Genomic DNA, 251,789 nt, shown 5'->3' on the forward strand with positions numbered 1-251,789 from the left:
AATGAGTCCATAGTCTTCCTGGTCTTTTCGTGGAATTGAAAAATGGCAGTAAAATTGAGTAAAATTACAGCAGTCTGAAAAAGCTAAAGGGAAGATTACTAGAATTAACCTGTTATTTTACCCGGATAAAAAGTGCGGATGGTGATTTCCAGTTTGCTTGTACTGCATCACCAATGTTAATTATGCAGAACTACCGCATACCTCACATAACTGTATCAAACGTTTTGAGTCAATTACAACGGGCTAACAAAGAAAATCCGGAAGAAAATATTCAGCAACCGAATTAATCCGTTAGAATGTTTTGATACGTAATATGCTGTCCCAGCGAATGCTTAGCATTTTATAAAATGAATACTAAAGCAAGAAAAGAACAGAAGAGCACACGTTATAATTCCAAGACGTTGGCATGCTATAACCAAAACTAGGCTACTGCGCCGCATAACATACACGTTTGATTTTAAGTTATTATGAAAATAAATTGGTTTGCGGCTGGAGATTTTTAAACATGGCGGCTGAAAGTAAAAAAAATAACACTGCAAGTAGTCGACCAATCAGAAATTTTCAGTGCTTGCGCCCCACCCCAAAGGTTCCTGTACTTTTGGAAAGTACTACCCCCCGAGCAGGAACCTTTTTGGGGGTAAAATAAAGCCCCAGGAACTAAATTTAGACCCTAGTTTCTGCGGTGGAAACGCACTGAGTTCCTCAAAAGGTTCCTAGTTCCGGGGTAAAGTTCCTGCGGTGGAAACGCGGCTTTAGTTCCTTGAAAAGTAGTTCCTGGGACTAAAAGTTCCGGTACTTTTGGTGGAAACGCGGCTATTGACTGAAATACAAGGTAAAACGTTTCGTTAAATATTTTCGTAAATATTTTCGTTAAATGGATTTTTCTAAAATGGAGGAAATTAACACATGCAGCTAAAACTACAGGTTCTAGGCTTCATTATGATGTATAGGTTGTGGGAGTTTGAAAGAAATCCAGCTGCCACACCAGGCTTTTGTCTCGCTAGCTCCCGCACCTAACGCCTCCTCCTCATCGATTCAACTTTCTGTGCATGTCAATACAGCCATATTGAAAAAAGTGATCTTTTGGATTGCAATTTCATCTGAAAATTTTAATGCCTCAAAATGTTGACATTTGATTATCACCGATGATGTCCTGCTGTATGCCTGCCCCTAACTGCAAAACTATTTTTGTGCTGTTTTCAAATAATCCCACTCCAAAAGATCACTTTTTTCAATATGGCTGTATTGACATTATTTGATTATTTGATTATTTGAAAATGCTATAGTAAAACTGCACGCAATTGGGCTAGGATGTAGAACAGGACCCCTTCTATCATGAACAAGTATCAACAGTTTGAGACCTTTTTAATTTGGGGAGAAATACCAATCCAAAATTGTACTCTTTTATATTAGCCTGCATTGGATTACATTGAATGTTTGAAGTGGGATTATTAAAAAACATTCACAGAAATGGGGTAGTATGTAGACCAGGCACCCATCTGCCAGGAACAAGTGTCAGAATTTTCTGAACTTTTACATTTGGGGAGACATTTTTATCCAAGCTTTCATATTTGTCAATTGCCATCTATTGGATTACATGGACAGTTTGAAGTGGGATTATTAAAAAATGCTACAGTAAAATTTCACAGAAATGCCTTCTGCCAGGAACAAGTGTCATAATTTTCTTAACTTTTACATTTGGACAGAAATTCTTATCCAAAGTTTATTTATCTAGTATGTCCATTTTTCAATAGGATTTTATTACTGTATTTGTTTATATAGACAGTTTGGAGTTTTATTTGCATAAGGTGCAGTGATATTTCATCCACACCATTTCACATGTACATTATTTCCTGTTCTCTCAAACACACGTAATGTTGAGACAATTAGATTTTGAGGAGAAAACAAATTGCGTGACACTTGTGTTTCTGATATTTCAATATTACAGAAAGCATCGTCTTAAACGACATGTCAAGTGAACGTAACAAAATAAACAATAATAATTAAAAAAACTAATTTCAAATCACCACCTTTGTTCAATTCCTCACTTGAGCAGTATCTCACTTTTAGAAGCAAATTATAGTCTTTGCAAACCGCGAAACCATCCGATCATATAACGCAACCGATTTAAGGTGGAGCGGAAATTTTGAATCGGGAGCCAACTTCAGCGTCGTGTTGTAACGTTAGATAGGGGCTACATGGAGCTGACTTTTTTTTCCCGAATCCGAATAATAACGAGCAACTTCGGGTAGAAGAAATATCTGTTTTCATTGCATTATTCGTGCTTTCCCCCGAATACAGTATTCGGATTCGGATACATCCCTACTGCCAAAGGCCTCTGCCAAATGAAAATGTTCTTTTTTGTCTAGTTGGGGTTGTCTGTGTGTTACACAAAGCCCTTGTCCTTCTTGTGGAAGTGTGAAATAAGTTTGTCTTCATCTTTAATGTCAGTAATAGGACAACATACAAAAAAAAACAACATAAAATGTCTTAGTAAGGTGTTGGGCCACCACAAGCCGCTAGAACACCTTCAATGCGCCTTGGCATAGATTCTACAAGTCGCTGGAACTCTACTGGAGGGATTGAACACCATTCTTTCAAAAGATAATCCCTCATTTGGTGTTTTGATTATGGTGGTGGGGAGCGCTGTGTAACACGTTGCAGTGCCCTTCCCTCCAAGGGGACAAGTGGACCCAAACCATACTAGCAAAATGCCCCCCACAGCATAACAGAGCCACCAGACCCCCTTACTGTAGGGGTCAAGCATTCAGGCCTGTGCTGTTCTCTTGGTGTACGCCACACACGCACTCTCGCCCACTTGTCAAAAATATGGTTAAGGATGACTCATCTGACCATATGACTTTTTCCCCCATCTCTCTAGACCAGTGCCTATGGTTTTTGCACCACTAAACTCTCAAATGTGCATTCGTCTTTGTAATGAGGGGTTTATACACCGCAACCCAACTATAATATTACTCTCTATCAGACCTGGGTCAAATACGTATTTGTTTTGGATTCAAATACTTTTCTATGCTTTACTGATATCCTCTGGTGTATTGGAACCAATGAAATACTCTCAAAAAGTGCAAACCCCACCTTCTGGTCATATTGGCAGGCTCAGTTACACCAGGCAAGATCAATAGAGCACAGAAAAGTATTTGAATCCAAAACAAATACGTATTTGACCCAGGTCTGCTCTCTATGTGGTTGCCGATGGTCTGCTCTTGCCGACACAGTCTGATCACATCCTGCATTGACATTCTCAGTCACCTAAGAGTTGTTCTTCTGTTTTTCCTTACATACTGCAATAATGTACGAGCATCACATTCATCGAATGCTCTCTTTGGACCACAATTTCTGACCCTATTTACCAACGTTTTTCCCATAGATCTAAATGCAGATGTCTCTTTAGTCACTGTTCCTATTGAAACACTAGCCAGTTGAGTAGTCTTTATTACTGAAGCTCTTGTCAGCCATGCCCCAATAATGAACCCTCTTTAATTGCTTAATTGTATCATGCAGTGCACCTGTATGGAAGCATCTGCATTTGCTATGTTTCTCCAATCATTTATTCAGGTTTTTTCTTTCATTTGTCACCTGTCTGTACTTATGATCTCCTTGCTTTGCTGTTCCCTTTGTAGAATACTGCACTATTGATATTCTCCACATCTGTACATTGCTCTGGATAAGATCATCTGCTAAGTGAGTGAAGTGTATATATTGTAATATTAGTGGTAAATATTAGTTATTTTCACTTAATATATAATTTGTTGAATAACACAAATGTACTGTACATACTCACCAGGTCTGGATGCGGTGGCTGTGGCGCAGTTAGCTGCAGCCTCTCTCTGTACAATATACTCCAGCTGGATCCCATATGTTTAATAAATTTTTTGTCAATGAAAATACCCTTAGTCATATGTTATATATGTGCTTCATACTGCATCGAGAGAGTGGAGATAAGCATAAGTTACATTTCATTAGTATTGCATTTCTTTAATGACTTCCCACCCCGTTAAAAGAAAGTGTTTTGGAACCACAAAATTTGTGGCAACTGGCCTAAAGAAATACTGTCCATTATTTTTGAAGCACTGTAAAGAATATTGCATATGTTTAATATATGTTTTTAGGATACACTGTTTTTAAATTATTTTGACAGTGACATAATTTTTTCTGTTGTGGATAGCATACCAAAACTTCTTTGTATGCAGTATGTTTGGGGTGATTGTCCTCTTGCAAGGGGAAGTGCCGTCCAATGAGTTTGGAGGCATTTGGTTGGACCTGTGCTACGCTTCAGAATGCATCAGCACTCACGGCAGCAATAAAGATACGTGAGCCAGTTCCAGTGTCAGCCATGCATGCTCAAGCCACAAAACTACCTCCACCATGTTTCACAGATGAAGATGTGTACTATGGATCATGAGCAATTCTTTTTTGCGCCACACTTTCATCTTTCCATCACTTTGATACAGGCTGATACTAATCTCATCTGTTCCAGATCTCTGCAGCTTTTGAAATGTAGGCTACTGTTGAGCAAACTCCAAACTGGCCGTTCTGTTCTTGAGGCGTATCATCATGCAGTGAATCCTCTCATTTTATTATTTCCTGTAATAATATTTCGCACTCGGACCGAAAGGTGTCTCTATTTCGCTGTGCAAACAACCGCTGCACACTTTCGTCTGCGTTCGGTAATGTGACACCCCGCTCCAGCACCAGGAGCCTCCAAGCTTTGACAAATTCTACACTTCATTCGCAGAAATATCCCTGACGTAGTCGAAGAACGGGCAAATAAGGGAAGAAGAAAAACAATGAATGCCAGCAAACAGCTTGCTTAAGATGAACGTCTGTGTTGTACAATTTGTGTTGTACATTTTATAATATCATCAAAGTAAAAAGTTTAACTTTCCAGTGGCTAATGGGTGACCACCAGTCTCGGCGGCTTCGTGTGAGGAGGAGATGATGAAGAATTACAGCAACAGTCCCCGCCGGAAATGTCAAACCCCGAATCACACGAGAGATCGAAACAACAAGAAGGGCAATTTGCTTTCTGTGATTTTCTTGAGATTTTCACTTCGAGTTTATGGGTTCTGCATGACTGCGCTGCTGCTGTTTTGTGTGGGTTCAGTCTTCTATCAATTGAACGGAGGGCCCCCCAAAATTCTTCTGGATATCCGACAATATCTTGGTAAGATACACCGTTTATTCTTAGGTAGGATATTGCCGTGTCCAGTCTTTGCCATACCAGATTGACCATTCAAGTTTTTAAAAATGTATCTCCTCTCTAACTGCAGTCTTCTGTATTTGCGGACGTGTAGCGGCACGCTTGTAGCTTCAGTCTTTGGTGTGCGGCTGTTGAATCACTTTTCTTAATAGCACACTAGCACCGGTTTTTGAGCACATCCAAGTAGCCTCAAGTAGCCCACCAACTGACGCAAGTTCAGTCATTCAACGATGTTCTCTATTATCCATGTAAAAGTCTACCCATATAGGCTACTGCAGGTTTGGGTTTAAGTAGGCTATCATATATAGGCTACGGGGTTGACTGACCGACTTGGAATCCATTAACGGAATAGATGGAAGACTTCAAGAGTTTCTTTCAGTGTGTCCTGAAGTGTAGGGTGGATTCAGCAAATGTGGGACAGCAACAGGATTAGGACACTTAAGATTTGCATTACTCTGCTATGTACGAATCAACAGCCAATCAAAAAAAAAATAATCTTGAATTGGTGCTACAATAGTTACTGTCATTCAACAATTGTTTTTTATTGGACTGACGTCTTTACAGTGGGCTTGGTCAGTAAAAACGTTTTTGAAAGTCTCCTGCTGAATCTACAAAAGGTGTCCAACATTTGCTGAATCCACCCTATTTAGATTAAGACACATCAGTGCATCTTTAAGCAGGTTATGTACATGGTGAAATCAAAGTGTAGGCTATAAGATTACCCTTTAATAAAGGTTGAGAATGTGTGCTTTAACCACCTGTTAATTGTTTGATTACAAATCTAAAATTGTGGAGTGCACAGGCACATCAAGAAAGAAATACGTCTTTGTCCAAAACATTTTGGAGCTCACTGTAAATAGATGATGCTAACTTGAAATTTAAAGTGAAAATTGAGTGCAATGAAGATCAAATTCAGTTTCAAACCATTACATTCAAATTCAAACAGTGAAATCCAAATTGAAGTGTATTTCAAATTAAAATTAAAATATAATTGTTTAAACATTACACATTCAAAATATTTGAATACAAATACAAGTTATGGAATTCAAATTAATTTTCTGCTGGCTCTCATTTATGACCATACTGGAAACTGCCCGTAGTCTGAACTGCTGCGAGCCAGAGACTAAATTTGGTTTTACTGGAAGCCCAGATTTGACCCTACCCAGGCACGGGGAATTGGAATTATGGACCGAGATGGGGGGGGGGGGGGGTTGCGATTGTGGACTGGTTTTAAGAAGCTAAATGTAGATAATGTAGATAAAGCACCCAAATGTAAAAAGGTTGCAATTGTCAAAAAATTTAAAAATTGCTATTTTTCTATGGTGGGAAATAATACAAAGGATAAATTAATAACATACCAGAACATTCTCAAATTAGTTGAGAAGGCCAAACAACACAATGTTGATTCAACCTATCATTCCAAAAATTATGCAATCATACAGCAAGGTCGGGGGGAAATTTGACTGAATGCAAGGAGAACGGCTGTTTTTCAGACTGCTCCAGTTGCACAGAAATCTAGGATGTCTACTTTGCATTCCATACAGTCAGTTATATTAGATCTTGGGTAAAATGTCAGGTAGTTAACTTGCCACAAGGTATTGTTTTTGAAGCTAACTTTATACAAATTTAAATGGAGCAGCAATCGAGGTAACTATATAACAACATGTTTGTTAGCTAGGTAGCCTGCATAAATAGTTAGAAGGAAAACTCACTTGATAAAAACAATTCACAGTGATCACAGTTATTTTTGTAAATCTAGATAGATACTGCAATCCAGATAATATGCAGATTTGGTTTAAATTGGTTCTAATCCATTTTATCCACAACTATTGACTTTCACTGGACCTTTACTGGAACCACTAAGGTAGGCCTACTTCCATTCCCTTGATCAGTTTCCCTTTATTAAGGTTAACTAGCTACCTAAGTAATGCCGGCTGCAAACATACATCTGAAAATCTGATCAGATCAGATGTAAAATCTATTCCACATCATTCAGGACTGGGAGGATGACATGAACAAATGGCAGAATTTAATTTATTTGGACATTTTAAATTAGTTTGTCTATTCCTTTGGCCTTGAAGGTACTACGTAGTTATTAGGGATGGGCACTGAGTACTCGAAGATTCAATTTCTCGACAGATAAGGACTGCTAGAGCACTAAAACAGTCGGTTATGTGGGCAAAAATATTACCGGAAAATAAATTTGCGTGACGTGTTTAGTTTCATTCTTTATGTTACGACAGCGTCAAGTCAAAATTGTGTATTATGTAAGGATTTTTTAGTTTACAGTAGGTTTTTTTAAGATGATCTTAATCGAGTTATTTTAATTATTTATATTGATTCTCAGAAATTTTCAGTTGCCCTGTCCTTTGCTATTTTTCTTTGTTTTTATTGCACACTATATTAGCCTATGTACAATAAAAACATCACCTAACACCACCCCATGGTGCGGTATATACCTAATGATATGCATAATTAAGGTTGGGTGTTTATCACAGAAAATAGCCTGTTGGCTAAAGTCACAGAGCAGCTGTGGTAAATCATGTAAAAATTAAAATGTGGCAGTGTTAAAAAACATTTTTAAAAGAATTTTTAAAATTACTTGATCTCGAGTGCGAAACAAATATTAAGGTAAAATGCATTGATTGGCCAGTGCACATTTTATCATTTTGGTCCATCACGGAAAGAAAGCATGCTTTTTGCCTTTAAGAATGTGAAACTAACGCATTATGCCTACTAAAATAATAAAACACAACATTGTGTCCATTTTTATTTCTTTGAAGTTTGTTTTGGTACAACATGGAAATCATGGAAATGGTTAAAAAAATGAGGAAAGTTACAGAACTGCCAAAAATTAAGGAATGCCCCCTAACAATGCAAACTGTTAAGGGTTTACCTGAACACTATGAAAATCATTCACCTGAGATAGAGAACTAAATGAAAGCAAATACTAATGTGAACAGGTGAAAAACCAAAATCTTAGAAACACTCTAATTCCATCGCTACTGAACGTGCAGCTAAACTAAAGTAATATGGGTAGATTTCCAGATTACCTACATAGCCAGGTGGATTATTCTGCCACATAACAGGCTAAGTGCTTACTGAAAAGTCAGTAAACAGTCAGTAATGTAGTTTTTGAGATAGCCCTGCCGGGGTGGAGCTCGCACTGGCCAGCAGCAGGATGTTTAGCAGGGTCCTCTGGGTTTTCAAATGGGATTAAAACCTGCTCGTCTGAGAAGTCCAGATCGCCTGCTGCAAAGCCTTGGTCAATGTTAGCCCTCAGGTCTGCAGCTGCAGGTGGTGTTACTTTCTGAACGGAGCTCGCATGCCACCGCAATCCGTCAGAGAAATGGAAGTGGCCGGGCCAGGCCGAACGGTAATCTGCATAGGCATGGACCAGAATGACAGCAGTTTGTGGTCACGGTGGGGTCAATTCAGTTAAACTCCCTGTGGGGAGAAAACCCTCAAACGGTGGCAAAATATGACCCAGTCCAGGACTGTGAAAGGTAGCGTTTTCACCCATCATGCCCTATTGTAGCCCTGCTTCATCTGGTATTGGCGGTCCGTGACTCTATGGTGGCCCCGTGCTGGTGAAGCTGGAGCTGTCTGTACCCGCAACTGATCCAAGGGCAGCTGTAGTTCACGTGCTATTATGAGGAGCACTGGGGAGCTGTCACTTGTGGAATTTTTGGCTCGATAGTGCAATAGGGTGTGAAGACATGTTGTGGAGAATGGAAAGTCGTCAGCTAGATGGGCTCTGATGTCATTTGTTAGCATTTGGTTCAGTCTCTCCACACCCCATTGGCCTCAGGGTGGTACATGGATGTACGGATGTGCTTGGTGCCCCTTTTTCCCAAGAAGGAGGCAAACTCTGCAGATATGAATTGTGGGCTATTGTCTTTGATGATAGCTGTGGGAGTACCCCTTCAGATGAACAGCGACTTCAAGAAATCCGTGATCACGCAGGTGGTGACAGATCCAGTGGCGGCAACCTTTGACCGTTTTCATAGGCCACCATGAGAAAATGTTGGTGGTATGGGACCCCATGGAGTTCTCCACAGATATTGGGCTGGGTGTTGTTCCGAATGCTTGGCTAGCCAATGCAGTGGCTGCAGCGGAGGCAGTGCTGTATGGCCAGTCTTCCCACTCACAAGGTAGGCTGCACAGTCCCTCATCATGACCAAAATGTCCCTGTCTATGCCCGGCCACCAGACCAGATCCCAGCATCTTTGTTTCACTTGCACAATGCCCAGATGGCCGTCATAAGCCATGGTCAATACACATACTCGTTGGAGGCTGGGTACTATGGTGCAGAATCCACAAGCTATGCTTGCGATGTTCCACCAGTAGTGGTTGGCACACACCATCCAGCTCCATGGCGCATGTTTTGAATGGCGTGGAGGTCAAACACACTAAGTGGATTGTTGTAGGTCCCAGGTAAGCACAGGGAAATGGCGTTTGCTCTGAAGAGTCGACAGGGGCGGACTGGAAACACTGGCAAAATGGTTTTGTTAACCACAGCACTGAAATCTCTGCCCCTTGGCAGGGCAGTTCTGAGCTCTGGTAGCATGTGATGTGGAACCACAATTCCCACAGCCCCAGCGTGCTGGCCAGCATGAGCACCCGGCATAGTTGACATCAGAGCTGTCATGGAGGGAAGTAGGTTTTAACGGCCGTGAAGAATGCTTTACTTGCTGTCACAAGCATGGCCTGAAAGGGGGATTTGGATTCAATTTGGAACACTATTTCCATAGCCTTGTTGAGTGTCAGGTCATCAGGGGACATTAGTAGTTTCTCTCTAATTTTTTGATTATTTGTGTGTTCAACCAATTGGTCTCTAATCAGTTCATCCTGAAGCAGTCCACTTACAGAAACTAGCTAAGCCCCTCAACTCTACAGTGCACTGGTGAACTGACTCACCCGCAAGTTGTCAGCGCTGACGAAACAAAATCCTTTGCGGAATTGCAAATTTTTTGGATCGCCATTTGGTCATATTTTGACCGAACTCGCTGCTTGGACCAGTAATAATAAAGCTATTAAAATGTTAAAATCAATGTGGACTAATTTTACATGCAAAATAGTACAAAATAAAATACACGTACAGGTTGAATAGTGAGTGTGGAGTGTGATTAAAAATGGTAGCTAGTCATATGATTCATAGTCTATGTATGAACTTTCATGGTAATGAAGACCCAATGTCCCCATATGAGTACTTTGTGATTAATGGCATACTGGGTCGTGCCTATCGCTAAAAAGTGTCAACTTTGCATGCCATACCAAACAACTAATATTTATAATTATAAATAAACATATTTCAACATCAAAAAATGCAGTTTCTCAAAATTTGTGCTTTGCTGGCTCTTCTCCCATACAGTACATTAATTGTGATTGAAGCCATCTTGTTTTCAAACAGTACCATGGATTGTGCTGGCAGCTAGTGCAATCAATAGTACCAAGCAACCTTATTTGAGTACAACACTTGCAAGTTAAGATAAATGCTGTATAGAGCTCAGGGAAGCCAAAATGTTATGTCCTCATATGAGGACACGGTGTCAGGAGGTAAAACCCCAAAATGTTTAACAAATACCTTAAATGTTTTTTTTTAAATGTATCCCCAGTATTTTCTTATCTTCTTTAGTGGGATGCACAGTCATTTTCATACAGACACCCAGCCATGGGTTTGGGTGTTTAACTGGCTGGCTGGATACAGACGTTATATGTCCATAGACTTCAGGAATATTGGATGTTTTCATGTCTGAATGCTTGTATGGGAAATACCCACCTGGTAATCTGGTCGAAGTCTGCTAGGCACAGATACTGTAATTGTGCTCCTACTTACATCAAGGCCATGCTCTTCTTTTTATAGGGCCATTTTACTTCAGGATCTGGAATTAATTAAGTCTATCTAAACATTTAATTTATTTTTGTGTATGTATTTGCTTTTTTCAACAACTGCAACTTTGTGGAATCCTCTTTGATGGACCATGTTGGCCATTTTTAGTGCAAGGTACTCCTAGCACACATCAGTCAAAGTGAAACAAGGGAAATAGCTTGTTAAGCTGTTATTTTTGCCAGGATAAATAGCCTTTGTATTTGTAATTTAAAAAACTGCAAAAAGTAAGCTTGTTTTTATCTTATTTGAAAGGATGTCTCTTCCGGGATTTCCTGGTGCAGAACTCACTGGGGCATGTCTATGACAAAGAGAGGTCAGAGGTTTGAGGGACAGATCTCTGTAGGACTTCAGGACATTGAGTAGTCACTATGATATTTACTTTCATCTGGGATCATTTCTACATGGCTTGCATTTTAACCCTATTTAATCCATTACATAGTATGTGCATTTAAATAAACCTAGAGCTTGACAGCATGATAGAAGACCATGAAAGCATCTTAGAATAATTACAGATTTCTTAATGCAGCAATTTGCTTACTGACCACTGCTGGTTATTTGAAGGTGTGGCCCTAGGTCCATCCTTATTCTACCACTGAAGTTCCCATTCTGATTATGTACCAGAATGTGAAAAGTGATTCAGCGCAAAGCCAGTTAATGTGCTTTAGACATAGCTTGAAGCAATACATTTTATATGTCATGTCAATCAGACTGCCCTATCTTTGGCAGGAAAAATAGAAAAAATTTGGAAAATTTGGAAACAGTACACTTACGTTTATCATATTTGAATGGATGTCACTTCCAGTATTTCCTGGTGCAGGACTCACTGGGGTATGTGCATGACATGCAAGATGGAACAGAGATGTGAGTGAGAGGTCACTGGCGGACTTCAGGACATTGTTGAGTAGCCACTATATTATTTACTTTAATATGGGCTACTTTTCTGGACACATTACATGGCTTGCATTTTCCCCATATTATTTAATTACACACAAGGTTTTTATCAGAATTAGCTTTTACGACACTGTTAGGTTTCTGTAGCAAAACTGTATGATCTTCTTTTTCAAAAGAGTTTACAGCAGTGAGATAAAGTTAGAGCTTGAGGAGCAGGAGACATACACAATGCACAAGGCTTGAGGTGTTTGTTTATTATAAATCTAATGTTATTCATTCCTTCAAATCAGATGACCTGAATAAAGCAGATTTTCTGCTTTATTCTAGCGGAATTATGCAATACACCTAAAGGTAATGCATTACGGACTGAAAGGCTTTTCTTTATATAGTTCCTGAGCAAAACACAGATTACCATTTAAATAAAATGTGCAGTCTATGAAGTCACATCAGCAATCCCCACCAAAAGAATTAAATGAGTGAATCAGGATTTTATTTGAATTTAATTTGAATATTGAATACATTTATTAATTTACTTATTTAATACTGAGAATATGTTGTTCAAAGGGCTGAATTAAAGGGAATTAATATACCTTGGAAGAGGTGGGCAAGCTTCTCCAAGCATGAGTGCAGGGCACTGACGGAGAGCAGAAGTGCTTCTCTCAAAGAGGACTGAAGCTGTCTGTGGCCTTCCAAAACATGATGAATAGTGACTAATTGAACACCTCTTTGTGTGCATAGAGAAAAAAGCAGCAATATTTTTTTACAATACATTTGTTAGAGTATGGAGTCTTCTAAACCTAATGCATTTCTGCTTCAGTTTTTATGAAAAGTAAGTTTGCCTTGGGCTCATATGGAACTGTGAATAGGTGACAAGGCATCCAGGCAGCTTTTCATAACCCACTCAAGGACATGAATCTACAGTTATAGTTCTAGAATCCTATGCCAGCCTAGCCCACTTACATTGTAGTTTATCCTGATATACAACATAAACAGCATTTTTGAGAGTATATTGGGGGATAGTTACCCTGGCACTAAGAAACCCACATTGTAGTTCTCTCGTTTAGTCTATATATAGTTTTAAGCACAAACACAAAAGGGGGCTTGATGTAGCATTTGGAATGAGTCCAACATGAAACAGCTTGACTGAGTGTCAGTAGGCCAATGCCCTTGCAAGCCTTCACCACCAAAACACACCTTTTTTGTCATTTCAATCTACTTACTTAGCTACTGAACAACCCCTGGTATTTATTAAACATTTATTTAAATGTGGTTTAGATTGTGAGCATCAAGAGAAGAACCAATTCATATTTTCACCAGAAACAAGACTAAATTCCTTCCCATTAACATGAATAAACAGTGGCTGTGTGGAGGACTCCCCGGAGTATGTGGAGTGTCAAGCAGCCATGAAGCAGCTCTCTGTGCCTCTTCCATCAGCAACATGAAAGCTGCTTTATAACAGTTTTGTTGCTCAGGCAGAGCAGGAGGCCAAATTCTGCAGACTTACTCAAATCCCATGTACAGGCAAAAATAGAACAGGAGATAAATAGAAATGTGCAGGACTAACAGAAAATTTATTTGGCCTATAACGCAAACTATAATAAGGAATGGTTTATTTCTAACGTTTTTTTCCACTACCTTACTGAAAGTTTAATAAAGTGTAGATAGTAGTTACTTTTAAGTTCTAAAAATAAATTTGTCACACTGGTGTGACATCCAATGGGAGGGAGATGTGGCAGTTCCAGGAAGAACATCATTTGCCACATGGAGAGAGAGCGCACCCACACATGAAAATCAAATAAATGAACACCTTCACCCTTCCCCCTCACAGGTTCCAGGTGAAAACAATAAACTAAAACAACAAACTAAAATAACAAAGACAAAAGAAAGTCAAACCCAGCAACAGCTTTTCAGCTCGCGGCTGGTCTCAGCTGGCCAACTTTTCAGCTGGTCAATTTCTTTGTCTGTCTTGCAATGCTATTTGTTTGCAAGAACGAAAGCCAATTTAGAAATGATTTTCAGTCAGGTGAACCAAGAACAAGATTTTTTAGGGAATTGTACTGTCAAATATATGTTTTTTTAGGGAATTGTACTGTCAAATATGATCTATTCATTAACCATAGCTCATGACCATTTAAATTGTTTGGTATGATTCATTAACTTTGAAATACCATTTCCCTATTTATTGTGAATAGGGAAAGTTGAGGAACTTTAATATTTAAGATTGATCTGAAATAATAAAAATATATATGAAATCTAACATCAATATAAAATATTACAAACAAGCCAAAAACAGGAATAATAATTAAATATAACAAAGACAATGCAATGAATGAAGTTACATGTGTTAGGAACCAGCTTCTCTTCATGGAATCAAAGTCAGGACAATGCAAGAATTCACCACTTGCAACAAACAAGTTTAAAAGCAAAGTGAAAGTTTATTTTATGTGTGCCTAATGCCAGAGATTGCATGGCTGGTTGTATCACACGTATGGCCGTCGAGGGTCTTAGTTGGTTAGTAGGTGACTTAGTTGATGCGCCTGTCTTAACGACTAATTGTATTTTTATTTATTTTTATTTTTCCATAGATTGCGTTGTTGCCGTTCTCGTTGTTAGTGTTAATCAGTTTAACCATCAGGGTCCAAGTTGAACTATGCGGTTGTTCCCTGTACTTGGACCGGTACTTCTCTCTAGGGTTTTCGTCATACTTGTTCCTGGTTATGGTTATACACTTTGTTGTACGTCGCTCTGGATAAGAGCGTCTGCCAAATGCCTGTAATGTAATGTAATGTAATGAGGGAACTCGCTCTTCCGAACACCTGTGTTGCCTCACTCAGTGTGTGTGAATGGCTGCCAAACTGCTTTCAGTCCTGTTTTAGATAATCACCAGAACTTTTTCTCTTTTTCTCCTGAATGCAACAGACTGCATTCTTGTGTGGATTGCTGTACGACTGAGATATGTGGTTTAAATTCTACATAAATGATAACATGCAAATTGATGTTTGACAGAGGTGATTTACTGCTCATGTGAGCTAAAAGACCAGAGAAACTTCCTCAGTAGGAAAGTAATTTCCCAATAAAAATGCCAGTGAAGAAGGTTCACTGGAAGTTGAAGCTGGTCTGTCCCTATATAATGGTAATAGAATCAAACCCCTTATATTATGTCATCCCTGCATTTCATTACTGTCAGTGTTACATCAGCAAACAGTTGTGAAGCTTGTGATGCATTACAGTAGGCTTCTACTGCTCTTTAAATCTATGTTTGAACTCAAATATGTCTTTGTATATATGCTGGTCTCTGCCCCTAACAACTTATCGAAAGTCAGCTTACCCATTACATTACAGGCATTTACATTACATTACAGGCATTTAGCAGATGCTCTTATCCAGAGCGACTTACTCAAGCATTTGGGACATGCCAAAATTGATCCAGGGTCTGGGAAATGCTGATGGTCTTTTGACCGGAAGCAATATTGGATATTAATGGTAAGTCTATAAGGCATTTTCATTATATTAAATGAATGTCATGGAGTTTAAGGAAGACAGTTCAGCCAGTCATTTAGTTATGGTTTAACTGTTCTACATGGGTTTCAAATGCTTTACTGCAATATTTCACTCTTTTAAAAAAAATGACATTGTATCCTGTTGTATGTATGCATAAATAAACCTCTCTGAACCTGTTAGACATCCTGGAGCATTTTTGCCTAAAAATTGTGAAAGGTTTACTAGGGCCCCTGGAGCAAATATGTGGTTATTACTACATTTTTCACAAAAGGGGTGAAATCTCAACAAAGTCCTTACAAATTTATGTTACCTGTAGGCCACAGTAATGGAGGCCATTAACCTCTTAAACCTCATTTAAAATCCATGTCTTTTGTTAGAATCCCCCCCCCCCCCCCCCCCCCCCGCTTGAAGAAAGAAGAACATTTGTACCAGAATGACCGAATCCCTGATTCTTTGAGTCTCACTCCTTAAACATATAGGACTTTTTTTCTGAGAAACTATAAAGGAATCCAAACATTGTTTTTTGTATTTTCTTTATTCTGTAGTGATTGTATTTATTTCGGATACTGGATGAAACCAGATTTCTTTTTTTGATCGCTCCCCAGAATAATCACCAGGATAACGGTTTTGTGTGGATTGAACAAAGCAGTAATATTTCACATCCGTTTTCCCAAAGGTGGGACGAAATGTCCCGAAAACCGCTCCAAATGGCACCAAATACTGTGTATATCTTCATTCACAGCCATATTCCACTTCCAGATGGTAATTCCATGGAAGGTGGTACCATCTGGAACACCACAAAACAGATATTCTTTATTTACCCATTCTCTCGTTTTGACTAAGCCCTGTATTTCCGTCAAATGGTGTCCTTTTGGAGAGCTTCTGTGTATAAAATATGTTCATAATGGTCACTTATCACACAAACTATAGTAACTTCAAACAATCAAACATCTTGTTTTACTTTGCTGTGTACTCTGACCTGCACTCAGCTGTCAGGGTTGCTGTAAATCAGGCTTGTAAGCAGTAAGTAATTGCTGTAATTTGCATATGGATGAAATGAACCACAGCATCCCCAGCACCCCTTTCAGTCATCAAAGCTTACAAAGGAATTTCACAGGGAAGTGTAAAGGGGAGGGAACTTATGTCATCCACAAACAGCCTCCCACGCAGACACACATACAGATCTCACCCTGATCATTACAGCAGTGTTTTTTGTGCAAGCATTTTCCAATAAACAAACAAAGCTCCAATAACGAATTGATTAATCTTGCGCTAAGCTTCTATTCCTGGTCAATGCAAAAACGCCAAGTGAAAGTAACTGGGTACATAGCAGGATAGCCAAGACATCATTTCAGCGAGAAGAAAGCTGTGAACTACGTTTAAAAAGCTATAGAGCGGGTAGTAGCTGGCTTCTAGGTCATTTACATGGCACTAGAATGTCTAATTCAGAGAATGATTTTGCTGGTTATAAGTTAAGAAGTTGCTTTTCTGTACTTTTCACGTTTGAAATTCAATTTATGTGTATAAAAATGCTCATTTTCAAATGCTCTGGAAAACGCTTTCAGCTCAACGGAAATAACCCATAATGCATAATTGTCTTTTGCTAACCTATATACAAAGAGCAGATTGATTGCTTGGGGATCAGAGGGGTATTTTAGTGATATCAGTGCCATCATTGTTGTATTAGCAGTTATTTGACTTGTTGTGGACAGTTATTGGATTTTAAAATACCCTAATTAATCATCAGTCTGGGATGTCAGTTTCAGCCCTGTCTTGCTTTTCTTCTCTAGTGGTTTTACCGACTGAGACAGTGTTTTTGCATCAAAAGTGTGAAGAGTCTAAAGTAGGCAGTATACTTCGTAAGAAGCAGAACTTTCTGAGCAAAACGAAGCAATGAGAACAACTGAAGAACAAAAAGATGCGGTTTTGTGTGTTCGTACGGTGCAGTGTGTGACGGCCTCCAGGGAGAACTTTTGGAAAACTTCTGTCTTGTTCTCAGACCTCCCCCTCTCAGCTATTGGTCCAAATATTACATGGTTGATTACGTCACAGTTGAGAGTTCAGAGGGCAGACTTCACATGCTAATGTACGGAGAGTCAACGCCAGTCTCTCTTCTGTAGAGATGGGAATTCTGTGAGTTCCCGCATGTTTGATGAATGGTGCTACTCGTTTCAGCAAGTCATCAAAATGCCTAGCACACATTCGGAAATAAGAGAAAGTGGACCCCCTCGTCTAAACTCCACATTTGCCGAATGTACAGACAAAACTCTCCATTCTCCATCCTACTCAGATTTAGAGGGCGAACGTACCATCTCCTTCGCCTTTTTTCTTCTTTTGCATAGCTAGATAAACTAAAGCCACTTTAAACACTTTAAACTTTTTGTTTTGTGTTGTGATCTTGCGTAGCGCTTCTCTTTATACATCCATGGCGTAGCCGCGAGACGGAGGTCTGGGCGAGATTCCAGCCCCGGTTAATAGCTGCCTCGTAATTATTCGTAATTATTCATGCCCCAGCGGTGTGGAGTGACTTTAAATGGTGCGGTGTTCTCACTGAGTATAGCAACAACAGTGTTCATGGACATGTTCGCCGGTGGTTCTCAATCCTGAAGTTCTTTCTTCTTACTGAGTATACTGCCAGCTTAAACTTTACAACGGTGTAGGTTGTTACAGCAGTGCATCTATGATGTGTGACTGATGAATGCAATAATAAAGACAATGCTATTTTAGACACCGGATGGAGCTAATTGGAGCTATAAGACACTGGCCAAGTTGAAAGAGGCAGATTGGGAATTTGGCCAGAACAGCTGCACAGAGTGTTATGGGCTCTGTATTGATGGGTGAGAGGGAGTTCTCATAGCACTGTAGTACTCCTACTCTTTGTGGGAAACTTTCCTGGTTGACATTAGCGATTGATCAATGAGTTCTTTGAGCAGACTGCATTATGTATCTGTTTACATAGCTGTACTTTTACTGAAGAAATTCTGGTAAAGTACCACTGCAACCTGGATCTGCAGTACTCTGTTCTCATATCCAGTGATTTAACCAGTAGTGCACAAACTGAAGTCCCGGAAAGATTTGGGGCCCACGTATCAGATTCCACAGCTGTGGAGACTGATCCTGATCTTGCTGGGGAATACAGCTAAGGCAGTGTGTCAGAGCCATGCTGATGTAACACTGGGCTGCAACATGCGTGTGTGTGTGAGAGCGAGTGTATATTTTGTGTCTGTGTATATCCGTATGTGTGAAAGTTTGTTTATGTGTATGTGTGCATGTGAGATGTGCAAATGAGAGAAACAATGGTGCATGTGTCTGCATGTGAGAGAGGATGTATATGTGCAAGTTTGCTTGTGGAAAAAATAATATTGCTCATGTGTCTTGAAAGAGAGGTTGAATGTGTGTTTGGTGTTGGTACATGAAGGGAGTGTGTAAATAAGAGAAAGGGGCACGTGTTTGGGGTGTGTTTGTGTCTGCCAGTGTGGATGAGGTATGTGCCTGTGAAGCATATGAGTGTGTCTTATGTGGTATGTGTGTCTTATGCCAGTTCTGCGTGTGTATGATGTGTGTGCATATACAGTACAGTGTATTTGGGCAGTGAAACCATTTTTGTTGTTTTGGCTCGGTACTCCCCCACATTGGATTTGAAATGAAACTAGGTTAACTTGCACAATCAGTGCGTTTACATGCATAGTTGAAATCAATCTATATTAATAGCTCGATTTGGCCAAAGATGAGATTTAATCGGGTTATTGTCGTCGTCCCAATATACATGACTCAAATAGTTTGCCATTCCGCGTTTTCTTCCATCCATTTATTTTAGGATATTTAGCTCCTTTAGTTGCAATAGCATGAAGTTGGTCTTCTTGTCCGTCCAGAAATGTGTTTTTTTTTTTTTTTTTGATACTAGGGAGGGCAAAACTGAGCTTTAGAATGTCGCCAGCAGTGAGCTCAACAATGCATTTCTCACAGGAAAGGTTGTTTGTCGCCTTTTTTTTAGTTCATTACAGTGGTGATAGAAGTTACAATAATTAAGTGGTACTGTGCTGTTAGCCTTTATTGATCGTCATTCAAGGTTAATGTGAAGTAGCTAGCACAATCGGACAGCACTAACCCATAAAAATGTACTTTGAATGGTACTTGCTCAATCGAATGGTAAATGTGAAAAACATTTGATTATAGTCAGCAGCACCAAAAGTCACACCCTCAATATACGGCAAAAGTTCCAGTAGAAGATAGAATTAAATCTTTTAAAGTTATATATTTTCTGATACGTTATCGATTCCACTTGGCCACAGTAGTTGCTATGTAAATTACGGAATATGCGCAGCAAGGGCGTGCACAGGGTCGGGCTAAAGTTGCCCGAGCAACAGCCCATTTTCCCTCTTTGGCTGAGCTGCCCCTCTGGAGGAAAAAAAAATTGTTTTATTTTTGCTGTTGTGGCTTTGTCACGCCAATTTTTGTCCAGGCTGCAATGCAATGACATTCTAAAACAGCTGTTGTATCAATTGTGACGTAGTTAACGTTTCGTTACAGCGTCCGTTTCTGATGCAATAAAGATTCTAAGACAACTCAGCAATTTTTCTGGTTTTACGGGTTATTTTCCAGACTGAAATGCAATCGTATTAATAAACGGCTACACATGTGATCTAACTTTCAAGTAGTTGGCTACCTCCCTGGATATGAAGTAAATGTTTTACCAAGAAATAATAATAATAAATAATAATAATAAATGCAATTTTATCCACGGAAATAGCTATACAAAAAAGGCAAAATAAATGTTGTGGTCGCGATCGCCATCATAGAGGTCAGAAGGAAATATCACTGACTAAAAAAAAAAGAAAAGTTGGCTCTCTCTCTTTTCCAGCGGAATAAACACCCTGAAGTGAAGCACAACATTACCTACTGATCGTAGATAAGACCGCTGTGAGGTTGCTTTCCATAGAGGATTTCAGCTGCATACTCCCGTATTACTGAAAATGCTGTAGAGGTGGCTATGTGCATACTGGCTTATGAGTGCTGTGTGCGTTGTTATGATGGTAGCGTATCGCCGGCTAGCGCTAGAAGCTAGCTAATTGTTAAATAGCCTACTTAGCTACACCACTATATCAATACATATTATATTCGATTTTGGGGGGGGGGGTGCAGGGGATACGTCCCCCTCAATATTTAGAACACGTGCATTTGTCCTCCCCTAATACAAAAACATGAAAGAAGCATTTCCACCATAAATTGATGCAGAAAAGGCACAAATTGGTGCATACAAATTCACCAGAATGCAGGAAATTAAGTGTTTGACCCTCAAAATTTCATGGGGGAGGACCCCCAGACCCCCACTCACTGGGTCCCTCCCAAAGTTCAAACGAAACCTATGCCACTGTGTATAGAAATATAGGCTACATATAAATATAAATACGATTGCATGCTTTAGCCCCGGAAGCCCACACCCAGCAGCGCCACTGGGGGGGGGGGGGGGGGGGGGGGGGGGGGGGGGGGGGGGGGTGTTGCCCTTTTTTCAGGTTAGAGCAACAGCCCCTCAAAATGTCTGTGCACGTCTCTGATGCGCAGAACACCTAGGCCAATTGTAGTCTGATTAAAGCGTATATATACCGTAGTAAATCGACCCGAACCGCATTATCTCGGTATGTTAGTCCGACTTTGAAAAATTCGACTTAGTAGCTACGATATCAGTCAGACTACAGTGTTTACATGATCCAGTTTTAGCTGGACTAATAGAATAAATCAACTTTTTCAAGCATCATGTAAACCTACTGACTGTCAACTTTAATTTAAGGGTATTTACATCCACATCCAGCGATGAACAGCCCTTAATATTCAGTGCTGTGAAAAAGTACTAAGAAATGTATATGAAAAAGTTCTCCTTTTCTGATTTCCTTTATTATTGCATATTTGTCTCACCGAATGATTTCAGATCTTTAGACAAAATGTAATATTAGGCAAAGGGAAACTGAGTAAACACAAAAACATTTTTTTGTTTATTATTTTATTTATATCATGAAAACAGTTCTTAAACACCTATATCACCTATGTGAAAAAGTAATTGCCACCTTAGTTACTCCATCAACCAAATTTAATTGATAACTAGATTCAGCTGATTGAACACAACCAGGCCTGATTGCAGCCAGCCCTGTTGAATCTAAGCCTCACTCATATTGAACCTTACCATCAGAGTGAAGTAGTCATCACAAGGTTTGTACAAGAACACTATGTCATGATCAACAGAACTTCCAGAAGAGATGAGAAAAAAAACTGTTGAAATATATCAGTCTGGACACGGTCACAAAGCCATTTCTTAGGCTCTTGGACTCCACCCGAACCACAGTGGAGAACACTTGGAACATTGTTTAATCTCCCCAGGATTAGTCAGTCCGCAAACACAAAGCAGAGACAAATCCAGGATGTCACAAAAGTTTCCAGAAGAACATCCAAAGAACTGCAGGCCTCACTAGCCATAGCTAAGGTAAGTATTCATGATTTCACAAGAAGAAAGACTGGGCAAAATTGGGATTCATGGGAGAGTAGCAAGTTGGAAACACCTGCTAACCAAGAGAAATAATAATTCTTGTCTCACCTGGATGATTCCCAAGCCTTTTAGGATAATATGGCCCCTATAATGCCCACAGTCCAGGAGGGTCCTGACAGCGTAAACCATCATAGTCCAGGGAGAGTGGGGGGTATCGAGGGGGACTGCCTCAGCTAGGGGACCAGGAACCACCGGCCAATGGAGGAAGCCATGAGAAGTGAGTGAGATCCCATAATGGCTGGGCAGTGCAAGTTTATAGGTTACCTCATTGACCCTTCAAAGGACACTGAAGGGACCTAGGAATCAGGAGTATCTGTTTCCAACAGACTGGAAGAAGTTGATATTTTCATGGAGAGCCAGACTCTGCCCCCTGGCTGGTACTTGGGGGATCACTACAGTGGCGATCTGCCGGCTTCTTCTGGAAGTGGATGGCTCACTGAAGCTGAAAACGGGCCTCAATCCACACCTATTTGGAGTGACGGAACCAATCATTCGTGCCAGGAGCTTCAATCGGGCTTGGGTTCCACGAGAATAAGGGAGGTTGGTAATCAATGACACTGTTTGAAGAATGTGTCTTCATGGCAGTTGAAGAGTGGCTGAGGGAGTTCTGGGCATGCTCTGCTCTGGGGTAGGAACCAGGCCCACGCACCCTGCTGGTCCTGACAGTGGCTGGGGAGGAACCTCTCCAGTTGCTGATTGGTTTCACCTCCTCCTGTCTGTAAGCCTGAGGGGGGTATCCAGAAGTGAGGCTCAACATTATTCCCAGCTTCTTCATGAAAACCCTCCATGTCTGGGATGTGAACTGGGAGCCACTGTCTGAGACAATGGCCTCCGGAAGGCGATAGTGCCAGAAGACCTTTCCCAAGATGATCTTGGTAACCTGGCAGGCTGTGGGGAGATGAGACAGAGGGATAAAATGGTCTGATTTTGAGAATTTGTCAACTACCACTAGAATGGAATTACCCCTTGAAAGGGTGAGATCCATAATGAAGTCTATCGATAGATGAGACCAGGGGCTTTTCTAGGATTCAAAGACATCAGGGGCTTAGCCCCAAGGGGAGTTTTACGCCGAAGACAAACACATACACACACTCATACAAATTGTTTAGTAATTTATTTTGATTTATTGTTGTACTTGAAGTAAAGAAACATAACTTTTAATCCTTACCCCAACCATAAAAAAATTAACATAGAAATAGAAAACAGAATAGAAATAAAACTAGAATTTCAGGGCTGGGAGCTGGAAGCATGCCGTAGGCCTCATTTGGTTCTGAGCTGTGACTCTGTTGTCTTTCTCATCTCCTCTCATCATCCCCACTTGTCTCTCTTCTACTCTACTCTTTTTGTTTTCTCTGTGTCTTGTCTCTCTCTTCTCTCCTCTCTCTGTTTCACTTCTCTCCAGTTGCTATCTGTCTCTATCTCTCTCCTCCCTCTATTTTGCTCCTCCTCTTCTCTGGACGCTTTCTCTCCTCTTCTGCTGCTTTTGTGTCATGTCTGTCTCTCTCCTCTCCATTTGCTTTTTTGTTGCTGTCTCTCTCTCGTCTCCTCTCTAGTCTCTCTCCTCTCCTCTTCCTTTTGTGTTGTCTGTCAGTGTCTTTCCTCCTCCTCTCTTGTTGCTGTTTGTGTCTTGTCTCTCTCTGTCTCTCTCTCCTCTTGTCTTTCCTGCTCTCTCTCCACTCCTCTTTCCTCTTGTGTCTTCTCTGTTCTCTCGTTGTCTCTGTGACTTGTCTGTCTGGGAGCATCAGGCTGTACCGTATTGTCTTCAGTTGGGTAAAAGTATCAATCACCTTGCCATGGTCCAGGGACTCCTTTTCAATGGACAGCAGTGCCAGGCCATTGAGCCTGTCCTGGCCCATAGTGCTCCTTAACCATGTGTGCAGCCGGCGCAGAGCACTGAAAGATCATTCACAGCTGCAGCTGCTTACAGGGATGGTCAGTACCACTTGGAAGACTGATTTCAGGGTCAGAAACATATCAACGTCAAGGAGCTTGAAGACACTGAGTATGTCAGAAATGGCTTCTGCTGGTTTTTTTCACCAATAAATGTTTTGCTACCAGGACCTCTTGTGACAGTAGTTGGATTCCATAGTGTGTGGCAAGGTGTTTGAGGGACTCTTCAGACAGGAAGGCCTCTGAGGTTGGGTGGCACGCCTGGATGCCCATCATGAGTTCTGCTCCCACGCCTGAGAACCGATTCTCAAGTTCTTGAGTCAGTGACAGTGCTATACTAATCTGGCTAGTATAGAGATATAATGTTGAATGAATGTAATATGTATGTATGTGGCTATATTACAAAGCAGAATGAAGACAGCTAGATGTAGTTACATAATTAATGTAACTGGTTATGTTACAGTAGAGAAACAGACTAACTATATACAGACTAACTAAATAGGTATGTGATTCAATATAACTGGCTATACAAACACACCAGTGGCGGCTGGTGACTCAAAAAAATTGGGGAGGACAGGAAGAAAACCAACCCACGGTGTCATGTTATTTTACACTAGTTGGCTACTTATCTCTACTTTCTTATGTTCCAGTTATGTTATGTTATTATGTTCAATGTAGCAATAATCCAACTAGCAACCTAATGCAAACTTACTATACAACTAAGGTAAGTAATGCACCTGAGGTTTATCCCCATCTTCCATAAGGAACAAATATCATATTATCATTTATACAACAGCTTGGGTGAATACTCGATTCTGATTGGTCCAAGGGTGGGCATTATTTCTCAGTAAAGGGACACCTTGGCCTTTAAACAGTTCGAAAATCAATGCGCTACAAAATCCAGCATTCTAAAGCAGTTTAAAACAGCAACATTATTCTTCGCTTTGAATTGTTGTTACATACCCTTCCCTTTTCAATGTCCAATTTCACAATTGATGGCAACGTTGAATCACATTTCTAGTTACTGTTGCTAGCTTTATTTATGGTTGCCAGCCATCGTGCAAATCGGAATTTTCCCTTATTTGGACAGTAGAATAGGCGTTCCGTATTTAACTCATGGCTACTGGACGCATTTTCATCCATATGTTTGTGAACGATTGCGTTTATAGTAACCGCTGTTTTAAATACAATTCAATACTTAGCTAGCTAGCTACAGGATAACAAGCATGCTGTGAGTCCATTCTGACCTAAAACCAAGAATTTTAATATTGGCTAGGTGACAAGTGACGGCGAACCTGTCATAAGCTAGCTGGTATTCAAAACCCGTTTCAGAGGGTCTTAGAAAGATGTTATGTCTACATTGCGCGACCACACCATTTAAAAAGCAAGACAGTGTTAGGGAGATTAATTTGATTGACTTATGGTTTCATGCAGTTTTATTAAATAAATGTAATGACAAAAAATGACCAAAATTGGTGTTAACTGTATGGTATAAAACGAGAAGGATCTATTTTTTCTTGATAGAATCATTGTTTTCATAGAATTAACGACCAGAGGTTTTTGCCTAAGAACAGTGCCAATGGAACTACCAACCAGAGTTTTGCTTGACAACGGTAAAATAATATGCCCAAACGCCTGCGGAAGAATATTTCACTTTCAGCTGATTAAATCCATAAAAATCAATAAATATAAAAGTAACCATATATAGTCATTGTTGGTAACCCGCTGTATAAGTGGAATAAACCCCTCAGGGCTGTCCCGTTATTGGGAAATAATGTAGCCTACTTTGGGGCTGGTTAAGCGACCCTACATTATTTTCCAATAACAAGACAGCCCGTCGTGGTTTATTCCTTACATATCATATTACAACACAAAGGATGAATATAAAAAAGGGGCCAGGTGAACGAGAGGGAAAGACACATCTAATCACCGCGGGCTCTGGATGGGAATGAGCCTCGTGTGTGCATAATGTGTCACTAGAATTAGCATTTTTGATCATGGTTATCTGTGGACCTGGTCGTCCAGCAGTCTTGATCCTCACCTGCTGCGTAATCCAAACTGTGGAATGGCTGTGACAACAAGCAATCCACAAGATATTCTTCCCCATCCCACTCTCTGCGTCTGCATCCATGCCTCTCTGTGACCCCCTCACTCACTCTGCCGTTAATTGCCTCGTTAGCAATAGCAGCACCACTCCCCTCAAAATCCATTCTCGCCGTTAGCTCAGTCCCTCAGGGCTGCTACAACAAGCTAACTGTTGCGTTGGCTAACACAAGTAGCTAGCTACTGCTCGATAAAAAAGGGAAGTGTAAATCTGAAAAAGGAAATTTGGACAACCTCCTCTGCCTCTATGGACCAGCCTCCTCTGGTTGAAAAGGCTTAAATAAAATGTAATTTTTTAGTTATGTGTTTTAAAAGTAGTTCGCAATTTGCACGTTATAATACAATCCTCTGCCCCCCACCACCACTTCACACAGACTGCCCTTTCCCCTCTTGCCTGCCCTGCAGGTGTCACTGTTGAAGCATTTTAATTAGAATTTCAATAATGGATTTTTTCCAAAGAGACAAAAATATTTTATAAATGATACTGAGATTTGGTAATGGTTTATTTCAACCAATTACCCTTTTTTTATATTTTGATCTCCCTCTCTCCCTTGCCTCTCAAAAATAGAGGAGGAGCAACCTCCTCTGCCTCTATGGACCAGCTTCCTCTGAAACACACTTTTACCAGAATATGTATAAGGTATACTGTAACTAAATTAATGAACAAAATACTAGCCATAAATAGCTAGCTAACTACCTAGCTGCTTATCTTATACAGCTGTGATTGATGATATGTAATGGCTTTTTTAAAAATCTTTCATACTAGCATGTAAACTGGCAAGGCAGTGGGCAGGCAAGCTAAAAAGAATACATAGCTAACAATGTTAGCTGGCTTAGCCAGCCAGTTACATTAGCTAGCTAGCTAACGTTGTTAGCTAACGTTAGCCATACTAACGTTACTGAGCTGGCATCACAAATAATTATTTTGCTAACGTTACACTTCTAAATCTGATTTTAGCTTGCTAATAGCCTAATTTTAGTTAATCACAGTTAGCTGCATGTATAGCCAGTATCATCAACCCTATGCTGCCCTGCACAAACCTGAAGCTAGCTGCTCTGCACTCTCCGGCTGAGCTGCTGACTGGCTCTCAACATCCGCTGTAACGTTAGTTACATTCTCAATCTCATCATTATTCTCCTGAATCTCCTCCTCAACAACCTGCCTCGATATTTTCTTTAAAAATCCGCGGATATCCATTGTTTCAGTTCACTGACAATAAGGTTACTGAACGAGAAATATTTGGACTCGTCTACAGAACTCTGCGTAGTGCGTAGTCTGCATACATTTGTCAGACAAGCGGAACTGTCAGTATCACTCAGAACTTTGTGATTGAACTTTATTGTACCACTGCTAGCAATCGAATTGTCTGATTGCAACCTACTGCGCCTACTAGTCAGTTAAGTTACTTACTGCTCGATTTGAAGGGGGTGATTTGTTTACGTTAGGGCTCCATTAAATGGAATGATATTTGGTGCTGTATCTCTTTTTTTTGGTGTCAAAAGGTCCAGGGTTGGACGAAAAATATCCGGGGCTTCAGCCCCGGAAGCCCACCCCTAGCGACGTCACTGGATGAGACTAATGTCACTGAGGTACTGGGAGAGGATGGAGTTTACCTGGAGCTTACCAGGGTGATTTGGACAAACAGAACAGAAGCTGACATACCTAATGAGACCCTGAGCCAAGGTGGGCCACCAGTATTTCTCAGTTGGCATCTGATACAGGTAATACCTGGGTGCCCAGTAGTTAGGGAAGTATGAGCCCAGTTCAGCAATTGATCTCCTAACCCCAGGGGCACGTAGGAGGACATGATTCTGGGGCAGGCTATATCTCCTGAGCCCGGCGATTCTCCTCCTCAATGTCCCAGAGGACAGGGGCTATGATGCAAGAGGGATGGATGATGGTCTCAGGTTCAATGGAGGTCTCTCCCACATCGTGGATCTGGGATTATGGAATCATTATAATGGTTGTGCGGATGTACTCCGAAGTTGCGGTGGTCTGTGAGCACAGTGAATGGCTCCTGGGATCCCTTAAACTAATGTCTCCACTCCTCTAATACCGACTTCACCGCCAGTTGTTCCCAGTCACCCACATGATAATTTCGTTCTGCAGGAGTAATCTTTTTGGAGAAGAAATTACAGGGAAGTTTTTATAGGTTGCCGTGTCTTAGAGAGAGAACTCCCCCACGCCTACCTCAGAAGCATCCACCTCCATGGTAAACTGCCCCATGGGGTCTGGCTGTTTCCATAGTGGAGCAGAGGTGAAACACTCCTTCAGCTCACAGAACGCAGTGGCAGCAGCTTCATTCCAGCGGAGTTTATAGGGAATACCCCTAAGAAGGATGGTGTGAGGAGCTACCATGGAACTGGAACCCTGGATGTCCCAGAATACATTGTTAACAAATGCCTGTAAGACTGAGGGTCCATTGGCTAGCCTATATGGCATTACCAGATATTCATACTGGCCTTGCTCTGGTGTTTTCAGCTATCGAACAGCTCCGATGTTCACGCTTCTTTTCAAAATTCGATCTTCAGAGTCCCTACAACATCATCTGTATCCCCCTCCCAGATATGGATGAGCTTGAGGCACTCCACAGATCCAATTTCATAAAGAAGTGTGAACCCTGGAGCTGTCCAATAGCTGCAGGCACCAGAGGAAAGAGATAGTATTTAACCGATATGGAGTTCAGCCCACTGTAGTCAATGCAGGGGTGCTGACCACCATCATTCTTTTGCACAAAGAACCCTGCTGATGCTGGAAATGTATAGGGTCAGATGAATCCCTGACTCAGCGCCTCCTGGATGTACTCGTCAATAGTCCAGATCTCTGCAATAGCCAGGGGGTAGATGCGGTTGCATGGAGGCAAGCGGGTCAATGGCTCAATCCCAAGGGCAGTCTGGAGGGAGACAGGTAACTTTGGCATTGGAGAACACCTCCATGAGGTCCTGGTAAACCTCTGGAACTTGGAGGATAGCTGAAGTGGAACAGTGTAGTTGTGAATAGGTCTTCTGACAATGGGGTGACCAGGTGGTGATCTCTGTCTCATTACATGATATAGTTGGCATGTGTAGTTGGAGCCAGGGGAGACTGAGGATGACTTTGTGGACCGGAGCTCAGATAATTAGCATTAGCAGTCTCTCTCGGTGTAATGCCCCAATTGTGATGGTGATGGGGTCGGTGATCTGAGTGACATTTCCAACTCACACTGGCTTGCCATCCAGGGCATGGGCCGAGACTGGAGTGGTGAGGGTTGGAAAAGGGATGTTTAGAGCTCTGGCAAAGTCATTGTATATGAAGTGGAAGTTTTCTGTTGGATTAACAAACACTGCCTGAAGTACAGACAGCACTGGAGAAGGAACCCCCCTGCACTTAGAGGGAGTACATCATATTGGTCGGGGAGAGCAAGTCGCACATCCAGAGAGGGAGCAGTCTGAGGGGCAAGCTGGCTGGCTGGCTGGAGCATCATCAATCAATGACAGAAGAGCCTGTTAAACTATTGACCACAATCAAATTTAAGCAGAGTAGGACTTTCATTTGTACTATGCACATTACATTCATCACTTATTTCATTTCTCATTTTAAGTGTACCAATGCTGCAAATAGTTTTTTAATTGAGATGGCAGGTATGCCATCCCACCAAGTTTTGCCCCGGCAGGGCGGCATGCCCCATACTTATACAGAGAGTTTGGCACTTTTCTGGGTTCTCTACAGAAATAACCACAATGATCACAGACTCTCAGTGCTTAAAAACAATTCCTGTACCTTTTGACCCCATTTCCACAGACATAATTCACAAACTACTTCACACGTCAACACAATAAAGCCCCAAACTTTGGGGATTTCGCATTTCTGCCTTCTTCTTTTTGCTGCTTGATTACATCATCACAAATGCTCCAAGCCCACAAATAATATGTCTCCCCATTGGACATTTAAGGTACATCAGCCAATAAAAACATTGGATGCATATGCAAAATGACATGTAGAAGTGCACTTGTTTAAAAGAGCAAAACTTTGTCACTGGTATGTCCTTCATTAGTAGCTCACCAGGTAGTGTGTCTGCCTATGACACTTTTGGATGAGTGACAGGCTAGGTTCGAACCCCCCTCAGACTCATGAAAACCACTCCTAATATTTTTATGACTGCGTTTTCAAGCTCCAGAGATGCCAGTGTTTTTGAAGCATGTACTTGTGATTCAGATCTTAGTCAACATTTTATTATTTATCATGGTGGTTTCAAAATTTCCAGTGCTTCATAAATGTAATAATTTAGATTAACAGCACCAGATCTAATAATCAATAATAAAATGTGACAGCACTGCATGATCTTGAAATGTTTCAAACTGTTTTAAGATTTCTACTCAGAATATCAGCTCTGTTTGGGAAAAAGAGCAGACTCCCCTGTCCTTTTGATGTTTTACTTCCTGTGATAAGCACATCCAGAGAGGGTTGTATACATTGGACACTGGCTTAATTGTTTGCTGAGCCATTTCAGAGTTGTGTATATTCCATTCTGAGATGATATCTAAACCTAAACTATGTGATGTGTATGACTTATTTCTACTCTTCTCTTCACACAGGACAGTCTACTTTCATTGATGACCACAGACCCCAGCCCCCAAGAGTAAGAGTTGCATTGCATCTTCTCTGAAGACTTGCATGTCCCAGTTCCTGCTGGCTCACAGCCAGGATGCCATATCTACTTACAAAGAGGGCCTGATTGCACATTGGAGGATACATGAACAACAAAAATAAGGCGGTGTGGTCAAAGCCTTGCCCATTGGTGCAATGTCCATAACCTTAACACTGACATGCACTCTCACTGTAATTCTGACCCTAACTTTATTGAATTTGTAGAACATTCGCAATAATATTAAACTTGTATTAATGGTTTTTTTCAGTAGTGTCATGTGCAATATATTAGCCTGCTATTTTGGGCTGTCAACTTTGGCCACAAATGAGGTTCAAATGTTCCTTCTAAAAACAACACACAATTTAATATATTTGAATATATATTTCAAACCAGTACAACGAGAGACAGAACTAGCATAGGTACATTTTATTTACATGAGCATGATAAACATGAACATTGTCAAAGACATTAACATGATCATTCAAGGTGGCTTTTAAGGTGTATCTACAGCACCCATTTGTAATCAGGGGTTGACATAAGTGGTAGGCAAAAAAATTACTTGGCAATTTCATGTCATAACGAAAAATACAGTGCCTTCAGAAAGTATTCAGACCCCTTCACTTTTTCCACATTTTGTTACTTTACAGCCTTACTCTAAAATTGATTAAATTAATTTTATTTTCATCAATCTACACACAATACCCCATAATGACAAAGCAAAAATGGGTTTTTATATATTCATACTTCCTGAAATATGACAGCTGCCACTGCCGCTGCCACTCCATTCAAACTGACCAACCTTTTTGAAATTTGTCACTCCCTTATATCCCCATCGGGAGTGCCACTGCCCACTGGTGTGTAGTTGTCACACAGGTGCCAAACAAACCCATTCCTCTTTTCAGAAAGAAATAAATTATGTATGAATTCCATTAGGAGTATCTGAACCCTAACAAGCCTTACAATCTAAACCCTCACATTCAAAATTATATAACTTTGGTTTCCTGTAAGAACAAAATTGACATGAACTGAACATAGCTCTCCCCACAATTAGCATACTGTAAGCAACCTAAAGTGTAATTGCAAATGTGAGAACTGCCTGGTATACACAGGTGTGTTAAAAGAATGCATCATGACCAACCACCCTTAGGGGTATGTGTGGCTTGACTGCCTGTGTTGTAATGACAGAATTAATAATGAATCCAAACATAGAAACAGCTGTGCTGGAGGAGGGTATCTAAGGCCTGAAATGAAGCATTGGTGCACAGCTGATAGAAAGGAGCACATTGTGTTTCCAATTACCTCTGATTTTTTTTGTGAAAGCAGAGGGCTCTTTTTATTGGACTATCCATTTACTAAAAAGGTCACGTGTACTCTGTGAAATGAGCATGGATTTTGCATTTATCATCAAATACTGTATGTATCTATTAACAATCTGAAATCAATCGGAAAATGAAAACACCCAAGCCAACAGCCATTATCAGGCTGATATGTCACCATATAAAACTATGTTTAATGTGAAATGTTTGCATTTTCCAAAAGTCTCAAAAGACAGGAAATGAAATTGATCTTCCCTAATGCTAACATCAGCCTGCTCTCCATTAACACAGTATCAGCACAGATCTTTGACAACTACTACAGCCCTGTATATGTCTACTGTACTTCAGACAACATGTACTCACCTATTGGCAAATTGCTTAAGATTCAAAGCTTCTCTCAAAGGTGAATGACCAGCTGCTGGACATTCACACCTGTGGAAATGGCACTGAGATTGGTTTTGAAATGGTGGAGATATTAAGGTTCCAAAATCATTGTTTTACATGGGAGAGTTGTCCAACACAAGCATTGTACCTCTGTGCTCAGTGTACTGTAATATAGCCTAAGGTTACAAAAGACACTTGATAAGAACATTATATAGTTCAATTGGGCCTCATTGACAACACTTTTCTTAAATTATTATTTCTTAAAATGCTTTTTTTCTTAAAAATCTTTAGTAGCCCTGACGAAAAAGCATGCCCTCTGATTTCTTATTGTAATAATGACAAAATGCATCAAACTTTTATCCCTGTGTGGTTTTTAACCCATAGTGAATTGTGCTTCCCAGTCCAGATCCTGACCCCATAATGCATGTTTCCTGGTCCAGGTCTTGCCTTTTCCGAGTCAGGTAGTGTATAACCGTGTGGGGAAGTGTGGCAGCCGTACCGTAGTTCTGCTGCTGCGGATCCTGGCAGAAAGACATAGCTTCACCCTGGTCTCCTCCGACATCCACAACAAGACCCGGCTCACCAAACATGAGCAGGTAACCAAGGTGCTACCAGGGTAGTTTTCAATGAATTAAACAGTTTGCGATAGCATGTAGTATACTGTAAGCAGTGGCCAAAGCAGTGGCTTTGGTAGGGGTGCTTGAGTCTTCACAATGTACTGAATTTTCCTGTATGTAAATGACAAGTCTAGATGGGGTGACTGCCCCATTTTAATCATTATATATGTTTTTATGTACTGTTTTTGTATACAATTATGAAGTGCAAATTAGTGTATCACATAATTAATAGAGAATGGAAAAGCAACACAAAAGAAACACAATTTATGATATATTGAATAAGGGAGAAGGAAGGGAAATACAAATATGAGAAATTATGCTTTCTGTAGAAGAAAAACAACACAGGGGCTAGCAGCTCACACCTCTGACAATGGCCATGCTGTCTGCATTCTCGAAAATTCACAAAAGATGGTCTAGCGATGGGAAGGGGTAGTATCTCTGGCTGGATAAACAAAATTAAGAGTTTTCATTTATGGACCCAAAATCCTGGCCCCCATAATAATGCTTAGTGAAATTCACAACACCTCCCTGCTCACACTCCACTCTGTACCATTAGAATACAGACTTCCTATTTCCAAAGTAAATGCAGAACTGTCAATCTGCAGTTGGACAATTGTTGGACAATTATGACTTGTCCAACTCAATTTCAGTAATTTTGTGACTAGAGATTGTAGTGCACCTACAGTCTGTCCTGGAGGGCCACAGTGTTTTTGGGTGTTCTCAGCACCCATTCATTCATTTATGTTATTGATTGGCTAAAGAATCCATGCACCTTCTTCTCAAAGCCTTAATTGGCAGCTGATTGAGAGGAAACCACAAAAACCCACAGACACTGCAGTCCCATGGGATTTATTATGATGTCCCTGGTTTAGAGGATCAAATTACCTGTGGGTGCTGTGGAGGTTTGGTTTCAATATAGCCAATCAGATTGTTTGCCGTCTTTCCCTGTTATACGGCTGCATTAAGGCCATAAATGGACAATCCAATATGCTGGTACTGCAAATGTTGTCAAAATCAGCTTCCAACTGGCAGTGAAGAGGGTGGGTTTGTCTGAGGAAAACCTTCAGTGGTTGAAACGTGTTGCCTTTTCCGCTATGCCAGTTCCGTCATGACCACCAAGTTTACATTGTTCTGATCCTTCGTTGGTCTGGTGTTTCACAAACAGCTTCTGGAATGGACCTCAGTGTGTAACTGGCTGTGCCAGACTCATAAACATGCTCAGTTACACTATTTACGAAGGGCACTTCACACTCTCACCAGAAACAGCAACAACATGCTTCATCAATGACCCACCCTCCTGGGCCAAGTGCTGAAGATAATGTGGATACAATGGCACTTGCTCTATGAAAATTATCTGTTTTGTCAGAGGAATTTAGCTAATATTTAAATGGTTGTGTGGTCTTGCTGCTTTTCTGAGTATTAGCAGGTTCAAATCCAAAAAGAAACCTTGCAGTTGCATCTTTTGCAAAAGGTTTTTAAACCTGACTTGCTTTGTGCCTGGACAATGTGTAAACAGTATAAGTGTAAAATTTCTGTCACTAAACAAAGAAGAGTTTGGCTTATGACCTGGAGGTTGTAGGTTTGAGTCCCATGTGGGACAGTACTGTTGTATCCTTGAGAAAGAATCTTATAGTGTAAACCTTAATAAGAGTGTGTGTGTGAAACAATGAAATCAAGGGCAAGCTTGGCTACTGCAAAGTACCACATGACCTGGTAAAAAAAGAATGTCAAAAAAAGAATTTACTGCCTTCTTGACCAATACATTTCACTACCAGCAGGTATCATGTTTACATCCTGGTTAAAACACTATTGTTGTCAGAGCTGGCTGCTGGCCTAGACACTGAAAGCAAGTCTGTGTTCGCTTCAGCCCCCCAAGCTTCTCCCTATGATTGTGTCCATGATTGCTTCCATTGCATTTGTTTTAGGGACTGTGGTGGTAAAACCTGTATGTATCTATGATTTGTAATTTGGTTCCTGGTTATCACAATCATCTGTGAATGACTTTTCTGCTTTAGTCACAGATGAACACACACATGCTGGTATGGGAATATTGTTAGCCAGGTCTGGCACTGTTGCTCACATAAATAAGGTGAATGCACTTATGTATTTTTTCTTATATGGTAAGTTATGCTGGATAATAGCATCTGTGAAATGAATTATTCTAATGTAACCTGAATTGCATCAGTACCTAACCAACTTTCAATGGATATTTTATAAAATCCAATTTACCCTGGATAAGGGCATCTGCTAAGCAAACAAATTATGTAGAACATGGTGAAATGTTCCCAAAAAGTTTTCCCCACATTATTTGCTGAAATATATGTGTTGTGTTTATACATGTAATTCTATCTTGCTTTATTTACCAGTATGTCACATTTACTGTCAATGCTGACCATTCAGTTCAAGCACTGAAAATGTCAGTGAGCCGCAAATACACACACACGCTTGCACACACTGCTGTTTCCTCAACCCTAACAAACTTTACAATCTGGTCCAAGAGACCACTGTAGCATTTCTTGTGCTTACAAACCATGCATTTTCAAAACTAGACCAAACCTTTTGGAGGTAAAAAAAAAATTCCCCAAAATAAACTAATATATGTTCTTACCCTGTATGAGAGATGCTTCTTGTTTGCTTAACCCAGAACATAGACAGCTGTGTTACAGCTCAGTGGGCCAGTTTATGTAGGTGTAACCTCCAGGGCTGCATTTTCTACCGCAGTCCAGTATCCCACAAACGTCTGCCTCTGAGCCCGAAATATGCAATGGGCTTCTGTAGAAAGCAGCCTAATAACCAACTGAGGAAAAAGCCAAGGAAATGGTTGCACAGTTCATATATAGTATATTGTATTTGTAGCAAATGGGTTGTTCATGCAACTGTGAGTTGTTCAGTGGATTATTACTACCTGCTGTGATTTTGAAGGAGGTTTTTTTAAGGGAGGTATACCTCATACAGTAACTGTGCAGTTCTGCTGATGGACTGCAGAGTGGATTACATTTCAGAGGATACTTGTATGCCTGGAAAGGGACCTGGAGCAGACCTACAATTATGATTGAATATTCAAAAGTTGGGTCGCAATGATGTTGATGACAGTGAAGGTCACCTGAAGAAGGACAAACATTTGTTTATTTGTTAAGAAATCTCTGGGAGCATTGATATAGTGTGTGGGTACCAGGGTTAGGTCAATTCCTTTTCAATTCAGCCAATTCAGGAAATTAATTTAAATTAAATTCATAAATTGACAATGCACATACAGTTCTTTTTTCAGTTGTTTAATTGAATTCCAATTCCTCCTGAATTTAAATGGGACTTGAGCTCTGTTGGGTTTATTTTTCCTCCACTTGCATTATGTTTTTACATGTGCCGCACCCTGCCCCTCTGCATATTACTGGATGTGTGGATTTTTTACTGATTTCCTACATCCCATAACTGCTTATATTATATTAATATGACTGCATAAACATTCATTATGTTTGGAAATCTCATGCATGGGTAATACAACCAGTTGTTAAATATTTTACATAAAGCTTGTTTTCATAAGAACAAGCTTTGCTCTCTGTATTTGGGATCCTCCTGGGTGAACCGAACACACATGCTTTCACAGCTTGGCAGGTTTTGTGTCAAAACTGATTCCATCTGGCAGTCTGTTGAAAGGAAGAGGGCAGTGTGAGCCCATGTGTTGAGTTTCCACCAGATTACTATAATCCGTCCTGTGCTTATTTACAGATGAACATCATTGCATTCGCTGATCTTAAACCACATATTTATTGCCTGTGCACTTTGTAATTAATAGTATAACTGTTTTAATATGGACTTGTATAAATATTACCCCATGTAATAATATTTCCCATATTTGTGACAAAGTAGAATTTTGAAATGAAAAGTTTATGAGAATGTTGAATAGTGGAGTTGTGCTGTAGTCATAGTATTCTGTAGTGTTATGATTCCTAGGTGGGGCACTGCTGTGCTCCCCTTGAGCAAAGCAGTCAACCACAACTGCTTCAGTTAAACTTTCAGTTGTATAAATTGATAATATTCAGAAATAAAGTCATAGCACATAAGAGCATCTGCCTAGCTATTACACACACAAGTATTAAATAAAAAAATTGCCCCAGATACAGTAGATTGTATCAGATCAGTAATACCATAACCCATGGAACATTGAGATTATTAATCTGGCTGGTGTTCAAATGTGTTAAAAATGAATCTATTTATATAGCGGTGGCCAATCCTAGTCCTGGAGAGCCACAACATTATTGTTAATGTGAGGTAAATTACTTGTAATCTTCTGTTCTGATTGATCAACTAAATATTAGGTAACAATAAACACCAGCATATCTTGCTCCAGGAGTTGACCACCTTTATATCAGTAGTTAAGCACGGATAATAACCATAGCACATTAAGGTTATTGTTGTAAAAAAAAGACTGACCGGCCTGTTCCTGTTTCACAATATCTGCAGCTCTGTGCACAGCCTATCTCATGCTTCGTGCTCATTGGCTGTCCTGTGGTACTTGTCACAACCATAGGTGTGAAGTGGCCATGCCTGTGTCTGTTTTCCAGGTTGACCTGATGAGGAACATCAGTAACATTCCACAGCCATTCCTGTTCACCCGCCATGTGCACTTCCTAAATTTCACTAGGTCAGTTCAAGTGGGGATTGGGAAGAATCTATGTTGGTTGTCTATTTTCTTTTTCCTAATCAGTGGAGTCTTGCAGCAGAGGACCAGGGCCCTGTTTCTGGATAAAATTGAGCTTTTCTGGATAACAATGGAGCTTTCACAGTGGTTCCTATGATGCAATCTAATGTGCAAAATCTAAATTTACAGTGTGTTTCCAAAATCACCAAGTAGGTGTTGTCGGAAGCTGAAGTGCCGCATTAGAGGGGGTGCCCTATTTCTAGGTGCTGAAAAGGCTTAGGAATCAATTTTGAAGATGATGAGGCCTAACACATAAATAAACCTAGATACATTTAGCAATGTATCTAGAATACAATAAAACATCAATTAAAGGCAAGAAACAGAAAGATATTAGTGAAGCCTGTTGTTTGAGTGTAGAATACTCAGCATTCACTTACAGACCTACAGTTAAAAATGTATTAATTAATTTTGACCATGTTTGATAATAATGATAGTTATGCATTTGTTGATTTGTTGGGGAAAATTAAATAATTATTTAAATTGTATGATTGAGTGCTGCATTTTGTATATACCTAGCTACTCAACATTTAATGTGGCACTTCATCTCGCTTGGTTGAGCACTGTAGGCTACTCATCTGCTTCAACAAATATATTAAACCAAGAAATGTATCTTGGTTTATCTCATGGAAGTCTTACCTGCTTTAAAATATGAATTCATGATGACATTGTAAAATTAAATGACTGGTGTTGGCTAATTGTCCATAGCCTAGTAAAGGCATTGTAAAAGAAAATGGCTTACAGACACCTAAACATATTGAGGGAGGAAATAAAAGGAAGTGGCACTTCAGAAAAACAGACATCAGACACTTTGCATACAATTTATTGTATCCAATTATGCTATCAGTGTTTTCTGTGTGGTCTAGAATTACATGAAGAACTGTGCAAATGAAATTGGTAGTAATTTGTATAATTATGAATTGTATTTTTGATACATTAATTTATGATATATTATTAATTTTATGTGAAATGTTTTGTTTACAGTTTTTTATATTAGCTGTTTTTCCTCAAGGGAGGACTGATAGAAGGATATTGGACCAGCTGTCTTTTTTAAATTTCTGCGAATGTCATCACTGTCATGGAGGTCACCACTCTGTAATTCAACGAAATTCTCGAAATCATCATGTGACCCCCCCCCCCCCCCCCCCCCCCAGGTTCAGGATAGAGCAACCTGTGTACATCAACATCATCCGGGATCCCATCAACAGATTCCTCTCCAATTACTTTTTCCGGCGGTTTGGGGACTGGCGTGGCGAGCAGAATCACCTGATCCGAACCCCCGGGATGAAGGATGAGGAGCGATACCTGGTCAGCCTCTTGTCTTCTTTTCATGTCTTCTACTTTCCTGTACAAAACTCATGCAGTTCTGTTCTTTCATCTCTTATCACCTGGTTGAATGTTAAAGATTGAACAGTGCCTGTGTTGGGAAGATTTTTGGCTTTTCGCAATGCTAACAAACCTCTGATTTTCACTCGGCCTTGGTAGAAGATGCAGATGGTCCTGATCAAAGCTGCAAAAGTTCACCCACACATGTAAACCAACATTAGTAAGAAAAAACTACACTGTGTATGTCAATAGAAGTACCAAATTATGCCAACTGTACAATTATATTCTCTGCCATTTCAGTTATGAGCCTAAAAATGTATTGATGAAGCTGATAGAGTTAGTGTGTCTGTATTATGTACTGCATGCTCATCCTGCAACATATACAGAAACGAATTTAATAACTATGCACCATAACATCAACATAGTACTATAATAGGTCATGCTATTACACTGTTGTAATGAATGAAGCTAATTTTAGAGTTTTAAAATACTGCTCCATACATAATTTCAGTTTTTCATTATTTGAAATCATTTGTCATCAGTTTTAAACGATTTTGACAGATTATGACAGGTGTTGTGTGATGCTTATGATAAATTTAGTAAGGTTTATGGTGGCTTGTAGTTCAAGTGAAGCATTATACAAAATGAAGAGATTCAGTAAAGAAGTAGTTTTTGAGGAAATTCATGTTTCAAGGTTCAGAATGTCCTGTCTGTTAAAACATCTTGTAGAGAGAACAGACATATATATATATATATATATATATATATATATATATATATATATATATATATATATATATATATATATATATATAAAAAATACAGCTGCTCAAAAGTATTAGGCCTCCTGTAGTTTTTTTAAATCAACACCCATTTCTTCCTGTGCATCATAGTGCGTCTATTAGGCATTAGTGTTCTACGCCACATGAGCATGCAATTTGACATCCTGTCTTTTTGCAATTCATATAATCAGGTTTGGCTGGACAGTCTCTAGGGCTGCCTTCACACTGAACAGGTGGGAAAACTGGTTAGTTTGGTAGACTGGGTCTCTTTGCCATAGAAGGCCAGAGAGACGGCTGCAGCCACATTTTAAGCTAATGAAAGGCCCACAATTAATGAATGTATGTTGCATGAGTTCCCATAAATATGGATTTAAAAGGAAAAAACATTGCTCTGATCAAAATAAGCACTTCACTGAGGACAATGACGACAAAGCTGGGGCAGCAGTCGAAGTAGCAGCTGTTAAAATATTAAGTGCACATTAAATGCAAAATAATGAATTCTAAAAACATGGATGACTAAAGGAGGGTAGCTAGGGGACTCTGCAGGCAGGAATCATGTGTTCCTTATAAAGTCCACAAATTCTGCTGCACATCTGGCAGGAACTGTGTGTATAAATAGAAATGCAGCCCTCAATGTGCATTATGAAAAGCACATCTTATATACTCTACAACTTTCTTTTTAACCTTTTAATCCTATTTTTTCTTAAACAATAAAATTCCCAGTGTTAGTTCAACTCTAACAGAATACATATGAATTGATTAGGGACCATATGTACTCTGTAAGAAGCCAACCATTATATTACATTGCAAAACATTTCATCAATTTAGCACTGTCATAAAATTGTATTTAGTTCAATTTTATTTATAGAGCATGTGTAACACAGATGGTCACAAAGCAGCATTTCGTAGATCCCAGGCCGGATACCACCTCAGTGCAAGCCTAGGGCAAAGGTGGCTAGGAAAAACTCCTTGACTTACAGGAAGAAACCTTGTGCTGAACTAAACTGTGGGTTTTTTCAGCTACATCCTTGGAACCTTAGTATAAATTTACCAAATTTACGCCTGTATGTATTGAATGAACCGGGTGGTGGAAAATTCATAGTTTTTTTGTGACATCTGAACAGTCACACTTAGCATAGGCATAAGCAGCTGGTTGTAACTATTTCCAGATTGTGACAAGGCAGCTAATCAGCTTAACCATTCCGTGTTGCAATGGGGTGAAACAATGTTTTTCTTTTTCAAATGATTTTTTTTTGTTGTTTTGTGGTAGAAGGGTGTTGTTCTTTGAAACCAATCACTTTCAGAAGGAGGTTGCAATGAGGTGTATGCCTAGTCACCACAGTAATAGGTTTCCTGAAGCTTTTATATAGGTTGAAGTTTGTATTTATTTTTATTTATTTTTTTATTTTTTATTTATTGACCTTTCAGCATTATTACAGGTTCATAAAGACAGTTGTCATTAAAAACACTGAATTATTTTGCTGTTACAATAAAACATCAATACTAAGTAGACTAAAAATTTAAAATACTGAAATTATCTAAGCTGAGATCTAATCTCGTATCCCAAATTTAAATTTAAAATCCGCTGTCATTTAGGAGTCTGCACATATAGGGGATTGGTGATCGCCTGTATCTCTCAGTTCGACATCTTGGGATGGCCAGTTTGTTTGAGTTCCTTGTCTGACGACCTGTGAGCTCCTCCCTGAGGGGGGGTAGCCAGTCTCTGAAGTTGGACTTTAGCAGTTTTCTGGCAAAGCCAAGACACAGTTGAGTGCGTCTCTCTGATAGAGTGCACAATCCGAGAGTGCAGAGAGCCTCTGGGTACCCTGAGTACCTCTGGCCAAGTATGGTTTTACAAGCCCGTTTCTGCGTGCTTTCCAGCCTTTTAGCCTGGTCTGTCGTCAGGGAACTGTGCCAGATGGGGACTGCATACTCCAGCACCGGGCGTACGTAGCCTGTATAGATGGAACCCAGTTCTGGGTCTCGGACACCAAATTTCTTCAGGCGACACAGAGCAAAAAGCTTCCTGTTCGCTGAGGTCAGCATGTGGTCCACCTGACTGTCCCAACGCAAATTACTTTGGATGGTGACCCCCAGGACCTTGACAGTGTCACAGACTTCCAGGATGTTCTGGTCAATGGAGAGAGTCGGCAGGGCAGGTGGATGCCTCATGTGGGTGACATGTAAAACTTTACATTTCTTTGGGTTGAGTTGCATTTTGTGCTCCTCTACCCAGATATCAAGACCATTCAGGGTCTGTTGGAGGGTACAGGGTAGTTGGAGCTTCCTTGTCTGGGCCAGAGTCATGTCATCCACATATTTCCAGTGGTCTATTCTGTCCTGGAGGGCACTGTTAATCAGTGCTAGAAAGACTACAGGCCCTAATACGGTTCCCTGTGCAACTCCACACGTGGGGTATTCCCAATCAGAAAGATGTCCCTGGTAGCGCACTTTTTGACGGCGGTCAGTCATGAAGCTGCAGATCCATGGGATCAGGCCCGGTCTCACTCCAAGGTCAAGGAGGCACTGTACTGCCATTGTGTGATCTACAGCATCAAAGGCCTTAGCAAAGTCAGTTGTAATTAGTGTGCACACTGAGCCCGGAACATCACAGGCCTTGTACACAGAGTCCATCAAACTGACTAGATAGTGTGTTGTAGAACGATTCTCTCGGCTGCCAAACTGCATGGGATCTAGATTTGGCGTGATGTCATTCAGGATCCAATGCACAGCAAACTGTTCGCATAGTTTAGAGAGCTGAGCTGTTAATGAGATCGGCCTCAGTTCATCAATGTTTGGTGGGGAAGATTTTGGTATGGGGACAACAGTAGCCTCTTTCCATTGTCTAGGGACGACCCCTTCATCAAACGAACTGTTAATGATATCACAGATAGGAATGCTGATCTCGCATGAAAACTCCTTCAATATTCTTGGGGGAATCATGTCTGGGCCAGGGGATTTGTGGCAGTTGATAGAGGACAGTCTGCTATACACATCCCACACTGGAATAGTGGGCAATGGGGGGGATGGCAGGAAAGGAGATAGAGCTGAACGTTGGAAAGGCGGAAGTGACTGGGGTACTTTAACAAACTTTGTGTTGATTGCATTAGCAATTGTCACAAAGTCCTGGGGATTGATTCCAGGGACATTGATTCGGTCCACCTTTTTTGCAGTTTTGCACATCGATTTAACTCTATTGAGCCAAGCTCTAGAATTAGCTTTTTCCATGCCTTCCACTTTGGATTTGTAAAATTGTTTTTTTGCCGCATATATTTCCTTTTGGACCTTATTTCTGTAGAACCTTGCCAGGGCACATGATTTTCCAGTCTTGAAAGCTTTTTGTCTCTGGTGGATCAAATGCTTGATCTTGGGGGTGATCCATGGTTTGTCCGAAGGATAGATTTTCACTGTCTTCATAGGGAAATGTCTATCAATTTCAGGCAGAATGGTATTGTAGAAGGCGTTGGCTGTTTCATTAGTGCTGGTTGCTTCATTCACCTCCTGCCATAGATGAGTGGTAATCCACCTGCCAAACTCACTCAAGCCAGGCTCCCTTATAGGTCGTACTACCCGTTTAGTGCACTGGAGAGCTCTTGTTTGTGCTTTAGGGCTCCAGAGGACACAATTGTGGTCACTTGAGCTAACAGGAGGGAGAATCTCAGGCTTCAGGTACAATGATTTCATGTTAGTGATAATCATGTCAAGGATGGCTTCACCTCTGGTGTTGTTCTGAACCACCTGGCAGAGTTGGTTATCTAGGCAGATGGCATGGACTTTGAGGTGGTTGAAGTCTCCAAGAATTACAAGTCCAATGTCTGGGTACTTAGTACGAAGCAGGTAGGATGAGGCTATTAGATGTTCAATGAGTTCATCCTGATGTGGTGATTGGGGCGGTAAATACACCACACACACAGCAATAGCAGATATGTGCCGTGGTAGTCTCAGAGGTCTCACTTTCACCCACAGACATTCTAGATGGTCAGGAACCCTGATACAGGTTAGGGGATGTAATGGAACACAGTCTCTGATGTACAGTGCAACACCTCCACCACGGCGAGTGGTTTGGCATTTGGAAAACAAGGTGTAGCCATCTATACCCAGTAATTCTTCAGGCATGTGGGGAGTAAACCAAGTTTCTGAAATTGCAGCCACATCTACATGGTTTTTTATCAATAAAATAGCATGGTTGGATGGTCTATTGTTCACTACCTTGACTTTGATTAGGTTTGATTGTGATTTGTCCCCAGAATTCCTAGATCCATAAAGTTGTGGTCTAGTGAGGTCAAATCTTCTGCTGACAACAGTCCTAATCTTGCGCAAAATGTTCTTACCCCCTCTACGTCCTCTTTTCCTGGTTGATATCCGTGCCACCCCTTCTTTGCTTAGGATCTTTCTCAGCCGAGGGCTTACTGGAGGGGCAGATTGTTTGAGCCTCTTGAGGAATTCCATAGAGTACTTTAAGACAGGTGCCGTTTCTGCCATTACTTCACAAAGGATAGGGAACATGTCAACAATTCATTCAAAAAACTGTTCCAAACCAGGTCATTAACACGACACTCCAACGAGATCAAGCGGATGGCAACTCCAAAGAGAGATATTTATTGGATTTTAGATCCACTTCTCCATGCACAAACGCACGAGGCAGCCATCTTGGGCGCCATCTTGTTTTAATAATGCCCAAAGCATAGGCTCTGTATTTTATTTTAAATTGTTTAGAGACATAAAATCCATTCTCTTTGGCTCTGCTGAACAGGACAGGAAAGTGAGAGTATAATGTGAACACATTATGACGTGGATGAAGTCAAGTCTATAATTTGCATGAGGTTGTATTCTGAATACATGAGTTAAGTCATGTTTTACTGATTTTTTTTAAAACTCAGTACTGACTACTGAGTTTTTAAAAAGCAGTAATGACAAAGGATGTAATTGGCAAGGATGGAAACTGCTGTAAATATTTAACTCACCAAACCTAAATCCTGATTAGCCTAAAACAAAATACAGTTTGGTGTACAGGCAGAGCACAAAAGTATTTTGTGGTACCGTAGGTCAAGCAAACATATGTCCTGTTCCCTAGTGACTTTGATATTGTATTACACAAAGTTAACGTTACATTTTAAAAGCGAAATTGTAAAAGCTAATTTACTTCTAACTAACCTTATGGTGGAAATGATCATTGTTAAATGACTTCAACGATTGAAAAAAATGTAATGATTATTTCAAATTCATACTATGTCATTAATAGAGAAAAGTATTTATTAACAGTAGACTTATCATCAATGTGCGTTTCAGTTATAAATACCTTATAGCGGCTAAATGCAGGATGAGAAATCAAGAAACTGGTTTCAGTCGACAACTCAATTAACTGACAATTGAGCCACAACCAAAGCCTGCACATGTATACAACCACAAAGTTCCTATCACAAACATTGGAAAATATGTCTGCATGTTTATCTGTAATTAACTGAATTTCACTTCTGTTTATTTTTTAACATTTAAAAATAAATGACTACTTCTCAAGTATTACTCTTTAAAAACATTGGCTGTCCCTTTTACTTTTGCCACCAACCATTTAGTGAAGGTTTATGGATTAAAATGAGGGATATACTGCACTTTTAATTGATTGAATATGACTGTAATATGTTAAACCCTTAAACCCCAGATATTCAATCTAAATGTCAAATTTTTATATAAATAATATGTGAGTGCACATTCTTAGCTTTTACTGAAGGGTTTTATATACTTTGGTGTCACCACATAGAAATTACAGCACTTTTTAGCCACCCATTATAGAAGATTACCTAAAAGTTGAAAATATTGGTCCACATCATAAAGAGATACAGTGTATGTATCTCTAACCTTGGGTAAACAAACAATTTCATAACAGGCCTGCCCTGACCAGGAGCCTCAGTTCTCCTGCAGTCCATCAAAGAGATGGTCCTATTCCTGACCCACAGAGGAATTCCACAGTAACTGAGTGCAGCTGTGGCAGTGTTAAAGTGTAAATATTGCTGTAAGGATTACAGACACAGGCCCTGCTTCTACCTCTGCCCTCAGTTATGAAGAATTTATTATACCAGTACAAGTCAGAATATGAAATGATACTACAAGCCTTGTTTCTCCTGATTAATTTTCCTATTGAACTCAATGGAAAAAATGTTCAGGAGAAATTCTTGTAGTATCTACTGCATATCTGGCAGCAGCACGGTGGCTTGAGGCTCATTAGATACCTTGGACCCTTGATGACTTAAAGCGATTTAGCCAACACATGTGTTCCATACTGTATCTAGTCCACCCCCAATTCCCATAGGGATCCATTCAAATGCAAAGAGTTTTTGTATCGCTTGTACAGTAGGACAACCTACCAATAAGATATCCAGACTCTGATGATGTTGATAGGTCACAGACATCAGGAAGTCATGGCATGCAAAGGATATGCAACCAAATATAAAACATGACTCTTTTATTTGACATTATGTTAATTTGTCTAAAACACTGAAATGGGGGCCTATGTATAAAAAGTGCTGTAATTACTACATGGTGAAACCAAAATGTATAAGAATACCCTTTAATAAAAGCTCTGAGTCTGCACTTTTACCACATGTGAATTGTTTGATTGCAAACAAAGAAAATAAAATATTAAATCAGAAAAAAGCAGAAAAATGCAGGTGATTTTAATGTTGTGGCTGATCGGTGTATATAAATCCATTTGCAAATGCAATTCAACAAAGAATCCACTAATTTCAATTTGCCGAACTTTTAACTGTATTCACACCACCAATGTTAGACATCAAGTTATTGTACCCAAAAGAGTTTGGTGGTGACAACATTGCATCATTGATAGGTGACATGTTTGTTATTTACTTGTTTGTTATTGCAATTACATACGTCAATTATTTGTGGTATCATAAAACCTTTGTGTTTTAATATGCAATGTACTTTGACATAATTATAATGTATTTCATCATTAATTAGTTCTGACTCTGTTCTTTGCTAGGATATTAATGTATGCATCCTGGAGAATTACCCAGAATGCTCCAACCCACGACTCTTCTACATCATTCCCTATTTCTGTGGACAGCATCCCCAGTGCAGGTAAGACCACACTTCTTGATACAGGGATCAGTTCCATGCAAGGCATGTGTGGATTTGGTTACCTGTATGTAATTTAGAATGCTGCAAACTTCATCTCATTTGTACTGTGTGTGATTCTATCCAAATGACATAAGGATACGCATTACATCCAACTAGGAATCATTAGGTCCAACTTTTCCTGATCAGGAATAGTGGCTTAGAAAAAAAAGAAAACAATGACACACTGGCAAAAGAATTCACTGTTACAGACCACCCCTCAAGGAATGTTTGAAAAGATCTTGTTTGGACCATACTCAGATGAAATGTGACGGTGTCAGCCACTCTCTGTGTGTGCTAGCATTAGTGACTCAGTACGTGTTGCATGTGGTGGACAGGGAGCCTGGCGAGTGGGCTCTAGAGCGAGCCAAGCGGAATGTTCTAGAGACCTACCTGCTGGTGGGGGTGCTGGAAGAGCTGGAGGATGTGCTGCTCCTGCTGGAGCGCCTCCTACCGCACTTCTTCACCAACGTGCTGAACATCTACAAGAGCCCAGGTGATCCTCCTCTCTTTCTCCTTTCAGTTGTTCTGCTTCCCTTAGCTCTCTCCCTCCTTTCACTCCACTGATCTCTCAGTGCTTCCTCCCTTCACTGTTATATAAACTGACATACTATGCATATATATTATAAAACAACCATGCTGTTATACAGTCTGTGTCTGTGTGCACTTCTGCCCAGTCCTTGCTTGTCTGCCTTTGTTTGTTATTGTAGAAAGTGTTCAGGATGTTTCTGGGTGTGACCCTTTTTTCTTTGTGGGCTGTATCTGAAAAGCATGTGACCAACAGAAGAAGAAGAATAAAAAGAGGAAATACATGGATTGGCTACAGTGCACGGTGGTGCAATTCACCTGGCTTTTGGAGAGATAGGGTCACCTAGGTGACTAACCTAACCAACCAAGTGGCTGGTCAGTGTTCAGTAGCGTTAGGTAGGTGCTGTTATTAGCTAACTAAATTCAGTTGTGTTTGGCAACGTTAGCTGGCTGGCCATGATATCCCAAGACATCAGCTATTGGTCCGGTATTTTACACTTCTCTTATGGGCTATCTTTAGCAAGGAGTCCACCAGTCTCAAAATCCTACTATCCTGTATGTTAGGTAGGATTTTTCTGGATATTACTGTAGTTCGACTGCATGTTGAAGTTGGAGTTTTTGCTATTGTATGTATCGGTTGAGGATTTTGGCATACTTGTATGAATGCAGCTATTGCTGTATTTTTGAAAGAGACATGATTCCATCAGTCTGCAATACGATGTTATAAAGCTACTGACATAGCTAGCCAAATATAGTTGTTTTATCGGTGCATGAGCTTCCTCATCTAGGGGGTGCAGGTGTAGTTGAGAACAGAGGAGGAGCTATTTTTGTTTGGAACACAGGAGCGAAGCAAGGAAAAAGTCCTGCATAGTATGCCTTTTATATATTTTATTTAGCATATGTATGAAGTTCCTTGTTTGGAAGTGGCTTCACTTAAAATAAATGGCATCTCGACTGTAATATGATATTCCAAAATGCATTGTTATTGTTCTGTCTTTACATGCTAACCATGGGATGATAGAGTATGGATGATAGGTTTATATTTAGGCTACTGCTTCTTTTGGGTTTTAGAAGCAATCAGGGAGAGTTTAGCTGTTGGGTTTCTGCATTTCTGGTGTTGCATTTTCTGAGATCCAAGTCTGTCCTTAGAGAATTGAGGCTAGAAGGCCAGAATTCAGGAAGCAATAAAATGCAAGCATTCGTTTTTTTCTTCATCATAACATTTTGTCAATCATGAAAATGAACTGAGCTGTGTTTGTGAGGCAGAATAACTTGCATTTGCAACTAAAAGGTCAAATGTTGATTGAATCCAAGCGTAAGGTTTTGTTCATTAATGCCCCAACAATTTCATTATCATCCCACCTTCCAGGTCTGCTGCGAACACCAAAAAAACAAAAACAAATTGAGAAAGGTAGTTTTGATTCCACGGGTAGCTTTCACTTTGGATTCTGAACTGTAGATACTGGTAAGAAAGTGTTTCCTCTTAGTTATTTATGCAGGATCAATAGCCTCATACATGGACTTCTTTAGAGGAAATTGCTTGCTTCTTCAACCAACCAATAAATCAATCAACTAGTCTTTTTTATACTGCCATCTATAAACAAAATGTTACCCAAATTATTTTTTTTTCCAAATGGGATCAAATAACATGGAAAAAAAAATCATTTGCACCAATGTGGCGGAAAACTGGAAATTTTTCCAAAGATTTCCTGATCACTAAAAAAGGAGATGTTATGTTGAAGTTCAAAATGGTTGGATGCAGAGAATAACTCATTAAATATTAACTTCTTGGAGGCAATACACACACTCGTTTTATGGTGACTGTGAAGGAATTGTTGACCTTAGATCAGTGCAGGTACCATTCCTTTTTTTATATGTTTGTTATCCTATCAGCTGTGTCCAATATGCATACAAAATAAGGAATGAAATAACAACAAAACAAAGAAAAACTAAGTTTTTAATAAAAATGAGAGAGCTACTACAGGAAAAAGAACCTTGATTTTTGTGTGACACCATGATGATGTGTGAGGGGAAAAGAAACAATGTGACATATTGCTATGACCTTCATCGACTTTGGCTTTGTGACAGTTGGCACATTGCTGCTGATTCCAGATTGAAGGCACACTAAACAAGGATTTATGTGCAGTGCAGTCCATAGGTATTTGGACAGTGACCCACTCATTTTTGTTTGGATCTGTACTCCAGCAGGACTGGCTTTTAAATGAAATGATAAATATGAGGTTAAAGTGCAGACTGCACTAATTTAGGGGTTTTACATCCATATTCAGTGATCCATGTAGGAATTACAGCCTTTTTATGCATAATTACTCTAATTTAGGAGACTCAAAGTAGGTGGGACCGATTAACGTAATCTTAAATAAAGTGGTCATACTGTATTTAGTGCTTAGTTGAAAATCATTTGCATTCAATGATTTCCAAAAGTCTGTTGACCATATACATCTCCAGACCACTGGGAATCTTCCCTGGTGATGTCCTGCCTGGCCTGTACTGCAGCCATCTTCAGGAACTCTTTTTTTCTGGGTATTTTGCCTTCAGTCTTGTCTTCAGCGAGTGTAATGCATGTTCAATTAGATTCAGGTTGTGTGATTGACTTGGCCAATCAGGAACATACTGTAGTTTCGCCAAAGGATTTATTTTTTGATACACTTTCGTTATATGTGAGTGCGCACTCCCATTTCTCTTTATTTTATGTCATTTTGGGATATTGCAGCACCGGTAATTCAATTATTCTTGAGCGCAGGTTAATAATCATCAGCTGGCAATCAGGAACATTCCCCTTTTTGGCCCTGAAAAACTCCTTGGTTGCTTAAGCAGTGTGTTTTGGGTCACTGTCTTGCTGCTGTTTATTTCATTTTTACCACACAAACACCTTTATTTTTTAAGTTGGCCCAGTGTAAAATTCTTAGTTACATGAACTTGGTCATTTTGATGTATTTAGAATGGAATCATGTTTGTTAGTTGAACAGCACAATGAGTTAATATATTTATTTATGGTTTCTGTGCCAACATAAAAGTCTTGTTACTGGAACTTGTAGTCCATAGAACTTGAACCTTGAAAGTTAAGAACTTGAAAGTGGTAACCTAATTAGTTACTGAAGAATTTTTACTTTGGAAAACCAAAACTTTTTAAAAGAATAGAATCAACCAAACCTTCTGTTAGCTTTTTTTGTGATGATGGAACAACACACAACTGGCCAAGGAACAGATGTGCCGCCAATTATTCCAATTACTTTTGTCCCCGAAAATGGGTGTATAGAAAAGGCTGTAATTCTTACACAGATCACGCTGATATGGATGTAAATGCCCTCATTTTTAAGCAGATAGTCTTCACTTTATTCATTGTTTCATTTCAAATTCAATGTTCTGGAGTACAGAATCCAAACCAAGAAAAAAAATTGTGTCACAAATGCTTACGGACTGCACTGTATGGGAGCACAATTTCTTTTTGAGGTGATGATGTGAGTTTTGGGGTTTAATGCACTCCCAAAGGGGATCAGGTGATCTCATGCATTTCCTCTGTCTTTAGAGCTGTGCTCAGCTGGGCCCACATGTAAGTCATGTTGTCATGGTGAGCTCACACAAAACATTTTCTCTTTGGCTGCACTGCGTTTCCTGTGTTCTGTTGCCCCTTGAATACAGACCATATGAAACATTGCCAGACACACTCATACTCACTAAAGGAGTACAAAGGACTTAAACTTTTCACCCTCTTGAGAAATTCATTGTCCACTAAAATTCCAGCTTATCCCACTGGAAACTGTTTTTTCTGAAAATACAAGGTCAGTCAACTTACAATGTGCAGAATTTCCTTTCATCTGCACTGTCTAGTTGTGATCACTAGGAGGGAGTAATGGCACAGCCTTGAGGTTCATGAAGGTTCATATTGATCATGTTGTCTGCAGTTCTCTCATGTCTTCAGATTACCCTTTGATTAAGTCCTTTGGCAGAGCTACAGTGCTGTGAAAAAAGTTTTTGCGCCTTCCTGATTCCTATTATTTGTCGCACTGAATGGTTTCAGATGTTTATACAAGATGATATATTAGACAAAGGGAATGATGGTTTGGGGGTGCTTTGCTGCCTCGGGGCCTGCATGACTTGCCATTATTGAAGGAACCATGAATTCTGCTCTGTACCAGAAGATTCTTAAGGAAAATGTCTGGTCGTCTGTCCGTGAGCTGAAGCTGAAGTGTAATTGGGTCATGTAGCAAGACAATGATCCAAAGCACAAAAGCAAGAAAAGGTCTGAATGGCTGAAAAGAAACTAAATTAAACTTTTGGAATGGCCATGTCAAAGTCCTGACTTGAACCCTATTGAGCTGCTGTGGCACCTGAAACGAGAAGTTAATGCTCGAAAACCTACCAATTTATTGGAAATAACGCAGTTTTGCAAAAAAGAGTAAGCTAAAATTCTTCCACAGCGATGTAAATGGATGTTATCAAATCATAGGAAGCATTTTATTTCAGTTATTTGTGACATGGTGTGTTGGTAGGACTCAAACACAGACTCAGACAGGTACTGTTCAACTCAAAGAGATATATTTATTACAAAATAAGGCAGACAAAACCGGACTGGATTCCGATAGGACAGAACTGGATTCAGGCAGACAGGACTGGACCGGACTCAGGCTGGACGAAGCTGGGCTCAGGCAGACTGGACCGGATAGGCTTCAGGCAGACTGAAAAGGTTAGTGAACTTCGGGCAAACAAGAACAGGCTCAGACAGACAGGACAGGTTACAGAACCTCGGGCAGGCAGAACAGGCACAGGCAGACTGGACAGGTTGGCAGAGCTTCGGGCAGGCAGAACAGGCTCAGGCAGACTGGACAGGTTGGCAGAGCTTCGGGCAGGCAGAACAGGGGAAGAGCGAGACAGGGGGCACGACAGACTGACAGACAATAGACAAGACTAGGGAACACACAAGCAGACTGGATGAACAGGAAGGATCGGGGCACAGGTAGACGGGTAAGCTGGAATTCTACCATCCTGTCGGTTTTCATTTCAACCATAATTTGGCACACCTGCGTCTACTAATTAGCAGCCACAAGCAGCAACAAGATCTCTAGCTATTGATGTGTGTTTTGTTAGGGTGGAAGTGTAAACCTGCAGCCCTGTTCCTGGTAGATCTCCAGGAACAGGGCTGGGCAGCCCTTATTTATACAATTGTCAGTCTTAGGTAATACCCTGTATATGTAAGATCGCTGTCTGCTAAGTTCATGCAGTTACATATGTTTGAGTTCCTGTGGTTCTCAGTCTTTGGCCTCTGTGTGTCGGTCTCCATAGAGTACAAGAGGATGGGGAACATGACGGGCACAGTGCAAAAGCACACACCCACCCTGGAGGCCCTGCAGGTGCTTTACCAACGCATGAAGTATGAGTATGACTTTTACGCGTTCGTTAGAGACCAGTTCCACCTGCTGAAAAGGAAAATCGGGCTAAGGTCTGTTTCCCACCCACCGCACCGCCCCAAAATCCTGATGAATACACAACCTAAAACCCAGGAGCCTCTGGAAGAGGAAGAGGAGGAGGAAGAAGAAGAGGAGGAGGAGGAGGAGGAGGAGGAGGAGGAGGAGGAAGAGGACACCCACAACTGGCTGATACAGCCCTGACTGTTAGCGTGGAAGTGGTGGGCACAGCTTGTAGCAGTGTCTCCACCCTGTTTGTTTTCGCCCATGGATAATACTAATTTTTATGGGTGGCTTTTCTCATGGAAGGGACACAAGCATTTGCCAATGTGTGCAAAGAGCTGCTTGGAGAAAGGACCTTGTAAAATGTTTTCAATTGTATATTTTTGAAGATGCAAGGGACAGTCCAATCACAATGTCTCCAGAGGAGATGTGTGAGATACGCATACAGTGATATGAATATTAGCTGTTTCCAGTGACACAACAAATGTTACAGTGAGAAGGCCAAGGACAGCCATGAGGACAAATGCTTGAGCCTGTAAGATGTGAAGGAAGTCATTTTACTGGCAAACACTATAAATACAAATGTCATAGGACCTGTGTCAATGTCTCGAAATAAGGTAACATTACATGTCTATGGGCTGTATAAACTTTGTTATTGTTCAAGCTAAGACTGAATCAACCAGTAAGAGCAGTTACATTAATTCCCAGTGCTTATTTATCGTTAGAGGTTTAATTGAGGGGTGGCATTTCTTACCACAGCTCAGCAGTTATTGAATGTATTTGTAAAGTTTATGCCACATCCTGTTGAGGAACTTGTTCTCGTTGCAGTGATGCATCTGATCATGTCTGGTCCACACTACTGTGGACAGTGGCTGGACACCTGAATGAATACTGAATGAATAACTGACCTCACCATGGGAGGGGGGCTCTATGTTGATGGTGTATCCCCTGCATCATTGCTCAATAGTGACCACTCTGGTCAAATGGGCCCCTATGATCTGACTGTGGAAGCTGCATCCCCATCATGGCAGCTGCAGAATAAAGGTGAAAACTGAAAACATGATGTTCCGTGATGTGGTGCTTGGCCAAACAGAGTATCACTAAAGCAAAGGGAATGTGTGACCACATTTTATTAAGCTTATGTCAAAGCAAGTAGACACCAGCATTAAATCCCCTATCTTCCTCTATTCATAATTACACTTGCTTCTTACTTGTAGTGGGATTTAGATTTTGCATACCTTAAATCTATGAATGTTCATATATACATAAACACAGACACGTGTTTATGTGTATATGAACATTCATAAATTTTTATGTAAAATAGAATGTGTATTTTCATTGGTAATTTTGCAAGCACTCATCTCATTTTACTAACACATATTTTAGTGATAACAAACACATCATTGCTTTTCTTCCATGGATGTACATCCTTCACCAAACATTACACCTAATTTAACAGAAGTGCAAATTTAAGTTAAATACAGAATAATGTTTGAATTTAACACTTAACACATCTTCATATAATTTTCTATGAGCCATTTCTGTGATTGTGTGAATTAGGTGCCCAACCAGAAGAGATTATTACCATTAAGCCTGCAGGTAAAAGCAGCAGTAGCTGGAAGTGTCAGTTAGAACCCACAAAGTTTCAGTGACATCAAATGCTGTCTAAGAATAAATTTAATACTAAATTGACGTTTTACATGAAAAACAAAGTTCAGAGTACATATTCAAGATTATAGGTCCATTTAGATGCTTAGCAGGTGCTCTTATCTAGAGTGACTTTCAAAGTGCATTTGAAAAAGTAAAGCAAGGTAAAGCAAGCTGTCATAGCAAGCATAGCAGATGCAAGAAGGAGTTTGATGGTATAGTGCAGGGCTGCCCAATCCGGTTCCTGAACATCTACTGTCCTGTCGGTTTTGATTTCAATCCTAATTTGGCATACCTGATTCTACTAATTAGCAGATCAAGTAGATCTTTAGCTGTTGAATGGGGTGCACTTTGTTGGGGTTGGAATGAATGAATGAATGAATGAATGAATGAATGAATGAAAAACTACAGGATGGTAGATTTCCAGGAGCAGGATTGGGCAGCCCTGGTGTAGTGTTAAAAGTAGCAAAAGGGATTTTATAGTATAGTGCAGGGGAGTCCAATCTTATCCAAAATGGGCCGATGTGGGTGCAGGTTTTTGTTCTAGCCCAGCACTAAGACACCCGATTCTACTTATCAAGGTCTTGATTGAAGATCGTGATTAGCAAATTACTGTAGTTGAATCAGGTGTCATAGTGCTGGGCTAAAACAAAAACCAGCACCCACACTGGCCCTTTTCGGATAAGATTGGACACCCCTGGTATAGGGCTAGATGTAGCATAAGTATCACCAAGGGTATTCAAGCCAGAATTCAGGAAAACAAGCAAACTTAGTTGGATCCTGTTGAGCTGGTCTAGACCAGTGGTGCACAAACTCTGTCCTGGAGACACCTTGCGTATGCCATTTTTTGTTAAACCTCAATCAATAAAAGTTGTTGTGAAAGCATTCGCTGAAGCTTCCCAAATTTTTTCCTTAAAATGATGGTTGTAACAAAAAACATGTTTACACTGCGGGGCCAGGACGAAGTCTGCAAACTGGTCTAGATTACTGTTTATTTCAATGATGTCTGGTTTATATTGGTCTAGACCAGTGGTCTCCAACCCTGGTCCTGGAGAGCTACAGGGTCTGCTGTTTTTCATAGTGACTCTGCACTTCATGAATCAATTAGTGCAGTTGATTACACAGTTAATTCAACTCACCTGGTGTCTTGGGTCTCAAGTGGGTGCTAATTTTAAGGTGAAAACAAAAACCAGAAGAACCTGTAGCTCTCCAGGACCAGGGGTGGAGACCACTGGTCTAGACAGTGACTTGTGCACCACTGGACAGTCAGAGTCGTGAGGGGGGTGGGAGCTCGATCAGGCTCTCCCTGACCAACTTCAGTGCCTCCAGTGCCATACCCCAGCTGAAGGACACTCCCCACCCTGCGTGGCCGTAGTTGTGCACCACGGGCACCCTTCGGCCTGCTGGCGTTTCCAGCAGCACCTTCTTCAGGCAGGGGCTTGCCCTGCCGGGCCTGAGGCCCACCAGCTCGCCCAGGCGCACGGCCTCCCTGAGCGACGGCTCCAGCCGGCAGCAGCGCTCCAGGATGGCCTCGCTTTCACCCTTGTCAGCCGCCAGCCTCCAGTCGCCCACCTGCCGGGTGCCCCCCACCTTGACGCTGTCCCGGCCAGGATAGATATAGGTGTGCCCGTCACTGTCCCGGATGAAGTGCTTGAGCCAGGGGGCATGGACCCTGAGGATCTGCCCTCGGACAGGGTGCACCCCGCTGTCCCCTGCCAGCACCCGAGCTCCCAGGCCAGAGCAGTTCACCACTATATCATAGTTATGGCACAGCTCCTGGAGATCTGACACTCTGCCCTTTTTGAGCAGACCCCTGGCCCTTTTAAACCTGTAGGAATAGGACCCCAGACCTAAGTAAAACGCATGTTTCATGAGGCTCAAATATGAAAGCACACATGCAGAATTTTCAATGAAAAACAAATGTTGCAAATATTTACATTATATTTATATCATGTGAAAGAAAAACATTTTCTAAATATTGATGGAAGTAGACATTTCATTTAGAATTGTCAGTTTTGAAGGGAATCAAAGCAATGACATTAACAGAATCATGAATTAATATTAGTTATCAAACCAGCTTAATGTGGATAACAACTGACATTATGCCTACTGAACTTCCAATCTCTAAAATCACTTTCTAATTTTCCTCTCTGCTCACGAAGTCAAACCTTGACATCACTTTGAACCTCAATTATGTTATTTTGTAGCTCACCTAGTGTTGAAATGGCATAAAGGTAACCAAGTAAATCAGCTAGGTTTTCCATCATCATTGACAGGTGAAAGTATATAGGCCTAAATAAATCCAAATCCTCTTTTAGTGGTCAGTACTGTATATGAATTCCATCGCATTCAGGATTTAAAAAAAAAAAAACTCTAAATCCCAACTTAATAAAATAGGCTTGATTTCATATTTATTTTTCTTTGGTTGTATATACAGCATATGAATTAAAATGAGAGTTCTGATTACACAGGGTCTTTAAGAATCTCAGTGGTCTTTTCTAATCTTTTTATCTTTGTGAGAAGAAAAGGGAAAGGGAGAACTAACCTTTTCTCAAGCCATGGGAGATAAATGGGGCACTCGCACTTGACAGTGGTGAAGGCCTGGCCAAACTTGTACTGTGGAAACCCTTTGAGCTCAGCGTCAGTCATGAAGCGAAAGCCCAGAACATCATCTGCCCAGAAGGGCCTGCGTTCGCTGGGAACCTCCCGGAAAATCTGCCACCTTGAGAAGGATTCCCGTCAGACCAAACCAGACATGGGTTTATGTTAGGTCACTGGGGCAAGGTTTGGGCAACCCTGATCCTGAGAGGGTAGCAGTTCTGCAAGCTTGAGCATTGCATCATCTGACAGTCGTAAGGCTCTGCATCATCTCACAGTAGTAAGGCCGAAGTAATTATTTATAAAGGCAGTAACTCAGCCTTGTCTTCCAGTAATACATTAACTGCTGAATTGTTTGGTAACTGTAACTTTATAGCAGGACTTCTGCCCTCAAAAATGTTAACTGTCAATGTATTATATTACAGGTGTGATAACACACATACACATAATAATTGTTTCTGCAAGCGCACAGTCTGTTGTGGATGTTTACCCTGAGCTCAGGAGAACACCTGCTTCTGAGGCCTGCTGGGACCTGGCAATCTCTAGCAAGTGATCAAAAGTGTCCTTAAACCAGCGGTGCTGCTGCTGCAGAGGAATATCTGGGAGAAAAGGTGACATCAGCAGGTGTGACCTTGTGAGTGTGTGATTACAACCAGTTAAACAACACACAAGTCAACAGAGCTTATTCAATCACAAAATGCGCTTATTTATGCAATTAATAATAATTATAATTGTCTAACATATTTCATATATGCTATATCAACATATATTTCATTGTTGTGTAAAAACATGTCAGATGATGTCTGCGCATGTAATAACATGTTGTTATGACTTCGTGTTTTAAGATATTTAATGCCAAACAAGTGTAATAGCATATGTCACACTGTGGAGAAGGCCTGAAATTAGCATTTCAATTAAAATTTAGGGTATGGGCAGGTGTTTCTATTCTTCTCTGTAATACTATAAGATACACTGAGCCTGTAAAACATAAGAGTCATAAGAAATATTAAAGGGCAGAGTTTCTGTTTTTGACAAGTAACAATGATCAAAGTCCAGGAAGTGTAAACCGTTCCAGACATTCTGCTTTGCAAAAAAGAATGAATAAATAAAATACTACTATCCATATTTGCCTATTCGCCCCAAATAGCAGAAATGACATTTATTACCCTAAGAGATGTTTTAAACTTAACTTAGTAACAGATGATTCCTCTTTATTCATAAGAAAATATGCTTCAATAAACAAATAATGATGCAAGATCACAGCTTTTTTGTTGAGAAAAGGTCTGCGTGCACACACTGAATGCACACAGATGCAAACAGCCTTTTTTAACATTCTGTTTTTTCATCCTGTTCTGAAGCACATGTGTATATTTGTGTATTTCACCCTTCTGATAATGCTGTAGCATATTGTTAAATCCTCATACCTATCACATACACATTAATATAAAATATGGCCTACAAACTTCTGTATTTACATTGTTTAGCTTTGTGGAGATTTTTACTTTCTCACCACAAACAACTTTGGAGCTGTAAATAAAAAATGTAGATGCTTAATTCAGATTTTCTATGCAGCATTCTGAGAAGTGAGAAGATGACTCTCATAAACAAGCATTTTGAATCAGGCACAGGGCTCCTGTCCTCACCGGGGATTGGTGCGCCACCCATCACAATCCCGGCAGCAACGTCACTTGTGGTGTCTGGAGTGAACCTGTCTGCCAGGACCGTCACAGAGCAGGATGGAAGGGCCTCTGCGATGCACACTGCTGTGGACAGGCCAACCACACCCGCCCCCACCACGACCACCCTTGTGTGCTGCATTGTGAGTTAGTTCTGCAGGAGGGAACCGAACAAATCAGGTCAATCTGTATGCAACAATGCTCTTTAGGACGGCTTCATCAGTCTTCATACTGTCCCTTCTTACAGTGTCCACCCAAGAAATTTCCTCTTTAGTTCTTCTACTCGTTGGAATTATGTGTGACATTTTTGTTTTTCTGTGCCAAATTTATTTACGTTATGTGAATCAGCACTCTATTGGTAACAAGAACAGACAAATTTAGTTTAAAAGCAATATACAATTATTAGTTAGCAAATAAGTGTGCATAAGAAATGAAAGATTTGCCTAAGCCTTAGGTTGCATTTGATCCTCAGACTTTGCGATTCCAAGGCAACAAAGTTACCAGTGAGCTGCCAAAAAAGTAGCTGTCCAAGTTTTTTTGTGTGAAATATGTTAATCTAGCGTGTTTATGTGAAACGTAAGCATTGAACATTGCACTGATATAATTTGAATGTCTATATTGCATAAGGGAATGAAGTTATAAACACCAACTTAGTTAAATAGGCATGAACGGCTTTGCAATAAAAAGAGGTTGTTTAATGCTGTCATGCGCTCGTGGAAGGCAGCCCAGTAAGCACAACTCAGCTCCAGTTTTATTCCATATGGCCTGGTTATATTGGAGCCGGCTAGAAAACTTTCACATTGAAAGCAAATGTAGCTGGTTAACTGAATGTGTAGATGGTATGTCATAATACAGTCTATATGTTTGGTGAAAGACCAGCTAGATTTGGTGCACAAGGATCCAAAAGAATTATACAGTTGCAAAAGCAATAGTTGAAAAGTAATAGAGAATTATTAATGAGCATATAAGCATAAGAAATGAAATATTTACCCAAGTCTCAGCTGGGATTCGATTCTATGGCTCAGTGGTCCGAAGGCTGTGACTTTACCAGTGAACCACCAACTTACTAGCTGTACTGACAGGGAATTTTCTTAAAAATGCAACTTAAAACCGGAAGACCCTTACACAGATGTTTAGAAAGGAGAAGTAGCCTACTGCCTAGCACACAAGCAATTTGAGTGCCAATGATAACAATTATGTGAGTATTAGACAAAGCCATATCAAAAAGGACAGTGATGCCTTTTACTCCATTCCTAAAATAAATGTACACATTTCCTTACAAAATCACACGGTGTCACTCTAATATCTTCTATCTTGCACTGCAGGCAGTAATCACAGCTATTTTTGCATATTTTGTAAGGGCACACAACAAAAATCATGATGGTAAATGAACTAGCAATGGTCATATTAATTTCAAAGGTGAAACAATGCTATTAATATACGTACCTATTCCTTGAGGACAAGAGTCGGTGTTCAATAAATGCTGTCCTCTTGTTCTACAGGGAATTAAACGATCAGAAAGAGAACAAAGTCCACTTCAAGACCTGATTACAAAGTGCATGGATTGCTTTCATAATTCCACCTTCATGGTAACACTGCAAAACTAAAAGACCTGTACTTTAGATCTTTTTTTAAAAATTGGATCCATTTAACATCTAGGCTATAAAAAGGGTAGTTCTGATACACGTTCACTGTGAGAAAGAACTTTGTGTTAGCAGCTTGTATCAGAATGCACATTCAAACTGCAATCACAGTGAGTGAGTTCAGTGTGCAGGAGTTTAGATCCTAACAATGATCCACGCAACATTAAGTAAACAACATTAAACATTTGTTTAACATATTTCTACTTCGCATTTGCAAATGCAATCGTGACAGAGTAACCATGTAAGTCGAATTATTACGTGCACTAAATATATTTATATTGGGTAACTTCAGTATGAAATCTCAAAGTTTCAGTATGCTTCCAAAGCACATCTACTGCTATTCAGGCTGTAATATGCTAACCGTTATTTTTGTTCTTGTTGCCGTGATTGAACGAAAGAAATAGTGGATTGAACGAAACAACTAGCTAGATAAATTCGGGAATTAAAATAATAATGTAGCTAAATCAAAAGTTATTTCAGCAAATACGTGGGTAATGATTAAATAAATAGCACGGATATCAACCTTAGGCTAAAAAATATACCTTGGTCTAAAAAATGCAATAACAAAACAATACAAAAATATTTAACTAGAAGGCGAGCACCGAGCACGCCTTCAAATAACCTAAGCTTGTGAAGTCCGGAAGTAAGCCCGCAGTGCTCATTCCGAGGGAAAAACACGGTAGCTATCATTAAAATGAATGAGGAATATCAGAATTTTGAAGGCAAAGTAAAACTTATCCGATGGTATTCTTGAACTAGATTAACTATCGGCACGTTTCATATGAAAAGCAGATTGCAAAATTATGTCACATGTAGTATAATATGCACATTTTATGTTTATTATTTTATATTAATAATCATAATAATAAATATTTTCACAAAACTTCTGGACAAAAAAAAAAAACAGTTTCCCAAACTGCTACACATAATGTAATTTATGATCACAAAAAAATGACTGATGAGGTTTTCTTTGGTTAAAAATAAATAAATAATTAAATCACCTTCGTGTTCTACATTGATCAATCTATGGGCAGCAAGCTCTTTTGCCTTCAACATGAACAGTACAGACTGTTTCCCCGTCCCATCCTACCTAGGCTTCACTGCCAGGCCCCTCCTACTCTCTCAAAGTTCTATGTACGCTCTATGCAGAAACTCCCCCTGACTCTCCAGTTCCTAATATGTAAAACGCACTGAACATAACTGTCTAAATTAGAGTAATATGGGCTGAAAACACGCCCACCGGGGTAAGAATATGGGATTGTATGTTATATAGACTTCTATGACATAGTTGTCTCAACGTCGGTCCAAGGGCAGGCTATATTTTAATGCAGTCTGATAATCGAAAAGCAACGTTAGATTGGACTTACGATGTTGTAGTTTTCTATTTAGCGGCATCTTATAGCGTACGGTTGCTTGTTTGAAATTAGTTAAATTTTCTTGGTCGAAAATTAAATACAAAGTAAAAGCCTTAAGTTAGATCGTCAATCAGAAGTTCAAGTATTGTTCACAGAACAGCTAGTTACCAACAAGATACCAATAACCCTGAAAATTTCAGTAAGCCAGCGACCCTGGTTCCGGAAGTAAATTTCCTATTCATTTTCTCCATAGACATTTCAGAAAGACGCTAGAGAATATAGTTTTCAGTCTTGAACCGCACCATCCAGCAACGAGATCAATCATGACATTATAAAAATGATCAGAGCCAAAAATAAATAAATAAATAAACTTTGGAAAACTATGAAAGGTACAAGACTGTGTACTTAAGGGTTTTTAAGATGGAAGGAACTACACTTCCCATAAAGCATTGCGAGTGATGTAATCGTATCCTTCCCCTCATTTCAACCGGTAACAACATTTAGGTTCATTACATTTTTCTCTCTAGTAATTTCTTGTACTTAACGTTATTGTGTTTTATATTATATAGTTTTATACTGTAGTTCCTGGCCTTTTTGTCGTTTGCCTCGCAGTCATGGTTAACGATAGCTCGATTTCTAACAGATTAAGTGCTATTTTTAGGCTATATGGAAGACTAAAGCCGCGTTTCCACCAAAATTACCCGGAACTTTCAGTCCCAGGAACTCCTTTACCAGGAACTAAAAGGTTCCTTCAGCCAATGGTTGTCTGCGTTTCCACTGGGGTCTAAAGTACCGCGAAGATTAGGCAAATTAGCCCACTGACGTTGTCGTCGGTCCATCTGTCATATGATTTCTTCTGTAACCCCATACTACCACCGAAGTAGCCTACATTATTTTCTAATAACCGGGACAGCCCGGAGGGGTTTATTCCACTTATATACAACGGGTTACCAACAATGACTATATATGGTTACTTTTGTATTTATTGATTTTCATATATCCTCTCAAACACATTCATTAACAGCAGAAAACATGCGCACGTTGTAAACAATTTGCTGTTTTATTACTTTCTCGTCGTCAATTCCATATAGGCTAATCGCAAAATGACAAGAATAGAACGAAAACTCGGACTTGCGTGAAAATGTAAATTAGTAGTGGTACAGCCACCGTTTGCTTTCCTTCGAAGTTACTGCTAGCCGAGCAGCGAAGTGTGCCCTCCAGATGCGAACCATGCACCATAAATGAGTCCATAGTCTTCCTGGTCTTTTCGTGGAATTGAAAAATGGCAGTAAAATTGAGTAAAATTACGGCAGTCTGAAAAAGCTAAAGGGAAGATTACTAGAATTAACCTGTTATTTTACCCGGATAAAAAGTGCGGAAGGTGATTTCCAGTTTGCTTGTACTGTATCACCAATGTTAATTATGCAGAACTACCGCATACCTCACATAACTGTATCAAACGTTTTGAGTCAATTACAACGAGCTAACAAAGAAAATCCGGAAGAAAATATTCAGCAACCGAATTAATCCGTTTGAATGTTTTGGTAGCCTACGTAATATGCTGTCCCAGCACGAATGCTTAGCATTTTATAAAACGAATACTAAAGCAAGAAAAGAACAGAAGAGCACACGTTATAATTCCAAGACGTTGACAGGCTATAACCAAAAGTAGGCTACTGCGCCGCATAACATACAAGTTTGATTTGTTATTATGAAAATTAATTGGTTTGCCGCTGCATATTTTCAAACATGGCGGGTAATGGCGGAAAATAAATACAACACAAATGCTACGAGTACTCGACCAATCAGAAATGTTCAGCGCTGCAAGCTCCACCCAAAAGGTTCCTGTACTTTCGGAAAGCACTACCCCCCGAGCAGGAACGTTTTGGGGGGTAAAACAAAGCCCCCAGAACTAAATTTAGACCCTAGTTCCTGCGGTGGAAACGCACTGAGTTCCTCAAAAGGTTCCTAGTTCCGGGGTAAAGTTCCTGCGGTGGAAACGCGGCTTAAATGTGCCAAAATTAAATAAATACATGTGGATATAAATAAATAAATAAATAGGCGTGCTTCGGCAAGCCCACTCCTGATATCTTTCATATTGTTTTATTATCTGCACGTTCCGCCCAATTATTCTAGCTCTAGCTACCTGATATTGTGTGTGGGTATAATGGAGAGACACGATTCAAGTTAATGACAAGTTTAATATGAGGCTGGATATGTTGAAGCCATCAAGCTTTTAAAAGAACTCCAGCACAGAAAAGAGAGAACAAGGAACAGAGAAACAAATATATTTCGAGAGGGGGATTGCAGTGCTATCGTCAAAATTAGCAACACAGTTGTAAACTGACAACACGCGGTTAGATTTTAAAACCGTAATAGTAAACTTTCAAGGACATTTTAAGCTATTAAACAAACTAAATTGTTATAGCATTACGTGGGATAGTTTAATTATTACATTATATTATTGCATTTTTAGTAAAATTTCGCGACGTTGTCGCCTCAAATCGGTTGGTAATGGATCCCCTTATGCTAGCTACCCTGTCGTGCCTTATTAGTTACTTTATTAAATTAGTTACTTTATTAAATGTCACAGAATTAACAAAATAGCTATTTTATGCCAATTTACTGCAAGTGCCAGTTTACCTGAAAACCAGTAACGTTACGACAACTCCTTTTGAATAGGAAGTGAAAGTGACAGTTTGAAGAGTGAGCGTCTCTCCTTCTCGGGGGCTGGTTGCAGAGGCGGCAAATTAAGTAACATAATCTCATTTAAAAAAACAAGTTTTTAACGTACAAAAATGCCAAGTTACTCAAAAGTATTGATATCAAAATGACGCCAAGTTACGGTACTACAAACAATGTAGGCTATCTTGCCTCACCGAAATTACATAAAATGTAGCCTATTTCAAAGCTACCCAATATTTCCTCAATTCTTTCAAGTCACTTGGCCCTGTGTGTATAAGCATGCACTACATGGACAGGCCAAACGTGGATGGCTCTCTCACAGTCAAGATTGATTGAATAGGCGTGTAAATGTCCAATTTGTATTGTTATATATGTATTTCGCCGCCCAGCCTTTTTGTTGCGTGAATGATAGTATGTTTCTTGGTATAAGTGTGTGTTCGTAAATGTGAATGTAATGCTGAGAGGGAAATGTCCCCATGGGGATAAATAAGTTCTCTATGTATGTATGTACAATATGTATTTTACATGCAGTATTTACGTACGTAGCAAATATACAATAACTTGTACATGTACTCAAATTCAGTTCAGAAGCAAGTATAAACATGTTTTCTGGAGAAATATGCTTCCTGTAGTTACTCAGCAGCAGTTTTGTACATTAATTTCAATGTGTTCTATGAGGCAATTCGAAATATTTGACTCTTTGATCTGACACAAAGTTTGCATGATATTGTAAAATGGTAAGATTACAAAACACAGGGCCAAGTGACTTGAAAGAATTGAGGAAATATTGGGTAGCATTGCTTTGAAATAGGCTACATCTTATGTAATTTGGTGAGGCAAGATAGCCTATATTGTTTGTAGTACCGTAACTTGGTGTCATTTTGATATCAATACTTTTGAGTTGGCATTTCTGTACGTTGAAAACGTGTTTTTTTATGAGATATCATTTCTTTTTGCAAAGCGTTTTATCATGAGAGTGAGAAATGCGAAGTGACCCTGTAAGAAACGGTTGTGGATTATGGCTATCCTTGTGTGAATTTGTACAGTATGATGAGTGTGTACTGTTTAGCAGTTTCGGTTTGCTATATATGTAAAACAGTGGCTGTGACAAAGGGTGCGGTGGCGTAAGCATAAACGCAACAGAAACGCAGGTGAAATATGGCCAGTGTATGTATGTACTCACGGATTTGACAGCCATCCAACGAGCCTTGATTGAGAAAAGAATCAGCAAGCCCGTAGAATTAGAGCTGCCTAGGTCGCAACTTGTGTACCCTGCTGTCCTGCTCCGTTGTCTGTTATTTCGTGGAGATGCACTTTTAGTGTTTGTAAGGTTTATAAGGCATTTTGATAGGCTTATCTGCAGGTGGGAATCCTGTTCGCTGCTTTGCTAAACTAGGACCGGAAAACTTGATAGTGGAGAATAGGAGCAGACGCATATGTCCCAGCAGGCTTTGCATATGAGAAAATAACAACAATGTGAGAGAAATTAGGACGAAATGATGAAATTGGGTAGTTGAAACAATATGTTTTTAGCAGAATGGGTATGTAGGTGAAGGTTGAGATGATCACAGACTAGTGCGGAGTAAGTAAAGTGACCATGAGCGAGCTTAGTTTCCTTATGGAACGGTATATATAATAGTCGGTGTAAAGTATCTCCTGTTGAAGTGGAGGGTTAAGTAACGTGTAAAAACTATTGTACTGATGTGCTTTTTTTCTCCATGTTCAGTACTAGTAGTTATACTTATGAGTGAATCATGATTTTAAATGTAATGTTTTAATGGGGAGTTACAAACAATTACTACGTATGTACGTTCTGCATGTGGCTAGATAGAGAACAGGGCGAGGTAACATGAATGTAGAAACGTGGCGTTTGCTGATAAGAAGGTTTTGTACGGTAGCCAAGTGAAGAAATATAGTTAGTAGAAATGGCAGAGTGGTGAACCGGTGTAACTTTTAAATAAAATGAATACATTTGCCGTCATGAAATGCATATGGGTGGCCGTGAGTGAGTTTTGTTAAAGCAAATATAAGAGCGTAAGTAGTGTAAAGGAGGAAATGATCTGCCTGAGGGCGAGGCGGGATTCAATCCTTAAACCGGAGGTTTACCTGTCTGTGACTTTGTTAGGGCAGCACCATGACATAGCTATGCAATGTGTGAAATATCATTAGCAAACCTGTTCGTGGTTTTAAAGAACACGGGCCAGTAAGCACAGAAGAGCTCCCGTTGAATCCATATGACTTTGCAATATTGTAGCCGGTTAATAACTGAACGTGCAGACGGTACGTCATAATGCAGTGTATACGTTCAGTGAACGGCGGGTAGATATGGTGCAAAAGCAATAATTGAGAAGTAGTAGACAATTATTAGTGAGGGTAAAAGCAGGTTAAAGAAACGTGTCCCTAGCTGGGCTTGAACCTAAGACCCTGTGGTCCCAAGACTGTAACCTGACCCACTAGGCCACAGGCAGATTAGCTGTTTAAACTGGAAATGTTTCAGAGTAAGAAGGTATGGGTATTTTGCATGTGTATGCAAGTTTTTGATTGGGTTGTGAGGGTGAGGATTTGGCTGATGCCGGTAAAATGTCCAATGGGGAGACATGTTGTTAGTGGGATAGGCGGCAGGAAAAATAAGAATGAGAAGAAGAAGAAGAAGAAAGAGGAAGAAGATGGAGAAAACGCAAAATCCCCTTAGTTTGGGGCTTTATTGTGTGGACATGTGAAGTTGTTTATGAAATCTGTCGGTTGAAATGGGGTCAGAATGTACAGAATTTAATGTTTTTAAGGGTGTCTGTGGCTGTTGTGGTTATTTCTGTGGGGAACCCTGAAAAGTGCCAAACTCTCGGTGCTGTATAGGTATGGGGCATGCCCCCGCCAAGGCGAACTTGGCGGGATGGCATACCTGCCATCCCAATAGTCAGTTGGCCGACCTATCTGAGACGTTTGAAATAAGAAGAGATAAGAGATAAGAAGAAATCCACCTATGGGCCGATGCTTACGTTATGAATAGAATGCAACGTTACAATCTCAGGCCGACATCGGCGAGACGTATGCTATCTGGACGTTATGAATAGAATGCAACGTTACAATCTCAGGCCGACATCGGCGAGACGTATGCTATCTGGGATCTAGTCCTACAGTTTAAAATGACCGGCTAGCAAAAAATTAAGCTTTTAATTAACAACAAATCATTGGTCAGAAAATTAGCAAGAATCAAACAAATGCACTCCTGATACCTCTTGTGCCACCATTTGCTCGTTTAGGCCCTAGGTCTACTTTTGCTGCAGTGAACTGTTTGGGGAAAAGCTAGAAACAGGGAAATTCACTTATACAGTAGACAAATTAACATAATGTCAAATAAAAGAGTCACGTTTTGTATTTGGTTGCATATCATTTGCATGCCATGACTTGCTGATGTCTGTGACCTATCAACATCATCGGAGTCTGGATATCTTTTTTCAGATTGTCCTACAAGCGATACAAAAACTCTTTGCATTTGAATGGATCTCTATGGGACTTATGCTGATACAGTATAGAACATATGTGTTGGCTAAATGGCTTTAAGTCATCAAGGGTCCAAGGTATCAAATGAGCCTCAAACCACCGTGCTGCTGCTAGATATGCAGTAGATACTACAAGCATTGTTTCTCCTGATTAATTTTCCTGTTGAACTAAATGCTACTCAAGTATTATAGTAAAAATAGGCCTACCCAGGATGATAATTAATTTCTTCCCATATTACATCACATTACATGTATGCTTTTGAATACAGTTATGTTGTGTTTATAGCCTAGGCCTACTCATGTTGACAGGCGTCTAAAACTTACCAGTTGTTGGTCCTTCTGGTGGTGTGCTTAGTGGAACCATCGGTCCTGGCTCTGAATGTGTGATAGATGAAGAACCTGGGGTTGGGACAGGAGGTCTGATAGATGAAGGACCAGGAGTTGGGACAGGAGGTCTGGTAGATGAAGGACCAGGAGTTCAGACAGGAGGTCTGATAGATGAAGGACCAGGAGTTGTGACAGGAGGTCTGATAGATGAAGGACCAGGAGTTGGGACAGGAGTTCTGGTAGATGAAGAACCAGGAGTTGGGACAGGAGGTCTGATAGATGAAGGGCCAGGAGTTGTGACTGGAGGTCTTGATAGATGAAGGACCAGGAGTTGTTACAGGAGGTCTTATAGATGAAGGACCAGGAGTTGGGACAGGAGGTCTTATAGATGAAGGAGCTGGGGATAAGACAGAAGCCACAGTTGAGGCTGAAGCTGTTGCTGGAGTTGGAGCTGAAGGTGAGGCAACAGCTGAGGCTGTAACTGGAGCAGGAACTATGACTGGGGTAAATGCAGGAGCTGGGGTTGGGGCAGGAGCCTCATTTGAGGCTGGGACTGGAGCTGTTGCTGGAGTTGGAGCAGAAGGTGAGGCAACACGAGCTGTAATTGGAGCAGGAACTCTGTTTTTGGACAGCAATCTTACGATAAGGATTCACCAGATTCCCATCTCAGTCACCAGGAATGTAATGTCTTCCTCAGCCCCAACCACTGCCCCAGCTCCTGAATTTACCCCAGCCAATGTGGAATCCCCAGATGCCTTGTACCATAGACATATATACATAGACGCCACATTGGCCGCCATATTGCCGATATGTCGCCTATTTCATATATAGTTGCAAATCAGTTCACGTTTTCCTGTCTGTCGAACGAAGATGGTCGATAATAGGTTAAAATTATTGTGGTTATATTCAGTTTAATTCTTTCATAATCAAAACACGACTTGCAAGAAAACATTGGTAGGTAGCTAACAAGCAAAGCTAGCCTTACAATCAAGGTTATTTGATGCTTACAATCCTACTCAAGTTAGCTAGCAATGCATTTATTACTTTCTAGCCAGCTTGCCAGGTTTAAGTTAACTGAGGCAATTCCTTATGACAATTAATTATTTTCCACCACATAAGTAATTCAGTTCATGTAAACCTAACGTTAATACACACTCCTCTCTTGAGCGTCTAGCAGCGATTATAGCCTAACTATTGAGATTCTAAGTAACTGGAGATAAAACTTTTTTTTGTACTCCACGTAGATCATAAACCCTTGAATATAAAAACGACTCATTGAAATCGGTTGAGAAATGTAAACGTTATAGCGCTTTTTATTCAGAAAAACTGCAGCTCCCCCGTTTACTTGTATTTGTTTACAGGCCAGTCTTGCCTGGACCAATATGGTGGCAACGTTGACGGACGGTCCAAAGGCCATTGCGGCGTCTATGTATATATGTCTATGCCTTGTACAATAGCTGGTTGATTGGCTTTGTTTTAAAAACATCCCAAAAAAAGTCACCAGAGTCATCCACAAAAACTGGGGGAATACCAAAACAAATAATATTTAGAACAAGGCAGTAGCCTAACATTTATTATAGTCTAGTTTACAGCTATAAGTAGTTAAGTTAACTAGATTTACCAATTATTTATTGTTGCTTACTTACTGATAGGACATAATTACTATCATGCCATTAACAGAAGGTACTTGGTACATGTAGGCTAACTGTCATGTCCCTTGCCTTGTCTCCAGTGCTCGCCCTTGTGTTTCTAGTGTTTTCCTGTTTGCCTTATGTATCTTGTTTTTTAATACGATCTTTGTTCCCCTGCAGTGTAGGCCTGGTCTCGCCGGAGAGTTCCAGCGTCCAAGATCTCAGCTGATTCTCTCCACCTGTTTTTCTCACATTCTCATGCTTTCCTGATTACTAGTCATAGTATAAATTCCCAGTTCACCAGTTACTCGCTGCCAGTTCATTGCCCAGTCTGTCAGTTCGTTACCAGTCTGTTAGCCGCGTAGTCTCGGCTCTGTTTGCTACCGTTGCTATGTTGCTAGCTTGCCTTTGTTAGTCCATACCGTAACCACAGCTCGGTTACAAGCTATCCTAACTTGCTAGCTAACCTACCTACCTGTGCCCCGATCCTTCCTGTTCGCCCAGTCTGCTTGTGTGTTCCCTAGTCTTGTCTATTGTCTGTCTGTCTGTCATGCCCCCTGTCTCGCTCTTCCCCTGTTCTGCCTGCCCGAAGCTCTACTAACCTGTCCAGTCTGCCTGCGCTTGTTCTGCCTGCCCGAAGTAGAGTAACCTGTCCCGTCTGTCGAAGCCTGTTCTGCCTGCCCGAAGTTCAGTAACCTGACCCGTCTGTCGGAGCCTGTTCTTGTTTGCCCGAAGTTCACTAAGTTGTTCTGTCTGTCTGAAGCCTGTCCTGTCAGGTCCAGTCTGCCTTAGCCCAGCTTCGTCCAGCTTGTCCCTGTTCGGTCTAGTCTGCCTGAGCACAGTCCTGTCCTGCCTGAGTCTGGTCCTGTCCTATCGGAATCCAGACCGGTCTTGTCTGCCTGAGCCGAGTCCTGTCTGCCTGAATCCAGTCCTGTCCTGTCGGAATCCAGTCTGGTCTGGTCTGCCTAGGTCCGGTCTTGTCTGCCTGAATTCAGTCCTGTCCTGTCGGAATCCAGTCCGGTCTTGTCTGCCTAAGTCCGGTCCTGTCTGCCTGAATCCAGTCCTGTGTTTTGTCTGCCTCATTTTGTAATAAATATATCTCTTTGAGTTGAACAGTGCCTGTCTGTCTGAGTCTGCGTTTGAGTTCTACCAACACACCACGTCACAAACTGTTAACAGTCATTTACACACATGATTGAGAAATGAAAATTATACAGATATATTTACCATTAACTTGGTGCATTGTTTGTCAGTTGTCCACCAAGTGTTGAAAGCAAGGTGAGGTCAGTGAAACGTCACAACTCGTAAACTCGGATATCGTGGAACTTGCCCGAGTTTACCACTGGTATTCATCACTTGGTCGGCCCTTCGAGTGCAGCTTCCTGGTGGTAAACTTGGAAATTTCCGACTTTATGAGCTGACAAGGACCGACCAAATGCACCATATGTAAGGTTGAGGCTGGCGAGCAATGTCAGAAGCGGACAATAAATCAACGGGGAGTCTAAAAGCTGACTGCGAACAGCAGTCAACCACTAAGCGAGGTAGGAGAAAGGAAAAAGGGGAATAAACCCTGGCAAAAGGCCAAACAAAAGGCAATCCTCAAAAACAGGACGAAAGTCTCTTGACTGAGAACCAAAAACAACAAACGCCTTGGTAAGTAAGATCTCTCAGCTCAAGCCTGAGACTAGCTGGAGATAACACTATCCGCAATATCCTTCTATGAAAAGTGACAACTCTCAAGTGCCCCGGTTGCTACGTATTTAGATCCCGTACCAGATAGCCATCGAGTAAGTCACATCTAGCGCTCGAAATACCAGGAGCGTTACCGGCTGCTTGTAAAATGCAAGAGCACCGAGTAGAGGGAGTGAGGTCCCTATAAAGGGTAGACTCCAGGTGGCCAGAATCAGCAATTAGCAAGGAATGAGAGAGCGAGGAGAATCTCCTCTGCCGCCACCCAGTGGCAGCACCACCACAAGCACAGGCACATTATACCATAACATCTGACCTCAGCTAACCAGCAAAACTCTCCACAACCCTCTACGTCCTGTCTCTCATACTGGCCCTCAGACACAATGCACTCCATTATATGGCCTCATTTGTAGTGATTTTCACCTCTGCAACACTCTTCTCATCCCTACAGAAACACATAATATCTGCAAGAGAAACCATGGTGCAGAATGTTGCTAACAGATGGTAACTACTTTGTGCATTTCTAGATAGCACTGAACTCCAGCTGTCATCATAGACTGTAGAAATAAGTTCTAGCAGTCTACTGCACAACTTCGGCGTGGTTCTAATTTTTGTGGTAACAGCGATGTCTCTGATTGGTGGAACTCGCCTTCGGCTTGTGGGTAGCATAGTACGTTAAAGGAAATTTGTAATTAGTTCATTAGTTCAGGCAGACCATGAGAGTCAAGCCCAGCTCCAATTGAATCAGCAGGTGGCTCGGCTAAGTGGTGTTGTTCACCTCTCATAGTCCATTCACATAAAAACGGCGGTCTATTTAAACGGCCTCTCCCTACTGATTTGGCTGCTTCCTCCTGTGTACATGCTTGATGCACGCTGCCAGTCTAAACCCACTCCTCCACCCCAGCTCCATCCCTCACTCTAATTTTAATTTTAAATTAGTAAAATACCTGGATTAGAAATCTAAGGCATTATTAAGGTGTATAGCAGTTTTTCAAAAAAGATGATCTGATAGATCAAAGAGAGGAAAATTTTTATTTTTAATTTTTAATTAAACTTCAGTGAAATTCAACTCAGTCACATTTTCATGATATTTCAACTCAGAATGCATTTACTCAATCGATATATAAGTTAGAAGAAGTTCAGTTTGTGTCAGCTATGTCCGAAATCACTCACTCATTCATTCATTCTGTGATGGGGGGGGGGGGGGGGGGGGGGGCTGCTGAACGGGAATCAGAAAGCTATTTACACGGGGTGGAGTAACCACAAGGTCTCGAAAGACCTAAAGGAAGGGGACAAAGAAAACAAACAGAAAAATAAATACTCCTGAGGGAGAATATCCCAGGTATACAGGACTAAGTAGACTACCCGTGAAAGGGTGAAAAGAACTGAAGGACAAGGAGTATTCAAACTAGACAGGACAAAATAATATACTCCTCTGGGCAGTAAGTCCTGTCGTTAAATACTAACAAAAAACTACCCAGCGAAAAGGGCAAAAACGAACAGAAAAAAAGTATAATAAAGCTGTCTCGTAAAAAGAACTGAGAGTGTAAAGAAGGTGAAAACTAAAGAAAACAGCCCTAAAAACGAGGATGGATAGAAAAGCACCCAAAATGTAACACCGAGTAAGAGATTATTGTGCAATTTTAGCAAATAATCCCTTAAGACTCCTACAGTACAACAGAGATCTCTTCAAAAAGAAGAAAGATTGTTACAGCACTGAAACGTTACAAACACACTGACAGAATACCGGCTTACGTGTAACCAAAGTTGATACAAAAGCACTGACTGCAGGCCAGAAAGAGCTTAATTAGCCCAAACAGGGGAACTACAGCAGGTGAACCGCAATTAGCCCAATCAGGGGAAAGAAGTGACAAGGATGCCCTCCAGTGGCCAAGGATAGCCACTACCATGACACATTCACTATTCCCTACATTGGAAATAGGATCAATAGGACACTAAACAGGGAAAAGTTCACAGAGATTTTGGACACTTATGAATCATCATTTTGAGCCTCCATTGACAGGTGTGACATTGACAAAGCGCTTTACAACCCGTTCACCCACTCACACACCAATTGCAAAAGTCAGCCATTGAAGGCAGCAACCAGCTTGTTGGGATCAACTGAGGTAAGGCGTCTTGCTCAAGGACACTTTGACACACTCAGGAGGGCAGGGATCGACCCGACAACTATCCATTTGCCAGTCGACAGCTCTACCTCCTGAGGTAATGCTGCATTACCTTACCTACTTGAACTTCTTCTACTCACTGTAGAGCTGTTAAAAGTGCCATCATCTCAACTGAGTACACTAGTAGATGATCTGATGTTCTTCTTTTAATGGAAACCTTCAACTCTGAAACTATGAAAGCAAGTCCTTCAAGCCCTTAGGGTCTTTAGATCCAGCTGTAAATATAGTAACAAATTCAGGATACAATGTTTCCATTCTATTTTTCACTAGCTGAATAATTCTTATCTCGCTTCCATACTTTGCAATTCTCCCATTTCAGATATCTACAATCCAATTGTTACTAGTCATAACTGAAGTGAGCCATTTTAGCATTTATTATTATCTTTTTGGATATCCAGAATTGCATTCTTACAATTAATTTGTGAATATCTGCAATTGCATTGTTTCTGGTCATAATTCTAATTGTAGATATCTGAAATTGCATTTTTACTAGTCAAAATGGATTTTGGATATTCAAAATTACATTATGGATATCTGGAATGGTTTTTCATTTTGGATATCTGAAATTAAAATTATGACTAGTAACAATTGAATTGTAGATGTCTGAAACGAGAGTGTTTCCCAGTAAGAATTCTATTGCAGATATCCAGAATGTTCATTCTGGATATTAAGAATGACGTTGTGGATATCTGAAATTGAAAGCCCAATACATATGAATGGCAAAAGTGACGTCATTTGTCCTAGGAAGAATGAAGTTGTGGATATCTGAAATGACAATTGTAGATAGGAAGAATGTCATTGTGTATATCTGAAATGTTCTTTTTGACTAGGAAAAATTGAATTATGAATATCTGCAATATATATCCAGTCTAGCTATTAAATGTTAAATCGGCCACTTATACTTTTTAAGGATTTTTAGATATCTTAAATTTAGTTTTGACTAGTACAATCAAAGTTGTAGATATCTTGAAATACAATTTCTACTAGTAAGAATGTTATTGTGGATATCTTTAATTACCATTCTGACTAGTGAGAATACAATTCTGACTAGGAGAATTGCTATTATGGATATCTTAATGTAATTACAGATAGGAGTGTGTTTCGATTAAATGTTAAAATGGCTTGCCATAGAACACACAAGTTCAATGTCATTGCTGATTTGTTCATGACGTGAACTGCCCTATCGCTCTGATTGGTTCACGTAAACCACTTTGTTTTGTTTAAAAAAAGAGACAGCGAGACAGATTATTAGTTTATTAATATTACTTTATTTTCTTTTATAATACTCTTACGAGCACATACCTGTTTTAAGTAAATAATTTACCACAGGATATCTAAATGAAAGGTGTTTTTTTCATACACATAAATAGAATGTTTTGTTTTTTCAAAATAAGAAGAAATCAAGCCTGCCTAAAATTATGATTTGGTTCCCTTTAACAGTTAGTTGAAGACACTTGTCATAAACTAATGCTACAGAGACATCTAGTGGTCATAAGAGAAAAATCTCAAACTCTGTATAGAACCCTGTGCGGATGAAGCTTGACGTTAACTTAAAGGTTCCCCCCTAAAAGACTTGGCTATTTATTTATATTCGCAATTTATCTTTCTCAGAAGTTTTTTCAATCGTCTGACTTACCTGAGAGAAAAAACGAATATACTTTTTAAATTATTATGCATTTTAGGCACTGAGAAGACCGTCTGACCCAAAACAACTACACAGCCAAAACCATTACACAAGGTTTTCAAACCATGCAATCCATTACAGCTGGAGATATAATAAAGTAATAATGTTAAGCACTTGGGTGCTCAATGGTGCAATACCAGTGTAATACCACCAACGACTCAAACCTCCAACTTTTGAGTTAGCGTAGTCCCCAATAATACCACACTGCCACCCATACCAGTGCTTTCAGTGTTAAATTAAAATTAAACAGCCGCGTGAATTTGGTCTGTGTTCTTCAGAATCGCTTGGCGGCACATCAAAGTCTAGTCTCACTGTGTAGCTGTAGGACCATACAAATAAAAGGTCATGTCAACAAGGTATGGAGATGTGATTAAACTACATTCTATCCAGCTACCGAAGATGAAAAACAAATCACTTCGACATTAAACGTTATATTATTAAAACGACAAACGAATAAACTGATATCCTTGAACAAATTCATAAATAAATAAACACGTAAATAAATACACTGCTGCCGCCTTCTTGTCTGGGATTGGGCACCCCGGCATAAATGGGTGTGTTTTGAAGACACCGTCCTCTCAGAAAGAGATTGTACTTCTGTTCGTGACGTTCTTTTCCATTTGGTTTGAAACTGTACTAGCAGAAGATATCGTCTATCACAGTATACTACTGCGACAACAATCAGGAAAAGTGCCGAAGATTTCCTAAATCGAATTTTGGAGAACGAACAACTAGCTCACAGTCGTGTCAATATTTAGATCAGAACAGATCTACTGTAGGCCTACATGATATTAGCTTTTTTACTTTTTGGAGTATGAACCCACCCTGTGTATTTCACCTCATCATAAGCAAAGTAGGATCCGACTAAACTGTACACAGGCGAGTTTTGGGGATTGGAGATTAAATAAGAAGAGGTAAGATATTTCATTGTTTTTCATCGAAAAATGTTTCAGAATTATTTTTCCTGTATCAAAGTTACCCTCTTAGAATTTCTTTTTCTTTGCAATTTACTTTTTTTCCGTATTTTTTGTTAGCCTACAGCAACAAAAGCTTGGCACCTTTTCGGGTTTTCTATAGGCTAGAAGTTACAACAATGACCACAGACTCTTAGCCCTCACGAAAAATTGAATGTACCTTATGACGTCATGTAAACACATATTTTTGTTACAACCTCACACGTCGACCCAATGAAGCACCAAACTTCGTTATTTTGCGCGCCCCCCCCCCCCCCCCCATTCTTTTTGCCGTCGATTTCGTCATCGCAAATGCTTCTGTCCCACAATCAATAATTCTCCCCATTAGACACCTATTTAGCTGTATCTGCCAATAACAACATTTGAGCTTGGTGGTATAGGCAATTGTAGGATACTCGGATGCGCAGGCGAAATGAACATATATAAAAGTGCGCATGCGATGCTATTTCAGCCAATGAAATATTTTTAAAAAAACTTTATTGTCGCCATTTTTGCTTTGTGTGGAAGCTAGCTTGGTAATAATTGTACAAAATTTTTAACTGTTTTAAGCCTGTATAATATTTGTGGGAAACCCAATTATATTTCTGAAATGCATTCTCTATCATTTCACATGCAATATGTGCTATTATATATATATATAACGTTGACATTGAAGCTCTGTTGATGTACTTTTTTATTTTATTTTTTTACTTTTACTTTATTTTTAAATTTTATAGCCAAAATACCAGTATTGGTGGTGTAGCAATAACTACACCTGTGCATGCTTATGCACCATATGCCACCAGTCACTTCTTCTTTTCTTTTTTGCAGCACTAAATAAACTAAAGTGACTTTGAAATCATGGACGTCCTGTTTCTGGAGATCCATTACATGATTCTGAGAATTTAAGTACCTTTTCTCCAGCGGCTGATTTACACCTGGTACAACAGGTGATTCATGTTATTGTCAATCTGAGTTGGAATAACATATATTTAGTGGTTTTGGAACAGGAAGTCAGTGGTTGAGCTGGAGCTCTCCAGTAAAGTCAACCAGCTTCATTCCTCCTGGGGTTTTGTTGAGTGGTTCTGCTGTGTGGTCCCATGGTCATATGACCATGATGTTTAAAAAAATATTTATTAATTTTATACGAACATGTGGCTGAGCATGTCCAATTTCCACCCCAATTTGGAATGGCTGATCTTCTGCAACTGTAGCTGTGCACCCCACTGCAGATTTGGAAGAGTGTGGACATTCATGGTTCTCCTGTATATTGGCTGTTAAACCAGCTTGATTAGATGGAAATCTATTTTTTTCCTGTCACAGATCTTTGATCAGTTTTTCTTTGGCAGGACCTCTGGTTTGAAATAAACGTCTTTTCACTGCAATTACCACCATAACATAGTTCCAGGTGATGTTATGTCATGTTGATATTTACATTTTGGGAAGGCACAACCAGCCCAAGCTGTTTTTATGTTTCTTATACAGTGATACATTTTTGGAACTGAAACATCTAAATCTTTCATTACTCTGTACCCCTTTGGTTTGTGTTTAGCATGTGGCAGAAAAACAGCATTTCTAACATGAAGCAATGGAAAGAATGCCTCATGACAGCCTGTGGGCACATGTAATGCTTTTCACAGTGGTGGCTTTGTCTCTCAACTCAGAGAACAGCTGTGGATAATGTGGCCTCTCATCTGACGGGCATGGTGCTGCTCTGGCCTGGGTCCTGCCTTATGTCCCCTAGAGCTGCAAAGTCCTGGGGTGACAACCAATCAAATCCCAAAAGAACTCCCTACAGACTCCACAATTTTCTTGGTACTTTGTCGGTAAAGTCAAGTTGTGATTCAGGGTTAGCTCCCAAATGGTACCTCCCTTCAGATTTTGATCTTAAAGAAAAACAATATGCATATTCACAAAATTGTAGTTTGCTTCCTTTTCAAGGACAGGAAGCAGAAATAAATAGTAAATACTTGTTTATACAGTGAGCTCCATGTTTGGGACAAAGACATTTTTTCTTGATTTGGCTCTGTACTTCACAATTTTAGATTTGTAATCAGACAGTTCACGTGTGTCTAAAATGCACATTCTCAGCTTTTATTCAAGAGTGTTTATACACTTGGTTTCACCGTTTAGAAATTACGGCACTTTGTATGCATAGCCCCACATTTCAGGGCACCATAATGTTTGGGACATATTAATGTTATGTAAATGAAAGTAGTTATGTTTATTACATGTTTTGTCACATGCAATGCAATGAGTGCCTGAAGTCTCAGACCCATAGACATCACTGAGGTGTGAGTATGTTCCCTGGTGATGAAACATATGTTCAATTGAATTCAATTTTTTAGTTTTGGCTTTTAAATTGTTTCTTTAGCACTGTGTTTGGGATCATTGTCTTGCTGTAAGATTAAGTGCTGTTCAATGAGTTTGGACAGCACTTAATGTTTGCTTGAACTTAAGCATATAAAATGTTTCTGTACACTTCAGAATTCATTCTACTGCTGCTATCAGCTTTTATATCTTCACTGAAGACAAGTGAGCCAGTACCTGTGGCAGACATACCTGCCCAAACCATAACATCGCTACCACTATGTTTCTCAGATGTGGTGGGGTGTTTTGGAACTTGGGAAGTTCTTTTTGGCCTCCACACTTTGCTCTTGCCAACACTCTGGTGTTTAATCCGGTGTTAATCTGGTGTTTAAGTGCAATTATCACACACTGGCAACCCCTTCAAAGAGACGAGGCACCGCCAAACATACCAATTGGGGTGTCTAACTTCATGTCCTGTCTGTGCAAGGCCAACTTGAGAACTTTAGCATGAGAAGAAGCGGTGACTGACACCTCACGCTTTGGAGGAGAGCGCCATGTTGTCTAAGCTCTCCGAAATCATCAGTGATGAAGTCATGATTGGCATTGCAGTGTGGACATGTTTGGGAATTTCTAATTTGGGAATAAAGGAGGGGAGACAACAACAGAAACTCATAAAACTGAGACATTATGTTATCTGGAACATTTTTTTATTCATTGTATTAATCATTCATATTTTATTCTCTATTCTAGTAAATGTTGCATTCAGAAATTCATAGCTCTTGTTGAAAGATCAGATTGGCTGAATTCAGTTCCGCATTTCACATCTCTGTTGGGGAAATGAGGATTAAGTAAAATATATTACATTTTCTGAATCCAGCTGTTTTAACTGCTAACACCCTCGTTTTGACATCCAGTACTCTGAATACCAAACACAAGTGCATCAACAGTTAGAACCCCTCACTTATCCAACATAAATAAATTTAGTCAATTTCATTTGTTAATCATTACCAAAGATATTAATTATTAATTAAATCACCAAGTTTGTTGATAGGCAGAGCAACCTTTTTGATCAACCTTCAACAAAATGTAGAACTCATAAACAGATTAAAATTTAGAGATGTATTTGATTATAACAAGTATGCAATGTCTAATCTTATGACATAGGTTGACTACCTTAAAACCACAGCTGTTTCTCCCACAGTAATCCCGAGAATGTGCCAAGACCGAAATTCAAAAACCGAAAGACTTGAAAAAAGACCAGAGATGAAATTAGGATGTCAGACCTAAATTCTTTAACTAACTGTTATAGACAGACTCCCTTATAAGAAACACACACTTTTTATCTACTGAAAGATGCATGCTTAATTAATGATGCCGGGGGAATCCAAGGAATGCTGATTTTTTCCCTTTTACAGGGCTGAAAATACAGTGTGAGATTACATGAATTGTGCATATATTTTATGAATCTCATGTATATGTCTCCAATAAAGCAGGAAAATCCCATTGATACATTTAGGATGAAAATTAGTTTTCATTAATAGCTTAAATGTGCAATTTAAAATATAATTGTCAATGCTGTTCTTTAGGCTGCATAGGCCATTTCCAAGTAAATGAGTTTGTATGCAAATGTACCAGCTGTTGTTGTGAAATGCAAGAACAATATATTATTTAAACAAACACTGAAACCAGTCACCTACAACGACCGTAGGCTATATACTTCAAGTAGGGAGAGCAAAATGGAGCTTTAGAACATTGACAGTCGTGTGTGCATGTGAGTGACATTACATTTCTCACAGAAGAAGTTTGTTGACTTTTTTTACTTCATTGCCCTGCTGGTCAAACTTCAATGAAGCCAGTGCTAGTGGGTTGTTAGCCTTTGATTGCAATTCAATAACACGGTATCATGTAGTACAAGCCAATAGCACTAACCTATAAAATTGATTTTTAACATGTTCAATCGAATGTTCAAAGTAAAACTGTTTTATATTTGCATTTATGTTTTTTCTTTTCTAAAAACTAAATGTGTTCAGTTATTCTGGACAGTTTTCCTGAGCAGTTTTAAGTTATTTTGATAGTCTTAGCTCATGGAAAAAGTGAAAGAGTTAGGCTATTTTTGATATTCAGACTTCTACATAAGTAAATGGCAATAAAAGGCAGTAAAGTTAAGAAAAACATACTTCATAATTTTGTCTGTCATGTCTTTTATACCACCACTTCTGCCACCACCCATCCCTCACTCAAATTCTCCCCAAAACCTTTGGAATTCCCCCAAAATGTTACTCATAAGGGGGGGGAATACAAATGGTGAATTGGAAGATCCTGACAGCACAATACAGTGGAAGTGATTAGTCCCTGATATTGTGTCATTTTTTAACACAATGTTAGCTTAATGGAGGCTGCACAATGGTGTTGTTAAAAGGAAGTCGTATCTGGTGGTGCCTGTCTCTCTGTGGCTGAGCTGTGATTTGCATTGTGCTTTAAATGGGAGTTGCAAATTTAAACCGGTTCCTATGGTGTTTAAAAAGTGCAGTGATAGGCCTGTGTACAAAAAGGGAAAGACAGACATGAACATATTTATTCTTTTTCATGTTTTATTGGGAAGAATATTGAGATGACATACAGCATCTACATTTATACAACACAATATCAGGTTCTAAACCAGGCTCAGTACAATACCATAGCAATTAAGCAGATAAACTCTGTTAATTTTATCTCGTAATAGCCTATAAATTCAATCTTCTCAACATATGCAAGTGTCAGGTAATTCAGTAGTCAATTTTCCTTACGGAGACTCGCTGCAAAAAAAAATGTATGTATTGTATGGTAAAAGTCAATTTCAATAAATTCTATGATTGTTTTATGGTGAAACATAATAAATTTAACATTTGTCAGATATACAGCCTGCTACCATATGCTAGATGTATTGTTACCATTAGTTATATGGTAAACTTCTGGCAACCCATTAGCCAGTATTTTACCGTAAAAAAAAATTTCCATAAAGAGAAATTTTTCACTGTGTTTTTTCTGAATGTTGACTATTTTCTTTGAAGTAATGAGGCAATAGATGCTAAAACTTTTCAGTTTCCTTTTTGGTGCTGTCTGCATAAGCCCAGTTTGTGAGGAAACTCACAGGAATCAATCGATCCTTGTTTATTTTGAAAATTGTATATAGTTGTACTTATGTTTTCAATCTAGTTGTCACCCGCGAAACAATTTTTTTTTTCTCCCTGGAAAAATATCTGTCTCACACTTTTCACAGACAGGCAAACAGACAGAGCTAGATGGACACTCCATCTTCCAGGGGCTGAGATTAATACATGGCTTAGGAATGGGGCAGCAGGAAGGAGTAAAAGGGAATTTCCTTCACAGAACCTCATGCGACCTTGCATTAAAACTGCTGGGTTCTGTATGCAGCCCCTCCTCCCTCTCTTTCTCCCCATTAATCACTTTTTCCTGTGGCAAGTGGATTCTTAGTTTAATTGCCTGGCTATAAAATAACAATCATGGTTCCTTTGTTGAAGTGTACGTCTGGAAATGCAGGGAATCACTGTTTGGGATCAGAAGTGGTGATTTAATGAGAATTCCTGGCCATAAGATGTTTCAATCTCTGACCCTGTCAGTACTGGCAAACCCAACTGTGGACTCACAGCAGTCAGATGTGTTCTTGGAACACTTTGGAAGGCTATATGTACTGTAACTGGGTCTGATAGAGGTTACTGGATGGTGACTGAAACAGAGGTTATTACTATTGGGTTTTGTCACCAGGAATTTAAATACATTAATTGGCTGTATTGTATTTATTTTATGAATCATTCATTATAATAGATTGCTGCTATTGTTTTTTAACACAGTCCCTTAATAAAACCCAGGGGACGTTTTAGCTGTACTTGACAGACCTTTATAAATGAGCCTCCCACTGTGTGGGCCATTGACTTTGTCACTGCTTAGTACAGCAAACTTTAAAAATTGTGCCAATTTGTGTATTGGCAAACACATTTTGAGCATGCTGAAATAGAACCCTTTTTCTTGGTTTTAATACATTGCAGGTTTTGTCAGCAGATGTTTTGTTTCTCTTCCTATGTGAGGTGAGGCCTTACTACAGGTGACAGTGCCTGAAATTACCAATGCGGCACATTCAGCCTCCATGCCAGCCCTTTTGAAGATTCCCATACAAAAAAAGAGATATGGACAAAGAGAGTTATTGGAATTTCCAAATCAGCTTGGTTCTGTGTTGCTAGAGCCCGTCTCCTGCTTTTGATGGCTTAATCATTGTTTTTTGTAATTCGATTGTTGACATAGGAACAGAACAGCAGGTCTTGGCTTGCACCTTGTCAATAACATGCTTGCAGATTCAGGCTCTCCCCACTCTTAAGAAGCAGGATAGCTTTCTCTCTCTCACGGAGTCTATTTACAGAGCTATTGTTATTGTACATGCAATTATGGGTCACCAGGATTATGAGCCTAGAATTTGGATGTTAAACAAGTTTTTATCTAAACTGCCTTGAATGTTTCCATTGACATTGAAGCACTGTTTGAAGAACATATTTTTTGTTCACTTGCCGGACTGCTTTTATGATGAAAGGGAAAGCAATTTAGATTTTAATTGTGAGTCAAATTTAAGGCCAGATTTTGTTTGCATCTAGACCTATCTCATTTTCAATGCAGGGATTTGTCATTGTATGTTTAGTTGAATCCTTGAATTTGGCTTTGTGGCAATTCAGCCCCAAGTGTTTTAAAGTAGAATATGTTTATTTTTTCTAATTTCTAGAAATTTCTTCAACTTGTGACCAGTTGGTTGACCTTGTGGTCAAGTTGTGGGCACACCCCTGTTAAACTGCCTCTAACGAGAACCTGGATTCAATAAGAGCATTTATGTTTAGCACCACCAAAGTCAACAGACCACCTCTTTTTGACATATTCCATATTATAACTGGCTGAGGCATACATCTTAGCCCTAAATGACCATGGAGCAGAGCTTGTATGCACATATCTGTAGAAATGAATGGAATGTGATCATGTGATGTGGCTGATCATGGGAGTACCACAGTAGGGTTTTCACAAGCACAGCCGCATTGGCAAGGGGGGCTGGGACAATGAGGGAAACGTGTGCCTGTCTTTGTCTCCATATCTCCCTCCTCTGCTGACTTTCACTCCTTTTCTCCTACCCTCACTCTCTTTCTGTCCATACATCAACAGAGAATACACCTTAAGAAAATAGTATTTTTATCAGGCTAGAAGAGGGTAGGCTGAAGTTTTTTGCTAATTCATTTTTGTAAAAAGGTAGACAACACATTGTATGTATATGCTGTATATAAAGTATGCATCACTTGTTTGTTTTGGGTATGTTGTACATGTCTTTTTAATGTTTTTTGTGACTCACAGAACCAATCAGTTTCCTCCGGGGAACAATAATGTGAAATTGTACTAAACTGACAAAGGCAGAGGGGGGATAAGCTGAGAAAAGTGCTTACAATGCTTCTATCTGCATTGTCTGACATTTCTTTTTTAACATATCTCATTTTGTGTGGGTTTAGAAGTAGGGCTCTTTAAAAGCTTCTCTGTCCTCATTCACAAGGGTAATTTTTGCAACTTATTCTGGGCACATTCTTCACATCAAGGCCTCAGTGAGTGAGCACTGTGAGAAAAAGCATTAACATAGATGAAGAATAAATTCTGTAGCCACACTTACACATTCAGACACAATGGGCCGTACAGTTTTTTTTTTTTCATATTTTATCCCAGTGAGGAGGTGAACAGAATAGCCAAACAAAACCCATTGTTGATTTACTGAAAGAAAGTGACTCTATGAACTGACAATACCTTGCACAATTTGCCATGCCCTGAGGATGACATGCCATTTTGAATCTTCCTGTACAAGCTACATAACAGAGGATCTAATTCTGTGCAGCTGGGCACATAAATCTGCACGCTTGGCCAAGCCTGCACCAAACAGTTTAATTCCATTATGCTGTGGTTTTCAAACTACTTATTAACTTTATCTGGCTCTCATTCTTTCTACAACTAAAACTGCTGAATATTCACAGCAACAGTCAAGGGGGGGGGGGGTACTATACATCGGTCTCCATCACTTTGTTTGTTCATCACACTGTAGTATTGTGTTATATCCTAGAACCCATTTATTAATTTTTACCATTTTTCATTTTTATTTAGCCTTCATGAAATTGCAGGGCTACAATGCGCCAGTCCAGAACAGGCATTGCTACATCGTTCTTGTTGGCTACCTCACTAACTTACAAAACTTACTGTTTGAACAGTAGTAAACTAACAATTGTTCCTCTTGCAGTGATTACATACCTAGCAACTTAGTCATATCATAAACACCCTGGCTTATAGAAACAAGATGTAGGTTACTGTTCGCTGCCAGATTTAACCCATTATACCTTAACATGTCAGTTACAAAACCTTTATAGTTTATTCGCTTGTTAGTTAGCTAGGTAGCTAACGTTAGCAGAATGTCCTTGGGTATTGTATGTGTAGCTTAACTTGGAATATAGCCCAAGACAACAAAATATTTCATGTTTAAATAGAAAAGTTTTTTGTGGTATTTCCATGAACATAACAGTTATGGAGTTTTGTCTGTTTTATGTGTAGAACATATGCCTACCATACATCAATATCCAGATGTTGCCGGGTAGGGTGTTCATTCTCTTACCATATTTCAGTGTTAGACAGTAAAAATGGAACAAACACATTTAGACTTTTATTGAATATTTATTTCAGAATCATCTGAGAACTGTTCAAGTTATTTTAACCCCTTAAGTTGCATGGGCCGGAGTTGGTTTATTTGCATTCATTCAGTTTTTTTACGGTGAAATCATAATAAATTTGATATGCTTGTCACTGCAAGAATCCAGAAAAATCCAGTAATTTTTATCGCCAAAAAACTAACTAACTCTACTAACTCTGAGAAACCTAGATAGAATGTCCAGTGTTTACTTTGAGGAATTCTCTGGAGGAATTATCATTATCAATTATCATAACCGGGTACTCTAATTTCCCATAAATTGGCCATAAATATGAGTGTAAGTGAATGGTGTGTGCGCCCTGCGATGGATTGGCGGCCTGTCCTGCCTCTCGCTCAATGCATGCTGGGATAGGCTCCAGCACTCCCTAAGACCCTGCCCAGGATAAGCTGATATAGATAATGGATGGATGGACAACCAGTCGGAGCTTGAGTCTGTGGTGTGTGTCCACTGTGTGAGGTTCACTGGCACACCCAAATGCCTGGCTGTTGTATTCAATTACATTACAGTACATTCCAAATGCAGTATGTATGCATGTATGGCTTCTGTTCCCCTGGTTGTGTAATCTTAGCTTTTGCGTCATCATAGCCCTAAAAGGTGTGACATAAAGTTGTTGGGAGAGAGAGAGAGAGAGAATTTAACATATATAATCAGCTCCTTTCCATAGTTGTAAGGCATATGGGCACAATTCTTCCACAAAAAAAGTCAACTCATGCTTTGCTGCTACATGTCTTAAGGATCATTCCAGACTCTTCCATTAATGCTTGATTGAGTTCAGGTTTGATGACTATGGCGGCCATGACATACATGTATGAATGCATGCATGGATGATGTCAGTGCTCTTCAAAATTTGGCACCATCTCATGCTCTCTGAACTGGGTTGGTGACATGTCTAGATGACTGTGTCTATCTAAATAACCTAGCTGGCTAGCTGAATTATTACATTGCTTTATAGTGTTACCAAAAACTTACCATCTTGTGGATATGAGCATTTTGTGCAGATTTGTGCAAAAGTTTCATAAATTTGAAACAAAGAAAGGTACCTGAAAAGGAAAATTTGAAAGTAAAACTCACCTTGAAACTGCAAAAAAAAGAAATTATTTGAGTTCAGACATAATTTATAATTCAAAAAAATTATTTGCTTTGAATTTTGCTTGAACAAATATATGCTTTTCAGTTTACAAAGGAGCTTCTTTCACTTATATCAGCTCCTTTTCACTTTTCCTTTCACAGCTGCATTCTTGCATTCCCCCTTTTCTACCTTCCTCTTTCCAGGTGATGTGGATTTAACCATGGCCCATGATGCCTTTGATGAAAAGGAGCATTGGCCCACAGCATTTGTGCTGCACAGCACTCCCCCACGGCATCAGGAGTGAGCTGGAATGTGTCAGCAATGTCTCCTTGGCCAATGCCATCCGCCAGCTTGGCAGCCTCAGTGAGTCGGCCCCCAAGCTCTCACCCAGTCTATTCTTTTCTGTATAGATCTGTTTGCAAACATGCTGCCATATAAAGCTTCACAAGTGACGATTTCCAGGAATCAAAAAGAAAAGAAATGTGGGAAAACTGGCATTGTATTCCCCAATCCTTTTAAAAAAAAGATGTTCACTTGTGGAAAATGGTGGGATGCAGCAAATAAGTCAGTAAAAGCAAACACTGGAGACAGTCATGTTGCGCATTACAATTAAGAGACACATGCCAGCAGAGCATGTGAATCTCAAAGGCTGGGGCTATTCTCTTTAATGAGGCCTAACTGAACAATTTGAGTCACAAGTTAGTCTTTCATTCAACAAACAACAGTCTTTGTTCTTTTTGATATGCTGTATTTCAGTCCTGCTATCATCCCTGTCTGTACTGTATGTAGCATTTTGTGTAGGGTAAATATGTCATATCTTCTTTTAGCTGAATATGTGGTTTCTGCTCGTGTCTCTTATTGATTGATATTTTTTCATTCAATTTTGTTAATGGAAGAAATGAATAAATATCCAGTGATTCTCTGTCAAATGAATGTTAGTTTTTAGACCCAAAACAAACAGTGAGCTCCATAATGTTTGGCTCTGTTCTCTGCAATTTCAGATTTGTAATCAAACAATTCACATGTGGTAAAAGTGCTGATTTTCAGCGGTTTTTCTTAATGGGTATTTTTATACATTTTGGTTTCACCACATCTGAAATAGCAATAATTATATTCTACCACCATCTAAAGAGCTAAAGTATTTGTATATGACCCCGATCTTTAATTCACTGCCCTGCCACTTGATTGTAGAGTTCACTTAGTATGTTATTTCTGCCAGTGAATGTAAACTCTGGATCTCTGCAGGTAAGTATGCAGAGGAGCTGTTTGGGGAGCTGTTTGAAGAAGCGCACTCTCTGTCATACCGAGTATACTCGCTGCAGGAGCGCATTGATCACCTCTCCATCGATGTCACGCAGCTGGACCCCAAGGAGGAAGAGTGTAAGTGTTCTACATCATCACTCTCAGGTGAAGTGCAAAAATTAACCTGACCCATATACAAACATGTCATCCAATGGGATTGCAGCTGTGGGGATGCACTGCACTGGATGGTGTGCCTCTGTATTGGGCACATTAATGCACCTTACCTGATGATGACCTACCTGCTTGAAATCTTTTTCTTTGTGGTGCATCTAATACACTTTTTCTTTGGAGGATTAAACTGTGTGCCTGTATTTTACCTTTTAAATACTCACCTATTGCTTGTCTAATACACACATATCCTTTAAACAGAATAACAGCACCTCATCTCACTCCAACAACCCCCGCTGCTGGATTGGGCACCTGCAAGGTTGCCTGTTGAGCTCTGCGCATGAAGTGTCTTACTCTGACTCATGTCTTTATGTGAGCTTGACTTGCACACTGCAGTGTGATTAGAAGAGAATAGCTGCCATCATGTGCTTTGGAGGAGGACACATGGAACCTCATTCTTCAAAGCTTTCATGGCTGTTTTGGACATGAAAGTAAATTATCACTCAGAATACATTGCCGTTTTTTACAATTTAGTGGTTGTAATAATGGTTGGAATGAAACATTACATTATTACGTGTGTGAGTTTCCTTCATCTGGTCTCTTCTCCTGCAAATTAAAAAACAGCATCCCAACCAGTTCCCATGACAGTGAGCATATTGACATCCAAGACCCACTGCCCCACTGTCTTATGTCTCTGACTGGTCCTCTCCCCCTTTCACTTTTTCCTTATTCCACCCTCTCTTATCTTTTTCTTCCCTCTCTTTATCTTTCTTCCCATCTCACTCTTGCCTCTCCCATGCCCATTCTCTCTGTAACCCCTTTTTTATTGTCTGTCACACTCTTTGTTTTAGTGTCTCTGCAGGATATTACTATGAGAAAGGCCTTCCACAGCTCCACCAAACAGCACCAGCAGCTATTCAACCGCTGGACATTGCCTCTCGCTCTGCAAGAGACCTTTGACCTGTGTGAGGAGCCTCCGCCCCTCAACATACTCTCTCCTTATAGGTCAGCTGAGACTCCATCACACAGCATCCCCACCCCTATTGGTCAGATCAGCCTCTGACACTCAGGATCCCCCTTCCTTCCTCACCATGAAGAATCTTCACTCTCTGCTGCCAGTTGTTCAACTTGAAATCCAAAATCTTTTGCAGTTTTGAACCTTAAAAAACAATATTCTCTTTACTTATATTTACATATTTTCACATTAATATATAGTATTCTGTAAGTTTGGTTGACTGTCTGACCATTATCCATTGCAGACTGGAGACCCTCTTCTTCAAATGCCCTTTTTTGCATTGTCTTTTAACTCTCAATTTAATTATATTTTGTTGTGTTAATTGAACATATTCATCTGGAAGGTGTATATGCATATGAAAATACGAATGTGTAAATTTAAATCATCCAAATAGTATAAAAGAAGTTGATGAATTATCTATACTATCTTTATTCATTGTAGGCGTTATTTCAAAAGGACATCAACAGCCCTTTCTGCTTCCTAACCAAAACATTCTTGCAGAGGACATTTACTTAGCATGCATTAACAAGGTTTCCACTCCCCCTCCAGGGATGATGGAAAGGAAGGGCTGAAGTTCTACACAAACCCTTCCTACTTCTTTGATCTGTGGAGAGAGAAGATGCTGCAGGATACAGAAGACAAGCGGAAGGAGAAGAGAAAACAGAGGGTAAAGGGAAGCAATTAAGGGGGGCAGGAAGAAGAGATGGGCAGATGTGAGGACAGGGATACAGAAAGGGTGAGTTAGGGAGGAGGAGAAGATGGAGGGGGCACTATGGACACTGGGCATTAGTACTTATCACTTTGAAGAGGATGCTTATCACCACTGTTTTTATTCATAGGGCCCCTCCCTGTCATCTGTACTCTTCCAAATCACAAAGTAGAAAAGAATGCCACTAATACCACTGTTTTGACAATCCAGGACACTGCACATACAAGATTTCTTTTATATGATTAAACTGGCCTGTCATACTATGTCATTAACTTACATGTGAATGCACAGACATACACAAAAGGAATTGATGGAATAGGCAGTGCTTAAAGCCTTGGATTAGAATAAATGCAAATTCATTGTCATGAAAAGGCATGGCCCTGCACTGGTTGCTGGTCTGAGTGTGTTGTGCTTGTGCATGCTGTGCTGGGTATCTTTATTTCCATAGTGAAACATGAAATCAACTTTCAGATCCCTCTAGAGCCCTGTTAACCAACTGGCCAGACTACATATGGAAAAATGACTTATGTGTTTAGAATGTATTTACAACAATAGAATATGGAACATGGAAATAGGGGGATATTTGATTGACTGCAAATGCGTCAGACTCTTGTGAGGTTTCTGAACCATGGTTCAGGCTTATATCAGGTTTTCCCCCTTTCTTGTGTTTCAGCATAAGAACATTGACAGATCTATTGAATTGGGGAGGATCCCTCGAGCTCCCAACGACCGGCGCAAGGAGTGGCAGAGGCTGGCCCTGGGCCCAGAGTTAGCCAGAGAGGGGGTTGATGGTGAGGAAGCTCACCAATACCCCAGCATGGCCAATGGCCCTTCCAGCCACCCTGATTCCAGGTACATCCACTCCTCAGTGAAGTGGCTCCAGTAGAAAAAAGCATTATACACTCTGTGGCCATTTCATTTATTTAACACCTATTTAGTTCCGGATAGGATAACTTTTGCCTCCACAACAGCCTGAATTATTTGCTGTATCAGTTCAGCAAAGTGCTGGAAACATTCCTTAGGGATGTCCATGCTGACTCAATAGTATCACATATACAGTTCCTGCAATTTTTTCAGCCACATATCCATGCTGCGAACCTCCTATTCCTCCTCATCCCAAAGGTGCTCTGTTGGATTGAGATCTGGCGTGAAGGTCATAGGAGTAAACTGAAATCATTGTCACATTTGGAGTCCAGTGTAGTCCTCTGCTGCCATAGCACATCTGCTTTAAGGTTTGACTTGTGCATTCAGAGATGCCCTTCTGCACACCACCATTGTAAACAGTTCTTATTTGAGGGACTTTTGGTGGGCACTGTACCTTCCACATAATATGGAAAGTATACATGACATGAATAGTCATTATTTAATAAACTTGTAATCTAATATGCTGCAGTATATACAGTTGAGGCCAAAAGTTTACATACACCTAGGCTAAAGATATTAAAACTCAGTTTTTCACAACTCTTTACTTCTTTTGGCAAGTAAATTAGGGCACTTTGTTCACATCAGCGGTAATTTTAAAACAATCGATTAGAGACAAGATTAATTCAGCTTTAATTTACTATATCAGAATTCCAGTGGGTCAAAAGTTTACATATACCAAGTTGACTGTCTCTTTAAACAGTCTGGAAGTTTCCAGACATTGATGTGTTAGAAGCTCTGATTGGCCAATTGTCATAAATAGGAGTTAATTGGGAGTTAACTGGCAACTGTGGTTGTATTTAAGGGCCTACCTTTAGAGCCACTGCCTTTTTGCCCTTGATACCATGGGAAAATCCAAGCAAATAGGAGCAATTTCCAAACAACTGAAGGTACCATGAGTATCTGTACAAACAATTGTATGCAAATATAAAACTCTTGGGACGACACAGACACTGCATCGTTCACGAAGGAGGCACAAATTAACTCCTAGGGCTGAACGAACTTTGGTCCGAAAGGTTCAACTGAACCCCATGACAACAACAAAGGAACTGGTGAAGGAGTTGGTGGTATCAGGTGCCAAAGTATCTACATCCACCATTAAGAGAATCCTACTTCACCATGGCCTGAAAGGCTGTCGCACAAGGAAGAAGCCCCTACTCCAAGACTGGCATAAAAAAGCCAGAACGAAGTTTGCAGGTGATCACCAGGACAAATACCTAGCCTTTTGGAGGAGTGTTCTCTGGTCAGATGAAACAAAAATTGAACTGTTTGGCCATAATGATCAGCGCTATGTAAGGAGGAAAACGGGTGAGGCTTTTAATCTGAAGAACACCATCCCAACTGTGAAGCATGGGGGTGGCAGCATCATGTTCTGGGGGTGTTTTACTGGAAAAGGGACTGGTGTACTTCAGAAAATAGATGGCATCACGAGGAAGGAGGATTATCTAGAAATACTGAAGCAACACCTGAAGACATCAGCTAGAAAGTTAAAACTTGATCGCAACTGGGTCTTCCAACAGAACAATGATCCTAAGAATACCTCCAAAGTTGTAACAAAATGGCTTAAAGACAACAAAGTGAAAGTATTGGAGTGACCATCACAAAGCCCTGACCTGAATCCCATAGAAGATTTGTGGACTGAACTAAAAAAGCGTGTCCGAGCAAGGAGGCCCACCAACCTGACTGAGCTACACCAGTTCTGGCAGAAGGAATGTGCAAAAATTCCAGCAGAGTATTGTGAGAAGCGTGTGGAAGGCTAAGTTAAGCAATTAAAAGGCAATGCCACCAAATACTAACAAAGTGTATGTAAACTTTTGACCCACTGAAAATCTGATGTAGTTAATAAAATATCAAATAAATCGGTCTCTGAGCTATTATTTGCAATGATCTCTTATGGAAATAAAGTAGATACCCTAATTGACTTAACACAGGAAATGTATGGTAACATGAAATGTGTGGACTTGTGAAAAAAATTAGTTCGAATGTCTTTAGTCTAGGTGTATGTGAACTTTTGGCCTCCACTGTACTTCACAATTACCACACATTTTGCATGCATTCACTATGTATTTTCCCAGCCCTTCTTGCGTCATGAAAAGGTCAAAATTTATGTGCACTTTTCATACATTTTTAAAAATCTCTAAACAATAAACTTTTTTTTTTTTAACTAGTTTATTTTCTCATATATTTCTAGCATGTGCCCCTAGTATATATTTTATGAATATTACATTTTTCATTGCATTTTTAATTATATTTCTTTATGGTATGAAGTTGTGCAGTACTGATGGATTAGAGAAGTTTCATTAACCCCCATAATGAGTGGCACTACCTTGCTTGTCATTGGCTCTCATGAACCAACCACAATATTTTGCTTTCTGTAACAGAAAACTACAGCATATGACGGCTTTCACAAAAATGTTCTGGTTCATGGAGTTTCATTTGTGAAGCAAAGAACTGCTGTCGCTTGCATTTGCAGGACATTTCTATGTATGGACCTCATAGACAGTGGATCTTGCTCTCCGGATGCCCTCCCTTATGGGCCAATGGATGAGCTACACTTTCACGGAGGTGGGGACAGAATGTGTGTTCCACCCCTTATGTCTCCGCCTCCACCAGCACCCTTATTGCCAGCCCCCACTTCATACACCATGAGAAACAGTACTCCCTCTGTTGCTAGGTGAGTCAAGTCCTTGCAGACTGAATACCCCCTTAAATTATGTGTGATGTTAATGGTCATGTGCCTAACTCAAAGGAAGGAAAATACATGAGCACTCAGAGTATTATTACAGTTCTGGGCACAGTTTATTAGTGACACCCAGTCTTCAGGTATCTGGCAGTGTTACTCAGCAGATAAACACAAATGTTACATAACAGAAAATACAAATACATTATCTACCAGATGATCACATTAAACAGAGTATAGTTAGAATGGTTTGACCATTGAAGGGCTTATTCAGGCAAATTGACCCACCCTGAAGGTTGGGAATTATGCCAGCAACACAGGAAGTATGGTAGGTGGTATGGATAGGAGGGTACCTGGAGGAGGAGTATATGATGTTTATGATGGAAGACTTATCACATGACACAGGTGCATATGCAAATAATTGATATATTGATATGAAATATCATGATTTAAAAATGTATTAAATGGGTAACAGCCGCTTGACAGATTGTATTTCTCACTGGGGTTATTTAGTTTGAGTCTTCTGTGTCTGTCTCCCCAGCTCCAGCTCCAGGTTCACAGATAGCCAAAGTCAGTGTACTGCTGGGACGTCAGTGTTCCTCAATCCCATTACCCCACCCCCACAGGCCCCCCCATTACCTTCCAGTCTTTCCAGCTCCACAGTGAGAATCCATCACTCTCTCCACATGCCTTCTGCATCAGATCACCCACCTCATAACCCCAGCCCACAAAATCTCCATCAGACTGACTCAGGATTCCTGCACCCCTCCTCTGTCCCAGTGACCCCGCCCCTGCAGCCCATATCACCAGTTAATCTACAGCAAACCTCAGATGGGGCCCCACACACTTCCCAGATAGACAGCACAACCCTGAGCCCACCACCCCACCCACCCCCTCTGCCCCTTCCAGGGAGTGCCTCTCATCCTGGAGCGATGGCCCCATCCCCAGGCCTGCCTTTGGACCCGCCCATGGACTCACCATCAGTCCCACCCCCCTTTGCTGACTTGTCTTTTGGTGTTTGCCCAAAACACACCCACTGTGCTCATGAAACCAAGCATCATCCTTCCAGCCTGCCTGTCATCAGTGAAGCCAGGAGTGCTCTTCTGAAGGCAATACTCGCAGGTGGGCAGGACCCCAGAATTCAGCAGGGTTATAGCAATGTAACTTGTTATAGTTCTGTTATAGCCTGTGTCTCTACTGTGGATTCAGTACTAGTTTCTGTAGCTCTCTGCGTATTAGTCACTGCCATTTTCAGTAGCTCTCTGCAATGTAATCATTTCCATTTTATGTAGCTCTCTGCAGTGTAGTCATTGCCACTTCTTGCAGCTCTCAGCTGTGTATTCATTGCCATTTCCTGTAGCTCTCTGCAGTGTACTCATTGTCATTTCCTGTAGCTCTCTGTAGTTTAGTCAATGCCATTTTTTGTAGCTCTCTGCCATTTAGTCAATGCCATTCCCTGTTTCCTTCCCTGCCCCACAAAGGTATTCAGCTGCGTAAAGTGGAGGAGCGGCTGGATCAGGAGGCCAAGCACAAGCGTATGGGCAATGACGTGGCCACCATCCTGTCGCGCCGCATTGCTGTGGAGTACAGTGACTCAGAAGAAGGCTCAGAGTTTGAAGAAGGGGACTGGATTTAGTAGGGACCATATCTGCCATGACATCTACAAATAAAACAATTATACTCCTCCCAGTTACCTTCAAGGGGAGACGCACAAGAAGCCATCCATTATTTTACCTTGCTTTTTGTGCTAAATCGAAGATTTCACTTAATGTTTTTGGTTTAATCACCACCACCTGGTTAAAATGGAATTGAAATGGCACCATAATTAATTTACTTTTCCTATACTTCCACTTCTAAAAGCCCAATTACATTACAGCCTAATTAACAGTACTGGGATGACCTGATTTTCATTTATTTGTGTAATTCTTAAACTATAGTATGAAATATTTACGTTCATAATATTTACTGCGTGTGCTAGAAAAACCTTATGCTTGCACTCCTACTTCATTATTGCCTGTGCTCGGAAGTAAATAGTGTGAAATCTCTTTCCTAATAAACACTTATTTCTGTAGAGTTTCAACTTTTGAAGAATATCCTGTGTGTTTTTTAGCATTACTTTTGCCCATTTAGATGTCTGTACATGAAGTTACATCTTCTGCAGCACCTCCAACAATGGAAAAACCATTTATCGAGACACAAACTATATATATATATATATATATATATATATATATATATAGTCTCTTATGAGCTCCTATGATTAGAGTCTACTAACCTAGAGCATTTGGAGGGTGGGAGTGAATGGTAAATTTCACTTTCCCATGACCTTGAGAAAAATGTTGCTAGTATATTTGTTGCATTATCTCAAGTTAGCATGTTCACTTCAAGGCACTATGAGCCTTATCAGTTCACACTCTGTTCACACCAGTTTGCTCCCCTCGTTTTCTCACATTTTACACCAGCTGGAGGTTGTAATAGCCTCTTTGTCAAGCCCCTTCTCAAACTAAAAAAATGAATTCATGAACCAACTAATTCATTAATCATGGTCTTCAACCAAGACTTTAATTAGAATCAGGTCTTAGTGCTGGGATAAAATAAAAACCTGTAGCCACACCAGCCCTTTTTGGATACGATTAGATACCCCTGCATTATATTTTCTTTTTACTGCAGTGATCACAGAATCTGGTAGGATCAGTGACCGATTCAGACCCAACAAGCCAAGTGTCCCAAGTTAACAACGTACAAAAATGCTAAGTTAATCTCACACATACGAAGCACTGTCTATAACTCATTCAATCAAACTGGCAAAATCTAGGCCTGCCATTAAAAGTGTTGATATCAAAATGACGCCAAGTTACTGTACTACAAACAATATAGGCTATCTTGCCTCACCGAAATTAAAGAAGCTGTATTCATAAGCAATGCTAACCAATATTTCCTAAATTATTTGAAGTCACGTTGTACGTGTGAGTAACTTGGCATTTTTGTATGTTGAAAACGTGTTTTTTTAATGAGATAGTAAAGAGTGAAGGTAAAATCAAGCTGTCAAGTAAAGGAGGGGTGGAGCATACATTGAGGAGCCGCATACGCTATTATCTCGCGATGCTTTAATACATTACGGCCATCTTCGCTAAGGTAAGGTCCTTGAAGCTTTGTATTTTTTATTTGATAATATCTACAACTATTTATTTAGGATTCATGGATTGCGTTTAGCTGCTGTACGACTATTTTGAAAGTGATTATGCTGAAAATTTTCCAGTGGCGTCAAATGTGCTCATAGCAACAATGGATAAAATCGGTGACTGATATGTTTTGAAGACTAAAGTCAAGATGGCGCTCGGTTTGAATACAGTACACTTAGCTGGGTGGCTAGCTGTGTGGTTTGCTACCCATCTAGCTTCGCGATTAAATGGTCGTATTGCTAGCATTTCTGGGATACTGTAACTTAGTTACATATTACAGCCGATTGCCTACCTAGCTAATTTCACAGAAATGGTCCATATGGGTAAATGAAATATTACAATTCTCTGAACAAAAATCAGAATTTAGCTAATGCTAGATGAACGTTAGTGTAGTGTAATTTGTATTCCCTGCGAAAATCATAGCTAGTTAATAAGTGGACGGTGAAGTCGGTCGTCTGGTGAGAAAACAAAAACAAATGTGTTTACTTTCTCACTGGTTAAGAAATAACCGATGTGATTTGGTATATTCGATTAAATAAATAAAAAATGGACAATATGTACGGAACCTGAATGTGGCTGCACTGTTGACCTCGTTTAATAGTTTTGCTTTGAAGATGCACAGTATTGATAGGAACTTCTATGAAAACGGCTGATATTAGGGCTGTACATTCACTTTTTTGCCAGTAGCACTGGTGATAGTGAGGTCAAAAACACTTTGTAGCACAGATTTTTAAAACCTGGAGCACAAACCTACAAGGATAACTTGTATTATACGTGGGTCATCCGTATCCCACCATAAATAAACTAGTCTTTTTTTTCTTATATCCTTCAATCACCCTGTTTGTTTCTGTCTTTTTTATGTACAGCACATTGAGTTGCACCCGCTGTCGGCTTTATAATTAAAGTTTGATTGATTGATTGATTGATTGATTGATTGGTAGTCCAGGTTAAATATGAAGCTGTCTTTGATATAATTCATGCAAACTGCTACTCAGTCCCTGGAAGTGTACCTCCTAAGATCTAAGATACTCCTCTGTAGGCTACTTCTTCACTTCTACCAGGTTTTTTAAGAGAGGTAGACTCATCATTTTACTAATATCAATAATACCGAAGGACTTTTGACCTGGGGCATTGTTATATTACCATAGTCTTATGGTTATTTTCAATAACGAAACTGCGATCCTAATTTTAAAAGGCAGCTCTGCTTTTACAAATGACAAAGAAGGGGCTATATTTTCTATATAGTACGATAAAAAAAAATAGTGTGGTCACATCTGCACGTTGGAAAAGCTCGAACTCAAAACATCTGCGTTTAAAAGTTTTTTTAGTGCACGTCTGCATTGGTCTTTACGGTAAGCCGTCCGTGAGGCAACTGTACATCATGGAAAGTTACTACTCCTACTTTCAATACTCCAAAACGGCATTCATGCCGGTTTTTTAAATCCTTCGCGCAGATGCCAAATCCGTGCGATCATCACCTATTTAGGCGTGTTCTATTTAAGGCATTATAACCCAAGATGTCAGACACTTGTACCATTTTCAGTACTAACTTGGAGTATATTCATAATATAGGTTGAAATAAAGTGCCACAAATGCAAACATGAAATTGTTCTCTGAGAGATCACGTTCATATAACGGGTAAAACTATGCATGTCCTGGATTACAAACTCCTTGACGAAAAGTGTTCAAAATCTAATGATGATATGCAGAACTACTGAATATTTATGAAGGACTAAGTAAGCGGTGTATCCTGGTGACCCTTAGTGTCTCCAAATCTATCCTAAATGTCTAAATTGAGCATTGCTGTAAATCATAATAATCGTATATTTCACTCCAAGTCAACTGTTTTGAATCATGAAACAGATTTTTTGATCATTGTTAAGTGGGAATTACAAGCTTTCATCAATAGAGGGGTCTAAGATATCTAGGGGTCCAGAAACCAATCCAAAATGTTATGAAAAATGAATAAAATCATTTTTGTCCATTATAAAACATATAAATATGCCCCTTATCATGGTTTAAGATGTAACAATAATATCACATTAAAAATAATGTGACACACTGTGGTAAACATACCTAAATATGGAATCATTCGCTCTTGTTTGTTTTTCTGTACTCTACAGTATGTAATGTTTTGTTGAATGGGGATGGGATGACATTTTTACAAATGTTACTATTTTCTGGTCACTCCAAGGGAAATTTTATGTTATTCTAGCACATATCAGCACACACTAAATTTAAATGAGTATTTCCAGTGCCCTATGTGACAAGTATAGCCATTGGAGATACTTCAGTGTAGCACAGTGCATAAGGAACTGGGCTTGAAACCAAAAGGTCATAGGTTCGATTCCCAGGTAGGACCGTTGTACCCTTGAGCAAGGTACTTAACCTGCATTGCTTCAGTGTGCATCCAGCTGTATAAATGGATACAATGTAAAAATGCTATGTAAAAGTTGTGTAAGTCGCTCTGGATAAGAGCATCTGCTAAATGCCTGTAATGTAATGTAATACCCCACATTATGCACAATAAGATTACAATAAAATAATATTCCCGCATTAGAGAACAGTGCAAACCTCTTGAAAGACTCTCAATTTCATTGTGAGTGGTATGAATTCTAACTACCTCTACTATACTACACTGACACTGCCCTAGGTATGCTAACAGTGCCTCTATACAAACAGATAGGCCTGTTAGTTAGCCCCCAGTACACAGGTTTGAGCATTATTAGCAAAGGGAAACAGTTGTCTCTTATGACCAATGTGCATATAACAATATCAAGAAAAAAGGGGAAAAAAACAATTGTGCCACGAGTAGCCTACATATTACTACGTAATGTTACGGTTTACTGCACAATGTTGTGATGAAGCAACAGTTCAAGTTGTTGTGCGCAGTTTTCAATCTTTGTAATAAATGTAAAATGAGACATGCGATACCTGTTGGAAAACTTGTGCTGTCCTCTACTGGATAAAAGAGTTGTCAATCAAACCAGAACGAACCGAACAGTTACGATGGTCTAAATGTTGAGTGCGGGTTTACACTTGGTCGTTGTAAATACCTACCCTTTTTCAGGTTTGTCTTGTTGCTATGATGGAATATGAATTTTTAATGATGAAAGAATATTTTTATGAACTCCCAGATAGACACTATTGTCTGTCATGCTTGGGGGGTGTAGTTGCAGATGAGCTAGCAGGGAGGGTGTTTAAGTGGATGGCCTGAGCAACAATGGTAGCACTTAGAAATTCTGTATTTGGCATAGTTGTCATGTATTGTCTACTAATAATGCTAGTACACATTTGTTGTTTCCACTAATTTGGTTGCAGAGTCTGAGTTGAGCACTTTCAGGATGCTGGTGTCCTGGCCACTCGGGGGCTTGTGCGAAGGGGTCACATTCTGTCATTACATCAAAATTCCACTAGATTTTGAAGACCTGGTTACCAGGGATTTATGCAATGTGCTGTTTTACTGTAGGAATTTGGAATTATTGGATGGCAAAATCCTCTAAAATAGCCATTTAAGGGGAGGTACCACAGGTAAATAGGGAAAAATTCCTTTCCTCCAATCAAAATGACATTTCATATTTTTAATGTTGACACAAATGCAATCATTTTTTTAAATTATGATTTTTGTTTCCTTAAGGAACATATATAGATTGGCTCATGAATAATTAAAAAGTGCAAATTTGCTTATTAGCTAGTTAAAACAGTTCTCAGTGGATTAAGTCAGAGTTCATTTTTCTGTGTAATGAATAACTCAATAGCTAGTCATTTAAAGAAGGGTTTTTTTAAATGTAGTTTTATTGAATAATTACTTTAAAAACCTACTGAAAACACTGTATAGGCTATATGGAAAAAATCTGATTTTTTTCCACATTAAATATCCCATGAAATGTAAATGACAAAATATATCAAAAATAGCTTCTGTAAATGATCAGCTGTTTTGTTTAAGAAGCACCATGTTAAATTTGGTATTTATATCTATAAGTTAAGGAAAAAATGTTTTTCACACAGGAAATGTAGATAAAATGGCCATTGATGGCTAATTTTGTGTTTCTGATCATTGTTTCAGATATTTTTTTGAAACTACAGTAGATGTAGAAGCAAAATATCGTAATATATCAAAATTTGCCGTCCAACCAAAATCACCTATTCACATGTGGTGCCTCCCCTTAAGTAAAATGGCCACTATTTAAAATTTCCATAAAATAATTAAAGTCTAACAGTTTTCAGCAAATTCCACTAGATTTTTAAAAATCAGCTTCCCAGGTAGTTATGCCATGGCTTTTTACTGTAGGAATTTGGAATTATGGCATGGCAAAATACTCTAAAATGGGAGTGAGCCAAAATATATTGGATATGGTGTATAAAAGCCTTATTGAAAGCATTTTGTCTTTTAACATAATCATGTGGTTTGGAAATTAGCACATTGTGAGGAGGAATAAGCTGCAGAGAATAGTTGTGTATAATAATATGGCTTCAAAAATAATTGGAAGGTTGCAACTCAGCAGCAAGTATGAGGATCTGTTGAGGAGAAAAAGTAATAAAATTAGCCTATAAACAACTCCTCTCATCCACTACATAGGGAATTTGATCTCTTGCCACAAGGAAGATGTTATAGGCTTCCTAGGACATGTAAAATTATTTATAAGATTACTTTTGTCCCAAGTGCTATTTAGGTCCTACATTAAATGGGAACTAGGGAACAGTAGGGGTACCTCTGTATTTTTGCTGTCGTTCTGGAAGTTTCTAGGTCAGTGTTTAACGGTAAATTTAGATTGTCTTTTAAAATGTTTACTGTATTTTGTACTTTGTATGTTTCTTTTATGGTGAAGCCAAAGGCATATTTCTATTGTGTGGACAATAAAGTTTCATATTCAAATTCATATTCCCTATTAAATCAAAATGTTTTCAGCATGCTCCACTAGATTTTTGAAGCTTCCAAGGTAGTTAGGCCATGACTGACATATTTTTACTGTTGGAATTTGACATTTTGGGATGGCAAAATCCACAATAAGGCCAATTCTATTCACATTATCATTAACCACCTTATAATTACATAAACATGTATATCACCAGATGAAAAACTAAGAGCAACACCCTTTCTCTGGATCGTCACCCCACAACGCATTAATTGCATAGATTTGTCTGTTATGTTATGTAAACAGGCATACCGAAGACAATCAATGCACAGTTTATATTTCTACTTCCAGATTATCACAGGATCTACAATGTAATCATCATCATCATTAACTTTTCATCATCCATACAGATTCTGCCTGTGAATTGTGAATTTTCAGGGATTTTATTTGGGATTTGAGCCTGTGGCATTTTCTAACCCTCTATTTTAGGTGGCCTGCAGGGTAGTAAAAAGTGATATAATTGTCCCTTAAACAAAGAAATGAACTCAGCTCACTGCAGAGTTGCAATGATAGTTTTATGCAAACTACACAAAATAAATTAATTCATTTTTGTATTTATGTAAAATCATGGACAGTGGTTGCGGGCAATATATGAAGTATAAGCCTATATTTGACATCAACATATTAAGATTAACTAAATGGAGCTTAATTCACTTTTATTAAGTGCGTTCAGACAACTTATTTTAAGTATGACAAAACTCATTTCTATAAGTTAATTCAATGCAATTATTTACATGTAAAAGCATTGATTTCTGCATGTTACAAATACATGATACTGCGTGCTACCGCTGTCAATAAATTAAGTACATTCAAAGACTAAATTTATTAAGTTAATTCGACTCAACTCCAAGTAAAACTTTGCTTGTGCAGGCTGCTTTCATATAAAATAAGGTAATTTTCCATTTAAATACATTTGTTTTCTTTTTTAATGAGGTGGCGTGCAATTTCATGTGTTACACTTAAAATAATTTACTAGGAGTTGAGTTGAATTCACTTATTTTGTGATCTGTCATAGGTCCACATTGGAAGCACATCACAGATTTTGAATTAGGTTTAGAAGTGCGAAGAGGTATTATTTATTAATTGACATCCAAGTCATCCACGACTTTTGTGTAATACAATGTATACTGTATATCCCTTTCCATTTAAAGGCATTTGTGGAGTTTTTTGACATGTACCATCGAACAGCGATGTCTCATTGGCGTAGGGTCAGTGAGCTGGCCCTCTAAATGCTTAATTTTATCGAATTTGATTTGACTGTGCTGATGTCATGGCAACACGGGTGTACTTACTGGGTAGATGAAAACTGACATTTTAGAAATCAATATGGATACAGCAAAAGTGGCACTGGGTATTTCTCAACTAACAATTTTTAAAATTCAACCTCAGCACATTTAAGAAAATAACAGATGGGCTATATTTTAATGATCTAAGCGCACGGTCTAAAACGCATGGCGCAAGTGCATTTAGGGCGTGTCCAAATCCACTTTTGCTAGTTTAACGGCGGATAATCTGAGAGCAAAGTAAGGCGCAAGGTTCAAAGGTGTTGTACTTAGTCTCTTAATTAATCATAGGTGTGTTTTGGGCGTAACATGAAATAAACCAATCAGAGTGTCATCTCCCATTTCCTTTAAAGCCTGGTGCGCTTGCACCTCGGCGGATTGCTATTATAATGGCGGATATTATGGATAAATGGATATAAATGGATATAAATATTATGACTAACCATTATGACATGTATTTTTTTTAAATATTACGCGTTGTGCGCCCGCCTATGTAGGCGCATATTACTATTGTAATAATGCGTCCTTAAAATAACAGTAAAATACTGCGCCATTGACTTAAGACCAGGTTTTTGTACATTTGCTATTTAAACAATGTGGTCGCTGGACGGGAAAATGACAACTGCGTCGGTCTGAAACTAGCAAAGACACTTAACATAACATAACATAACATAACGTAAGACGAGAACAGGCCATTCAGCCCAACACTGCTCGTCTATTCCTACCACTAAACTGTACTTAATGCTTAGTTTACCTAAAAGCTAAATAGTATCTAACACTGTATCAAGCCGGGCCTTGAATACCCCCCGTTGTTTCTGCCTCCACTACATGTCCATGACTCATGTTGACCCCGAACACGTCTCCTGTCTGTTCTGGCCCCACGATGGTGGAATGACCTCCCCGTGGAGGTCAGAACAGCTGAGACACTGACCCACTTCAAGCGACGACTGAACACTCGCCTCTTCAGACTGCACCTCTCCCCATCCCTCCCTACCTCCCTGTAATCTCTAAATTGACTGTAAGCTTAGGGTTGTAACTAGGTAGCTGTTTCGTAGGTGACTTAGTTAATGCACTTGTCTTAACTACTGCTTGTATTTTTGCATAGACTGCGTTGTTGCTGTTCTCGTTTGTGTTAGTGTTAATCAGTTTAACCTTCAGGCTCCAAGTTGAACTATGCAGTTGTTCCCTGAACTTGGAACAGTACTTCTCTCTAGGGGTTTCGACATACTTGTTCCTGGTTATGGTTATACACTTTGTTGTACGTCGCTCTGGATAAGAGCGTCTGCCAAATGCCTGTAATGCAATGTAATGTAATGTTGCACTTGGCGCTGCTTTGCGCCGGGTGTAAGAGCCCGATATCTTGCGTCATAATATTTTAACCCACAGTTTTACTCTCAGAGATTCCCTGTGACAGGAGAGTTGGCAATGATGAGGCAAAAGGAAGGGGAATTGAGGGGAAATGGGAAAGGTGCTCAGAAATGTTTAGGGGAGGGAGATGACAGGACAGATTTTGTATCAAGTCTAAGTGAAGAAAATATGGCTGAAAATTTTGCTGAGCTTGTCACATAGCATTAATCAAAATTGATTCTGGAAATGTATTTTTTTTTTAATCACATTCTTTCATTATCATTAATGGAAGGATAAATGGTACATTGTATTGGGAAATTATATAGCCCATCACATGTGCATTATTGTGAAAATATGAATATGAAGGGGAGCAAGATGACAGATTTGCATCTAGGCTATATTGATTTAATGGATAACATGTTTTCAATGTACAAAAATACCAAATTAATTACTCACACATACTATTTATAAGATGTCAATTCAAACAGGTAAGTGTTAATATCAAAATTACGCCAAGTTACAAGAAACAATATTGGCTATCTTACCTCAAACAAATTACACAAATTGACTGCAAAGGCCATAGCATATGATTCATATTTTTATACTCAAACCATTCAGTGACCTCTCGTGCTCTGTGGATGGGGGCATTGTCATCCTGGAGGAGACCACTTCCATCAGGATAGAAATGGTTCATCATGGGATAAATGTGATCAAAATAACTTGTTGATTCGTAGTGACCCTTCCCTCTAAGGGGACAAGTGGACCCATATCGCTTTTTTCCACATCTCTGTAGACCAGTGCCTATGGTTTTTGCACCACTGAACTCTCAAATGTGCATTTGTCTTTGTAATGAGGGGTTTATAGGCTGCAACTGTACTATAATATCCCTTACTATATAGTTGTCGACATACTGTTCTTGCTGACATTGTCATGTCCTGCATTGTCATTCTCAGTCAGGAAGGGTTGCTTTTCTCTTTTTCCTTACATATTGCAGTAATGCACGAATATCACAGTCATCGAATGTGCACTTTTGACCACAATTTCCAACCCTGTTTACTGATGTCTTTCCCACAGATGCAGATGTAACTTTAGTTACTCTTCCTAATGAAAGACTAGCCAGTTGAGCAGACTTTGACTGAAGCTCCTGCCATCCATGTCCCAATAATGAACCCAAAGTCACTTAGATTTTTTCCTCTCACCGTCTTGATCCAAAATCAAGTTCGACTGGGCCTGCTCAGAATTTTTATACATGCCACAGAGAATGATAGGATGTTAATTCCTTAATTGTATCATGCAGTGAACCTGTATGGACGCATCTTCATTCGTTATGTTTCTCCAATCATTTATTCAGGTTTTTCTTTTAATTTGTCACCAGTCTCTGTATATATATATATATATATATTCACACAGAACAGTCGCGCTAAAACACCCAGCCTTATTTATTTATATTATTAGGCATATCATAAGCTATACAGTTTATACCGCATTGGGGGGGCGGTGTTAATGTGTTATGTTTTTATTGTACTGTATATGGGCTATTATAGTCTGGAATAAAAATGGAAAACTGGAGGGCAACCGAAAATTTCTCAAATCAATTCATCACATTTTGATGTAATTTTCAGCACAACTGAACACTAAAGGTTGCTTAGAATTGCAACAGTCAAGGAACATCGGTGTTGATCGGTTTTGTATCATTCATGAGGCTGACAATGCTAAAAACACCTGCTGAAATGGCTGCAGACTGCAAAGTAAGGATTTCTGAAATTAACATTGTTGCCCATAAAACAGCAACTGTCAAGTAAAAATAAAGAGCAAAACTAAACACATTAATTCACATGAATTTATTTTCAAGCTGTTTGTCCCCGGTTACTGTATAGTTTGAGCTGACTCTTACTCTTTCAAGCACCTGTTAGCAATGGGTGTGCCTGAAGTAGCCAACCAACTAATAAGAGTGTCCAAATACTTATCCATATACATACTTTTCTTGGCTCTGTACTCCAAAATTTTAGATTTGTAATCAAACAGTTCAATGTGGTTAAAGTGCACATTCTCAGCTGTTATTAAGGGGTATTTATATACATTTTGGTTTGACCATGTAGAAATAACAACACTTTTTATACCTAGCCTCCCCATTTCAGGGCACCATAATGTTTGGGACAAATGTTTGCTTCACAGGTGTTTCTGATTAGTCAGGTATGTTCAATTGCTTCCTTAGTGCAGGTATAAAAAAGATTACAGTATTTAGTCTTGATTCTATGCTTTTGATTCTCTTTGGATTCTGCTATTGGCGTTTGTCAACATGAGAACCAGAGTTGAGCCAAATAAAAGTCAAGGAAGCCATTTTGAGGCAGTGAAATACAAAAAGAAATAGGCCTAGTCAGAGACATGGCTCAAACTTTAGGATTACCAAAATCAACTGTTTGGAACATTAATAAGACAGAGCAAAGAAAACAGAGAACTTCTACACTTGATGACCAAAGAATTTCCACCTTGATGAAGACAAACCCCCCAAGCACTTGAGTGATAGATCAGAAACACTCTTCAGAAAGCGGACGTGGATGTGTCAGTGACTAGTGTCCATGAAAGACTTCTAAAACAGAACTACAGTGCAAGATACAAACCCACCAGTTTCTGCAAAAACAGAATGGCCAGGCAACAGAAGAAGTAGCTCAAATAACCTACAGAGTTCTGCAAAAAGATCATGTGGACAGATCAGACCAATCACATCACTTGTGTCAGTGTGATGGCAAGGGTAGTGTGGAGGCCAAAAGGAACTGCCCAAGATCCAAAGGACACCCCCCCCCCCCCCCCCCCATCTGTGAAGCATGTATGACTGGCTCACTTGTCTTCATTAATGATGTAATTCTGATAGCACCAGAAGAATTAATTCTGAAGTGTACAGAAGCATTTTTTGTGCTCAAGTTCAAACAAATGCCTCAAAACTCATTAGTCAGTGCTTCATACTAGGCTACACCAAGACAGTTATCCCAAACAAGCTGCAAAACATCAGAGGAATTTTTTGAAGCCAAAAACTGGACAATTATTGACTGGCCTAGTTTTTCATCTGATCTGAATTCAGTTGAACATGCGTTTCATTTTCTGAAGAGAAAACAAATGGAAATTAGCCCCCGAAACAAGCATGAGCTGAAAGCTGCAGTACAGGCCTGGCAGAGTATCACAACCGAAGACACTCAGCACCTGGTTATTTCTATGGGTCACAGATTTAAAGCAGTGATTGCAACAACAGGACTACTTTAATTTGCATAAAATTAATATGTCCCAAACATTATGGTGTCTTGAAATGGGGGTCGGGGGTATCTCATATCTTATTGCTTAATTGTTTCTTTTTAACTGCATGTGGTTAATTGCTAATTCGCACTTTCAGGTGATTGAAGAATCACCCCTTCATTTCTGCTCTTTAGGATGGCTGATGCTCCTCCAATCCAAAACACTTCCCATCTAGCCATTCACTCGAAAGAGCACAGAGACTCCATCTTGAACAAATTTGACAAGCTCAGGAAAAAGGACCTTCTGTGTGACATCACACTGATTGTGGAAGATGTCCAGTTCAAGGCCCATAAGGCCCTTCTTGCGGCCAGCAGTGAGTACTTCTCATTGATGTTCACTGCAGAGGGGCCCGTGGGACAGTCAGTGTACAGGCTGGATGGCATGGCGGCCCGCACCTTTGGAGCTGTGCTGGAGTTCATCTACAGTGCGAGTGTATTGGTGGAGGAAGGAGAGGGGGGGCCTCTCCTGGACATGGCACGATTCCTGGAGGTCAGTGAGCTGCTGAAGGCTTACTCAGACTGCCAGGGAGGGGATGGGGGTGTCTCCACCAAACCCAAGCGCAAAAGGGGACGGCCCAGGAAGAATGTGACGGCCTGTGGGGCGGTGGGAACTTCAGAACCTGTCCCGGGAGAAGAGCTGGAGGCCAATGCAGCATCGGAACTGGTACAGGGTGAGGGTTCGTGGGAGCCCCTGGTGGAGACGATGGAGGACCCTGTGGATTCGGACACCCATGCTGCCCCCTCTGGTGACACGGACTATGACCCCTGGGCCAGGCGCAGCCGCCACAGCAAACGCAAAATCAAACCACCGATGAAGCTGAAGGGCTACCGGGTTGGAGATGATGTATCAGAGCCAGGCGAGCCAGAGCGGAGGAAAAGGGGCAGGAAGAGGAAGTACCCTAACACTGAGGCGCGATGCGAGGATTGCGGGAAGATCTTCAAGAACCACCTCTTCCTAAAAATACACCAAAGGACTCACACAGGTGAGCCTTGTTTCTTTCAGACCTCTTTCTATAAGCATATTACTCACCTGGCCTTGGTTCAACATGAAAACCCTAATGCACTCCTAGTTTCTCTTACTTTTTTCCCATACTGTAAATGCTTCTCTCTGAATGGAGTTGGCATGTTCTCCTGCTGTTCATGTGGGTTTCCTCCAAGTATGTCAGTTTCCTCCCACATCGAAAGACATGCTTGTCAGGTTGGGTATACTTCTGCCATTGCCCTTGAACTGGACTTGGTCCATGGGCACTGCACTGTGGCTGCCCACTGCTCCTAAGTAACTAGGTTCAATAAAGTGTGTCTTATCTTAAGTTGGGATATACATAATTTGTCCCAGTAGGGACATTTTCTTGTCACCTTTTCATGACATAATACACACATAGTCCTTTAAGTATAGCATTGGCTGCTACATTGGTTACTACACAAGATGTTGATTAAAAACATGTATATTGTACAGTACAGCTGAAAATCGCATTGTACTGAACTCAGTAAAAATCCATCAAACACCATTCTTATAAATAAACTTTACATTACATTTAGCAATCTTTACCAGAACAACTTGCACATGGCTGCAGGTTTTAGATCTTCCTCCTTCCTCGCAGCACTAAAAGGCATACAATATGATTAGCCCACTGACCTGATGACAGAGATCCTTAAACCAGGGAAATAAATCATACTCTTTGGGCTCTAAGTTGTGAAATCATCAGCATATTAGGTTTGCTACATCCAAAGCATAAAAGAAAACAAATTTCTCTACTGAGGTTCTGATGGGAAATTAAGTCAACAGTAAGTTTAAAATAATCTAATCTTGACTGCTGACTGTAGCCAGGAGTTCCATGGGGAGGCACATAATTGACCAGAGTGGTGTCTAGGGATAGAGGTTTATTTCCTGCCTCATCGTTAAATAGAGGCTGCTCGAGCGGCCGGGCTGCTGGTCATGTTTTCTGCCTGGGCAGGATGTGTTGTTCTCTGGAGTGGTAGGCTACAGACTGAAATAAAGTGTGGGCTGGCTGCATACATTTGTATACAGATGCATATGATAGTCTGCGCCCTCCAGAATTAACTAGGGACATTTCATGGAAGGGGTGGCTTACGGCAAGATTGGGCTTTCCATGTGAAAGGTTGAAAGGTTCTGACCTGTTGAGCACTCTGCAGATGCATGATCAGGATTAACTTATGGAGTTAGAAAATAGTTTAGCCCATATACTGGTTGCATCGCTGTGTTGTGTTTTAATATTTATGAGACTGTCTGAACAGGTGAAAAGCCCTTCAGGTGTTTTGTTTGTGGGAAGGGCTTCACTCAGAAGCATACCCTGCTGGTCCACCAGCGCATGCACACTGGTGAGAAGCCTTTCACCTGCACAGTGTGCTCCAAGGCCCTGTCCACCAAACACTCCCTGCTGGAACACATGAACCTGCACACAGGTAACTTGCTGCACACCTACAGCTGCACACATGTACCTTTCATCGCAGACATGCAGAACCTGCTCACAGATATCTCTGAATGCACAACACCTGCATACTTCTACGTCCCACTACATATAGCTTACACATTTCATAGATTAAAAATCTATTCATACAGATAGATACTGACTGAAGGTTAAGTCCCTCACACACAGGCTCTTCCACAACATGAGAATGGGCATAGCTCAGCAGCTTTACCAGGCTGCTGTGTAATATAAAAGTACAGGCCTCAGCAGGGTCCCAAGTCTGTTCCTTGATTGGACAAAATAAAATGTTTAGAAGTGTTTTGATAATAATTTAAAATAGTTTATTTCCCCTTGCAATAATTGCTAAACACCAGCAAGACATTTGCTATGGTATTTCTAACCTTTACAATGCCATGTGTTCTGAAATGTTTTGACCAAAACTGATTTTTAGTTAATGTTGTACCACTGAAACATCTTCGACTTGCTGTTTGAGTACAACATCTCTCTGACCAATAGCCAAAATTTCCAAGTGCCATGAACACTGTAGAGTTCTGCTGCCATGACTACTATTGATCATTTTGAGATATTCATGATAAATATAAAACTTGTGCTTCAGTCAGCAGTCAGCATACCTCTGAAATGTGGCAAGTAAACTGTTACTGTACTCGATGTAACACTTTATAAATGCATTAAACCTAATGAAGTTAAATGGTTACCTGACAATTTTAATCTTTTCAGACCAGAAATCTTTCAGCTGTGATCAATGTGGAAAGACATACAGCCAGAAGAGACAGCTGAAGAGCCATTATAGAGTGCACACAGGTAAAGTGGAGTGCTCAGATTTCAGAAAGGGTCCAAACCAAGCAGCTGGCAGTTCCATTTTTCATGTCTCACACACTTCCTTTTTCTACAGGCAAACCTTTTCCAGAGTGTGCACAATGTCACCGTAAGTTTATGGATGCGGCACAGCTGAAGAAACATCTTAGAACGCACACAGGTACACTTGCATGTTACAACAAGTTGGCCGCTGTGGTTATTGGTGTTATGTGAAATCCTTGTATTTCCAAAAAATATAATCCGTTACTCGCATTAGATTTTTAAACTTGTTTGGTTGGTGAGTTACTGTAACTCCATATTTTGGATACGTACAGTGTATCGTACATGTAGATGTTTGTCCCATATGTATGTGTGTATGTATTTATGTGGACATGTGGTGTGTGTGTACATGTATTGGTCAGTGGTTCAAATCCCATGTAGAGAATTGGTGTTGTGTCAAGGTAATCGATTCTGAATGCTATTTAGAATGTACACAGGTATACTAGGGATGCAAATTTCGTGCAATTTTTTAAAATCAATTGTCGGCGCTCATTAATCGATTAATAATAATTAACAAATAAGCTCAATGGTAACAAAATATATAGTTTATTAACGCCTTCATTCCGTTTTTTAATGGGGAGATATTCAATCAGTCTGGTTACACGATACACCATTTGAAAGTGTTAAAACTCACGGTTCCATCTCCATAAACAATTTTACCATGCCAATGTTTTTGTGACAATGGTTCCTTATTTTGTAACGTGAGGTTGTAGAACAAGCTTGGAGGGTCCTCACCTTCTTTGCATTTTGGTACTCCACAGACGACACAAATGAAAATAATGTCGATATGCTTGTTACTGCAAGAATCCAACGAACAAAATCCATAGTCATTTTTAGTCCCAAAAAAATCTGAGAACCTTCATAGAAATGTCCACTGTTTACTTATAAATTCTTCTGAGGAATTGTTGTCCATTTCGCTTTTCATTTTTAAGATAAGACAATCCATGTTAATTTCTCATCTTTTCTTCTACATTAGCCTTGAGAGATATATGGCTGTAAGTAGTATAATTATTAAGTTGATTGTTAAATTTAAACAAAATAATTATCCGTTTTTAATGCGAGGGATGTATCGTTCTTACAAATTCTCGACCACTGTTTATGAATTAGCCTTTATGAATGCTAGTAATAATATGCTACATTCGATGCATTGTTATAAGCGTAGATATACAAGTAAAAAAGAGAAACAAACAATGCAAGTTTGTGACAAATTTTATGTCTGTTATTTCTGTGCAGTTTCACAAGAAATGATCATGCCAGTAAAGTACCTGAATTTTGTTTTACTAGCCTGTAACTTTATTGGGGTTATTCACTATCTGCTAATGCATACAAATGAACCTGTGAGTGGAATATTATATCTAAATTGATAATGCAGACAACAATTCTCTATGGCAAAGGAGTGTTTCAGGAGTTTCTTTCTGGCAACATGTGTAGCAAATGGTGTATATTTTATTCTATAGTGCAAGTGGTAGGCTATTCATTTAACAAAACAATAGCAAGTTCCCAGCTTTGTAAAGTAGGCCTCTTTGATATGCATCAACAAAAAAAGGGTAAGTAAAGGCATAAAAATAGAATGAACACTCTACAAAAGACCACTTGCAGGCTGTAATATAGCCATTATATGAACAGCATCACCTATATGCCATTACATAAGTTAATACATTTTGTTGAGGAATATGAGCATATGTGTCTTAGGGTCAGTCTGGTGTGCAGTCTGCTGAAGGCAAGACCAGTAGTTGAGTGGATGTGCTCTGATTGCACTGATGTTCAGGGAATGGGCAAATAACATTTTGGTAATGCTGCCAGCCGAGGGAACTATGACTCATCAACTTTCCACCAGTTGAGGTGATTCGTGTTTAACAATAGAGAAACGTTTCTCTTATGTAAAATGCAGTGTTTGGTTATTCATTGAAATTGTTTTTTGAAATGTGACTGTTTAATTAATAAAATTAATTGATCAATTTATTAACGATTAACAGTTAATCAATTAACTATTAACATTCATAAGCTATACAAATGCATAGTCTGTAAAATATTCTGCAAATGGAGACTGATGCATTAAACCTGTAGGTCTGTCATTCCCCATCAGGCGAGAAACCTTTTACCTGTGAGATCTGTGGGAAGTGCTTCACCGCCAAGAGTACCCTGCAGACACACATCAGGATTCACAGGTAACTGAACTGCAGCACTGTGAACCAAAACAGGACAGCCACTGAAATGTTAGTGTCTTTCACACGCCATTCCTGTCTATGTGTAGCTCATACAGTATCAGCAGTTTGCCACTAGAGGTCTGTTGAGGGTTTATTCAGTTCATGTGTATAAAGTGAGCCATTGAAGATATTGATGGAGAAGCACGTGTACTTATGAAGCTCTGAATATAGCTAATTTTATTGATAGGGCAATGGCTTAACCCAGTCATGCCTGATTTTATGTCTAAACATTGCCCTGCTGGTAAAGTTTACAATAATTGTGCAGAATTTATATAATACATTTTATTAATTAATGTGATTTTTCATCAGCCAAATAAATATACAATTAGGCTGTTCATGTACTACCTTGACAGAAAAGGTGAGCCAGTTGACAAAGGTTGCTCAGTTCCCAGATAAAAATAGATAGGATTTGTGTCAGGGCTGGGGCCAATTCCAGTTAAGTTCAGTCAACTCAGGAATGCAAACGAAATTCAAATTATTAGCATTATAACAATCCTCACAGGATAATTTTGGGAATTAGCCAGTTGAATTTAAATTTCTTCATCTGAGCTAACTGAATTGAATCAACTGCAACACTGATATCTTGCTTGCGTGCACTTCCTGCAGGGGGGAGAAGCCATACGTGTGCAGTGTATGCAGTAAGTCCTTCTCCGACCCCAGTGCCCGAAGGCGCCACGTGGCCTCTCATACGGGCAAGAAGCCCTTTACCTGCTCACTCTGCAACCTGTCCTTTGCTCGCCTGGACAACCTTAAAGCCCACGCCAAGACCCACAACAAGGAGAGGTCCGCTGGGGCCATGGGTGAGGTTGCCATGGCGGCCACCGGGCCTAGGGAGGAAGTGCGAAGTGTCCTGCAGTTGCAACAGTATCACCTCCCCACCACCATGGGACAGGAGATCCAGCTGGTGGTCACAGGCGAGGTGGAGAACATCAATTTCCCAGGGCAGGAGCAGGGCATCAGCATCCTCAGCGGGCCAGAGGAGGCAGTGGGTGGCGGTGGCAGTGGTGGTGAGGGGGCGGGTCAAAGCCTTACCCTCCTCACTCAGCCCTCACAGCATGTGCAAAACCTGGCCCTGGTCTCCCAGGGCGATCAGACCCTGGGTGTGCTGGAGGGTGGGGCCGAGCAGATGCACGTCATCACCCTGACTAAGGAGTCTATGGAGCACCTGCAGGTCCACCACGCACAGCCCTCAGCTCCTGCCCAGCACCTCCATTTGTTGCAGCACCCACCCCTCCCTCATCTGCCCGTCACACCGGCAATGCCCTCCCAGCAGCAGGGCCAGGCCATTCACATCAGCGGCCAGACGGCACAGCCAATCTCCATCAGCCAGACTACCCAGCAGATCCCCAGCCACCACATCCAGGGTCAGACGTACCAGATTCAGGCTGGAACCGTTTCCTACCTCTACACCAGCCTGGCCCCACAGACCTGACCAGGCTACAGCTTCAGCGTGGTTATGTTGCGAGCAGACCTGGGTCAAATATGCATTGGAACTACTTTCTTTCTCTTTCTGTGCCATTAAAATTGAAAACCTTTATGAAGATCCCTAAGAATTTTCAAATAAATATGTTACTTTTTCAAATAAATATGTTACTAACCAAAACGTGCAATTGTGAAATACCAGTTTTGTTCTGAATACTGGTGAAAACAGATGTTGCTTTTCAAATTCTCGGTAATCGGTAGGAATCATCATACGACACCATGTTATTGATGAAGGAAGCATGCTGAAATGTATAAATCTTTGAGCCTGGTCATAATGTAAAATATTGAGTGCAGATCTTTGTTATGTAGTTCCTTAATTTTTTAGATCTTTGCACCCGATTTTAACTAAAAGGGCTGATATATATGTGTATGATACATACCTGTGTAAAATTTAAAACTTTGATTATTTTACCGAAGGTGGGGGCTATGGTGTCAATTGTCTATTTTGTTGAACAGTGCTTCTTTCTGGCTTTTCTTTTACATTTTTCTTTTCTGGTTTTGTATGAAATTCATTGTAAAGTTAAGATTGTGGTATGTTTTGTGGAACGGCATAAATAATTTAAGCAAACATAAATAAATAAGATTTTGGGGGTTTTGAGGAAACATACAGTTTAAAACTTACAGTATAGAATACACACACACACAAAATGGCTAGCAAATGTAAGGGCAAGTTGTTTTTGTTGTTTTTTTCTTTGGCTAAAGGTGCAATTGCTTGGTGTAAATTTGTCTCATAAGAGATTTCTTCCCAATCTGAAAGGAGTTCATAATGTGATGTCACTTCTTTTATGCCAGCCAAAAGCAAGACCTTGCTGTGGTGTGTCATTACACAGACTGTAGAATGAAACAACAGTAAAAGCAGGAGTGAATGCAAGGGAGCTCATTTACCCCTAACAGTTTGAAAGAATTAGCAACATGTCCTTACCCAGTCCCTGGGAATTTATGGTAGCTCAAGAGTAAGGGTTTGGTTTTTAAATAAACATAACGTAGGCATGACAATACTTAATTGTCAACTAAACAAAGGTATGAAATACAGAGAAAAGCTCATTTCAGTTGGAAAAAATACATACTGGCGGATAATGACTGCTGCTGTTAATTCTATCAAACTATTTGGACAGTGACACATTGTCTGCTGTTTTCATTTGTACTCTAGCACATTGGATGTGAAATGATGTGCTGACTGTAAGCTTTAATTTGAGGGTATTTGCATCCATATTTGGTGATCCATTTAGAATCATAGCCATTTTTATACATGGGCCCCCATTTCAGCAGGCAAAAGTAATTGGACAAATTAACAATCTAAAATAAAGTGATCATATTTAGTATTTGTTACAATTCCTTTGCATTTGATGACTGCCTGCATTCTGTGACCATAAGCATCATCAGATGCTGGGCATCATCCCTGGTGATGCTCTGCCAGGCCTGTACTACAGCTGTCTTCAGTTCCTGTTTTTTTCTGGGGCGTTTTGCCTTCAGTTTTGTCTTCAGCAAGTGAAACACATGCTCATTTGGATTTACGATTTTATGTTATTGACTTGGCCAGTGAAGAACATCCCCCTTTTTGGCCCTGAAAAACTCCTTAGTTGCTTTAGCAGTGTGTTTGGGGTCATTGTCCTGCTGCATGGTGAAGCACCATCCAATGACATTTGAGGCATTTGTTTGGATCTGAGCAGATATTTCTGTATGCTTATCATCAGTGAAGACAAGTGAGCCAGTTCCAGTGGCAGCCATATGTGCCCAAGCCATAACACTACCTCCAACATGTTTCACAGATAAGGAGGGGGAGGGTGCTGTGGATCACGAGTAGTTCTCAGTTCTTTCTTTTCCTTTTTTATTATGTTGGTACTGGTTAATGCTCATCTGTCCATAAGACTTTGTTCCAGAACTCTACAGTATGAAATGTTCTATTCAGCACTGTAACCTGGCCATTATGTTCTTGAGGCTTACCTGTGGTTTGCATCTTGCAGTGAACCCTCAGGTTATGCTGGTGTAGTCTTCTCTTTATTGTAGTCTTTGACACATCTATGCCTACATCACCGAGTGTGTTCTTGATCTGTTCCGACAGTTGAAAAAAGGTTTGTGGTGTGGGGATGGCTGGTTTAAGCAGCCACACCTGCCCTGGGTCAAGCTAATTAGACCTGGCTGTGGACTGTTTGAACATCATCTCCCTGTGCCGGAGCAGCCCCACGTTGGGCACCACTGTGGCAAACAAGCCTGCCACGGGCCACCGAAGTGGCTTTCCAAGGGTCTGTCCAGCACAGAGACACAGGGGGATGATGTTCAAACAGTCCACGAGGGTGGCAAGATGTTACAGCCAACTGAGCAGATGTAAAAACTGTCAGAGGCTCCCCTTTGTGTGTGTGGGGATGGCAGATTTAACCTGTGCGCACTGATTGCCTCACTACGCACAGGTGAAGCCACCCCTGTTCCCGGGTCCAATTAGCCTGGCCAATTATCTAATTTCTAACCAATTATCTAATTAGCCAGGTCTAATTAGCTTGACCCAGGGCAGGTGTGGCTGCTTAAACCAGCCATCCCCACACCACAAGGTTTTTCTTCAAAATTGGAAGTATTCTTCAGTTATCCACTACAGTATTCTGTGGTCTATGTGGTTGTTTGCTATTGTTGAGGTCACCAGTGCATTGTTTCTTGCTAATAATGTATCGGTTTATTTTGACACACCCAGTGTTTTGGCTAGGTCTTTGATTGATGAGGGCCTGCTTTACTGGTATTGACATTGAACAGACTCCACACCTGGACTCAACTCAAGACTTTTTGTTTGTTTTGTTATGCATGCTCTAATGATGCAAAGACACATAGCTGGTCAAGAAACAGCTCAGCAGCCAATTTTCCAATTACTTTTGCTCTCCTAAAATGGGGAAACTACATAAAAAGAGCTGTAATTCCTACAAGGATCACCTGATAAGGATGGTAATACCTTCAAATTAAAACTGACAGTTTCCACCTTTCAAATTCACTGTGCTGGAGCACAGAGTTGAAACAACAAAAATTGGGTCATTGTCCCAATACTTTTGCATTTGATTGTATAGTGCCCTCCACAGTGAAATTTGTTATTTTTTTATATATATTTAAGGCATTTGGATTATATATATATATATATATATATATATATATATATAGCATGAATGAAGCAAACAGTAAAATTACGTTGATCTACAATTAATGTATAGCCACAAAATAAAGTTATTTGGCTCAATACATTTGATTTCATTGCATTATACTTTATACAGATGTGTATGCCTTGTTACCTTAATTACTGGTGTCATTTGTTTTTGTATATTGTATTGTAATGGAGGCGTATATACACCACACATGTTTAGCCCAGGTGTGTAGCCACAGCATGGCACGTTGCGGTTTCTGTATACACCATCTCCATTTGTTGTGTGTCTTCCACATATCCAGTGGGTTTTTAGGCTACATTTGTTATAGTGTTGTATAACAAAATTAGTTTTACAAGATGAATTATTTTGTGGAGCACCTCGTTTCCTTTCTGCCTATCTCACAGTAGTAACATCACAAGCTTTGAATAGCAACGAAGTACAACAATGCCAAATGGAAAATTAATCATAAATTTGGTGTATTTTCATCAGCAAACAGAATCTGATGTTTCAATGCTGTGTACATTATCTGACATTGCCACAAACGTTTTGTTGCAAACACTGAGGAGTATGTGTAAGAAATCAAACCACCTGGAAACAACAGTTTAGAGTTGAGTTTTGATTCAACTTCCTGTATTTCCAGCTCAGAAGCTGCAGTAACTCTTCTCTTCATGTCTAGGCTACATCTTTTGTTTGCCATTTCTGATGTGTATCTTCAAAATCACCAGATGAATAGAAATTAAATGGCTTGTTCTTCAGTTTTTAGTACTTAAGATATCTGTTTTCCATTGGCTCAGCAGGGAACAAGGGAGCCAATTGCAGTGATTTAATGATGCAGTTCACATCTAGAGCAAACATATGTGTATAAACCCTTCTCTGTGTGGTGTAGCAAGCAGTAAATATAGAACAGATGTGGACCGAAAAGCTGTGCACCAGTAGGCCACACTGGGTCTATGCCACATTTGCTTCTGGTATGAATTTTTTATAATGTGTTTAAAAAAAATCTTTTTTAAACACATTTTTAAAAATAATCATTTTAAAATGTGTTTTGTTTGCAGTTTCCCTTTTTTCTGATATTGCATTTTGTCTAAATATTTGAAACCATTCAGTGTGACAAAAGTGCAATAATAGAGGAAATCAGGAAGGGGCAAATACTTTTTCAGAGCACTGTACTTAAAAGCAAAACAAAACTGCAGCAGTGGAGATAGGTGTCAAAATCTAAGAGAATCATTATGTCCCACTGTTTTCTCTTGTTTTTGTTCTGTTGCCTTTTTAAACGGAATAGGGTTTCTACTTTATTAGAATCGCCCACATTTTCCCTTCACTCTTTAGTTGAATTGTTTTACTTGTTTCTTGTGGGGGGGGGGGGGGGGGGGGGGGGGGGGGGGGGGGGGAGGCAAAACAATAATTCTAATAAGAGGAAATTATAATTATGTGACGGCTAAACATAGAGGTTGCAGTACTACAATTTAACGAAGGTTAATTTGTGTTATGGGCTAGTCACACGCTACTATGTTGCGTGGTTAATTCGTATAATCAGTTTTAACAACGTAAAACTACAAGTTCAGGGAATTTGTTTCCCCGACCAACATACGCACAACAAACAAAACAGAACAACAAACCGCAGTAAAATAACCTAATCAGGTATGTCAAGTTTCACGCTGTCATATAGCTTGGTGTCAGTGTTAAATAAAATGCGTTTCAATACTTAACTGTGATTTTTTTTTTTTTTTTTAAGGGGATGCCAGTCCTTAATTCCGTTAGGGGATTCGTGATTCAGCTCGTCAGCTGGTCCCACGGTCCGTGGCATGTGTGCAGAGACTTGGGAAACTTCTGTGAAGTCGGGGTCGCGACGGGTTCCAGTCAAGACGACTCGGCATGTGCAGAAATCTTCCACTTGGGCCCGGCCGTAAGATAGATACGGAAGACAAGTCTGAAGATACTTTTCCTCAAAAACAGCTGTCGATGGGAAGTAAACCAGCGTGGTTTATTTCGCGGGTGATGGCAGGCCAACTCAGGCAGGCTTCCAGCGAGGTGGAAGTTGGGAAGCGCAGTAAAGTCCTTAATCAAGCAAAGAGTTTACTGCAGGGTCACAGGTGGAAGGGGATAGGCACGTCGTTATGCCTTGGTTGACCAAAAAAAGTTAATGATGAACGTGACTCAGCAGAGGGTTAGTCCCGTTGTCGTTGTCATGTATAACTGTGTCTAGTTATACACTGTTGCACTGTTGATATAATAACCAAAACAAGTCTGATGACACAGTCTCCATGTGTGCAAATGCGGTGCCAATTTGCACCACCAGAGGTTTTTTTTTTTTAATTTCTTGATAGTATATGAAGCTCAACATAGCCAAACACATAGTCCATAGTGCGCATACTACGGTAATGTGACATAAACTTTCAATAACCACATTCTGATGGTAAGATGAAAAAACACAGGGCCAATTTAAAATAATTTAGGAAACATTGGGTAGCACTACTTTGGAATAAAGTTTGTTTAATTTGTGTGAGCTAACATAGCCAATATTGTTTATTGTAACCAATACTTTTAATGGCAGGCCTACATTTTGCGAGTTATATATTGCTGATTTATAGACAGTGCTTCGTATGTGTGAGTAACTTGCCATTTTTGTGTGTTGAAAACGTATACATATACATGTGTATATTTTTCATATACACATTCTTGCGCATATGAATTTGCTTAAGTGAATACATAAAACGATGATTGGTAATTACAGACAAAATACCAAATACAATTATTAAAACAAAATGAACAATACAGCTACACATGGCAACAGGGCTCTACAGTCGATAGCTTTGAGCCAGAATAAGTGTCACAAAATTGTAATAGTAATACTTTTTCCAGCAACGATGGAAACAAAGTGGTAATAGTAATAGGCTACTTACTAAGTGCTAAGTACACTTTAAATTCATTAATTGTAAATGTACTTTAGAAAATATACTTTAAATATGGTCTTGACACAAATTTAGCCTACACATTAATGGATAGCGAAGATAGTAAGACTGAAATATTTATAATTTTTAATGAATACATTAGATTGGGCAGTTCCTTTGTAGGTACATCATCCCATTCGAGCTTACTGTAGGCTATGCGGTGACTCTGCTCTGTTAAAATGTATACTGTCCTTTAAAAAATCCAGATACAGTTGTAAAGCCCTTTATCCGACCAAATGCGCTAATGCTGAATTGAAACTGGTTAATCAGCCCAATTGCAGCCTTTTTGACGTTCAAAGGTGTAGCTACACAATTCGCAACAAACACACCTGTGCCGGTGTAACAGGAAGTTCAGCCACACCACTGCATCTGAAGTTCGTCCCTTGGCTTTCCTTTCATTCTCCATTCCAGGCTCATTTGCTATTTAGATGAAGACGGAACAAAATCGAGAAACGATGTTCTGGAGACTTATGTTAGTGACAGCAGTGGCTCTCGAGCTTGGAAGTATTGTTGTATCAGCTGCAGGTACGTGCTATCACAGCTTAATGACCAACTTTCCTTCATTATTACAACATTAAGTAGAACGCTAATAGATAGGCTGGTACAGTTTGTGTTAAGTACGAGCCCGTGTAGCCTAGCTAACTAGACAGCGCAAGGTTAAGTTAAATAAATAGTAAAGTAGAGTAATATATTGAGGCAGCAGTGTAGACTAGATATTGCTGTTAAGAACAATGATCACTGAGATAACAATTGTTTTTCGTGGGGGATGAATTCTTATAGCCTATTTTTCATCATGTGCAATAGTGCTTAAGTAGCCAATAGACCTTGCTGAACATGATTACCACATATGACAATGCACAAAATAAACAGAAGCATAACAACGACTGTGGCCACGGACGATACAGATAGGTATACAACGGAGAATGTCGCGGAGAGCTCGATGACATTATGTCTGTGTAGTTTTTGAACTATCGTAAATCTGAGGATCAAATTTTAAATGTGTATATATATATATATATATATATATATATTTTTTTTTTTTTTTAAAATCAACTCGTGCAAAACACGCGGTTTGGAGAAAAAGGTCGTGCAATTGTTTGCTCGTGAGAAGATAAGATTTTTAAAGATCTCCTCTATGGGAAATCCCACTGTTTCAAACAACTTCCTAGGTCCAGTCACCTTTTTCGCGGTGGGCGGGACTTCTAAAACCAGTCTATTTTTGCGCTGTAGTGTATGCTACGTAGTTGTAATTCCCTGGCCAGGAAAGGGCACGTTATGCGGTGCGCAGTAGGTCAATCAAAACCACAAATACCAAAACCGCAAGCAACCAGTGATTAGTACTGCATTTTATATTATCAAGAAAATGCTTTGGCTGGCACGCAATATATCAGGCACTGCCAGGGATTTTAAAAATAATCTATCTTTTTACATTGCCTGTCACAAAATAAAGCTACTTGTATTTATAGCCTACAGCATTAGGGCAAATCATTCCCATTAAGATGAGAAATAGCCTGAACATAACTACGTACATGATAGATAGATAGATAGATAGATAGATAGATAGATAGATAGATGGATGGATAGATGGATAGATAGATAGATAGATAGATAGATAGATAGATAGATAGATAGATAGATAGTAATTCTATGGATAGTTTATTTTGTGTCCTTTGGCGTGCTATATAAAGTTCGAAGTGACGTGTGTGGCATTTTCTAGTTGAAAGCTAATACAACCAGTGCGTGGCAGGCATCATTTTAAAAAGAATTAAAACTTTTGAGGTCTTGTCAGTGATTCACACAGAATCAACCAATGTATGTCTGATTCATGACCTGAAGTGATCCAATGGGTGTAGCCTACTAGCAAAACATTTCCAGCTGAACTTGTTTGTAAGCTTAACAGCCCCAGAAAGTTCTGGAAAGTGGTTAAATCTTTATTCACCAGTGACAATTCTAAAAGGTTACCTCCCATTATATCACTAGACTCTGTGATTGTTATAGACAAAATGGAGATCTTGAATTGTTTCAATGAGCATTATATTTCCTCTGGTTTTTTGTTTGACTCTGTCAACACTACTACTGTGGAGAATATAAAATGTGAGTGTCAAGAGTAAAGATCGATCATACATACAGTGAAAACAACCTAAAAACTAAAGTCACACAGGCTTAGATCCCTGTTCATATGATCAAAGGTCCTTTAGTTTTTTTGCTAGCCATTTATATGAAAGGAAATAATAATAAGAATAATAATAATAATAATAAATAAATAAATAAATAAAAAGAATTATTATTATTATTATTATTATTATTATTATTATTATTATTATAGATTGTATTTTTTTCTCTGGGCATAAAACTTATTAGCATATTAAAGCTAAAATGAGAGACTAGTGTGTCTGATACATTATATGGCACTAAATATTCATTGTCTTTTTTCCTACAGTACAGTGTCCTGCACATGCCAAGTGCATGGACTGTATAAATGACAGAAACTGCATGTGGGTGAAATGTGCAAGTAAGTAACACAAATTCTCCCTTCTGTTGTAGCCTTTACTGATACTGTAATTAAGATGGAATCACGTGACACAGAGAGTGTATCTTCGAGAGAAAGCTACAAATTGAATGGCCTAATGTTTGTCCAGAAGCAAGACTGACCTTGTGATTCTGGATGAACAGATCCACTAAGTTTCATTTTAAGGTCAATTAAAGTTTGTATTATCAGTGACAGAACTGACAAATTAACTGTGAATGAAAGTAATGTCCTTAAAAATACCCTTATTTTAACACCATTTAAAATCAGATAGACTCTCAGGTAACATTTAGGATTTGGTCCCCAGACAGGATTGAAAGAAGTTTTAGCTAGTTATCAACGCATTGGTTATGTCTTATATTCACTTTATGATTTTTTTTATTCATTGCTACAGCTCTTTTTGGTATAACAAATTATATTAATGAATATAAGTGGAGTCCCGCACACTGCCTCACTTAAGAAAGTAATTTAGTAGTGATACAAAGTTTTGTTCATCTTCACCTTCATCGGGTATCACTAATACATTCTTTTTTGAGTGAGACAGTGCATAGCACATTTATATTTAATAAACCTTTTCCTGTCTGATGCACCTGTCACAGTAGGTGAGCCAAAGTCTATTTTTTACACATGTATAGACATCCATTATGATAATCAGTTTGTGTAACAAAGATTTTGTTAAATTTTACATGGTTCTGAAAAAAGGAAGGAAAAGCTTAGATTTCTCAAGACCTGGGCATTGGCAGGGATACCCCTCACACTGCCCAGATGGGACTGTAGTTGTGAGTGAGATTGAAGCTTAGTATTGGGAAGAGTCTAGAAGGTCATGGATGTTGTGGGAGCAATGAGAATCCCAGGTTTCAGCTGTCAAACAGTATCCTGTGAATTGATATATGACTTCAGTGCTTGCTGAACCTCCCACGTGTGGGTAACTGCTGGGAAGAAATTGTGCCGTCCTCATTGAGCAGCCATCTTGTTTTGTATGAGTTGGACTGTTTGGTATTTTTTTGCTATTGTAATCTGATCCCATTGTAGAAATGTATGTGCTTTTAATGGAGTCATTTTAATGGAGTCGAAACTCTGAAATCTGAAGCCTCTTTTGTGAGGCTTATTTATCCAAATAATGACTAACTGCAATAGACACATTCATGTGGAATGTGTATTTGGGAAAGCAGGAAAATTATTCCACAACTTATTAAGAGATGATCAAACTGAATTTCCGGAAAATGGTAAGATACTGAGAAAAGTATGGTATTTTTGAAGGCAATGAATACTGGAGTCGAATCAAGTATCTTATAGGATTTCTGAATACAGCATGCAGTCTTTGGGACTATTCTAGACGTAACCCTTGTGTTCTGTTTACTTATTAGCACCTGTGAAACTGTTAGCATAGGTCAAATATACCAAGGACATTATTTGGACTTTAAAACAATAGAGAAATAACATTTATGCGAAAATACTCAATATATATTTATCTCAATTCCGAACCATATACACAATATATATGGTTAATGGTTGCCATTTACCTCTGTTGGATCACATTTAACAATGAGAGTTTCATTTGTTTGTGATAAAGTTGTGATTTATATCATAAATTCACTGTAACAACTGTGAATATTTTATCTGTGGTTTAAAATGAAACATGAAAAGGTTTTTCCTTTTACAAATAGTTTTAAATGGGTCAATTTGATGACACATGGGTTAAGAAGTCACCAATAGGTTGTACCTCAGCAGCCTAAGGGCAGAACGCATCTTGCTAAGACCTAGAATGTTGGTACTGGACAGTCCAGGAGCATGGGAGAAATTATGAAGTTCAGACTTAATAGTGCTAAGTGAACAGCTTCTTCAAAAGGAGTGAGATCTACTTTTAAAAATGATTACACCCATGCACCAGACTCTCCCCAAAATGGCTGACATAACATTAACATGTTGGGTGGGACAGACTAGTTAGACCAGCTTGGAGACAAGTTGCATAGATGAAATGTTTCTCTGAGATTATCTAACAACTATCTAACAACATTCCTCATTTTATAGATGCTTCTGGAACTTCTGTGAAGTTTTGTGTGAACACCACAGACAGCCGTGCTGTTGGATGTATAGATGTTGACACCTGTGCAGGTGAGGAAGAGATGGGGATTAAAACTGATTGATAATTGTCATTGTACTCTGCTGCTGTGAGCAGTTTCCATAAAATAACAAAAATGACAGACTATAGACTATATGGAATTATATTTATTTTGGTTGGGAGACTGCTTTACCTATGGTGAATTTATATTGCACATAATCAATTTATACAGATGGTTATTTACCAGCATAATTCAGGTTAAGGGTGTTGCAGTGTTAGCCCACTGAGAATGTGTTGCACCTCATTGCCCCATATTGCACCACATCAGCCTTAGGGGGTTGCACAAACTGTTTTTTCATTCAATTAAATTTGTTCTTGAACATAAAGAACATTTGATTTATAGCATTTAATTGCTTGCATGACACAGAGAGACTTGTTAACATTAGTAATTTTATTTAATAAAAGTCCCCCCTGCTCAGCAATAGTGATTACAGCCAACCACAGCCAAGCAGTGGCAATCCACACCTTCTCTCAATATGATATTGGCCGAGATTCCATTAACTTAAATATTTTAACGTTTTATTTGTTTAAACAGTTTTTTTTTCACATCCACAGTTTGGTGGGTAATTTTGTTGTTGACTGCTGAACTCACCAAACTGTGTGAAAGAAAAAACTACTACTTGAATATATTTGCTAGTCAAATTGAAGGTTTATGTAGTCCTGGAAATTGTGATTCTTTAAAAATACCATTATAACTATGAAGTAATTATCCCTTCAATAAATCTTGTTTTCTTTACTGGTTTAGCTCCTGCAAACATATCTACAACTACAGAAAATCCTGTGACCACTACTAATACCACAGAGACTTCTGCAAGTATGTATATTTCAGTAATGACTTCTCATTTTTGATTTATCGAGCATGATTAAGAACTGTGCAATTTTCATTAGCACAGAATTTATGTATTTGTATTAGAAAATGTAGTTAAATACATATTTGAAGTATTTTAAAATATGTATACATTAAATACTTTGTACTACTTTATACTAATTTCAATTTCTATTATTATTATTATTATTATTATTATTATTATTTTCATGGAAAACCAAATACTTTCCCAAATAGTATTTAAAAATACATTCCTTTGAATAAATACTTTCCTGGGAAACCAAATACTTTTTCAAATAGTATTTAGAGCCTTTTAAAAATACATTAAAATACAAATATAATTTTAAAATATTTTAAAATATTTCTGTGATAGTCAACAGAAATGACTGAGCCAGCAACAATGTAGGCTTCATACTAATGGGGGTATCCCAAAGTACAAGTGGCCCTCGATGTGATGTCAGCGAGTTATAATACTGAGGGCACTCCAGGGGAACTACTAGGGGCTAGGGGTTGAATTTGGATTATAGGCAAGGGTAGCCTATGCTGGCAATTTTAGACAACCCATGTGCTGCCTCTAACAGTAGCCTAAATACCTGCACATGTCTTTGCATGGGGGGATGGCAAACTCAGACTTCTTGCCAGTTTATTTGTACCCATGTAATCTTTTTAAAGTTAGTGGCCTTTTACTGTATTTCCTCTTTTTTCTCTTGTCAGAGTGTTCAACAGCCAAATGTACAGTTCCATATTTTACATTTTGTAAGGTTAGAAACTGATAAAATAGAATTCAGCTGTGCATATTCACTACCAATTAACAATGGGAATCGGTACAATTGGACTGGGGCCATCAGCAGTCACTTGACCGTTCTCATCAAAATACTGTCGTCTAATAAGACAAAATGCTCAACTTTCATAGCTGATAGGTTCCTGCATATCCAGTGCTTTACGAGTCTTTCAACAGTTTGGTACAATTGCGCATGTTGCACCACTGGCCTTATGTTGTGAAAGTATTAATTCCATTAAATCAAATACTTTGTATTTGAAAATTCAGTATTTTAAATGTTTTTTAAGGTAATGTTTGAAGGTAATTGCAAATACATGCAAATTCTCCTTAAATGTATTTTCAAATACATTTTGTAGTTTAAATACTCAGTATTTTTACATTTCAAATAATTTCTAAATAAGTATTTAAAAGTAATATGCAAGTATGCATTTGACCCAGGTCTGGTTACACGGAGCAACTACTTTAGGTCTTGACTTTCATGATCTGTGTCTTGGTGTAAAATTCCGTGTAAAATATAATTTTGAAGCTTTTAAACATAAGATGACAAGGTAGTCCTGAAGTTTTGTGTCGCTTGGAGGTCCAGCTTTAGCACAACCTATCTCAGCAGTAAAGTTACCTCTGCTCTGCTCTGGCAGGGCTAGGAATGTGCAACAGGTTTGACAGACAAACAGACAAGGCAGAGAGCTGTCCTAATTGGTTAAGAATCAGGCGCATTGTAATTTGGAGTGACTGATTTCAGAGACTGGGGCAGAGACCAGATTTGTTTTAGACCTTATAATTTACTGATATCTTTCGGGAAATTTGACCAAATATTCATGCTGAAAATGCCAGGCGGGCAGCTGTGATGCTGGAACCATCAGGTCTGGCACCAACAGTCATACCACAGTCAAAGTTGCTTAGATCATACATCATTTCATTACGTCCTTTCTAATATTAGGTCAAACAACAACTAAACCTTTTCACTGTGATATTTGCACTAAGAAGCAGGTGTACCTAATAAAAGACGCATCTCTTCGGACTGTAGCTGGACAAACTACCACTATCTGCAGGGCATTCACAATCTAGGATTGCTCTTATCACTTGTATACTTCTGTGTTCCTCCAGAACTTTTATGTTACACTTTTATCTCTATCCAGCACTTATATTGCACTTGTATCATTATCTTGATGCTCATTTTCATGCCTCCTAGTTTGACATACCATAACTTTCTGACCTAGCCTATAGAAGCAGAGTTTCATTTTATATTTCACTTTAATTTAGGAGTCACAGCATGTAACAACTGCAGAAGACACATCTCTAAACTGTGGCAAGATTTTGTGCAGTAGCGTGAAGCAAAAAACTTTATGCACAGCCAAACCAATCAGCGCTCACCTGTTTTCCCTGCAGATGTCACTGTGACCACGCTTACCCCCACCCCAACCAAAAGGACATACACCTTTGACGCGGCCAGTTTCATTGGTGGAATTGTACTGGTGCTAGTACTGCAAATCCTGATCTTCTTCATCTACAAGTTCTTCAAGTTCAGAGATATCAACTACGGCACCCTCTGAGCAGACTAGAGCAAATAGACCCAGTAATTGTCCATTGTCCCAACATCTGCTCACAATTTTTGAATTGCAGCATAAGCTGATGCCTGCTGCTAGATTTTTGGACATTTATGGATGAATTGCAATACTTTATCCTCCCATTAAAAGGCATCAGTGAATTGCTCCAGGTTTAGGTTTCTGTAGAGAGCCTGTTAGGTGTGCTGCAGAGGTCTGTCAGCTATCATTTCATTTTATGGCAGTAAGCAAACACTATTTGACAATTTCATTGCTCACATTCTAGTCTATTTGCTCTTGAAGGGTCAGATTTGTGATGAAGCACCATCTGAGCTTCAGATGGTAATGAGAACTGTGTGAGGGGCAGTGGAGAGGTAGACAATGATAAACGAGCCATGCCTCACGAGACTCAACTGGACAGGCACTAAACAGAGGAGTCCCCAAAGCTCATGAGGAATTTTCATTGTTCTAGAACAGTACAGACCCATTGGGAAGCTGAATTGCTGCACTTGTGTTGTTTAATGCAGCTGAAATGCCAGGTAGAATTACACTGCACTGTGTCCTTACCTTTTTTACTAGATTGGCTACTCTTAACAAGTTACTTTTGAACATAATTGTTAAACAATTTTCTCCCTTAAGTCATGTCTTTGCATTGTAGGTATAGTGAATCGGTTTGTCTTTTATGAGAAGCTGTAATTATTGAATATTAAATTGAGTAAATATTTAAGCTTTGTCTTCCTGTATCTGGAGTCAATGGTCAATTCTTAAACTCTATAGTTTGTTTAGCTTTTTGAGGTAATGCTTTAGAATGTTTTACAGGCATGTTCCCTTTGTAATACTAAATAAAGACCCACTCCAGCAGTGGTGGTGTTTCCAATCAATGTAATACCAATGCCATCAAAGCAACAGAGCTGTTACAGTATGTAAGATTCCAGTGTCATTGCTGCTTGTGTAAAATGATTTTAATTCCTAGCCCAGGTAAATGAGTGACAAATTACTATTAACCCAAAGTGTTTAAAATCAATATTGACTCATGTTTATGATTGTCTCATGTTCTGATATTCAAAAATTGAGTGTTCCTATTCTGTTTACTTTTGAGGGTCAGATACGTTTTACAATCTGTATTGGTGAGTGAAATGAGCCAAGTTATTTCATTAAAAAGGTGAAGAAAATACTTTTCTGTGAACTGCAGGCTTGTTTCATGTTGCTCAACTCAATGAACTTGTACAAATGGACTACCTCTATAATATTAATCAGAGCTTCTGCTTAGGAGTAGAGTTATCCAATTTATTATATATCCTCCTGTAATCCAGCATAAGTATAACAACATAAAAGCTTAAGTATTTACATTTTAACATAATACAATGTCTTGGATGACAAAATGTCTTGGATGTTGCAGTAAAAATATTTTCAAAAATACTATTTTTAAAATATTATTTGCACAGAACAGGTTTCAGCATAGTAAAATGCATGGTTCCTAAAATTGGTTCTTGACTCATGTCACTTCTGTTGTCTATTTTTACAGGTATGTATTTTATTTGATGAATGTTTACTTCAGGCACAATCATAGATTAGTACTGTTGCAGATGCAAAGGGAAAGAATTCCATAGTCTTTTTAAAATTCTAATTCTGCAGTTATAGCCTTAAAGTGCTCAAATTAGCAATATGTCATTTTAGTGTTTACTCATTCTCTCCATTCCTGAGATTCTACCCCTCACCGCAATGGTTTCCATGGGTACTCATCCCACTTCCTAATCGCAGCACAGATGGAGCTAAGCAAGTTCAGGCAGTTGGGTAAGGTGGTTCCAGCTCTCCCAGTTTGGTTGGAAGTGGTAAGTCATAACTTGTCAGCGGATAGTCTGCACTTCCAATCATCTAAAGCCAGGCTTCATACTGAATGATACGCACAGCAGTTTATTGCATAAATAATACTGCAACACAATGATGAAAGGTGGAGTCTTAGGAGTGGTGTCAAATGCACAATAAAAAGAATGCCCTGTCTCTTCACCACAAGGATTTTTACCTGAATAGAGGCAGCGTTACAAATATTAAAACTTTGTTCTGTTCTGTTGTACCATTAAAACTAGTCAGTTATGCTTTTAACAATCTAAAAGGAATGTTACATAGTAAGGCCTGTTGACTCAGAGATACCGAAACAAATAAAACACATCCTTAACAAATACTGGATAGATTTTCTTTATTTTAAAAAGATTATTCACTATTAATGTTATACTTAAATTGTTCATCTAATATCCCCTTTACATCATCTGGCAGTAATTAAAAATCATTTTGATAGGAATAAATGGACAAAAATTAACACATTTCAAGCAATCCCTAAATTTAATTTGAAAATGTCTTGATGTTCAAATTTTAGAAAGATTTTATTCAGATGAAGATTAACAGATAATGATTGTGTGAAGTAGTGTAGTTGTACAGGGACTCCTCACTACACGCTGCAGTTACATTCCAAAAAAAAAACTGTTGTATGAAACAACAGAGGAGAATTTTCTCCCATAAGAATTCTTGTAAATTATAGAGGTGTAGTTTTACATCCTATTTGGGTGGATAACAACTAATTTAATACCATAAGAATAAATGGGAAAAATATTCATCCTTAAGCCAACCAGTGAACAACAGCCTAGCCTAAGCTCATGATACAGTACACTATTTCCAACACATGCCTGGACATCCAGCTGCAAGTCAAATTTCTGCCCTGCTAGAGCTGCCCCAGTCAACTGAAAGTGCTGTTATTGTGAAGTGGAAATGTATTAGAGCAACAACAGCCCAGCCAGTTGCAAGTCAGTTGCAAGACTCACTACAGAGTTCCAAACTACCTCAAAACAACATCAGCACAAGAACTGTTTGTCAAGAGCTTCATGAAATGGGTTTCCATGATCAAGCAGCCATATACAAGCCTAAGATCACCATGCGCAATGCCAAGCATTGGCTGGAGTGGAGTAAAGTACACCGCCATTGGAAGCAGTGGAAATGCGTTCTCTGGAGTGATGAATCACACTTCACTATCTGACAGTCTGATGGACTATTCTAGGTTTGGCAGAAAGCATACTACTGTAGTGGCCCGAATAGTGCCAACTGTAAAGTCTGGTGGAGGAGGAATAATGGTCTGTGGCTGTTTTTCATGGTTTTGGCGAGCCCCTTAGTTCTAGTGAAGGGAAATCTTAATGCTGCAGCATGAAATGACATTCTAGAGTATTGTGCACTTCCAACTTTGTTGCAACAGTTTGGGGAAGGCCTTTTCCTGTTTAACCATGACAATGTCCCTGTGTACAAAGCAATGTCCATAATGAAATGGTTTGCTGAATGAGTTTTATGGGGAAGAACCTGACTGGCCTGCACAGAGCATTGACCTCTACCCCATCAAACACCTTTGACTGAACTGGAATGCTGACTGGGAGCCAGGCCTTATGTCCAACATCAGTGCCTAACCTCACTAATGCTCTTGTGGCTGAATGGAAGCGAATCCCTGCAGCCACGTATCAAAATCTAATGGAAAGCCATCCCAGAAGAGCGGAGGCTGTTGCAGCAGTACAGCAAAGGGGGATCCAACTCCATATTCATGCCCATGGTTTTGGGATGAGATGTTCAACAAGTATATATGGGTGTGATGTTCAGGTGTCCGCATACTTTTAGGAATGTAGTGTATGTCAGGCAAGATGTTATTTGTAATACTTCATTGTGAGGGAGGTTTCAGCTAGGGCTTTATTCAATAATTGCTCTAATAGTGATGCACAGAGTGAAGCTTTCAAAAGCAAAGAAGCTGAAGTGTTGTCACGAAGCATTTGACACCTGCCTAGACAAACACTAACTCCTGATTGTAAAATTTAGTTTTTGAACATTAATGCTATTTCCATGTATTCTCAAAGTCCTTTCCAACTGAGCCTATTCATAAAAGGTGTTTCACAATTAAACATATAGTCATCATGATGCAGGCCACAGTGAAACTCATTGCTGATATGCACAAAGCTGACCATCACCTCATTGACCTTCTCCCACCAGTAATGCAGTAAGAACTGGTCGGCTTCTTCGGAAGCACAATGAACATTCCTTCATTAGGACGAGGACTAACAGATTAAAAAGAACCACTGATATTAGACTATATAATAGCACAATGTAACTTGATCTTGTTACTTATAACTTCAATAATTTGTTTATCTTACATTTTTAAACATTGAGATACATTTTTTCTGCTCTGTTATATCTTGCTTAGATGGTCCAGCTTGTTACCGCTGGATTGGACACTGCAGTAATATCGGGATGTGACCGCAAGTGGGGAAGCATGGAAGACTTATTCAAGGACAGGTGTCAGTTGCAAATCACGCACCTTCAATGGGCTCTGTTCAATGACAAAAGAAGTCTTACGTGAACCTTCCAATATTAACAGTATCTCTACAAAATCTAAAATGCAATTTCAAATGTCTCTCTTTGATGAAAACCCATGGATTGGAAGCGTTTGAACCACTTTTATACATTTTGGATGTTTGTGGGTGGGAAAGGAAGGAGATGATATGGAATCAGAGGTTTTGCACAAATACACAGGAATCCCATTTTTCCACATACACCCAAATAGAGGAATATGTGAGTGAAAGAGCCGCTGATCCCAAATGTGTCATAGCGGACACATCAACAGGTATTGTTTGAGCTGGGTCTCAATCCAATCGCTTCTTTTACTCATCCTTGGGTGCGTTTCACCTGCTTATTTTTTCTTCTTTCCTTGTCTCCTTTCCTAGTATGGAATGCCAAACAGGTCAAAACTATGTGAAACTGACATCTGGAATCATGCATTATCAATGTGGGCCCATTCCATTCACTTATTTTATCTGCTTCCTTCCTTTCCTTGCTCCTAGGTCCACCCATTGGAGGACACAAGGAAAGGAAGTAAGGACAAAGGAATTCAGGAAATGTGTATAAGGCAATTGGAATGTCCTTGTTCTTTCAAGCGTCAGTTTGAAGCCACGTCAATTACAGACAGGGAAGATGGGAAGATGTGGATCCTCAGGTCAATCATTATACGTCATGCACTCCAAAAATACTTCTGCAAATGATGCACTCGTGTTTCCTTGCTCAAGAATTCTTCAGGAGCTTCCTAGCTCCTAGCATCTTGAAGGAACATTCAACAGGTTTGAATTTCCTCCAAGATGGCGCACCTCGATCAATTTCTGGGTCAGTCAAGGACCTCAGAGACAAAGGAAGAATTAAATGAGTCACTAGAATGCACCCACGTTGACAATGCTTGATTCCAGGACGTCAATTTCATGTATTTTTGACCCATTTTGCCTCGCATACTAGGAAGCAAGAAAGGAAGCAAGGATGGATGAAATAAGGAAATAGAATGAGCCTTGGCTGTTGGTTGAAGACGTCACCAATTATTACGAAGCTTGGGATTTTGTGATTACGTGATTTGAAACAAGCCTCGGAGCAGCGGTGATAATATCAGTGATATGAAAGCTTGAAAGCTCGACACCATGTTGACATGAGAGTTATGCAGCGTCACTACCCCTAGACTGAAACTACCCACATCCTGGGCGATGCAGTCATGGTCAGCAATGACATGGTCCAGATTTGTTCCAAGGCCACAAGACCCATCTGTGCACTACAGCATAGTGCCTTATCCGAATGAGCCATATCCAGCAGCCCCCACAAACACTTATTTTTATTAAGGTTTTGTAGCCATGTCTAGCTCGTCGTACATTGAACAACAATACATAATTATTCTTAAATACTTTCTCACAGTAATTGCTGTATAAAACACTTCTTAATATTTTTATCTTCTTACCTTGACACATTAATCAATATGTAATTATTCTTACTTTCTCTAATTTTTATGTGTTTTCTCGACACATTAAACCACATTCTTGAACACGTTAAAACATTTTTATGCACATCATAGACTGGTTGCAGTTGGGACAAAATGATGTAAGAGCAGGACACATTCAACCAAACCGAAAGTGGCACTAAATCATTTTATGCGGTAAGTGTGCAAAGATGGATACCGGGTAAACTTATAGCAAAGAGCCCCTGCACTGCACTCCACCAGAGGGCTAAAGGGTTGATTCTGAGTGGCACATAGCAGCTCAAATTAGTCTATAGTGATATCTCTATTAGCATGAATTTGTGTACCTTTAAAATTCAATTCTGAATTTTGTTTGATATGCCTCATGGAAACAAGCTTTGTGCATGCAAAATGGAATGTCTTTTAAGTAAATTGTCTGGAAATAATACACCCACTAATTAAAAAATGAAAAGAAATGCAAAGTAACTAGTCTAAGTGGCCATAAATGAAAAGAAAAGAATTGCAATTTGCACTGAAATTTAAAAATTAGCCTGCATTAAAAAATGACAATTTACAGGTTTAAAAGATTCAGTCATTCCTGATATTACACACAGGGATCAAATCACTTGTCCTAAAAGAAATTGGAATTACATTCCTTAATCAGTTTTTCTACACACAAGCTAGAGTGTAATTTGGTCATTACCAATAAGGTCATGCTGCTACAACATTCTAATGAAAACATAGCTACTGTTCTATCCACTACAATGCAGGATCCATGGGCTTCAGTGGGCCCTTTGCCATCAGGTAGATGTCCAAGCTTCAGGGGGTGGAGCTGGGATAGGAGACTAGAGGAATCCTGTCACCAAGGTCTGGTAACAATGCCTCTGCAATCTGGGACCTGAAACAGCTGGACCCCTGTGGACACACCCACATATACAACACTCAGATACACATGTACCTGCACGCACACGTATAGAAACTAGTACAGATACTGCATGAGCACCATAAGATAAGATCTGTACTCCACTGCATTAGAAGTGAGCTCAAATACACAGTTGGTGCAGTGGAGTGATGAACATGAAACTAATGTTAGTGAACTGTAGCTGTTCAGTCCTCTGAAGTTGTATCCACTAATATATGCTTAATGAGTTATCTATGGTTGAGGGTCCTAAAGGGCACGCACCGTTTTGGGTCTCTGGATCCGTGTCTTACTGCAATTCTGGACTGTGCTGGGGTGAGTGTCTTCACTGCCAGGGTCATCCTGGTGCTCTTCTCTGACCAGGTCACAGGATGAGTGAGCTGCTGGCCAGCTACACAGTGGTGACCCTGAGACATGAATGCAGCTGACCGTGACTGACCAGTGAGCTCTGCAACCCTGGTCCTGAGGGTACAGTATGTATTCTATATTCTCTCACAGAAACCTCAGTAGTTAAGTTGGCTTAGATAAATATTTTTTTTTAAATAAGACATCCACAGAGCTTGCAGAAAGAGGCAGAGTAAAAGTATTGCTTTTCATCAAAAAAATTATAGTGGCAATGAATTTGTCATTTCAAATATTTTCACGGTCTGTAAATTGTGTTTTTGTTTATGTCTACCTGTGACATCAGATACTGGGATTACCCCCTCAATATCCTCAATATCAACAATCAATAACAGCCATAGTTTTTTCTCACTAATGAAATGGGTTGCTGGTTCGCCAGTTAATTACACCAGGTAAAGATCCCTCAAGGACAGCCAGCTATAGGCCAATTGCCTTAACATCACAACTTGTGTAAATTAATGGAAAAAATTATACTGAACAGAATGATGTAATTTTTGGAAGCCAGGTGACTGATCAGGGCTGCACAGAGTGGATTTAGAAAAGGGAGATCAACTATGGCTGCATTGGTGACAGTATGTACAGAGATAGATAAGAAAACGACAATGAAATAAGCGGTGAGTGATATATATTGTGACATTGAAAGGCTTATGATACCATGTGAATAGAATAACTTGATTAAGATGAATACAATACGCACTGGTGGATGGCTATATAGCTGGGTCATGGACTTTCTGTTTGATAGAGGCATTCAAGTAAGGGTGGGGTCAGAATTGTCAAATATATTTGATGTGGATAGTGGTACTCCCCAGGGAAGTTTAGTTAGTCTGGTATTATTCACAATAATGATATATTCAAAAATTTGGGACAGGAAATGAGAGTGGCCTTGATGGAGCAACATGGAATAGAGGGGGAATGTAAAATATGTGATGAAGAAAATGCAAGAAGCTGTTAATACTGTGGAAGACTGCACATTGATTTGGGGCTTTAGGATATCTGTAGCTAAGTCCAATTGAACACCTATCCAGTCGCGATAGGTGTTTTTTATTTTTATCTAAGGTCTCCTCATGAACCAACTTATTGCATTATTTGGACAAGATCGCAATATTTTGTGGACAAATTAAGGTCAGTTCGAGTTTGAAGTCACTGTGTATCAAGCGGTTAGTGTTCAACCAGACTTCATGCCCATATGAGGGTCTCCCTTGTCCCCCCTGCACAGTCTCTGGCTCCAATTTGTAACAAGGTGGCTTCCACAAACTGCACTTCCCAGGCTTTAAAACGCTTTTCACCAAGCCCATGGAGAGTCAATGGGTGACATCCCACTTGACTTGGTCCATATTTTTTGTACAGTCTATGATCTATACAAATGATCCTGCTAATAGCCTACAATTAAAAGCAGAATGCGCTGGCACTGTCACTATATGCAGTTAACTGCAGCTGGCATTAAACTAATTTCAAAGCAAATAGCGGAATCAGCACACTAGTATCTTAATTTAAGAGCATATGCCAGTTTTATTCATTATTATTTTTTTGTCATGATTCATCACCATGAACAATGGATACAAGAAGGTTATGGCAGGTAGCATTATTATTAGTAACATTAATAGTAATTTTATCCAAATAGCAAGATAACCAAAACAATTATGCCTGTGAAAAATCCTACATCAATGTTTAATACTCAACATATTCTGATTCACTGGTTCTGTGCAGGCTACTTTCAACTCAAGGTTTTCAGTGTAGTCAATCGATGAGTCGATCACAGCCTTATACTTGTTAGTGTGCGGGTGTGCCCATGTAAGCAGATGCACACACTGTGACGTAAAAACATGTGGTCCAAACTGGAATTAAATAAATCTTATCTTCTGTGGGGCTCAGAAAAAAATGCAATGGATTTATTTGGGTCGCCTGCCCAAATAGATTTGCCCCAAAAATGTATTTTTGGTATTTAGTCGCTTATTTCTATACTATACTTTTGTATTAATTATTTTTTCTTTCAAACGTCACAGTGACATACAGCCAACTGTCATTTTGCTACACGAGTAAAAAACCTGGTTATATAAAGATTAAATAAGTGAAGAAAACACAGAAATGAGGAGCACAATGATAGAAATTGGACATTCTATTGCTGTTGATAAGTGTTGATGTTGATCAAAGCCATAAAAAAAGCATTGAGGTCCATCGTGTCACACAACACAGAAAAATTCTTCATGAACCGATGTATGTAAGAAGGGTGGGAAATAATGAGGTGTAATTAGGAGAACTGTGAGGTGCAATTTGTATTGCTGAGGATCTATAGTAGTGACAGTGGTCAGTCAAGAACCTTAAGTGGTATAATTTCCCTTATACATTAATATTAGCAAAAAAAGACCAATTTTATTACAGAATGAACTAAAAAAACTTTTGCTATATAATACCTTGGTTAAAGAAATAAGACTTATGCAAAGACTTGTAATTTTGTGTCACTTGAAATGCATCAAATGGACATACATTGTTTTATCACTTATTAAAAAGTGAAACATATGCACTGTAATACTTCAAAATATTACAGTATACCTAAGTATTACAGTGCATATGCTATATCAAAAATATCAAGCTGAATAGGAATCTGTTCAACATATTTTTGTAGCCTACATATATAATACGGAGAGAGGCGCAGTCCTACAGTTAATGGGCACTTCAGTGCATGTGACTTGGACTGATGTTGTTGCCTATCAAACTCATGTTAAGTGATGCAGGAGCATATAGGGTACCCCATTTCTTCCCATCGTATCTATGTATTCCTCAATTCCTTGCCCCCTCTTCGCCTTGTCTTCTCCACTTGTCTCCTCGTGAAATTGACAATAAGAAGTAGACCAGGCTAGGAAATGATTATTGGGATGCAGCCCTTACAGCAGCTGGGGAACAGAGTAGGGTCTCTACTGTACACAAAATATACACATCAGGGAAAAGCAAATTCCACAGTGCATACCTCCCACGGTGTTCCTGATGCTGTTAGCACTGCGGGTCGTGATGGAGTGAGGCTTTTTGCTCCGTCCTGTTGAAGGACATGCACAAACTGTGGCTGAGTTCATGTTCCATCCTGTCAGAACAAACTAAGCGAGTTCTCACTTATCCAGGACCTGTGGCTGGGGGATCACTGCCTGAAAGTACAATTTCTGCACACTTGGCTGTGCTGGGAACAGCAAGCAGAATGGATGAAAATACACAGCCCTCAGATAATAGCGCAAAGGGCTCAGAGAAAAGCTTTCTTTTCCCACCAAAATTTCATTGCTCTTACTATAATCAGTAGAAATACCCATGATTTCAGAAAAATGGTTTTCAGCCAATTCCAGGATAATTATGGCTGTAAACATAATCTTTTCTTGTCAATTTTGTCATTTGTTTTGTTCGGATAGGATCTTTTTTTGTAATGTGCCATTTCCTCAATAAACTTCCACTTCTTAATTAAATGCCATAATTACTCCTGGGCTGAATTGCACAATAGCATTCTGATAAATCACTTTTTGAAATATATTGCAAAAAATGTAACATTATATCCACTATGTTACAGAAGTAATGTGGAAATATTGTTTAGCTACACTGTAACTACACAATCTGTATGATTCTGAATATCTGTCATTTTCAGTTGTGGACCAGCAGTGCTTGACTAGCTCATAGTTTATAATATATTGAGGCCAAAAGTTTACATACACCTAGGCTAAAGATATTCAAAGTCAGTTTTTCACAACTCCGCACATTTCATGTTACCATACTTTTCTTTTGGCAAGTCAATTGGGGCATCTATTTTGTTCACATCAAAGGTAATTTTAAAACAATCGATTAGAGACAGACTTATTTCAGCTTTAATTCACTATATCAGAATTCCAGTGGTTCATAAGTTTACATATGAAACAAAAGATGAAACAAAAATTGAACTGTTTGGCCATAATGATCAAAGCTATGTAAGGAGGAAAAAGTCTGAGGCTTTTAATCTGAAGAACACCATCCCAACTGTGAAGCATGGGGGTGGCAGCATCATGTTGTGAGGGTGTTTTGAGGGAAATGGAACTGGTGCACTTCAGAAAATAGATGGCATCATAAGGAAGGAGGATTATCTAGAAATACTGAAGCAACATCTCAAGACATCAGCTAGAAAGTTAAAACTTGGTTGCAACTTCTTCCAGCAGGACAATTCGCCTAAACATACCTCCAAAGTTCTAACAAAATGGCTTAAAGGCAACAAAGTGAAAGTACTGGAGTGGCCATCACAAAGCCCTGACCTGAATCCCATAGAAAATTTGTGGACTAAATAGAAAAAGTGTGTCCGCGCAAGGAGGCCTACAAACCTGACTGACTTACACCAGTTCTGTCAGGAGGAATGGGAAAAAATTCTGTCAAAGTATTGTGAGAAGCTTGTGGAAGCTACCCCACGCGTTTGATTCAAGCTAAGAAATTGAAAGGCAATGCCACCCAATACTAACTAAATAAGTGCATGTAAACTTTTGACCCACTGAAAACATGATATATTACATAAAAGCTGAAATAAATCTGTCTCTAATGACCTCTTTGGAAATAAAGTAGATGTCCTAATTGACTTAACACAGGAAATGTATGGTAACATGACGTGCGTGGAGTTGTGAAAAATTGAGTTGAATGTCTTTAGCCAAGGTGTATGCAAACTTTTGGCCTTAACTGTAAACTAGCTGGCTACCTAATGTTATACAGTATAGTGCCTGCTGCACACTATCTACCATAATTGTAAAGCTATCTATCTATCTATCATTAGTTAGTTAAACAGGATAAATGTCTAGATAGATAATGTATTGTATATTGATTTTTGATTGTTCCATTTAAAATTGTAAACACAAGTCTACACTTTTTTGATTATTAGATTTTGATTATTATTAGATAGCTAACTAGTAGCTGACATTTCTCCCCAAAGTTTGATGCTGTGTAACTGGCTGCGGTCTCAGCAGGTCTTTCTTCCGAACACTTCCTAGTTAATTGGTGGTTCAATAAAATTCAATGTACTAAAATAGAGTGCTCTCTCAGGTGTAAATAAAGGACCCCAAGAGTGGGTCCAGTGCGCTGTCCTTGCCTTGGTATGCCCCGCTTCCGGTAACAGCTGCCTCTGTGCTGTAGACCTGGCTTTGCAGCTCGTCCACCTGCTGGAAGGCATCCAGTTTTAGGCTACGCTCCTGCAGGAGCTGGCCTCTGACCTGACAGGGACAGCAGATTGGGCACAGGGAGAGCATTACTCTAAGGAGCACTGCGAATGTGTGTTTGTGTGTGACAGAGCGAAAGAGAGGAGCATGGGAAAGATGTTTGACAGAGAGGAGCATGAAGCAGGAACTAGACAGAATATGAGAAGGACAGACAAGGTGCTGCACCCTTACCCGCTTGATCTCCTGGTGACTGCGCAGTCGCTGCAGCTGGCTGTCTCGGTCGCTCTGCTCCATCCGTGTGCTCAGGCTTCTGAGCTGTTGTTCCCTGCTGCTGACTTCCTCCTGCAGCCGCTGCACACTGAGCGAGCGCAGAGCATCCCGCTGCTGCCGCCCACGCTCCTCCTGGGTCTGCCGATGGTCCACCTCCCGTAGCTGCTGACCCTATAGGTGTGGTCATACCCTGTCACTCATCATTATCAAAGGTTGCTGTTTCTGTGGGTGGGGTCAGATCCTGTCACTCATCATTATAAAAGGTTTCTATGTCTGTGAGTGGGGTCAGATCCTGTCACTCATCATTATCAAAGGTTGCTATGTCTGTGGGCGGAGTCAAATCCTGTCACTCATCATTATCAAAGGTTGCTGTGTCTGTGGGCGGAGTCAGATCCTGTCACTCATCATTATCAAAGGTTGCTGTGTCTGTGGGTGGGGTCAGACCCTGTCACTCATTATCAAATGTTGCTGTTCCTGTGGGTGGGGTTAGGTCCTGTCACTCATCATTATCAAAGGCTGTTGTGTCTGTGGGTGGGGTCAGAACCTGTCACTCATTATCAAAGATTGCTGTTTCTGTGGGTGGGGTCAGATCCTGTCACTCATCATTATCAAAGCTTGCTGTTTCTGTGGGTGGGGACAGACCCTGTCACTCATCATTATCAAAGCTTGCTGTTTCTGTGGGTGGGGTCAGATCCTGTCACTCATCATTATCATTACATTATATTACAGGTATTTAGCCGATGCTCTTATCCAGAGCGACTAACACAACTTTTACATAGCATTAAACATTGCATCCATTCATACAGCTGGATATGCACTGAAACAATGCAGGTTAAGTACTTTGCTTAAGGGTACAATGGCAGTGTCCTACCCAGGAATCGAACCAGTGACCTTTAGGTTACAAGACCAGTTCCTGACCCATTATACTACACTGCCGGCCATTATCAAAAGCTGCTGTGTCTGTGGGTGGTGTCAGACCCTGTCACTCATTATCAAAGGTTGCTGTTCCTGTGGGTGGGGTCAGGTCCTGTCACTCATCATTATCAAAGGCAGTTGTGTCTGTGGGTGGGGTTAGGTCCTGTCACTTATCATTATCAAAGGTTGCTATGTCTGTGGGCGGAGTCAGATCCTGTCACTCATCATTATCAAAGGTTGCTGTGTCTGTGAGTGGGGTCAGACCCTGCTACTCATTATAAAAGGCTGCTGTTCCTGTGTGTGTGTCAGTTCCAGTCAACAACAAAACATATAACTAAATAAATAAATATCCATGCACAGGTGGACTTATGCATGGATCTCCACCTCCGCAGGCTGTACTCATGTGCCCTGTGTGAATGCAGGATCCCTTCAGTGGTGATTTAAAGTGTGTATTTCAGTGTGTGTTCTGTTTTGGGGTCATGTGACAGAGTGTGGAGTAAATGTGAGCATAAGGGTCACCTGTTTTTTCAGAAGTCTCCTGGCACTGCTGTACTCTGCCTGGCACTGCAAAAGGGCTCTTCTGGTCACGTCCAGCTCCTGCTGCAGCACCTCTATCCCCTCCTCTGACATCAGCTTCACTGTTACTTTCTCTTTCTGGAGCAGAAATGCCTCCTACACAGAGAGAGACCCACTTGCGACTTATCATACAACACACTCACTGTACACTACACTACACTCACCCCCTGCTGTAATATGTTACACACAGTACACTGCACTACTTACTACACACAGATACGATCACTACACAGTTTACACTGCACACTGGCCTACCTGTCTGCAGTGGTGCAGCTGGCTGGACAGTTTCACCTCACTGATGCTGTTCTTCCATTGGTTGAGGGCCCTCAGTTTGCATATGAGGCCTTCCAGCTGGCTGTTCTCCTCCCGCAGGCTCTGCAGGTCTGAATGCTGAGAATACAGAGAGAAAAGCTGTCGTTCACAGACCACTAAAAACCTGCTACTCTCGCAACCTTTACATTTATTTATTTTTTTGAGACAGCCCAAGAAATGGTTGGAACCCTCACTCTCACACTCACACACAGTGATGGTGTGAGTAATGCTTAACATGCACTACATGATACACTACACTTTACTGTCGCAGACTAATTTTAAATACCATAGGCTACACATTAGTTTTTAGCCTGATTGAGGTGCTGATAGACTAGTGATTTAGAAAGTCTGGTATCAAATGTGAGAGAGCATCCAACCTTAGTCATCTCAAGCTTGTGCAATGTAAGGGAGGCATAAGGGACCCCAAGGTAAAAGCAGTAACACTATGTGTAAATAACTCCACCCAGAAGGTTGGTTTTAATATATAAGCCAATTACAAATGAGAAAAAATAAAGAAACACAGTTAAATAGCATTACAATGGCATACTGGGAGCCAAACATAACACATTCAGGGTTGAATGAAAATGGTGACACCTTTGACAGAGTCTCTGTGAGAGCCTCTTCATCCTCGGTGGTGCCAAACCTCCTCCTCAGCCGGGCAATGCTGTCCACGGCCTCTTTCCTCACCCTGCTCACCAGTATGGTCACATCTCGCTCCATTCGCACATAGTATTCATCCAGCCTGGCCTATCCTCCACACAGGGGAAGGGGAGAGATGGGATCAAGTAAATCTCAAAAGTGAGATTTTTTACACAAATAGAGGGAAAACAGATACACTGTTCACAAGCAAGAGGTGCCAAAAAATTCAAGCTTTGTACCACAAAGAAAACCCACTTTATCAAGACAGTATAACACTCAGAGAGAGTATAATTTGCATGTTTTAGTAATGTTCTACAGAATTGATACTTCATGAAATAACCCGAGGTTCAAAATAACCATTAGTTAGATTAGTAGTAATATCAGCTGGTTATCATTAGGCCAAATAAAACATTAGCTAGCAAGATAGTTAGGTAATTATTCTAATGTTATTTTCTGATTTAATATTGGATGTAATCAGCTGTCTATTGGAGATACTTGAAGACAGAATTCTTGCCAAAATAAAAAAATTTTTGTTTTTGGTGATTGTCTTTTTCAGATATAAAGAGATGTTTCATTGTACAAATTTTATAAAATATTAGATCCATGGAGAGCTGGTAGGCTTTTATGGAAAGTTTGATGATTATGGTACCTCTCAAAAGTCAAGGAAATGCATAAAATGAGCCAGAGGGGTCTTGACCATTCAAACTGAGGAAGCCATATTTTTTATTTTTGGCGTCTCTCGAACATGAAATTCAATTATTTTAAAATTTGTCATTAGCAATATTTATTCATTGTGATTTTGAATATGGATACAAAGTACCAGTGGTGTGACAATTTTGACAGTTTAATGTTTGTTCAAACTGTGTAATGCTCAGCCCCTCGGACATTATCCCGCTAAGCCAATACAATGGCTCAGCAAAAAAAGCATAATTGTTATCAAAACATGCTTTTCCAAATATAAATTTGCTTTATTCCTTTCATACTAGATGACGAAATATCCTCTATTTTAATGTGTTTCTTCTTTTTTACATATGATAAATTAATAAATGGAGCCACATTCCAACACATAGGGCTCTATTTTCACACATAGGGCTCTAATTATTAATTAGGCTTATTTCAAAATATTTACTCAAATCTAGCTGCAAACAAATGTTAAAGAAAGAAAAAATTATTTGTTTGAGTAACTTGTGAACAAAAAGTGAAGTTAATTTCATCGCATGAAAAGATGTAGACTCCTCACTGTAGGCTACAAAACTGTAAATAGTAGGCTAGGCTATGCTTTGCACAGTTCACATTATGATTATCAATATTCTGGTGTTTATGAATAAATACAACTGTGGTGAATGGATTACCAGGTGTTTGTTATTTTCGTTTATTCACACAAATTTGTCCAAATGTACGACCGAATGTTTCATTAGTCACAATGTTTGAGTTTAATATCAATGCATAATGTCGCTTGGTGAAATTGTTTATTACTGGTTGCCAATTTGGTCATTTAAATATACAAGTAAACTAGTTTCTGTATTGGCCATTTCAGTATATGATGGGCTAACGTTTCATTATAATATCCTACCACACACTCAAACTGATTAAGCACTTCATAAAAGTTTACTGTGCGATTTTAGACATTACTTTGTGAAACAAGGTATTAGACTGACAGTATAAATTTTTTTGTGATAACAATACAAAATCGATGTGCAGATGGCAGTAGTACACTATGGGAATTGGCAGTGTGCCAGGTCGCTTTATACCCCACTCTTAAAGGGGAATTTCACTTTATAACACTTCTGGGGTCATTTTCACACCTACCTGGGCTTTTGTGTGCACCCCAGACAGTTTTTAGCTTGCTTGCTGCAATATTTCGATATTTAGATATACCCGTGTAAGCAACCCCCCGCACCCAATAGAAGCCCATTCAACATCAAACTCCACGTTAGACTCATTGTAACCATGCGTCCCTACTTCTCATGACTGATATTGTCCTTCTAAATGAATGTGTCAGACTTTAATTTTTCGATTAGTTATTTCATTTTAAATGTCTAACGTTAGAAACAAAGACCTTTTTTTGAGCGCAAGTCCACGTACTAGTAGGGTTTCCATTTTTTCTTTTTCTTCGATTTTGTTTCGCGGCAAAATCGAGAAGAAGCCAAGACACATCGCCGTTCACACCTGTGTCTATCATGCGTCTCCAAGGTGTCCAGCTGACCACTTGTGTTCAGATTTCGTTACTGCCTACGTCACTTTCGCTGGAAGGTCAAGAGTCTGTCGCCAGACAAGCGCCAGATTTGTTCCGCATGGGCTAGCTAAGAAAACAAAAATGTTTCAAGAACTAATATACATTTACGGACTATTCCAACTGTTGAGACAAAACTCCCCAGTGGTGGAACGAACTCCCCGTCCCTCTCTGAACCTACCCCTCACTACCCATCTTCCGCCGTGGCCTGAAGACTCATCTTTTCAGACTATACCTGGACTAACTACCACCACGTTCTATATTTCACTCTAAATCCACCCCCCCCCCCTTCTTTATGACACTTGTTACATGTTGCCCCATCCCAGCACTTTTTGGTAATTTGTATTTGTCCTAATACTGTAGCTTATTCTTCTGCCTAGTTGGCTTTGCAGAGGTTAGGTCAGAATACTGTTCACTGTGTGAACTAAACTGTGTTCTTGGCTAGAAATAGCTGTACAAAAAAAGTATTGTATCTTATTGAACCTGTGTTTAGTAGTTGTCTATGACCATGAAATGCACTTTTTGTACGTCGCTTTGGATAAAAGCGTCTGCCAAACAAATGTAATCTCATAAAAAAAACGTTTTCAACGTACAAAAATGCCAAGTTACTCACACATACAAGACGTCATTTTAACGTAACTTGGCGTCATTTTGATGTATGAATACTTTTAATGGCAGGCCTGGATTTTGGCAGTCTGAATGAATGAGTTATAGACGGTGTATGTCTTGTATGTGTGAGTAACTTGGCATTATTGTACGTTGAAAACGTGTTTTTTTATGAGATATAATTTCTTTTTGCAAAGCGTTTTATTATGAGAGTGAGAAATGCGAAGTGACCCTGTAAGAAACAGTTGTGGATTATGGCTATCCTTGTGTGAATTTGTACATGATGAGCGTGTACCGTTTAGCAGTTTCGGTTTGCTATATATGTAAAACAGTGGCTGTGACAAAGGGTGCGGTGGCGTAAGAGTAAATGCATGAGAAACGCAGGTGAAATATGGCCAGTGTATGTACTCACGGCCATCCAACGAGCCTTGATTGACAAAAGAATCAGCAAGCTCGTAAAATTAGAGCTCCCTATGTCGCAACTTGTGTAGCCTTCTGTCTTGCTCCATTGTCTGTTATTTCATGGAGATGCACTAGTGTTTGTAAAGTTTATAAGGCATTTTGATAGGCTTATCTGCAGGTAGGAATCCTCTTCGCTGTTTTACTAGGCTAGAACCGGAAAACTTGATAGTGGAGAATAAGAGCAGACGCATATGTCCCAACAGGCTTTGCATATGAGAAAATAACAACAGTGTGAGAGAAATTAGAAGAAATTATGAAATTGCGTAGTTGAAACAATGTTTTTAGCAGAATGGGCATGTAGGTGAAGGTTGACATGATCACAGACTACAGTGCGAAGTAAATGAAGTGACCATGAGTGAGCTTAGTTTCCTTATGGAACGGTATATATAACAGTCGGTATAAAGTATTGGTTGTTAAAGTGGAGGGTTAATATTGTGTGAAATCTATTGCACTGATGTGCTTTTCTCATGTTCAGTAGTAGTAGTTATAATTATGAGTGAGTCATGATTTTAAATGTAATGTTTTAATGGGGAGTTACAGAATGTACATACGTAGTAATTGTTTGTAAGTGGCTAGATAGAGAACAGGGCGAGGTAACATGAATGTAGAAACGTGGAGTTTGCTGATAAGAAGGTTTTGTACGGTAGCCAAGTGAAGAAATATAGTTAGTAGAAATGGCACAGTGGTGAACTGGTGTAACTTTTAAATAAAAGGAATACATTTGCCGTCATGAAATGCATATGGGTGGCCATGAATGAGTTTTGGTAAAGCAAATATAAGCGTAAGAAAACGTTAGTGTAAAATAGGAAATTATCTGCCTGAGGGCGAGGTGGGATTCAATCCTTCAACCGGAAGTTTACCAGTGTGTGACTTTGTTAGTGCAGCACCATGACATAGCTGTGCAATGCCTGAAATATCATTAGCAAACCTGTCCGTGGTTTTAAAGAACACAGGCCAGTAAGCACAGAAGAGCTCCCATTGAATCCATATGGCTCTGCAATATTGTAGCCAGTTAATAACTGAACGTGCAGACGGTACGTCATAATGCAGTGTATACGTTCAGTGAATGGCGTGTAGATATGGTGCAAAAGCAATAATTGAGAAGTAGTAGACAATTATTAGTGAGGGTAAAAGCAGGTTGAAGAAACGTGTTCCTAGCCAGGCTTGAACCTAGAACCCCACATTCCCAAGACTGGGACCTTGCCCACTAGGCCACAGGCAGACTAGCTGTTTAAACTGCAAATGTTTCAGAGTAAGAAGGTATGGGTATTTTGCGTGTGTATGCGCGTTTTTGATTGGGTCGTGTAGGTGAAGATTTGGCTGGTGTCGGTAAAATGTCCAATGGGGAGACATGTTGTTAGTGGGATAGGCGGCAGGAAAAATAAGAATGAGAAGAAGAAGAAGAAGAAGAAAGAGAAGAAGAAGGAGAAAACGCAAAATCCCCTTAGTTTGGGGCTTTATTGTGTGGACATGTGAAGTTGTTTATGAAATCTGTCTGTTGAAATTGGGTCAGAATGTACAGAATTTAATGTTTTTAAGGGCTGAGTGTCTGTGGCTGTTGTGGTTATTTCTGTGGGGAACCCTGAAAAGTGAGAAACTCTCGGTGCTGCATAGGTATGGGGCATGCCCCCGCCAAGGCGTAACTTGGCGGGATGGCATACCTGCCATCCCAATGTGATGTATTTTCCTGTTACGTCCTTGTCGGGGACGCATCAGGACGCATTAGCATTTACACTACAAAAGATATGTGGTCAAATGCATCCCAGACCACCTCGGCAAGTGGTTTGAGTGATCGGATCACAATGCATCTTGGTGGTCGTTTGCGCTTGTATTTAGCGCTGTCCACTTGTGATCCGATCGCCCAAGATACATTTTAAAACCAAGTGTAAACAGGGTCTTTGTGCCAGACATGGCTGGATGTAATCAGACACCCCAACATATCAGCCGAAGAAGTTCGCAAACGAGGACTGTATGCAGCGACCACTTTGAAGCCACCAACTACCAAGGCGACCGTTTGAAGCCCAGAGTTGTACCCTCCGTTTTCCCATTGTTGGTCGAACCGCTCAAGGTAGGTACTAAGCGGACTGGCTAAAGCTATCGTGTCTGTCTGTGATAGGATGTCTACGGTAACAGTTAGACAGCTTGCTGGCTGTTGTTATAGGGTGCCACCATCCATTTATTTCATCCTCAGACATTTCGGTTTTGCTAGCTAGTAGTAATACAACACTATTTCTACGACCAACCTAATGTTATTTTCTGCAGGTACGCCCACATCAGAAGTCGCGCAATGATATGCATCCTTGAGTTCGACACTAAACTGCCTGGGTCAACTTCCTGCATTTGTAAAGGAAAGCAACAAAAGAGCGTAAAATATTAACATAATTAAATAACTATTCAAAAAATGAAGAGCGACACATTCATTAGAAGGACAATATCAGTCAGGAGAAGCAGGGACGTACAAAGAGTCTACCGTGGAGTTTGATGCTGAATGGGCTTCTATTGTATGGGGGCGGGGGGGGGGGGGATTTGCTTACATGCGTATATCTAAATATCAAAATATCAAAATATTGAAGCAAGCAACCTAAAAACTGTCTGGGGTGCACACAAAAGCCCGGGTAGGTGTGAAAATGCCCCCTGAAGTGTTATAAAGTGAAATTCCCCTTTAAGGGGAATAAAAAGAGGTAATTTGATTGGCTATGAGTGAATTCTGCTGCAACACACCCACTGATAATATATTCATCATAATCCAGCAGGATTATGATGAATATAGTTATGACCTGTTTCATGCGCTTTGAGCTGTGTACTCTTTGCCCCTAGTCACAAAACTACCATTACATTCAGTAGTCACGCACACTGCACCCATAAGCCACGCCACTGACGAAGCCCATGCGCCCTGCAACATTGATTCCGGAAAATAGAGCCCATAATCGTACATGCATAGCCTTTATGAGAAAATAAAAAAGATCAAGTAGGCATATATCCAACGAGTAATGAATAAATCCATTACTCGTACACATCCCAAGTCACTACCATCACAAACATTATTCTCTTGTAAAGTGTCTGTGACAGTGTCTCCGTAAAAAGGTGTAATACAAATAAAATATAATTTAATTGATTTTCCCTTGAAAGACAGAATAGACAACAAGCTAATTAGCCAACTAGCCAGCTAACATTCCTTCACAGATAGAAGGACAGCCGCGATACAGGCACCTACCTTCAGCTGAATGCAGGATGAGAAAAGATGTTGGACCAAAGAGTCATAGCGGTGCTGGTGTTCGAAATTCAGCTGCTGCTGTAAGCTCATCCGGTCATCCTCCATCTGTACCAATCGCGTGCGCAGGGCGGTGATCTCCATCATTATCCCCCGACAGAGCTCAGCTACCTGGGACAATCAGCGCATCACATTCAGGGATCAGTCACACACACCTGCCTGCCTCACCTGTCACACAACATACACTAAGCAATCACATTCCATGCCTACATACATACATACACATAGTCTCACTCCATACTCTTGACCTTACACTCACTCATCGCCCACTCACAGCCATGCAAATATCTGCAGACAGACATACATGCAGGCACAATTGCACATAAATATATGCTCAAGGACAGATATATGCACACTGTGATGGATTGGTGACCCCTCCAGCGTGTATTTCTGCCTTTCACCCAATGCTGGGATAGGCTCCAGCCCCCCCCCCATGACCCTGACCAGGAGTAAGCAGTTTATAAAATGGACTGATAGAGTAGTTACCGGTTTCATTTGGCGCTACTACCTCGAGATCTTCCCAGCAGAGGCAAAATTGCATGTATGTTCTTTGTATTTCCACATAAACTACTTTTGTTTCGGAACTCTATTGTAGAATTCCAAGTTCCTCAGGACACTAGCAGCTTAAAATTTTAGGACACTCAAATATATGAAAGCATGAATACATAATAACCGAATAATACGTAAAACATTTCACAGTGATTGTTTATTATAACAAAACGTGTACCTTCAATGAGGGTAGATTTTTTATAATGACCTAATTGGTGCAGCGTTAGGTGCAGGCACAAATGCTTGTGAACAAAGTCAAATGACCTGTTAAAGTGAGCCCGGATGCCAATTTAGTTTTAATGTTTGTGCATGGAACACCTGTGAATACATTGCCAGCAGAAGGTGTCACCTCCATCTGCAACTAGAATGATTACACAGGAAGAGGGAAGCAGATAATAAATTGTATTAAAGAAAACAGCTTATTTTCTGAAAAGTTAGGTATTTATATGTTGTTATTTGAGTAACATTTATGACATTGTGAAAAATAAACTGTCAAAATATTTTTTCTGAAAAATCGCCAAAACAGGTTTGACGTCCCTATTTAGGGTCTTACAAGTTTGATATAGCAAACTGTTGTAATATGACAAAAGAGTTACTGGATCCATAAAAAATATTTTCTGGTATTAGGGCTTTATTTTTTCCAAATACTAATGTTATCTTAAAATCTAAACATTCATCTTTAGATAGTGAAGTATCACCCTGAAATGCAACGCAGTGTGACGTGAAGTACAATGCAGAATAGTGGAAGCTGTCCTTTTGAGGAAAAATTACAGTCTGCTGCCCCCTACTGTCGGAACCCTGCAAGCATCTCCCTCTGGCCAGTAGAACCTCTCCCACAGAGGCAAATGCATCAAATGAAACCTATAACCATGGTAGATGGATATACAGTGCCCTCCATAATGTTTGTTTTCTTGATTTGGCTCTGTACTCCACAATTGTAGAGTTGTGATAAAACAGTAAAGCATATTCTCAGCTTTTACTAGAGGGTATTTTTATACATTTTGGTTTTCACCATGTAGAAATTACACCTCTTTTTATACATACCCCCTTCATTTCAGGGCACAGTAACATTTGGGACAAATGGCTTCACAGGTGTTTATGATTGCTGTGTACAATTTCTACCTTAGTGCAGGTATACGGCCTCATACAAACTTGTGGTTTTTCAAAACATTTCATAAACATTTTAGTTGAGAGGTTTTTGCTTCTATGACCCGACCCTACACATTACTTAATGCATTCAGTGGTTTTCGACACCTAGAATGCACTCCACACAGTACGTTTCCTTAACTGCGGACTTGATCTTTTGTGTTACTAGGTGTACCATAGTGATGTTTACGGCCAAAAAAAAAGTGAAATTAACAACATGGATTGATTTGCCGCTTTCCAAACATTTGTAGTGATGCAACGCATCTCCTCTGCCATCCAAGTTGAACTGCAATAGGCAGCCATAATATAGAGGTAAAATATGATAATCATAATAAAATAAACAAAAATGTTCAACTGGCAAATTAACTATGAAGTAATGTATGTCATTTGTTCATGAAGGGAAATAATTCTACAGGTAGGTTTCCACAACTGATCCTGCATACATTCACGGCTAAACACAGTTAAAGGTTTTTTAAACATTTCCAATCCTAGCTCCAAGGGGTCTTAAAATTAAATATTGCAGTATTTCTTTGTCAATTTTGCAATATTTAAAATGAATTTTTTTGCAACCCGAAAGTATGGATTTGAGGGTTTTATGGAGCTGAAACGCTTTTTGAAATGGGTTTTAATGCTAGTGTGTACGAGTCCTAAGAGCTTTCCATTTCTAGTTTCTGTTTTTGGAGTTTTAAGTTTTTCAACATGAGGACCAGAGTTCTGCCAATGAAAGTCAAGGAAGCCATTATGAGGCAGAAATAAGAAAAACTGTCAAACTGACATAAGCTTACAAAATCAACTGTTTGGCACATCATTAAGAAGAAAGCTCAATTACCGGTGAGCTCAGTAATTGCAAAGGGCTTGGTAGGCCAAGGAAGAATTCTAAAGTTGATGACCAAAGAATTTGCACCATAATGAATAAAAACCCCCAAACACATGTCCAACAGATCAGAAACACTCTTCAGGAGGCAGGTATGGATGTATCGCAAACCACTAGTTAGACGCCCGGTTACAGTTTGTGAAGAAGTACTTAAAAGAGCCTGCAGGCTTCTAGAAAAAGGTTTTGTGGGCAGAAGAGACCAAGATTCACTTATATCAAAGTGATGGCAAGAACAAAGTGTGGAGGCCAAAGGGAACTATCCAAGATCCAAAGCATAGCATCTGTAAAATGTGGTGGGGGTGTAATGATTTTCCCATGTATGGCTATCATAGGTACTGGCTCACTTGTATGTAATGGCTGCAGCTAGAAGCACTGTATTTGGTCAAGTTTGAGCAAATGCCTCCAAAATCATTGGATGGTGCTCCCTCCTACAATAAGACAATAATCCCAAACAAAAGAGTTTTTCAAAGCCAAAAAGTGGAAAATTCTTGACTGGCCAAGTCAGTCACCCAATCGGAATCCAACTGAACATGCGTTTCATATAATGAAAAGAAAACTTAAGACAGCTAGCCCCTGAAACGAGCAGAAGCTGATAATGTCTGCAATACAGGCCAGGCAGAGCATCACTAAAGATACTGAGCACCTGGTGATGTAGATGGATCATAGACTTCAAGCAGTCAGTGCATGCAAAGGATATGCGGCAAAGTACTAAACATGAGTGCTTTCATTTACATAAAATTAATATGTCCCAAACATTATGGTGCTCTGAAATTAGGGGTGCTATGTATAAAAAGTGCTGTATATTTTCTACATGGTGATACCAAAATTAATCTGCACTTTAACCACATGTGAATCATTTGATTACAAATTGGAAATTGTGGAGAACAGAGCCAAATTTAAAAGTATTTGTCCCAAACATTATGGTGGGCACTGTATATGCTCATTCCACATTCCATCTCCTCACCAACCCTCCACTTAAATCTCCCAAACAAGAGACCATGATCAGTCAGTCAGTCAGTGGCATGATTTTACAGAACTTAATTAACTTCAGAGTTAGACCCAAAAATACCTGAATTTCAGCTCCACAGCTCTGTCTCTGTGACTCCTCCAGTGCCTTCATGTCCTAGACACAGAAAAAAATCACAGAGAGTGGCTTAACACCACAGTCACTACTGTTCAGATTGTCACAAACAAAGGCTATCACTGGATGGCAGAGTGGTGCAGAGGTGAAAGATGTGGACTCATCACAAGTGGGGTACAGGTTGAATCCTGCAAGGGACACCACGGTTGTCACTGAGTACAAAAATGGGAACTGGTTAAATAAAATACTCAGGTGGACAAAAAAACTGTATCCTTTTCTCAAGGTAAGCATGTCAAAAAATAAAATAGTCATTTAAAGCAGTAGGATTTTGGATTACTTCCCATTGTCTTAAAAACACATCTCGCTTGACATGCCATTCTGCTCTCATTGGAACATGGTGACAGTACCTACTCTCAGTGGAACATTTTGGCAGTCCCTGTTGCACATTGAACATAGTGACAGTACCTAGTCTCAGTGGAATGTGGTGACAGTTCCTTCTCTTAGTGGAATATTTTGACCGCCCCTGTTGCACATGGAACATGGTGACAGTACCTAGTCTCAGCGGAAAATGGTGACAGACCCTACCGCATGTGGAACATGGTGACTACCTAGTCTCAGTGGAATGTGATCGCAGAACCAGCTGCATGTGGAACATGGTGACAGTACCTAGTCTCGGTGGAAAATGGTGACAGACCCTGCTGCATGTGGAACATGGTGACAGTACCTAGTCTGAGTGGAACATGGTGACAGACCCTGCTGCATGTGGAACATGCTGACAGTACCTAGTCTCAGTGGAATGTGGTGACAGACCTAGCAGCATGTGGAACATGGTGACAGACCTAGCAGCATGTGGAACATGGTGACAGTACCTAGTCTGAGTGGAACATGGTGACAGTCCCTGATGCATGTGGAACATTGTGACAGTACCTAGTCTCAGTGGAATGTGGTCACAGACCCAGCTGCATGTGGAACATAGTGACAGTACCTAGTCTCGGTGGAAAATGGTGACAGACCTAGCAGCATGTGGGACATGGTGACAGTACCTAGTCTGAGTGGAACATGGCGACAGACCCTGATGCATGTGGAACATTGTGACAGTACCTAGTCTCAGTGGAATGTGGTCACAGACCCTGCTACATATGGAACATGGGGACAATACCTAGTCTCAGTAGAACGTGGTGACAGCACATAGTCTGAGTGATACATAACAACAGTACTTGCCATCTGTGAAACACTGTGATGTGCCTTCTCTGAGTGGAACATGGTTACAGTACCTGCTTACTGAGGAACACAGTAACAGCACCTCCTCTCTGCACAGGTTAGCATACCTGTTCTTTGCGATAGAGCAGCTGGCTCTCCTGTTGTAGGATATGCTCGTAGAATAGGGAGTACGCCTGGAAGCAGTTCCTCTCTCGGCCCATCACGGCAAATGCCAGTGCTGTCAGGCTCGCCTGCAGATGTCCTCGGGAGAATGTCACCTGGAGAACACATAATGCACATCACACATTATATGTCACCTGCAGATGCTGCTTTTTAATTAGTAAGACAGTGGCTGCTCTTCTGGAAGTGGGTGAGTGAAAGGTACTTACTCTGCCTCCTGTCTCCTCTGCACCTTCCATCAGCTGCTGGATGAAGTTCTCCACAATCAGCGGCCGTTCAGGGGAGAATATGTGTTGCATGGAACCTCTTTTCCACAGCTCTGGTCACAGAATGGCAGAAGGGGCAGATTTCAGTCAGTGATGTGGGCCCCTGCCATGCATGATGTGGCCTCTGGGATTGTGTATGACTTGGCTTTTGGATCCTCCAGTGAATACTTAATATTTTATGCAGCCCCATTATGCAGACCCTTAATGCCTTATGCTGTGACATATGTGGTTGTTGTAATGTGACCCTTGTGAGCATGTGATACAGCCACTGCAATGTAACCATTGGGGATATGTGATGGTGTCTGAGTATGAGGCCCTTGTGGTCACTGTGAAGTTTGATGTGGCCCTTCGGGTTCTGCGATATGGCAATTGTGGTCGTTGTAATGTCACAAATGTGATGCTTCATGTAGCCCTTGTGGTTCTACAGTCTAATTTGTCCCCAGGGGTGTAATCCACTGAGTGCAGCTCAGGGGCACAGGTGTACCAGTGGGAAGGCCAGTGTCCTGTCGTGCTCTTTCTGCAATGACCAGGTTCAGTTCTCGAGCAATCCGCCTCTGCGTCGCCATGATCATGTCCTCCTCAGTGCTCTCTAGCAGCCTGTGTAGCTGGCACAGCACACAGTCAATGAGTTACAAGCAGGAAAAGCCAACAGTCACTCAAAGATACAAAATCTTAACATGCAAGGTCAAACAATAATCAGACAATCTGCCTGTTCTTATACCGTCAGTGTCCAATGGGCAGGGTTGGAGTCATAGAGTGTTGTAATAAGATCATGTGCTCATTAGGAACATCAGGAATGAATGTGTGACTGGGTGGAGAACACATAACAATGCTCTCCTCTCAGTGCTGACCCTTCCTGAGCCTGTGCCAGTATGAAGTCCCTACCAAATCAAATTTCGGAAAACAATGGCTTCCTCCTTACATAATGGTGAGGTAGAAGGGGTACTGGCAACGTGGTTCTGTACCTGTTGCGCCTTGATATCTGCCTCAGAAGCTCCAGTCGGAGGTGGGATAGGTTGGCTGTCAGTCAGGGGTAAGCGATACTCTCCCTCTTTGCCCAGCTGCCGGGCCAATGCTCTCATGCTGGGGTAGACAATTTCTGTTCTGCAGAGCCGGCATTAGGAACACACCACATTCACTGACACTCAAGAGGATAAGCAGCAGTTATAGACCACATTCACTGACACTCTGATCTGCAGTAATAACAAAGTAATTATTAACTGGAATATGGCCTCTGTGTCAATATGTTAGTTTGAGGGACCTCTGACCTGTAGAGCGTGGAGAAACGCTTGTAAAGCGCGGGTGTGTTGATCTGCTCCACACCAAGCTGTCGCTGCCCCCAGCTCTCCTTGAACACCTCCAGCTGCTTCCAGAGCACCAGGAATGACCTCAGTGCTGAGTAAACCTGTAAGGGGTTCCGGTGGGGAGCAGAGGTACATTCCGCCACCTTCAAGCTTCCGTCCCCTTCCGTCTCAGAGCAGCCCCCGACCTCCTGTTACACACGCAGCCCTGTCATCATCACCTAGCCTTAGACCGCACATGAATAACGCCTGCATGCTATGGGAACTTGGAAAAGAGTAACAACACTGAGGACAATCTCTTTCTGTTGCCCCTTGATGCTGAAATTGAACAAAGATGTTCTCCTTAAGGACCGAGTGTGTAAAAAATAATGTGTACATCACTTTGGAAAAGAGTGTCCATTAAGATATAAAACAAGAAAGACAACTTCTTGATGGTAGTAAGTTAAAAAAAAGTCACCCCGAAAGCATATTTCCGAGTCACACTTAATGCATAATGCTAAGGTATTTTACTTATTTTTCTGTAATGACATTGACAAATGCTACACCAATGCTTACAGTGCATTTATTTTGATTCATTAACAGAAAAGACACTGGCCGTTACAGTTTAGTTTTGCAGTACCTCCTCGCCTTGCTTGGCGGTGCTGTCGTCACTGGAACACAGCCGGAAAGGAACGGCATCCCGATTGCAGCTCAGCACATCCTCCATTAGAAGGTGCACCGCCAGAATCTCACCACTCGCCGCCAACCTGCTGCGGTCACTGAGGCCACTGAAACACAGCTGCAGACAGAGGGCAGCGGAGAGAAAGGTGCAGAGCAGGGGTCCGCAACCCACAGGCTCAGCTGGTTCTTTATTTTCTCTTTAAAACCACCAGAATTTAGACCAAAGAAACCAAGTGAGGTTGATTAACTTCAATCAATGGCTTTAATTTGTAAATTAAGTGCTTTGTTGCAATAAAAACCAGCAGACTCTGGATCTCCATGGTTTGTCAGCCATGGTGTAGAGGGCTTACAACAGGAGGCTCTGGGCACAACATGGCCAGCATGGTGAGGGTACACAAATGCTGATGAACATACAGCTGTTATTTTTTATCCTTGTTTGGGGCTGCTTTATAAATTTAAAAAAATCAGTACATTTGCAATGACCATTTCTTATGCATAAGCAAATTTTATGGTTTTTCTATGAAAGGTTTTTGGAAACAGACCTTAAAAATATTTAGCTGGAGCATACCAAGTACAATTCAAATCAGCAAGCTGAAACTATTTATAAATGCTTGATGCATTAAACAATATACTAATCACAACCCTGATCAATGACTCTTCACATATGCCACGTTTCCACCCAAAGTAGCCAGAACGTTTAGTCCCAGGAACTACTTTTCAAGGAACTAAAAGGTTCCTTCAGCCCATTGTTGTCTGCGTTTCCACCGCGGTCTAAAGATCCGCGAAGATTAGGCAAATTAGTCCACTGACGTATGAAAAAGCCACGTCGTATTCGGTCTGTCTGTCGTATGATTTATTCTGTAACCCCATACTACCACTGAAGTAGCCTACATTATTTTCTAATAACCGGGACAGCCCTGAGGGGTTTATTCCACTTATACAACGGGTTACCAACCCTAACTGAGCAGCGAAGTGTGCCCTCCAGATGCGAACCATGCACCATAAATTAGTCCATAGTCTTCCTGGTCTTTTTGTGGAATTGAAGAATCGCAGAGTAAAATTATGGCAGTCTGAAAGAGCAAAAGGGATGATTACTAGAATTAACCTGCTATTTTACCCTGACAAAAAGTGCTGAAGGTGATTTCCAGTTTGCTTTTACTGTATCACCAATGTAAATTACGCAGAACTACCGCATACCTCACATAACTGTATCAAATGTTTTGAGTCAATTATAACAGGCTAACAAAGAAAATCCGGAAGAAAATATTCAGCAACCGAATTAAACCGTTTGAATGTTTTGGCACGTAATATGCTGTCCCAGCACGAATGCTTAGCATTTTATAAAACGAATACTAAAGCAAGAAAAGAACAGAATAGCACACATCTTATAATTCCAAGACGTTGGCAGGTTATAACCAAAAGTAGGCTACTGCGCCGCATAGCATACAAGTTTGAATTCCAGTTATTATGAAAATTAATCGATTTGCAGCTGCAGATTTTTAAAAATGGCGGTTGAAATAAAATACTGCGAGTAGTCGACCAATCAGAAATATTCAGCGCTTGCACCCCACCCCAAAAGTTCCGGTACTTTTGGAAAGTACTACCCCCCGAGCAGGGACTTTTTTGGGGGTAAAATAAAGTCCCAGGAACTTAGACCCTGGTCCCTGCGGTGGAAACGCACTAAGTTCCTCAAAAGGTTCCTAGTTCCTGGGGAAAGTACCTGCGGTGGAAACGTGGCTATATATAGAAAATTCTGATTGTTAGAACTGGGTAAGAGCATTACCTGCATGCAGTACTCAATGGGCAGGATATTACAGATGGTCAGAGGGAATGCACCATGCAGTGCGAGGAAACATCTCCATGGAAACAGTTTCTGGGTCTGCCCCCAGGAAACATAGAAATTCACATGACTGATCTGGGCATTTGGGCTCCATTTACTTAGAGTCTGATTAGTCTGTCCTTACTTGAAACTCCCCCAGCTAGTTAGGAAACAGCTGCACTGACCTAGGGCCCATTTTCTCTTACTTGACTCCCCCTTGGTTAACTGATATGAAATGTAAATGTGCGTACCTGTGGGCAGTGTAGCTGCAAGGGCTGAGGCAGGGGAAGCTGGGAGTCATACACACTCCTGCTGTGACCCAACATAGGGAGGGCATGCCCCATGTTGTCGCTCACTGTCTGATAGGCCGCACAGTCGCCTTTGGAGAGGAACATCTCCCTGGGGTTGAAGAGGGAAAACAATAGCATGGAAAAAATAGTGTGAAATCACTGATTTATGTTTGTTCACCTGAAGACATCCTGATATCTGACAGGTCATCTGACATTGTACGGTTCTGAATGGTTTCTGAGTCTATCAGCTAAGCTTCAGTTTTGCTGTCTACAGCACTGCTCTCACCCTCCCCACCCCCACCCCCTTCAAAACTCCATCAGTCCTACCTGATTTGATGGCGCACAGCTGCATCAAACTGTAGGAACAGCACCTCCCTGCGCAGCTGGAGCAGACGGCACACAGCCTCGGTACTACTGGGGTCATCAAGGCTATCAATCTGCTTCTGGATGTCAGAGAGCTCTGCTCCTAAACACCACAATAGTCAGTAAAGCACAGCATAGTGACATAATACAGAGTGATAATAATAAACCTTGAAACAAAAAACATAACTTCTAATCAGTTTGACAGGCACTAATACTATTACAAATATCATACTATTATCAAAATAAGTCCTTGCTTTGATTGCCTTATAATCTATATCCTCCCAGCAGAAAAAGCTAAATTATTTCTTTTTTTTACTCATTTTTTACACTTGGATGATGCAGTGAAAATACTTTCAAAATTATTATATATTTTATTTTTAATGAATTTCCCTTGTAGTGTAGGTTAGAATATACAGTTATTAAGATTAAGAACAGAGAATCTTGTCCCCTACAGAGGACAAAAATGAACTGCCAGGTCTTGCCAGGGAGATATGTCTGTGGTGCCCTCTGGAGGAGAAGGGCTTAGTATCACAAATAGCAGTCAAGATATACTACTTTAAAGATATAATTCCATCCTATACTGCCACTTTTTCTGTTTATTGAGGGAGTGACAGCATTTTTTGGTGCCACTGGCCATAAAGTTTATTTTATGGTACAAATAAACATTCTTAGTATGTCCTTTTTTGTATTCTCTTGTGAGTTTTGTATGATTAGGAAAGTGCTTTTGCAGTATGCTTTCTGGCCTTGGTTCCCTCATTTTTAACTTTATTTTTAGGCTTACATCCTTCTGATTTGGCCTTGGTGCCCTGTGAAATTTTGGCTATGCCAAAGTCAAAGTGATGCATTGCTATAACAATGATAAAATTTGAGGTCTGTTTAAGACACCACAACAACTCTATGCAGATGAATACCGATGCTTTCTGCGGCCTCTCGGTCTGCACTCAGCCGAAGTCTTGTTCTGGATATGGAGGGGGTGGCGGTGGGCTGATCCCCCAGGCGAGAGAAGATGACCAGGTAATAGATGACATCATGAAGCGAAGACACTATCTCCAGGGTGTGATGGAGGGCTCTGTGACATGCCTATAACACACAAGGGCTTCAGAATCTGTGTACTTCCAAATGGGACAATGCTATGCAGGCAATTCTAATTCAATGCCTAATGCCAAGAAGTTTGATTGTTTCAGGTCAATAAGTCACAGCCATTTTCATGCGGGAACCCCAATGCTGATTTGTGTAGGCATCTGTGTTTCACCTCCAAAACATGTGAGGTCACTGGCTGCTTCTTTTAACACTGCAGACAACAGCTAAGCTTGCATAGAGTGGATTCGGAGGAAGACCTTTCACATGTAACTTTAAGATACAGTTCATGGGTGCCCGACTGACCAGCACGAGTAGCTGGAGAGTGATGAAACATGGACCCCTAACCAACTGAACCCTCCCATACCCTGGGTAATGCAGTCACCTAATGTACATCACACTGGGGAGCTACCAGCCACTGTTGACACTGGCACAGTTAAATCCAAGATTGTGGGGTCATCCTTGCACCACAGTGTGGTGCCATAACCTAATGGGGCCATTCAGCAGCTGATTTAATTTATTTAACAATAAACCACAAAGAAGATAACTGACATGGGTCCTTATCATAAAATTTAGTTCAGTTTCAAGTTGAGACATGTCAGATTATTAAATGGCAAAACCTGTGCATGACACTAATATTCAGATGCTGGCGATGCTCTTCCCAGGTTGCACTATAGATACAACAAAATCATCCAAGTAGGTATCACAAACATGCAAGCCCGTCAACACCTGATTAATCAACCTTTGAAAGGTAGCGGGAGCATTTCCATTCCAAATGACATGACTATTTACAGGAACAGACCATCATTTATAACAAAAGCAGATTTACACTACATGGCCAATAGTATGTGGACACCTGACATCCAACATCTCATCCAAAATGATGTGCATTAATATGAAGTTAGTACACCCTTTGCTGCTATAACAACCTCCACTCCGGGAGCAGGGATTTATTTCCATTCAGCCAGAAGAGCTTTTGTGAGGTGGGAACTGATTGGGCAATTAGGCCTGGCTCGCAGTTGGCTTTCCAGATGATCCCAAAGGTGTTGGGGGGGGGACTGAGGTCAGGGCTCTATGCAGGCCAGTCAAGTTCTTCCACACCGTTCTCGACAAAATCATTTCCATATGGACCTAGGTGTGCGCTGGGGGCACTGTCTTGCTGAAACAGGAAAGGGTCTTCCCCAAACTGTTGAGGAAGCACAGAATCGTCTAGAATGTGATTGTATGCTGTAGCATTAAGATTCACCTTCACAGGAAGTAAGGGGCCTAGCCCAAACCATGAAAAACAGCCCCAGACCAAGGGGTGTCAAAATACTTTTGGTCATATAGTGTATCTTTTGCAAGATCTGTCAGAGGGACCCGCCTGTAGCCCTTTACTGACATACTCAGCTGGACTGATACGATCAATACAGTTGTCTATCCTCGAAAAACGATAGCAGTCTCCCCTTGTTATGGCGTTAACCTTCCTGTAGTCAGTGCAAAATCTATCTCATAAAAAACACGTTTTCAACGTACAAAAATGCCAAGTTACTCACACATACAAGACATACACCGTCTATAACTCATTCATTCAGACTGCCAAAATCCAGGCCTGCCATTAAAAGTATTCATATCAAAATGACGCCAAGTTACGGTACTACAAACAAATATAGGCTATCTTGCCTCACCAAAATTAAATAAGATGTATTCCAAAGCAATGCTACCCAATATTTCCTCAATTCTTTCAAGTCACTTGGCCCTGTGTATAAGCATGCAGTACATGGACAGGCCAAACATATGTGTGGATGGCTTTCTCAAAGTCAAGATTGATTGAATAGGCATCTATATGTCCAATTTGTATTGGTATGTATGTATTCCGCTGCCCAGCCTTTCTGTTGCGTGAATGATTGTATGTTTCTTGGTATAAATGTCTGTTCGTAAATGTGAATGTAACATGCTGCGAGGGAAATGTCCCCATGGGGATAAAGAAGTTCTCTATGTATGTATGTACAATATGTATTTTACATGCAGTATTTATTGTACGTAGCAAATATACAATCACTTGTACATTTACTGAAGTTCAGTTCAGAAGCAAGTGCCTTCCTCCCGTATGACTGCAAAATTCCTTGCAAAATCTTGCAGTGCACGATTTGAATGTGCTGAATTTGAAAGACTGATACTGTAGCCAATCGATTGTCTGATTGCAATTTATTGAGCCTCCTGGTTTGTAGGAACCTACTGCGTGATCTGAATTTGGTGATTAAAAAGAATGATACATGTTGTATCAGATAGACTTATTGACTGCACCCCAGAAGCATGTCAATAATTCTGGGAAATATTTTTTTTGGTGCAATTAAATGGTAAATGGACTGCATTTATATAGCGCTTTTATCCAAAGCGCTTTACAATTGATGCCTCTCATTCGCCAGAGCAGTTAGGGGTTAGGGGTTAGGTGTCTTGCTCAAGGACACTTCGACACGCCCAGGGCGGGGTTTGAACTGGCAACCCTCCGACTGCCAGACAATCGGTCTTACCTCCTGAGCTATGTCGCCCCTATACTATGTCGCCCAATTATTGGGGGACACAAGTTGAACGGTTTCCAATATTAGGAGGGACATGTCCCCCCCTGTCCCCCTGCTTCCTACACCCCTGGATTTACCAGTACTTTGTCATGTGCTAAATCATTCCCAAGTATGAAGGTAACACCCACAACTGGGAGATTAGGCTGAACACCAACTTTGATGAAAACTGACACCAGATCTGATGACAAGTTAACCCTACAACGTGGTACATTCACAGAACCCATCTGACACCCCCGAACCAAGACACTAGTCACAGTAAAGGACTCTTCAGAGAGGGGCAAAACCCCTTCCACTGGGCAGCACCAGTGTCACCACCCTGACTGAGACAAAGAAATGGAACCTTTCATTACAAATCATGCACATTCCTTTGGTACTGGTCTTGTCATCCCCACATCTAGCCCCTTGTACAGTGAATGTTTCCACCCTTGTGGCTGTGTATTCACTAGAAATGGAGCATTGCGTAGTTCTGGCAGGCCATGAGAGTCAAGCCGCTTCCGGCGAATCAGCTGATGTCTCAGCTGAGTGATGTTCACCTATCACAGTACATTCACATAACAGGGCGGTCTACTTAAACAGCCTCCCTCTACTCATTCGGCTGCTCCTCCTGCATGCAAGCTTGCTGCACGTTGCTTTGTAAATCCCCTCCACCACCCCAGCTCCATCCCTATGTGTTAAGAATTTGCATTGCTGCTGGATCTGTTCTGTGTGTACCCCTCTATGGGGGTTTGGCTGCGGGCCTCCGGGCATTATCCACGCTGGCTACGCGGTTGGCGAGAGAGCTTCCAGAACAGTGCCATACCTCCAAAAATAAATATATTGCCTTTATTGTCAATAAAGATCTTACTTTGATCACAGGTCCTGACTGAACCACTCCTTTGGAACACTTTACATTTTTTCTTTGTAATGACCAACACTCAGACATCTGGTCCTTCTTTTTACAATAGAAGAAAACCAAAGACTGTCTCTTACTCCTGAAGCATTCTCAGTACAAACAGGTACATCTGTCTTTCCCTTATTACCTATATGAAATGAAGACCTGCCCTTATCCTGGCTAGATTAACTTTTAATCATGGATTTGAAGTCATACTTTGCATTATCACATGCTTTTTTCTCAGCAACATTCCCTTTTTGCACCAGTACATATCCATCGACCATTACTGCTGCCTAACTGACCTTTAAAATCCTCCACAAGAATCATATTTCTCAACTTTTTAAAAATCTGAATTAATTTCCTATAAGCCACACCATATATCAAAAAGTATCTCATTTTCGTTAGCAAAGTTTTTTTATTTTCTAGCTCCATGCTATGCTCCAATTTCTGTGTCTCTGACTCCTAATTTTCAAGCCTCACCCTTTCCAGTTCCAGTTTCTAGAGTTCAATTTCCTTTTTCCTCATGTCCTTTTTCTCATTAAACTGCAAATTAATTTCTTTCTCTGCTAATGCTATCTCCAGTTGTAGGTTAAGATGTTCCAGGGTAGTACCTTCTTCCATACTTGCTGTTTCCTCAGTCTAAGTATTCGAATCAATTATGGCTTGCAATAAAACAGATTTTTATTTCCTTTCGGATACCCAGACGATTTATCCTTATATCATAATGGTCCACAATACCGATGAGTTGCGCTTTCATGCACTCATTAAATTAATTAAAATGTTGGATTAACAATGAATTCTTCCAAAACAAAAGCCAACTACAACCAGCTAAACAAAATTCAGTATGCAGAGAAATCCTGACAATCGTAAAAAAAAAATTTTTTAAATACATGCGACCAATGACTTACAATCATTCTTTAATCACCACAAACGAAAACAAGGACAGTCGCGGGCAAGTCCCCAATTATATGTTAGGACCTGAGCTAAACTATTGGGAACCACAAGCGATACCAAGAGGTCCACTTAGTTCCTACAGCCAACGTACATTAAATGAGTAAGTTTTATCCCAAGGCTACTCATTTGAATGGAGATGCATACCCACATCATGCAGAGGAAATCTTCAAAGTTCAGCTAGGCTATACCAAAAGCTGTAAATCAGTCCATTAGTTGTGTAAAAATGTCATCAGTCAGGGGAAAAGGACAGAAAAACATAACCAAAAGTGCACAGAAAACAAAAGAAAGAGAACGGCTGGCTGGCCCAAAATAGAAAAACAGAAACACGGAGAAGTCAAGCCAATCTACAATAGGCTGTTGGACCCACTACCCAGCATTAAAATAACAAAACAGAAACACTTCAAAGAAACCCGCAAACAAACTGGCACCACCACCTACTCAAATATTTTAGCACAAAACTTATATTATATTTTCTAGGCTATTTACAATATGTACAGAGAGTTTTCAGACATGAGTAAGCATACAAAAAGCAGACGCAGAATAGCCAACCTCTCTCCAGGGCAAACTATGTAATTTCCAAAAATTATTCAAGTAATGCACCACTCACACACTTGATCGCTCACCTGACATTATGTCATCAATATTTTTTGCACATGTTGGACACCCAACACTTACCCTAGTACTTATTTAACTATTTATGTGCAAGTTAAAACTTACAGAAATTAACACAGTTTTAATGTGAACATCTGCCATTTCTTCAGACAAGAAGCTGCTGTGTATCCATGGTCCTCAATAATTGGACTGAATTTGATACTGCTGTCAATCATTGTCTGTTCTTAAGTACTGGTAATCAACATAGATGGGGTGGTGCAATCAGGGCTTGACAGATGGCTTGATAAAAAGGTAATCAACCTCTTGTAGGCAGAGCACTGAAGTATGTGTGAGAAAACAAGCAGAAGAAACTAGTTTCCCTACTCATAGAACATGGTATCTCCCCGTATCTTTGGACCCTTAACTGAGTGAGCCATCAGTTTGGACAGTAGTTCCTGTCTCACCATCTCTTCCAGGGACCGGAACATGACTAGGACCTCAGAGAAATGAGGGATGAACCACAGGTTGAGTACGGTCCTGCCGTCTGTCGAGAGGACCCGTCTGGGCCTTGGTTGGAAACTCCTGCACAACAGAGAAAGATAGCAATGCTTAACAATACAGTGTCCAAGTGTGTGCGTGTGTTTTCATCATTGCATATGAAAATGTTTGTGTACACAAGTGTTCTTCTGATAAGGATCCTCCTTTGACTTAGTCTCCAGCTGTGTGAAGTAATGCAGTGCTGTTTAGCTCGACACAAACAAGAAACAATGCATCTGTGCAACAGTAACACACTGCTAACAGTGGAAGACTCTATGCACAAAACAGCACAGTATTAATTCATAACAACTGTGTTCTCACCTGGGGTCAGCCTGAAGGCCAAGTTCCGAGTCACGGGCAGCCTTCTGTTCGTATGCCTGACCCAGCATGAAGTGAGAGTGCTGGATGGCGGGCAGATCTTCCAGCAAAGTAGTCAGGCTGTGGTACAGCCCCACAATCTCAGCCCTCATGCAGCAATGAGACATGTGGGTGCTCATCCTGGGGCACAAGCACATTTTATCTAACATCAAGTTCAAGCACTTTTTAAGGACTTCCATCTTTGAATCCTATTTAAAATAAATTTTGTTTTTCGTTTTGGCTCCTTTATCTCCCAAGTTTGGAATTCAGAATACTGGAATACCCTATGGTTCAGGTAAGATATAAACCGCAACATGCTAAGCATATACAATAATTTTTACCATGCTTATTGGTTGACAGCTGAGCATTATATTTATGGATAAACATGGTAATCTCAGTACTTTGCCTCAGAACAAGTCTAAATCACACACAAAATTGTTGGTTTTAAAATCCTGAAATAAAAGAAAACCTAACCATAGCAACAGGTTATAACAGTTGATTCACAAAACCAATAGCTGAGGTGTAATATGCAGATAAAAAGTTTTTATCCAGTGAATATCTTAGTTGCAACACATTACATCCAGCTAAACATTTCTGTGGTCAGCATTATGTTTGAATAAGGAGACAGAAAGCTGTTTACAGGCTACTCAGTCCTGCTTTTGTTTTTGTAACCCAATCCAATGTATTTCACAACCCAATGCCCGTAAAGTAGATGCTATGTGATTTGTGGCATTCAGAAATCACTAACAATGTCAGACATTACCGATAATGCTCAGCACATAAGATTAATGTTGTGCAGAGTTTGTTTGATCTGTGGGGTCAATGTTCTCTGACCCATTCAAGTACTTTAATGCTAGGAGGACGCATCCTCTTCCTTTTACTGTACTTCTCCTGTGTTTTCTGCTGGCAGCTGTCTACTGCTGTTTGGACCAAGAGTGCTGCACTAAGGGATGAAGTCTGTGCAGGGGCAACTCCAGCTCATGTCTAAGCATCAGCTTGGCAGGAGAGACTCCAGTGGTGGTGTGGTGAGCAGCCCTGTAATACAACAGGGTCTTAGAAAGGGCCTTTGTGAAGGAAAATCCCTGGGTTAGGTGAGCTCTGAGTCCATTTCTCAAGGTTTGATTTGATGGGTTTCGAGTTTTTCTCCTCTGGAAATAGTTAGGCCCAGATTTAGTGTAATGGGTGAAGCCTGGTCATTGAGGCCTGAGTTGCAAATTGTATTTTCCAGAGGTCAGGGGCAGACCTCTGCCCTCTCTGAGTGGATATCGAGGTGCCATACAAAACACTAATGGCATAGGTTGTTTATGTACAAAACGGGAACAAAGAGATAGGCTGTTGCAGATAGGATGAACATGTGTACCCAGTTAAGGCCCCAGAGGGTATTTAAACTAGGCTAGAAGACCAGTGCGGGGAAGGTTGCTGTACAGCAAATGTGTGTTGTGTTCAGTGATCTTTCCACTGGCCAGTGAGATTACAATAAACTTTTACTTTCTCCAGGAATTTGTTTGTTGTCTTGGTGAGTTCCTGCATTGTCCTGACCTAGACTCCACAGAAGAAGCTTAGTCCTAACAGATTAAACCTCCCCACACCACCATTAGATTGGGGATGAGTGTGCTGTCCTGATATGCTTTATCCCCTTACTCAGAAATGAACATGACTCACACAAACTGGGGGCCGTTGTCTGTGGTCAGTGACTGCAGCAAGCCCCATCGCAAGAAAAGCATCTCCAGGAAGTTGATGATGGACTCTGATGTAACTGAGCCCATTGGAGTGACCTCCAGCCACTTCAAATGCAGGTCATGTGCCACCACTAAGAAGCGCTGATGGTGTGGTACATCATGAAGCTCACCGCAGATGTCAAGCTGAATGTGTTCCCATGACTGAGAGGGCCAGGTCAGTGGCTGTAGTGATGGTGGGGGTGGCTGACCAGTCTTACCATTCACATGGCATCGCACACAGTCACGTACCAGGTGTTTGATATCCCTATCGATCCCATGGCACACAGTCACGTACCAGGTTTTTGATATACATATTAATCCCAGGCCACCATACAAGATCCCTGCATCGCTGCTTCAGCTTGACCACACCAAGGTGGCCCTTGTGAGCCATAGCCAATACTTGACCCCTGAGACTGGAGGGTATGACAGTGCAGTTTCCACAAGCTAGGCGCTTGTGGTTCCAATATGACAGTTCATGTTTGACCATGGCATATGGTTGGATGTCAGTTGGCACCTGTGCTGGTCAGCCATTGGCAATGTAATCCTGTATGGCTGTGAATAAGGGGTCTTTAGCGCATTCCTCAGTGAGCTCATGGAGTGACACAGTATCATAAAGTGGAGAGAACAGAAGCTGGATAAGGTCCTCTTTCATGTTGACCTGACAGCAGGTGGGGTCTTCAAGCATAGAGCAAGATAACAGATCAGCCACTACATTGTCCTTTCCTGGTGAACTGCTGTGTGAAATTATACTGCTGGAGGCAGTCAGCCCAGTGGTATATGTTGAGAAGCTTATGACCCAGAGGTAGACATCAGTGCTGTCAGTGCTCGGCATTCAGTTCTTAGCATAAAAGCATGTCCGTAAAGGTAAATATGCCAACACACACAGACCCAGCCAATGCCTCTCTCTTGCCAGTCTCAGTTCAGTGTGGCTCAGTGCCGTTGAGGCTAAAGCCACCAATCACTCAACCCCACCTTGCTGTTGGGAGAGCACAGCACCAATGGCTGTGACTAAGGCATCACAGGAGTTGCGCAATCAAGATTGAAAGGGGTCAGGATGGACTGACGGGTGAACAGCTCCTTGAGAGAGCAGATGGCTTCAGAAAACTCAGGGGTCCAGGTCCATGATGCCCCCTTCTTTAGCAACTGATAGAGAGGGTGGGTGATAGCTGAATATTGTGGCCGAAAACAGATGTAGTGGGGTGTCATTCTCAGAAATGACACTGGGAAGATGAGAATGGTTCTGGGACTTGGTGGAAAGCCTCTATATTTGATTGCAGGGGAGACAGACCCTTAGCTGAGACTTGGCAACTAACAAAATCTATCTCTGGCACAGCTAAAAGGCATTTCTTCGTGTTTAAGTGTGAGGTTGTTTTGACTAAGGGCCGTGAATGTGGCCTGCAAGCAGATGTTATTGAAAGCAGCATCAAGAGCATGAACAACATCATCCAAATACAATGCGACAGCAGGGACCCCTGCCAAGTTAGACATGATTTTTTGGAAACAGCTTAGAGCTTTGTAACGTAAAACCTCTATGTGTGTCACAAATGAAGTCAGGTCCCTGCTGTAAAGGTGGAGGTGAACCTGAAGATAGCGCTGGTGGACTTTGAGTTTTGAGAACATAGTTGTTCCGTGAAAGTGCGTTATCGGCTCCTCCACTGTTGGCAGGGGGTAGTGGTCCAGTATGACAGCCTTGTTGACTGCCCTTAGGCCAAACCATGAAAAACAGCCCCAGACCAATGGGTGTCCAGATATCTTTGGTCATATACTGATATATACACACACATCATTGTGCAAATTAATTGAATCACCAGCCGATTAATTTATCTCGTTTGATGAGTTTCTATGTCCACCATTTGTTCTTATATTTTTCTGAAACCTTGTAAATCTCTCCAAAATGAAGTTCTTCTGCTTAGTTTTCATTCTCTGGTCATTCATTTCCAGTGAGTTCTGTTAAACTTGCCTTCAGGTGGATGGATTATGCTATATTGCATCATCCTGCACTTGAACTGGTACTTCTCTCTAGGGTTTTCGTCATACTTGTTCCTGGTTATGGTTATACACTTTGTTGTACGTCGCTCTGGATAAGAGCGTCTGCCAAATGCCTGTAATGTAATGTAATGTAATCCTATTGTGGCATAGAAAAAAAGAATAAGTGTGAAATGTAGGAAACATCAAACCATTCAGTGACCCTTCGTGCCCTGTAGTTGGGGGCAGTGTCAAAAGCAAAGCCTGAATAAATGAGTGAATAAACTTAACAAATGCAGATGCTTCCATTCAGGTTTACTACATGATACAATTAAGCAATTAACATCCTATCCTGCTCTGTGGCATGTATAAAAATGCTGAGCAGACCCAGTTGTCCCATTTTTATAGCATTAAAGAAAGAAAGCCATAAGTCATTGACCTTGAGCCACCAATCACTAAAATGTTGAAATATGATTTATCATTTGTTTCTATTTAATACTGCTAGGATAAGACACCCTCAAGACTGTTTTTTCTGCCAAGTTAACTTTGTAGGAACAAAACAGAAACCATGGCATATAGACTCATCAACATAAATATTAACATAGTTTACAAAACAATGGCATCACAAATAATTGGCTATTGGCTATTTTCGGATCACAGTGATAGTTTCACTAATTCCTGGAATACTCTACAGGATTTTTCATCAAGCTCTTGCAGTTTTCAAGGTCTTTCGAAAATCCTAAGAAAGTCCCCAGTCTTTGTGTGATTACTGCACACACCCGCCTCCAACAGTAGTTTAACGTGAGATGGTCAGAGACTTAATCACAGCCCTCCTAATCCAGCCATAAGCTAGCCTGTGACTTCTGAGAAATTTTTGCATGTCTCTAAAGTCTTTAAGCATGGCTCGTGCAGTGTGTGACCCCTGTGCCCATAGCCTCAGATCACACATGTAGTGTACGCGTTCTTAGGGTGGAAATACCAGCGATTTTTTATAAGAGATGGTCATTAAATGTCAGATGTTCTGTTGTTAGATTTTGTTAGGATTTTGAAAGTCATGTAGTGTACACAAGGCATAACTGGACCTTAGTTAAGCTGTTCCAAGATAGCTGTTAGTTTCAGTGACCAGACAACTGTGACCAGAAATGTGGATTTAAGTGTCATTCCCTAACAGTAATATCACACTCTGGGATATTTAAATAGAGTCACTAACCAGATGGGGTAAGCTTAGTTGAGCTGCTCCCAGGGATAACTATATTTTAGCAGCCACACCTGCAGGGGTCTAACAGGCTAATGTGATTCCTTATGCATGTGATTATAAAAAGGTAAAGATTGCAGAACAGATTAATTTCACCAGCCAGAATAGAAGGTCTAAGTGTTAACACTTATATGAATGCCTGGGAGTGATGATAGTCTCACTCCCTAGAGTACAGGGTCCTGCCACCAAATTACTTCACATGAGCACACCCCAACCCATCTACAAACCCGTGAACCCATATAGAAACCCACACTTCCACTTGGACACTCAGGTTTCAGGTCAGATTAAAATGTTTTCTTCCACTCAACGAAATTTAACCCTTTATATATGCATCATCAATGCAAAAAGCTTGATAGCCCCAGTCGGATAATTAATTTAAACTTAGACTGGCTAAAATGATCAGTTAAGGAAATTAATATCAAACACACTGAAGACCAGGCCATATTAAGAAATCATCCAAATAATCCTTCTGGATCACACCCACTAATAGAATTTCTGATTCCCTGAGCCTGACAGAGGTTACTTTGTGAATGAGGCTCCAGGACAAATACTGTATAACACAAGCCTACTCCCAACAAACACACAGTACATTGGGATTAAATGTGACTTTTCTGCAGAGCTGCTGCTTGATTTCCCTTTAGTGCAACACATACTTTTGACAGAACTCCAGAATCATTGCCCTCTTGATCTTCTCCACTTCATCCTGTAGGACAAAAGCGGTTACTTTAACATCAGCACAGGCAGCAACGAAAGCCATGGCATGCGTTCCAGTGGCGGGTGGAGACAGATCTCACCGGATTTTTCATTATGGTTCCCATGAGCTCCCTTTTCTTCACAAAGGCGTTCAGCATCTCGTCCCGTAGCCCAACTTTCTCCAGCTGTATAGGCACAAAGGCCTCAGCAGGTCTGGAAATGAGAAGAAAACATGCAGCTGAACATTCAGTGTTCAGGTGTATCCATGCTACTGTATACCTCATAACAATACCAACAACCTGTTCTGAACTTCTAATGTTATATTTTTATGTTTTAACAACATTTTTTATCCCTGATTTTTTTCTCTCCCTATTTGAAAATCCTTCAATTGTATTCAATTATATTCAAACAACTCTCATGACCCATGATTAGTTCAAGCAAGCTTTAGCCAGGGCTGTGTTGGTCAGAGGTTGAGTTGGCTTAAACTCCTGCCTCAAATTGAAGCCTCCTACATGAGATTATGAATTGTAGCAACAAAAAAAAACAAAATTGATTGCTGGCACATCCCCAGATAAGACATATAATACTTCACATTGTCAGCATAAGGTTATGAGCACGACCATAGGCTATCATCCAACTTATCCACAACTACCATTAAGGCTCACTTCACAGTCTTATCCAACTACATGCTGAAACTAGCTTTGCCGCTGATGTATTCCCCAGTAATAATCTTGGTAAATACATCTTGAATAATTTTATCCAAGATTTTTTTTCCTCTAGATTTGGAATGTTTCCGAATGGATTCATTGTCAGAACATTCAGTATATGGACATTACTAAAATGTGAAAACAGAAATGGACTTTATGAACCATCTCTGAATCTATGGATCCTGCTCACCTTTTCCTGCGTCTGTTGACAGCCCTATGGCTCTCCCTGCCGGACACATACTCCTTTCCTAAAGAGTCTACCTGGGAACTGAAGTCAAGACCCCCCTGGACAACACAAATACAAAGTGCTATATATAATATAAACAAACAATAAATATATTATTTTGTATACACTCATGCACATTAACATTTATGTCATATATAATAAAAAATCTGCATATAAAAATGAGTTTCAACAGTTTAGGACCAAAACGCAACCACAGGCTGTACTGAAGGACCAGGTTTTGGCTACAACCATCCATTTTCACTTAATTTTCTAAACTGATATATACACAAATGCTGGTTCACTCCTATGTCGGAACACAGTAAAACACTTTCTCCAAGGATACGCGTGCAGTCTGCAGCAGCTGTAGATCATGGCAGCAACAAAAATGTGAGATAAAATACATGATTGTGCTAATTGAATAAGTAAGCCCTCATTGCACATCCCAGGTTTATGCTTGTTTGCCAGAGCAGTGTTATTGGGTCAGTGAGTGCCCAGCTACTCCCTACCTGCACTTCAGCACTCTCAGAGAACTGTGCCCAATAGCAGTGTGTGGCCTGTTTCACTGCACCAATCAGGGTGTTCTTCTGTGTCACCTGACAGGCCAAGGCTACCTGCAGGTTCTCTATGCCAGAATGGCTCATGAGCTGAGGACAATAAAGAGAGTAATTATTGGTACTATTAATAGAACTGTGTACAATCTTCATCATCAGTTTCATCATTATCTTTGTTTTTACATCACAATTGTTATCTCCATCATGCCCATCATGATCATGATAATTATCATTACCAACCTATTCCATACAATTCTGTAGAACACCATGTGATTCAAATCACTCAGAAAAATAAATCTAAATACTCCTGAGTTTGATGCCAAATCAAGGTGTTTCCTCACCATTCATAAGCATTGCTTGGGATAGAGATTGGTATGGGAAAAGTGCACAGATGATGACGGGGCTTCACACATGGAAAGGCATACAAGGAAACACTTATTTGTTGCGCCCAATATGGTTCACAAACAGTATGCAGGGCCATGACCCAACCATGAGAAGCCTTACAGATGTTGTGCCATGCTGGTATTGTCAGACTTACGTGAAGAACAGCCTCTTGAGAGCGAAAGCTGAATTTGCCAATCTGGCACTCATCAATCTCCTGGATACTCAGAAGAAGGCTGGATGGGGTGTACCTGTGACAGAGATAGAGTCTTGATCTCATACTAAAAGTATTGGCCTGGGTCTTGGCCTTTGTCTAGGAGCAAGACCATGGTCTCAGACAAGGCCATGTTCTTTCTCTCTCCAGCATTTCCAAATTAATAATCACTCCAATCCACCACTAGTCTGTGCCATGAAGTTGCCACAGCGATGATTGCACATTTATTTTGTTTAGATCCACTGCTTTATGTTTTTGTTGCTGCCGCGTTTGTTTCTATCCTCCCGGATCTGAAGATGCACCGGAGAGAGGACGCATGCCATCCCCTGCCATCCAGACTGAGGGATGCCTGCTGCTGAGGATGCCGGGACCATTGCGGAGCAGCGTTATTAAAAAGATACAGGACTATATATTGATTATGTGCATCATTTTCATTAAATCTATCAACAAAAGTTTGCAGTCCACTGTCTAGTCTATAGACAGCTGTCTGCTGTCCTGCTGTCACTGTCCAGTATCCTGTTGTCTACTGACCCTGACAACACCCCGTTTGTGCTTACCAACTTTTTTTTTAAATAACGGAATTGTTAGATTGGCAGTTGTAGCCTGTACTACTTCTTAGTTATAGAAAATTATTTTAGATAAGAGCGCAGGTTGTAAGGATAGTCAGCGATTACCCAAATTCCTACCTCGGAACTTCTACAAAGGATTGGAGGACTGATTTTTGGAAAAGAGGACCATTTTCAACTCTAGTGTGGGATCCATCTACCTGCCCAGTGAGACCTTTCAACCTGCACTGAACTTGTATATATTCTTAAAACATCCTTAAGATATATAGTTCTATCTCCCTGTTTTTCTGTACAGTAAATGTCTGCTTGCATTCTATATATGACTTTGTGCTCAACTGGGTCTTCTTTCAGGTTGTGGTTATTGTGGAGGTGGCTTCATGTTACATCCATTGGTGTACACCTGGTTATTGTAATGCGAGTGAGTCGTAACACCCAGCCGTAATTACACCTCACCTTTTAACTAAAAATAAATCCAACAGCTATGATAAACAACCATTTGTATACCTGCTGCGATAAAGGCTCAGCTGTGTAGGAGTTCTAAGCTGACTCTCCACAAAGTCATGGCACTCTGTTCAGAAGCATCTCATCCAGAACAAAATAAAGCACTGTACCTGTCGACAGTACTGTCGTTCTGCAGCAGAGTGGTGACAAACAGCGGGGGTTTCTCCGTCTTCTCTTTATGGACAGCGAACTCGAACTGGATTGGCCGCAAGTGCAGATGAAACTGTTCAAATCCCATCTCTCTGGCAATGTTGCTATACAGGCTGGGAAATGTTAAGGGAGGGTTTGAGGACCTGACCAATCTGGGTTGTGAGAAGGGTCCCTAATGCCACCAATGATGCGATGAAAGTTGGGCTATATTATGTAGCCTTACCGCAACCCGAAGAAGAATATATACAGAAATGTATTGTACATATCAAATTCTGGGAAAATGTCTTTAAAAACAATTTTTTTAAAAATACAGCAGCAATGATTTGTATATTAGGCCATATACCGTATGTGCTGGAATATCTTTTTATTTTGATTATATATTTTATGTCAATATAATGAAGTACATTCCATTTGTAAGGGAAGGGAATCTTTTAACTGGTGTAATAACAAGTACTGTAATTCTCTCGCTTTTCATGAATGTTAGCCGTACACAATCAACTTTTAAATAACAGACAGCTGGAAACAAGGGTTCTTGCAAACAGCATCACCAGGATCGTGACAGCACCAGTGTGAGACTAATTAATAAATACAATTACTTCAAGAGAAGGCAATCAGGGAAGAAAGCATTTTTGCTTCTACCCCAAACAAAAATACATACATAGCAGATGAACACTGGTCTCAGTCTCATATACATAAATCCAGGATACACCTCATTGGAATAAGAATTCCCATAATTTGGGTTCAGTTGTGTATTCTTATGACTTCACAGGGAGAGTACAGAAGCAGAAGGACTTATTTATTTTTATACTTTTGCCCTGCTTCACCCGTGCATACACACTGATCTAAATGTATTTTGCTTACAAATCATTTTAGTGACTCCATAATCTATAATTCACCACTGGGATTAAAAAGATATATAAATAGCCATTCATGTTTTAGTTAACCCCTAAGCGCACATGCCAAATCTGGCCAATCCTTGCCCATTTAGGGAATACCCTATTTAAAGCACTATAACTCCAGATGTTAACATCACAGAGACTTGAAAAATTGCTTAAATGAAGCAAGACATTTCTACCATTTACAATACTAACTTACAATAGTTTATATTCATAATTTTGGAAGAAATAAAGTGTCACAAATGCAATTAGGAAAAAAATCAAAAATGAATTTTCTCTTATTTTAGTTTGCAATGAAATACTGAGAGATTGCATATATACAGCAGGTTAAACTATACATGTCCTGGAACAAAAACTCCTTGACCACAAGCTCATACAATCTAAAGGTGAATATGTAGAACTACTAAAGATCTATGAAGCAAAAACTAAGCAGTGTACCCAGCATCTCCAAATCTATCCAAAATGTCTAAATTATGCATTGCTGTAAATCACAACATATTCACGTGTTTCACTACAAATCAACTGTTTTGACTCAAGAAACTCACTATTGCTTCATTTTCAAGTGGGAATTACAAGCTTTCCGCCAGTACAGTGATCGAAAATATCTAGGGGTTCAGAAATATATTCAAAGTCTCTCCAAAAATGAATAAAATGTTTTTTGTCCATTATAAAACATATAAATGAGTGCCTTATGAAGGTTTAAAATCAAACATTGATATCAGATAAAAAAAATAATGCAAAAGCATTGTCACACAATGCAGTACAGTTGTACAGTGGTACAGTGCCTAAATGTGTAATAAATAACTCTTGTATGTATTTCAGTACACTACAGTATGTAATGTTTTCTTGCATGGGGATTGGACGACATGAAAACAATTTTCAACCGTCCACTACGTTTTTGTAATGTTCCAACTCTCACGTCATCAATGTTGCATGCATCACAAAAACTACGAACGCTTACATTACAGTGTGAAATATACTCATTATAAAATACCACTAACCTATTTAAAGACACTCAATTTCAAAAATAACGTATATAACTGAAAGATGTTGAGCAGTAATGCTTACATAGCGATGATGAAATCGTATCTGTGTTCAGTAGATAGAGACAGAGACAGTAAATCAATGATACAGTTCTCTCCGCTTCTGTCTTACTCCAGAAAATGATGTCAGCTAGGTCTATCAGCAAACATGCCTTAGCCATGCTCAGAATTTCTCAAGAATAATAGTATTTTCCAAGAAATGACGAAAGTCATCGATAAAATTTCACCAGGTGCATGTCTTTTACTGCTACCACAGACTGAATGTGTAATGCAGCTATAATGAGGCAAAACCTTCCGTTATGCTGAGCTATAAAACGCTATTCCAAAAGTAAAATTAGACATATTATACATCAACAGAAAGCTAATTCTGTCGCCTATTGAATCAATTACCTGTTGATCAAGCCAGATTTTACTACAAAGGATGACAACACCGAAAACAACATGTGTGGTATTACGCACAGTTATTTTGGAAGGTACCCAGGCATCACAATATTTAATATTTTTATGAATGCCCAGATATACAATATTGTCCATTATGTCATGGGTGGGGGTGGAGTTGCAGATGAGACTGTAGGGAGGGCGTCCGCTGCAAAACGTATTCGGCATAGTTGTTGTCGTTCGTCTACTAATGAAAGTAGAATAAAACATTTTTGTTTTCAACTCATACTATGGTTGCAGGAGCAATGAATGTCTGAGTTGAACAATCCAGGCAGGCTGGTGTGCTGACCACTAGGGGGTGTGCGCTAAAAGGTTAATCTTCTGTAACACCACCTGTCTTGGTGTAATTTCTGTTCATTTGTGGGCATTTCTACCCCAATTTCTGTTCATTCATGGCTATTTCTGTGCCACCACGCTGGAAATCCATGAGAAAAATACATTTGGGGTGTATTGATTCAAGTTATCAAGCTATGCAATTCTGATATGGATGAACAACACAGAAACCACACTATAGTAAATGAAATGGTTTAGGCCATATTCAATCTAAGTAATAATAATAATAATAATAATCATTATTATTATTATTTATTTGTAGTACCTTTCATTACATAGCAATCCCAAAAGGCTCCACAGTGAGCAAAACTAGAATGTAAAGTTCATGAATAAACTTTAGTGTGGTTGGCTCTGCAGTTGTTTAACTGTTACCAGATTAAAAAGTTAGAGATCTGTAGCATCGTAAAACTTTACCAGTGTAACCTTATGACCATTGCAACCCAATTGGATTTTTTAGACTAAGCTGTTCATGTCATACATTATTATTAACAGCAGCAACATTATAAGACAAATATTAGGCAAAATATTTGCATATAATTGCCGGCATTGCATGTATCACCAAAGTAGCCATAATGTTTGAGCAATAATGTTGAAAATATACTGAACAAAAATATAAACACAACACTTTAATTTTTGCAGCTATTTTTAATATGTTCAAATAATACCTCAGAGATTTGTTCTATGTGCACAGATCTTATTTCTCTCAAATTTTGCCCAAAAATGTGTTTATATCACTGGTAGCTGGCATTTCTCCTTTGTCAAGATAATACATCTCCTGCACAGGTGCGGCATATCAAGATGGTGATTAAAAACCATGATCACTACACAGGCGTTCCTTATGACGGGGTCAATAAAAGGCCCTTAATTTGTTGAGTTTTTTGTTCTTCAACATCATGTCACAGATTCTGTTGTTCAACATCATATCAAGAGTTAAGAGATCATGCAATTGGCATGCGGACTGCAGGAATGTCCTGTAGGGCTGTTGCCAGAGTAATGGGTGTTCATTTCTCCACCATAAGCCACCTCCAGCATCGTTTCAGAAATTTTGGAAGTTTGTCCAACAGGCCTCACAACCGCAGACCACGTGTAACCACGCCAGCCCAGGACCGCCACATCCGACTTCTTCACCTGCGGGATCGTCTGAGGCCAGCCACACGAACAGCTGATGAAACAGTTGGTTTACACAACCGTAGGAATTTCTGCACAAACTGTCAGAAATAGCCTCAGGGAAGCTCATCTGTGTGCTCGACATCCTCACTGGGGTCTTGATTTGTCTGCAGTTTGGCGTCACTATCGACGCGAGTGGGCAAGAGCTCACCTTTGATGGCCACCGGCACGCTGGAGAACGGTCCTCTTCACTGATGAATCATGGTTTCAGCTGTCCAGGGCAGATGGCAGGCAGCGTATATGGCGTCAGGTGGGTGAGTGGTTTGCTGATGTCAACAGTGTGTACAGAGTGGCCCATGGTGGTGGTGGGGTGTTGGTATGGGCAGGCATGTCCTATGGGCAGAGAACTTGAGTGCATTTTATCCTTGGCAATTTGAATGCACAGAGACATCGTGATGAGATCCTGAGGCCCACTGCTGTGCCATTCATCCACCGCCATCACCTCATGTTTCAGCATGACAATGCACAGCCCCATGTTGCAAGGATCTGTACACAATTCCTCAAAGCTGAAAATGTCCCAATTCTTCCATGGCCTGCATACGCATGTCACCCATTGAGCATGTTTGGGATGCTCTGGTCCGGCGCATACAACAGCGTGTTCCAGTTCCCACCAATATCCAACAACTTCGTACAGCTATTGAAGAGGAGTGGGACAATATTACACAGGCTACAATCAACCATTTGATCAATTCAATGCGAAGGAGATGTGTTGCGTTGCATGAGGCAAATGGTGGTCACACAAGATACTGATCGGTATTGTGTTCATTTCATGGTATCTTCTTTTTTGGGGAATCTGTGACTAACAAATGCATATTTGTATCCCCAATCACATGAAATCAATAGATAAGTGCTTAATGAATCTATTTCAGTTGATTGATTTACGTTTATTACCTTTGAACTCAATAAAATCTTCAAAATTGATAAGTGTTGCATTTATATTTTTGTTCAGTGTAGTATGGCATGCTGAGCTTAGTCCACAAATGCTGCATACCAAGTTTTGTGCAAATCTGCCCAGTCGTTCTGGAGCAGCTGTCATTTTTTCACAAAATTCTAAATGACAAATATTAAGTAGGCCAAGCTTATGGGTTCTTGAGGCCTATTTGTTCCTTGTGAGGACAGACATATATCTCAAATTTCATGACACTAGGTTAAATGGGGTGAGGGGCATTAGCTTTCAAATTTTTCACCTTGAATGACTAATTATAGTGCCTCTATGTGGACAAATTGAAAGCTTTATATAAGCATGCTACTCTGAGCCAAGGTTAATATTATAAAGTGTGGAATGGTATGTCAAGCCGAAAAGCTGTGGCAGGTAGCAATCAGAAATTTAGGCAGAAAGAAAATAAGAAGCTTAATTTGTATATAAGAGAACAAGTAGTGTGGTTGCTTCAGCAGGTCCAGGAACTTCCACTTCACAATACGGTGTGCAGTCCAGGAGGCTGAGGGTGGCCCACTGCTGCCAGCTGAGGTTGAAACCTGTAGGCACTATAGTAGAATCTTGCAGATCCTCGTTAGCAAAAGTCATATTTGTGGCAAGCCATCTTTAGATCAAATTCTGTTTCATTCAAAGTGCCTGCAGAGATCCAGATCAGTTTGCATGATTTAAGTCCCAGTTTGGGAGGGTGTGATATTGGACAGCACAGTGAGCCACTATAGGCACGTGGATTTCAGGGCACCACTGATTTTCCAAATTGAGCGCATTTGGTGGGGTGACTCGCAGGCCACACGAGGAAGCAGTCCTCACTTGTTGAATACACAAGAGGGAGGCTAGCTGCATATACTGGACCCCAGCTAATGATATTCCAGATGATATCTTAATCGTTTCACCAACCTTTTCCAAGTGCTCATAATATGTCAGAATGTAGTCTAAGGTCACATCATAGTACTTAGGGTACTTTTAGTACTTAACTATTTTGCCACAGAAATTCACATGGACCTCTCTTAGCGAGACGACTTTTGAGATGAAAGGCAGTGGCGGTAGTCTTAATTGGGTTTGGGTGCAGGTGCCAGTATGTTAAGTACTCGTCCATCACTTGTTAGTCTTGAGATAAGGTGCTGCTGATGGCATGACAGCTGATAGCAGCTTCTTGCCAATGCCCCATAGCATCCTCTTTGTAAATAAAATCGACAGTTGACTAGCTAGTTAGTGGTCCATTTTTGTGAATGGTGATTGAAGATTTCTAGTAGCAGTGATGACTAATGACAATGACTTTCATTTTTCAACTGATGCTGAACCCAAATATATGGATGAGGAGCTTATAGAGATTGAGAGGACAAGGGCAAAAAGAGAGCAAGCACAACTTGCTGAAGCTGTATCGGTTTTGAGTGAGATGAGCAAGAGGGTAAACAAGCAAAAGGGTATGTCTCTGGGTGCAGCTGTCGCCTAAGTACATTCAGCAAGAGTATCTTTATCGTTCAGCATATCCTTTCTGTTGTTAAGGCAAGTGTTCCAAAACAAAAAAGTTTTTGCCTATATTAGGCGCATTTTGATTACACAATATGTATTTATGCAAGCAAATAAACATATGACAACCTGTTCAAATTTGCTTTATTAATAGGGTCGTCGTTAACTAGTTGTCAGGTGGTGATTCTCAGCCTACACTAAATCCACCAGTTTATCTCCACCATGTGACCAGCAGGGATTTATACTTATTTTAATGGTTATCCTCAAGGGGTCCATATAGGCTCTCCAATGGCACAGTTAAGTGGCTATTCATACAACTGAGTTTCTAATTGAGACATTTATAAACAATCAGTTGATCTAATATGAAGAGAGTCAGGAAGGAAAGCGAGCATGGATGGAAGTTTAAATGCTACAAAAAGCATGAAAAGCTTTGAGCAAGCGGTTGCCACTTCTGGTCCTGGGTAGTTGCAGGGTCTGCTGGCTTTCGTTGTAACTCAGCACTTGAGTATCACTGCAATTGATCAGTTAAAGCAGTTGATTACACAGTTAACTCAGGTCATCTAATTTCTTGGGTCTGAATTAGTCACTGATCTTAAGCAAAAAACAAAAACCAGCAGACTCTGTGGTTCTCCAGGACTAAGACTGAGTATCACCGCAGTGAAAAGAAAAATGGATCCATATGACGCAGGGGCGTCCAGTCTTTTCCGAAAAGGGCCAGTGTGGGTGCAGGTTTTTGTTTTAGACCAGCACTAAGGGCGTATTTACACCTATAGTTTGTTTGCTCTGGTCTGAATCAGTTGATGAGTTTGTAAACTTGGAGCATTTAACCCTTGGTTTGGTTTCTTTTCACACAGAGAAAAATCCAAGTGAACCAAAATGCATCACTACAAACCATGTGAGAACGTTCATTCCGCTTATTGGTCAGACGTGTCTGGAGCAAGAAAGTAAATGCAGGAAGATGGTCCTGTGTTCTGGACTAGTGCATATTTCTGTGAGAGAAACATTGCTATGTAATTTAACATGGAGCAACGGCAGAGTTGGCATTTGCTCATAATCGTGGTAATTATCTGGACAATATCCCAGGCAAAACTATACCAGCAGAATGCCGAATGCACTTTGAGGAAACATCTTGAAAATACTAAACTGCTTCACACTTTGCAAAGAAGATGTGCTGCCTTCAGACGACTGAGCAGAACAAGGGAGCTAACGTAATAAAATTTTTCTCAAACTTGCGGGGTACACCTGGTAGTTGGGTCGGATCAAGATCAGATCACGTTCCCACCACAAACGAACCGCTCCAGAGTTTGTTTGGGATCAGACCGAGACCACCTCCTCTTAAGGGTCTCGGTGCGGTTGTTTTGGCCCGCACCCAAGTGCGATTACTGTGTTCACACCTGCCCAAATGAATTGCACCAAGGGGAAAGCGAACCAGAGTCCGATTTAACCTGACTAAAAAGCGCAGATGTAAAGACACCCTAAGACACTAGTTTCTACTTATGATCTTGATTGAAGACCATGATTAATTATTCAGTTGAATCATGAATTTATTTATTTATTTAACTTTTATGTGGAAGTTACACGTTATATAACTGCTCTAAAAATACTGCAGCATGTCCACAGTATTAAACTGAATTTAACACGTGTCACTTGGAAACATCACTGTTGATCATCATCTGTACTTAATTTGTGCCAATTACTTTATCAAGGTGGTGCAAATGGGATAATTGTTTGAGAAGGGGGTTGACAAAGAGGCAATTGCGACCTCTAGCTGGTGGAGGACTGATGTGCCAATGTGAGAAAAAAAGGGGAGACAAGCTGGTGATCCTAGCTATGCATACTTGAGTTCGGAGGGCTTGAGCCCGACACATCCCCCAATTTAGGTAGGTAGCTCCGCAGACCAGGGTATAAGAAATGTGAACTGATCAATTGGTGCATCCTATATATCGTAGCTACACTTCATGCTTCCTATTCTTCTGACCCACTTCCAGATAATTTACTTTAGCCATGCTGATGAGAGGCCAAAATGAGTAAAATCTTCCTAAAACTGAAAGAAAAAAAGAATTACGAGTGCTTGTATATTACTGTGTATTGTTACAGTTGAATGCGCAATGCTGTGTTGAAGCAACCATTCATGCAGGTACACAAGGCTCTAATTTGCCTTGCAATAAAATTCAAATGAAACCTGCCATATACTGTTGGAAAGCTTGTACTATCCTCGATACAGTAAAATAGTTATCGATCGAATCGGAACAAAGTGAAAGGAGTTACGGTGATGTAAAATGCAAGTGGGGTTTTGTGTGTGGCTGTTGTAACTACCTACCCCCACTTTCCATTTGCGTGTTTATTTCTCAAACAGAATCTTGAAAGGGACAATGTTACATGTAAAACCAATGGTAAGATTGTATATTTATTCCATATTTGTTTATTCCATATTTATTCCATATTGTTTATTTTGCTATTGTGTTGGCATACCTTAGAGATATTGTTTGCTGTATTTTTTTGCTATGATGGATTACAAATTTTTAGTGGTGAAATCTGTATTCAGCATTGCTGAAGTGTATCACGTACTGATAAAGCTAAAACAGAGTTTGGTTGCAGGAGCAATGAATGTCTGAGTTAAGCAATCTGGGAATGCCAACGCGCCGGCCACTAGGGGGCTTGTGCGGAGTTAAAAAATTAAGAAAGGACAGACATTTTTCCCTGACGGGGAAGAAAAACAAATAACACTCAACTGTGACAGCAGTGCAGTCTCCGAGGCAGACTCAATCAGCCGGTGGCGTAGAGTGACCAGCTCCAGCAGCTTGGAGAATGTCTCTACCATGAAGAGTTGCCTCTCCTTGCCCCGCATTGTCTCCTCTTCCTTAGCAGAGCTGAGCATCATCAGGCCAATGTCTCTGACAAAGAAAGGGTCCTCGAAGAAAACTTCTGAAAACAACTGGAAACACACGGCGGCATTTTCCTTATTTTATTCCAACAATTCCCAAACCTGGGCTTCTCAGTGGGGAAGGGGGAAACTCAACAAACTTTATTGAGGTTTAATATGTCGCATTCTCTTCTGCCGACTCTATGATGCAAAAAGAATTTCCAAACAGAAAATTTATTTATCACTGAACCAATCAGTGACAAATGGTCTGACCAACAATGCATTCAAGATGACAAACGTTTGTGCTGATCTAAGTTTGCAGCAAACAGTTTATGTTCAACGATTTTAAATGGACTTTCCATTTAGTTAGCTACCAACACATTTTTGTTACAAATGGATGAGACCAGAGCCGTAGATAGAAAGAGTTGCGTCAACTCCATTGACTCTAAGTCTAAGGAGACCAAAAATTCCACAACAATGGCGGATCATGGAGGCTTCAATAGTTCCTAATCGCCCACTGCTAGCAATGTGAAATCCACTATCCTGAGGAGATTTTCTGAAGAAACAGTGCCCAACAGTGAGGTAAGAAGTTAAAAGGAGCATCATTTTGTTAGATATGGCTAATTTATCTGCAAGTTAGATTTTAGAAACATGTATTACAGTTAGATACAACGTTATAATTAAATTAATGTTAATGTTAGCTTAATTAGCGCTAATGTCAAGTAACATTAGTTCACATTTATAGCAGGTAATGTTCGCTAAATAACTATACAGCTAACATTAATGTTACTTTAACGTTAATTTAGTTAACTTAATTAATGTATTGCTAACATTAACGTTAGAGTTTAACTTTGCTCGGTGTATCTAGGTTAACGTTAGCTAACATTACGTTTGAAAACAAAAAAAGCATAACGTGTTTGAGTATTACATAATTCGAACAAAATGGCCAATATATATTGCACATATTTTTCTTATATACGTATATTGTTAATTAGAAATATTGCTAACTAGCTGCATACATCTGACTTTTTCCAATAGTTCCCAATGTAGAACTGTATACCACTGTGGAACTATTTGAACCTGCATGAATCATGTGACCGTTCTTAGTTCCAGGTACGCCATTAATGCAAATCTTTCTAGCATCTCTCTGAATGCGACTATACAGAGGGTCATTTCCATAGTGACTTCCGCAATATTAGAGGACTTCACTGATAGTGGTCCTGCATTGACAGATATTATATTAGTACACTCTGTATTGTCATGTAGCACAACTAATGAAGAGGTAAGCAGAATTGAGTTATATACCGAGGAAGTCATCCCTCGATATGATGATTTTATTTTTCGCGTGTTTCCTGTCAGCAGTCATTTTTGTTTGTGGCGCGCTACCTTTTCAGATTGTTAGCTAAGGTTAGCTAATGTTCGTGGTGAACAGAAAAAAAGTTTTAAATTGTTTGAATATGTTTGCGAATGTTAGCAAAGCCGCCTTGAACGCACGTCAGGTGACCTGCTGAACAAGTGATGTTGTCAAACTGAGCAGCAACACTCCTCATTTGATAGCCTATTGCCCTATATCATTTGAATTTAATTTCAATATATTTATTTGTATGACATTATGGAAATATTTATCAGTTCTACCTGTAGTGGCAACTGCCTGCTGGTTACTGTTGTTTTCAATCATTTCCCCTGCTGTGCATGATATATTATTTTATTTAATAAATGAACATTTTTTGAAAACGCTGTGATTTCTGCCGCTTTCCATTTTTCAAAGATTTTTGACAACTTTGCTGAGACTGCTCCGCGTATTTAGCCAATATTTTCCATGACAAACACCAAGCTTTAATTATTATTAGTTATGCAGCATGAATTTAACACTTTTCATGGACTTTGTTCATTATCATTCATTTTTGTAGTTCTTACTCAGTCACACCAAGTCAGTTCATCAATGAGAGACACACATTTGTAGCTAAAATGAGCTATTCACAGGCAGAATCCGTTTTTCCTCATACATTTCATGCTCAGAATGCACGGCGGGAACCTACATCCTTCTGAATCTGTGAACTGTAGGAAGCCCCAGGAGGTGCCAGAGACTGCCATTTATGTAGTGCCTGCAGCAGCAGCCTCTGCTCCAGGGCCACTCTTTCACTGGCGGTCTTGGCTCTGTACAGATGGCAGAGTTCTGTGTGGGCCTGAGTCAGAGCCTGGTGCAGCTGGGAGGCCAGCCAGAGAGAGGGGTGGAACTCCAGCAGGTACACATTCCTCAGGGCAGGGCTGTGACATCATATGATTAAACGCACACACACACACATGCATACAGATCCACATGCGCACACATATACACACATGCAGGCACATGCACTCCCATACAGGACCAGGTAGCCATGCACACACACAAACAGACAAAGACACAAATCCAATGATGCAAACACACACACACACACACACACACACAGAAAACACTTCAAACACTTCTGTGAAACATAATACAGATTTTGAGCAATAGCTGAAATATATTATTTAAAATGGGCCATAGCTAATTTGCTGCATTGTCTTATTTGTTACACTGCTTTCAGGCCATTTTATACCAGAAGTTTTGCAGAAATGGCAGACTCCTAAGGACCAGGACTGCATGCTACTGAGACAGACTTTAACTGATGAGCTGTGCTTGCCTGTTGCTGCCGAGGGAGACAAGCAGCTTGGGGATGTAGTTTAGAGGCAGCCCGTAATCTTGTCCTAGTCCCCTTGACCCATCCCTCCAAACCTGCTGGAGATAGTGCCGCTGCTCATCTATCTGATGGTCAGAAACACAAAGAAGACAGTGCCAGTCAGGTAAGCTAAAATACAGATCTCCAGATCATGATATAACTGTTCTGCACAGCCTTGTATTTTAACTATTAACATTAATCTTGTAATCAACTTTTAGGTCACGTTTTAAAGTTTATTTTTTTGCTTTATAAAATAGTGCCGTACTGTTTTAACTCACTGAAAAAATGGCTTTAGACTATTTTGTTTTGTGCATTAAATATTTCTCAAGAACAATAAACAATTGTATTAGATATATTATTTTTCATCATATCTTGTACAAAATAAAAGAATACAAAGAAGTGATTCAACTCTACAACTGTTTTAAGTGAAGTTGTTAAAAATTCCCAACATCGGTCCAAAATTTGTACAGTGAAAGAGCAAGTGGGAGTCTGTGGTCCTGAAGAGTTTGATGGTTTCTGATTCCATGCTAAAATCAGCAAAAGCCATTTCATCCAATTTATTGGCTTTCTATTTACTCAGCACTTAATAGATCAATTAAAAGTTGATTACACAGTGATCGACTTTTAATTGATCAATAAATTAAGTGCAGAGTAAATACAAAAACCAGCAGTTTCACTCCAAGACCGGGGTTGGCCACCCCAGATGCTCTAAAGCATTATTCAAAATTTGTATACATTCACAAATTTGTCTACAGGAGCCCAGCCAGAACAGGAATACAGCAGGAGATATGAGGTCACCCTGCAGGGGGCAGAGATGCCATAGACTATCCCTGAGGCCTTGGCTTACTTGGCAGTTGAGGATCAGTCTGAGGAGCTGCTGGTGGCTCTGCAGACAGCCCAGCTCCTCCCTGTATGCCTGTACAAAGTAGCCACTGCTCAGGTCCAGCCGAGGCCTTCGGTGCATGACATCTGTGATGACCTGGGCAAGACGGAGCCTCTCCCCATCGTCAATCACATGCTGGTAGGCCTCAAAGTAGAAATCCATGAGCTGCCAATGGTACCAGGAATAGAAAGACAAATTAATTAATTAAACAATGAACAGAATTTACAGTGCGCTCCAAATTATTCACATCCTTGATAAAGATGAGCAAAGAAGTTTGTATAAAATAAGCTATACAAGTAATTTAGCTATACAAGCTAAATTCCAAGATCAAAATAAATAGGAAAATGATATTCTTTAATACCAATACCATTTCTCACAGAAGAAGAACCTACAGATCATGATCTCAGCTCCAATCCAAACACAAATTTTTGACTGAATTCAAGTTGAATGAGATTACCATTGAAAAACAGTAATTTTGTGATAACATAAACATTTATTGGTTTCTTTAGAAACATTTTTTTTTGAGGTATGCTTGGAATCATTTTCTTGCTGGTAAATTAATCTGCAGCTAAGTTTGAGCTTTCATGCAAGGGGACACTCTGAATGTCATTGGAGGTAACCTAAAATTCAAAATACATTACAAGCTCATATCCATTTAAGGATCCACTTCAACTCCACTCATTCTCCAGTTTGGGAACCACTGATTTAAAGCCATTGTCTGTGGCTGCCTGAGTTACCTGCATTTTGCTTAGCAGGAAGGCCACCTCGCATATCCACAGGTCCAGCAGGACTGCAACACGGTCAACATCAAGCTGTGCCCAGAACTGAAGGTCCATTTCAGAATCTGACAACCTCTGAGAGGCACCCTGTCCTGTGAGAGAGGAAACATGCACCCCAAAAAACATGGAGACAATCCTATCACAGCAGTGGTTTCTGTCATTCCTCTCCAACGTTTCCGCTGGTATGGTTGCCGCCGCACCATAATAAAAAAATAATAATTAAAATAAAATAAAAAATTATAAAATAAAAAATTATATATATACTGTATATAGCCTATATATTAAATTCATAAATTAAAAATGTTAAACTTTCTAAATATTTCTGCCTAAATGCTCTTTCAAAACCATACTGTCGCGTCCACATATTTATTTTCAAAAAGAGCCTAGGCCGCGCGCTCAATGCCTGCTCTTTTCTGAGGTGGTCGGAAGACTTGCAGCGCATGAAGGTCGCACTGTCTGTCAAAGCGTCACTTTTTTTTCTTCAGCGACCGAAAGACAACAAAAAGGTAGGTAGCGACACTTCACATATTACAAAAATACCATAGTGTTAACCAGTGTTTGAAATGGACCAAAATACGTGCTGGTACCTACTCCTCAAAATACATACTGTTTAAAATATATTAATTTTGGTAATCAAAAGAAGAGTCGATACTCATATACAAGTCCCGACAGCTCCTGCCCATCTCAAGCACTGGCGTTAACTATCATTTGGTGATGACAACTGGCGGATCCTAACTGTTCGGGCAAGTGGAATGCCTCATACAGTTGTCTGATCGGACAAGTAAAAAATAAATGTGATAAACATGTAACGTTATCTGAAAATAAACAGTGTTTGTTTAAGCCGAAGCAGAACCTGTTCCAGTTGAGCTATGTACGTGCCTACCTTCTAGAGCTACTGTTATAATGGTACGATACATTTGATTAAAATGGTGACCTGGAGAAACGTCAGATGTCGCGGCTACAAATGGTTGGCAAATCGCCAAAACAGCACAATTTTTTTTTTAGGGCATTTAAAATGTTTGAGTGATTCAACTACTTCCATTTCCATACCACAACATGATGATTTTTTTTCCATGAAAACGAAAGGGAAAGTGTTTATTTTTAAGGTTTTGTGAATGTAGCGAGCTGGCAAAACTGAGAGTTAGGCTACAGTTGCTACAGCTGACAAAGAGAGCTGCATTCTAATGACGATTATAATTATAACGGGAGGAGCAGTCTCACAAGCTGCTGCAGTGTCCATAAATGAATACAACCTTAATATTGGTAGAGATGTCCCTTCGAGACAGTGTTCATATATTGTCTTGGAAAATCTGTTTGTGAAATATACGCTCATTTGTCACACCTGGGTACCTTCCAAAATAGCTGTGCTTAATACCACACATGTTGTTTATGGTGTTGTCGCCCTTTCTAGTACAATCTGGCTTGACTGACAATTATTCTGTCCAATAGGTGACAGAATAAGCTTTCTAACGATGTATAACATGTCTAATTTTACATTGGGAATAGCGTTTTATAGCTCAGCGCAACCAAAGGTTTGCTCTCATCATCGCCTCCTTATGCATTCACTCTGTGGTTACAGTAAAAGACAGTGCACCTGGCAAAAGTTCATTGATGAGTTTCTTAATTTCTTGGAAAATATGATTATTCTTGAGAACTTCTGAGCATGGCCAGGGCATATGTTTGCTGATAGACATATAGACGTAGTTTTCTGGAGTAAGAGGAAGGACACCATTTATTTACTGTCTCTATCTCTAGTCTACTGAAGACATAACATTTCATCATCGCTATGTAAGTATTACTGCTCAAAATATTTCGGTTATATGCGTTATTTTTGAAATTGAGTGTCTTTAAACAGGTTAGTGGTATTTTATAATGAGGATATTTCAAACTGTAATGTAAGCACCCATTGGTAGCTTAATAGTTTTTGCGTTTCATGCACCAGATATGATGTGAAATTTGCAACACTGTGTGGAGGACGGTTGAATATTGTTTTAATGTCGTCCCATCCCCATACAAGAAAACATTAGGCTACACACTGTAGAGTACAGAAAAACATAGTTAAATTTGACACATTTAGGTACTGTACCGCATTGTGTGACAATGGTTTTGCATTATGTTTAAATCTGATATCAATGTTTCATCTTAAACCTTCATAAGGGGCACATTTATATGCTTTATAATGGACAAAAAGTATTTTATTCATTTTTGGAGAGATTTTAGGACCCCTAGATATTTTAGACCACTGTACTGACGGAGAGCTTGTAAAATTCCCACTTGAAAGGTGACTTTCTCGAGTCAAAACAGTTTATTTGTAGTGAAATACATGATAATGTTGTGATTTACAGCAATGCATAATTTATACATTTTGGATGGATTTGGAGACACTGGGTACACTGCTGACTTTTTGCTTCATAGATCTTTAGCAGTTCTGCATATCCACCCTTAGATTTTATGCACTTTTGGTCAAGGAGTTTCTGGTCCAGGACATGTGTTGTTTAACCTGTTTTACATATGGGATCTCTCAGTATTTCATTGCAAATGGGCAAGGATAAATGGGCAAGGATTGGGCAGATTTGGAATCTGCGCAAATGGGTTACAGTGTGCTCTTTACCCAGTTGGAGGCTGAGGCCGTAGTTTTCCTGTCCAGAGAGAGAGAGAGAAAAATCGGGAGCGGCTGCAGGAAGTACCTTAGCCGTAAAAAGAGCTGAAAAGCTCTCTCCTTGTGTTTATTTTGGCTTGGTTATTTTAGTTTGTTGTTTTAGTTTATTATTTTGACCTGGAACCGGTGAGGGGGAAAGGAAAATAACTTTGTTTTCTTTTTATTATTTCAGAATGTCTCTCTCTGGTGCTGGTGAAAACCAGATTCTTCCTCAACTCCCTGCATCCAACTCTTCTTTCCACCCGAGGGGTGTGTCGCGGCATGTGACACTATTATTTAATGTTAGCTGTTTACTATGGACAGAGGACTATGTTGACTTTAATTTTTTCAATGTTCAATAAACCATTGTTATTCAGTGACTTAAGCTTGGGGAGAACCGGCACAACTGTAACGTATCACAATTGTAACAAATGCATGTTTCAGCTCTATCCATTAAATTCTGTCCAAGTTATTCCAGAAAAATTGTGAACCATGTAAGTAAATTGGAAGTGTTTTTAGTTTGCTCTTAGATGTTCACACTCTTTAAACCAAAACACATACCATTTATCTCCTGGTTCCAAGTCATCATAGGCTTGATTGTATCACTTACTCATAGTCATTGCTAAGCATCAAAACAGCATGCCTATCCCCATGTGGCACGGTAAAGCCTACAGAAAATCAAGATTGGCTGAAAAAGGTTTCTTTAGCCTACTCTTCCCTATTGACATGACTATATAGACAAAATAAGCATATTTAAGACATGAAGAAATCACAACTCATTTGACTGACTACCGTTTTTGACAATAAACTAACTAATGCAGTTATTATCTGCATCTCGTCTGCCTCTCACCTGTGTGTTGCACATAGGTCTTTTCTCCATCTGTTTCTTTTAGCTTGCCTGTATCTCACCAGCTACTCACCTGCATTTCTCTGGATGTATAGGGATGCCACCAGAAGCAGAGAGTGCTCCAGCTCTTCCAAGTCCCTCAGGGCCACATCATAGATGATGTATAGCCCGCACGCATCCTGCGTGTGCAGAAAATCCTCCTCACTGCTGTAGTAGTCAAGGTGGTTCTCTACTTCCGAGGACTCCATAAACTCAGCACGGTGTGCCTACAGATGCAGAAACAGACACACAAAAACACACACAAACACACACAGAAGTTAGAAGTTATGCCACAAATGACAGAAGTGTCATGGGCTATCAGTAAAAATTTCATTTGTTCCAAAAGGAAAACACTTGTACCGTGGATCAACCTGTACACAGCAGTAGATAAGTGACGTGGGTTATGGCAAGTATGTGTAATTACTGTAGCACTGTACAGGCGTCCGGGAACAATAACACAAGACCAGATGCTACTGGGGTTGATGGGGTTTTCAAGTATGACAGTGGCTTGTGGCTGTCGGACTGGTTACAAAAACAGCAATTAGTATTTAAGAGATACGCTCCTTTTACAGACCACTTCTACTGCCCCCCTCCATGGAGGACAACTTTGCTGCTTCTTAACAAAAAACATAAATCCCAATAATACGCACTTAATAATAATTAGAATTCAGGTAATCAATGTTCTGGTGCCTCTGTCATATTCCTCACGTTTTTTTGACTTTGCCTCGTGTATCTTGTTTCTCCACACTTGTTCTTCTCTCTTTGTTCTCTCCCCGCAGAGTAGATGTGCAGGTGTGCTATACAGCCACACTACTTCCCCGCACGCCACTTCACACAGTCTCCGACTGGACGCCACGCTGATACGGGGACCCCAGCCTCTCTCCCTGGTCGCCCTGGTGGATCCTGGTGCTGATGCAAATTTCCTAGACGCCCCCTTAGTGTCGCGAACGGGCATTGCCACCCAGCCACTCGACGCCCCCATGAATACTTATGCAGTGGATGGAAGAGCCCTCAGCCAAGTGACACACATTACCAAGCCCCTACAACTCCTGTTATCAGGTAATCATCATGAAAACATACAATTTCACGTCATTCCTTCTCCAAATTCCCCCATTGTATTAGGTCAGTCCTGGCTCAGACTCCACAACCCACACATCGACTGGTCCACTGGTAAGGTGCTGAGCTGGAGTTCGCACTGCCATTCCGCCTGCCTGAAGTCCACTCCTGTGCCGGCAGAGGTTGTTGTCCCCTCACCGGTCGCCAAACCTCCTGACCTGACCTGTGTTCCCCCCTTATACCACGATCTGGGAGAGGTATTCAGCAAACACCGCTCTCTCTCACTGCCCCTCATCGCCCTTATGATTGCGCCATAGATCTGCTTCTTTGAGCCCCCTTGCCCTCGAGCCGGCTGTTCAACCTGTCCCGACCTGAGAGGAAGGCGATGGAGACCTATATTCACGACTCCCTTGCGGCAGGAATAATAAGACGTTCATCTTCCCCAGTTGGAGCTGGGTTTTCTTTTTTGCCTCAAAGAAGGATCAATCTCTGCGCCCTGTATCGACTACTGGGAACTTAACAACATCACGGTAAAGAATAAATACCTCATCAATTCTGTCTTTGAACCCCTCCAGGAAGCCACCATCTTCTCGAACCTGAACCTCCGGAATTCATACCACCTGGTTTGCATTAGAGAGGGCGATGAGTGGAAGACCGCGTTCACTACCCCACTGGGCCACTTCGAATACCTAGTCATGCCTTTCGGTCTAACTAATGCTCCTGCTGTCTTCCAGGCTCTGGTTAATGATGTTCTCCGAGATCTGCTGAACCGGTCCGTCTTCATTTACTTTGATGATATTCTCATCTTCTCCCCCAATCTGGAAGAACACATCCAGCACGTGAGACAAGTATTACAACGATTTCTAGAAAACCAATTATTCGTCAAAGCAGAGAAGTGTGAATTCCATGTTACTTCTGTGAGTTTCTTTGGTTACATCATCGAAGACGGACAGGTTAAGACGGATCTGGAGAAAATACAAGCCGTAGCAGAATGGCCTAGACCCTTCTCCCAGAAACAGCTCCAACGGTTCTTGGGGTTCACAGATTTTCAGTCGGGTGGCCTCGCCCCTTACCCGCCATACCTCATCCAACATTCCCTTTGCCGACTCCGCTTTCGCTGACCTCAAGAGACGGTTCACTTCAGCACCAGTCCTGGTCCACCCCGACCCTGCTCACCAGTTCATTGTTGAAGTGGATTCGTTGGAGCGGTCCTGTCTCAGAGGTCAGTAAAAAACCAGAAGTTACACCCCTGTGCCTTCTTCTCTCACAGGCTGTCACCGGCGGAGCAGAACTACAATGTCGGGAACCGGGAGCTGCTTGCAGTGAAGTTGGCCCTGGAGGAATGGAGGCATTAGCTGGAGGGAGCTGAGCAACCTTTCGTGGTCTGGACAGACCACAAGAACCTGGCGTACATCCAGACTGCGAAGAGGCTTAACTCCCGCCAGGCTCACTGGGCGCTGTACTTTGGGCGGTTTAACTTCACCCTAACTTACTGAACCGGTTCTCGTAACGTAAAGCCTGATGCACTGTCCCGTCAGTTTACTGCCAACAGCAGCCTGACAGAACCCGACACCATCCTGCCCTCATCCTGCGTGGTGGCTGCAGTGTCCTGGGAGATCGAGCCGGTGGTCAGAAAAACCCAGCAGAGTCAACCCGATCCCAGAGCTAACCCTGATCATTGCCTGTTTGTGCCAGTTTCTGCCTACTCCCAGGTACTGCAGTGGGTCCACTCCTCCCGATTCGCCTGCCACCTAGGAATACGCCATACCCTGTCCCTTCTTAAGTGTAGTTTCTGGTGGGAATCCATGGAGGCGGATACCCGGTCCTTCGTCCTCACCTGCACAGTATGCACATGCAGCAAGTCCTCGCACCGTCCCCCTGCTGGTATCCTCCACCCTCTACCTGCCCTGGACCGGCCCTGGAGTCACATCGGGCTAGACTTTGTTACCGGACTCCCGCCATCAGATGGTAACACAGTCATTTTTACCATAGTTGACCGATTCTCCAAGGTGGTCCACTTCGTGCCCCTCCCCAAACTTCCCACAGCGCTGGAGACTGCAGACCTCCTCATGCGCTACGTGGTCCATCTCCATGGCATTCCCACTGAAGTCGTCTCGGACCGGGGGCCGCAGTTCGTCTCTGAGGTGCGGAGGGCATTCTGTCGGGCTCTGGGGGCATCTTTCAGTCTCGCCTCAGGCTATCGCCCCCAGACTAACGGGCAGACGGAGAGGGCAAACCAAGACCTGGAAGTTGTGCTGCGGTGCGTGCTCGTAATCCCTCCTCCTGGAGTAAACACCTCGTCTGGGTGAGTATGCACAGAACTTGCTCGTCAATGCCGCTACCGGATTATCACCCTTTGAAGTCTCTTTAGGCTGCCAGCCCCCACTGTTCCCTGCCCAGGAGGAGGAGATTGCTGTACCATCCATTCAGGCCCACATCAGCTGTATCCATAAAATTTGGAAAGACATCCACTCAGCCCTGCTCCGCTCTGTCGAACGCAACCGACACATGGCGGACCGCCACCGGATCCCTGCACCAGAGTACAAGAGGTTTGGCTCTCCACCCGGGACATCCCCATCTTGACAGAATCCCGCAAACTCCAGCCCCGCTACATCGGGCCCTACTAGATCGGGTCTGTAATTAACCCCTCCTCAGTGAAGCTAAAATTACCTCCATCTTTGAAAATCCACCCCACCTTCCATGTCTCCCAAATCAAACCAGTCCCTTGTGGCCGCTCCCCCTCCACCCCACCGAGTCATTGACAACCACCCAGCCTACACCGTCCGGCGGCTGTTGGATGTGCGCTGCTAGCCTACCCTGAGTAACTATAACAACAAAGGTGCAAAAGAAAAGAAAACCTTACCACACAAATTCACAATGTGATATTTAGATAAAGATCAATATTTACAATTAAACAAAAGAACAAAACACAGTAGTCGCAGCTTGTAGCGTCTCTACAAGAACAATGAGAGAACAAAGAGTCGGTAGTCGCTGCTTGGTAGTCGAACAATGAGAGAGAGCGAGATGTCCCGAATCGCCATCTTTTATGGGGGAGTCTATTACGGCAGTCTGCACCCGGACCCAACCAGTGCACACGCCTGTGCGAGCACCCGCTTCAGCCCGTGGAGACAGCGACTCCTACTGGACAAAAGATAAATTATTACATAACTAATTTCCGCAGAAATAATAACCAGGAACACATAACAGCTGCCGAGGACAGGGAATCCAGTATCTGGTGGACTGGGAAGGCTACGGTCCGGAGGAGCGGTGCTGGATCTCCCCCCGGCTCATCTTAGATCCCTCCCTCATCCAGGATTTCCATCGTGCCCACCCTGAAAACCCTGGTAGGTCGCCAGGAGGCTCCCGTTGAGGGGGCGGGTACTGTCATATTCCTCTCGTTCCCCATGTTTTTTGTCTTCACCTCATGTATCTTGTTTCTCCGCACTATCTTTGTTCTCTGCCGGCAGAGTAGGTGTGCCACTGTGACAGCTCTGTAATTCCCAATCCCCAGCTGATTTCCCTCACCTGATCACGCTGCATTCCGTATGCTTTTTCCCCAGCTTATATTCTCTGTTCGCCTGCAGATCTTTGCCAGATCGTACTCCGTTCAGTCGCATGTTTTCTCTGTCCGGTTAAAAGAAACGTATTTCGGTTTATTCTATTTGGAAATTCTCCCAGCCGTAGCCTAGCTCGCCTGCCTGCTCCCTCGTTTCTTTTCAATGTTTTTTGCTTCTCCTTGTTAACTGTTGTCTGTCTCTTTGCTTCCCCAGTGCTCCCAGTCTGCGGGCTCGTCTCTTGTCCCGTCTCCTTGTCTGTCTTTATTTTTTTCCTCCTCTGCCTGCCGGGTCCAGCCCGCCCTTCGCCAGCCTCCCAGTCCAGCTCCTTCTGCCAGTCCAGCCCTGCCCAGTCTTGCCAGTCCAGTTCAGCCCGGTCCGACCAGTTCAGTCCAGTCCTATCCAGCCATCCCGTCCCGCTTCAGCTCCAGTTCCTGTGCGCGTCCGCCTGAATCCGCATCGCCATCTACATTTCTCCTGCCTGTCTTCTCCAATAAACCACTCGATTTGCATTCCCAGAATTTCCTGTGTCTGAGTCCTGCATTTGGGTCCACCTGATCGGTATCTCACAACAGTCTCCATATCCAGTCCACCCCAGTACCACCTCCCTGTATGGCTCACCTTCCCTCACCTCAGTCTTTCTACTCAGACTACACTACCTCTCAAAATCATTCATCGACATTCATATGAACATACGAAATACAAATAAAAAACTGAAACTAGAAGAAAGGAATAACATAACATAATATAATGACGAGAACAGGCCGTTCAGCCCAACAATGCTCGCCATTTTCCTAACTAAATTAGTGCTCTGATTTCCTACAGACTCGATAGTATCTAACACTGTATCAAGCCTAGTCTTGAAAATTCCTAGAGTTTCTGCCTCTACTACGTGACCTGGCAGGCTATTCTACACATTGACTACTCTCTGTGTGAAAAATTCTTCCTAATGAAAAAAATCTTCCTAATTAAATGTATAAAGCAACAAGTCGTAGCTTCAAATGTAATATTTTAAAGACATACTATATTCTGCTTGCAAAGGCTATTTTTTCCAGGTAATAAAATATCTGTAGTTTCATTAATCCATTTTTTGCAGGTGGGTTGCATGAATCAACCCATTTATTCACAGTTATCTGTTAATCATGCAACAAAGTTCTAGATACTTCATTATATGTATGCAAATGCATGTTTGGGGGTATATCTATCTTACTGAATGTCAATATGTCCTTGGTTATGCCAAACCATAACTCTTTAATTTTGTTACATTACCAAAATGGAGTGAGTGCAGTACAACTGCTTCAAGATTTTAAATCGTCTTAGTTTATTTTATGTTGAATGAAAGGGATGTCTTGCATTTTTTCAATATCAACCCATGAAATTTCATCTTGCTTGTTAAGATCTCTTCCATTTGAAGGCACATTTTTAAAATAGTTAATCAATAGTTTCATTAAACAGTGCATAGAATGATTTCATTGAGTTATTGCTTGAATTAAAATAAAAAATAATGCTTTATAATTGATGACCATTAACATTCACTTTATATCTATGGGCATATTTTTATTTACAGCACGTTTTAGCGTAATGTAATTTAAATATTCAGACTGTGGTATACCGTTCTCGATAATAAGTTCATTAATGGTATTTAAGCAGTTATTGATCAGGAGAGGATGGACTCCTGACCCTGAAGCCCTGTTCACACCTGGCATTAAAATGCATCTTGGGTGATCCGATCACAAGTGGACAGCGCTAACTACAGGTGTGAACGCACCCAAGATGCATTGAGGACGCATTGAGATCCGATCACACAGACCACATTCGTACGTGGTCTGGGTCACATATGGCCACATTCTTTTAGCAGTGTGAACACGAATGCGTCCTGGGCCACACTGAAGGACCGCGTAGTCAACTGACGTCCTCTGCCTAAGCGGAAGTACGTACTCATTCGCGCGCCAACGGTGTCATATTAAAGTGTGAAACAACAAGGAGAAGCCACACTGAATAACGAAATAAACGAGAAAACGTTTTAAAAAATGATACCATGTCATTCTACAGTCAATATCTGGGACTAAATATCGAATAAATATATAAACTTACCATTGATTTTACGTGTAGAGATGTCCCTTTTGAGCCTGAGTGGTTATATATTGTCTTGGACAATCCGTTTGTGAAATATACAGGCATTTGTGATGCCTGGGTACCTTCCAAAATAGCTGTGCGTAATACCACACGTGTTGTTTACAGCATTGTCGCCCTTTTTAGTAGTCTGGCTTGATTGTATCATGGTTCTGTGTTCCCGTCTGTCTTTCCTTGTTGGGCCGCCAGATGGCGGTACTTCTGTTTTGTGTCCTGCTCCCCCTGTTTGATTGTATTATTGTTTTCAATTGTTCAATTATTGTTTTTTGGTTGACTCGTTTTCCCTTCCCTCTCTGTGGCCTGATTGTGCATTGTGCCCTGCTGTGTCTCGTCAGTGTCTTGTCTATTTAAGTTCCCTTCTCCCGGACTCAGGTGCTGGATCCTTGGTTGTGTTTGGTTACGTGTGTCTCTGATCATGTTTCTGCCCCGTGTGTACCTGCCCATGCTCTGTTTTCCACGTGCTTTTGGATTTTCTTTGTTTCCTGTGTTTTTGAAGTTTTTCTTTGTTTTTGAGAGTTGCCCTGTGAGGCTATTTGTTCCCTGCTTTTGTTCCTGTTTTCTAAGTAAAGTCCTTGTTTCCTTTACCGTTTGGAGTTTTGTGTTTTCCCCCTCACTCTGCATTTGGGTCCTAACCCCCCACGCACCCCTGACAGAAGGATCCAGCCAGTGCTGGACCCAGCAGAGGTTTTTTTTCTCTCCCCTTTTCCTTTTCTCTCTCCTCGGGTTTTTTGTTTTATTTTGTTTAGCATGCCACCGGTCTGGAGCAAGCCGGGGGTCGCTGGGGGGGCCTCTGGGTTCGGCCCTGCCGTGGAAGAGATCCCCGCCTCCGAGCTGGAGGCAGGGGCAAGGCTGGTGGGCCTACGCCAGGGGTCGCGTACTTTGACTGAGTACGCGACCAAGTTTCGTGCTCTCGCCCCACTATGTGGATAGTGCCAGGAAGACCTGTGTGTGTTTTTCCGGCATGGCCTGAGGGACGCCCTTAAGGGTGGGCTGATCTTCTTTGGGCTGGACCAATCATCGGACCTCGAGGCCCTCATGGCGTCGGCCCTGTGCGTGGAGACTTATACCCAGGAGCATACAGGGAAGCCTCCTGCTCTGCCCCGAGCCGCGGAGAGGCTGCCTGCTCTGCCCCAAGTCCAGGAGAGGCTGCCTGCTCTGCCCCGAGCCCCGGAGAGGCTGCCTGCTCTGCCTCAAGTCCCGGAGAGGCTGCCTGCTCTGCCTCAAGTCCCGGAGAGGCCGCCTGCTCCGCCCGTTGTTCCGCAGGGGCCACTGCCGCCTGCTTCGCCCGTTGTCCCGCAGGGGCCACCTCCGCCTGCTCTGCCTGTTGTCCCGCAGGGGTCATCGCCGCCTGCTCTGCCCGTTGTCCCGCAGGGGCCACCTCCGCCTGCTCTGCCCGTTGTCCCGCAGGGGCCACCGCCGCCTGCGCTGCCCGTTGTCCCGCAGGGGCCACTTCCGCCTGCTCTGCCTGTTCTTCTGCAGGGGCCACCGCCGCCTGCTACGCCCAATGTTTATGCTTCGCCCCCGCCTCGAGCCCCGGAGAGGCCTCCAGAGCCGTCCAGAGCACCGCAGAGGCCTCCCCGGAAAGGCCGCCTGCTCCGTCTGTTGTCCCGCTGGGGCCGCCGCGGCCTGCCCTGGCCGCTGTCCCGCAGGCGAAGCCACCTGCCTTGCCCAATGTCCATGCCTTGCCCAATGTCCGTGCCTTGCCCAATGTTTGTGCTTCGCCCAATGTTCTCGCCTGGCCTAGTGTTCTCGCTCCCCCTAGTGTCCGTGCTCCCCCTAGTGTTCCCGCACCCCCTAGTGTCCGTGCTCCCTCTAGTGTTCCCGCGCCCCCTAGTGGCCGTGCTCCCCCCAGTGTTCTCGCTCCCCCTAGTGTCCGTGCTCCCCTTAGTGTTCCCGCGCCCCCTAGTGTCCGTGCTCCCCCTAGTGTTCCCGCGCCCCCTAGTGGCCGTGCTCCCCCTAGTGTTCTCGCTCCCCCTAGTGGCCGTGCTCCCCCTAGTGTTCCCGCGCCCCCTAGTGTTCCCGCGCCCCCTAGTGTCCGTACTCCCCCTAGTGTTCTCGCGCCCCCTAGTGTGTCCAAGCCGTCGCTGCCCCTACCCAGTGCCCAGAGACCTCGCCCTATCCACGTTCCCCACTGTGGGTCTGTCTGTGCACCTGCCCCCTTGTCTATTTGTCTGCCCGCTTGCCTGTCTGCCTGTTTGCCCGCATGTCTGTTGGCCTGTTTGTCTGCCCCCAGGCCGTCGGCCCGTCGGCCAATCTGTTCTCCCGCCTGTCTGCCTGTCTGTCGGTGTGTCTGTCTGCCTGTTTTCTGTCCTGTCTGCCCGTTTGTCAGGTTGTGTGTCAGTTCTTGAGTTCACCCCTCTCCTTCCCTGTCTGTCTGTCCCTTAGTGTGTCTGTCGGTCTTGCCGTGTGCCTCCCCGCCTGCTTGTCCCTTTGTCTGTCCTTGTAGGTCTCCCGGTGTTGTTCCTGTGTTGGTGTCAGTCCGTTTCTGTCAGTCTCAGTCCAGTCCGGTGTTTGTCGCGTCCCTGTCCAGTCCGGTGTTTGTCGCGTCCCTGTCCAGTCCGGTGTTTGTCACATCCCAGTCTAGTCCGGTGCTCCAGCCCTGAGTCCTGTCTCCAGTGTGCTCCAGTCCTGAGTCCTGTTCCTCGTCCCGAGTCCTGTCTCCAGTGTGCTCCAGTCCCGAGTCCTGTCTCCAGTGTGCTCCAGTCCCGAGTCCTGTCTCCAGTGTGCTCCAGTCCCGAGTTCTGTCCTGTCTCCAGCTCCCACCCTCAGTTTCACTTCCTCCCCAGGTCGGCTTCCTGGGACGTCAGGAGCCGTCCCTTGGGGGCGGGGGGGGGGGGGGGTGGGTACTGTCATGGTTCTGTGTTCCCGTCTGTCTTTCCTTGTTGGGCCGCCAGATGGCGGTACATCTGTTTTGTGTCCTGCTCCCCGTTTGATTGTATTATTGTTTTCAATTGTTCAATTATTGTTTTTTGGTTGTCTCGTTTTCCCTTCTCTCTCTGTGGCCTGATTGTGCATTGTGCCCTGCTGTGTCTCGTCAGTGTCTTGTCTATTTAAGTTCCCTTCTCCCAGACTCAGGTGCTGGATCCTTGGTTGTGTTTGGTTACGTGTGCCTCTGATCATGTTTCTGCCCCGTGTGTACCTGCCCATGCTCTGTTTTCCACGTGCTTTTGGATTTTTGGATTTTCTTTGTTTCCTGTGTTTTTGAAGTTTTTCTTTGTTTTTGAGAGTTGCCCTGCGAGGCTTTTTGTTCCCTGCTTTTGTTCCTGTTTTCTAAGTAAACTCCTTGTTTCCTTTACCATTTGGAGTTTTGTGTTTTCCCCCTCACTCTGCGTTTGGGTCCTAACCCCCCACGCACCCCTGACAGATTGACAATTCTTTTATTCAGTAGGTGAGAGTATTAGCTTTCTAACGATGTATAACATGTCTAATTTTGCTTTTGGAATAGTTTTATAGGTCAGCGTAACAATAATGTTATTATCAACGCATTCACTTACACATTCACAATGTGGTACTAGCAGTGAAAGACGCTGTACCTAAAGAAACGTCAGCGATTTTTTGTAATTTCTTGGAAAATCCTATTATTATTGAGGACTTCTGGGCATAGCTAAGCCATATGTGTGCTGATAGACCTATCTGACATAGTTTTCTGGAGCAAAAGAGAAGCAGATGGAACTGTATAATTTTGTTTGGTTCTCAAATCGCGTAAGCTGGCTTTGTCCACGAAGTTTGAAAATTTAGAAAAGCGCATAGAGACACATTACGAGTGCGTCAAACATCTTGGGCGATTTGGTTTGCCTGGAACACGCCAAGGAATAGAGCCAGTCTGTTTTTGTTTTGATTTCCGGCAGACTAGGCACAAGTAGTGCATTGCTGCCATAGACTACATAAAATACACCGGTTAAAAACATATACCGGTTGTTTTTAACCTCCCGCCAGTTAAAAACAACAACGCATTTGATCTTTGCACACGGAAATGATGTACATGTTTAATTGCATATTGCGCGGGGAAGTGAGATCCAATCACAAGTGGTCACTCGAGACATATGTGGAGACGCATTCTAATGCCAGGTGTGAACTGGCATCCGTCTTGACTGAATCTGGACACAATCTGGATATATCCGGATACAAAGTACAGGTGTGAACAGGGCCTGAGTCACCTCAGAGGCCGCATGGTTAACGCAAGGTGAGGGTAATTCTCACATTGTAATCAGCAGGGGTGTTGTGGAGATACTGCTGGGATCCCAGCCCCCCTGTGGTGCCGCTGCCCCCCCTGGTTGCACTCATCCACGCTGACGCCTCTGCAGTGCTGCTCAGCTCTCCGCCCTCCGTCTGCAGGCCTGCCATGCCAATGGTGAGGGTCCGCTCCACTGAGCGCAGATAGTTCAGAATCCCCAAACAGGTGCGCTGAGAGAAGAGCACAGCTAAACCACTGACCCCAGATCAGCTGTGCATTGCAGTGCCTCAAATACATTTAATGATACAGTACTACACATTTAATATGGGATAAAAGCATTCAGGGAGGATTCCTACATAGTTGATTTTAGATCAATGTATTCAAGGAAGAGTACCACAGTTAGTACTGGGAAAAGGTACACTAACAACAATATACAAGTGTGTAGTTATTCTAGAGATATGTTTGTATGCCCCTGCAGATGAGCACAAGATTTATAGTAGGGATTCCGAATCTAGAAGATCAAAGCAGACCTCACCTGCAGCTGCCTGATCCGAAGGTGCCGAAGATAAAGGAGAGCCAGGTAGGCTCCATTGGCCCCAGTGGAGTCATCACCACTTCCTTCCTGTTCATCATCCAGACCCAGCTTCTGGAGGCTCTCCTTATAGCTGTATCTGTGGCAACCATGCTGACATATCACCAGAAGGTTGTAGGTTCAAATCCCAGCTGTGACAATTACACTCTTGAGAAAGGTATCTGAGCTGAGGTCAACCTGGGTAAGAACAGCTTCCAAGTAAATATAACCTCTGATATAATTGAGTAAAGTCAGTCTCTACCTGCTGGAATTATTTCCCCATAAGTACAACATACATTACAAATACGCCCACATTCTCGCAGGATTATTCTGTGTTATTTATATAATGGAGGCATCTTTAGAATCTCACCCTTCCTGGCTCTGTTTCTTGGCAATGTTTCTTCTTTTAGGCCTGCCCTTGACTGGTTCCTCAGCTCCATCTGAGTCCTGTGTGGGACATTGTGTTTTTACTGTGAGGATGATGTGAGCAGTTTGAGGATGTCAGATGGGGATGCAGCATGGGTGGGTGATACAGTGTCTACAGTGCTGTGTTCATGATATGAGAGTGGCAGGCCAGTAGCTCAAATACTGATGTTGATGTGATGAATATACGTAGTAATATAAAACAGCTTCTCCACTTATTGGAACTAAACCTTGCATGGCCATTTTCCCCCAGGAATAAGCACCAGAGTTCAAAAAAATGAAAATAATACTGGCAAACTTTCTCAAAATGAACTGAAAAACCCTGGGGCTGAAGGTCTGTGCTTCACAGAGTTCATGAGCACCTGAGGGAGATTTTCAGTGCAGTATATCCTCTTCCAGATCTGGACAGAGTCTTCCCTGGTGAGGTGTGATGTCATGGACATATGGGCAGCATTCTCCTGGAGTGTCTGCATTACTCTGAAGGGATCCGATACCTGAATTCAACCAAAGTCAACTGTCAGTGGAGAGAGAGCTGCTATGGTCAGAGGGGTCAGAGAGCAGCTAGAGTCAGAGGGGCCAGAGCAGCTACAGTCAGGGGGGTCAGAGAGCAGCTAGAGTCAGAAGGGGTCAGAGCAGCAACATTCAGGGGGTCAGAGGGGTCAGAGAGCAGCTAGAGTCAGAAGGGGTCAGAGCAGCAACATTCAGCGGAGTCAGAGAGCAGCTAGAGTCAGAAGGGGTCAGAGCAGCAACAGTCAGGGGGGTCAAAGAGAAGCTACAATCAGAGGGGCCAGAGCAGCTACATTGAGGGGGGTCAGAGAGAAGCTACAATCAGAGGGCCCAGAGCAGTTACATTCAGGGGGGTCAGAGAGAAGCTACAATCAGAGGGGTCAGAGCATCTACAGTCAGGGATGTCACAGAGTAGTACTGTCAGAGGAGTTAAAAAGTCAGACAGCAGCTACAGTCAAAGGAGTGAGAGAATAAATACAATTTGAGGAGTGTGACAAAACAAGCCAAGCACAGTTCTATGTGATTGCACAAGGTATTTTTTCTGGTACCATGAAAGCAGCCTAAACTGATGCTACTGCTGAGATTTCAATTGAGAGGGAGGCAGAGGTGAGAAGTAGCAGGGCTGGCAGTGTAGCCAACTCACTTGTAGGAACCTGCAGTGCATCTGAAGGAGCTCATCCACCGACTGGTGCTGCTTCAAGTGGATGAGGCATTTCTGCTGCCAGGGATCGACTCGGGGCTTCACCTGTTCCCCGTGCACACAGGATCATACACAACTAAATTAGGGCTGTTGGATGGTCTCAGATGGTAAAGCACCCATAATTGCACCTTGTAATCCTATAATAGAATCCTGACTGTGCCAATGCTGGCTGTGACTGCATAATTCACATACCTAGCCACAGCATCATGTCAGTCAGAAGGTTATTCCCATCTTACTGCACAAGGGAAACTCAGTTGGGCATCAGCAGACTTCCTGCACCAGCTGTATAATAGGCTACTGTTCTACTCTGGTGCAATGAATGGAGAATGGAGAATGAAGAATGGGGTATTTGGCAGCTATGAGACATACTGTAAAGAAATTTGTTCCCTCACCCAATATTCTAAACTGTCAAAAAGAACCCAAAAGCTGTGTATTTCTGGACATATATGGAATATGCCATTGCACACCATAATATCAGTGCCAATCATGGTTTTGGAACTCTTTACTGATGATGGTCTTGGCTGTTATAAGCAGCTTATTTTTATTCACGCCTTCTCTGAGGAACTGGGCTGATGCTTTTAAGTTCCCTCTAGGTATTTGAAATACTGTAACTTCTTAGATGCTAGTAAAATTGGGAAAACACTCCTGCTGATCCCTGAAATAGTATACGTGTCTGACCAAAACACAAGTCAATATCAAATAAGTGTCGTTCTATATGTGTCTTTTAAAATGATGAGCAATCTGCAAAATGTTACTGCTATCTGAAAGGTAAAACATCACCTAGAGCAGCTCTTCTCTGATAAAATTGGGATCCCTGGGTTAAACACCCCTGTGAATAAAGTATTTAACCCAGGTCGGCCCTGTACCTGTATGAAGGGGGTCCAGTCGTCCTCCTTCTTCAGTGCAGTGCTGCCAGTCTTCTTCCCCCAGCATTTCTCTGCTGCTTCGGTGCAGCCGTATACCAGGAAGGTCTTCATCTTCTCCTGCTTCCTGAAGATGGCCCTGAACTCACTTGATACCTCACAGAGGAGAACAGTTCTGTGTGGAGTCACTTCTCTCATTATTTACATGAGGAATTTACAAATATTTAATCTTAAGGCCCCCTAATGTTTGGGAACCACTGATTTACAAATGTAAGATGCAGGTTGAAATATGTTTAGATATAATGTAGATTACAAGGCCTTAATAGGATAGCAGATAGTTAGTGTTGAAGGCAGGGCTTGAAAACTAAAACAAAAACCAGACATGAACAGCATTTTTTGCAAAAACAAAAACGAAGCAGTAACCAAATCAACATTACTGTTCCTGAGCAAAAACATTAAGTGAATTTAGGTTCTGTTAATACCGTTTTTTTTTTTGTTTTTGTTTTTTTTTCCCGTGGTACTTAAAAAATGTTCAGCCTCTGGCCCAACTGCTAAAATAAATGACCTTTTTAAAAAATAAAAAGATATCACAGATTGTTTATTCAAAGGTGTCAAAATGCTGGTCTACAGCACTGGCAAATAAAGTAGTCCTTATTAAATATGAAAATATGCCAGTCCCAATTGCCAAATCATGGGCTCATCTTTCTGAGTGGTTTCGACCAATCATAGATGTGAAATGTTGATGATCATGGATTATTCTCTGTTGGCTGGGGATTTTGAATTTCGAGGTGAGTAAAGAAAGTGCTGCTGTACAGTTAATTATTTATAAGAAAGCATTGGGACAAATATTAAAGGACGATCAAGCTTTAGCATGGTTATTGATAAGCAAGCACAGATATATAAACGATCAAGTTGTAGCCTTTCCAAAATTGTAAAAACGTCCTTTTCCCTTTGACCTGGAACAGATTTAGTTATGGTAGGCTAGTCTACATTATGTTTCCCTGCGTGGTGGCAGCAGCCATTTTTAATTTCCCAAGTTGATCTTCTAGATCACTAAGCAGTTTGATTTGGAAAGATTGGCCTCCTGGCTTGATGGACACGATGGATCGGCATCATTCAAGTGAGTCTGCATAAACTGAGTCAGTAGCAGTTCTGCAGAAGGTAAACAAATCCTGCATCCGCTTCATGCTAATGCTACTACCAGTGGTTCCACTTCTGCTAGCTTACAAATTAGTAGGCATACACAAACCACAATGGGACAGCAATGCCTTTAGTTTATTGATGGACGAGTCGGACCACTGACAAGCAGCACAGAGCAGCAAGTGCAGTGGCGCACATAGAAACTGAGTTGGATTACACTATTATCAGCGGGTGTGGTGAGGCTGCATTTACTAATAGTGAATCAGATGACCTCTTTTCATTCCCTTTTAAAAAACCGGCGCATTGTGCAAGGCGTGCTGCAAATTTCTGTAGTCTATCGTTGCAATGGAAGATGAGGATAATGATATACTGATCAGACGTTTCTTACAAAATTTTATTTTGCGGGAGGTACAGAGTTCGGCTGTCTCTTTTTTTTTCAAAAATTGTGTTTGAAGAAATCTCATAAATACAAGAAATTCATTCCAATTTGTTTGAATTTTCTTCTGTCAGAATAAGAATTTTGCCTACACGATTAGTAACTGCCTACAATTGATGTACAGCCTACAGAAAATCAAGATTGGCTGAAAAATGTTTCTTTATTCTTCCCTATTGACCTGACTACATAGACAAAATGAGTGCATTTAAAACATGCCAAAGCCACAACTGATCCAATCTCGCATACATATCGTTTTTGGCAAAAAAAATAAATAAAAAAGACCTTCCTAACTGACCACTAGCAAAATCTCCACAAGTCCCGCCCTCCTAACTGTTGCTATGCACGAGAAAGGATCAGATGGAGCCAGCTGGTAGCATCTGCTCAAATTAATTACCAAAAGAAATTACAGATGGTTTTTGTAATTTCTTGTGGTTATCTTTTTTGTACCAGTATCTTTGTAGTTTGACTTGATACAATCATACATAATGTATAAATAGGAAATACATCAAACTGTGGAAATATTGAGAAATGAAGCCATTGTTTGGTCTTCCATAGTTAGTTGGAATAACACTACTGAAAGTTTTGTAAAAAAAAAAAAAAAGCCCAAGAAGTTCTTGTTAATGTTAGCTATGATTTTAGCCTTGAGCTAGTTTGACTAAACGTGAGTCTACATTTCGGCATCTGTAGGGCTAACGTACGCCCCATTTACTCTACACTGTTGTGGGAGATTGCACTGACATAGCCTAACGTTAATATCTAGTCTACCTATCGGCAGCTCTATTTATACTTCCTTTTTTATCTATCTTATCTTTTGTTATTTTAGTTTATTATTTATCTTATTATTTCAGCACTATGTTTCCCTTCACATAGCTACATGAAGCTTGCGGGCTAACTAAACATTTCATTGCCATCTAACAACTGCCTAACAGCTGTATTGTAAACACTACATTAGACAAATAAATTTTGCTTTCATTTAATCACTCAACTAACTCCATTTAATAGACTAGATACTGTATGTTATCTTATGTTATTAATAGGCAGAATGCAGCTAACCTTGGCGCAAAAGTAGCTGTATCAGTTTACGGCTTTGACTGCAAGTGTCAAAAAGTTTTATCTGCAACAGACACTTTACCAAGACCCCCCCAAAACGTTCAGGACAATGCGTGTTTTGCAAGTTTCTCAACAGCAGCTTTTAACCACCTACAGAAGCTTTGTAACTTGTAATTTAAGTTTTTCCCGTTATCAACAGTACTATTGCAGACAGTGTCGGAGCTACATGTCTGAGGAAGTAGTACATAGCAACCGTTTCTAAGCAGGGATTGCTTAGATAATGCCTTGTCCCTTCATTGCTGCTTGCAGCTATACATATTACTATTCTTTTTATTATTAGTAGTAGTAGGGGACCAAGCACTATTTATTGATTATGACTATGAGTAGGGGGATACTATGGTGACCAGGAGCATGATGTAACCATGGTTACTTGGAGTGTGCCATTACCATGCCAAGGAGCTCCATCTCATCTGCAGCAGTCCTCATCTCCTGGATATTGTAATGGATGTTAAAGTGAGACACGAGGTGCTGCAGCTGGGGGCCAAACTCCTCCCGTCTCAATGTGTGTTTAGGGACTTCTGTGCCCACTCCAGAAAGCCCTTGGGGGGGAGACATGTCAACAGTAAATAACTTTAAACATACACAAAATTATCCATAACTTCTCACTATGAAGTTCGTTCTGACCTTGTAAACCCACACATATTGCATCACCTTTGGGTGAAAAAGAAGTCAGCACAGGTCTGTTATGAAGAGGGAGGTTTTATAATTTAAGCACAATCACTTGGAATTAATCAGAAATTTTAATAGAGGAACTTGCACTAATTTATTTGGTGGTGGTGGTGGTGGTGGTAACTGTAATTATTTTCTCTGGGGTGGTGTGGTGAAGAGGGTTGTTTAGGCTGCCCTTACCTATACCTACAGTGCTCCAAGGCTGCAGTGGAGTTGCCCCAAGCGATCCTGGGACTTGCGTGGTGGATTCCCTCAATGTGGGAGTTTCTGCAGGAGCACAGGACTCTGAAGAGTCATCCCCAATCCTCTCATATGCAGGCAGATACTGCAGTTCCTACCACAAACACAACACCAATCACTGTAGCTCCTCCCTCAAACACAACATCATTCACTACAGCTCCTCCCACAACACTAAGTGAAATTCCTACCAGTAAGTATATGAGCCAGGTGGTTTATGTGCCTGGCAGGACTGAAAAACTGCAGATTCCACGGCCTACCAGGAGCAGAAGCCAGCAGACCTTCAGGCACATTAGTCCATCTGGTACAGGACTAAGGCTATAAGGCTACAGTACTGTGGAGTCACTGTAGGCTGCTCACCCTCAGAAAGCTATGGATAGTCTTGATGGAGTGCAGGTGGCACACCAACCACTGCAGGTAGATGACCACATCTTCCTGGGTGACAGCATTGATAGGGTTCCCTCTGCCAGTCAGAGCCTTCTCCCGTGAAACGGCCAGCCTGCGTGCCCGCTGAACAGCATCTTCATACTCGCCGATCAGTCGAGCTACCTGTTTCTGTGATACCATCATCACAGGTGAACGACCTGTCTCGGTGACATCACTCAATGGTGACACTTATAAACCCTGTGAGGGGTAAATCCTTTGCCAGGTCTTACCTTGTAGAGAGGGTACAGCTGCTCAATGACGCCTGAGTGTCGGCAAAACCTTCTCCATCTCAACATGTGAAGATACTTGCACCGTGCCAGCTGGGAGCACCGATCTGTATAGAACTGATAAAGAAATCATGTTTAGCACAGAAGACAACAACCTAATTTAGCATAAAGCTCACCTGTCCATTCAGGTGAATCCAACCAGAGTGTGAATATCCATACTGATGGCATACAGTTATCAATTCATCCAAGCTCACAGAGCCACAAAAGATTTGAGATCTTGGTTCAATGAATGTAAGAGCTAATTGTTCTATATGAAAATTGGCTTTCACCTAATAACTGACTGAATAAACGTGACATAGTGTTAACTGTGGGCCAATTGTAGAATCTGTTTTACCCAATAAAAAGGCTTTTGTCTATCACGTCTGTTGATTCAGCCCTAGAATAGCATGCCATTTTCAGAGCATTCCACAGCAGGGCAGTGAAGCCAGTAAGCTCACACTTACACTGATTGTTACCAGGTTGAATTAATACAGGGCGGCACAGTGGTGCAGTTGGTAGCACTTTCGCCTCACACCAAGAAGAGTTTGAATCCAACCTAGGCCTTTCTGTGCGGAGTTTGCATGTGGTCTACCTATCAAACGTCAGACAGGTCCATCTGATCAGCTGTGCACAGCACTTTCGCACCATGAGAGTTCTATCAGCAGTGTGGTTGCTCGGGTTGGTGTTGCAATCATTGCCACTTCTGGGTTTTCTAATCACATCCACAGAACCTGAATCTGTGCACTCCACTAGTGTGAAGTGTCACTAAAAAACAGTTTAAAGCCACAATGACTATACACAGTTTATATGCCACGCTGTCTTCAGCTGTGGTTCAATTCTGGCAAAGTTCGCCTTCTTGCCAAGGAGGCAAGACGTGAGAGGGCAAACTGGATTGGCTAATGGCATGAGCACACAGTGAGCACCCAATGCTCATGGGAGTTGTAGTATCATCTTGAATTTACTTAATTATTTCAGATGCCTTTTGTAAACTACAATGATTTTTTTTTTCATAGAAAATGCTACCAAAAGGTCACCCACCAAAGTGGCTAGTAAGAGTGATGGAGTTACACGCCACTGCCGAATTCTACCCCAATTTGGTGGGTGGTGGGTGTTAACCCCGTTGATCAATAATCAATTATTTTCAGTAGTAATTGAAGTTCCAAATTGATGTTTAAATCTTTTCAATGAGACTGATTACAGCAATTTTATGAATTATTATGATTATTAACCGTGGTTAACCCTCTGCACCTAGAAAGTGGTCTCCCGTGTAAGTACTGTGAAGACTGAAAGGCTTTAGTTGATGTATCACAAATAAATATACATTGTTTCATCCATTTGCTGGCCCTCGCTCAGGAGTCAGGTGCTGCACTGTGCACAGCAGGTTCACTTAACCAGCTTCTTAAGCAGGGAGGGAAAGAGGGTTGTGGACAGCACCCAGGGCGATCCTGGTTTAGGAGCTTATCTAAGGTTAACTGCCTTTGAAGCTGAGCCTGTTCTTCATCCCATTTTCAGAATCTGGCTGTGGCTTCTGTAACCACAGGCATCCATTGAATACAATACATTAAAAAGAGGGCCTGTCTCACTTATGTTGGTGAGGCTCAGGCATAGATGGTGGGCTGTTATGTTCCACCCTGCAAATGCAGTACTTGAGACAGTTGGAGAAGAGTTCCCAGGGAAGCATGTGAGCATCCTGCCACACCAGTGTACTCTCTTGCAACTCTGCTTGATAGATGAAAAAAAAATAGCAGGGTTATTACCTGCCATAGCACCCTGAGAAGCAGTAGTGTAAGACCAGCCAATGAAGGAGGTAACCTGGTTCTTCATAGTGCTTGGTTTTTTGTTAGACCAGCAAGATACAAGTGGCAGGAGGTAATGGGCAGTCAGGGGGCATTGTTACTCATTTCTGTCAGTTTACCATTCACCACCATGAATGGTAAATAGGAGGTAACTACAGCTTTAGCAGAATATAGAGATGTCAGCCTGATACATACACTTTCAAGCTCTGGAGGCATAATGTCACTGTACATGCTGCTTTAGTTACCTGAAGTGCATTTCATTCCTTTACATTTCCAACTCTTGCATGACCAGATAGCTGCATTTTTAAAGCTAGCAGGTCATCAGAAACATTGGCATCTAAAATATCCTCACACACATAAACTGTCTGGTTCAATCAAAAATAAACAATAAAACTGAAATAATATTTTTTTGTAACTCCAGGAAGTGGAAGATACAAATGATACAAGGCTGAATCTATTGGTATAAGGCCCGTGTGTAGAGTAAAGGATGCTACTGTTGGATAGTAATGTTTTGCTGTAACTATGTTTCATGCATGAAACTGACATGGTGTGCATTTAATTTCACCTGGGTAGATGGTGAATACATATTGGCTCCTGTTTGAACAGACTTGAAAGTGTACTAAGATGGAATGAAACAAAAGCCAGATGGGTCAGAGTGGGAACTTAACCCCCCTCCCAAAAACCACCCCTTCCCCATGGGCCTGCCCCCAGGTCACCTGGTGCAGCTGTAGAGGCAGGCTCTCTGGTGTGTACTCTCTGCTCCTGCAGCTTTCCAGTTCTTTCTGCATGACGTCTGCCTGGGACACCATGGGCTGCATCCCTGACACCTGCAGCAGTCAGAAGGACTGGGCATCATACAGGCACTTGGGTACCATAACACAGAGTTTTTAAGAGGAGATCCAAGCATTTACAGTGATGTGAAAAAGAAAGTACTCCCTCTTTCAATTCTATGGTTTTACATAGGACAGAACTAACAGAAGGTTACAAATGAAACCATAGTTACATGAGCCACTAGCTTCCGGAGCCACTTGGAGAGAAGTAGCTAGTAGACATTAGCATGATTATCATGGTTACATGTGTAACCTTCCGTTATATATTCCCTCCTACTTCACCAGGAGTTGTAGCTAGTGGAGCTGGAATGCCAACAGTGTGACAAAGGATCTGGACATACCTCAGGGAGACTCCATAGAGGTAGGATTGCCACACGCACTGTCACCAAGGAAGCTATGCTGACACTGTAGTGTTTCAAGAATGTGTACAAAGTGGACAACCGTGCCACTGAACAATCTCCTGAAAAAAAACTCCTTTCAATGCTGCCTAGCAGGTGGCGACACTCCTGGTTGAGTGGCACAGAGCTGTTGATGCTGTGAACTTATATAGGGAAGGTAGATTGCCTCCACCACCCAGTTCGAGAGCCTTTATTTTGACAACGGGGCACCCTTCGTCTTACTGCCCTTCGTCGCTGATCTGTCTTCACAAAGCAGCAGTCAAATTAATGTAATACCGGAGAGTCCACAAATGCCACCCCATCTTGCACCCTTCGAAAAGGTGGAGGATGAAAAGTTGTCAGTATATCTCGGATAAGATGCAGTAGTGACAGCACTTAAGGAAAAAAGGACAGGCTTGGCTAGAATGTCATGCCAGCATCCTCAGGCCGCCAATGCAGCCATGTAGGGCTCACTGACAGAGTGTGCAGCTTGCCCACACATTTTATAGAAGTTATGGCTAAGAAAAAAATAGCCTTAAGGAAAACCAATCTCTAATCTACAGTGTGCAGTGATTCAAAGGCCAGAGAGCGCCCTAAGATCCAGGGGGTGTCCCACGTGGGGACAGGTAATGACCCTCAGGGACAGAGACATCTCACACCTCTCATGAACTCGCTGATCAAGTAGTGACTCCCAACTGTCTGTCCATTTAAACTAGTGTGTCTGCTGGACACAGCCACAACATAGACCTTCAAGGTGCTAGGTGTGCTGCCAGCATAAGAGGGGTTGACTAAAGAAAATTTAGTATTACAGGTACAGAACAGTACAAGGAGTGCACCAGTCAGTGAACACACCCCATTGTCTGACATAGAGCATTCTACAGTGTCCAGATGACAGATGGGTCACATTCATTTATTGACAGCTTGGACCCAGCAGTGGCCCAGCCCACAGGGGGAGTTGCTCTGGATTGGGGTGTCAGATCCCATCATCCAAGATAGCATATCCTTCCACAATGAAAGTTGGAATGGGGTCCCAGCAAGGAGATCCAGAAGCAATGGGAAACATGTGCCCCCCAGAATCACTTGGTGGATACTACTCCTAATCCTGTGCACAGCGAGCAGGATCAGAGGGAGTGGAGGGAATGCATGCAGCAGCACACTAATGCATCTATCCCCAGAGGGCTGTCTGTGCCCATGATGCAGAACCACTGAGGGAAATGGATCACTGCAGCCAGGGTGAACAGGTCTACTGTCACAGTACCAAACCGTTGCCACAGCAGCTGTACCACAGCCGGGTGGAGCCACCACTCCCCAGATAGCATTGTTTGACTCGAAAGGGTATCTGCCACTTAGTTCCAGATACCAGGCAGATGAATTGCCCTGAGGAAATGCCCACGTCCAGATCTGACCTGTTATGTGCAGCAGGCTGACAGAATGCATTCTGCACTGATGGTTTATATAAAAACTTGATTGTCTGTCCGAATCAGCACATGCTTACCAATCAGTGCAGGTGCAAAGTGCTTCAATACCAGAAAGGAAGTAGCGCCACACTACACCCCAGCCTGTTGGAGAGGTGGCTGCCAAAACATCTTCCATCTCTGAGGGGACTGAGCCTATTGGAACACCAATGTGCAGAAATGTCTGCACATGCCAGTGGCGTAGTGCAGACATAGTGTATGACTGTCACATGCACAAACCTTGCTGGCTGTAACACCAAACTACTGAACTATATTTGTAGCAATCTCATGTGACCCAGCGAAATCACCACAGGTTATATCACCATAGCACCCAGCAGTTGTTGAAAGAATCTGACCTGAACTCAAGCCCCCAGATGGAAGTAGTCGCGGAAGTTAAGTATGCAGTCCATTCTGCTGGTCGGCAGGTCTGCTTTCATCTATCACAAATCGAGGCCCAGTCCAGCAAAGGCAGTCTGTTCTGTTGGTCTAAGGCAGGCCTATTCAACTAGCGGCCCGCGGGCCGGATACGGCCCTTTTGAATTTTTCTATGGCCCGCAAGAGGCTGCCTGCAAATCAGGCTGGCATGCGTGTGATAGGATAGATGAAACTAAGGTACATATCTCTGAGCTACTTTGAGACATCTGAACCATAGATTGTAAGATCATAGATGTAAGATCATAGATGGTTACGTCTTTTTAAATCACCTATGTGCTGTGATTGGCTGCAACAGGATTATACCCAGCTCCGCACCTGCCATTCGCTCAGTAAAACCTCACGTTGTATTCTGGGCTGGCGGGCCACAGAGAAACTCAGGTTAGCTAAGCTATAGGGCTGTCAAAAAATATTCAAAGTTCAAAAACTATTCTAAAATCTTTTTTTTTTTTTTTTAAAGTTCGAACCTAAATTTGACCATTCCAAAATTAGTTTTGGATCCCGCTTTTGGTAATTAACATAAATATACAGGCTTTAATTTCATGCGGCGAATCATGTTCATGCACGCAAAGTTCATTTCCTGTGCTAATGTTACTGGTCAGCTAACAATTTAGGCTAAATAATGTTCCCATGGCAGGCTATGTCTCCTTCCTGTTCTGAAGATTTTGATAAAATTGGATGATGAGAGAAGTTAAACAAACTGAACAGAGTAAGTAATCCATGTTGTTTTAGGCTACAGGTATTAGCCGTTTGAATAGGTTTTGTGTAAAGTATAACAGGATTTCCTATAAACAATCATTTCCCTATTATTGTGATTAATAAATGCCGAGTTGTGGCAAATTACATCCAGGAGAAAGTGCTTTTTTCATTTGCGCATTAGACTATAGAAACTGCAGGGGGCTCATTTATAAAATGAACTTGTGTGCATACATCAAGTGAAGACCTGACGTAGAGCCACAACCATTTCCATGGTCAAATCGATTCATGTTCAAATTTTATAAATCACTACTGATTTTCTACGTACGCGCCACACAGTTGATCTAAAATACATTTTATAAATGAGGCCCCAGATGTAGTAACCTAGTTCACCAATGTCCTCTATTCTACTGCTCGCTTGTGGAAAATAACGCGCAGGCAAGTTTAGAGGGAGCGTCACGTGCATATTGCGCCCGACAATAAGCAGCTTATTTTTTGTGAATTATAGGCAAATGATATTCAAATATATTAGAATGCGAACTAATTACAAAAGCTAATATTCAAACTCAATTTCATGGCACTTTTGATAGCCTTACTAAGCTAACAACAAGCTTCAAAATGTCTCTCTCGAACCCCAAGAGATGTAAAGTTGATTGTGAAAATTGACAATTCCAGAGCAAATGGAGTGACAAGTATTTATTTACTTTGCCAGCCGTAACCATAGCTTTCCTACTTTTTTGTATGGACTGGCGGCTGTCAGGAATTGATTATAATGATATGATTAAAGTGAAAGAAAAGGGATGCACGTGACTAGTTTATTCCATGTAGTAGTATATATGTTAACATTATACTGTAAGAGTTATTTGTAGCCATTAACAGACAAAGTATTCTGTGTGACCCACGAACCCCCAGTGATTTTCCTATTTGGCCCACTTGCTGTTGAAGTTAAATAGCCTTGGTCTACGGTTTCTCTATAAATAATTCACTATCAGACTCAAGTCTGTAATATAGTCCAGTGTCAGAGCTGTGGTCTGTGCCATGACCACCCAAGAGGGGGCACAGACGAGCCATTTATCAAGATAGGGGAGTATCTTCGGCCCCTGCAAATTGAGTGGGGACAGTGCAGCGCCCATGCAATACGTAAGCACCCATAGTGCTAGTGAGAGGCCAAAAGGTAAAATGAGGATCTGGTATATCTGGCCCTGAAAGGCAAACATCGGATAGAAATTCTGGTGTGGCCGAAAAATAGGAATATGAAAGTAAGCATTCTGTTATGCCCTCGTGTTTCGATTGTCATTTGTATTTCCTCGTGTTCCCGTTATTTATGTTCCTTGTGCTTTTGTGTTCCTCACCATGTCTTTGCTTTTCCCCACAGGGTGGGCGTGACCTTATCCCCTATTCACTCCCTAATTACTTCCAGCCTTCAGCCATTTTCTCACTCCGTTCAGGTCGCATTCCTCACACCCCCCTTATTAGTTCTAATTAGTCCCAGAGTATAAAGTCACACTTTTCGTTTCACCCCTTGCCAGATCGTTGATTTGTTGCCTAGTCTTGATCCTCGCACTCCTTGTCTAAACCAAGCCTAGCTGCTATTCCCCGTACCCCGATTCTCAGTACCTTCCTTGTTTCCTTTAGATAGCACCGTTCTCCTAGTCACTTTTAGTTTTTGTTTCATGCACTTTGTTTCAGTGTTCCCCTGCCTGCCGAGTCTATGTGTTTGTCCTCGTCACGTCTCTTTTTGTGTTCTCTCTTTCTCCCCGGTTTACTTCCCCAGCTCCAACCTCCCGGTCCTGCCCATCCTTCTCCGGCCTCCCAGTCCCGAGTCCAGCTCCGCCGCCAAAGCCAGACGAATCCCTTACAGTGCCAAGCCAAGCCAGATCCTGAACCACCTCCTCACCAACCCTCACGGTCCCTGCTTCAAGCCTGCCCTGGTTCCTACCGCATCCATTCCAGCACCACGCCAAGCCGGATCCCGGACCACCTCCTCACCAACCCTCACGATCCCTGCTTCAAGCCTGCCCTGGTTCCTACCGCATCCCTTCCAGCACCACGCCAAGCCAGATCCTGGACCACCTCCTCACCAACCCTCACGGTCCCTGCTTCAAGCCTGCCCTGGTTCCTACCGCCCCCTGCTGTTTAATCAATAAACTTCTCTTTCTGAATTCCATAACACAGCTATCTCTCAGTCCTGCATTTTGGGTCCTGCCAACCATGGAACGTAACATATCCTTTAAGTCTACAGATGTGAACCAATATCCCTTGGCTAAAGCCTAGGGAATGTTTGCAGAGATTAGCATATGAAACAGGAACTTCAAAGCCATTAAGTCCAGAACCTGACAGAAACCACCATCCTTCTTTGGAACCAGAAAATACATTGAGTAGAACCCATCAAGCAGTTCTGATGGTTCTACTCTCTTATTGCACTCTTTAACAGAAGAGAAAACTACTTGTTTTGGAGCACTTACACCTGTAGTGGGTTCTGCACAGCCGTTTGCTTGATTGTTTAGACATTGGAGGCTGGTGAAATAACTGCAGCCTGTAGCTGCCTGCTTCTGCTATGCCCAGGAGCTTTGTGAGGTGAGGGTTAGGGATGGTAACATGCAGGTTATGGTCCTGGTCTGACTGCCTGCGCTGCTACTGCTGGCGTTGCTGATGATGATTGTACCTCCTACGTCTGTCAACATAGCCTTAGTGCGTTGCCTGAAGCAGGGACAGTGTTGCAAAGGCTGGGGCTATGGGTGGCCTATGCTATGCCTGGGGTGGGCGCCTCATCCAAAATCAGTGAGTTGAGCAACTGACTCTGATGCCTTTACACCCTTGCACCAAGGTCTGTTGCGCCTCTAGTCCAAATACCTGTCCAAGGGTGACAAGTAGCTCACACAGTGTTTTCTTGGATAATGGGGGGCATCTCAAACAGACCATGTTTACTAGTGTCTACCATGCTCCACTGCCCTGAAGTCACTGGAGCTGTGGGTCCTGCTCAAAAGGTTGGTCCAGTATTTAGTGAGCTCCGCTGCAATGTCAGGTGCAGTAGGAACGCTGAATGATCCCTGCTGCCGAGTACAGCTCATATAGTAAGCAAACATGTTGGGGGCATCTGTGGGAGGATCCATCCTAAGCTTAGCCAGAGACACAAGGAGAACAGCCTTCAGCAATGGAGAGCCACCTGGTGTGTCATTGGTGGCCCCACTAGTACCCTGGGATGACCCCTTGGGGAATGCAGGGTCCTCGTCATCGGCTGCATTGTGTGGCACATTAACGAACACTGACCGTGATGCTGCCAAAGAAATCATGTCATCTGCATGATGAAGTTGGACCCACATGCTATCACAAGCTTCATGAACCGTTGAAGGATTAGCCTGCCTAATCATATCAGGAATAGACTTCATCGATGCCATGTAAGCAGCTAGCTTGTCAACCTCTGCTGCAAGCTTATTTGACTTGGCCATCTTCACGTGACGCATGTGGCGCCCCAGCATTCGTATTTGCACACTTGGAGTTAGTACCATGTGCACTCACAGTGTCAGATGGTGGCAACAGAGCAGCTTCCTTTTCAAGGAGCGCCAGCCTGCTCTGCCTAAACTCCATGGGGATATATTCACAATCAAGGTAAGCGCAAACTGTAGATAAAGCATCTTTACATTACAGGCATTTAGCCAATGCTCTTATCCAGAGCGACTTACATTGTATCCAATTATACAACTGGATATATACTGGAGTACCTTGCTCAATTATACTACACTGCCACCCTTGAAGGTGCTTAAATTCCAAGCATCCGGGGCAATGACTGTGGGTATCCTCCGACTGAAGAGTGTGGCCACAATTACCACAGACTAGGATAATCAAATCAAAATCCATTCAGAATGATTGATAAATTAAAATTAAAAGCAAGAACTACGTAGTGAAGTTGCTTGCTAGCATCTTAGCCACTGCCAACCATCGTGCGGAAGGCGATGAACAGTTGGAAACGATAGGACACTCTCCTGTCTTGAAAAGTTAGCAGTATAGTAGCAGATTGAAGCACTAGAACACCTTTCTGCTCCAGTCAGTAAATCCAGCAAACTGTGGATCAGAATGCTGAGAACACTCTTCCACGCTGTTACGGTAACTTAGAAACTGAGCCAGCTAGTAAATGAGCAATAAAACAGCAGAAGCGTGATGCGTTTACTACTGCCACCAAGCTAGCAATCCAGAAACTAGAGACTGTGAGATGGCAATCCCGCAGCGCCAATGAAAATCCCTTATCCAGCAATCGTGACCGTCACAGTTTTGCTCAAGCTGCAAAACTGTTAGGATGTTAGGAATAAATATCATTACAGAAAACTTCATGGCACTTGAGTGTAAAAAACACATCTAAGAAGATTAAGAGACTGATTTGGAGCTCTGCCAGTACTATATAGGCATGAGTATGGGTAATGGATTGATCAATTACTCATCGGATACATGCCTACTCAATCTTTTTTATTTTCTCATAAAGACTATGTAGGTCGATATAGCTCAGGAGGTAAGACCGATTGTCTGGCAGTCGGAGGGTTGCCGGTTCAAACGCCGCCCTGGGCATGTCGAAGTGTCCTTGAGCAAGACACCTAACCCCTAACCCCTAACCTCTAACTGCTCTGGCGAATGAGAGGCATCAATTGTAAAGCGCTTTGGATAAAAGCGCTATATAAATGCAGTCCATTTACCATTTAACTATGTGTAGGAACTTGGCTCCATTTAGTAATTTATCACACAGTAGCCTATGTAAAAAAGAAAAAATGCATTAAAATACAGGATATTTCTTCATCTAACATGAACAGAATAAAGCAAATATATATTTTGAGAAGTTTTGATTGCAATTATGCTTTTTGTTGGTGAGCCGTTTTATAAGCACAATAACAGAGTAGCTGAGCTCAAATGCCCTGAGCAGAGGGAAAATTTAGTTTAACTTTAACCCCCAGACAATACAACAATTCATCGCGGCAACCAATCAGATTTGATATATAGATCTGTCAAGTAAATTGTCCCCCTTTTCAAATTTTAGTTCCACATTCTATAGTTCCACAATGGAGAACTGATTGGCCGTATCAGGTTTCCCAACTTTATATAATCTCCTACAGAGACACTGACAAGAGGAACGCAGCGTGGAGGAAAGTCCCTAGATAGGCAGCTGACTAATGTCTAACTAGTGAGTAACAACCAACAATAACAAAAACATTTTCTTGCTAATGTATTAGTTGCTAGTTGTTGATCATTTCTACCAGCCACCTAGCTAGCTAACCAGATATAACATTGAAGACATTTGCTGGGAAGACAATTTTTGGTTGTTATTGTTGGTTTTTACTCCTAGCTAGACATTAGACAGCCTAGCTAGGCAGCTGACTAGCATCATTCAGATCTACTGCAAAAACTATTTTGGACAATGAACCTGAAACACGACATAAAACTCGGTCAACATTTAACGAACACAACTGTGAAAAACTGGTGACGCCCACAAGTTGTGGGACGTGGGAGAAGCGCCAGGCAGCAGGCATTTTAATACAAAGCAATATAAAATAAGTGCACAGTGAAGGTCACTGGAACAACTACAAAACAAAGGTCTGATAAGATACAATACTCATTATGTAACAGTTATTTATAGCCATGAACACATTAAGTCCAGTTTACACAGTAAGCATTGGCTAGGTAAGAAAGTTATGGTAAGTCAAACTAGGAGACATGACAACGAGCTACAACATCAAGATAATGACACAGGTGCCATATGAGTGCTGGGTGGAGATACAACTGTAACATGACAGTGCTACAGGAACAAATTAAAAAGATTCAAATGATAAGAGAAATCCTAGATTGGGAAATCCCGGCAGAGTAGTGATAGTTAGTCCAGGTACAGTCTGAAGAGATGCGTCTTCAGTCCACAGCGGAAAATGGGCAACTAAGCATTAAGACTTTATTATGACAAAAAAACTTGGATAGTGATGTGCATTGTTATGCGTTCATGCATTTTCTATATAAGCAGTGGTGCCACTCGGTCAAGATGTCTACTAAAAATTCTTCCACATTATGCAATCCCTTGCTCTGTGAAATAATTGAAAATCACCATCTCTAGTACTGTTTGTAGTGACATCAGTTCACACAGTCATATGACTATGATTTTGTTGATATTCATACTCAAGTGTGTAGAAGAGATCATATCTACAAGCTACATCTCTCCTGGCGGAGTAGGAAGCGATCTATAACACTTATCTAGTCCTTACCAAGTTGTAACAGTAGATAAATCTAATCTAATACAAATGTTACTTTGTTATTATTTATTTAACCCAAAACAGGCCGACATGCAGAAGCCATGTGCAGAAGGGCCTGACCTCTAGGCCCTCCTGTAGGATCTGCTCTCTCTCCACACGAAAGTAGGATATGTCTTTAGGTATTGGGACAGAGCTGCAACAGAAAAAATGAAAGGTGAATTAAAATAACATGCACAGACCAACACCACACCACTCTTATACAGGACTGCACTTGCTCAAATAGAGCAGACCTTGGTCTCACTGCTTTTCATTACCTGTAGGACTTCAAAGCAGAGACATCTAGGATACCATTCTCCTCTATCTCTGTCCGGAGAGCGGATAGCTGGGCTGATAGCTCCTTCTCCATCAGCTTCAGTTTCTCAGTGGAACAGACCCTGTACACCCCTGCCATTACTGCAATGCAGCATTAAGAGCCCACATGAGAATTGAGATATGTGAAAAGTAAAGGAGTGACATACTGTAGCTGTAATATATTTCAACTGGTACAGACAAATATGCAGAAAATAGTGAGACATTAATGGATTTATGCAGACGTGTGTCCCCACACAGATAAGATAGTGTTCATCAGGTGTGCTCGCTGAAAGTCGACACCTAACCAAATAATATGAAAAACGTTTTAAAGATACAAATATGGAAACCATACCGCCAATAGGTTTGTAGGCTGTCATGAACTTGGTAATATAGGCTACACACTCCAACGGCATGATAGTTTTCAACACGTTTCAATCGTAGCCTATCTCTTTTTTATTGAGAACTTACACTTAATAATGTATTAAGTATACATATTTTTACAGCAAATTAACTCGAATTTCTCTTACCGTAAAGAAGGCTATCTCAGGAGAATTTTTGTCTTAAGGCTTGGTTTCCAGACGCATGCGTGCCATAAACCATGAGGTAACTATGGAGACACAGCAAACAAGTAGTTCGGTTTAAATCATTGCCCACTTCTAGCTGACAAAAATCTTACTAGTTTTCCCTACCAATAAACTTAGGCTACTAGACGTTGGTCATGTAGCCGAAATTCAGATGTAAGGCATTGCACTTTTAGCAACAACGTGAATAATAAGTTTACCAGACCAAACATTCAGTTGTTATCCTAACGCTGAATGTTTTCATACGGTAGTTGCACCGCCCACACTAGTAAAATTAATTTCCCTGTTCATGAACTTTCAAGAGAACCAACCGCGAAGGAACGTTGCTTGTGGGTGGGACGGAAGCAGGTAGGCTAAGCAGTCATATCAGACAATTAAACACAAACATATTGTAGTGCTAACACATTTAAGATCACGGTCACATCTGATAAGTCACCCAACGAATGTTCAGCTTCATGGAGAAAGTATGTTTACAGATAAGTTCCAGAAATAACGTTAGTAAACACGGTGGCCATATATTCTCCATAAAATAACTTGGACAGAGGTTTGACCATTTTAAATCAAAGTAGCCTATGATACGATTTTGCATATTGATCTCATAATAATTACTTTATAAACAATCAATCAAATGTTGATGCCTTTTTGGTGTCTGCTAATTCGTGTAAGCCAGAACCAAGTTTGACATGGAAACACTGGAAACAAAGCTAACCATAATACGGGAAAGGCCTTTTCAATTAATTATGTGATTTGTGAACGCGAGGGATTGGATTTTGGAAATAGTAACCGGTAACACTGCAAGAACCCAATTAATTATTTCAAATAATACAGATTCCACTGCAAGATATAGGCCTACCCCTCAAAAGCTTCTAACGCTAAGAGACAGAAAATTCTGTCATTATTTTTACACTTCAATAAAATAAAAATCAGGGTGTATGCTCTTATGCACCACAAGATGGCACTATTGAAACATACAAGTTCATCTGATTCTGCGCAGCAGCAGTACAAATAAGATTTATTGTATGTGGAAGACAATGTTGTTAAGTTACTGCTCTGTTACTCCTCTGTTTTTGTGGATGCAAAGATTGTTCATCATATGTTAATTAAATTTCATTAACTCACCCTCCAATTTTTTATTCAATCTCATTACGTCATTCCACAAGCATATAATTTTAGATTTATTTATAAGTTAAGTGCAGTACTACAGTACATCACAACAGTTCTACTCTCTGGTTTTCTCTGTTTACGGAAACACACTTTCCCTAAACTTGCATTTATGTTTTCATCTGCACAGTGTTCTGAGAAATATGTTTTTAATCATTCAAGAGACGGGAGCAAAATATGTAAATTAACTTTGTGTTCTATGGATGCAGCAAACAACTCCTGTATGGTTGAAATTTATATTATAGGCATTTAGCAGAAGCTCTTATTCTGCTTACAACATACTGCTTACATTCTTTACATGAATCAGTTTATTCAGCAGGAATTTACTACTCAAGGGTACAAAGGCAGTGCCCCACATTGGAATCAAAACTACAACCTTAAAGTAGGGGTGTAAGGATACATAAATCTGCATCGTTGTATCAAAGGGAACCTGGTCTGAACCAGTCGATACAACGTTCAAAAATCGATACATATCTTTATGAATTGTAACAAATTATTTATTTAAATGTCCATAATCTTACCAGTTTGATCTATAGCACCACTGCCAACACCATTGTCCAGTGCTTTTTTTTTTCTTCTGTTAAACATTATGTCAAGTTTTTGCGCTCTTGTTTTGCACTCTGGTTGTATGTGTGTGTTGTAACAGTATTGTGTTAGCTGGGTCATATAAATTGATTGCTTCTTATTATATCATATCATTTCGTATCATATCGTAGCAAAATTTGTGATATTGCCAAATATTGAAATCAAATATTGCCTCAAGAAATTGTATCCTATCGTGATTAATCCGGGGTTTACACCCCTACTAACCAGTACTCTGTCACCCACTGACATATGACTGGTAATGCCTATGCATATGCAGTGAGCTCCATAATGTTTGGGACACAAGACATTTTTTTTCATTGAGTTTGCTCTGTACTCCACAATTTTAGATTTGTAATGAAACAATTCACATGTGGCTACAGTGCAGATTCTCTGCTTTTATTAAAAGGTATTTGTATACATTTTGGTTTCACCATATAAAAATTACAGCACTTTTCAAATCAATAATGAATATGTCTTTGTCTCAAACATTATGGAGCTCACTGTATATGCACATAACACCTACACTGGGACCGAATGTAATAGAAAAAATCGGCATGCCTCACTTAGATGTAAACAACATTTTTTAATTTTTTTTATATTTTTTTAATTAATTATTTGTAATATTCATGATGACTTTGGAATATATAGTCAAAAATATTCTTCTAAATATGGCATGGAATATATAGCCTACAACACACCCCTAACCAGGAGTTCAATTGGGATTTGGGAGGTGGGTGGACCCTGAGATCCGGTGGGAGGTGGGTGAAAAAAGGTACAAACCAATGAATGTCTCAGCTGAAAATAGTTGTATCTTTAATGTATTATGCACATAATTGTAATTAAGGAAAACAATATTTTAAAAAGAATGTATACTATTGATGCAAGCTTTTACATAAAATATTTCAAGTTTATTGAGTGTCATTAATTCTGAGAATTTTTTTTACCCACGAAAATAATCGGTCATCTTCCTCTTTTGTCCTCCCTTTCTTCCTCCTTTATCCATCTTTCTTAAACTGGTGAGGTGCAAAACTTTCCATTAAACTAATCATTGATATCAAACTGTTTTAATTAATTTTCAGTGCTTAACAAGCACTCAAACATCTGACTAATCAATTGGAAAGGGAGACACAGCCTCTTCGCATTGTGTTAGGGAGATTAAATGATAAACTTATTTTGCGATTTAGGAAAATCCGTTTTAATCACTAAGCAGTGACGGAATCTTCCCCTGATTTTCCTAATTAATCCACAAAATAGGCTACTGAATACTATCATATATAGCCAGCTCTCCCCAAATAGGCAGTTTTAGGGAGTAGCCTAGGCCTTATAGCCTACATTTATTTTCATTTGCAGTACAAAATTGTGCACATTTTTCATCAATATCATGCACTTCTTTCTCCGCACTCGTATTCATGGCAAATATCTGCAATGCGTAGATTGTAAACAAAATTGAAGTACAAGTTTTGTTTTTGCTGGTTATTCTGAAAGCTAACATGGTAGATAACAGACTGTTTGTTAAGTGTAGACTAGGCCTACTTGGTGATTAAAACTGTTTTTTAAAGGATAAATAGAATTTATGATTTAATCTGAAGACGCTGTGTGTTAGGCCACTTGCCATTTGATTAGTCCGATCGTTGGCACGCTTGATAATAAAAGAAAATTACTAATGAAAACAGGTTGAGATCAATGATTAGTTTAAAGGAAAGTTTGCACCTCACCAATTTTCAGCTCACCAGTCGCCGCTGAATAAAACGTTATGTAGGCTACGTGGGAAATATTAAATCCTAGCTTAGCTGCTGACCATGCAACCTGCTGATTTTGCTTAAGCAATCAAAGTTGCCGTTAATAATATCTGGCGTTCGTGGGGGCTGTTTATTCATCTCTCTTAAAAAATGTTGCATAGATGAAATTACATGTTAATGAAATTACCTAGACTACCGCGTCCGCTTCCAAACAATCAAGACAATCAAGGATATTTTTCTTTCTGTGCCTGTTTATATAAATGACTGTTCCTCCTGAGTTTTTTTTTCTTTGGATTTTTGATTGGTTGAGCGACAAACTGGCTAGAGGGAACACATGGACTGGAGCATACAAAAAATGGACTGGATTATCATAGTTATTTGTAAAACTGCCTTTCAGAATTATTTATTTATTTACCAAAGGTGGGTGGACACCGTCCACCCACGTCCACCCCCAATTTAACCCCTGCCCCTAACCCCTGTAATGTAATGTAACCCCTTTTCCCCTAGTTCCTCCCACGAGTCACTTGACATCAGAGATAGTAACAGTCACAAAATTTTGCCTAAATGGGACAGGGTTGTACATTGAACCACAATGAACATTAGCACCAGATAGAAATGAGAGGATGTGGTGACATCTTGGCATCAGAAGATTTTTGTTGTGGCACATATTGAGGGAGATCAGTGAGTCAATTGGCAAGCTGGACCAGTGAGTATGTCAAGTCACTGTCTGCAAAGCTAGCAAAAAAACAAAACGCACACATTCAAGTTTGGTTCCCTGAAAAATGTCTAGTTAGCTTTATTTGCTGGTTATCTAGTTAGTAAAATTAGCTTTCCAGTGGCTTCTACCATCCATTTGGCTGGGTGATTTATTAGCTTGGGGTTAACACCAGTCCCAGAATACTTGGAAATATGTAGATGAGTTTTCCAGTCATGGAACATGGAAAATGAGAACATTACTAAAAACAATCAATGATGCCAATAAAATGAAGTTAATTTAAAATTAAAAGGCAATGCCACCAAATACTAACAAAGTGTATGTAAACTTTTGACCCACTGAAAATCTGATATAGTACATAAAAGCTGAAATAAATTTGTCTTTTAGCTGACCTCTGAATTTAGCTCTTATGGAATCGAAGTCATTACACTGGCTGGCTGGCTAACTGAAAATACAACATTTGAACTATTGCTTTTGCATCTGTAAAATCTTTCCAGGACAGTTCTGCTTTCTGCATTTTCACCATGTTTAACTTTAGCTACCTTGCTAACAACAGAACAGACCGACCGTACAGACGGTACAGATGGCTGTCAAATTAAACTCTACAATCACAATTGGCACAATTTTGATATCAATACTTTTAATGGCTGGCCTAGATTTGAATAAATGACAGTGTTTTGTATGTGTGAGTAATTTGGCATTTTTGTACATTGAAAACGTGTTTTTTATCAGATTATGTGTACAATACTGATCCACTTACTCTTCCAATAGTTATGATAACTAGTATGAGATAAATATTTTCATTGTTGTCCAAGTATTATCATTGTTATCCTGATAGATTTACAGCACCACCATTTAACACAATATGTTGTTGAAATATATAGTGTGTTTTAGGCTGTGTGTGGAGGAGTAATACTGCTACTTTTATAATAAAATAGAGGAAATTATTGAAGAAAATAATATTTGTATTGTGGACACAAACCATCCACATTTTGTTTGTTTGGGTTTGTGCCCTTTCAAAAGTTTTGGATGCACTACGCCCCTGGTAATTTCCCCCACAAGTATCCTTTAACATTTATATGCAGTATTTGGATCTAAACATTCAATTGAACATGACACAAGCACACAAGTAAAATGCTAATTACTATGTGTCTAGGAAAGCATGTTTCCTGTGTTTTACTCTATATATAATACATAGATTCCTTTTATGTTTTTGAACATTTTTGAAACATGGTAGCAGATTTATGAGATCTCACCACATTTGATGAAAAAAATAAATCATATTTCTGTTGGGGTACCAGCAAACAGACAATTTTGTAAAAATGGGTTGCTTGGTTACAGGCTTAAAAAAAATTACACAATGAAAATTACACCTATCTTTATTCTTTAATGACTAATGATTAATTCCTTAAAAGCCTGTAAGTTAAAGTTGAGCGATCTGTTATGTACGTTATCATGGCTGCATATTGTCTCACATTCTGCCGATTATTATTAAGTAGTATGCCATCAGTCAGTGAATGCCATTAAACACATTGCACTGAGAGAGATGTGGGAATTCCTGCAGGTTTCTCTGGGGGCATAAATGACAGCACATGAGCCACAGAAGACAGAAAATGATTTGTTGTTCATGGAGCTTGTCATGAGGCCTGTGCTTTTTGCACTAAATTAATTATTTACTATACAGTGGCCCTCACATTGGCATAAGCAGGATATTTCCCATAACAGCATAGCATCGGTTCCTTGCTCTAGGTAACAGGTTAAGTGCATGATGACACAATCATAACCAACTGTGTCAATCAGCAATTTTGAGGAGTTGATTGTATATGTAGTTTTAAGGTAATATGAGAAATTAAGGAATGTATTAAATATATTATGAATTGGCTTATATATATACACTCACCAGCCACTTCATTAGGTGACAGGAGTGGCACCCGGTGTGGTCTTCTGCTGCTATAGCCCATCTGATTCAAGGTTTGACGTGGTGTGTGTTCAGAGATGTTCTTCTGCATACCTCGGTTGTAACGAGTGGTTAGTTGAGTTACTGTTGCCTTTCTATCAGCTCGAACCAGTCTGGACATTCTCCTCTGACCTCTGCCATCAACAAGGCATTTTCGCCCAGAGAACTGCCGCTCACTGGATATTTTCTCTTTTTTGGACCATTCTCTGTAAACCCTAGAGATGGTTGTGCGTGAAAATCCCAGTAGATCAGCAGTTTCTGAAATACTCAAACCAGCCCGTCTGGCACAAACAACCATGCCACATTCAAAGTCACTTAAATCACCTTTCTTCCCCATTCTGATGCTTGGTTTGAACTTCAGCAGATCGTCTTGACCATGTCTACATGCCTAAATGCATTGAGTTGCTGCCACGTTATTGGCTGATTAGATATTTGCATTAACGGGTGCAGTTTGCAGTTGAACAGGTGTACCTAATGAAGTGGCCAGTGAGTATATATATATGTGTGTGTGTCTGGTATATTTTTTTTTTCTCAGCATGCTCAACAATTATATTGCAAAAAATTACATATACTGTATAAAGGTGCCAGTACTGGGCCTCTCAAATATACAGGACATTTTCGCCATGCATATGAAAATATGTAGTAATATGTAATATTAACATCCAGCTTTATCTCATCTCTCCATCTTGTTTTCCTGCTCTCTATCTCATCCCCTGAGATGTCTCCAATGGAAACAAGGGCAGTTAAATATTTATCCACATTGAATCACAGTTGTACCTTGTGCATGTGCAGTCCAAATATGAAAGCAGTCCAAAAAATGTGCAAATCATTTAGAAATGCTGTGGTCCAGATGATCAGACATTGTGTCTAGGAGCTTGGGAGGTTTTGACTGCTCAAAGTGTGACCCTGCTCCTAAAAGAAATGGTGAGAAGATGGTTGCTGATCTCTTTTGACCAATCTATGTTCTCCCTTGCTGTGCCACACACTGACACTCACTCTGAGACAGAAGAGGACATAATGCTGGTTTTGTACAGATCATTATTACGCTGTACCACCACTTTAGTCTGGTGTGAGCATGCTGCTCTTTTGGATGCTTGTTCAGTGATGTTTTTACTGCTACATGTATTTATTGTGCTTTAGTACTGTTTTACATCTTTTTTCTGCCTTTTTGGTCTATGTCTGGATGTTATGTTAGGTTTGTTTTTTCTGTGGTGATGTATTTAATGTTTCAACCCAGATAAAATAACAAAATATTCAGTTTCATTAACATTTACAAATAACCTTCATGATGGAGTGATTGAGTAAGCACCAGCTATATCATAAATAGATAGTTCAGTGTGTTAGTCCTGTCAATGGATGTTTCCAGCACCCCTAGGTTGTCATCAGACTGTGCATGCAAGCCAATTTAGCTTCATTCCCTATAAAGAAAATAGTAAAACATTTATATAGCTGATCTTCTGCCTTTCTGATTGGATTTTAAATAGCTCAGCATGCTTAATGCTCATGGATACAGGAAACCTGATTGGTGTACCACATCATCTTGCCCCATCAAATAGGAAAACCTCACTAAGGCTTTTCCACCAATGAGAGCAGGAAGGTGGTTGCTGTCCTCTCTTTGTCACTAAGGGAGGGGAACACAGCAGCTACAGAAGGTGCTTGTGCCTAACGCTATCCTCTATCAGTGGCAGACTGTGCAGACTTGCTTAGGAAAGGCATTTGAATTAGTGGTTCAGTAAATAAATGTCAGGGCAGGCAGTGCCGCTCAAATGTAATCATTGTTGATCGCATCTATTCTGTCAGGGGCAATGGACCCGGTCAGCTTCCCCCATTGAAGATATGTCTCTGTAGCAAGCACTATTTTAAATGATAGGGTGAGAACCAATTATGGGAAACTTTTGTACAAATGGCAATAGCACTGACTGGACATCCCAACACAGCAAATGGAAAACAGAGGGAAAATCCCTGCCTATCAATTAGAGCTAATTAGCTCACAATTTTGGGATTCTAGAAAAATGATGGCATGCATGTTCACCCACACACAAAAATCTGGTCAGAAGCCATTTAAAACCCACAAGTAATAATAAGTAATTCAGTTGTATTCCAGTATCTTGTTCAATTTTATTTATTCTTTACTATTCACTATTTTGTGCGCATTGATTTCATACTTGACGTATTGCAGTGAAAGATAATTTTTCTGTTTTGTAGTTATATGAGATGACTTTGTTTTTTAAAGGTTTCATTCTCAGAAAATAGTAGGAAAAGTGCCTGCAAAGATACAAATGTTTGTCACTGTGGTGGTACCATATAGGTACATAAAATTGTACCCCAAGCAAGCAAAACATTTTTCATTTGTATGTTTTTTTGCTTGTAAAAGTTACTTATTTAAACCCAAATAGAACATCATTGTACTTTCAGGGTACATTTGGAACATTTGTTCCTTAAAGGACAAAAACATACCACCACTCTACCTTTATTTCTGAGAGTATTGACAACATGGCAATAAAACTGTGATCTGTGGTAAAGTGTGGGAGATTCTTGGTGGGTGTGTGTGTGTGTGTGTGTGTGTGTGTGTGTGTGTGCATGTGTGTGCGTGTGCGTGTTTTTGTGTGTGAGGAGAGAAGGAGACCAGACTTCTATTGTGTGTGCAAGTGTGTAAGAAAAGAAAGACTGGGTGTGTCTGAGAGAGAGAAAACGAGACTTTGGGTTCTGTGTGTCTCAGAGAAAAAGAGCAAGTTTGCATGTGTGTGGGTGTGAGAGAGAGACTGGATATGCTCAGTGTTCTCAGTATTGGACTGAAAAGCCTCTTTTCTCTTGGCACAGCCTTTTCAAATCTGCCATTTTCAGTGACGCTCCACTGCCATTTTCACAGATCTTTCTTCAACACCCACATCATCATTAAACACGTGTTTGAGGAGAGGAACAGAAGAAGCTTTATAATCTCCCTGTAAATAGAGAAGGCATCTCGCTTGGTCTCTTTCAGACAGACTGGAGTTACTGAAGCTTTATTGACCCAAGCTTTTAATTAATGGCTGAATAAAAATTCAGCTTTGCAAAATGAATGGGAAGAGGCTGTGAGCCTAAATTTATGAGCATTTTGAAAATCAGTGGACCTAAGGAACCAGCATTTGAAAGGCTTATTTTATGAAAACCTCCTATATCAATTATCAAGAGTGCAATATTAATTCAGAAATATTAAATCATACATTCAGTCACACTAAAGAGCAGGATGTCAGGGAGTTTGTGATGATCAACTGTTAATGGAAATTTGTAACCAGGTCAAAATCAGATCATAAGCTGTGAAACATGTTTGTATGCCTGTTCCGCAACCCCCTGCACACAGAGGCAGAAATATAGACAATAATACATAAATCCTCCTTTGTTCATGTTTTGAAATTTTGGCTTTCATGCAACATTTGTCCTAAGCTTTGGCTCACAAGTAAATGCAAGTATTGTTGCTATCACACATCTTACCAAGTCAATTTTGGCAGTTGTTGAAAAAAAAAAAAAACACTTGCATTTACAGCATGTGTGAATTACAATTTAGTGAAACTGCTTGCTTTTGATTATTTGGAATTCAATAATTTTTTTTAAATGCACCCCAACTATGTATTGTTGCCAGATTCATATCTGTTTAAACAGCTTAGAGTTTGTGATTTTGACTCAATGATAAGAAAATGAAAGAGGCACCTGGCAACCTTAAGGAGCACCATTAACATTAGGCTAACCTACTTAACATGACATTGGGAGAAAAGTAGCCTACACAACTCTGACCTCTAAGGAGATGGGAGCACAAAGAGAAAGAAATAAAGATGACACGACCACTTATTTGATTTGATTACCAGGAAGCATTTTAGTTATGTGAGTACGGTGTCAGCTGATTGAGCACAGTAAGTACAGTAACCATTGGTTGGAAATGGTAACTGTAGCCTCCGTTATGCTACTTAAGAATATAAAGCAATTTTTTCAAGTGTAAGGTAAAATTTGGCTGTCCTACCCAAAATTCCAGGATTGGGGTGATGAACAAAGCTGAGAAGGCAACTGCCTCGCAATCTGGAGATTGCCCTGGAACAGTCTCGCGACCTTTTACCCCATCAACCCTTGTGGCCAGCAGGAACCCAGATAAAGGATTATCAGGATGTTGTCTGTTTTCATGTCGTAAAATCAACCACAGGCACCGTTGGGTTAAGTAGGCGGTATACTTAGAAGTAGAACTTTTTGAGCAAAAAGACGCAATGAGAACAACTGAAGAACAAAAACACGCGATGTTGTGTGTTCTCACAGTGCAGTGTGCGACGGCCTCCAGGGAGAACTTTTAGAAAATGTCTTTCTTGTTCTCCAACCTCCCCCTCTCAGCTATTGGTCCAGATATCACATGGTTACGTCAAGGTTGAGAGTTCAGAGGGCAGATTTCAACTTTCTTTTCCGGTTCATTCATTGCCTGTACTGTACTGTGGTAGAGGGCGAACGTACCATCTCCTTCGCCTTTTTTTTTCTTTTGCATAGCTAGATAAACTAAAACCACTTTAAACTGCTCTCTCTGTCTCTGTCGCATTTGTGCTTCTATCACCGCCATTGTTGTTTTGTGTTGTGATCTCGCATAGCCCTTCTCTTTATACATCCATGGCGTAGCCGTGAGACGGAGGTCTGGGCGAGATTCCAGCCCCGGTTAATAACTGCCTTGTAATTATTCTGCGCCCCCCAGCGGCGTGGAGTGACATTAAATGGTGTGGTGTTCTCACTGAGTATACCAACACCAGTGTTCGTGGACATCGCCGGTGGTTCGCCGGTGGTTCTCAATCCTGAAGTTCTTTCTTCTTACTGAGTATACCGCCAGCTTTAGACAGGAACCTGGTTGATTATTAGCCACATTATGGACTGTTGAAAATTACTGGGAATGATGTGATAAATGTGGTGGACTGTGAATAATATCATTTGTAATGCGGGGAATACTGTATGTGCAGACAGGCACACTGAGCTGTTATAAGTTGGTATGGGGAGGTTTATCCAAAGTATGTATTGCCTACATAAGTGTGTGGATTTTTGAAAGACCAACACCTTGGGTTTCCATAGAAAAGTATCTTAGAGACAGATAAAAGCACATGGTCACGTTCCATCATCCACAGTATCTTATAACTGTCACTAGATTTTGAATGGTTCCCCCGTGTCTACAGGGGAGGGGGAGTATGCTTCCTGGAGGAGAGTAGTAGGGGGTGGGGGTCTCTTGGTGGTGTGGAGGGTGTTTCTGTCCAGAGCTTATTTGGGCGTACAAAGGGAAGTGTGTAATGTGGAAGGCTTGCTCAGGATTGCATTTAAAGGAAGTCCAAAGAAACATTCAAGGAGAATCTGCTTAACAGTTCTTCTGGTACCAGCAACAGATGAGAATCCGCTTCTCCTGGTACCATAGTCTTCTCATATGAGTATTTTATAATTTGTGCATGCATCATTCATCTTTTTGTATTTCTTTCCTTTGTCTTTCTATGTCTTTTCTTATAGAATAGCTGTCTATTTGTCTTGTTTTGTTAATTCAATATTTACCTCTAACTGCCTATCCTTGGTTAATGTCAACAGTCATAATCATTATAAACTGTTCTGCATCTAACATATGTGATTTGCATATACGCTGACCCAAGTGTGCATCTCTGCGAGGACCAGTAAATGTATTGGCCATATATATGGTTTAGGGGTAACATCGTAATCGGGTTACTCACTGGGCATAGTGATAGTTTCACTGACTGGAAGTGCAGCTGTTCTGGGACAGATGTTAGTTTCAGTGTCTAGATGGATCCTAGTATTATTTTACATAAACTGTAATTGGGTCATAGTCTGGGATACTTAGATAGCTTCACTAACCAGGTTAAAGTTGCTTATTCGTGGCGCAAAAACATTATTTGCAAGTTTCCCGGATGAGTAGCATCTTTACCTGCCAGGAAAGAAGTTCTTAGTGTCAGAGAATAATTAGGTAAATGCCTGGTGGCAGTAGATAGTCTTTCTCTCCGGGGTACAAGTCTTGCCACCCACTATTTCAGCACACCCCAGTCAATACACGTATACGCAAACCCGTATTCGCACACACAACCACAATACATATTTATAGAGTCAGATAAACTTCCTCATTTAGTAACATAAATAAATAAACTTCTAATTACTTGGTCCCATAGTCCCTGTCACTAACTTTAAACCCTTACAGTTTGGTGACCCTGATGTGATCAGCAGGACACTCATTTTAAACCCTTACACAAGATTTCCATGAAATGAAATGTAGTGCACTATTACATAAAAGGGAGTCGCTTGATTAACAAGGGGGCAGTCTGTGTTCAATTTGATAAATTCTGTAGCTACAAATACAAGTTAATATAACTGACGGGTCAATGGATTTTCCATGGAAACTTGGTTTCCGAAGCAAAGCTTGTCAGAATTAGCAACAGTAAATAAGGAGAGCGGGACTTGGGTGGGGCTTCACAAGGTCAATTTTGCCACCAGAGGACACAGTTTATCTAATCTCACACAAACAGGAACAACTTTTTTATGAGTTGAAACAAAATTTGGGTGAAATTGTCTTTTAAAATCAGCTCCTTTTAAAAGGGGTGTTCTTTGGCAAAAATCGGTAAAAACTGAAAGCAATGAGCCTTACAGTATGTATGGTGTAGTTTTTGCAAATTTTGAACCTGACCATTAAAAAACTTCCATTCATTTTCTCTTGTTTTGTATTATTTTTATCTATGACAGCTTTGTTGAAGTGTTATGTCTGTGCTGCTATTTCCTGAAGTAATGAAATAAGTGTATTAATATATTAATATTAACCTTCTTAATAACTGAATGTCTTGGATGGGGAGCCATTTTCCACATTTAATTTCTGGCCTTTTTTCTTGCGAATATATTCAATTTTTACAGACTGTAATATAAAAGAAAATTTGAATAAATATGAAAATATTACATACATTGGCAATGCACATAAGGTACTTTCTTACATGCCATTTTATTCAAACATACAGTTGAGGCCAAAAGTTTACATACACCTAGGCTAAAGACATTTAAACTCAATTATCCACAACTCCGCATGTTTCATGTGAGCATACATTTCGTGTGTTAAGTCAATTAGGGTATCTACTTTATTTCCATAAGGGTAATTTCAAAATAATAGCTAAGAGACAGATTTATTTCAGCTTTTACGTACTATATCAGATTTTCAGTGGGTCAAAAGTTTACATACACTTTGTTAGTATTTGGTGGCATTGCCTTTAAATTGCTTAACTTGAATGAAACGCTTGGGGTAGCCTTCCACAAGCTTCTCACAATACTATGCCAAAATTTTTGCCCAATCGTCCTGACAGAACATAACTCAGTCAGGTTTGTGGGCCTCCTTGCTTGGACATGCTTTTTCAGTTCAGTCCACAAATTTTCTATGGGTTTCAGGTCAGGGCTTGTGATAGCCACTCCAATACTTTCACTCTGGAGGTATGTCGTTGTCCTGCTGGAAGACCCAGCTGCGACCAAGTTTTAACTTTCTAGTTGATGTCTTGTGGTTTTTCTTCAGTATTTCAAGATAATCCTCCTTTCTCATGATGCCATCTATTTTCTGAAGTGCACCAGTCCCTTTTCCAACAAAACACCCCCACAACATGATCCTGCCACCCCCATGCTTCACAGTTGGGATGTTCTTTGGATTAAAAGCCTCGCCCTTTTTCCTCCATTGATACCTGATGCCTCCAACTCCTGCACCAGTTCCTTTGTTGTTGTCTTGGGGTTCAGTTGAACCTTTCAGACTAAAGTTTATTTAGCCCTGGAAGTTAATTTGTGCCTCCTTCCTGAACAATGCAATGTCTGTGTTATCCCAAGATTTTTATATTTGCATAAAATTGTTTGTACAGATGCTAGTGGTAACTTCAGTTGTTTGGAAATTGCTCCTAAGGAGGAATCGAGCTTGTGGAGGTCCACAATTTTTATTCTGAGGTCTTGGCCGAGTTGCTTGGAGTTTCCCCTGGTATCAAGGGCAAAAAGGCAGTGGCTCTGAAGGTAATACAGCCACAGGTGCCAATTAACTCCCAATTAACTCCTAATTATGACAATTGGCCAATCATAAGCTTCTAAAAAGTCATTACATAAATTTCTGGAATCTTCCAAATTGTTTAAAGAGACAATCAACTTGGTGTATGCAAACTTTTGACCCACTGGTGAATTAAAGCTGAATTAAATCTGTCTCTAATCGATTGTTTTAAAATTACCTCTGATGTGAACAAAGTAGATGCCCTAATTGACTTGCCAAAAGAAATGTATGGTAACATGAAATGTGCAGTGTTGTTAAAAACTGAGTTTGAGGTGTATGTAAATTTTGGCCTCAACTGTAGAATATATTTTAAAATTATAAATAATAGAAAATATATTTGATTACAATTAGAAAAGAGGAAAGATATATGATATATGCTACATTTTTAACATTAAATGTACGTTCCTTGTATTCTGGATATCATATTGTGCCATGTTCTGTACTACTGTGTGCTACTTAGCTGTAAGGACAAATGTTCTTTGAACTAGCAGGAAAAACATCCTCCACAATTGGTCTCTGGAGATTTACCTCCAGTGCATAGAGAGTTGGGTTGAACAGGCTTCATGACTAGATGGGAATCTTCACTGTTACCATGGGAACTTCAGTCTTTGGCACTGCATTCCCTTGCATCCCACAATGCAACATTTTACTGGATTTGAATAGTGAAGCCTTAAGACTTGTACTACCCATGAGCAGATCCATGAAAAGACCTGCACTTATTTATCATACAGGGCAGTAGAGCGGCTATTCACTGCCCCCAAATAGGACTTGACTAACAGCTAAGACCCCCACAGTGTCAGTTTTGCCTTTGGGGCTTAATGGCAGTGAGACTGCAATGTCTGTGCCTCTGAGCATCTGAAATTGGTGGTGGTAAATCAATGGTTGATAGCACCAATACAATTTGAATGTTTTTTTTTCAGTATGTTCCTACCATTCAGTAGTTAGTCAAGTACCTTTATTATCCAAAATTATTCATTTGCAGAGTAGGCCTTTCTTACTCCAGCTAAATTGCCCCATAATCTACAGAGTTAGAGATATGTAGCTGCCAAAGTAATTTAGGTTTTCCTCTTCAGTTCTTTGTTCAGAGGTACAATGACACTGCACTCTGTGCGATAGAAACCTACATACTTTCAGGTTACAAGTTCAGCATCTTAAAGCTGCAGTAGGCAGCTGTCTCAGCAGGTGCAATGTTGTGAAAACATTTTGAAAATCTTAACACCCATTGGCCTTGCCCACAGAGAAAGAGACACAGGCCCAACCCCCTCGTTTCTCCATGTACCTTATCATGAACGTGGATCAACATTTATAGCTACAACTCCTTGGAAAGCAGGATTACAGGACTACAGTCTGGCATAGCTGCAATAAGAATGTCAGCTCCAAGTATGCAAGTGGAACAACAGAATATTTTTTGTTGTTGAAAAGTTTACAGATAACACAATAAAACATTTTCCATTTAGTTTTGCTGCTATAACATCCTCCACTCTTCTGCAAAGGCTTTATACAAGATGATGTAGCATTTTTACTGGGATTTGCTTCCATTCAGCCAGAAGGGCATTAGTGAGGTCGGGCACTGATTGGGCCATTAGGCCTGGTTCACAGTTGGCTTTCCAAATGATCCCAAAGGTGTTGGATGGGGTTGAGGTTAGGTCTCTGTGCAGGCTAGGTCTAGTTTTTCCTCACCTCACAAAACCTTTCTGTATTGACCTTGCTGTGTGCCCAGGGGCATTGCCATGCTGAAACAGGAAATGGCCTTCCCAAAACTGTTGGGGAAGCACATGTGTTTGTATGCTGTAGCATTACGATTTGCCTTCTCTGAAACTATGAGGCAAAGCCCAATCCATGAAAAACAGCCCCAGCCCAAGGGCTCTTCAGATACTTTTGGTCATATAGTGTATGTAAATTGAATCCACGCAAACTATTCTCCACCTTCTCTTCCCTCCTCATTCCTCCTCCACCCCCACCTCCCTCTTCCCTCTCCGCAGATGACTTTCTGGCCGCCTTTGAAGGAAAGGTGGCTACAATCCGGAACTCCTTCGCCCATCCAGTGAGCCCCCCAACCCCCCGGGACAAACCCACAGCCACACTGACCTCCTTTGAGATGCTGGAGGATTCCGATGTACTACAACTCATCACCTCTCATCGTGCAACCACCAGTCCACTTGACCCCATCCCATCTACAGTTCTCCAATCCATTTCCAGCGAGTTCCTTCCCTATCTGTCCTCCATTGTTAATTCCTCTCTTTCCTCTGGTCATGCTCCCTCTGATTTTAAGATGGCTCGTGTTACCCCACTTCTCAAAGAATCCACCTCAGACCCCTCCGATGTAATGAATTATTGACCCGTATCGCTTCTACCCTTTCTGGTAGGTTTCTGGTAGGTTCAAAGCCCTGACCCTTGCCTACACTGCTGCCAACAGGACAGCCCCCATCTACTTGCAGGACATGACTCGATTCTATGTGCCTGCTCGACCACTCCGCTCTGCGGCAGCAGGGTGCCTTGTAACCCCTCCCACCCGCCCAAAGGGATCACAGAGCTTCTCCACCCTAGCTCCCCAGTGGTGGAACGAACTCCCCGTCCCTCTCCGAACCTCCCCCTCACTACCCATCTTCCGCCTGAAGACTCATCTCTTCAGACTATACCTAGACTAACCACCACCACGCTGTATATTTCACTCTAAATCTCTCCATCCCCCCCCCCCCTTTTTCATGACACTTGTTACATGTTGCCCCATCCCAGCACTTTTTGGTAATTTGTATTTGTCCTAATACTGTAGCTTATTCTTCTGCCTAGTTGGCTTTGCAGAGGTTAGGTCTGAATAGTGTTCACTGTGTGAACTACACTGTGTTCTTGGCTAGAAATAGCTGTCCAAAATAAGTATTGTACCTTACTGAACCTGCGTTTAGCAGTTGTCTATGACCATGAAATGCACTTTTTGTACGTCGCTTTGGATAAAAGCATCTGCCAAATAAATGTAATGTAATGTAATGTAATGAATGAGGCTACCGTCTATCCCAGACTAACAGTTACACTTAGCCCCAGTTTGGTACTCTGCTGGATGTTTTACAATACTTCCAATGGGGCTACCCAAGGCTGTCTGACACCCTGCAAGAACCATGTATCTTTGTAGGTTACTAGTTACAGTGATTATTTTTTGTATTTTTCAAAGTAATTTTATATCAGACTGTTCTAATTGTATTATGGGCAGCAACGTCAAACAGTTATGTGGCAGAGAATGTGCTGGGGCAGCCCATGCTCCACTATTTATTATAGTTTTAGAGTGACTCTATCCAATTTTCTTTTCTTCTTTTTTAAATTAGAGAGTGCCAGTGTTTGTCTACGACCGGCTCAGCTCAACGATTAGTTAATTGTCCTTGAATTATCTTTGATGCATATCATATTATATCATATTTTCATTGCTGTAGTTTTGTGATCAGACACTGAAAGTACATTCCTTTATCTTTACTTCACAAATATTATATTTGGTTGATATGAGTATTGTAGACCTAATAATAAAAACAATGCCCATTCATCATGAATGTATTTTCCATTATTTTTGAATTCCTTATTCACAGATGTGAATACCCATTCATTATTTTCCCTGAACTTCCAAAGGAAATAGAGGTCTACATATTCAGTTTCTTCATATCAAATAAAAGCAGTAGGCACATAGTAACCATTCAGTATGTTCTACAATGGGCCAGATGCAGGAAGTGATATAAGAACAATTTGATTCTTAATTAGTTCTTAACTGCTTTTAAAGGGAGCTGCACCAAAAAATATGTTGTCCCCATTATTCTATTATTAGCCCATCATGAATATGCCCCCCCCCCAAAAAAAAAAATGTTTTCCTGAATCATCAGTTGTTTTCTATATCGAGCAATTCCAAATCTCTGAAAACAATATTCTCCAGACTTCTGCTGCTACTTAACCCCTTAGCGCACATTCCAAATTTTGCCAATCCTTGCCCATTTAGGGGGTACCCTATTTAAAGCCTTATAACTCCAGATGTTAACACCACAGGGACTTGAAAAATGGCTTAAATGAAGCAGGACATATGTACAATTTACAATACTAATGCAGATTAGTTTACATTCATAATTTTGGAAGAAATAAAGTGCCACAAATGCAATTGTCTAGACAAAAAATCAAAAATGAATTTGCACTTTTTTAGTTTGCAATGAAATACTGAGAGATTGCCAGTGTTGGGGAGTAGTGAACTACATGTAATTAAACTAGCTTGCTGGTAGTTCAACTACGTTCATATTTGCATAGTGATTCAAGTAGTTAAATTACTTAAATTGCCATTTTTTGTGTAGTTAACTACTGAAACTACAAACAATTTTGGGCCATAAAAGGAAAGGAATGATTTTTTTTACTTTATTTTACCATTGCTTCTCTACTGTAATTGAACGCCCTTTGACCAGTCCCGCCCCCTTTTTCTTTCATCCTGACCGCTGTGAAGACATGCCCAGGCAATGCATTCGTCAGGCAACCACCACCACACACTTGACCTTTGTGTAGTGCATGTGCAAAAGTGCGGGCGCTGCTCAGTGCTCACACAGCGACAGCGTCATCATGGATAAACCTCCCAAATCTTAGCCTGAGGAAGAATCACCATGGCCATACTTAAGCAAATACATGACACTGACTAGCTCCACCGTTTTTACCTACGTTTTTACTTGTGAGCTATGCAATCCGAGAGTAAATACACTCTCTCCTGCAAAGACGTCAAACACAAATCTAAGAACACATATAAAGGTGAGTGTATTAACATTGACTTTGCTAGCCAATTTAGCAAAGTTCAGATAAGTTAGCCACATTGTAATGTTACATACAGGCAAGTGATTTAATTCAGTGAACGTTAACGTTAGTCTAATTAAATAAAGTCTGTAGCGTTAATTCGTCTGACAACAATTATGTTCTATCAAGAACGAATATGTCGCTAACCAGCTAATGTCAGGTTTGCTGACATAAAGCAAACATTAGCTAATGTTAGCTGACCTAGTCATACTATTCTCATAATGTGTTTTGCCGCCCATATAATATGGTGCAATGCATGGGACCGGTCTTTCAGGATAATCACCTACTATTTTATTACAATCACCTGTGTTTGCTGACCAAGGTGTCTGCAATCAATCCAATACTATGAATAGCTTAGCCAGAATCATTCAAATGAAGGTCTGGCTAGGCTGAGGTTGGCTTGCTGTTCTTTTGCCAACTAAGGTCAATATTGTAAAAGCATACACTTTTATTTAAAGTTGATCTAGTGATATAGAGGGTAATTCTATGGACCATTATAAATGTCATGCTATTCTATATTAGAAGTTACCTGGCTAACTGAGTAATCCTGCTTGGTGCAATACCCCCACCTGGACTCTAGTTTCTGGAAGGCAGGTGTCTGACTGATGGGCATTGTATACAAAACCAAAGCTGACATTCCTTGCACTTTCTCATGAATAGTGGGGTATTTTATTTTTTTGGTTTATGTATGACCTGTGAACAAGTGGGCACTTTTTGCAATAAATTCAATTGAGTGTCATTTTTTTCTGGCATGTGACTTTTTGTATTATATTGTATCATTTATTTTTTTTTACGAAGTAGTTTGAACTACTTTTTCTAAGTAGCTTTAGTTAACCAAACTAGATTTCTCCCTAGGGTAGCTTTGCTGTAGTTCAACTTCTTCCAGTGTGAAGTAGTTGGTAGCTTGCAAAGCTATGCCTTCAAAGTAGCTTCCCCAACCCTGGAGATTGCATATATACAGCAGGTTAAACTATACACGTGCTGGATCAAAAACTTCTTGACCACAAGTTCATAAAATCTAAGGGTGGATATGTAGAACTACTATAGATTTATGAAGCAAAAACTAAGCAGTGTACCCAGCGTCTCCAAATCTATCCAAGATGTCTAAATTATGCATTGCTGTAAATTACAACATATTCACGTATTTCACTGCAAATCGACTGTTTTGTCTCAAGAAACTCACTGTTGATTCATTTTCAAGTGGGAATTACAAGCTTTCCATCAGTACAGTGGTCTAAAATATCTAGGGTTCCAGAAACATATCCAAAATCTCTCAAAAAATGAATAAAATCGTTTTGGTCCATTATAAAGCATATAAATGAGCCCCTTATGAAGTTTTGAGATGGAACATTACTATCAGGTTAAAAAATAATGCAAAAATATTGTCACACAATGCGGTACAGTACCTAAATGTGTAATAATTAACTCTTGTATGCATTTCTATACTCTGTACTCTAGTATGTTTTCTTGTATGGGGATGGGACGACATGAAAACAATTTTCAACCGTCCACCACGTTTTGGCAATGCTCCAACTCTCACGTCATCACTGTTGCATGCTTCACAAAAACTATTACTCTACTAACAAACGCTTACATTACAGTGTGAAATATCCACATTATATAATACCACTAACCTATTTAAAGACACTCAATTTCAAAAATAACGTATATAACTGAAGTATTTTGAGCAGTAATACTTACATAGCAATGATGAAATCTTATCTGTTTTCAGTAGATAGAGACAGAGACAGGAAATCAATGATATAGTTCTATCCGCTCCTGTCTTACACCAGCAAATGATGTCAGCTAGGTCTATCAGCAAACATATGGCTTAGCTATGCTCAGAAGTCCTCAACAATAATAGTATTTTCCAAGAAATTCCGAAAAATAGTTGACAACATTTTGTTAGCAGCGTCTTTGTTTTACTGCTACCACAGAGAGAATGCATAATTGAATGCGATGATAACAAAATTTCCGGTAACGCTGACCTATAAAACGCTATTACAAAAGCAAAATTAGACGTTATAGATCATTAGAAAGCTTATACTCTCACCTACTAAATAAATGAATTGCTAATCAAGCCAGACTGTACTAAAAAGGGTGACAACGCCGTAAACTACACGTGTGGTAATTACGCACAGCTATTTTGGAAGAGACCCAGGCATCACAAATGCGCGTATATTTCACAAAGGGATTGTCCAAGACAATGTATGACCACTCAATCTCAAAAGGGACATCTCTACGCGCAAAACCAATGGTAAGTTTGTATATTTATTCAATATTTAGTCCCAGATATTGACTGTAGAATGACATGGTATCATTTTAAAAATCTTTTTCTCGTATATTTCATTATTCAGTGAGCAGCATTTTCTCTGCTGTATTGGCATATCTTAGGGCTATTGTCGGGTTTATCTTGTTGCTATGACAGAATACGATTTTTTAGTGATGAAAGAATATTTTTATGAATGCCAAGATAGGCAATATTGTCCATTATGTCATGGTTGGGGGATGTAGTTGTAGATGACACTGCAGGCAGGGGGGCGTGATAAATGAACGACCAGAGCGACAATGGTGGCGCTGCGAAACTCTGTATTCGGCATAGCTGTAGTGTATCGTCTACTTATGAAACTAAAACAACACGTTTCTGTTTTTAACTTTGGTTGCAGTAGCACTGAATGTCTGAGTTCAGTAATCTGGGCACGCCGGCGTGCCGACCACTAGGGGGCTTGCGCAAAGGGGTTAATAACACCCATAATGCACTGCCCTACAACTTGATTTGTAAGGCATTCCCTGGGGTGGAGAGGGGTGGTGTGAGCACACATGATGAAATTATTTTAGCCATATCAACAGTGCTATTTAGTAAGTTTTTGCTATTCAGCTTGGCGAACGCCCTAAGACAATGTAAGACGTTTTGTGCTATTGAGAAGTGCAGAAAGAAAGACGTGGTGCGCTGTGCACTGTGCAAGGCTGCAGAGTGAAGAAAGCAGGGGAAGATGTTGAATATTATCATTTGCCCTCAGAGAACAAATGTAAGGAATTGCTGGCAACAATATGAAACTATAAATATGAGAATTGTTCCGTAGAAAAATACTCAACTTTTCTGGATGAATCTCATCCACCTCTGGTGCTCGGCCACTGAGAAGATCTCCAACTATCCCAGTGACTTCTGCCATAGAGATGGATTCTGATCCCCCAAATTATTTCAGCTCAGCTACCTGAAAGGTGGGCATGTCTGTTGATTCTGGAGTTCCTCAAAGGGTTCCTTCCACCTTCTGATAATATCCCCAGTTGAGATCAGAGTTTCACCATTCCCGCTAAGAACAGCCTGGACGGTGTCCCGCTTTCCCCTCCTGAGATGCCAAATGATTTTCCAGAACTACTTTGGGGCCAACCGGAAGTCCTTCTCCAAGGCCTCTCCAAACTCCCATGCCCTGGCTTTTGCTTCTGCAACTGCAGCAGCTGTGACCTTTTTGCTTGCCAATACCTGAATGCTGAATCAGAGGTTCCCCATACCAACCAGACCTGAAACGCCTCTTTCTTCAGCTTGACAGCCTCCCTCACTGCTGGCGTCCACCAAAGGGTCCTTGGGTTGTTGCAGGGAAATGCCTCAACTAGATTTTCACCACAACCCCTAGCAGAGGTTTTGAACAGACATTCAGACTTCATGTCTCCAAACTCTCGGAAGTGGGAGTTGAAATCATTCCAGACAGACTCTTCTTCCAGACATTCCCAGAAGATCTTCACTACATGTTTAGGCCTACCTTCTCTGTCTGGCAGCTTCCCCCACCATCTGCTCCAATTCATCACCAGATGGTGATCAGTTGACAGCTCCACTCTGTTCTTCACACAAGTATCCAAAACAAATCGCCACAGGTCTGATTAATCAACTACAAAGTCGATCATCAGCCTTTGGCCCAAGGTGTTCTGGTACCATGTACACTTATGAACATCCTAGTGTTCAAACATGGTGTTTGTTATGAACAAACCAAGATCAGCACAGAGGTCCAATAACATAGCACCACTTGGGTTCAGTTTGGAGAGGCTGTTCCTTTCAATTACACCATTCCAAGTTTCAAAGTCATTGCCAACGTGAGTATTGAAGTCTCCCAGTAGGAAAACGGATTCAGTAGATGTTGCCTTTTCCAGCACTCATCTTCTCCAAGAAGACCAAATACTCTGAACAGCTATTAGGTGCATAAGTGCATATAACAGTCAGAGTTCTCCTCTACACAAGAGAGTTGCATTTAGGTGACCCTCTCTTCCACTGCAACTCCAACTGAGCATCCTTCAGCCGGGGACTCGTAAGTATCCCTACTCCCGCCCGGTGCCTCTCTCCCTGAAAATCTCCTGAGTCTGAGAGAGAACACCCCCTGTCATGGAGTTTGGTTCCAGAGCCCACACTGTGTGTAGAGTTGAGCTCAACTATATCTTGTTGGTACCTCACTACCTCACATACCAGCTCTGGCTCATTTCTTGCCAGTGAGGTAACATTTCACGTGCCAAGAGTTAGTTTTGTGTGAGGGGCATGAGCACTGACGCAGGCATTTTTTGCTCAGATGCCAAAAACATTGATATCACATTGAAAAATAATGCAAAAACAGTGACACACTGGTACACATACCAAAATGTGTAATCATTCACTCTTGTATGTTTTTCTGTACTCTACAGTATGTAATGTTTCCTTTTATGAGGATGGGACGACATTAAAACAATATTCCAATGTCAGAAAGGTTTTGGTGATGTTCCAGCTTCACGTCAAATTGGTACATGAAACCTAACACAACTGAGCCACCTACGAACGCTTAGGCTAGTGTGAAATGTCCTCATTAGAAAATAGCACTAATCTATTGAAAGATCCCAATTTCAAAAATAATATATATAACTGAAATTTTGAAAAATAATGCGTACATATTGAGGATGTTCATAGTAGTGTTGCACGGTATACCGAAACTTCGGTACTTTTTCCGTACTTCAAAAAAAAAAAACGGTTCGGTATTAGAATTTTCCGACGTTCAGTCAAATGTAAAAGCCAGGGAAATGTGTCTCTCGCATTACTGATTGAGAGGATGAAAGGTGTAATTTGTCTGAATCTTCTCTAGATGGCAGGAGCAACTAAGGTAGCCAAGTCAGGTGACGTGCGCTTGTGCATTCAACCTTGTTGATACAGCTTTGACTTAGTTCACTTCAGTAGTGATAGGGGTTCTAATTTTGAAATATTTTATTATAGGAAGATGCTGTATTGTTATTAAATGCTGTTTTTAGATCTATTTTAAAGTGAAAGACCTGTTTAAAGATTCTTTAGTTTACATCTGTTTAATTTTTTAGATATATTTAATTTATTTTTCTATTGTTTAGTGTTTAGTGTTCAACACTATAGGCCTGTGCTTATTAAAATGTTGAACAGGCTTAAACTTAAAGGTTGTTAATAAACCAGGTTGTTAATAAACCGTGAATTAGAAAATGAGAAAAAAAATGAGGTCAACCCTTGTGGAAATTACGTTTCTGACATATTAAGGTAATTTCAGTATCGTTAGGTACCGAGTATCGAATCAGTATCGTTAAAGTTTCAAGTATCGTTTCAGTATCGAGTATCGTGATACTAAACCTGGTATCGGTATCAAAGTCAAAATTTTGGTATCGTGACAACACTAGTTCATAGGCATCCTTCTCCAGAGAGTCAATACTGATGCTCACCTCTTCTGACTTACTCCAGAAAACAATATTAGCTAGGCGAGCATATGCCTTAGCCATGCTCAGAAGTTCTCAAGAATAATATTGTTTTCCAAAAATTATAGAAAACAACAATTACGTCCTGCCAGACGCATGTTTTTCACTGCCATCGCAGAGGCTGAATGCGTAATGTGGAAACAAAGAGAAAAAACTATCGGTTACGCTGGGCTATAAATGACTATTCCAAAAGTAAAGTAATTACAAGTATACAATAACAAGCCAGAATGTACTAAAAAGGGCAACAGCGCCGTAAACAGCATACCCAGGCTTCACAAATGAGTGTACATTTCACAAACTGATTGTCCAATATATGACCACTCAGTCTTGAAAGGGGCATCTCCTTGCATAAAACCAATGATAGGACTGTATATTACATATTTAGTCACAGATATTGATGGATGACTTGGTATAATTACACAAGAAATCATCTTGTTTATTATACTATTCAGTCAGCAGCTTTTTTCACACCTGCACTGGCAAACCTCCGCAGCTATTGTTGCCTTTATCTAGTTGCCATGACAGAAGAAGTGAAAAAATATTTTTGTGAACTTCCAGATAAATGCAATTTTTTGGTGTATCATTCTTGGGGCGTATAGTTGCAGGTGAATCTGCAGGGAGGGGGTGCTTGTTAAATGTACAACCTACATGGCAATTAGAAACTCCATATTTACAGTAACATAGTTGTCCTGTATCGTCTATAAATGAGAATGCAGAGCTTTTTTAGCAATCTTATAGCGTCCTGGCTTGCACGAAGGAGTTAAAGTGATTCTGTAGCCTGACAGCATGGCTAGGCGACACCATCATTTCTGATGTTGATGTAATTGTAAGTTCTCAGGCAAGACCGTAACGTGCATAGAGCAGGATCCTTACTTAATGACAAATTGAGTACTTAATTAACAATGTCTGTTATTTTCTCCCATAGGTCCCCTAACCCTCACCCAGTCGTATAGCATATGTGCCATTTCCCCCATGTCTTTATGACATTGCTAGCAAGTGTCATTATCTCTTAATTTTATGCTAGCCATTTTGCTTGAAATTGACTCTCCAGACCCTTTGACAGAATAAAATCAATTCTAGTGTAAAGCTGCTTGCACATGATCAGGTCAAATTGCTCAACATGGCATCAGACCATTAAATTGTTATGGAGGGAGCGTTGATGCCTGATGCGGCAGCAATGATATGCCTGGCATAGTGCACAGCTCAAAATGAATGGCAAGTTGTGACTCTCAAAGTTCAAATTGTTTCAGTCACAGCACTGCTTTGTATGAAGCAGACAGATGTATGTGGCTAACTGAGTTATCCCGGTTAGTTCACAATTTAGCCCTGTATAATCACCCCCAGGTAGCATGGGCGGTACTGGCCACATTTGGACTTATCCATGTATCCACGATACATTAAAATGTATTGGACAGAGATCATTAGTCCTGTCTCCAGGCTGTTCTATGTCTTCTCATAATGAATATTTTAGCAATATTTTTTTTGCTATAATGTCAAAAACACCCTACTTCTGTCAGTGGAGCTTGTTAGTTTTCCGAAGAAACGCCTTCCTGGATGGATGACGTCAAGTTTGAACAGCTGGTAGAACTTGATTCTTCTCAAGTGTAGTCACCACTGTACTTGGCGTTGAATGCCGCATTTGACTTTGGCATGTGAAAATGGTTTAAGAGCCATGGGGGTGGGAGAAGAAGGTGAAATCTTTCTCTTTGGAGTGGAGTATTTGCCAGATATCTGCTAAAACAAGTTCATTCAATATTGTATCAGTGGCTGCTTGTGTGACCAACATGGTTGGTCGACCACCAGATTTGTCTAATTGAGCAACTCTGATGTGATTGAAGTCTCCACTAAATATTATGATTTCCAGTGTTTCTAATATTATTCCAGACATCATAAAAAATCAGGTGACATCACATTAGGAGCATATATATTCATCATGGTGAGTCTATGGCCCTCTAGTCTGACATCCAGGGCTATCCATCTGCCTTCCTGATCAATAGCATTTATAAACCCTTTTCCAGTTTTTCCTATTTTTTCCTTAGATTGGTTTCCTGCACCAGAGTGATTAATGCCTTATTTTGTTTAAAATAAGTGAGGATTTTCTTCCTTTTCATAACATGGTTACATACTGAGATGTTTCCATGAGATAATCCTTGTGAATCCCATGCACAGTTCTTTTCTTCGACCTTACATAAAGGGCAATCGATTGTTTTTTCAAACATGCTGTATTCATTAGTCCTACATGAAAAAATATAACAAAAACAAAAAGACCCAACTAAATCCTAATTTGTGTTCCCAACAAGGGAAGATTGTAAGCCTTTGGTGCTGTAGTATTGCTTCCAATGGACTATGGCACAGCCTCATTCCATAACTGTCCCCCAGTCGATGAAATTCTCAGATCGTTCGTTTGTCACATTGTAGTATTATGTATCCGCCACAAGGTGGCAATGAAGGGGGGAGTATAGCCTATGCTGAAAGATTTGCACATTGCAAGAGAGGTCATTTAAGGGAAAGTAGTATTTGGAGTTGTAATATATCTTGAAATGAATTTCAGTTTTGCCAATTAAAAACTTAGGGTACAATATGTGACAGGTGCTGGTGTTTTGGTCCTTTGGTGTTTTTCAGTTTTTTACAGATTATGAAAGTGCAGATTATAAGCTTTCAAATGATGTGTCATACATTGAAATAGTTGAAGAAGATATGCTTATTTGAATGTTGGTACTCCTAAAATCAAGTAGCAGAGAAAACCCCCTTGAAAGATCTTGAACTTTTCACACTTCTCACAGGGAGATAATGGGTGGGAACAATAGCTAGTTAACTACACCACAACCACTAGAGTACCTGTCAATCCTTGCCCATTTAGGGGTTACCCTATTTAAAGCTTTATAACTCCAGGTGTGAACACCACAGAGACTAGAAAAATGCCTTAAATGAAGAAATACATTTACCATTATAATACTACCTTAGATTACTTTATATTCATAATTTTGTAAGAAATAAAGTGCCACAAATGCAATGGTCAAGGCAAAAAATCTAAAATGAATTTGCTCCTTTTTTAGTTCGCAATGAAATACTGGGAGATTGCGGGTTAAAGTATACATGTCCTGGATCAAAAACTTCTTGACCACAAATTCATATAATCTAAGGCTGGATATGTAGAACTACTAAAGATCTATGAAGCAAAAACTAAGCAGTGTACCCAGCATCTCCAAATCTACCCAAAATGTCGGAATTATTAACACTGGTCTAAAATAGCTAAGGGTCCAGAAACAAATCCAAAATCTCTCCAAAAATGAATATAATGCTTTTTGTCCATTGTAAAGCATATGAGCCCCTTATGAAGGTTTAAGATGAAACATAGATATAATTTAAACATAATGCAAAAATATAGTCACACAATGCTGCACAGTACCTAAATGTGTAATAATTAACTCTTGTATGTATTTATATACTCTGTACACTCCTATGTTTTCTTGTATGGGAATGGGACGATATGAAAACAATTTTCAGCCGTCCACCACGTTTTGGCAATGTTTCAACACTCTCCTCATCGCTGTTGTATGCATCACAAAAACTATGACACTACTAACTAACGCTTACATTACAGTGTGAAATATCCACATTACATAATACCACTAACCTATTTAAAGACACTCAATTTCTAAAATAACGTATATAACCGAAATATT

At 40.6% G+C, this 251,789-nt stretch overlaps 6 protein-coding genes across 14 annotated transcripts; 4 read left to right on the forward strand and 2 right to left on the reverse strand.

The window, feature by feature from the left end:
• The first annotated feature begins 4,583 nt into the window (after window positions 1-4,583).
• On the forward strand, window positions 4,584-53,884 carry LOC118233950 (uronyl 2-sulfotransferase-like). Of its 2 annotated transcripts, none has more exons than XM_035430132.1 (8): window positions 4,584-5,209; window positions 30,613-30,656; window positions 32,806-32,961; window positions 37,545-37,624; window positions 38,833-38,986; window positions 46,781-46,878; window positions 47,253-47,410; window positions 52,744-53,884. In XM_035430132.1, the coding sequence occupies exons 1-8, from the start codon at window positions 4,957-4,959 to the stop codon at window positions 53,067-53,069; spliced, it is 1,269 nt and encodes a 422-aa protein (XP_035286023.1). In that variant the 5' UTR covers window positions 4,584-4,956; the 3' UTR covers window positions 53,070-53,884. The 2 variants fall into 2 exon arrangements, with proteins under 2 accessions (XP_035286023.1, XP_035286031.1); XM_035430140.1 differs by having other exon boundaries at window positions 4,584-5,185.
• A 99-nt stretch (window positions 53,885-53,983) lies between these two features.
• On the reverse strand, window positions 53,984-62,024 carry ddo (D-aspartate oxidase). 5 transcript variants are annotated; one of them, XM_035430224.1, is made up of 7 exons: window positions 61,800-62,024; window positions 60,236-60,285; window positions 59,780-59,859; window positions 58,757-58,943; window positions 57,604-57,712; window positions 57,061-57,237; window positions 53,984-56,343 (listed from the first exon to the last, which is right to left on the reverse strand). In XM_035430224.1, exons 4-7 carry the CDS (start codon window positions 58,929-58,931, stop codon window positions 55,782-55,784), a joined length of 1,023 nt encoding a protein of 340 aa, XP_035286115.1. In that variant the 5' UTR covers window positions 58,932-58,943; window positions 59,780-59,859; window positions 60,236-60,285; window positions 61,800-62,024; the 3' UTR covers window positions 53,984-55,781. The 5 variants fall into 5 exon arrangements, with proteins under 5 accessions (XP_035286115.1, XP_035286124.1, XP_035286094.1 ...); XM_035430233.1 differs by lacking the exon at window positions 61,800-62,024 and adding an exon at window positions 61,434-61,539; XM_035430203.1 differs by lacking the exon at window positions 59,780-59,859 and having other exon boundaries at window positions 61,800-62,023.
• Window positions 62,025-76,033: 14,009 nt separating this feature from the next.
• On the forward strand, window positions 76,034-95,408 carry LOC118233928 (wiskott-Aldrich syndrome protein family member 1-like). The gene is made up of 9 exons (XM_035430084.1): window positions 76,034-76,403; window positions 86,750-86,951; window positions 87,834-87,968; window positions 88,850-89,003; window positions 89,563-89,680; window positions 90,396-90,574; window positions 93,117-93,317; window positions 93,865-94,445; window positions 94,805-95,408. The coding sequence occupies exons 2-9, from the start codon at window positions 86,816-86,818 to the stop codon at window positions 94,957-94,959; spliced, it is 1,659 nt and encodes a 552-aa protein (XP_035285975.1). The 5' UTR covers window positions 76,034-76,403; window positions 86,750-86,815; the 3' UTR covers window positions 94,960-95,408.
• Window positions 95,409-96,382: 974 nt separating this feature from the next.
• Window positions 96,383-115,610, forward strand: zbtb24 (zinc finger and BTB domain containing 24). Of its 2 annotated transcripts, none has more exons than XM_035430013.1 (7): window positions 96,383-96,458; window positions 107,437-108,321; window positions 109,595-109,762; window positions 110,506-110,589; window positions 110,681-110,764; window positions 112,730-112,811; window positions 113,457-115,610. In XM_035430013.1, exons 2-7 carry the CDS (start codon window positions 107,475-107,477, stop codon window positions 114,280-114,282), a joined length of 2,091 nt encoding a protein of 696 aa, XP_035285904.1. In that variant the 5' UTR covers window positions 96,383-96,458; window positions 107,437-107,474; the 3' UTR covers window positions 114,283-115,610. The 2 variants fall into 2 exon arrangements, with proteins under 2 accessions (XP_035285904.1, XP_035285914.1); XM_035430023.1 differs by having other exon boundaries at window positions 96,389-96,458; window positions 107,474-108,321.
• Window positions 115,611-120,717: 5,107 nt separating this feature from the next.
• On the forward strand, window positions 120,718-129,373 carry LOC118234097 (sialomucin core protein 24-like). The gene is made up of 5 exons (XM_035430422.1): window positions 120,718-120,927; window positions 122,843-122,914; window positions 124,961-125,044; window positions 125,797-125,865; window positions 128,045-129,373. Exons 1-5 carry the CDS (start codon window positions 120,831-120,833, stop codon window positions 128,206-128,208), a joined length of 486 nt encoding a protein of 161 aa, XP_035286313.1. The 5' UTR covers window positions 120,718-120,830; the 3' UTR covers window positions 128,209-129,373.
• Window positions 129,374-130,379: 1,006 nt separating this feature from the next.
• On the reverse strand, window positions 130,380-223,612 carry si:ch73-242m19.1. 3 transcript variants are annotated; one of them, XM_035429951.1, is made up of 49 exons: window positions 223,501-223,612; window positions 223,322-223,401; window positions 222,758-222,896; window positions 222,564-222,636; window positions 213,150-213,260; window positions 210,602-210,715; window positions 210,306-210,500; window positions 209,889-210,042; window positions 209,427-209,578; window positions 206,357-206,509; window positions 205,434-205,535; window positions 204,646-204,777; window positions 204,231-204,307; window positions 203,825-203,960; window positions 203,316-203,519; window positions 192,407-192,599; window positions 188,807-188,940; window positions 188,034-188,234; window positions 187,151-187,272; window positions 186,524-186,752; window positions 184,354-184,556; window positions 175,301-175,453; window positions 174,067-174,160; window positions 173,484-173,621; window positions 172,942-173,036; window positions 172,146-172,257; window positions 172,005-172,054; window positions 166,378-166,554; window positions 165,984-166,101; window positions 160,377-160,545; window positions 159,430-159,568; window positions 159,064-159,211; window positions 158,777-158,872; window positions 156,953-157,111; window positions 156,301-156,437; window positions 155,998-156,136; window positions 155,517-155,637; window positions 154,976-155,085; window positions 154,715-154,864; window positions 153,375-153,428; window positions 149,680-149,847; window positions 143,120-143,272; window positions 142,469-142,603; window positions 142,157-142,309; window positions 140,684-140,893; window positions 140,386-140,506; window positions 138,277-138,342; window positions 135,174-135,316; window positions 130,380-134,905 (listed from the first exon to the last, which is right to left on the reverse strand). In XM_035429951.1, exons 3-49 carry the CDS (start codon window positions 222,892-222,894, stop codon window positions 134,810-134,812), a joined length of 6,426 nt encoding a protein of 2,141 aa, XP_035285842.1. In that variant the 5' UTR covers window positions 222,895-222,896; window positions 223,322-223,401; window positions 223,501-223,612; the 3' UTR covers window positions 130,380-134,809. The 3 variants fall into 3 exon arrangements, 2 of the variants coding, with proteins under 2 accessions (XP_035285842.1, XP_035285832.1); XM_035429941.1 differs by having other exon boundaries at window positions 156,301-156,524; XR_004766584.1 differs by lacking the exons at window positions 130,380-134,905; window positions 135,174-135,316; window positions 138,277-138,342; ... (1 more) ...; window positions 140,684-140,893; window positions 142,157-142,309 and having other exon boundaries at window positions 142,471-142,603; window positions 143,120-143,277; window positions 156,301-156,524.
• Between the last annotated feature and the right edge of the window lie 28,177 nt (window positions 223,613-251,789).

This window comes from Anguilla anguilla, chromosome 1, assembly GCF_013347855.1.
Source record: "Anguilla anguilla isolate fAngAng1 chromosome 1, fAngAng1.pri, whole genome shotgun sequence".
Taxonomy (NCBI): domain Eukaryota; kingdom Metazoa; phylum Chordata; class Actinopteri; order Anguilliformes; family Anguillidae; genus Anguilla; species Anguilla anguilla.

Coding starts and splice junctions, on each gene's coding strand:
- ddo (XM_035430224.1), bottom strand. CDS start 58,931: ATGCAGCACACAAGGGTGGTCGTGGTGGGGGCGGGTGTGGTTGGCCTG. Junction 57,713..58,756: donor GGGTGGCGCACCAATCCCCG/GTGAGGACAGGA, acceptor CTTTTCTCCCAG/ATATTCCTCTGCAGCAGCAG. Junction 57,238..57,603: donor GGTGTTCTCCTGAGCTCAGG/GTAAACATCCAC, acceptor ATCCTTCTCAAG/GTGGCAGATTTTCCGGGAGG.
- zbtb24 (XM_035430013.1), top strand. CDS start 107,475: ATGGCTGATGCTCCTCCAATCCAAAACACTTCCCATCTAGCCATTCAC. Junction 109,763..110,505: donor ACACATGAACCTGCACACAG/GTAACTTGCTGC, acceptor TAATCTTTTCAG/ACCAGAAATCTTTCAGCTGT. Junction 110,765..112,729: donor ACATCTTAGAACGCACACAG/GTACACTTGCAT, acceptor ATTCCCCATCAG/GCGAGAAACCTTTTACCTGT.
- LOC118234097 (XM_035430422.1), top strand. CDS start 120,831: ATGAAGACGGAACAAAATCGAGAAACGATGTTCTGGAGACTTATGTTA. Junction 122,915..124,960: donor CATGTGGGTGAAATGTGCAA/GTAAGTAACACA, acceptor CTCATTTTATAG/ATGCTTCTGGAACTTCTGTG. Junction 125,045..125,796: donor AGATGTTGACACCTGTGCAG/GTGAGGAAGAGA, acceptor TTACTGGTTTAG/CTCCTGCAAACATATCTACA.
- LOC118233928 (XM_035430084.1), top strand. CDS start 86,816: ATGATGCCTTTGATGAAAAGGAGCATTGGCCCACAGCATTTGTGCTGC. Junction 86,952..87,833: donor CCGCCAGCTTGGCAGCCTCA/GTGAGTCGGCCC, acceptor GGATCTCTGCAG/GTAAGTATGCAGAGGAGCTG. Junction 89,681..90,395: donor AGGAGAAGAGAAAACAGAGG/GTAAAGGGAAGC, acceptor CTTGTGTTTCAG/CATAAGAACATTGACAGATC.
- LOC118233950 (XM_035430132.1), top strand. CDS start 4,957: ATGATGAAGAATTACAGCAACAGTCCCCGCCGGAAATGTCAAACCCCG. Junction 5,210..30,612: donor GATACACCGTTTATTCTTAG/GTAGGATATTGC, acceptor CTCTTCACACAG/GACAGTCTACTTTCATTGAT. Junction 37,625..38,832: donor CACTTCCTAAATTTCACTAG/GTCAGTTCAAGT, acceptor CCCCCCCCCCAG/GTTCAGGATAGAGCAACCTG.
- si:ch73-242m19.1 (XM_035429941.1), bottom strand. CDS start 222,894: ATGGCAGGGGTGTACAGGGTCTGTTCCACTGAGAAACTGAAGCTGATG. Junction 192,600..203,315: donor ACACCCCTGCTGATTACAAT/GTGAGAATTACC, acceptor CTGCATCTGTAG/GCACACCGTGCTGAGTTTAT. Junction 166,555..172,004: donor ATTCTGGAGTTCTGTCAAAA/GTATGTGTTGCA, acceptor CTTGTGCCCCAG/GATGAGCACCCACATGTCTC.